At 39.8% G+C, this 258,559-nt stretch overlaps 21 protein-coding genes across 28 annotated transcripts in view; 7 read left to right on the plus strand and 14 right to left on the minus strand.

Annotated features, from left to right (window-relative positions):
* Positions 1-686: 686 nt before the first annotated feature.
* Positions 687-29,646, minus strand: pi4kab (phosphatidylinositol 4-kinase, catalytic, alpha b). Of its 2 annotated transcripts, XM_083911918.1 has the most exons (54): positions 29,541-29,646; positions 28,228-28,344; positions 27,643-27,736; positions 27,361-27,449; positions 26,843-26,915; positions 26,484-26,746; positions 26,320-26,386; positions 25,945-26,090; positions 25,779-25,844; positions 25,561-25,657; positions 25,257-25,448; positions 25,048-25,148; positions 24,831-24,960; positions 24,311-24,440; positions 24,109-24,204; positions 23,255-23,438; positions 21,185-21,288; positions 20,758-20,926; positions 20,616-20,666; positions 16,096-16,204; positions 15,259-15,395; positions 15,024-15,157; positions 14,841-14,923; positions 14,684-14,754; positions 14,419-14,543; positions 14,232-14,313; positions 14,002-14,085; positions 13,638-13,727; positions 13,313-13,432; positions 12,155-12,247; positions 11,903-12,059; positions 11,665-11,792; positions 11,394-11,552; positions 10,996-11,147; positions 10,787-10,894; positions 10,578-10,705; positions 10,305-10,463; positions 10,056-10,135; positions 9,749-9,948; positions 8,724-8,814; positions 7,396-7,563; positions 6,561-6,614; positions 6,327-6,447; positions 6,086-6,215; positions 4,077-4,220; positions 3,905-3,975; positions 3,709-3,815; positions 3,488-3,592; positions 3,223-3,348; positions 2,982-3,102; positions 2,180-2,339; positions 2,006-2,095; positions 1,822-1,905; positions 687-1,727 (listed from the first exon to the last, which is right to left on the minus strand). In XM_083911918.1, exons 1-54 carry the CDS (start codon positions 29,637-29,639, stop codon positions 1,676-1,678), a joined length of 6,291 nt encoding a protein of 2,096 aa, XP_083768044.1. In that variant the 5' UTR covers positions 29,640-29,646; the 3' UTR covers positions 687-1,675. The 2 variants fall into 2 exon arrangements, with proteins under 2 accessions (XP_083768044.1, XP_083768043.1); XM_083911917.1 differs by having other exon boundaries at positions 26,484-26,915.
* serpind1 (serpin peptidase inhibitor, clade D (heparin cofactor), member 1) lies at positions 16,764-19,015 on the plus strand (the record flags this gene model as incomplete). The annotated part of the gene is made up of 6 exons (XM_083912039.1): positions 16,764-17,026; positions 17,288-17,931; positions 18,083-18,231; positions 18,303-18,427; positions 18,587-18,731; positions 18,824-19,015. 6 exons carry the CDS (start codon positions 16,764-16,766, stop codon positions 19,013-19,015), a joined length of 1,518 nt encoding a protein of 505 aa, XP_083768165.1.
* A 1,085-nt stretch (positions 29,647-30,731) lies between the features above and the next one.
* snap29 (synaptosome associated protein 29) lies at positions 30,732-35,337 on the plus strand. The gene is made up of 6 exons (XM_083913116.1): positions 30,732-30,772; positions 31,784-32,020; positions 32,172-32,365; positions 33,497-33,582; positions 33,662-33,766; positions 34,117-35,337. The coding sequence occupies exons 2-6, from the start codon at positions 31,784-31,786 to the stop codon at positions 34,275-34,277; spliced, it is 783 nt and encodes a 260-aa protein (XP_083769242.1). The 5' UTR covers positions 30,732-30,772; the 3' UTR covers positions 34,278-35,337.
* Positions 35,338-39,328: 3,991 nt separating this feature from the next.
* Positions 39,329-51,746, minus strand: LOC310946037 (somatomedin-B and thrombospondin type-1 domain-containing protein; the record flags this gene model as incomplete). The annotated part of the gene is made up of 5 exons (XM_083912322.1): positions 39,329-39,434; positions 39,717-39,875; positions 42,166-42,256; positions 42,730-42,915; positions 51,497-51,746. 5 exons carry the CDS (start codon positions 51,744-51,746, stop codon positions 39,329-39,331), a joined length of 792 nt encoding a protein of 263 aa, XP_083768448.1.
* Positions 51,747-55,098: 3,352 nt separating this feature from the next.
* LOC310946571 (tricarboxylate transport protein B, mitochondrial) lies at positions 55,099-76,090 on the minus strand. Its single transcript, XM_083913074.1, has 9 exons — positions 75,833-76,090; positions 64,347-64,454; positions 63,150-63,249; positions 59,141-59,279; positions 58,621-58,705; positions 58,354-58,458; positions 57,660-57,775; positions 57,452-57,525; positions 55,099-57,029 (listed from the first exon to the last, which is right to left on the minus strand). Exons 1-9 carry the CDS (start codon positions 75,942-75,944, stop codon positions 56,915-56,917), a joined length of 954 nt encoding a protein of 317 aa, XP_083769200.1. The 5' UTR covers positions 75,945-76,090; the 3' UTR covers positions 55,099-56,914.
* A 702-nt stretch (positions 76,091-76,792) lies between these two features.
* cltcl1 (clathrin, heavy chain-like 1) lies at positions 76,793-108,833 on the minus strand. 2 transcript variants are annotated; one of them, XM_083912644.1, is made up of 32 exons: positions 108,645-108,833; positions 100,248-100,455; positions 97,739-98,007; positions 96,589-96,750; positions 94,391-94,504; positions 94,130-94,303; positions 93,784-93,981; positions 93,382-93,582; positions 93,115-93,267; positions 91,883-92,005; positions 91,266-91,403; positions 90,785-90,949; positions 90,474-90,654; positions 90,166-90,329; positions 89,938-90,063; positions 89,679-89,821; positions 88,163-88,397; positions 87,948-88,070; positions 87,721-87,866; positions 87,449-87,632; positions 86,715-86,907; positions 86,473-86,630; positions 86,183-86,347; positions 85,581-85,856; positions 84,755-84,904; positions 84,527-84,658; positions 84,300-84,410; positions 83,819-83,989; positions 83,353-83,574; positions 82,422-82,448; positions 79,211-79,286; positions 76,793-78,433 (listed from the first exon to the last, which is right to left on the minus strand). In XM_083912644.1, the coding sequence occupies exons 1-32, from the start codon at positions 108,684-108,686 to the stop codon at positions 78,309-78,311; spliced, it is 5,055 nt and encodes a 1,684-aa protein (XP_083768770.1). In that variant the 5' UTR covers positions 108,687-108,833; the 3' UTR covers positions 76,793-78,308. The 2 variants fall into 2 exon arrangements, with proteins under 2 accessions (XP_083768770.1, XP_083768771.1); XM_083912645.1 differs by lacking the exon at positions 82,422-82,448.
* Positions 108,834-114,426: 5,593 nt separating this feature from the next.
* Positions 114,427-123,716, minus strand: LOC310945937 (uncharacterized protein; the record flags this gene model as incomplete). Its single annotated transcript, XM_083912199.1, has 19 exons — positions 114,427-114,543; positions 114,669-114,827; positions 115,217-115,285; positions 116,081-116,124; positions 116,258-116,283; positions 116,433-116,538; positions 116,635-116,671; positions 116,877-116,907; positions 117,146-117,218; positions 117,356-117,392; positions 117,695-117,723; positions 118,659-118,757; positions 118,872-118,920; positions 119,021-119,088; positions 119,217-119,310; positions 119,701-119,738; positions 119,844-119,878; positions 119,971-119,996; positions 123,693-123,716. The coding sequence occupies 19 exons, from the start codon at positions 123,714-123,716 to the stop codon at positions 114,427-114,429; spliced, it is 1,161 nt and encodes a 386-aa protein (XP_083768325.1).
* A 1,139-nt stretch (positions 123,717-124,855) lies between these two features.
* Positions 124,856-138,076, minus strand: plat (plasminogen activator, tissue). 4 transcript variants are annotated; one of them, XM_083912987.1, is made up of 15 exons: positions 137,976-138,076; positions 132,887-132,974; positions 131,323-131,446; positions 130,967-131,101; positions 130,026-130,136; positions 128,778-128,952; positions 128,120-128,211; positions 127,848-128,022; positions 127,670-127,755; positions 127,490-127,549; positions 127,179-127,383; positions 126,944-127,080; positions 126,564-126,704; positions 126,256-126,404; positions 124,856-126,155 (listed from the first exon to the last, which is right to left on the minus strand). In XM_083912987.1, exons 2-15 carry the CDS (start codon positions 132,947-132,949, stop codon positions 125,985-125,987), a joined length of 1,824 nt encoding a protein of 607 aa, XP_083769113.1. In that variant the 5' UTR covers positions 132,950-132,974; positions 137,976-138,076; the 3' UTR covers positions 124,856-125,984. The 4 variants fall into 4 exon arrangements, with proteins under 4 accessions (XP_083769113.1, XP_083769114.1, XP_083769112.1 ...); XM_083912988.1 differs by lacking the exon at positions 137,976-138,076 and adding an exon at positions 134,543-134,700 and having other exon boundaries at positions 131,404-131,446; XM_083912986.1 differs by lacking the exon at positions 137,976-138,076 and adding an exon at positions 134,543-134,700.
* Positions 138,077-143,360: 5,284 nt separating this feature from the next.
* Positions 143,361-164,813, plus strand: ikbkb (inhibitor of nuclear factor kappa B kinase subunit beta). Its single transcript, XM_083913049.1, has 22 exons — positions 143,361-143,479; positions 144,998-145,119; positions 147,794-147,888; positions 150,731-150,851; positions 152,450-152,519; positions 154,605-154,693; positions 155,696-155,785; positions 155,870-155,994; positions 156,567-156,674; positions 156,769-156,898; positions 157,650-157,844; positions 157,951-158,065; positions 158,401-158,524; positions 158,622-158,773; positions 158,922-158,983; positions 159,072-159,172; positions 159,259-159,308; positions 159,402-159,501; positions 160,332-160,479; positions 161,302-161,399; positions 161,642-161,735; positions 162,168-164,813. The coding sequence occupies exons 2-22, from the start codon at positions 145,015-145,017 to the stop codon at positions 162,225-162,227; spliced, it is 2,232 nt and encodes a 743-aa protein (XP_083769175.1). The 5' UTR covers positions 143,361-143,479; positions 144,998-145,014; the 3' UTR covers positions 162,228-164,813.
* A 37-nt stretch (positions 164,814-164,850) lies between these two features.
* Positions 164,851-175,813, minus strand: vdac3 (voltage-dependent anion channel 3). Of its 2 annotated transcripts, XM_083913050.1 has the most exons (10): positions 175,733-175,793; positions 171,024-171,139; positions 169,514-169,585; positions 169,213-169,262; positions 168,111-168,263; positions 167,911-167,963; positions 167,565-167,792; positions 167,266-167,416; positions 165,960-166,017; positions 164,851-165,869 (listed from the first exon to the last, which is right to left on the minus strand). In XM_083913050.1, exons 2-10 carry the CDS (start codon positions 171,133-171,135, stop codon positions 165,778-165,780), a joined length of 969 nt encoding a protein of 322 aa, XP_083769176.1. In that variant the 5' UTR covers positions 171,136-171,139; positions 175,733-175,793; the 3' UTR covers positions 164,851-165,777. The 2 variants fall into 2 exon arrangements, with proteins under 2 accessions (XP_083769176.1, XP_083769177.1); XM_083913051.1 differs by lacking the exon at positions 171,024-171,139 and having other exon boundaries at positions 175,733-175,813.
* Positions 175,814-178,663: 2,850 nt separating this feature from the next.
* Positions 178,664-182,359, plus strand: enkd1 (enkurin domain containing 1; the record flags this gene model as incomplete). The annotated part of the gene is made up of 8 exons (XM_083912670.1): positions 178,664-178,727; positions 179,594-179,684; positions 180,035-180,259; positions 180,442-180,614; positions 180,701-180,838; positions 181,065-181,207; positions 181,951-182,087; positions 182,199-182,359. Exons 2-8 carry the CDS (start codon positions 179,600-179,602, stop codon positions 182,357-182,359), a joined length of 1,062 nt encoding a protein of 353 aa, XP_083768796.1. The 5' UTR covers positions 178,664-178,727; positions 179,594-179,599.
* Positions 182,360-184,333: 1,974 nt separating this feature from the next.
* Positions 184,334-189,927, plus strand: polb (polymerase (DNA directed), beta). Its single transcript, XM_083912927.1, has 14 exons — positions 184,334-184,512; positions 184,838-184,895; positions 185,563-185,629; positions 186,196-186,270; positions 186,384-186,442; positions 186,661-186,710; positions 186,865-186,916; positions 187,045-187,099; positions 187,191-187,263; positions 187,356-187,426; positions 187,707-187,793; positions 187,935-188,002; positions 188,465-188,604; positions 188,739-189,927. The coding sequence occupies exons 1-14, from the start codon at positions 184,452-184,454 to the stop codon at positions 188,831-188,833; spliced, it is 1,011 nt and encodes a 336-aa protein (XP_083769053.1). The 5' UTR covers positions 184,334-184,451; the 3' UTR covers positions 188,834-189,927.
* A 2,226-nt stretch (positions 189,928-192,153) lies between these two features.
* dynll1 (dynein, light chain, LC8-type 1) lies at positions 192,154-194,326 on the plus strand. The gene is made up of 3 exons (XM_083911711.1): positions 192,154-192,240; positions 192,927-193,065; positions 193,949-194,326. The coding sequence occupies exons 2-3, from the start codon at positions 192,934-192,936 to the stop codon at positions 194,084-194,086; spliced, it is 270 nt and encodes an 89-aa protein (XP_083767837.1). The 5' UTR covers positions 192,154-192,240; positions 192,927-192,933; the 3' UTR covers positions 194,087-194,326.
* Positions 194,327-195,161: 835 nt separating this feature from the next.
* Positions 195,162-198,033, minus strand: rpl6 (ribosomal protein L6). Its single transcript, XM_083911879.1, has 6 exons — positions 197,867-198,033; positions 197,668-197,766; positions 197,178-197,321; positions 195,772-195,820; positions 195,458-195,642; positions 195,162-195,345 (listed from the first exon to the last, which is right to left on the minus strand). Exons 1-6 carry the CDS (start codon positions 198,011-198,013, stop codon positions 195,193-195,195), a joined length of 777 nt encoding a protein of 258 aa, XP_083768005.1. The 5' UTR covers positions 198,014-198,033; the 3' UTR covers positions 195,162-195,192.
* A 1,975-nt stretch (positions 198,034-200,008) lies between these two features.
* acaa2 (acetyl-CoA acyltransferase 2) lies at positions 200,009-205,775 on the minus strand. Its single transcript, XM_083912261.1, has 10 exons — positions 205,638-205,775; positions 203,752-203,918; positions 203,477-203,605; positions 203,210-203,326; positions 202,948-203,095; positions 202,225-202,400; positions 201,799-201,928; positions 201,591-201,661; positions 200,717-200,871; positions 200,009-200,623 (listed from the first exon to the last, which is right to left on the minus strand). Exons 1-10 carry the CDS (start codon positions 205,651-205,653, stop codon positions 200,542-200,544), a joined length of 1,191 nt encoding a protein of 396 aa, XP_083768387.1. The 5' UTR covers positions 205,654-205,775; the 3' UTR covers positions 200,009-200,541.
* Positions 205,776-206,026: 251 nt separating this feature from the next.
* mrpl40 (mitochondrial ribosomal protein L40) lies at positions 206,027-208,406 on the plus strand. Its single transcript, XM_083913224.1, has 5 exons — positions 206,027-206,186; positions 206,783-206,866; positions 207,023-207,178; positions 207,754-207,835; positions 207,966-208,406. The coding sequence occupies exons 1-5, from the start codon at positions 206,125-206,127 to the stop codon at positions 208,191-208,193; spliced, it is 612 nt and encodes a 203-aa protein (XP_083769350.1). The 5' UTR covers positions 206,027-206,124; the 3' UTR covers positions 208,194-208,406.
* A 132-nt stretch (positions 208,407-208,538) lies between these two features.
* cUnh22orf39 (chromosome Un C22orf39 homolog) lies at positions 208,539-210,774 on the minus strand. The gene is made up of 3 exons (XM_083913225.1): positions 210,731-210,774; positions 209,597-209,764; positions 208,539-209,332 (listed from the first exon to the last, which is right to left on the minus strand). Exons 1-3 carry the CDS (start codon positions 210,758-210,760, stop codon positions 209,201-209,203), a joined length of 330 nt encoding a protein of 109 aa, XP_083769351.1. The 5' UTR covers positions 210,761-210,774; the 3' UTR covers positions 208,539-209,200.
* Positions 210,775-211,551: 777 nt separating this feature from the next.
* On the minus strand, positions 211,552-217,042 carry ufd1l (ubiquitin recognition factor in ER associated degradation 1). The gene is made up of 12 exons (XM_083912510.1): positions 216,911-217,042; positions 216,565-216,697; positions 214,526-214,558; positions 214,310-214,431; positions 214,082-214,212; positions 213,917-213,989; positions 213,755-213,823; positions 213,608-213,676; positions 213,484-213,534; positions 213,290-213,378; positions 212,366-212,450; positions 211,552-212,123 (listed from the first exon to the last, which is right to left on the minus strand). Exons 1-12 carry the CDS (start codon positions 216,911-216,913, stop codon positions 212,049-212,051), a joined length of 933 nt encoding a protein of 310 aa, XP_083768636.1. The 5' UTR covers positions 216,914-217,042; the 3' UTR covers positions 211,552-212,048.
* A 1,579-nt stretch (positions 217,043-218,621) lies between these two features.
* On the minus strand, positions 218,622-229,833 carry dhx37 (DEAH (Asp-Glu-Ala-His) box polypeptide 37). The gene is made up of 27 exons (XM_083912002.1): positions 229,730-229,833; positions 229,463-229,568; positions 228,946-229,115; positions 227,850-227,962; positions 227,117-227,459; positions 226,877-227,025; positions 226,437-226,529; positions 226,222-226,318; positions 224,904-225,017; positions 224,564-224,780; positions 224,345-224,443; positions 224,197-224,267; positions 223,939-224,074; positions 223,770-223,846; positions 223,451-223,683; positions 223,252-223,363; positions 223,059-223,165; positions 222,552-222,740; positions 222,275-222,399; positions 221,495-221,611; positions 221,239-221,411; positions 221,038-221,152; positions 220,263-220,400; positions 220,079-220,173; positions 219,222-219,295; positions 219,026-219,123; positions 218,622-218,931 (listed from the first exon to the last, which is right to left on the minus strand). Exons 2-27 carry the CDS (start codon positions 229,560-229,562, stop codon positions 218,855-218,857), a joined length of 3,432 nt encoding a protein of 1,143 aa, XP_083768128.1. The 5' UTR covers positions 229,563-229,568; positions 229,730-229,833; the 3' UTR covers positions 218,622-218,854.
* Positions 229,834-232,242: 2,409 nt separating this feature from the next.
* Positions 232,243-233,732, minus strand: gp1bb (glycoprotein Ib platelet subunit beta). The gene is made up of 2 exons (XM_083913020.1): positions 233,693-233,732; positions 232,243-233,035 (listed from the first exon to the last, which is right to left on the minus strand). The coding sequence occupies exon 2, from the start codon at positions 233,021-233,023 to the stop codon at positions 232,400-232,402; it is 624 nt and encodes a 207-aa protein (XP_083769146.1). The 5' UTR covers positions 233,024-233,035; positions 233,693-233,732; the 3' UTR covers positions 232,243-232,399.
* Positions 233,733-235,476: 1,744 nt separating this feature from the next.
* Positions 235,477-258,559, minus strand: part of septin5a (septin 5a) — a 24,043-nt gene continuing 960 nt past the window's right edge. The window contains exons 1-11 of one of the 2 annotated variants that reach the window (XM_083911654.1): positions 244,619-244,887; positions 242,674-242,764; positions 242,503-242,589; positions 241,145-241,268; positions 240,858-240,992; positions 240,489-240,606; positions 240,300-240,401; positions 238,855-238,951; positions 238,637-238,772; positions 238,295-238,397; positions 235,477-236,517 (exon numbers count right to left, since the gene is read on the minus strand). In XM_083911654.1, coding sequence (XP_083767780.1) covers positions 236,458-236,517; positions 238,295-238,397; positions 238,637-238,772; positions 238,855-238,951; positions 240,300-240,401; positions 240,489-240,606; positions 240,858-240,992; positions 241,145-241,268; positions 242,503-242,589; positions 242,674-242,764; positions 244,619-244,693 — 1,128 coding nt within the window. In that variant the 5' untranslated portion in view covers positions 244,694-244,887 and the 3' untranslated portion in view covers positions 235,477-236,457. Of the gene's footprint in view, positions 236,518-238,294; positions 238,398-238,636; positions 238,773-238,854; positions 238,952-240,299; positions 240,402-240,488; positions 240,607-240,857; positions 240,993-241,144; positions 241,269-242,502; positions 242,590-242,673; positions 242,765-244,618; positions 244,888-258,559 lie in introns of those variants that run through there. The other variant, XM_083911655.1, reaches the window with a different exon arrangement.

Raw genomic sequence — 258,559 nt, forward strand, 5'->3', positions numbered from 1 at the left:
TGTTCACCTCCATTTAAAGTCGTGCTGCTGTCAGAGGGCAAGATCCTCTTCAAAAGCATCTGTCAAAGCTTCATGGTCCCCTGAAGGCCACTCTCATTATCTGAGAGAAACAGTTTGACAGATGTAATGCCTGGGCTCTGGTTCAGGCCTTCTTTGGTATTACTTTAGTATTTCATGGCTTATCCACAAAGAGAGCATCCTTCAAATAATACCGAGCGTGACAGGTGATTTGGTTCACACACTCGTTATGACTGAGCGCTATTTTATTTGAATCAATCAGAATTGGCACCAACAAGAAACACATTAAATATGTCATTATGGGCTGCCCTCTGGTGGATGTAAATATAAAATACAGCATGTAAGTTCCGAGGAGAGACATGATTACACACGGTCTGAAGCTGTGGACACATATTATTGAAATAAATTAAGTATGTGCTACATAACAGGAGAGGGGAATCGTTTGGGTTGTAAATTAGGCGTCTCAGGACAGTGAAGGCCCCAGGAAAACCCTTCACAGACTGGACATTTTTTTGGCAAAGGGGTGTAACGAGACAGGCACTAAAATGCAGCACTTCAGACAGATGATGAATACAGGTATAGTCAGACAGACAAACAAATAATGTTTTTTTTTTCATAATTAATGAAACACCACAAGACTGTTTCTTTAAGTTAATATATCTTTATTTGATTTTATATCTTATGCATTCTCATTCAAAAAGCATGAAGATACAAAAGGAGAGAGAAAATGGGCCACAGATATAAATATACAAAGAGAGGCAAAATCTTTACAATCTGTAACATTACATAAAGCCATAAGCTATCCATATCGACATGGGGCACAGCACTTTGGATTACTAAAATAACTTTCACCAAAAGCCACACTGGACACAGGCTACATGGTAGTTTACGCTTGACTTCATGCAACTGCCCAACATTCAAGCTGTGTCTTAGCTTCATCCACAAACAATAGAAAAGTTGGATTTATATGCATTCTCTTCCCTCCTCCTTTGGCAATGCTAAATATACAAAACTCTTATGTGCATAATTTTTCCAGTGGTAACTGCAAATACGGAAACGGACACTCATGTATATACTGTACAGTCAGTCGTCACTGTTAAATACAAGACAAGTACCATGCTACAGATCAAAGAACTCTGACTGGTCCATTAAAAAGAGAAGCACAGGTACTACAGTCAAGTACGAGATGACAGAATAGGCCACACTGGTCAGAACTGAAACGGTCTACTTTAGCTACTTCAAGTATCCAATTACATTTCAAACCCCATCTAAAACCTACAGCTTTAAGAATCCACATTCACAAACATTGCAGGTGATTTAAAATTGGCACAAACTCCAGTCAGATTACCAGGAGTTGTTTTTTTCTCTAAGTGTACAGAGCTCAAGATGCTAGTGCAATAATAAAATAATAATAATGAATAGCAACATTGATTTTAACATAACATAATAAATAAGGGAATAGACAACTAATGTAAAGAACATGTGGTTTAAGAGGAAACAAGAAGCTAAGGCCAACACAAAGGACAACATCCAACAATCAGCAGAAACAATGAGCAACAATCATCAATGTTAAACAATAACAAAAGGCACATACGCAAACGCACGCACACTACTTTATGTACCAGTCAAAAATATGCACATGCTTAGGCACAGATTTTTAGTATGGGATCTGGTTTTGGTAATACTGGATCATGTCGTAGGTTCTACTCCTGTAAGACACAAAATCAAGCAGTTCAAAAAATGTGAATAATACTATTGAAGTTAAGAATAGAAGCAGAGTATGTAAACTGTTTTTGCACTGACCTGTTGCTGAGGAAGCAGTTCTGGATGACTTTGATGATGAAGGAAGCTGCATCTTTCTCACTCAACCCAGGGTTAAATCGCTGCCTAGATGTGGGGAGAGAGTATGAGCAACAACAGCAAATGACATTTGCTTATTCTCATTCACATTTACACACGCATGCAGACACATACACATCTGACTCACTTGAGCAATTTGATGGTCTGTCCTCTGAAGCAGGGAAGGCCAGTGTCCAGCATGAGTGTAACTAAGGAGACCACTCCATCCATGTAGGGCCTGATTCACAAGATAAATCTTGTGTTAATGTTATATGTTAGCTTTCTTATGGTGCGATGACTTGCTGCACTTGTGCATACTCACCTGACAGCTAAGTATCCCCTCACACACATCTCCATGAACCATTTGAAGGGCGTTGCCTCCATTTTCCCACCCATGATCATCACCATCTCATCGGTTAGCTTGATATCTGGCTCCCAGCCGAGGTTGCCACCAGGAGAGCTCTCAAAAATGAACCCGAAGTCTGGAAACACGGAAAGACAAACATGATAACTTGGGATTCTTATTTAGAAGCATGAAGATCATGTATGGAACTATGAATACAAATACAATCCTTCAAAACGGACACGGACAAAATTATGCAAAATAAAAGCTTGGGTCAAAAAGGGTTATAATTCCAATGTTCTGGTCCGTCCCCTATATGTTACCCTCTTAAATCCACACACACGTTCCTATTACACTACTGCCCTTACTACAAGCCTGACTCGGAAGTTGGAAGTTCTGGATTTTTTGAATACAAGTGAACACAGCATAATCTGCAGTGACAAACTCCACTGGCAGACCAACTGCTGTCAGCAACATCACCAACATGGCGAGACATTTGCATTTAGAGAGGGTATGTCGCCACCAACACAAAGATTGGTATACTTGGCAAAAAGGCAAGTACAAGTGCTTTTATTAGTGGGTCATATGATCAATCACCATTGTTTTAACTCACTCTTTGATAGACTGTGACTTAAAAGACATTTTACTGACCGATTATATCTCTCTATATATCAAGTCTGATACGGCCCTAAATTCACATCAGAATCCCACAACACATTAAAATCAACTTCAATAAACGCACTAGGAGGCACTCGCACTCACAAGCACATGCAATACAAACCGATGTGGATGAGGTGGCCCTGGCTGTCCAGCATGATGTTGCCATTGTGTCTGTCTTTTATCTGCAGCAGGAAGAGCAGCAAGCTATAGGCTGCCATACTGCGGATGAAGTTGTACCTTGCCTCAAAGAGAAGCGTTGGAAAGAATATCAACTGTGAGTAAATACAATATGTGAGCACTGAGAACTATAGTAGAATTTGGACTGGAAAAGCCTGCACAATGTTGTGAGAGTTGGTATATACCTTCTGGAAGGCTAGTGTGGATTCATCTCCATACTGGTTCCTGAAATAATCGTACATGCCAAAGTCTGTTTGCCGACCCAGCTGGTCACGAGACTTGCAGTCTGGGATGCACTCTATCACTCCACACTGTGGTGGAACATTAGAAACAGGAAGAGTGAGATAACAGAAGGAAAGTTAGATGAGTGGAAAATTAGTTTGGGACATTCAGTAGCTCATTTCAGGAAGTAATGCAGAGGAACATAGTGAAAGTTTTATATGAACGTACTCCAGGGGCTGTGGCCACCACCCTGTAAGGAAACACATAGAGATCCAGGCCCGTAAGCTGGAAGATGTTCTTAAACAGGCCGATGATCTGAAGAGCCAGCATATCCTGTAAAGGCAAAGGGTGAAACGGTAAAGAAAGGGAATCAGGGCCAAAAGAATCAAGTCATGTCAAAGGGAGATAGCAGTGCAGTAAGTCGAAGGAGAGAAGTGTGAAACTGAGACCTGTCGGCAGTCGTCCCCAACTTTAAAGATGGCGGCCTGCCAGCAGATTCTCTTGGCCTCCTCTTCACTCTTCGCTTCATCTACAGAATCTGAGCAACACTTCAGACCTGTGGGGAAGATGTCATGACACACTGTTTGTCTGTGCACAACTGTTAAAATAAAATATCTACTTAGGTTAATTTGACATTAGCAGTACCTTCTTTTTCCAGCTCACTGACTCCACACCTCCTAACTTTGAACTTGGCCAAGTAGGGAGCTTTGGCAGCACTAAATATAGACAGAAAGGGGACACAGAAGTGCTTTTGTGAGTTCATAGGAACTGTCATATTGTGTGAACTCTGGTAACAGGAAATGGTTTTGGGGCCAACCTCTGCATGGGGGTTCCAGACTTGTAGTCTATATCCAAAACTATGGCCTCTGGGTTACTGGGAAGATAACAGCCAGGCTGGACTTTGATCTGTGACATGGCTTCCAGGCAGCCCCTCTTCCTCTCCTCCCCTTTAGGAAAAGGTCTGATGAAGACAAACAAAAACAACTTGAACACACAGAGTTTCCACACCTCTCTAACTCACTTTACGGAGAATATCATGCATGGGTATCTCACTGAATGACTTCGAACCACAAGTGGCAGTTGTGCCCTGCTGTTATTCACAGAGGGGAGTCACTGGGGAAGAGGGATAGAGATTGGAAGCCAGGGGACGGTGGAAGTTTCTCCCCTGGATAGTTGCAATTAGTGCTGCAATTGGGGCTGAGGGGAATTTTGTCTGCCTCCAGTGGGCTGATAAAACACTCAGTAAGGGCCAGTGTTAATGGGGCCTGTCAGAAAACTTCCAGACCGGTGCATTATCAGAGAGACAGTACAGAAAGCAATACCTAAATAAATGCACAACAAAGGGATTTAGAGAGCAGACCACAGGTGGGAGAATACAGGCGAAGGAACAAAACATCCTGGCTCAGGGGAACCCTTGTTATCACTTCATTAACACCTTGAAGATCACCAAGAGGGAAGAGAGGTGTGAACAGCACAAGCCGCATTGAACCTGATATTTTTTAATCAGAATAAGAACACTTTTAAATGTGCTACTGAATCGGATACTTATCGGATTTCTTTGAATGCGACCGCAATCTGAACAGCCAGGTCGCATTTAATGTGACTTTGACGTCATTCTGACCCGTGCTGCTCTGTTTTGTAAAGTAATGACAAATGATGTTGATTAAAAAAAAAAAAGTGTGCCACAGTCGGGGAACAGAATCAAAACTAACGTGGAGGACAGTAGTGAAGCAGGCGGCCAGTGGAGATATAGTGACGTTTTTATTAAATTTGCAGGCTGCTGCCACACACTGTTTTTAGCATTAAGCCATAAAGTCCTACAATACCGGTTGGCTCTGTCATGTTCGCTTCCATAAACACGGTAGTGGCGTGATATCATCAATGACCAACTGCGCATGTGGGTCACTTCAGGAGCGTGAGTTGTTCACACAGCAATCCGTAGACAGGCCACATTTAAAGACGTAATGTGAACAGCAAAACAAAAAAAACAAAAAATCGGAATTGAGTAATAAATCATAATTGCTCATTAAGACCTGCAGTGTGAACTTAGCCTCTGAGGCCTTCGGCAGAGATTGGCATCGGGTTCATATACGGCAGAAGTAGCTCAGTTCGTTGTGTTGGCAACCAAAGGTGCGACGGTTCAAACCTGCCTTTGGCGCCAGTTCACCTCCTGGCCACCGAACCCCCAACTGCTCAGAGTGTCGCCTTCACCCCCGGGGTTTGTTGGAGGCATTGATGCATTTGTTGGAAGCATTTGATGCATTTGTATAGGTCCTGTTTGCATGTGTGTGTATTCCCGCCTGGTGTGTGTGTAATATATAAAATAAAAGAGTGAAACAATTGTATTTCGATCAATAAAATATGTATTTGTTTCTTTTTTTCTTGCGTGTGTTATAGTGCATTATTACTTGAGATAGCATTTAATTCAGGCAGACAGTAAAAAATGTCAGAGATAAGGATGAATGCTAAAACATGCAATTAAAAAGTGATGAAAATGAGATGATGACAACAATGAGATATTTAAGTGAAGCAGAGACGACAAGTCCAAAAAAAATCAAGGTAATGTCTTGTGATAAAGGGATTGCTGGGCTATAATGCAAGCCTTGTTCAAATGTTCACTGTGATGGATCCTCAACCAAGGTGTCTCAAAACCGATACTAAACTGAAACTAATGACTGAGAAATCAATCCAAAGTTTTGTGGTAACTTTGTGAAAAGTTCAGCAGTAACATAAATAATACGCTACTGTAATTAATGTTCTAAAAAATGGTTGACACACAGTAGGGTCCCAAGAGTCAAATTTTGAAAAAGTAAAGTGTGTTCATACTTGATAATGGCCGACACATTGGTTATCTTGTTGAAGAAGTCGAACTCTCTCTGGTAGAAGTCTTTGGCCGGGCCGGAGAGAGAGCCAGTGATCTCCTCCACCATCTGCTCCAGCAGCTCACCTATGTCAGCTGCAGAGAGGAGGGAAGATGGTGTTCTTATTTTAGACTTTTTTATGTTCATGTGCTGTGGATGTGCATGTGTTGAGTCAAAAAAAGAGAAAGACAAATTGAATATCTCACGGTCTTTCTGGTTTCCTTCCTCATCCAGGTATATGTTGGTCTTCATGTTCCAGATGAACTGGTGAGCCAGAAGCTGAGACTTCTGAGCGGCCCACAGGATGTACTCTCTTACATAACCCATCTATGTCGGGTTGTATCAGGAAATAAAAAAAGAGGAAAGATCGTGATAATTGAACAATCGGAAAATGTGTGGTCTTTAAATGCATGTGCTGAATCAGAAAAGCTGATATTTACCTTGTCGTAACGAAGCGCTTGGACAATTTGAGGGATGTAAAACAAAATGGCATCCTAGAAATGGTGGGGAAAAAATATTTTACCAGCAATAAAAGAGAGAGATGCCATAGATGTGTTGTCGTATACAAGTGAAAAACTGTCTGCTACAAATAATAGGGGAACCACTTGGGTCACAGTTCCCTCAAATTGTATCAGTACTGTCTGAGATGCATGTCTGAAGTAGGATAAGACTACATGATTAGGCAGTGGAGGAAAAAGTACTCAGATCTTTTACTTAAGCAGAAGAAGCAATACCAGTGTGTAATTTTACCTGAATAAAAGTACAAAAGTATTAGCATCAAAATATAGTAAAGTACCAAAAGTTAAAGTACTTATTAAGCAAAATGGCCCTTTTCAGTAGGTTGTACAGTATATTCTTGGATTATAATTATAAATGCATTAACTCAATTAACACTGCTGGGTAGTTTGACAAAGTTTTATGTTATCTTAACCCATATTAATACATCTTAAATGATTTATTGATTATTTTATATAATTACTCATCTGAGCATTAAGAAAAGTTATCAAGTAAATGTAGTGGAGTAGAAGTATAAAAGAGAAGAAAATGGAAATCCTCTCATAAAGTACCTCAAAATGGTACTTTGGTGAAGAGTTACTACTCACAACTGCCATTAGCCATGTTAGTGTGCATTAAAGGCCCCTGAACACAGTACTGAGACCAACTATTTATCAAACGTTTAACAATATCAGTTCTAATGTTTAATAGTCTGTGCTACCTGAGGAGATAATTGTAATTTTATTATATATGTGTGCTGTACTGTATATGTGAACGTACAGGAGGAAAGGAGCGGAGCACTTTGACCCCGTACTGTGCTGTGAGGGGGTGAGGAGGGTACATGGAGGAGAAGTAGGACAGTCCAGTTGGGGGATCTGCTGGGGCCCAGCACAGGATATGACTCAGCTCTGGAGAGTCAGCATCAATTGTGTGCCACGTCACCAGGAACTGAAGAAAAACACACAATAAAAAGAGAGGGAGTACATTGTAAATTTAAATCAATACTTGGATAGGTTTGACTATTATGCACAGCATGCATCACAGGATCCATATTTCTGCCTCAAATATGACAGCAATCTGATGCAAGGTTATGACCCCCCATCCTGATGGTGTGTTAATTAGTCTCAAGAGGGAATTGTGTTTATTAGTTACTAAAGTGACTGGAGTAAACAACTATGAGATGTCAAGGAGGATCATACGCTGAATTGTGGTGGCCTTTGGGGAAGAACATGCTCTGCCTCCCCTGCTTGTTTTTCAGACAGGTAGGGGGCTCATTAAGAACTCAGTCAGGTAGAACTAAATAAAGAGGACTAGAGGAAGCTGTAGGGAAACACATTACTTCTACAAAACACAACACAACATTTCTCAAGTGACAGAACATGGCCACTTGGAAGCAAAACCCAGAGAGACACAGAAAACTTTTTTCATACGTTTAGCTTTTGTTACAACGTAACAGAATTATAGTGAACCAGGGAACTTAAAAAGCAACATCCTTCATTTAAATCCTTAAAGTAGAAAAGTCAACAGTGCAGTTTTATTTCACAAAATGACTGAATCTACTATACATATGGCTATAGAAGGTTTAAATCGCTACAGATCTTTAGCTCACACATAAAGATAAGAGAAGGAAGAGTGAGCGGAAAAAAAGAAATTGTGAAAACATATAAAAGCAGACTGGAAAGACAGACTTATAGTACGGTCAGACAGCAAATAAACCTCCAACAAGTGGCTATGAAATGGAAGATAAATCTTGTCTATTGTTAAGCCACAAAATATGTTTGGTACATTATACCAGTTGTTGTGTTTTATAGAATTGTATGTTTTCAATCTTGTCATAAACTTCAAAACCCATTGACAGTTACATAACTTGAACCCATGTGGTCTAAGTTTGTCCTTGACCCTGTGATTGTATGAGCACCTGCTCTAAATACTTCAGAATAAAAGCACCATGAATGAAACCAGGATCAGAGGCAGAGATCGCTGCCATCCTGTTGGTTGTCTGAAGTGGTATCAGAATCAGAATCAGAATCAGAATACTTTATTGATCCCCGGGGGGAAATTCTTTCGTTCGAATGCTCCGTGCACAGTAGAAACAAAGAGGACATCACCTTGACTGCTTCAGGAACATTACACACAGCAGCCGGATCCATTCGCACTAGACGAGTCACCTCAGAGACAATTGCCTCTGTGTTTTTAAATCTGAAAAACAAAAATGAGGAACAATGAAGGACTTTATCTGTTGTGTACAATCGCGATGAAATGGTTACTAATTTTATGATAAACCGGGGTAAAATTCCTGATGGTTAGTATTACAGTTACGCAATTAACATTAAAGCTGTGTTTGACTACTCCTCTTTAAAAAACTCATGGTAAATACTATCCAGCATAAAGCAAACTTAGCAACAGTCTCACAGTGCTTTTCTGTTCATCAATGAAGACATGGTGGAAGGCATCCAGTGACAGTGCTCTGGAGTTTGTTTGCTTTTAGCCTTCTAAGAGTCTAAGTCTGAAGGGTGGTTTGTGGTTTTTAAAAGAATCCTGAGAGAATCTTAATCCAGAAGGTCCCCCATTCAGCAGAACATGCAGAAAGGTCATCTTATTATTTAAATGTTCATGCAAACAAAAAGTGTTCAGTCAATATAAAACTTGGTGTTTATCAGTATTTTTTGAACATTTTCAGCACATTTTAACAAAACCACAAGAATACTGATATTCTTGGTCTCTGTAACCGTGTTATAAAATTACTGTTTGATCTCCAGTGTATAAAGTACACTGTGTATGAATAAAGTTTGGTGAATATATCCTGCACATAAAGTCAAAGGGTATTATTTGCATTATCCGTTGGGGATATTATATTCAGCTGTTTACATGCATTAATGGTGTAAGATGATGTAACAAGTGCAATGCTGAACTGTCTGCCATCATTGTTGAACATCATTCAAAAACTTCTTGCTGAAATAGGAAGCAATGTGCAGAAAGTTAAGGATTTTTTATGAAAAATTCACTTAATTTTTTGTCTAGGATCTTATTATTGAAGTTTTCAAATGTTTTACTTTGTTAGACAAAATCTATGACGCTCCCAGTTTGACATTGATTGAAACTTGGAGATGAATTGTGTTTGGTTTCTGTGTACCTGGCAGGCAGCTGCAGAGCGAGGTACGGTGCTATGCTCCAGGCCAGATTAATATTGTCCTTCCACTGTTTCTCCGTTAGACTGATGTATTTGGACCTCCAGTTAGCAATGCTGGTCTCCACCGACTGTTCAGTAGCAATAGCAAGCTCCTGAGTGGATAACGGGTTGTACCACGTTGTCAGCCGCTCAATCTCGCTGGCCTAGAGAGAGAAATAGAGGGAATTGGAATCATCATAGATGTTTGATGTCATTTAATCAATTACCACATGTTTGTGAATATAGATAGTGCTTGTGAAAATGTAAATACCAGTAAAGCGAGTAAAAGAGTCCGCCGTTTCATGTAGTACTTGTGCAGCTGAGTGCCTCTGTTGCTTTTTTTAGACAGTCCTGAGACAGTGCAGGGACAATACATCAGTAAAACATAATGACAGAGGGAATATTAAAATATTGAAGACTATGAATCATCTATGTATAAGAAGCAGATGGAGGTTAAGTTTCAAAGTGACCATCTTTGTAGAACAGCACAGCTCATTTAAGTTCAAACATCGCGTTTTACCTGATTTCTTAGAAATGGTGGACATCCCGGAGGACAGAGGGTAGGTGTTGATCCATCCCTGAGTGACCTGCTGCCTCTGGCCCATAGCTGCATCAAGACTGCTTCTGCTATCAGCCCCAGCCACGACAGACAGGCTGTTCACAGACATATCCTGGGGATCTACACAAAAGGAAAGTCAAAGCCACACATAAAGAGTGAATTCTGCGACTGTGTGAAGTTTCTAATTCAATTATTTTAACTGTAAATGAGGCCATTCTTCTCTCAAGGTTGTACCTGGAGGAACCAGCTGGTTGGCTGCCAGATACTTCTTGTCAGACTGCAGGCTGGCATAGAACTTGATCATTATACTGATGTCTTCTCTGAGCCTCTTATCCGCCTGAGTGGGAAATTTGGGAGTGGCACTACACAAAGAGCGAAATGGAAAAGAAGTTAGTGGGCAGAGAGAGAGAAAGTTTTAAATCACACCAAAGATTTTTTTCTACCTGAAGTAATCAAAAGCCGTTGAATAGATCTTCTCTCGAAGAACATTTCTGATGGTGGCATTTGTCACAACATCAGCATGTAGCAGGGTCAAACCCAGAGTCAGCAATCTGAAATTAAGCAAAGTGATTCATATCAGGTTCAGGGTTCAGCTGATTATTACAGAATTTAAAATGAAATAATTTGCTATCGTAATAATGAGACATAGTACCTGAATCTTGGTCCAATGGCAGCAACATGACGATTCAGGCTGCTTTTGGGCCCGCCGACGCTCAGAGACAGAGATCTCTGCAAAATTGCGGTGAAAATCTCCACCTGGTCAGCGCTGCTGTACTTGGCAATCTCAAATCTCTGCACCAGAAACTGAAGGGAGAACAGAAAGAAAGTATTAATGTGATAGTTTAATGATAGTTCCCTTATGCTCCTTAAATAATTAGCTAAACTCCATCTTGTAAAAATCGCATCAAATTGACAGAACCTTTAGTGTAGCACCCCATCATTACAGTCCATGCTGTGTGTTTTACCTACTAAGCTGATCTCTGGATACTGAAGTTTAAAACAACTAAGACAGTGACATACAGCAGTAGTTTATGTCTGCCTGCCACTGACCTCTATCCAGAGGAAGTGAGGGGTGATGTCAGGTGCACAGGGTGCAGGTTGACTCTCCTCTGATACAGCCAGAGGGCCAGCCTCAACCTTAGCCTCCGAAAACAAGCCCATCTTCAGCTCGACTGTCATCTGCCAAGCTCCTGCCATCTCACGCATGAACTAGGCAGATGGAAAAGAGAAGATAAAGACTGTTCTGTTCTACAATATATTTCAAACCAAGATAATCACTAAATTTCCAAAAAATTATTGTTAAAGTTATAAATCTCCATACTGGCACTTCCACCCCATTGTGTGCAGCCAGTAGCCATTCCCAGCAGGCGATAGCAGTTTCCATGCCATGTTCTGTAAACATCTTCAGAGGGGACCAACACAGATGGTGCAGGAGCTGAGGATTGCAGTCTGAAAGACAAAATATAGTAACTTAACATAAATGAATTAGAACAGAAAAACAACTGTCACTTTTGCTGAAAGACATTAAATACTAAATTAAGTGAGGAAGAGCCACTCACTTTTGGTAGTTATAAGCAGAGCGGCCATCTTGAACATGGTCTGGGTGAAGGCCTCTGGGTCTTTTTTGTCCAGAGCACTGGTCATCTGATGGATCATCAGAGTGTTGAGGTCCGACTGGCTGTTAGTCGCCTCTGAAAACTGGATCATACCAGCCACCTAGACAGTATGTAAACAGACAGGTCTGAATCATACTGTATGCAGAAATCCCAGAAAGTGAGATCATCTTAATAGTCATAATATTAAAACCTCACCTCTCCTGTGTAGCGGTTGCGCAGGTTGAGGGATGCCATGAAGTTGGAGTAGTCCTTCTTCACACATGCAGGTCTCTCTGTCAGCTGAGTGGTCTAATGAAAAACACAGTTTAGGAGCCACTTAGGGCTACGCGGTCACAAGCTTGCAAAGTATATGTAGCTGTGTTGTAACACTTTTGACTATAATGAAGGTATCATGCCTGTGCCCTGTCTCTCTGTATTTAGAGTTCAGACCAACCTGAGGGAAAGCAGCCTATGGTTTGGCCGCATGGTGGAGGACAACACCAGCATAACCAGTTAGCCAAATGGGCAACCAGCCAACCAACCCACCAGTCCATTGCAGGTAAGCAATCAGGTAACCAGCAAATCCGCAAACCAGCAAAGCAACCAGGTAGGTAGTTCGATGCAGTTTAATAAAGACAAAATATAACAAATGAAGCAAATGAAAAGACAGATATAGCAGAATACAAGCCCAAGAACACAAAGGCAATGCTTAGCAAGCAAAATAATGCCACACAGACTAGTAAGCAAGCACACATGGACATACAATGCTGAAAATAACTAGACAACTAGACTCCCGTTGCTATAGAATATAATAAAGCACAAACGTTATATGTGCACAAATGATACAAGACATTTCTGCTCAGTGTTAACAAAACTGCAAAGGCTTTGACAAAGCAACTAAATGGCATATTTGTTAACTGAAAACAAAACATGTTGGACAAATGCTAATATGTATCAAATCAACGAGCCTGTAAGGCGCAAGGTAGAAAACCAATTTTGGTTTTAAAGTTTGCAGTATGGTCCACTGATGTTACAAAAGTGCTGCGTCCCTCTTGATGCCTCAGGAAGTGACATGGGCATTTCTAAAGAATTGTAAATGCCGTTACAAAAATCTTTGAGAGGATTAAACGGATAGTGTGATTGCTTTGTTGTGTTTTTTGACTGTGTGTCGAACCAATGTTTTCAGGGTTGTTAACGTGACATAGTAACATTTGTTCCGAAGTCTTTAAATATACAAAAATTTGACAGGAAGCTCTGATTAAGACCTCACCATTAATTTGGGATATGTAATTCTGTCTGGATTCAAACTGCAGTTAATCTAGGGAAAGGGTTTGTGTGCAAGCATGCAAGGACGCCCGCATGTGTGAGACTCACGCCTAGTGTAGTACTCTGTCTGTTGTAGCCTGCGAAGTGCAGGATGCTCTCTGTGGCCATGGCCAGGCCAGTGTGCTGGGACAGTCCTGACACCCAGTTCTGATGCTTGTTCAAGTACTCCTGCACAAAACACAACGTACAGGTAAGTTATGGGATTGGACAAAGAGAGACATGAGGGAAAAGACCGTAATGAAGCAACAAGGAAAAATATCCTCTATAAACAAAATAATAATAATAATAATCTCCCTTAAAAAAATTATTTGACCTTTTTGACGCCAAAGAAACAATCTCCACTCTAAGGGAACATAAAGGTAAAGGAACTCACCTGTAGGTGGGACTTTGTGACTGAAGGAGCCCATTTCATTGCTTCTTTCAGGATCTCACCACAGCGAGCAGCAAAGTCCTTCACTATGCTCTACAAGGAGATAAGGAAACCAGGATATGACCATTTATGAAATACAGCAGGGCTGTTGAATCATCAGTTTCAATAAAATGTCCCTTTATAAAGAGATGAGGCAGCTTCTTTCTAAAAGATTTATATCGGTTTATATTGAATGAAAGGGGCATATTTTAACAAATGTCATGTCATATAAAAACAAAATCCATCACAGAGAATAATTAAGCCGTCTTTAAAACCAATACTGTGCTGTCCTCTAGTGGTCATAAGTGTAACAACAGTCCAAACTCACCTCTCGGGCCTCGTATGTGTCAGGAACAGTGATCCTGTACGGTGTGTCTGGGATGTCATAGTATGGCTGGTCCTTGTGGATATCCTATATTAACCAAGAAGAAATGTGTTGGAATTGAAGCTTAAAAGGTGCTCCTATTTAACACAGAACACTTTTTTTTACTATTGATGTTGACTAAAAGCTGCACCAGAGGAGAATGCTCTGCATTGGCTCTGGATGTTCATACATACAGCACTTAGTGACAGAGAGAGAGTCTGCAAGATGTCCAACATGGTCTTCAACACACGACCGCTCCAAAGCAGGTGAGGGAATCTGGTAAAGTTAAAACATATGAGAAATGGGGTGCATAATGCCTACTCTAGGTGGCATAATGAAAAAAACACAAGCAAACAAGGCTCTCGGATCATTAGTACTCACGTCTCAGCCAAACCAGAAAGGTATTTGTCTGCCACTCTGCGGATCCTTTTGTGGGTGTGGTTAAAGTTGATCAATAAGAATTGGGCATGTCGCTCCAATTCCTCCTCATGCTCTTTGGTCTTGGGCTGAAATTTTTTCAAAATATAAAAGCTTTAAATTGTTATTCAGTGATACGGAATACATAAAAATACAGTCTACAAGACATCCAAGCCTTTTGAAATGGTTTGCTGTCACCCAAATTGTTATGAGAAACCATGCCAGCTACCTTCTCAGCCATCATCTGGAGGAAGACATCAAACACCTTATCGCCAACACAAATAATGCACTGCATCATTCCTGCGAGGATAACAAAAAAGGTGAATTTGAGAAAATGAATTATATTGCAGATGAAAAATAATGGTCAGAGGTGTAGCGCCCCTCACCGGATTTGTCTTTCTGGATGGCTTTGTCTTCAAAGTATCGAAACACGATCTGGAACCTGTCAGGATCATTTGACCGCATCATCCTGAAAAAGTGCAAGAGAAAAGAGAGATGTTAGTTTTATAATCTGACCTCCCATTAAACAAAGAATGAACAACCAGATACATATGTGTAAAGGAGCTGACCTCATGTATTCTAGTCTGTAGACTGAGAGCAGGTACGTGCACATGGCAAAGTCTAGCTTGTTAATGAGGGCAGATCCTTCAGGAGGAGGGTCGAGCAGATTGCTGATGGTTGCCCGCAGGTCACTCAACTCGGCCTGGTGGAGAGAAATGGATAATTTAAAGATTGGTTATGTTTTCAAAAGTATTTTTTAACTACCTTACTGAATGAAAAAAGCCTAGATTGTGAACACTGCACCTGTGTGACTGTATCATTTTTCAGGGCAGAGTTGTATTGCAGTTCGGAGCGAAGAGGTTCTCCACTGGGAAAGGTGAGAAGAGGAGATGTGGTTGCAATCTCACACACACCTTCATACCACTCCTCTGGCCAAAGCCCTGAAATGACAAAATATACAGTATATCCAGAAACACAGGAAGCCACTGGACTGCAATGACACTGATGTTGGTATGCTACTATCTCTGATTTGAGCTGTGAAAAAAACACAGTTTTTGGTTATATTTGGGTTGATACTGATGATAGAAAAAGCCAAACATCTATTGACCACTTAAACAAAACCCCACTCCTTTTATGTTACATAGTGTAGAAGTACAGAATTTAATATTTGTGAAGCACTGTGTAGGTTTTCTCCCATCTTGTGGTAAAATTGTATATTGCATTTAAACAAATAGTGCTCTCTCTTGCTTCTGTTGTAACCTGGTTGCAACTATGGCAGGCGCTATGTGCCAAGAAGCTATTTTTCGAGGATTCCTTCTGCTGTGGTGGGGCATAAGTATAGTCTTGCATTATAAACAAAAGTGCAGTGTAGACTTTCTAATTTGCCGGGGCAGTGACAAGCGCACCTCACTGAGCTCCTTCCCAGTCTTCCATAGTCACGCTGGTGTTTAGAAAAAACACGTTTAGCTTTACCGATACCAGGTCGTACTATATGTCTCTCTTGGAAGTTTATAATTTTTTATAGACTGGAAGGACATGGAAGCTTAGCCTTAGGAGGCTAAGAAATTATTCACTAAATGACTTAAAATGCTACACAGTGTCTCTTTAAACATGCAGCATACTAAAAAAAACATTGCTCACCTGACCCTTCTACAGCAAAACCCATGACCACAGAGTACAACCAGAAGTCCCTGAAGAGCTTCTGGAGACGGGGCTTGGCCTCTTTGATTGGTGGAAGCCGTCTGGTCAACTGTGTGCAAGAAAAATGAACACAGGAAAATGGTAAAAAGAAAAACATACAATTAGTTCAACTCTCAAATTTGCCTATGCTGAATGAATTTGTATAATGAATAAAATCAAAAATATCTAAATAAAATCAATAAATAAATGCTAAATATCTTTTACCAGACTACTAGCCCTTCAATAGTTAATTAGTATTAACTGTTCTTTACAGATAGGCTGAATTGTGAAGAGTTAAAGATTTTAGTCAGTCACAGCACTTTTTGGTCTGTTTGATCTGGTCTATTTGTTCAGGAGGAGCTCACATCAAAGTTCAGTTTTGTATTCAATTCTTTGCTCTTAGTCCTACTAACAGCAGCAACACATCACCTCCAGCCAGCACACAGTAACGGTAAGACATTTTACAGCGTGAGACTGCTATTGATGGAGTTTTTATATAAAATGTTTGTATTTTTAGCCAGTGAAGACATTGTTTTGTTCCTACAACATAATTCAGACATAATTTCATCAAATGTTGAGCAAATTTTTAATTATATTAAATATCCATTTCCTCTGCTTCAGCCTTCAGCATGTGGGTCATCCCTGTCATCTCTGTGGCCTGTCTGCTGGTCAGTCCATCCCTGGCTGGGATCAAAGACCTCAGCTCTCACTTCACTGAACCTGAACCGGAACCCAGAGGCTTTGAACCAGGGGGGGCAGTGGATTTAGAGGCCATCCCCTTGGAGTTCCACAAAGAAAACACTGTTACTAATGACCTAGTTTTTGATGGCTTTGAGGATGAAGACTACATTGATTTTGATAAGATCCTGGCAGCGGGCAGTGACGACTACATGTAAGTGTTAACTGGTGTTGCTTCTGGTGAATTCTATCAAATTTAAAATGTTGATAGAAGAATTTAAGGTATATATATATAAGGTAAAAAAAAACAGTTGCATGTGGAAGGCCTAACAGAAACAACTCTTATTATTGACAAACAAACCTCGGAATATTTAAAAGTCTATATTAACATTGTGTGTAATAAAATGTCCAAAACTCCAAGAAAAATAAGTTACTTATAAATTGAGAGTGATGATGGGTTTCTGTTATGTTTCAGTGAAGGGGATGAGATAGATGAGATCGCCACACCAGCCCCAGACATTGACATTTTTGCCGAACCATCTGACCCAAAGATCCGCCGTGCAAGACTCCTACGTCTGTTCCACGGTCGGTCTCGCCTCCAACGCCTCAACATTGTTAACGCCCATTTCGGTTTCAACCTATATCGAAGTCTTCGTAACGACGTCAACCAGAGTGACAACATCCTGCTGGCACCTGCTGGGATCTCTGTCGCTATGGGGATGATGTCTTTAGGGGCAGGACCTGGAACCCATGATCAAATCTACAAAGCTCTTGGATTCGCGGAGTTTGTCAATGCTAGCCATCACTATGACAACACAACAGTGCATAAGCTCTTCAGGAAGCTGACGCACAGGCTCTTCAGGAGAAATTTTGGTTACACACTACGCTCCGTAAACGATGTCTACGTGAAGAAGGATGTTGCGGTGAAAGATGCTTTCCGTGCAGAGACAAAGTCTTATTATTTTGCAGAGCCGCAGTCAGTGGACTTCACGGACCCTACCTTTCTAGACAAAGCCAACCGTCGCATCCTAAAGCTGACAAAAGGGCTGATTAAGGAACCGCTCAAGAGTGTGGACCCAAATATGGTGCTGATGTTGCTCAACTACCTGTACTTCAAAGGTGAGTGAAAATCAGGACACACTGTCCTCCACCTACTTTTAAATTATGTGTATGTTGCCGAATTGTGTGAAAAGAAAAAAAAACTGTCTGCTTTGTCTGTTCTTTTTAATCACAAAGTGAACACATGGCTGGTATATGTTTATATAAACAGGTACATGGGAACAAAAATTCCCAAAAGAATTGACTCACTATCGCAACTTCCGAGTTAACGAAAAGATAAATGTGCGTGTGCCAATGATGACCAAGAAGGGGAACTATCTGGCTGCTGCTGACCATGAACTGGATTGTGACATCCTACAGGTGAGTGGCATACTGGTCTATAGGCAAGTCAACTGGGCTGCATAAAAATGATGTGAACCTTGTATTTCCAGCTCCCTTACACTGGACAAATCAGCATGCTCATTGCCTTGCCGAGGAAGATCACTGGCATGAGGACCTTGGAGCAGGAGATCTCTCCGACTGTTATCAACAAGTGGCTCAAAAACATGACAAACAGGTCAGCAGCGTCTCCTAACAAACTAATTAATAGCTGAGAAAGCACACTGTAAATATTAATATGAGATAAAACTTTTCAATGGGGTGAAAATACTGAAAATGTTACTAGTGGAAATTAAAACCTTATACTACGAGGAAACCATTCTATGCCTCCCTTCAGGACTCGAGAGGTGGTGTTACCTCGGTTTAAACTGGAGCAGAACTACGACTTGATTGCAAATTTGAAGGAGATGGGACTCACTGACTTGTTCCAGGAGAGTGGAGATTTCTCTGGGATGACCTCTGAAAAGGTTTCCATAAACTATGTGAGTAAGATTAAATCAGTCATGCGGAAAACACCTGGACACCTTATTAGCAATCATAAACAATACGAACAATTTCTGATCTCCTTCCCCAGCTGAAGCACCAGGGAACCATTACTGTGAACGAAGAGGGGACTGAGGCTGCTGCTGTGACCCAGGTGGGCTTCATGCCCCTCTCCTCTCAGATCCGCTTCACTGTGGACCATCCCTTCCTCTTCCTCATCTACGAGCACCGCACAGACTGCCTTGTGTTCATGGGCCGGGTGGTCAACCCTTCACAGAGCTAAACTTGACCTAAAAGCCGTTCTAAACAGCTAAAATAAACCCAACAAATGACATTTTTGGTTGCAACATCCAACTAAAACATTACTGGTTTTAATAGCTGAAGTGTTGTTTTTTATTAGTCAATTACTTATATTGGTACAATATGTACATGTAACATCAACTAATGAGTGTTAATGTGTTTGTAGTCTCCTATTTTACACGTAAACTTCTCCTTCATGTTTCTCAAGTGTTGTGAGTCCGTCAGAGTGACTCAGTAATTGTTTGTTATCTGTTAATGTTTTATGTTGTGCAATGAGGCAAGTGGAGAAATGTGTTAAAAAATTACATAATAACTGCCATTACCCTAATGCTGTACTGTAATAACTGCAGAAAGACTTTGGAAACCTAACAAAAGAAAGGGTGTAATAAAAGAATATATACAATTACAAGCCAATCATTTCTGTGAAAATGATAAATGGGAAAGCTTTAATGAAAACAGTTATCAAAATTTGTTTATAATTGTAAAATAAGAACACAATCATACAATGTAGTAACGCACTATGTCACAGCTCTCAAATCATCTCAAACTGGTTCAGTGAAGGTAAAGATGAGTTCACTGTACTCAAATGGCCTCCACAGTCAACACATCTCAAACCAATAGAGCACCTTTAGGATGTGGTGGAGCGGGAGATTTGCATCTTTAATGTGTGGCAGACAAATCTGCAGAAACTGGGTGGCCGGTGGCTGAGTGGTTAGAGCAGTCACCCCATGTAAAGAAGCTGAAGGTCCTCGAGGCAGCGGCCGCAGGTTTGATTCTGACCTGCGGCCCTTAGCTGCATGTCTCTGCCTCTCTCTCACCCCACTTCCTGTCTGTCCTATATAATAAAGGCTTGAAATACTGCCAAAAAATTATCTTTGGAAGAAAAAAAATCAGCAGGAACTGTGTGATGCAAAGTGTCCGGTAAGTGTATATAATAATATATTTAAAGAAAAACTAGATTGTACCAAACGCTTTATAGATTCTTCACAGACTAGGTCTTAAGGAGTGCTGGAAGTGTCAGGCCCCATATTCCATATTCACATCTAAACTTGGATAACAGGGACTGACAAATGCTCGGGCTGGTAGGACTGGAAAAATGTTTGATATTATTTAAGACCTGTGGGCACGTTTGTTTTTTGTTTTTTTTGGTCTTAAGTCTTTGTTTTTTGTTTGTTTTAAGTATATCTTTAAAAAATATATTTCTTTCTCCATTTTTTATTAATTTGGTTTTTGTCTTCCGTTCAGAGTTACATGATGTTTGTCATTTATGTTTATTTGTTCTGTGTTAAAAATGTGGAAACCATAATGAAATATAAACCATGAAAAAAGAAAAAAACTAGGTTGTGTGATTGTAACAACATTCAGCAGTGAACTGGTGACACATGTTTGTACTGCAGCTAAAAGGGCAAATATTTGTCGACAGAGTTAAATGCTAACTAACAATTTGGATTCATCTAATGCACTCAAATACTGTAGATCATTTAACTTTGCTCTGTGTGAGTATTTCAACACAAATGCTTGTCTTAAATGAATAGGAATTGTCTCCAAAGGGGAGAGAGTTTGTACAGACGTCACATACTCACCACAGCAATCACTGGAATAAGAACTCCAAGATTTCCAGCGCTGCTTGATGCCTATGAGAGATAAAGAGCCATTACCGATTTACCAACATTGCTGTTATCAATTTCCTGTTGTGTTTAGATGTTCATGCATTTAAGCACGTACCTTCAGCGCTGGTCCCTTGTCTGAGGCCCTCTCACTGGCTCTCTTTCCTTCTAGGCCCAGCTGAACAAACAACTCTAAAAGGTTCACCATCAGCTCATCCACGAGTTGCTCCCCCTGCAGGTTGGCTGCAATGTTGGCCAGAGCATTGATCACTGCCAGAGAGCAGTGCCTAGTAGAGGAAAAACAGCACAGATGGAAGGAACAGTTCAACTCAGTTCAATACCAATAAGACATATATAACTGTAGATATTTATTTGATATCAAATATAACAGAACACATGATGCAAAACAAATCAAGGGAATGTGCAGCAGTACTATTGTAATCTACTACCTCTGACTACTTAGTAGTAGTGAGCAAAGAGCAACAATTCTTAATGTTCTGCCAACCATATATCTGGCTTCTATGCAACAACAGTCCCCTGCTGACCTGTAGCCGTGATCCCTGTAGTCTTTGGTAGCTGAGTAGACCACTGAGCTGGCCTTCACACTGATCTGCTGGAACAGGTTCCAACCCTCCTGGTAGATGTATTGCTACAAGACAGACAGATTGGAGTAATATACTGTGCTGTAAGTTCAGTAACTACGAAATAATTTAAGCTCAAAAAAATGACTTTAAAGTTTGTTTACTGTCCCAACAACTGAGTAGCTGGCACACTGATGATGAATTATGGTTTACTAGTTTCCCATTGAATAATGTTTATCCATATCTATCCTAACCTCCTTACTTTCAGGCTCCAAATAGGGCAGAATAAATGTTTTTAGTGATTTCGTAGTTACTGCGGCTTTGTAGGGCAGTATAGTTAGTCCACACATACCGAGGTTTTTTTGTTTTTTTTAAACATAGCCTTTTCTATGCGCTGTAGCCTGTCGTCCAAATGCCAACTGCGATAGAGGACATTTTTTAAAACTTCTTCCTGTGTGAAGTTTTCAGTGTTGACGTGTAGACAAGGAAAACTGAGTTTTGGACTTGGCCCCGCTTCTCATAGGCCAAGATCTTTTTCTTCTTCTTTCGGGGTTCCCTCTCTTTTCTAGAGTTAATTTTCCAGGACTTTTACTGGACATTTTCAGTGATGATCTGATAGACAGGGATCGCACCATTCACTTATATGTTCTGATTTAAAAGATGTGCAGTGGACATAACTTATCTACGAAATCATCTCTTAGATGCTTTTAAATTGTGATAAATTGATCAAGAATGCAGTAACTATTATTCACATTAAAGTATAATGTTACTTACATTTTCTGAGTTTTTTTCCACTTAAGTTGAAGTCATCCAACCTGCATGTGCTTTCATGTGACATGTGGAGGGTGTATTGAAAGCTTCTAGTACCACAGCATAACAGTCTATTCTCTCTTGTCCATGAACCAGAATTACCATTTGAACATTAATATGATCCTGAATGTAACCCTTTCAGATGGTAATGTTAATCATTTTGGGAGCTCTGATAGATAACCTAGTAGTTCTCATCTAAAGGAAAATAGGAAAAATTGAGATGAATTTCCAGGACGACACAAGATTTTCCAGGACATTCTACTATGTGTAGGAACCCTGTCTTTGGCCAATATGGCTTTAGGGCCATGGTTATGTTGCTGCCTGTTGGTCTAGCATGCTCCTCCACTTCAACTGTGTTTTCATTTGGACAGAGATTTGGACAGGATTTTCTTTTTCAGAACGAAGGAGGAAAACCCCTGTTTCAAAAAATACCTGCATTCGTGTGGACAAGCCCTTAGACTGTGCAGGGACCAACAGGATAAGCTTAAGATAAAATGAAAAATTCTTAGTTTGTTAGCTAATCTTCTCTTAATACTTATAACAATTACAATTTTATCAAAATAAAAAAAACCTTGTTGCAGAGGAGGGCATTTTGTAAGTGATCTGAATTTGCTGTTTAAGGTCAGATCCTTTTCCAGTTCTTTGTTAATTGTAGTTCATCACACTCTGGGTATGCTGGCTGTCAAAAGCACCCCATTTCCCTTCAAGGGGGTGTCGACTAGAATACTGAAACCTATTCTTAATGCACATTGTAAGGAACAAGTAAATAGCAGCCATCAGGTTTCAAGTAATTACAGCATGTCAGTCACTCTCGGTTAAGGGGTTACATTGCTTCTATTTATGCAACAATGTTATGAAACTTCAGTCTAATATTACAGTGTTACTATGAAATAAATCTGCATTCGCCAGGGCTCCAGACTGCGACTAAAGGGTCACATTTTGCGAACAAAATTTGAGAGTGTCACTCTCAAATTTTATAGCAAGACATCTGGTGTGTGTGATATAGTGAGACATCTGGTGTGTCTCACTATATCAATATGTAAGTGGCAAAACAGCAACAGAGTAACAGATAAGATAGGATCAATATGAAAGCACTGTAAGAAGATAGTGCCGTCAGCACAATAACACAAACAGGTAACACGTGAGCTCCGCAGATTCTTTAACATCAGGCAGTCAATGGAAGCACAATGCTCTAAAAATGAGTTATTGTATCTTTGAACTCACATTTCCTGTAATGACCATGCAGCCAAGCTGGTCGATGATGAGTACATCCAGCTGTGATGGAGGCTGGCAGAACTTTTGTTGAAGGATTTGTAGGATGTGCTCCATGACTTTAGGAGTGTCTCTGAGAGCCACTGCAATGTGACCAAGTGCTCGAATGGTGTGATCTGGGATCAAATGAGCATCCCTGGCAGAGACAGCAGTTGTTGAGTCAAGGACTTGAAAATATTCAGGCTGAATACTTATAATACTAATAGTAGTGCAACGGATCATCATTGATCTGTGATCTGTTCAGATCGATATCTTCAGTTCGGCACACACGTGATCCGCGGATAGATTTATGAAAAAAAAAGTTGCGCACATGTTCAGTCCACACACCTGTTAAGAGCAGCGTGGTCAGCCATTTTGGCTTCCCAGTCAAATATAATGATGAAGGAAAGAGGTTAGTGGATAAAACCATGACGGTGTGTAGGCACTGTGGCAAGAGAAAGCCATATGACAGTGGAAACACATCAAGCTTGGCCACGCCTTCAGGGGAATGCAGAGCTATGTGACCGCTCACTTCATTACAGCAGAGGGGAGAGATGACAAGTCCGGTGCTCCAGACATGCCCCCTCTACGAGAGCCACACAGGCACTCATCTTGCGTAGGTACTGACACAAGCGGTGGAAAAATGGAATAATAATAATAATAATAATAATAATAATAATAATAATATTAATAATAATAATAAGACAAAACTTTTTTTTTTTCTGATCCGAAAAATGATCCGAACAGTGAGTTTTTTTGATCCGTTGCACCCCTACTCAATACAGGACACAAATTTAGCTTTTTTTACAACCAGAAATGTTGCTCACTTGTCATTCTCCTGCGAGATGTACAGCCGGTTTGACAGACTGGCCAGAAAGGCCTCCACTATAACATTGTCCATGGTCAAGCCAGCTTTCAGACATCTGAGATAAAAGAAATACACACAAAGAAGAACAATGAAAGTAAAAAAAACAACAACATCCAAATCTTATCTTCTAAACATAGCTGTGCCTGGAGTCTGTGTCTGACCTGCATATGTTGTCAATGGAAATGTCTCTGAGCTGCTCATACATGGACGGCTGGTCTTTCCTGTTTGACAGGAGGTTGAAAGTAGACTGCGAGTGCTCATTGGTCACATTTATCCTGATCTCTCCTGTGCCTGAAATAAAAAGTGATAATGACACAAAGACAGAGACATCAAGAAAAAGAATATTAAAAACAAGCAGTGTTAAATCTGTTTTAGTGCCAAGTCGTCATTTAGAACAAGTAGCTAATCTAAGGCAATGAAGTAAACAGTGAAAAACCAGTATCCTGAATTGCATTTCCAATTGTCTGTGATTGCAGCAGCTCATCAATGAACACTGTGCTCAGATCAATAGTGAATGAGAACCGAATGTGAAAATGACACAGTTATTGACTTATAGTTGTCACTGTATAATCAGCTACAGCACTTCACTTTTGTCCACTTCACTTTCTCTAATTGTATGTGCTGTACTTGGGAAAAGAAGATTCCCCAAATAATAAATTTCACATACAAAAATATCTGTACCTGTGTTGTACTGGCTGTGATACTTATAGAGTTTTATGAGAACAGGGGAAGGAACCACCAGGAAATCCCTGAGAGAGATTGTTGCAGAGTGAGCTACTACTGGAAACCTCTCACACAGGCGACCCAGGCCCTGAAAGAAGGAGAGATAGTCAGAGAACATTAAAATGAATACCCAATAAATAGTCGTGTCATTTTCTGTAACATTTCACTATTATACCTGTAGGCAACAGATGAGCAGGGGCATGTGAGCAATAATGATTTTACTGGAGGTTTTTGACTGCAGCTTCTCTGACAGTTTGGTGCACAAATTCTCAGCTCCTGAAAAACAAGACACCAGAAAGGAGAAAGTGTTGCAACCAGAACAAATAAACACATCCAGTATCTGATTATGACATCTGAACACAATGCAGCACTGCGATTGATTACCTTGCTCGTCTTTTACTGCCCACACCATGAGGTCCACACAGGCAGCGTTGGCTTGGCAACGAAGCTTGAGGGGGCTCTGTTCCACCGGCAACCCCCCCGTGTCATGAAGTACCCGCTGCAGCTCTGATTGACTGCTGCTAAACTGTTCCAGTACAAAGTCATGCACTTGCCGTACAAATGCCGGCTGCAACGCTAAGAAACATGAAGGGTGTATGAAACTTTTGTCTATTTGAACAACATACAACAATAAGTGCAGGGCTGTGTGGCTTTCATGCATCATAATAAGCTGTTTATTATGCTTTACCTTTCATGTAGTATAGTGTGTCCCGCAGCATTTTGAACACACACACATAGAGTGTGTCACTGAAGGTTTTGTAATAGAGGTTGATTCCCGGATTAGACTTTAACAACAAACAGAAGAGACATTGACAGGGAATATTATTTCACTGATTATGGCTTAAATTTAACTTTGAATTTATGTAAATGTACAATGTTTTGTATCAACAGTGGTTAAATAGTTACCTCTTTAACCTCAGTGATAGTGGCGTCCAGAGTTTTTAAAAACGGGTCAGAAACAAACTTCTTCACCTGTAAATTGAAAATATGCACAACAACTGGTAAATATGCAATATACAGGGTGGGAGACGACAGATGCAGTGTTTGGTAAACAGTTAGTTGGTTACTATACCATGCCCAGGAGTTGTCGGAGCAGATCTATGGGCACCTCCACCTCATTTTCAGCTCCCACGAAGAGGGGAGACATTGAGAAACTGGAGCTGACTGTAGAGAAGTAGTAGTCAGGATCTACTGTGCTGCTGTCTGGGAGGTAGGCCCCTAAAACAAAAGAGCCCACATGATATAAAATACACTAATTGTATGTGTTACCAAGCAACAAAGGTTTCACACAAATGACTTTTACTACATGCTTGACTGAATAAATTGCATTAATTTAGCAAAATGCAAGTACCTAGTTGTTACATAATGGGGATGGCTCTCTATGATAAGCTAGGATGAGTTGATCAATCTAATCAAAGCAGCTTGTTGTTGTTTTTGTGCGTTTTACCTTCAAAGTAATGGGGGCCAGGGGCTGTAGGAGAGCAGGGTGAGTGACCTCCTGAATCTGTACAGACCTATGAGACAGAACATTTATTTAACCACTAAGCAATGTTTTATCTTGAATACACTACACATCTGAATCTGGTCAGCTCTTTTACAACAAACACACACCTGTGCAGAGGGATCCAGACTGGGCCCGGTGCACCTGCGCAAAGTGTCACTCTGGCACACTGTAAGCAGTGAGGATGGCATAATAGAACGAAAGTCGTTGAAGGATCTGCGCCGCACTCCCTCCGTTTCCTCTGTAACGCAGCGGGCCTGGGGCGAATCTTTGGGGAACAGCTTGGACAACAGGGCTTCGTCTGTGTAGCTGTAGCGGCCGAATGCTCGAGTAATGCCGAGCAGGCTGGGGACAATATACCTGCACAAGTAGACTGGAGGCAAGAGATTATCTATGTAGTTTTTTTGTTTTGAAGGACAGATGTTTTGCACCATTGTGTGTGTGTGAGTGTGTGAGTGTGCGTGTGTACCTTTGTCATGGTTATCGGGTGTTTGGCACATGTCCTGCAATGACTGCATGACCTCCATTATAGTGTTCACGATCTGGAGGGGAAACAATAACACTTGAGTGCAATAAGATAAGAAAGATAAGAAACGATAAGAAAGATAAGAAAGATATGATAGCCCTTATTGTAATTGCACAAGGTACAATGAAATTGAGGGTGCTTCCACAGAGCCACACGATAAAAGAAGACAATGTAAAAGTTAAAAAAGTGCAAACGACATTTTTAAATAGAGACATGAGAGACAAAAAGTTTATACAACACAAAATAATTATCAAAAGCTGTTAAGGTGCTCTCTGTTGTTCTTCAGGGATGTTTGGGTGGGGAGGGGGGGTTATGGGAGAATGTGTCCGTATGCCTGTGTGTGTGTGTGTGTGTGTGTGTGTGTGTGTGTGTGTGTGTGTGTGTGTGTGTGTGTGTGTGTGTGTGTGTGTGTGTGTGCCTAACCTAGGGATGATATATTATCTACACGTTTTTAAGCTGACCTCTTGTCGGGAGTCTTGGTCCCTTTGAGCCACGTCTGACAAAAGAGTCACAAGACAGAAGCTGAAGTTTTCTGCAATAGGGAGGATTTCTGAAGAAAAAAAATATGGCAAAAAAACAAGGCGTTAAATGTTGTATACGTGTGCAGAAAGAAGTGGCCTGTTATGGATGAATATCAATACTGTATTGAAAATGAGTCAGAATGACGAAAAGTGCATTGTGACAACAAACAACTAGAGGTCATTGTAAAACAAAAGGCCCCACTATAAGAGGATTGTTCTCACCCTTTCCTTTCTTTCCTGAGCTCTCTTCGATCCATTGGACCCGTGGTAGTCCTCTCAATAGGCTCAACAAGTAGGAAACAAGTATTTCTTTGTGCTGCCAGAGTGAAGCAAATCATTATACAACACAAACAACTGCACTTATTGGCACAGAGCAGCACATTTGTTTGCCCAACAAGATAATGATGCCTCACAAAATATGAGGTATTTTTCTAATTCTTAAATAACATAATCAGATGGTGGGGAAGCTGTCCTCACTGTGTCTCAGGGTGATGAGGTTAGAGGCTTACATTGCCAGCTGCATGTCTAATCACCATTTTAATCAGATTATGGGAATAAGCTTATCGTGGTGATATAAGTTGAGTCCTGCTGAGAGGCTGGTAGCAAAGCCGGACTAATAGTACTGATATAAGAAATAAAAATACCTGAATATCTATTAATCTACTGCATCCCTTTGTAATAAACTCTAATTGAGCATTTTTGTTAGATCTTAAACAATATTATCGAGCAATTACTAGGACAGCCTAGAGAGTGGGTAAAGTGATGAAATACACCCACTGTGTTAAAAAAGGCTCAACAACCACCCACCTGTAATCCAGATTCCACCAGAAACACAGCCAACGCAATAACAGCATCTCTGCGCCGCACGTCTAGAGTGAACACACCGCGGACTTCCACTGGACACATACATTGTAGTTTCTGTACCTGAGAGAGCACAAAGAGATCATGAATTATAACACAGAAGATCAGATAAGAGAATCCTTCCTTAGTCCAACAGTGGGGAAATTGTCAGTGTTACAGCAGCAAAAGATGATAGTGCAAATAACAAAAGCATCAATAAAAGATACAAAATACAATAATAGCCTATGTAAACAGTAAAGAAGTAAATTAACAGTTAAAAACACAGGCAAGAAACAGTAGACTGTGTGGGGGGTGTGGGGTGGGGTGGGGTATGGTGTGTGTGTGTGTGTGTGTGTGTGTGTGTGTGTGTGTGTGTGTGTGTGTGTGTGTGTGTGTGTGTGTGTGTGTGTGTGTGTGTGTGGGTGGGTGGGTGTGTGTGTGTTAAACGAGAGCAGTGCTGATTGTAAAGTCTGACTGCTTCTGGAATAAAATATGAAAGTTATGACAGAATTCAGACTGATTAGATTTAATTGTGTAGTGCTGCTGTATTGCCCCTACTTTATCTGTCTATTTCCCTCTGGAGAGCAATAAAAATTACTTTAATTGCTATCCAGGAGGGAACCATAAGCTATTACGTTGCTGGCTGCCCAGTAATCACTATGTTAATGGTATTTTGATGCTAAGATTTATGATATTTGATATAATACAAAAGTCACCTCACTGTGCCTCAAAACGTTTCATTCCCACACACAAATTGGACATTACATAACCCCATTTGCACCATAAAACAGCAACACTTATTGGACATGTATTGATGATTTGCTCGATATGTTCTGTAGATTTTGTTTTGATGGCACCAAATGTAAATATGCCTTTTTCATCAATCTGTCACTGATTCATTTAGACCTCACCATCCCTGCAACAGGCTGGTATCTGTGGTATGGACTCATGCTAAACAGAGCGCACTGAGCCTTTCTCTGACAACCTGTTTGACTGCAGTGCCGATATAACCTGGCCGCTCTGCACCACACCAGCAGCGACGCCACTTTCTTCTGCCTTTTCTCTCTTCTTCTTTTACAGGGAACAGACCCCGCTACAGTCATTCATAACTACAGACAAACACACACACACACTAGTCTAATGTTAGCTACTCGGTCAAATTGTGCAGTGATCAAATAAAGCCACCGCCTGTGCGGAAGCGGTGCTACATCCTGAACAACCCTGTTGTCGCCAATTACTACAAATGTGTCTTGAGCAAACTCGGGTTTCTCCTTCCTCACCTTTTCGACCGGTGCGGGACGGTGAGCTGCTAAAGAGCGAGCCAGCGATAGGACTGTGTTGAAGTAAAACCCTCTCGTACCGCCTCCCATTACAGACATGTTTACCCCTCACATCAAAACAGCAAGATTCAGCGAGGAGGAGATGAAACAGGAGAGCAGAAGCAGCTGGCGCTGACGGAGCCGCAGTACGGCAACTCAGCACGGACAATCCTAACGAGCGCCGACAGTTACTATAGTGGCATTATGGAGGACTAAACATGACTTACTGTAAGTCTCAATAAATAAATACAGGAATAAGTACATGAATGCATGGACAAATACATAAATAAATAAATAAATAAATAAATAATATTAAATAAATAAATAAATAAATGTTCACATTTATTCCTACATTTTTTGCTCACCTACATTTATTTATTGCAGTATTTCTGTTTCCATATGTTAATGGGGTAGGAGGTCACATTTATTCATGCATTTATTTATTTCAGCATTTATTTATTCATTTATAGATTTATTTATTTATTTATTTATTTATTTATTTATATATATATATATATGGATTTATTTCAGCTTTTATTTATTTATCCCTGTGTGTATTTATAGACTTATATGTAAGTCATGTTTAGTCCTCCATATATTTGACCATATAAATGTATAATTATAATGAGACTGACAGGTATACAAGATACTATTTCGTTTAGTGTCTAGTGTCTGTTTTCTTGAATGACTTCAGTATCTTTTTTATTTTCATTTTTATCATTTCAAAGATTCAATATCAACATTACTTTTCTTACATGATCCAGAGTTATACTCAAGACCAAAAATGTATTTTCATATGTAGAAATGATGATAATAATCAATTAAAATGTACAAACACAGTAAAACATAGTTTTGGAAATTGATTAGTTTTGAGTTTTAAGTTTTCCATAGTGGCGCGATTTAAAATCTAAATCTTTAAAAATATAAAAGGGGGTAGTTTGTTTTTTATGGATACGGTGTTTTGTTAAGATAATGATGGAATTGATTATGACTAATATTTGGGATTGTGAAGAATTAGTAATACATCCATCTGTGTTTTTCACTAAATGTTTTCATAATCACCGCGTGCGTGTTTGTTGCGCAGGAGCAGCCGTTGGGACAGCACGCAGCGACGTCACCAAACGTGACAGGAAGTGTTCTGTTGCTAATGGTCAGCTGATACCGACAACTACGTACAGCTCCGACGGTCAAAGGTTTGTCTGTTAAATTGATAATAACGTTTAGTATAATATAGCTCATTCATAGTATACATGTTCTGTTTTAGCTACCATCTATTCCACAGAAGAAAACGTCGATATTGGCACAGCGCCGTCTGCCTATGGGCTGGTTGTTTTGTTAGCTCGCTTGCTATCCTCGTTTATTAATGTTAACGTTAGCTACAGGTTTACTAGCCAGCCGACACCCCTTAATATTAGCTCTTTAACTTTTGAAACATAACAATAGTGTGAATTGCTTTTCGTTAACGTAAATATGGCCCATTAGGTCAGGCTCTCTCCAATTTTTAAAAACTCGTTTTGATGTTTGGAAGTTATTTCTGACTGAAGCTAACAATCTAAAAATGGCGTTAATTTAATTTTGTTAGTAAGTTATTTGTCAAATCAGCATGTCAGCTGATCCGCACATAACGTTAACTAACTTATTAACTCATTCAATAGTTTTTTTATACAACTGAGCTAAGCATTATTTCCAGAATTTAAATATGTATTCTTTATCAATTGAGTAACGTTGAGTTAGCTTACAAGATGTGACATGTGAGCTGTTTCAATGACGCATCTTTTTTTTTTTTAATGAAATACTACCAGAGACGTAAAGTAAATGTTATAACTTCTTGGATGAGTTCTCTGAAGCAGCGAGCCATATTTCATTATTTTAAAATTAAACCAAATGAAGACAGTCAGCTTTTGACTTTTGCAATGCTGTATTAGAACAGATAATTGATTATCACAAACCTATTATTTTATCCTTGTTTTAATTGGTTAATCTTAACAATTACAAAGTTTCTGTTGTTCCCATTTTAAACATAGTCCCCACTGCCCAGCTGTTCATAGAAATAGTTCAAACTGTCTGTTGTTGAGTGGGCAAAGTTCATTCATGAATTCAGAAATGGTTGCTTTTTGATCAAGATGATGAGATATGGTCAAAAGTTCTGGAAAAGGCAAGTAGACCTTGAGCTGTTTTGTCAAAACACTGTGTCTGCTCCACAGATGGCCTACCCTAAATCCCACAACCCATTTGCAGATGATGACGATGAGGAAGATTTTAGGCCTAAAAGTAGGGGGTTCGATGACGACCCCAGTGACAGTGGGATGAGTGAAGCAGAGAGGAAACAGAGGTACCTCCAGCAGGAAGTGATGCGTACAGCTCAGTCTGCTGTGGACAGCAGTCACCGTTCCCTCGGCCTCATCTATGAATCAGAGAAGATGGGTGTGGAAACTGCAGAGGTACGTCAAACTTATCAGTTTTACCCTGACACACAAAGAATTGTATTGTCAAGGAGAGGTTGGCAGTCAACGAAAAAAATCTTGTAATTTTTTTCATTCTCCTCTTTCTCTCTCTCTCTCTTCTCTATCTATAATGTATTTGTCTCTATAGGAGCTGGTTCGTCAGGGTGAGGTTTTGAAGAGGGCTGACAAGATGATGGACAACATGGATCAGGACCTGAAGACCAGCCAGAAGCATATTAGCAGTATCAAGAGTGTGTGGGGCGGCCTTGTCAATTACTTCAAAGCCAAGCCAGAGACAAAACCACCACCTGAGGAGCCAAAGGCCTACCAGGCCAATGAGGGGTAAGATTCAGTCCTATATTCTCAGAATTATTATTATTACTATTTACATAATATGATAACAATTCCAAGCTGGCCAATATTTAATATTGTACTTTTCTTATTTGTTAGGTATCTGTCTCAGTATATAATTTATCTCTTGGAGCATTCGAAATGTATTTATCGTTTCCATCTTTTGTAATATGTAATGTGGGGATATTTTAAACCAGATTCAAAAAGAGTCGGTAGAGTTATTATTCCAATGGTACTGTTTCATTTGTATCTCATAACTAAATCAAACTATTCTATTTACCAACTTTAAACTGAAAAAGTTGTAGGTACATGGTTTAGTTATTTAGTTAGTTAAAGATTGAATATGTAGAATCTATAAAAAAGCTATATTTTAAAAAACAACAATACACCCATGGGGCGTTTTGAGGGGTACAGAATGAAAGTATTGCTTTTGTTAAAAAAATATATTTACCGTATTTTCCACACTATAAGGCCGCACCAGATTATAAGGCACACCTTCAATGAATGGCTTATTTTGAAACTTTTTTCATATATAAGGTGCACCGCATTATAAGGCGCAAAGAATAGACGCTACAGTCGAGGCTGTATTTTTCTTATTTGTCCTAATTCTTGTTTTTATGGTGCAATTTGCTCGAGGGAATGGGTTCAAACAGACTCCGGTCTCCTGTAGGCTACTGGGCCGGGTCTGACCAACCTGGCAACCTGAGTGCTGGAATTATGTTGTTGCGACTACGATCTCGAGAGACCAGATGGTGGTGTTCTGCTCATTCTCCAATTTCAACCTTTAAGTTTAATCATGTCATTTAAGTCAATTCAGATTGATAGACTAAATTACAATGAGACAGACACTGTTAGATATGTCCAATGTGTCTTTGTAATCTATGAGCCATACCTCAACACCAACCATTTCACTCTACTAGAAAACTGAAGCAAATCCACGTCAGATTAAACAGGTTATGGGAAAATTTAGAATTGTATTTTTAGATCATCAGTTGCTAGTACTACGTTCTTGGTATATACTTTTTAATTGCTTCCATACAATTTGTCCTTTTCCCTTTTCCAGCTTCTTGTCATTGACTGTCCTTCACTAAATGACCGAACAATGCCTATCTGACTTCTCAGATTACAGAATGCAATTTCCAGCAGCAGATCACATGAAGATAAGTACCAAGCCAGCCACCCCAACTTAAGAAAGTTGGAAACAGGAGGTGAGAGTTGGCACAAGAACTTCAGTGTAGCGTAATCATACCACAGAGTGGCTGCCAACATTCCTGATCTCTGTTCCAGGATTTGGAGCTTCTGCATCAATAGATGACGGCTCATCTAGACAAAATGGATACCCTCAGAACAGGCATCTCAGGGAGGCTCACCAGACCCTCGACAACAATTTAGGTAAAATAATATTTCTCTTGTAATTCTTTTATATTTCTACTTGACTTTCAGAAATATTCAAATAATATAAATTTTGATTGTTATTAAGATTTTTGTAATTCTGTATAACTGTATGCATTTAATTGACTGCAGTTTACCTGACATCAGAACACCATTACATTGTCTTATTCTTTCAAAAGTATAACCATAAAATATTAGAGGGGAATCTAAAATAGCAGTGTACTGTATAATCGAAATGAGGTGCAGAATGTTGTGGTATAATGTAAAACTAATATGTAACCTTTCCCAAATCCTTTTTAAGTATTTTCTGCCAATCCACAGTTTAATAATGTCCGTTGTGAATTACCTAGATGAGATGTGCGATGGCTTGAGTAGACTGAAGAACCTTGGACTCGGTCTCCAGTCTGAGATTGACGACCAGGATGACTCCATTGATTCACTGATGAATAAAGTGGACAAGATGGATCTCAAGATTCATAACACGAACCAACAGATTAAAAACCTCAAATAAAACAAACATTTGAACCCACCTTACAGAGTCAACAGGTCATCCTCTCACTTCGCTCTCCATCCTGGCATCTGATATTTTACTGCTGGCTTAAGACATTTTTATCCTTATTTTCTTCTTGAATAAGTGAAATGCAAGTTCCCATTCATGTCCATGTCATTTTTGTCAATACATTTCTCCTTTTACTCAGTTTTATACAGACATGTTGATATAATGAATTATTCCACCTCAATAACTGTGATTTCTTAACTTTTGTGCTTTTCAGGGAAGATTCTTTTCCATGTGCATTAGATGTAAGGGACTGACCAGGTAATCTGTTTTTTTCTTTAGTCACGCTCCGCTGAGTGGTTGGGTGGGTCCGGTGCTTTGAGTTTGATCAGCTGTATCAGTTTTTCTCGGAAGATATTTTTAAATTCATTAACAATTCAGTGAATGGACAAGAACGTGGCAGGTGTTAAAGAACTGGAATGTGTTGTATGTATGGTTCGTATGTCAGTGCTAACCTCCTAAACCTTCCTCCACATACAGCCTGTGCTAGAACACTTTGGAAGTTCGGGTAACTTTTGCCATACACATAATTTGTACAGTAGACTAGCTTTTTGTTTTGTGCCACACCACTTTGATTTGTTCTTTGAAATTGTTGAAGTACTCTCATGCTCTTCATTGCTTTATCATATAAATATATATCGCAATTCTTCTGAATGTGATTGAGTGAATTATTGTACAGCGTGAATAATGTGCACAACTTAGCTGTGAATATAAAAACTTTTTTTTTTAAATAAATGAAGGAATAATTATTATCAGAATATATTACATTTATGAGAAGATGGACCACTTCTGAGTTGAGTTTTAGAAGTTTAAAGATAAGATTATAATAAAACGATAATAAATACAATAAATTTGAGTTCATGGTCACAAAGCGTCATTTATCCCATGTATATTATGTATTCTAATCAAAACCACATATACAATAAATTCATTTATGAAAGGAGTCTAAGGTGTTTTATAAATTGATTCTGTTACAGTGGAGCAGGAATTCAAAAGCACCACAAGGTGACGCCACATTTCCAAGGTGGAATTTGCATGAGCTTCTGCAGAAAGATACCACTGTAGAGTAGCATGTGACTGTTTTAATTGTTTATGGATTGTGATATAACAGGTACATATTTATAAATTCAGGTGGAATAGGTGCAATAGTATAAAGTTATTACAGTTGAAAATAGCTTGCATTTATTGTTTTGTACTCTGTACTTTAATCTCAAAGTAAATTTAAAAAAAGACCAAAATAATTAGGTACTTTAATATTTTTCTACACATAAAAATGCTTGAAATATTATGTCTTGTACTCATAAACAATCGTTAAAATCAACACATAGATTGTTGTTTTGTGTGTGATCATCATAGGATGTGTGTTTACTATACAGTCTGTTGTGTACCAGCTGTGTGCAGCTCAGGTCCTCATGCCGAGGTGTCTATTCATTATCATTCCTCTGAGTTGGACCAGCTGCTCTTAGAGTGGCAACAAGTCCTTATTAGGATGACTTCCTAATGACAGTACATAACTTCCCAAAAACATATATACACAACAATGGGGCTACACAGAGGGGAAATGGGGGTTACCAACTACCCAGGGCCCCAAGCTGAGGGAGGCCCCTGCATGTCTGAACTAGAAGGGTTTTCTGCGAGATCTAAAGCATGTATTTGTAGATCATTTTTCAAATTATTTTATTTTTATTGACTTGGTTGAATGCTGCAGAACCACCAACCAAACCCTCTCAAAAATAATCAAAGCAAGTGTTTTATTCACAACAAAATTATACAGGAATACTCCTTCTCAAATGGCATTTGATAAGATAAGCACTAAGAAGTATCTAAGTGTATGGGTCTTTGAATTGATCAATAAAGGAATGTATTGGGTTGTGTTTGAGTTGATAGTAATGGTGGTGAGGGATTGTATAGGACAGATAATTCCTACTCTGTACTGTAGCACACAATATGTCCCTCCTCCTATTGCACGTGTGTTACCAGGTAATTGCACACATCCACATCAGGATTGGAAGGAAGTAGTCAAAGATGTTCTAGTAGACAAAGGAATGCAGGTATGCATATAAATCAATTCCACCTTGCTGTCTTGTTTCTATTTTAGTTCGGGTCAAGGAAAAGAAATGCCCCTATTTGGAGGGAATATTTCTGTAGCTGCAGGATAGAAAAGTCTTAAGTATGCTAAGGGATGCTTGATTTTTTGGCTCTATAAAAACAATGGGACTATATGAGATGGGGCTGGGGCTACGGATAAATACTGTATACTGCTGAAGTGACCTCAGGTGGAGGTGATGCCACCCATCTAACGACACCACCAATAAACGGAAGTCACCCCTGGGTTCTTTCCCTTAACGCCATACGTGGGGGCCGGGAGAGCTTTAAACAGCTGTCTTGTCAAAAGCAAACAGTGACCGTGCTGTGACAAAGGCCGTCAGTGCTGGAATGCCCCCCTTTTCAGCGGGCGTAATCCCAGAACACACTGCTGTCGGAGCCCATCAGGCACTGGGCCAGAGATGGGCCTTCCTGCCCTTTGGAAAGCGGGTTAGCAGCAGAGGCAGGTCGGCCAGGGGGGTAAAGCCTGCTTCAGAGGGGATGGACTGTCAGGCTGACAGCACTTTATTGCCACTGTTGTAGTAAGAGAAAATAAAGAGTTGTGCTGACGGAGGAGTTTGGTAGGGATCTGGGGAGAGGGAGGGAGGAGGACAGAGAAAGAGGGGACGGTGGCAGGAGAGATTAATGGAGGAGGTAAAGTTCAAGTGCCTCTGAGATGGAACACATGAAAGTAGGAGTATGAATGTCCCTCAAAGGACTAATGTGGGAAGTGTTGATTTGTTAGATCTTGGGTCATGTAGTTTTCCACAAAGGTCAGGTCTTTCTATACTCATTTTTTACACAAAATGCTCTTTATCTATTAAGAGCCTTTAATATTTTCTCAGCTTTAACCCTAAATAGGTGGCATGTTTACATCCTCAAATGCATTCATTGTGCTGCGTCTTTACCTGCCATACCTGCTTGTGATGAAGGGTTACACTGTACACAGGATATTCTGACTAACAAGACCACAAGTCAAAGTAGAAGATTCTGATATTGTGTTAAATTGGTATTTGTTTGACATGTGGTTGGGAGACGTTTAGAAAGACAAGGATGGCTATGGCTTTATAAACAACTTTCAGGGTCAGAGTCAAGGTTTAGATGTCCCCTTCTGTTCACTTAACTAGTCCATATAAGGAGGAGGCAAACTGGCTTTCAAATTGGCCATCTTGGTATTCTCTGCCCAGTATTATCTGCCAATACATCTGTTACAAGTAACAGATGTATGTCCAGGTGATGTTAGTTGCCTCGTGTTTAGCCTGTCCACACAGTTACATCACCAAAAAAAACACCAAATTGCACAAGAATGTGGTGCAAAAACATGATTATACACATTAGCTGTCATTTTGCTGCCATCATCCCATTAACACAACAGGAAAAATGTTGAGAATGCAACAAAAATATGTTGATGGGTACATGTTTGCATTAAGTTACGTGTGTTCAACAGCACTTTTCTTTCAAGTGTTAAGTGCTGCATGTAAACGCTGTTCAAACTAAAGGATATACTTAGCAGGGCCGGGCTCATAGTTGTAATAGCGGAGGCTAGAGGTCAGAAAAGCTAATGGTGGTCTGTGTAACATCTGAATGCAATGATGCAATGACGCAATGAAATACCTACATTTGAAAATATGACAAGATGGGGAGGAATGACAGTATAGTTGTTTATTTTTCACTAATGGACAGTGTACAGAGTATGCTGTGCTGCACTAAAAACGTCATCACTTGTTTTATAATAAATAAACACACCAACACAGAGACAGGAGAGAGAAAGTCACAGCTTTCCAAAGAGAAAAGCCCTTTACTGGTACTACTTGTCCTCTTCTTAGAGCAGTACAAGAGATCCAGGAAGGCGTGATGAGCCAGTCAGTAGAGGACAGAGGAAAAAGAAGTGCAGGTCAAGGAGTTGTGGGGAGTGCTTAATGAATAAACTGGGAGTAACTGCGGTATGCAATGGTAATATTGGATGACACTTTGCTGATAAAAACTCCCTTAAGACGGTAATAGGATTTCTAAACAGAGGGTAGAAAACATAGTTAAGCAATTATTTTCAGTCTTGGACACAGGACAGAGAGAACCACAGGTGAAAATTCTGGCTAAATGGCTCTTTTTTCCTCTCCACCAACATAGGGTCTGAACGGATGGGACAAATTTCAGCTATGAGTCACTTTAAACTACTCACTCACTGACCATCAGAGGAGGCAGACATGAAAGATGAAGCTTGATGGGAGACAAAGACACAAATCTCAGCACCTGAGAATCAATACCTGATATTCAACTTGGCTTGCTGGTGTAAATGCTTTTTGTTGGAAAAGAAATAATAACAGGAATAAAACTGTAAAACACAGATATATTGACTCAAGGATTCTAGCAGTGGATACAATTTGGATGAACACGTTTTCAGCATATCCAACCTGCAGGTGATTTAGGGACCCTGGCTGGGGCTTAAACTGGGTGCAGCAACTGCTGTTTGGTGTTTAAACTGTTGGATACAAGTAAGTGTAGCTACATATACATAACACATAAACAATCAAAAGTAGAAAATGTATAAAGCAAAATAATACATTTATATATTTATGCATTAACAAATGCATTTGCATTGATGGAGGTAGATAGCAAAGATTCAGAGGTAAAAAGGCATATAGATGTTGCTGTGCTTTGGAGGAGAATAAGTACACAACGTGGCTGTAAAATCTGAAGTTAAATGCAAGAATTTCTGTTTGCTTAGTGATAGTGTATACAGTACAGAGTATTAGGTGAAAGGAAAAAGTGGCAGGATGCTGTTGATCTCCTTGAGTTACCCATCCCGTAATCTGGATCGGAGGGGTTTTGACTTGGCTGGCAGGGCTCTCTACAGTCAGCAGGAGGTGTTGACGGAAATCTTGTCCCTGCGTACGGATGTCTGGGGTTTGCATGTCAGTTTTTTACACGAAGAGCACAGAGTAGGGAGGACACCTGCAGCCCGCAGAGGATGAATCTCGCACCCAGGAACCATGACAGCCCGGGACGGAAGCTGCTGCCCAGAACGTTCTTGGAAGAAAAGGAGCATATCAGGAGTGGAATTTTTATGTGTGAATTTAAGACAAAATTGATGCAGATGTTACGAAAACCCCAAATTCTACACATAGTGGCTTTAATGTTGTCAGAGCACAGATATTATTAAAGATATTTGAAATTAATACTCAGGAATATGTTGTTGGCTTAAACGTTGAGGGGAACTATTTCTCCAAACTACACTATGTCTAAACGGAAAACCGTCAGTAGTAAAACAGGTGAACATATCTTTATTTTTCTTGTGATTGTTTGGTTTACCTGATGCTCTCTAGGCCGTCGCCTCCACAGCGGTCTGTCTTTGACATGGCATCACTCTGACACTCTGCACAGACCAGCCTCTCTCTCACCAGCTGAGCACTCCACAGTTTGAGTTTACAAGCTGCACTGGCCTGATTCACTCGCAGGTACACACAGTAACTGCAAGCACAGAGTGAAGAAGATGGAGAGAAAGGAAATGTGTCAAAAATATTTGATCCGATTTCATATCTGGTGGAACATACAGGGGTCAAATTTCAAACACACATTTCCACAGAAAGAGATAGACTTCATACTACTGTGAGAGCAGGGTGCTGCTAACACAGCTCTTTAGCCGAGAACTCAACACAATCTTTGCATTGAGCTACGGACGGTTACCATTTACTCACAAATGCCACTACAACAAAACAGGAAAATTGGAAAACTTAAAAAAAGGAATCTGTCCTGTTCCCTGCCCTTGAAGTAGTTCAAGAGTAAGAGGTAATACAACATGATTGTTTGAACACAAGCTGTGCTTGATCCCAACGAAAGCCAGACAAAAGACAAATCAACTTCCTGATAATAGATTTGTTCCATTTGAAGGTGATCTAGCAGTGTCTCGGTCACCTGCATCTTCATCTTAATATCAACACAGCTCAGTTTGTGCACTGGAAATAATAATAAAGATTTGTTTTTCTGCTCACTGTGTTCTCTCGATGGCACTCTGAACGTCTGCACTATTTATTTTGTCTCTGATTCAGTCAGCTGTGACAAAACACCATCTGCAGTGGGGCGGTTTGTCAAAGAAAACATAAAGCTGCAGGGTGCTTTTTATTTTTTAGACCATGCAATATTACTATTGAGCTCTGATTTGGAGTGTTCATGCTTGCAGTTTGAAGAATACTGTGCATGAATGTAAACACACAAATGTGACTTCAAAAAGGGTAAATAAGTAAGGTAAAGTAAGGGAAAGGTGAAGAAGAAAATTAACAATCAGTTATGGTGCATGGATTCCATCAGCAATTATCATTAGCATATAGCTTTGGGATTATTTTTGAAAAATATGCTGAAATGAATATAATGAGGCTCTAACACATTCAGTACATGTGCACATGCAAAGGGGGATTTCCTCACTTTTTTCCATCCCTTAATTAGACTTGTTCATGCTGAAGAACCTAACCACAAATAATGCACATCCCACATACCATTAAATATGCTGTCCTAAAAACACACATAATACCTTTATGTCTTCATTTCTGAAATATATTAGCACTGGTTGAGCCTCTACAAGTAATAGCCTCCAGAAATATGACTCATTCAGCTAATTTTACAGATATTACAAGAGGTCCAAAGTGAACTACTGATTATCATTTCATGTAATTTTACCCCCTTGTGTCCTGTTTCACCAGGGACCTATCAGGGCACCAGATGTCTGTGTGAAATCCCCTTAACTCTGTGTCATCCATGCTGAATGGCTCACATGTATGAGTAATGTGCTTGCAATCCCCCTGATATGCTTCGTATTTCAGTCAAAACAAATGTATCCAATGTCCATTTTAATCAGTGTGAAAGGCTGTGGGCTGTCAGGAAATCAGCAGTAATTTTATTCCCTGCTTTCTGATTTTTCCAGCTCTGAAAACATCTGCAATCGGCTTAGATCAAAGATGACATCTACGCAGGGAGGGTTTGCCTCTTACATGGATTATGGTTGCCTTATCAGTAAAGGTCAGCTCATGATGCAAATATTCAATGACGGCGTTTATGTTACAAAGACAAAGCAATTTCAAGGCTCTGCGTGCTAGGGCAACCTTGGACTGCTTCTGTACTCTCTAATCTTTAGAGCACAAAGTTGATCTTAAAGTCACCTTTGAAACTAAGTCAAAACTGGGGGGAAAACTGGCCTGAACCTGAATAAAAGTCCAGCTGTATCAGAGAGGTTGATAGACAGCCTTGCTGTTTGGAGCTGGAACAAAAGATATTTATGCCAAAAAGTTTTTTCATATAAAATGATTGCTGGCACAGAAACATAGTATATTGATTGTTAGAATTAAAGTCAAGAGTAAGAGTTGTGCCTTTAAAGGTTTATACTGTATTTTGTTGAAATATTGATCTGGTAAATTTCTCACAGAATGCACAGATGGCCTTTTTTGCAGTTGTTCTCAATCTCTGTACGGGACATATGACCATTAAACACTCCACACATCTCTGCTGTAATTAGCCCCTTTCTGCATCAATTGCACATGATAGCCAGAACTACAGACGAAAACAAAGTGGGCTGGTTGGGTCAGTCGTGAGCTGTGTGTGTGCGTGTGTGTGTGTGTGTGTGTGTGTGTGTGTGTGTGTGTGTGTGTGTGTGTGTGTGTGTGTGTGTGTGTGTGTGTGTGTGTGTGTGTGTGTGTGTGTGTGTGTGTGTGTGTGTGTGTGTGTGTGTGTGTGTGTGTGTGTGTGTGTGTGTATTTGCTAGAGGCTTTACCTGGCCTTCTCCTCCTTCATCAGCATGTGTGGTCGCCTCCAAGGGTCCTTGAAGTTCCTCTTGAAAGAATCAGGCAGGATCTTTGCCACCTCTACAGGTTAAGAGTGTGGAGGAAAAAGATAGAAAAAGGCAACACTCAGATAAGCTCCTGTTTCCACTGAAGAACATTACATTTCAATTCAATTAAATTACAGAAAGGTTACTGGAGGTATAAACACATCCCATTTCCCACTTCATTTGAACAGCTCATTGCATGAATCAAAATGACTCAGAAATGTCAAATGACTCAAAGTGGTGTTTTTTCCTGAATCTTCCACTTGAAAAAAGTGTTCATCTGTGTTTTATTGCGTGGTGTGCAGTGACTCAACAGTAAAGAGCAAAAATTAGGCATTTGAAATAGTGCAGCTGGAGATAAAACCTGTTACTTACAGTAAAAGTCTTAACAAGAGATCACCCCAGAGTATACTGAAACGGCAAATTAAGATGTAACAGAGTCCAGAGCAGGAGTTCCTGCATGCATAAACGCACGCATATGGAGGTGCGGAGAAAAGGTCACGTTCTCACCTTTCGCAGTGCTGCATATGGCGTTGTTTCCCAAGCATCCTCGGCGCTGTTTGAGGTCCGGACAAGGCGTGCCTCCGTTTCTAGGGGGAACAGACACTTGGCGACTTCTTTCTGTGCTGCCCACTCCACATGGAGATGTGCATGATGACCAGGGACCCCATGATCCCACCACACAGTCAATGGCTGCTAGGGAAGCAGGGAGACACAGAGATCAGCTGAGGGTTTTAGATAAAAGTCAGGGGGAAAAGTCGTAAAATATGAAGGAGAAAAAAACAAAGAAAGAGCATCTGGTGGTTTTGTGGTTTTAGGTTTTCTCAGAGTTACATACAGAGAAGATGAAGTGCATTTTGGAAGGTGGGGTGAGTTTCAGTTCAGGAGGATTATGGCAGAAGAGAAATCAAAATCTTTACAAGACTCAAAAGAGCTCTCTCCAGCTGCCAGCAAACTAGACTGTTACTCTGAAAATTAATAGATCTTTACCTCAGAGGTGTTTGTAAACATTCCCCTAATCTTTGCTGTTGTGCCTTACTGCACGGCAGAAAGTGTGAGCTGCAACACACATCCAGATATAGAGTTGCATGATATTGCTCTGGGCATTTACTCAGGTAGGTGGGCGGGAAACGAGTGACTGGGTCATTACCATCTACTAATGTGAGATCAGCCAAACCCCAGACTCAGGAAGTCTGCGACCCAGGTCACATGTGTGGGACCATTTAAATAAGGGGCTAATTTTGCATCCTGCTCTCTCTGGTTTTCCTCTACCACACACATAAACACAGCAGCAGCAATCACGCTTCCCGTTCGGTAGGCTGATTTAGCCCATTACATCAGGCTAAGAGGAAGCTGTATTAGTTAGATGGCTGCTCTGATCAAAGACAAGAGTCGCCAGTAGTAATCAAGCTTTGTCCAACACAGATATTTAACAGCGGCAGACATTTAACAGCTTTGTTTTGGGGAGGAAGTGCCCACTCCATAAACACAGACAAATAAGCAGACAGGACCTCAAACGCTCACACAAATTAATTAATGCAAACATACACTAGAATGGTTTGGTTTGTTTGTGCCTGATGTGGTTGTGGAGCTCCTGAATTTTTTTTTCCTTATAGTAGACAATAAATGTTTTATACAATGAGAGCAGGTGCACACAGCTTGACGCTCTCAGATGTTCTTGGTTAAATTATAGGGAGGGAGAGGATAAATATACCATAACTGAATCTAATCCTCCCTCGCCATCTAATCTACCTCACTCTGTCTTTATAATACACACTCAACCCACAGTACAATGCTGCAAGTGAATAAGTATGTATGTGTGTGAACAGGAGAAAGAGAGAGAGAGAGCTTTCAAGGTGCCGCCTGCTCTGTTCATTCCCATGGTCCTGTTGGGGTTTTGGAGGGGGGGCGGCTGTCTCAGTGACACAGCCGATCCACAAAGCCACTGTGGAATCTCTGCATTCCTGCACATTAGTGCTGCCCACCTGACACCCGCCTTTCCCAGATCATCACACACACACACACACATGAAACCCACACATCGAAAACAATTTCTGTCAGATAAACCCACCCACTTGGACTTGTTCCACCCTCAGTCATCACCCTAAAACACACAGACACACACATTACATTGTGTGGACTTGTAAAGTGAACTTTCTTGAAAGAATACTGAAGGGCGTGATCGAATCAGACACCACAACCATATCAACTTCCTACTCTTGCCCCCTCCACCTTTTCTTATCCTTACTCCTCGCCTTTCCTTCCCTCTTGTACATCCTCTGACGTTCACAGGGGCAGTTTTCGTCTTACTGTTTTTTATCTCTCATAGTGGGAAAAACACAATCAAGCAGGGCAGTTGAGGTCTTGAGGGTGCACAATGAAACCTATAGGTTCAGCGAGTTCCCGCACCCAAGGGGAAACAGGGCTATTACCCCTCTGATCGACACGCACATACACACACACACTAACACTATCAGGACTAAGGCCATGTCTGGAAGTCTCAGCCTGTTGGTCCCAAGCCACCAGAGGTCACAAGGCAATTATCAAACTGTGGTGGTCCCCCACTCTGTTTCTGGCACCACCAGTGCGACAGTCCCGCCACCCACATGATAACCCTGCTGACAGTCTGACACAGCCTGACCCACAGAGCTTAGAGCCACTGCTGTCCGCCTGTCCCCATTGTTGATGAGAAAGTCCCCATGCTTGGAAAGCATGCCATCACCTCTGACCTCTGACCCCATTACAGGAAGCAAATGGTCCTCGTTGTCAGCATGTCCCGCTTTTGTCTTTTTCGATCAGCTGGTATTTTTACAGAGTGTTTTAAAGTACTCTAACACTTAAGTTTCCCCTCCAAGAAGACTTCTATAATTTAACAGTTGCCATGAAACAGAATGTTAACATTAAAGTGACCTTTGAAACACTGACAACTGACACTAGCTACATAATCTGTTAAATGTTGCTTTGTTAATATACTAGATTTTAAGCGCTCTTTTCACTGATTTAAAAAAGGTCAAATACTCTCACACTGTCCTGATGAAGCAGATAAACTGGGTTTTTGAGTCTTAAACTCTTGATAAATGATAACTTAAAGGGGAAGTTGGGGAACTCCGACAATTTTACACAATAAAGTCTGTTTACAGTTGGGAGTACTACTACATATGTGAAAGAAGTTGTATAAAAGTTTTGTGGCCCTTGAGGGAGCTGAACGAAGTCTGATAAATGATAAAAGTTTTCAAGGCTCTTTAATTTTTTTAGACATGAGGATGGTTTGCAATGTGTTTGCTATGGTTTTTTTTTCTAAAGCTACATTTTAAAAACATGTTGAGAATGACATGAGTTTGTTTGAAAGGAGTTTATGGCAGTGTGGGGGGTTTGCCCTGGTAGTTAGCAGAGCTTCACAGAAATAGAAATCATTAAATGGCCCAAATGTGTATCCAACATCAGCCCTTTTATCTCCTCACTTGTCAGCCAATCTCCACTCACACTTGTTACAGTGAGATAATGGCGTAGTGGCATTCCTTTGCTTTCTCTTTCACTCTCCCTGAATTCTGCTTCCATTTTAGGGTTTCCTAACAAAAGACTTATCAGACCTGCCCGCCCAATTTGCTTTATCTTCTTCTCCCTTTATCACTTTGTCCCACACTCTCTCTTGTTCTTTCTCCCCATCTGTCTCCTTTTTTTGGTCCTCTTTTTCTATTCCACCCCCTCTGATCTCCCTCCATCTCCTCTCTGATGGGACCCAGATGTCCAGCTGCTCTGTAGGACCACTGCACCTCAAAAACCTCCACAGTGAACCTCCCTCCCATGTAGAGAGCTGGGCCTCGGTCCCATCAGACAAGCCTTATAATGTTCAGTAACACAAGGGAGAAGCCTGTCAAAAGGGGTGAAGGACATGGGACAGAGCCCTAATAACAGGTATGCACATAAATGTTTCCTGTAGACACCTTGAAAAGAGGAGCCAAGCAAACCAACTAATTAAAAGGATTCATTACAAACACAGCTGAGACAGATTTTCTGGTCAGACAGCCCGACCTAAAAAGTGTTTCACAAACTTTATTATAGCATAATGATAATAACATGATACTGAAAGCAATTTTGAATACGGACTTTACTTCATGACAACAAGGGAGCTCAATGAAGGTTCATCTGCTCACCTTCAAAAACATGATTCAAGTTAACTTTACTAAAGAGTAACGCAGAAGGAAAGTGTGCTCTAATGTGTAAGCTAGCATGTCTATACTTCCCCAGGTTCTACATCAGGGCTTTACAAACTTGCCCTGGCCCAAACTGAAATCTATTCAACAGTATGCAGGTCTTTCTACGAGTCCTTTCAACAGTTTTATTTTGGTTTTCCTATGATGCACTTGTTGAGGTTGATTCTCCATTAACAGCTTTCCTTTTGCCACGTAGCCAAAGTTCCTTTTTAACATTTTTCATGCGAATGACTGGTTCCATCAATTTCGATTCCCCGCCAATGATGAGATAAGTTACATTAAGAAGAATATATAATTTAAATCCCATGGCTTTTGTGTTTAAATTTGAACTTTTTATTACTTTTTTGTAAATTACCTCTTTTATCTAATCAACTCAGATATTTACCATGTTAACTTTTTTAGCTTAGCATGTTAGCATGCCAACATTTGCTAATTACAAAATACTGCTGGGGCTGACCTGCTATAGTAACAAATGAAAGGATCACCAAAATGATAGCACTTCATAATGAAAGGAACATGAATTTGTGTACCAAATTTCATACTAATCCATCTAATGGTTGTTTATAATTTTCACTCAAAAACAGAAATGTCAGTCTCATGGTGTCATGAAAAGTCAGGGGATCACCATTACCTTATCCCACAAATGTAATGGTAATCAATCTAATAGTTGATGAGATATTTCAGTCTGGATCAAAGTAATGGTGTTTACAGATAGCCATAGCAACTATAACTAAATGTGTATCTAAATAAAAAATTTGAAGGTTTAGTTCACCCAAATAAAATGAAAATCTCATTAACCATCTTGCTGGTCAGTTTAATTTGTCCAGTTTTTTTAAATATCCATCTCTGATTTTTCCACCACAGCATGAATTGACCACATTCAAATGACCCTGTAACATTGAATACAGCACGTTTATGTATCTGGTCATGACGAAGCCAGAAGAAGGGCATTACATTAGCAACCAGGAGCATCTATCATGGTGTGTACTGTATGTTAGTACCGGAAGAAACTGGACGGGACACAGTTGGTCCCAAGAAATACAACAGCTGGCCCGTTTCAGCCAGGCAGGGTAAAACATTCACTGCTCATAGAGGTTAAAGAAACAACGAGTGGGAAGCAAGGAAGAAGAAGAAGAGGGAGTGAGCGTAGGTGGAAAGAGGAAAACATCATGGCCTGACAGCCTGAAGGAAAGGAAGAGAAGCAGAAGTGGCTGCAGGAGAGACAGATTAATGATGAGCACACCTCTTGTGTATCTGAGGCAGAGGCTACAAAATGTCTTCTTCCTGAAGTGAGAACTACCAGACACCACAGGAGAGGAGAGGAGCTGCCCCTCCCATCCTCCTGTTGGCCAGTTTCATCTCTAGTGTCTATGAAGGGGAATGAGCCATTACAGATTTATTGTAGGGCACAAGTAACCAAAAGGTACTCATACAACAGGAGACAACTCCCCGATGACAGAAACAGGTGACCCCGATGAAGGTCACAAGCTGAAATGTTCCGGTCTTACGATAAAGTTGTTTTATATAATATAAGCGTTGCTGAAGGTTTGGCCTCAGACTTCTATCTCCTCTCTGCATGCACCTTGAAAATAGGTGACGTTGTGCCAGAAACGCCCACTTTGCTTTAACAACCATGAGTTCCCTGTAGTAATCACAATAGCAAGGTGAAGACGGCAAGGCACAGAGACGTGCTGAACACCTGTATCTGTTCAACCATAAATCACTTAATGAACTTTCAACACCTTATATAACATTTATGCTGGACTCTACCACAGGACTTTAGCTTTTGTGCACCAAGCACATGGCATTATCTACAACATATTATCTACACACATCTTAAGATGCACACTCTCACTAAACGTGGACAATTTAAGACAGTGATTTCAAACCACTTCGTATTAGTAATTTTCTCTGTATCTCAACATCGTAAAAACTCATCATCCTCATCATCCTCAGCCTCAATCATTGCCTCTTCAGTCAGACATATGATGCCTGACTGAAGAGGCAATGATTGAGGCTGCATCCATGTACTGATCCCTCCGTCAGTGCAGAAATATGATTCTTCTCTGCCTCTTCCATGATGCATTTCTGCCTGTTTGTTTCAAGATAAGGGCGGCACCAAACATGGATGCTTATGAGAAGTTTCAATTTCTACTTTTGCTAATTTATTTTCAAGAGAATATGTTCAAACAACTATAGCAGTTGTAGTACAGACAAATAAGACTTTTGAGCTTTTGAGATATAAGTAAAGGCCCTTTTGAAACTTAAACTAAGCATGACTCCACAACTTCATAATACATTTCCAAACTCAAATTTATAAATAAACTGATTTGGGCTCTGCTTAAATATTTTGGATTTCAGAAATGCCACCGTATATTTTCCTGTTATAGTCGTTTTAGTGTATGTGTTGTTTGGAAGATTTTGTTAGTCATTAAAACTTTCCAACAGTGACCTGTTTTGAATGAACACCTCACAACTCTTAAATACACAGGAACATTCTCCACACTGTTTACAACCGACACAAGCTCATGCCAAATACTTCATTCTAACAACATCTCCAGAGTGAACCATATCAACTCTAAAGAGCTTTAAGTGTTTGGGTCCAAGTGGTGCAAACAATCTGCCAGTTTTTTTTCTGCCTCTTCTCTGATGTCACCCACGCCAAGCGCTTTGCTCGGCCACAGCTGACACGACTAAATTACAGACTGTGACAGACAGTACACAATCAGACTCCTTGATGCGTTGCAGAGCTGCAGGATCAGGATCAGATAAAGTCTGAGTGTAATGTGGGTGAGGGCGCTTTGATGGATCTGAGCCAAGCCACATGATGCATGCTGTGTTTATACTTGTAAGATGCTCAGGTTGCAGGGGGAGGAAGTCAAGGTGCTTCTCACAGCATCACTCAGTGCTCACTGACCCATGCAGTGCTAAAGGTCATGGCCAAGCTGACATAATTTTTACGTTCAGATTTAAACACATCAAAGACTATAAAACCCCCAAGGTTTTTTTTTAATTTTTTTTATACAATTTACAGTTGTGAGAATAAATCTTTCCAATTTGTAGATGGCTTGTCACATGTCTTGACTTACAGAGATTCTGTTCAGTGACCACATCCTTCTTTGAAACATTATCCAACCTGGAACACCTGCATCACACCCCTGTGTGACTTTGTTTCTGTCACATCAGGATTGACCTGTCAGACCGACACACGAGGTCCACGGTGATAAAAGAATCCTCGTCTGACACGTGAGTGAACCGACGCACATGGCGGCCGTTCGCTGACCTCTGAGGGACAGCTGCTGTTAAACAGTACAGTGATGACTCAACACTGACCTGAGGTGCTTTCCTGTGCTTATTCTGTTAAGTTTAAGCTTGGCAGACACACGGGATGTATCAAGTGATGCCTGGACTCCACTCAGCTGGCTGCAGGATCATAAATATCGTCTCTACATACCTCTTTAACTGATTTGTGGATCAAAAACACAAATTGTTATTTTAGCCTGCAATAGTGTGGAGTAAGTTGTAGTTGCTAGGAGCCACGCCTCTGCTGATAGCAACATTGCAGAGTGTATTCAATTATACTGAAAAAGCCTTATTGCAAGAAATCCCTTTTCCCAACATATAAAGTGATGGTGGTGCTTTTGAATGTCTATTTATTAGTCTTTTATTGTACATTACAGCCAATCATGTCCAACATTTAACACAATGAAGCTGCAATTGGAGATTTATTAGAAAAGTGAAAAGTATGTGACCACATGACAAAAACACTCTTCTAACCAAAATAAAACAGACAGGATGCTTACTGAGGTGGATGCTTGCAACAAGCAAGTTTAAAGACTCTAAAATCATTTTAAAGACTTTAAAATCACAAATTTGCAACCAAGGGCTTTACAATTTGTTATACATGCAGATTTTTTTTTTTTTTTACTGAAGATATCTTTTGTAAAAATGCTTTCAAACATCAATTAACTAAAGCAGAAGGCTACTTTTCATGTAAATATTACAGGTATTGAAATAAATCGATTCAAATGTGCAAAACGCAAGTGTGGCTTTTTGGAAATAGTTGTCGTAGTAGGTACGCTGCATTAATCAGTGATTCGCAGGAGTTTCAGCTATCTTTGCAGTAAACAGTCAGGTCCCATCCAGTGCATTACAGCTTCAATCACAGTATTTTTGTACATGCTTGTTTTGTTTTTTTTACTGAAGTCTGGGCGAGGCAGCCTGTTCGCATCACAGCACAGATACAACACTCAAACAAAGGTTCATTGTGTGTACACTAAATGTGCCTAAACAGAAGGATTCCTGCAGGGTTTTAAGTGCACTTTGACTTGTAGGACCCTGCAGGTGCTTGTTAGTGTGCACTTAAGTTGAGGGACACACTCTGAGAGAACTTGAGCTGTACGACATACTGTATGAGCCGCCTCAGCTACATTTCAGAGTGTTTCCTCTCTGTCACATCTCAGACACACTTGTACAGTAATCCTGCCCATCTTTGGCAGTCTGTTCCTATGGCGTCCCTTCCCTCATTTGTCCATATATAGCAGCAGCCAGGTTGATGAGGGAAACACTCACATTTTAAAGATTAATAATGCACCCTGATCTCATGATTCAAAGTGCATTTTTCTTTCTGTTTTGAAGGGAAAACTCATTCCACTTTCCAACCACTTCATGGTCAGGCTTTGGGGCCAGGGGTCAACCCTACAAACTTGAAACACACACACACACACACACTCACAACCTGCTGTTGAAAAATACACCATAAAGAAAGAAAATTCCCCCCTAAAAATGGTCACCTCTGGCTGCTCACTTAAAACAAACAGCCATAATTGGCGCACAGCTACGTGTAGTATGTCTCACTGTCTCCATGTCACCTCAATGCCAGCCATCTCTGGTTAAAACTGGACAACAATGAACAACAGGCGTCACTGGACAGGACACAGCTGGACTCCACACACCATCTGCACAGTATAGGTGTTATTTTTCCCCAGACTTTAAGATTTAAAACATTTTAAAACGATGTTATTTGATATCAGCTGTGAGCAAGGATGGAGCAAGCAACTCACCAGATATTTGGCACACACGCTGATAGTCATCGCAGCAGTCCCCCGTTTTCTGACAGTAGGTATCACAGTAGCACACTGTTTTTCTCTTGCTGTACTCAGAACATTCGTTGTTTCGACCGGTGCAGCAGTTTGGACTTTCCCTCTCCCTGCAGCCCGCTTCAACCCGTGGGACAATTTCCCCGCAGAAAAACGCTAAATATCCACAAACGACAAACCCAAGACGCGCTGAGCTCCATCCATGCGCCCCCATGACGGACACTTTTCTGTCTACTTGCTCTGCACTTACAAACACACACCCCCACACACCCCCACACACACCCACACGCGCGCGCGCGCGAGCGCACAAAACACAAACACACAAACACACACACACATACACACACACGCACACGCGCACACAGACGCACTCCGCTGGTGTATGCTTCACTTTGTATGGTTCTTAAAACAGATCTATTTTCTAAAGTCACTTGTGGTATTTTCTATATAAAATCCAAATCCAGGGTAAGTTGGGCATTGGTACCTTGACACGAACAACTGATGCGTAAAAGTGGAGTCTGTGTGCGCACCAGCCCTCCCCTTTGTGTGTGTTGGACACCGCCCCTTACAGCTACCGTTGGTTATTAGAAAAGGCATACAGTACCAGTCTCTCTCTCTCTCTCTCTCTCTCTCTCTCTCTCTCTCTCTCTCTCTCTCTCTCCTTCTCTCTCTCTCTTTCTCTCTCTCTCTGTCTCTCTCTCTCTCTCTCTCTCTCACACACACATACACACACACACACACACACACACACACACACACACACACACACACACACACACACACACACACACACACACACACACACACACACACACAAACACACACTTGGTTGCGCAATTTCAACAGATGAGTCGTATCACAGAATGTCTTAGCCTTTTATTCTCTCTAGTGTGTTGGGACACCTCTGCTGCTGAGATACAACTGAGATGCAAATAAAAGAGGCTCAGTTTGGGAAAGCCACTCAGAATAAGCCCCTAATAGGTGGTATGTAGGAGGTATAGTGACCTACACTGTTGCACCAAAACTTGAACCAAACACATTTCACGGAATCCAAAACGTTAGCTACACATTTGAAGATATATTACTGAAAATTGCCTAAATCTCTATACATCAGTTTTACTTCCAACTGAAAATCGCATTCAGCACCACGGACAGCGGCGCAGCCACTTTATATCAAAATCAGTAAATAAAATAGACGTTTACACGTAAATTAGATTCAGTCAACAGCTGCTGCGGAAAGTGACGAGGTCTTTTTTTAGGTGTCGCAGCAAAATGATCCTCCACTCATCCCGTATAACTAAGAGCATGCACCGTTTGAAGAGAAAGACAGGAGAACAATAACATTACTTCCCCTTCACTAGTTGTGACTGAAGGCTCTCGGGAAGAAACTGCGCAATGGGGGGAACTGTAAAAGCGCACCAGGACAAAGAAGACACAAGATAATCGTCATTGTTCTCAGTTTAAGGGAAATCATTCAAATTTCCTACTTAAGATAAAGTAGCAATATCACAGATCAGTGGGAAAATAACGGATAAAAGAACGATTTGTACTAAATCACAGCACTAGTACACAGTATTAGTAGGCAGCTACATTTCCATCCAGCTGGTCTCACTGCTGTTCTGAGGCCTGCAGGTTATTTACATTTGTATATATGAGCTCACTGTAGGAGTTCGAACTTTAGTCTCAAAGATAAAGAAAAAAAAGTATTTATGTACGTGATGTGTTTCTGCTACTTTTTGCTATACTTTTTTGCTTTTTAGGGGTCACAAGCCAAAATGATTGTAATGTTGGGCAAAATAAAGGTAGTGGAACTATGAAGCCACTACTCTAAAAAAAGTTCAAAGATGATCTCAAGGCCTGAGCTGCGATCTGCTAATGTCTCTGAAGATGATGAGAGATGTTTAAGCAATTTTGGCTCAGGGGGAGGAGGAGGAGGAGGAGGAGGAGGGAGTGATGATGTAAGGATGAAGGGAGGCTGGTAGATTATCCGACCCTTCTAATAAAGCCTTATTGTACAGATATGAAGTGAGAGGAGGTGTCTCTCATCCCTGCTGAGAGACACTGTGTGGTGTGTGTGTGTGTGTGTGTGTGTGTGTGTGTGTGTGTGTGTGTGTGTGTGTGTGTGTGTGTGTGTGTGTGTGTGTGTGTGTGTGTTTATGAGTGTGTGTGTGTGTGTGTGTGTGTGTGTGTGTGTGTGTGTGTGTGTGTGTGTGTGTGTGTGTGTGTGTGTGTGCGTGTGCGTGTGAGTGTGAGTGTTTGTAGTAGTAGTATTAGTAGTAGTAGTAGTAGTAGTAGTAGTAGTAGTAGTAGTAGTAGTAGTGAGGAAGAGATAATGTTTGAGGCTCGGCTCTGGAAACAGCTCCACCTGCTGTTCAAGAACAACATTTTGGAATGTACTGTGTCTGTGTCACAATATTGTCACTGAGTTCACAGTTCATGTATGTGCATGCCTGTATGTTTGATTACAGTACATTCAAAAGTTTGGACACGTCTTGTCATGCACTTGAATGAGAAAGCGTATCCAAACTTTTGACTGGTATTGTGTGTACATGCATGAGAGAATGCATAAGTATTCAACTGTGGCCCAGGCAGCTTCTCATTTCCTCTGCATCCGATTGGTGCAAATTAACAAGGTACTGTACTTTTTAACAGCACTGATGCTATATTTATATACATATACATTATGATATAGTGTTATATAATGTAAATAGATAATGTAAATAGTTAATATAAATATATATATATATATATACTGTCTGTATATATTTATAGATTATATACATTGATCCTACCTGTACCAGCTGAAAATTTTAAGTGAGACATACCTTAATACATCAATAATTCTGAGATAATATACAGCCTACATGTTGACGCTAACGTTTTTGTTTTGTTACCCACGAACATTTAGAAAACTTGACTTTTACTAAAGAGGGTATTTCTGCACTTATTTTTGTTAATGTAAAATATCTGAGTACTTTTCAGTAAACTTTCCTCACTTCCTCATCCAGGTCAAAATGTCCACTACATGCTGTCCTCACTCCCATCCTCTGCAGAGAGCTGTGCATTCCTTCTCACAACAAACACTGGGTCACTGTGTGTGTGTGTGTGTGTGTGTGTGTGTGTGTGTGTGTGTGTGTGTGTGTGTGTGTGTGTGTGTGTGTTTGAGTGAGTGTATGTGTGTGTGTGTGTGTGTGTGTGTGTGTGTGTGTGTTTGAATGAGTGCGTGAGAAAGACAGAGAGAGAGAGAGAGAGAGAGAGAGAGAGAGAGAGAGATAATTGAAGCACTCTACATGAGCATCAGCCAAAACTAGAACAATGACTTCCCTGTTCAATTCCTCCCCTATGGTTCGTCCAAACACGATCTGTTGTAACCAAAAGGGCAGAACAACAAATGTACAAGAGAGGGAGGATAAAAAAACAACCAGTCTGCATGCTCTGAAGTTTTCAGATGCTTGTTTTAATGAGTTTTGAAATCCCCATACAACAAATGACTTGACAATGAGCTTAGACAAATGGATAGGGCAGTGTTGTTATTATTATTATTTTATTATCTTATTGCACAAGCTTTATCATAAAGAACCACATCGCCTACACACACAGCCTTGTTTGGTCAAACTTAAATATGAAAAAAAACAGATGAACATTATTTCAGAAATAGGGAAACATAATCTTTCATTTTAATACAATTATTACAGTCATAGATAATTACTGTCTTCATAATCTGCAGTTTTCATAATCATTTGTTATTATAAAAACAAGATAACTGGACTACAGAAATCTCAAATTGCCGGTAAGATGATTAAAGCGTTGAATACACATTCACCAACAAACACAACAGTAAAAGGCACATGAGTGAGAAGTAAAAACAAACCCTGAATGAAATACTGAAACAGAACAGCACTGGAAATAGAGTGACCCCTTGCCCGTAACAGGTTACATATCGTGTCTATGACTTGTAAGAAGTTTTCAACCAGGAGTGATTTCGTGAAAAAAAATGAACAGAAAAATGTACAGACAATGAATTATCTTGTGACCTGTCCGACCGCCGGGATGGGAGCATATGAAACCTACTTCTAATGTAAGCAGAAAACGAATAACCATGACCTGATGAACAGTGGTGCTTCCACTGAAGGGAAAAAGAAGTCTGAGGTTACTCGGTCTATTTGATTCGTTAGGTCATTTAGACTCACAGTGAAATACAGCAATACTATTTTCCTGACATCTTAAAAAAACCTTTACACGCATTTAACAGAAAAAACAAGTGGCACAATTTAAAATGATCTTGCCAACCATCTAGATTTTCAGCTTTAACATTCAATAAATACATTTATAAAGTATGTCACAATATAAGTCATTATAGTTAATTTAGACTCACAGTGGAATACAGCAATACAATATTTTCCTGACATCTTAAAAACAACTTTACACCCAGACATGATAACAGAAAAAACAAGTGGCACAGTTTAAAATTATCTCTCAACCATCTAGATTTTCAGCTTTAACATTCAATAAATACATTTAAAAAGTATGTCACAATATAAGTCACAATATTTGCTCTTCTCTTGTTAAGATAGTTTTTCTACTTTTGCATGTTCTCATTTTCATAATATAACATGTTTGGCATTTGGCACAGGACTAAAATATATCGCACTAAAACTATAATGCTGGTGATAAACTCAATGAGAATCTACACTGTATAAAAATAATGTTTGTATGGCATATTTTAAATGTAAAATCATTCTATTAAAGGCTTAGTTATGGAAGTTACTGCAGTTTATGTGACTGTAAACTGTAACCAGCTGCAATCTGGTTCATCTGGATTTAAAACCATACTATGCACAAGAAGAGACAGAGAGCAACACTAACTCAAGAAAATCCAGTATGACACGTGCCTACTCGCAGTAAACATCAGTAAAACAGCTGTGGGAGACTAGAAATCGTGTTCTTTGATGAAGGAGGGTATTTTACAAAGCAGGTTTACAAGAAAGTGAACCAGATAACTTTCAAAAAGTCTGAGTTTTTTTTTCTTAAATTTGAGAATTTGTTGAGCATATTTCAAAGTTATTTGACTAACTTTATGACCCCACTTGTGAAAGTGACCCTCAGTCTTGTCCTGATGCTGAGCAGCTAAGCTCATCAAACGCTCCAGCTGTCCAGATGTGTGCGACATGAGCATCTTCTCAAGCTTTCTTTCTACTCATCTGCCCACGCTAATGAGCTCTTTAACTTCCTGCTTAGCATTTGACACTGATCTAAGTTCATCTCTCTGTCTCATCCCCTCGGCAGCTGGTTTGATGGTGGGGAAGAGGTCTACGGAACTCGGATCTGTGTCTGATGCCTGGGGAAGCAGGAAGCTGCCATCCTCTCTGTACGTCCAGCAGCTCAGTCTGTCTTCCAGACCACATTCAGGACCTTCACCACTTCCTCATAGATGATGAAAACTATGGCCACATCCAGACACACACGGCCCAGCCGAGGAACTGTCCCTTTGTAGAAACTAGAGATGGACAAAAAGAGAGAAAGGTGAGTATAAAGCATCAGTGTTTAGTACAAGGAACATTAATAGATGTATTTATATTATTATATTATATGTTTTTATGTCTGTCTTTACCATCTTGGGACCATGTTGGAAATAAATGTACTCATTTTAACATGTTATTCCTCTAATTGTTATGTTTTGTAGATAAACAAATCTAAATATTAGCAGATATAGTTCATTTAGACTTTATGTATTATACTGTATATGATTAATAATAGGGTTGAAGTAAAGCCAATAGGTGTTCCCCATGTACTGTTAACTTAACATGAACATGGCTTAAAACAGAAGAGGCTTATTGTGATAAAAAAAAAATATATAAAGGCCTGCTGTCAAATACTAAAAACCATAACTAAACTAAAACAAAGTGGAGGCCTACTTACGCTGCCAAACCCTCATATCTCATGATCTTTAAGGCACAGTCCAATGTGCTTTTGTATTTATGTGCTTCCAGACCCTTTGGAAAGAAGATACATGCATTGTTATTTCTAATCATTGCCAGTAGGTGGCAACAACCTGAAGTTTAAATAAAAACACCAGCTAGGAACACAACAACCAGAGCTTAATAACAGCCACCGTATCACTTTATACCTGCATCCTTGTCTTGATAACATCTAGTGGGGTGTTTCCAAAGACGCTGGCTGCTCCAGCTACAGCTCCAAAGAGTCCAGTCATCAAGGGATTCATAGCTTTATTGGGGTCATCTCCTGGTCAAAGGACATAACAGAGAGGAGTTCATGCTTGAAGGCAAATTCAGTCGTGGTAACAACTGAACAGTGTTTTCAACTCTTTGGCCCGTGGATAATTGATCCCTATAAACATGTTACAATATTACTCTTTTTACTATTATTATTTTTATTAAATACAGGCACATAATATAATGTGACAGTATAACCTCACAAAAAAGGAAAAAAATATTGGAAAAAGTAATAATATTAAATCAAATGAAAACGATCCCTTCAGTATTTCAACTATTTGGGAAAAACAGTACATTTATCTAGAGTTGTATAGTCACACTCTTCACTAGAGCAGGTTTTTTCCCATGTCATGTGTTTTGCTACTTTCTTTTTCCAAAAGAAGTATTGATCTTCAAAGTATATTGTGTCCAGTTCCTAACTATATACAAATACCCATATCAGTCTGCATACTTCTGCTTCCAGAAGATAAGAAGGCCATGAAACAGGAGTCACTTTCTTACAAACATCTTATTTTGTGGGTTGTCTCTTGTTCATAAATGTCTTACACTAATACACAGACAAACACACACAGCCTTATACACACTGACCTTTGTACCAGTTCCTGAGAGAGGTCATCACATAGAATCGGATAGCTTGGTTAGAGCCTTGTTTAAGGACTGTGGCAGTGAGACCCTGGTATGTCCCTCTTATTCCTGGTAATGATATGTAGGTACATTTATCATGCTCTTCATTAATTTAGTAAACAACATTATGTCTGGATGCTAAATGTTGCAATGAACACTACATTTCAGCTGCGTTACCCTGTCTGACCAGCAGGTGTCAGGTGAACTACATCCACTGAAGCCGGTCTTTACCTTGATCCCTAATGATCTCTCTGACTCCGTGGAAGAAGCCCTTGAATTTGGGGTTGGCTGAAGTCTGATCATGAATGAATTTAACCTTGGAAGATAAAAAAATCAATAGGAAATGTTTAGTGCGGCCTTCTTTCAAAGAGAATTTCAAATGACACAATGAACATGCAGCGACACAATATCACACAATTCTATTCAAATAGGACGAATTGAGATGAGTGCTTCATGACAAAATGTTTCTGCTGCTAATTTCCTTTGTTGAGGTGGTTATGAATGTCCTGAGATTTGTTTCAGAATATAATGTACCAGATGTTATATGTAAATGAGTCTTAAAAAACAGTAATATGATTATTCTGTGGATCGTCTTATTATGCTTATGATACAAAAATTACAAATCCACAAAGAAGTACCTGGAACAGATGTTTTATTTATATTCGAGATGGCTGTGCACTAAATGTGCATGATGCTAAAAATCAAACATTTAAAAATTTGTAGTCTGATCACAGTTCAGTTGGTAACATACCTTGACAGTTTCCATGGGACAGACCACCAAAACAGCCTCCATGACCCCGGCTCCAAGCCCACACAGCAGGCCTTTGGTGCTGTCCAGGCGACCAGACTCATCTCTGGCACGGTTGCTGAGAAACTCAAACACCCCAAACCTAAAGAACAGAAAGGAGACTGCAGGGAATTATGGGAGTAGTTCAGGGGAGACACTACAGGGAAAAACATAATGCATTTTGTTTCCTTAACATGTTATCTTTCAGACTAGTGGGAAGAAAACAAACAAAATACACATTTAGGTTGTCTGAAGGGTTCCCTTAAATTCATCAAAAAATTGTCTTAATGTAAGTAATCAACTGGAGAAGTTTCCTGTTGATATCTATTACAGTAGTTTACCCTATTCACCTGTAGTGTCCCTCCTTAGTACATTATTGTATTAAGTGGATGACCTTTGTTATTACACAGTACATCTCTTACATATTTAACAGCCTTCTTGTGTTGCTATAAAAAAACACATCTTAACATTTTAAACGCGACTGGCGGGATGTTATAAGTTTCTTTTGTGGTTGTGCTTTTGCTCTTGTTTGGTGGAGCTCAAATCAAACGGTTCTGGAATCTGAATAATGCCGTTTTAATCACTCAAAATCATCTCTCAGTTAATGCAAAAACTGATCAAGTAAAAGGCTAAAATAAATGAATACAATTAAAAGAAATAGGTGATAACAGTGCAGTCAAGCATAATGAGATTTCTTGAATTAAAACACAACACATAACCTATTAAAAAGGTCCACAGACATAAAGATAATCAGGTGTTCCCACTCAATGACTCACTGAGTACAAATAAATGCAGAATGACCTGTGGGTCAAGAAACTTCCCTACACCTCAGATTTTAAGACAAACCGCTGAAAGTGCAGAATGTGCTTACTGCTTTAACTTTATTATCCTTCTTGCATCCTCTTTAAAGGTGCACCAATAAACTGTAGTCTCAGTAACCAACAAGTGATCAGCAACAGCTGCCATGGAAGCCAGGGAGAGAGAGGTGTGGTTTATGTATCTCTGCAATCAGAAGATGTTGTGCCAGTGAGTCCTTTACAAGAAAGGTTATTTATAGATGGAATTGAATTATGGGGACGGGAGGACGCTGCCCGGTACATTTAGCAAAAAGGCGGAGGAGGACAGACACTTGGTCTTGATGAATGTTTTGTTTTCCTCTCAGTCTGCTTTAACCGTCTACCTGCCATCGTCACAGGCCCAACAGCATTCATCCCTAATATTCGCCTCATGTAATTTTAGTTCTTCCCCATCTGCTTTTCTATCGCAACATTTTCCTCTGCTCATTAACCCTCCACATCTGCTCCTCTCATTCCTCGCACAGTTTTAAAAGACAGACTCCACACATTCAACTGAGTAGAAGCAAACAACACATAAAAAAAATATCCACTCGTCTCTCTCTTTATGCACACCACTTGCCGACTACAAACAGCGATTGAGCTTTGGAGAGGATAAAAACTGGAAAAAGTGCACTTCCCTGCAGCTGTCTGAGATTGCGGAGCATTTAATAACTAACCTTGTGAAACAAACACTATTCATTAAAAGCTGCTGGAGAGAAATATGCCGCTGTCAGGTCTGCTCCTGTGCCAATTTACTCTCCATGTTCTCCCCCTCTCTATTTAACGAGCGGCCTAAACTTCACCAAATGTGACACGTGTTTTGGACGACATCCATAGTTGGAGATGAGTCATGCTGGACAGCACAGTGCTGCCCAATCTTCATTAGTGGGACTTCCGACAAGGTCAGTTGTGCTGATGAGAAGGGGAGGTGAAGGAGAGAGGAAAGAGTCGAGGGGCGACTAAAAAAAAGAAAGAAGAAAAGCTGGGCAGACATGAGAGAGGCATGTAGATATGGATTAAGGGTTAATGGGAGGAAAGAGTCAAAGGCTCCCTTCTCTGTCCCTCTTGTACCTCCCTGACAAGCCTCTCCAGCAGGCTCTATGGCACATGATGATGCACAAGCAATCAGTTAATGGGATGGGGGAGACAGAAGGTTGTGGAGGCAAAAGAACGATAGGAAAGAGGGGAGGGGATGGAAGATGGAGCAAGTAAGAATAGAACGGATTAAACAAACGACTCAGAGGAAGCAGCGTTCAATTGAAAAGTGCCACGGTGTTCTCCGTAAATCCAATCTACTGCAACCGTTTCCATCTCTCTGTCATGGTTCCTGTGTTTTTGCTCTATTACCTAAGCGAAGAAAAAGAAGAAGCTGGGGATCCGCACTTCCCTGAACAATCGCAAGACAAATTTGAGGATTAGTGAGATGATTAACGTGAGAGGAAAACAAAAATGATGTGTATGTTTGCCAAACTTGCCTTCAAACTTAGTTTTTTCTTGTGAAATTGTTTCAACTCTTCATGCCTCTAAAAACATTTCAATAAGACAAGATGGGGGAAATACTCATAGACATCTGAAGACTGTACTGATGGGTCAGGAATAGATATTGCTTCCTTTCCAGGGGTCACAAGCTAAAATAAAACACTGGGCTAAAGGACTTTATTAAAATAAAGCCTATATAACTTGCACACAGCAGGTTTTAGAATATGTTTTATATACAATGTGGAGGACATGGCCCCTCTACTCCTCCATGTCATATTTCCTCAGAGAAAACCATTCTGAGAGCAGAAATAAAACCAGCCAGACTCTCTGGAAAGGATGCTGAAGGCTTACTGAAACACTCAGTTGTGCTCGCACACACACACAGTGCATACAACATACACACACCCATTGACAGAGCATCAACACAAGTCTCCCTCTCTGTACCCTTATTGAGAGTTTGAGTGGCATCTTTGCTCCGCCTGGCTGAGTCTGTCTCTCCGTCGAACAGACAGGCAACCCTCCAGCATAACACACACACACACACACACACACACACACACACACACACACACACACACACACACACACACACACACACACACACACACACACACACACACACACACACACACACACACAAAGAAATAAAGAAAGAGACAGAGGGAAGGAGTGGTAGAATGGAACAGGGAACAAAAACTGTGTCTTAGTTTTGTGCAACACGTGTGTGTGTGTGTGTGTGTGTGTGTGTGTGTGTGTGTGTGTGTGTGTGTGTGTGTGTGTGTGTGTGTGTGTGTGTGTGTGTGTGTGTGTGTGTGTGTGTGTGCTTGTGTCTGGAGATAAATGTCAGAGCTGTGAAAGAATAATGTAATTATACTGAAGGCTAGTGTGGCATTTATGCTGTGCATTGTGGGTAATGGACCATAATAATGTGAGTTAGTGGTTCAATGAAAATGGCTGTTTGCTTTATTTACTGCACACGTATACACACTCTACCTGTTATAGTTATGAATATATATATATATATATATATATATATTATATATATATAAAAGATATAAAAATATCATAAAATGTAAAGTGACAAAAGATTCATAGAAACCAAATATCACACCACATTTTATAGACCAAACAATGAATCGCTCAATCAAGAAAATAATCATAAGAATAATCGATTATGAAAATAGGTTGCAGTCCTAGTGCTTGAGTAAATGTACAGTTTTAGTCTTGTAAATAAACATTTCCCAATCATTTTGTCGTGCCCCACTCTGCTTTATGGTTATGATTTCCTAGTTTCTAAATCCAGTGTTATTTTGTATAGTCACGCACCTCTTGTTTCAGGGAACCTCCTGATGTGTTTCACCTGTCCCTCGTTATCACCCTCCTTTCCTTTAGTATTTGGTGTTTTCTTTACTTTGACTTTAGTTGTCAGGTTGCTTTTGTTGCTTGTTTCTGCCCTGTTTCCTAGTGTTAGTATCTTCTTGTGTTTACAGTATTTAGCATTCCTAGTTTGTGGGAGATTATCTCCTGTTTCTGAACTCCATCTGTAAATCATTCTCATCACTAAATCTTTGAAACTCTGCTGCCTCCTCATCTGTTTATCTGCGTTTCATCCTGACCTGCAGTTCCTCACACTGACACCTTTTAGATTTGTTATTTACCTGACTGCAGATTTGGGTATGGATCCATACAGCAGAGAGCTGAGTCCTCTGTACAGTCCTTTAACACCGTGACCCTGTACCGTCTGTTTCACACAATCACCTGAAGGGAGACACACAGACACACACATCTTTACAAAAATATTCTATGGTATACAATATCCCAGCAACTGGTGAGTCTTCCCAATAGCATCATCACTGTACCACAACTGGAGGGAATGACTCTTATAGAGAATATATAAAGAGCACACCAGAAACTTTTATCCTTCACTTTTGGTTTATCTATTTTCCCCCAAAACTGTTGTTCTTTGAAGTGGCGACGTGGAGACATCAGTCCAGTAATCCGTGTTCTGCTATCCAACCAAATGCACTACGGAGCAGAAACTGCAACAGCTGTCTTGGGCGCTCATTAGCATGGTCTCTGATCCTCAATGCTCCAGCCAACATTGACATATCCTGGGTGTGTGTGCTTGTGTATGTGCGAGTGTGCGTGTATACGACTGTATGCATGGATGGTGAGTGTGCATCGGTCTGTTCTAAGTCATATAAACAAGCACAGTGACAGCCTGCCAGAATCCCTAATGTACCTGGGGATGATGGGTAATTAGATAATGAGCCCCTGAGAGAGGCACAGAGGCAGGATGAATAACAGAATGTACCGTAGATAGATAGATAGATAGATAGATAGATAGATAGATAGATAGATAGATAGATAGATAGATAGATAGATAGATAGATAGATAGATAGATAGATAGATAGATAGTCTAGCATGCTACGCCCAACATTACAAATGTATTCATAAGGGATCTTGTACAGATTTTGCCTGGCAAGCTGTTTCACTCTTTTTCCAGTCTCTGTGCTAAGCTAAGCTAACTGGCTGCTGGTAGTAGCTTCACATTTACCATACAGACATGAGAGTGGTATCAATTTTCCGTATATATCCCACATTAATGAACTGCTCATTTTTCTTCAATTGTGTCGTGTCGTTTTATTGAGTGTCTCACTGCAACAACAAAAAATCTGAATCTTAGCATTTTAGTTTTCTCCTCAACTTATATTCATGTTTGTTAAAATAACTTTGGTGTTACATTTTCCTGAATTAAGTTGAATTAAATGCCACATTCAGCTCATAATATTACGAAATATAACGGTATCAAGCTAAAGTGCTGCTGTTTCTCATACACACACATCACGCTCACCTATTCCTCTGTATTTGGGTGGGTTGGCCCTCTCGTCCAGTTGTAACTGGGTCTTGACATACTCTGTTGGGAAGGTGATACAGATCTCTATGCCACCTGCAATGCCACCTGAAAAAAACAAAAAATGTTTATTAATATAAGGAACAAAAAGAACAGGCATTAATGATAAAAAGTAAAAGGAAGCTTTGTTGACATATTGCCTGATCTTAGCACACGTCTGCCTGGCTGCGGCCTAACCAAGTCTGATTCAGTACCCTGTCGCCTTCATGAATTGCACAGAGGTGCCATTACGTCATGGATCATTACAGTGACTCAATAAATGGCTTTCCCTCCATAGACATTAAAAGCGCTGAAGCCGAGGGAGGAAAATAACGAGCTGAGCGAAGATAAATCAACTGCGGCTCAACTACAACAGCCACTGTGCTTTTTCCAGAGAAGAAGAGAGGCTCTGTGTGAGACGATGTGACTTATTTTTATATATGCTGTACTGTGTAGAGTGTGGGATTTGCAAAGATGAAAATATACAGAAAGAAAGAAATAATGAAGTGAATGTACGTGTGAGGGACGGCTAGAGAGCTCGGCCTGAAGCCCGCCACGGTCGATGAGTTGAGTAAATGGGGACAAGTGTCCAAAAGCGAGATTAGTGCACAACACAGATGAGTCACTCACAAGGGAAGGAGGAAGGATAGAAAGAGGGCTGACATTAATTAAATTATCCGCTCAGCCTGCAGGGAGGGGCTCCATTACCCAGGCCAAGACCTTCCATTAACTCAATGACACAGCCACACACATGCACACGTAATTACACAGAAACATACAGACATGCACCCCAAACAAACAAAAGCAATTTCTGATCTGAAGTCATTCTTCGGGTTAATTATGAGAAACATTTTACTGTACATGATGTTAAACTTGTAAAGTTGGGAAACCACAAAAAATGTTTGTCTTTCGCATGGAAAGAAAAAAAGGAATCTGGCTCGGAAGTGGTTTCAACAGGAAGTGGTTGTGATTCGCTGTTTCTGGGAATTTCTCAGAAGAAAGTTTTTTTTTTTTTTCGATAAATAAGACTTCCCACTCACTACCAAAATGTTTTGCCCATGCTAAAGCCCAAGAATATTTAGGTGAATAAAGCATCCTTCACATTATTCTGATGGCATATGTTTTTGTTTGTAGAAAAATTAAACAATCCAGTTGAACAATGGTGCAGTCTATGTGCTGCTTTGCTCCCATTCTTTCAACGCTGGCAGAATTTTCCTTTTATGTTTTATGAAAAATAAGCCTTGAAGGTTGATTATGAGACTAACTTTCTGTTAGTACTGGTGTATGTTTGTGTATTTTATTTATTTTAATGTATTCTGGCTCGTTTCCACATACGGCCGTAGTATAAACCATTTGTGCATGTGTCATTGAGCTCTGCAGTTTTGCACACGTCACTGCTGCCAGCCCGACCTTTATCACTGTGGCACCTGCTGTAGAGGCACAGAGCCTCCACTTGAGATAAAAACATATATTTAACCCAACATACATTTTAGGACTATACGTAGAAGGCTGCAACGCAAACAAAACAGCAAAGGTTTCAATGCACACTACTGTAAATGTACATACTGTAACATTAATTAATAATAATAACAAAAGGATAACACACATCTCATTTGTCTAAAAGCCTAAAAAGCGTCTGACTCATCTGCTTCTCTTTATCTACATCTCCTGTTCTGTGAGACGGGCTGATTTTATAAAGGAAATCAATAAGAGAAAATGGCTTTCAGTTAAGGTGACACTCTTCATTTATCTGATTGTATTGTGGCAAAATTTGAATACATACATTTTGCAATTCAGATATTTAATGTGTAAATCTAAATAAATACCTAAAAATTATACATTAACTCATCTTCAAAGTGAACAACACGTTTGAGATTTTGTAACGTGATTTTGAGTATTTCAGGTAATGTCTCAGTATCAGTATTGAGATAACGCTGTGACGATGACACAATAATAATTAAGAGCTTATCTGTCATTGATTATACCTGGATTCACGTCATCAGCATTATTCATAACAACTGTGAGCACCACTAAGTTGAATCATGACATTCATGTGATCACACACACACACACACACACAAACACACATTTCTCCAGGCCAGTAAGCTGTAATTCTTCTAATCCTGGCGGAGTGGTCAGTAAATGTTGGGGGCTGAGACGTAACAGAAATCACATGAGCCTTACAACGCTCCATTCGGGGATCAGCGGGTCAGTGTATCTTGGAGAAGAAGAAACAATAAACCTCATTCATCTGTTTTCAGCCCAGACAGCGCTTCACGTGAAAGTCAACCAGCAGTCACTCAGAGGCGGCGACTCAGCAACATACACAAACACACACGATCAATCCTCATCAGACACACAGCGACTGCGGGGGAGAAGCAGCTTGTTTGTCTTCTAGTCCATTTTGCAGCTTACATCCAAAACACACACACACACACACACACACACACTTTACACACACACCTCACAGATGACACCCGAAATGACTCCCCTCTAGCTGCCAAATGTGGGTTACATGAGCAAAATGGCCATTAATCTTTATCTTCACAGGCTCGCTCTCCTCTCCCGTTCTAATTTTTCTCTTAGCAGCACCTTCCTTCCTCTCTCCTCATCCCCCCAGCAACATTTTTCCACACTGTGTCATAAAATCAATGCACCCACATGGATCTTTGGCACTTACTATTACACGAGAAAAAAACTGAAATGGCATTGGAGTTATTCAGAACCCAGAGGCAACGAAAAGCAGTGAGAGACTTGAAACAAGCTGAGCAGCAGTTTAATGAATCAAAGAGACTGTATATTGATGTACGGTTTAAAAGGTAACACTGTGTTCGGACAAGGTAAATTGATAAATTCAATAAACACTTCAGATGTGAAAATTACACCTATATATGATTGTTGAACATCCTAGACACAATATATATGTATATATATATATATATATATATATATATATATATATATATATATATATATATATATACTGCTATTACAGCCTCCCTCTTTTGGAAAAGGATTTTCACAAGAATGTTGAATCTGGCTGCAGAGATTTCTTCCCATGTTGGTTGAGAAGGTGTGGCTCACAGGCGTCAGCATTCAAATCTACCCAAAAGCTGTTTCACGGTGTTGAAGGTTGGCTCTAATCAAGTCTTCCATACAAAACTTGGAAGACCATTGCTTCATGAACGTAGCTTTGTGCAAGAGGGGCAGTCACATTCAAAGAGGACCTTCTGGTGGCGCTATGAAGAGTAAGGTTTATCCTCTTCTCACCATGGATATTTTCTACCAACGTCCGCTGCAATCAATCCCATAATTGTCAAGACAACAAACTAAAATGTGAGGAATCACTTTCCATCTTTCCTTCGATTTTCCGCTCATCCGATCGACTTCACACTCGGCAGGTTTATTGCTGAGGACCTGATGGAGTGCAATCTTGAGTGTGAGCTCTTGAGATCGACCGGATGTATTTATAAGTAGTGTGTTACGTGCACACTTCGTAGTATATTGAGAGGGAACCCCTACGAACTGTTACATCATCGAAAGGCATGCTGGGCTCAGCTCCCTCTCCATCGCTTGCTGCAGAACATTCAAGAACAGATGAAGAAAGAGAAATCCGAGATGTTACATTATAGAAAACTCAAACATTTCAAGCATCTATGATGTAACTTTTGAAATGAACCTTTTTGTTCTCTGAAATAGCTTGACCACAGCTGTTGATGCACATACTCTAGCATTGCTATACAACCATGTGTGTTTCAGGTGTGTTTCTCAGGAGCCCAGGAGGCGCAGCGCAGGATAAAGTTGTTTGGATGAGAGGTTCTTGAGAAAGCTGCAAGCAGCAAGACTGGAGGTCAAGCAATCAGCCTGCTCCGACAATAAGTTAAAATGTCAGCCTGCTGGTGGCACTAGAGAGGACCTTGGAGGACCATCCTTTGGGGACCATAATGCCTGTACAAATTTTTACTGCACAGTTGATATTTCAGTCTGGACCAAAGTGTGAACAATAGACAACAGATTTCCTAAAGAAAAAATAAAAATAAAATATTGCCATCTTCAAAGTGAAGCAGTCCAAACTCAAAGATATTCAGTTTACTGTCACATGATGATGACAACATCAGCAAATCCTCACGAATGAGAAGGGGGAACAAGGTTTTTTTGTTAACATATTACCAAAATCAACTAATCATTTTAGCTCCTTTCAAAAAACATTGTAGATATGTACATTCACACACATATCCATGTGTTCGAGTTACACACGACACAAATTCAGTTACAGAGACACACAGAGGAAGCCAGGTGAGCAGGCAGGCAGCCAGCCGGCAGGGAGGACCTGTCTCTTAAATCCCGTCCTGCCTGCTTCGATGACTCTAATGAGCATCCAACACATCTGGTCCACTGAAACACTTTTCCTTGGAGCTGACAATCTAGAACGGTCTCTGAATGTGGCAGCTTGCAAACATATTTGAAGCTTAATTTCCTTCAAAATAAACAAAAGCACTTTTGCAGTAAAATCCAAATTTAGGTTATTTTTCAGACAATAAAACTCACCCAAAACAGTCAACAATGTGTATCTGTGTGTTTGTGTGTATATACACACACAGTATGTGTATGTGCCAGCAAATAATAAGCAGTTTTCCAGCAGAATCTATCTATTATTCATCCAGATGTTCCTTATTTAGATTACTTCTCACTTTAAATTCTCTAGAGTCTGGGGAAAAGACGTTATTAAGTCCATATCTACAGTCCAAATGGGGAACACAGCCAGAGGACTGATGTACTTCAAACATGAGGTGTCCTATTAAAGGAGCCGTAATATTTCTGTTTGCCTTGCGCAAAACATGAAAAGAATTATTCATCTGACGTCTGGCCTTTTTGGCTTCCTCTGTCCTGAACAACACTCCCTTACGCTACACTGATGCTTAATTACAGGATGGAAGCTGATTATTTTTACACAGGAACAGTTATAGCTGCAGCGTGCAGATTGACTACTGATCTACATGAACAGAAAAACAGCTCACAGCTTGTTTTGACAGTGTGTACACTTTTGGACAAGTGGGTTTCCATGTTCATTCATATTAATTACACAGAGGTTTGAGCTTAATAACCCAACAAGGTGTATATTCAGTCTGTTTCAAGTCAATTTACATTATTATTATAACTATTACATAACTATTCTTATAATAAATATATTATTAGAACTCAACTCTATATACAAGTATGGGCACTTGAAAACTCTTCTTTGTTTGGTGCATTCAAGGAAGCTCTGACTTCTAAGATTCAAACACTAATTTCTATATATCATCGATTTGTATTCACAAACTATTAGAGATGCACGATCCAGTTTTTTCTGATCCAATCCGAGACCAATACTTGGGCTGAGCGTATCGGCCAATACCTGATACCTGATACCTGATACCCGATACCGATCCGATACTACTGTTGATTGAATGAACCGCATACCTTGCCATGTGAGTGAAAGCATCAGGCTTGACATTAACATTTAGCCTTGCTAAAAAAAGGTAACAAATTAACACAGATATAAATGTCACTCATCTCATCTCATCTTCAACCGCTTATCCGGGGTCGGATCGTGGGGGCAGCAGCTTTAGCAGGGGACCCCAAACTTTCCTTTCCCGGGCCACATTAACCAGCTCTAACTGGGGGATCCCGAAGCGTTTCCAGGCCAGTGTGGAGATATAATCTCTCCACCTAGTCCTGGGTCTTCCCCGAGGCCTCCTCCCAGCTGGACGTGCCTGGAACACCTCCCTAGGGAGGCACCCAGGGGGCATCCTTACTAGATGCCCGAACCACCTCAACTGGCTCCTTTTAACGCAAAGGAGCAGCGGCTCTACTCGTATAAATATACTTAATATTATTTATTAACAAATAACAAAGTGTACATTAGCAGCAAAAAGAAATAAATAACACTTCCATGTAAAGTGCACTGCAAACAGATATTTTAAAATGTAATATAAAACCCCAACCGATGTTGCAAATTGAAAGTGACTAGATTACTGTAACTGTATTGCCGTGTATGAAAATAATAATTAAGAAATGACTAAATGGCGGGATCTGCCTCATTCAGCCAATATCCCATCCAGCTAATTATTCCTAAAGGACAGGATTACATTTCACTAGATTTGTATTTTATATGATTTTATGTCCTATCCCCAAGTGAAGGAGTTCAAGTACCTCGGGATCTTGTTCACGAGTGAGGGGACGATGGAGCGTGAGTTTGGCCGGAGAATCGGAGCAGCGGGGGCGGTGTTGCAGTCGCTCTACCTCACCGTTGTGACGAAAAGAGAGCTGAGCCGGAAGGCAAAGCTCTGGATCTTCCGGTCAATCTTCGTTCCTACCCTCACCTATGGTCATGAAAGCTGGGTCATGACCGAAAGAACGAGGCCGCGGGTACAAGCAGCGGAAAGGGGTTTTCTCAGGAGGGTGGCTGGAGTCTCCCTTAGAGATAGGGTGAGAAGTTCAGCCATCCGTGAGGAACTCGGAGTCGGATCTAGTCATTTGTTTTTTATTAATATCATACACGGCAATACAGTTACAGTAATCTAGTCACTTTCAATTTGCAACATCAGTTGGGGTTTTATATTACATTTTAAAATATCTGTTTGCAGTGCACTTTACATGGAAGTGTTATTTATTTATTTTTGCTGCTAATGTACACTTTGTTATTTGTTAATAAATAATACTAAGTATATTTATACGAGTAGAGCCGTTGCTCCTTGCGTTGAAAGGAGCCAGTTGAGGTGGTTCAGGCATCTAGTAAGGATGCCCCCTGGGCGCCTCCCCAGGGAGGTGTTCCAGACACGTCCAGCTGGGCGGAGGCCTCGGGGAAGACCCAGGACTAGGTGGAGAGATTATATCTCCACACTGGCCTGGGAACGCCTCGGGATCCCCCAGGTAGAGCTGGTCAATGTGGCCCGGGAAAGGGAAGTTTGGGGTCCCCTGCTAAAGCTGCTGCCCCCACGACCCGACCCCGGATAAGCGGATGAAGATGAGATGAGATGATTTTATGTCAAATGGATTGATTGAGTGACTGATTGACTGATTGATTGATTGATTGATTGATTGATTGATTGATTGATTGATTGATTGATCACATTTTCCTCTATGGAGGCTTATAGCATCTTTCAACGTTACTGTTTCGGCTCAATCTCTCTCTTCAGCATGGTTTCTAAATGCAGAAGGCTTCTGCTCCAAACAGCATCACCCCAGGACCAGGAAAACAAATGTAAGCGATGAGATGGTAAAACATAGAGGAATAGTGAGTAGACAACCTTCGCTTAGTAAGAACAGATGGAGAAAACAGGTTTTCCAGTCATTGAATAGATTGTTATTAGGCAACCATATTTCAAGTCTAAGACATCGGAGTGTTTTTTAATCCAACAAAGTAATTACTTGAAAATGAATTACCCCGCTGTGATTATATAACTCATAATTCAAACCTGTGGCTGACTGAAAGAAAGAAAATCTAAAAACCTTCAGCACGTTTTATAATTAGTGAGGTAAAACATGCAAAACCAACAGGGTGGTGCCGTAATGAGGCTCCAAGACATTCACAAACGCAGTGAAGAAAGACTGACAATGTCACATTAAGCTGACATACTGTATTTCAAATTACCCCATTAATTTCTACACTGCTATTGTCTGTGTCGCTGCATTATACCAACACGAGGCTGACAGGCTGTTACAGTGGGGAGGTGAGCAGAGGGGTGCACTGTAATTTATCATCTCGCCTCCCAGTACTCTGGGTCTGCAAGCAGCAGCCCAGCGGAGGGGAGGTGACTGTGTGCGTCACCTCTGACGTTAGGAAACAGGGAGTCAGCGCACAGTTTGACGAGCCCTCTGAGCCTGAGAGGAGACAACCACTCAGAAAACCTAACTGGCTGCCCTGAGGCCAGAGAGAGAGACAGAGGAGAGGAAAAGAAGGAAAAAAGTGACAGAAAAGTGACAGAAAAACAAGCCAGTCTCAGTGGAAATTTAAATCTGTCATGAAATCAAGATAATAGAAAAATGATCTTTCTATCTATCCCTCTGCTTCCCAGGTTCTGCTCAGAGGGGTTATAAATGAACGCCACAACAGAGTATGAATGTACAACAGCCATCAAACCAGGACCAGAAACCCCTTTAGATTGCTCTCTCTCCCTCAGGCCTCGCAGAGATAAAACTCTTCCACGTCTCGACTTCAGTCATCACCAGTGGCTGTCGAGACAAGTCATGAACTAGCCAATGGGAGCAGAAAGAGCTCACAGATCCCTAAAAGCTTTGTAAATGTGCAATGTGCACCCCTCCTCCCTAACCACAGTCTATGCAGGCTCTCTCATCCATTAAGCTTTGACCTTCTACTTCTTGCTTTGTCTACATATAGAGCCTTCGGGCGTGTACATGTGGCTCGCTCTCTCCGCACAGACACACTGCTAACCATAACAGATAAATCTAAAGTAGCACTAGCATGTCAGAACACTGCGAGAGGTGTCAATTGGATTTATGAACTGCACGGCTGAGTGAGAAGAATTTGTATCCTGACGATGCAAACTATCAGCTGTGGTGTTCGATGGGCATCAGACTTGAAAAGACAGTTTATCTGTCACTGAAACTTCCCAGCGATGCTCTGCAAATGTGCTTTCATTAAACTACACATATTGACACACACATTCATTTCCAGAAGCTTTCAAAGACAGAGGGGAAATCAATGGTTTCTTGACACTGAGGCAAGGAAGAGTTAGAGGAGTTGAGACAGAGAGACAATGAAATCATGCTGCTGTTGCAAAACAGGACAGACAGGCTTGAGACGAGCTGAACGACACAGGGAGCAACACTGGGCCATATCCAGTCAATCAGGCTGCACAGGACTGAGGGGGGAAGGGAGCGGTCTCAGCAGGACCACATTTCCATTTCTCAGTGGCTGACAGGGTGACACGAGTCAGGAGAGGAGATGTTCTTCCCATCTTCTCATTCCACGTACCACAAAATCATACAGTCAAAAAAGTGTTTTTAATCCTAGTTGAATTATTGTTTGGCACAGTTTGTTCACAGCCACAGAAGTGAATAGTTCATTATGAAGTGGATAAAGAGCTCAAAAGTATATGTCAGAAAGGGATCCGGTATGATTTGTTGAATTTAAATTATCAAATTATTTGTGACTTCAGGGTTAGCAATACCAAAATCTAAGAAAAATATAGACATAAAGAATTTCTTGTGAGTTTAGAGGGTCTGTATTTCTGACAAACATCCAGCAGACGAGCATCACATTTTGTTTGAATTTCACAATGCAAGTATAATGAATAATTATTAGAAACGTTATTAGAAAGTAATTCTAAAAGTACTTGACAAAATACTGTTTAAAGTTGTGTTAAAATTAAATTAGATGCTGTAAGAAAAAGGTTGTGTAGATCTAGTCCATAAAGGCAGTATTTTTTTTACCTCTATTTATGTCATTTATGTTGCATTTTATTCCATTTAAAGATTTAGGGACAGTTTAAATGTATATAAACCTTTATTTGTCATTTATAGCAGTTTCAATACAGGTAAAAACTATAAACACATGACTTAATTTAGCAGGTACGGACATAGTTTAGAGCTGAAATGTTTCATTGATAATCAATAAATCATTATGTAATTTTTAAAGCAAGAATACTCAACATTTCCTGGTTTCAACTTCTCAAATGTGAGGATTTTATGCTTTTTTTGTCTTATATATGACAGTGAAACTAAGTATTTAGGGGTTTTCAAATGTCGGCCGGGTAAAACAAGCTATTTAAAAACGTCACATTGGGCTTTAGGAACTCATAATGCCAAAATGATTCGTCGACTGATAAAAGAAACATAATCAGCAGCACAATAGCTTATAATCATAAGTTAAAGTCAAAAACAATGAAATATTCAACTGGTGCCACACAACAAGGCTGAAATCAACAGAGTACCGCAAATAGCAGCGTGTAGCCTTAATACAGAAGCGTCTCTGAGAGGCTCTCCATCAACCGGAGCTGCTGCACCCTGATCATCAACACAGGAGGGTGTCGTCGAGGGGAGGGGAGCGGAGCAGCAGGAGTCGAGGACTAGTGTGAACCTCAGCGAGGATGAATTCATAAACTGATGAATCACAGGAACGGCTCAAACCAGCATGCCTTAAGTGCTGAACGGAGGAATCAATCAAGGAGTTTTGTTAAAAGGATTTTACCAAACCTTAATGGTTGCATGTTCAAATATAATTGTATTCCTCTGTTTCATGTGAATATAATGAATACTTGTGTGTGTCTTTGGCTGTTGATCAGACTAAGAAAATATGTTGTCTCCCTATTTTTGGTATTCCAAATCAAATCAATAGATAGATCAACAGTTAAAATTATTGTTTTGTCATTGTTTCACAGACGTGGAATAAAGCATTGAGATGACACAATGTGTAAATACTTTCTGGGGCTGTCACGGTATCAGAGACTGACAGAATAACAGTCTCACCACAAGGTCCATTTAGTTGCTGTTCAGGGGCTTTTTACATGATCTTCTTCAGGAGATGGATTTTCATTACGATTTTGTGTGCTCAGAGAAAAATAGAGAAATGTCTCAGGACAACTGTGCAAAATGCATCTGCTGAAGATCATGCTATATGATCAGAAAGCCTCAACATTAAATGTTTTTCCGTTGTTGCACTCAGTCCTCTCACATATAACCAGACCTGAGAAACTGTGTGAGAATCTGTGGTGCATTCAGGTCCCCTAAACTGCTACATGCAGCAATCACCTCTAACAGCATTAAAGTGCACTAAAGGTGGTCTTTTGATTAGATGGATACAATCACATCAGTGCAGCAGGTGAGGGTCTGACCATGAACAGGACAGGACTGTTTGTCAGTGCGATCTCAAGGCAATTTATCTTTTACCACAGCTCCAGGGGTCACGGGGTCAGCGTGGTTTGAGGGCAAGGGTTGGAAAAATGCAGCAACTATGTTAACATACCTCGTTTTACCAGTTCAGCGTTTATCTTTACAAACATGCACTGCAGACATACTTTCAGACGTACTCTGACATACTTGAACTGTGCAGATCCACTTTCAAGTGAACGAGAGAAACGCCTTGTTTGCGGTGCGTGCAACGAAACAAAAACGAGACCAAATGAAATTCAAGGAAAAGAAAAGTAGATGTGTACACTGTGTCTGCAAACAAAAACACAGTCCTGAGAAAACATGTTATCCCTATAATATCTTTTACAAAGTCTAACCAGTCTGTGTTGAATATGCAGTAAGTGGCAGTTCCCTCTTATGGGTATCAAAGTTTTGTTTCAATGGTTTGCTGTATTTGTTGCACCTTCGCTCCGCTGCGCACCAGAAACAAGTCTCTGAAACAATAATACTGATGCATTCAACTGTAACTTCACTGTGACATATTGTCCGACTCGTGCTACTCGACTTTTCCGCGTGACAAAATATGATGAACTTACCTGCCAGAATCGCCTTTCCAGGGTGAGTCAATTTCGCTTTCCCCGTCGGCGCCGCTGCCGCCAGACACCGCGGTCTGAGGAAAGGGCTGATAAATGTACCTCTATCCTGCATTGCTACCGGGGAAATACAGAGTAAAACCGACCAAAAGCTTCTCCTCTAGGGATCTGTTTTCAAATGGGTGGTTTGCACTTTTTTTCCCAAGTAGACTAGAGCGCGCAACACATGGACGTCTGGTGCGCTTTTCCTGGATGCAGGTGAAGCTCAGATGCGTCCGGAGACACCAGCGGATCTCTCTGTTGACAGTGGGCGGATCCCGGGACTGTCGAGGAAGTTGGGACGTTCTACAACCAATAGCTGTTATTTGTAACCATGGTAACGCTATCACTATCTACGTAAGAGAGCAAAAGCAACCCGGAACCAAGGAGGGGCTTCTTGTATCCTGTTGCCGCGCGGAACCTGGCGATTTTCACCGTGAAGCCTGTGGATTTCAACACACCACACGAACCGTGTTGTGTCACGAGGGTCAGTGGGTGACGCTGTGGGTGCTTATATGAGCTCAGGGTGAGAGGAGACCAAGCACTTTTGTTCCACATCAGAAGCATATTATCATCTAAATTCAGCTCAGCTCAGCAGAATAAAAGTCGGATTCCCCTGTTATTAAATCTTTGACTACCAAAAAGCTCAGCCCAGCCACACCCTCTCCAAACAAAGACGCTGCCGCTCTCAGAAACAGAAACCATCAATCAGGTCTTGGCAGCTTGGTTCCCCAAGATGAGAGTCTGTGTCCTGCAAGGGATGGAAAAAAGGCTGCAGCAACTAAAATCCTCACATAAACCATAGTCATAGCTGTGAAAACCTCACACCCACCTCCAGAAACGCACAAATAAATAGAGGCTGGAGTTAGAAAAATGCACCGACATCACTGGGTGTAAACTTTATTCCTCTTTCTGTTTGCATGACTTGTGCAGATAAAGGGAGTGCTTCGTGTGCAGCTCAGGCTTTTACTTCCCCCCTTTGACAAATCCAAAGTTGACACCCCGTTGGGACAGAGCTCAGTGTATCATTCAGGGACGGTCGGGACAGTAGACAATCAACTAAACTGTCACCGCTTTGAGCAGCCTTGCCTCAAGAACATTTATTAACCAGCTGTTTTTGCATTTTGTCATTTTCTTACAAAAATCATTATGCTTTTTAAGACTACAACACACTATAGACAATACATACGGTATTCCATAATATTTGACTTCTTTGATTAGTTAGGTATTTCAATATATCTTAAATTATACACTGTTTTCAGTACAATAATGTTTATTTTAATTTTTTAAACCAACTGGCACCAGGATGTGAGCTAATGTTCCTCCCCGTCTTTTGATCTCAAGTCTGTCAGAGCTCCATCACCGTTTTGCTAGTCGGGTGAGAAAGTTTCATCGAACATCACTTGGGTTTTGACACAACATTAGTAATACTTGTTATACTTGAGTGTAACATGAAAATTGTGCTCCTGGTTGCAGCATTATAGTTTGGCAGCACATGCACAGACTACAGCATATAGTATTTTTTATTATTTCACCTCCTTTCTTACTTTCTTTCTTTCTTTCTTTCATCTTTTTTGTCACAAACATCCAGAAACTCCAGAGTCTGAAAAGCTGATAGACGCGATCGACCACTCTAACCCAGTGAAAGATTTGCAGCTGCAAGGGAGTTGGAAATTTCATTGAGTAACTCTGGGTTTGGTGACGTATCCCTCGAAGGCTTTAGAGGCTACACACACACACTCTCTCTCACACACACACACACACATACACAGACAGTACCGTAACCTCATAAACAAGTGTTCTTAGTCTGTATACAGAAAACACTTTGTACCTGTTGTGAGAGGACAATCAAAACTATTGCACAGTAACCATCTTTCTAATCAGAGCATGAGACAGTGAACAAATTAGACACTTTTTTACCACCTCCTCAAAGTATATAAGGCTGTAGCAGTGCTTTGGAGGGAGGGGGACACACGCATGTCCCTTCCACTCCTCAGTAACAAAGTCTCTTCCTCATCAGTGCTGAATCTCTGGAAAAAGAAAAAAAAAGCTGCTCTCTGGTTAATAAAGTCTACATGGAACAGCAACAGGACAGAGTGGTTTGGTGTCACTAATGATATCTTCGGTATGTTAATTCCTCTAGGAGCTGAGAGGTGACTTCATGCTGTGTAGATCAGTGATGCAGTTATAACGTCCAAGTGGAAAAGAGAAAGGGAGGGGAGGGAGTGAGGGTCCCACAGTCAGTCCTAAGAGATGAAGGGTTTCTATTGCAGTTTCAGTGGAGTCTCATTGGGAATGAAGGCCTAGTTTAGTTCCAGGGGTCTCCGGTGCCGCCACTTGAGACTCAGAGCAGCATGGTTCAGTCTGGTTCAGGTCCAAGGTGTGTGAGTGTGTGCAGGGGAGAGAGGAGAGAGGGGGTGGAGGAGGCAGGGTCAGGCATCTAAATGTTGAAGCCGTAAGCGGGTTGAGCTGGGAAGCCAGTGGGGGCGGCAGGGTAGCCGTAGCCTGGGTACGCCTGCTGAGGAGCCACTGGAGCAGGAGAAGGGGGCAACATCAGCTGTTGGCCTGTGCACACAAACACACACACACACACACACACACACACAGGGTCACATGCCGATATACACAATTTCCACTTTTTTAAGAATATGTTCACATTTTTGTCCACTGCCCTTCACAGAGACATTTTTTTAAGCAAAACTGATTAATAGAAGTTTCTGTGGTGCTCAAAGAGCTGTTTATGCTGTCAGTGGTGATGTAACACAAGAGGTATGTCCTGATTTGTCCTGGTTTTGTACTAGACTGTATTCATCAAGAACATTATAACAGAGGATAAAACCCCTGAATGACAACAGTGGCTGCTGGTTTCATCATAAACAGGTGTCTTCAATTATTGTGGGTAAACTTGGCAGGAAGGTAACATTCATTCTTTGTAATATAAAAATGTATGTATGTATGTAATGTAAAAATGTGAAATCAGATAGTCACGCAAAATGAAAAACAAAAAAACATTTATGTTGTTTCCTTCCTGGGTGAAAAAAACATTTGATACAACACTGCACATGTAAATCTTATCTATCTGTCTGTCTGTTTTTCATCTGGAAATGACTAAATTTCCCCAGTTTGACTAAAACAAAGAGACGGATTCAGCCTTGTGCTTAAAGTTTCAGTGAACTGCTCCTTAATTTAATCCTAACATACCTTTGGTTAAATTACAGCCATTTTCCACTCAGGTTTAAACAGACAGCTAACAGTTATCACAGCAGGAGGCAGTTTTCTCCTCCAGTATTTAGGAACGACAGTCGTGTGTCTCCCAGGGTGACGTGCCGCCTGTAAACCTACCAAACACTATCGGCTGAGGCTCTGTCACCTCCTCTTCTGTTTTCCTTTGGCTGTCTGCCTCCTCCAGTTTGTCCACCTGAGGGCAACAAAGAACAGAGGACAGATCAGATGCGGATCACTCACACACTGTGCAGAATTAAAGAAACTCTGATTTCATACAGTGTAGGTATCCTGTGGGAACCTTTAACTCCATGTACTCCTTTTTTTAAACTTACGTCCAAGCAAAGATTTTAAATGCAAATTTCAGAATTTGTCCCATGTCCCATTAGTAACATGATATAAAACAGGCTGTTGAGAAAAAAGAAAATATTCTAAATAAATAATTTATTTTTAGTGGACACCTACAATGTAGTGATCACAGTGCGCCAGTTTTATATCAATTACAGATTATTTGTTGTACTATATTAGACCATAACCTCTAAATGCTGCAGTTTTTAAGTTTTTATTATATTTCATATCAAACACATTAATACTGATAATAAATAGGACTGGTTGGTTAACATGGTAAATCTATTATACCCACTTCTGAGAGACAAAACTACACACAGTACTTCACAGTGCAGCTAAGGTTGCCTGGGTGAAGATGCCATGCAGGTAGGGTGAGAATTTCTAAGACAGCTTCCAGCACAAATGTTACGACAACAATTAAAGGGTCTGTTCACCCAAATCACAAAAATAAATAACCACTTAACCCCCAGTGGAATCTAACCGTGCAGATAGTGATAAGACTATCTTACTATCACCCTAATTAAATAAAGTGGAATACAATTGTATGTATGCTCCAAGCACTGAAACATTTAATTTTAAAAACTCCAAAGCAATGTCTCTTTTCCAGATGTCCTTGTTCATCATCACATAATTCACAGACCTCATTGTCGACAGCAGTCATTATTTTTTACATTCAGCAGAAAACCAGGTCTGCGGATTATCATGAATAACAAAACAACAAGGGCATTGTATTTGGAAAGGCACTGCTTTTTGTGTCTTAAAAATGTCAATGTTTTGAGCAAATAAGATAGCGTAAAAAAAAAACAGAGAGGGAGAAAGACAAAAGACAGCAGCAGGTTCCTCAAAAAACTAAAAAAAAAGGCATTATCGCTAGAAACCACGGGGGTAATGTTTGGTTTGGTTTTTGGATTTGTGTGAGCTGACCCTTTAAAAGTTAAATTATAGTGGGATTCAAGGTTAAAGAAATATTACACTGTGTATTAAGTAAGGAGAAGCATCTACATGCCTATTATGCTGATGCTACATTTCCAGCCATTCTCACAGTCTCACATCAACACGACAATCACAGCTTCCACATGCATCCTGTGAGCAGCTTCTCCTGACACTGTTTCATTCTTCTGCACTTTAAAATAAAGCCACATTTTAGAAGCTCACAGGTTAAGTTCATCATCGCCAGGCTCACTGTCTTGTGTGAGTCACAGTGAGTGAGTTGGTTGCAAAGTGTCCAGCTGGTCACTAGTTGCAAAGAAATAATCAGGCATTGTGCTTCAGCTGCAGCTGATTACAAAATGTTTCTGATGTGACTGGAGATTCATTTAAACTGTGGCTCTGCTAAATTACTGTTGAGCAAAAAAAAGTTGAATTTCTGTTGAGTCCCTATTTTAAGAAATGAAGGAAAATGATTAAACAGCACATGTAAAGCACTGCAACCATTATGTAAATGAAAAATCATTTCTGAAAGGCAGATTTGAAATACAGTATTAATGTTTTAGGAATGAATGTGAGTTAAGTAACAAGGCGTCATTTGGCTAACCTGCCTGTCGACTGAAAACAGTAGGAAGTCAAACATGTGAGTATTGCTGCCTCTTTAAAGTAGGACTGTTTTATTATGGCTCTTGATCTTTAAATATAATTTAACTGGTAAAAAAGGAAAAAAATCTATATAAAAATAAATAATATATAAATATGTATATATTTAAATTAATAATATAACTAAATAAATTAAATGAAAATAAATAATATCAACTGTGTTGTAACATTAGTACACTATTCAACATATTCTAAATAACTCAGTAACTCTTAAGGGGCGAAAGCGCACCGCTGTAAAGGTAAAAAGTATGTGCTGTGTTTATAACACAAAACAAAACAAGAGCATCATTTTAAATGCGGCACAATAATCGTTTTTATCTCGATTATCTTTTAGTTACCATAATTGTTTGAAACCAAACTCATACCTGAAAATATAATCAACACCTAAGTGTCTTTGGTCTTTGGTGTGATTATCTGAAATAAACTGGGAGATTTTCCCCAGAGACAGAGGAACGCTTACTCAGTGTGTTTTTTCTGATCTAAATATCAGAAACTAAAACTTGTTAACCTGGAGTTAGAAACATGGAGATGCATCTAGAGTGGCTCGCTCTCCCGGCCGTTGGAGAGCATTAGCCAGGCGGGAAAATTCCTGTTTTTTATATTATACCAAAACATCAAACTCCTGATTTTGCATCAGCACAACTGAAATTGTCATGATTTTAAAAAATGCCACTTAACACTAGATGCAGCCCCGAGAGAGAAGTTAGAGGGTGAGCGGTGTCTGTTTGGCCAGGACAGGCTAATCCTGGTCCTGAAGAGCAAGACGGTGCACAGGCTCTGACTCCAGACATCAACACAGCGTTTAATGTTAGGGGCTCTCGACTGGTCCGAGACATCTTCATTAGACCAGACCACATCATCTAGAGCACATGTTGAGTGATTTTAATCTAACATTAGCAGCACCCATCTTCCTTAACTGTAGAAGCTATATTTCTATGAGCATATATTCCTTTATATAAAGTTTCTAAGCTTAAACTTCATGGCTCTAATCATCTCCATGGTGGGTTCTATAAAAGGTACTGCTACTTCAGATTGCAACAAGCTATTTCCACATTAAGCTTGTTGCTTTTTATATTTGCACAGCAGTGCTCATCGTCTTTTTTCATATTTTCATGAATTTGCTTCTGCGTCACTGCTGAAAGACTTCATTTGAAAATGAAAATGCATTAACGCATACCAACGAGACGATGAGGTTCCCCTGGAGGAAAATTAAGATCTAGTCATAATGTATTAAAAGCATGTTGTGTTGGTGCTGAAGTGGAACAAAAGCCTGCACAAACCGCCACAGCTCTCCAAGATCAGAGCTAGTTAGGCCATACTCTACAGTCCATGCTAGGTTCCTACATCAGAAACAGACAGAACACATAAGAGAAATAAAAAGAGGGCCAGAGACCGTCACCTTCGCTGCAAACTCATCAACCTGGAAAAGACCCAAAGAGATGACCTCAAGTGACCTCACATATCTACAGGTCAACATTTTAGGAAATGACAGGGACCAGGGGAGAGTTCACTGGCAAATACACTAAACTGCCATTACTTAAGGGTCCCATAGTATGCTTATTTTCAGGTCCATACTTGGACTCGAGTTGTTTGCATGCTTTAATGGTCAAAAACACGTTTTTTTTCTCAACCGGTCTTTCTGAATATACCTGTATCCACCCTCTGTGTGAAACGGTCCGTTTTAGCGCCTGTCTCTTTAAGGCCACCGTCTGAAAAATCCCAGTCTGCTCTGATTGGACAGTATTTCAGAATCTTCAGCACCTGCGTCTCTAATCTAATCTAATTGCAGCCAGGGAATGACCGTAACAGCACTGTAACGGCACTTTCTACCTATATATAGTGAAGTTGTGAAATCACAACCGTACTGTCCAGTCCTGAAGGCTCGTTTAATGGCATAGTTTCTGAATACGGGTGCATTGTGTGCATTTCTCTTTGGATTGAGCGTTTTCATTCTTTCATGATATTTATATAGCCCTTCGAAACTGCTTTATAATCAAAACAAGACGTGACAGCTCACTTTTTAGAATATGGGACCTTTAAGAAAGCCATTTCTGTGTAAACTAAAATTCCCTTTGTGACCTGTTTCCAATATCTCCAGGAGATTTTACAGACTATGTCCACCTCTCAGCTTTGGTTTCTACAGGAAATTAAACAATCAAAGAGAAATAAACCAATTTTAGTACACAGTGAAAATGCAGAGTTTAAAAAGTATTTACTTTAAAAAACAAAAAACAATAGTTAAGCCTACTTCAATGTTGATGCTGTAACTAAAAGAAAATCAACAATAATTAACTCTTCGTTTTGTTCTTTGGCAGAAAACTAACCTTTGCCAGGTACTCTCGCATGACCTGGATGAAGTATGGCATAGCAAAGTCCATGATGTTGTGCCTCCAGGCCAGCTCCAGCACTACGTCAGGGTGCAGCAGGTCATAGGAAGCGAACAGGCAGGCAGCGAAACACTCATTCCTGCTCTCCTCCAGGAACCACTGGAGCAGAGTCTCTGCCAGCTCTGCATCCTTAGACTCTGCGGCATACAGCATGGCATCCTGGGTAAAAAAAGAATACAGCGTGTTTAATTAATATCAAAGCCTTCTTATGCAAGTTTTAGAAGTTGTCTAAACAATCTGTGAGAGCCTGACATGATACTAGGTTTTAGTTGGTCCATATATCTACAGTATTTACAGCCACTGTATATCATTCTAAAGAACAAACACATAGTGCCATCTGTAGGAACACAGAGGCGCATGTCAGAGTTTTTCTCACATATTCTCATGTAGGTCGTTTTCTTACCTTGTAGAGTTTGTCCTTCTTGCAGAGCTCCACACTCTGTCTCCAGCGGTTGTTGCCCTTGTACAGGTAAGCAGCGATACGTCTGAATTCGATCAGTTCATGTTTCTCCAACCTCTGTGCCAGGCCAATGGTATCAAAGTTGTCATAGGCATCGATGGATGCTCTCAGACCCTGTGGATAACACACAGAAGGAAAAAGTGTTACATCACAGACCAAAAAGTGACACACGGGATAACTGAACCAGTTTGTTTCTTGTAACTGGATGTCAGCAGTGCCACATAGTGACTGCAGAAGCTGGGTATATTTACTGCAAATTACATCGACTATTTCATTGTGCCCCTCAGATTCAACAAGATGCAGGGGACAAGCAAAATTATGAACCATCTACTGGGAAAGTTTAAGTCCCTTTTTATTAAGTGTAAGTCTACATTATTTTGTCTACTTCCTATTGTTAACATAAGTGTCAAAATGGCTGAGAGACCTGGTAGTCTTCCTCCTCTGTCAGCAGGTTGTTCAGGGCTTCGTTGACGGACTTGTTGTTATTATTCTGGACAGACCGGAGGTAAGGCTTGACCAACTTCAGCTGGTTCACCTAGTGGAGCAAAAACAACCCACATCATGTCAGTAATGTTTGGCACTGCAGGCAGAATGTAAAGAAAACTTTCTTTGAGGTTTGGCTCTGAAAAGGTTGACTTTGCTGACTGTTACCTTGCTGAAAAAGGTGACGGCTCTGCTGTGGTCCAACCGTGGAGACAGAATGGTCAGCAGGTCGTTCAGTAAGAGAGGTTTGTAATCCAGGTAGAAGGAAAGAGATTTATAGTACAACTCTACATTGGCAACCTTAGGGAGAAATAATGAAAAATGGGAAGATCAAAAAACATAAAGATGTTTGAGAAGAAAAAAGAACAGTTTAGTCACAAAAACTTATGTATTTACCTTAGCAATAATGTCCTTAAAGGGCGCTTCTTTCCACGCATCTGTTGGATGAGACATCATTGTGATGGCAGCGTTGTCAAACTCCTCATATTTATCGTAAAGGAAAACCAGCTCCGCCCATAAATGCGACTGCTCTGCTGCACGGAGGACCTGGAAAAAACAGAAAAATGCAGAACAATGTCGAAGTCATTGAGGTTTCGATTTCATGACTTTAAAAGTTTTGTTTACGTGAAATTCATGCACTTAAATTTGGTATTATAGGGTTAAACATTATATATATTATTAAAGTGTGAGAGGCAAACCTAAGTAGATTTTACAAATGAAACAGCAGGCTGAAAGAATAAAACAACAACAAACCTCCTCTTTTTTATTCAGAATCATGCCAGATCAAGAAATTAGGTAAGTAAGACTTTCTAACATGCCTACACAATGGTGCCAACATGTATCTTTGGGTTTTTAATCCTGAGTGTTGATCAATCAAAAAGCTCCCAAGAGCTGAGAAATACAGTTACACATCTAGTACATCTAAATTATTTCAAAGTCTTTCCAAAGTCTTCAAGCTTCAAAGGATTATTTTTCCACCTTTATGATGACAGATTTGACCGTTTTAAATGATGTCTAATCATACCGTCGGTACAGGGCAAGCTACAAGAGACAACAACAAGGAATTTTCTGTGCTCAGTTTTACTTTCCATCCTTCTGAGGAAAAGCAGAAATCTTCGCAGAGTTATTAATCAAAGCAATTCACGGCACACAAGCAGCCTCCTTGTTAGTAATGAACAAGATTGTTATGAAACACATACGCACACACATGTGTGTGTTCTACCTTTGGGATGTTGACTCTGGACCAGAAGAGCTCCAGGTGTTCCCTCATCTTCTGAGGTTTGAACTTTGAGTAGAGGATTGCAAGCTCAGTAAACATGCCCATGTGGGCCCGCTCCAGACCCAGCGCAGCCTCTAGCAGAGCAATGAGTTCCTCAAAGTAACCGCGGTCCTGATAGTAGCTGATCAGGTCCTCCAGCTCGTCCGCGTGGATCACGATGTGAAGGCCGCAGATCTGTGCCAGCCGAAACTCCTCGCCGTCCACACACGCGAAACACACCTGATGATTGGAGAGAGGATATTCCTGAAATCTTCTTGCCATATTCTAATAAATGAGAAGAGTCTACAACAATACCATAGATATCTTCATGTTAAATTATAGTTTTCAAAAACTACTTCTCCTATGAGGTCCTAACAGTGCTTCTTTGGCTTGTTGACATGATGTGGGATGAAAAAGATTCTGATGTTGCATTCGTGCAGTCTTAAAACTTTATGATTGATTTGTCATTTCTGCTTTGATGATAAAACCTTCTATGATGGAATAAAAATAACCCTAATAACCTATCATCAGGCAAAAGAGGCTAAATGTGTTTGCGTTCTGGTTACCTCCTTCCATGTCCGTGTGCTGTTGGCTTTCCTGCCGCTGTCCACAGCTGCCTGGTACTCTCCGAGGTGGACTAGTGTGGATGCGAGGCGAGCAAAGTTGGACACGTTGTTGTACAAGAGCTTGGCTGCTTCATACATCCCCTCATCATAACATCTATCACCCACCTGGAGAAGGAGAGATGGATGAGCAGATGGATGTGGCCTTACTAGCACATGTAAGGAAAAAGGAGAGCATGCGTATTCTGAAACAGCAACAGAATCCTCTTAACACTACAGCTGTGATGTCCTACCTGCTGTATGTGAGCGTTGTTTGGCCCGCTGACAAACTCTTCCAGCTCAGCCAGACGGTTCGTTTTAGCTAAAGCAAAAATCAGCTCTGTCTCCACGTAAGACTCTCTGGCTTTCTTTCGAGCCATCTGGAGGAATTTAACCAAGTCTTCCCAGTTATCTGCAAAATACAGCACCTTAAAGATCAGCTCAGCTCAATCACACAAGACAGACAATCAACGTGAGCCCCAAAGCAAAGGCTTACTGTTCTTGCTGGCTGCGTTGACCACCTCCATGTACGCTGACGGGTCGACAGCTTTAATATACGAGTCAATGGCCTCCTTGACCAAGTCTCTCTGCAGCTGAGCTCTGGCTAACTGGCTCCACACCGCAGGCTCATTACAGCGCTCCGCAAACTCATAGGCACGATCCAAATTCCCTAGGTGCTCTATCAATACCTAGAGACAGGAGAAGAGGAAGATGCATTATACAGTATATGTTGACATACAAAAAAAAACATCAAGAATAAAGTATGTTGTTTTTTTGTTTTTTAAAGAGATGCTTTGCTGCAGCATAAACTGTCAAAAGAGAAATCTAAATACTCGCATTCAGCATTGGCAGATTAATCTAAATCTAAATACTTTTAATGGCCAGAACTTTGGGGAGAATTGTACAAAGCATCTGCTAAAATGTGGAAGTGAAGAGATTCATGACAATAAGAAAAAGATTCAAAAAGCAACTTGTGCTAGATTATAAAGATAAGTGACAAATATTACTGTAACTTTTTAGTGTGTCCACGATTTTCATGGCTTCTTCTTGGATGCATGTTTACAATGTGGCACCTGGTTGCAATGTTTATATAGAGGTTGATGTCCAGAAACACAGTACAGCAAAATACTGTGTGCTCTTTACATTGTTGTTTTTTTAAGGACCATCCTACTCAGTGTGGCTTTTAAATATTAGTGTCAGTGCATCTGGAGCAGTATACTTATATTTTACCTGTATGGCTGAGGTGTTGACATCAAACTTCTTGAAAATGGAAAAAGCTTCTTCAAAGAGCTCATTGCTGATGGCAATATTAGCTATGTCTGGAGCGTCGTAGTTGTCTAGCCTGTTAATGTACTCCATCACACGAGTGCGGTCAGCCTTGATGGCCGTCAAAATCAGCAGGTTCTGGAGGTTTCTGAGAAAATACCCGGGGCAGAAAGGTTTATTATAAAGATATATAGTATTTAGGTTAAATTAAACAACAAGCTGTAAGTCTGCTGTACCTGTGTTCACTGAAGACAGAGTTATCAAGTACAATCTTCTCCAGCAGTTCAATCAGCTCGTTGGGCAGGTCTGCAGTCATGAAGGCCTTGACGGTGACTGACACCTCCTCTGGGTCCTGGGTCTCTGACAGTGCTGTCTGCACCACCTGAGAAGAGATAGAATACAAAATTCAACGATTCATTCACAGCCTACGTCACTTTTGGAGTGGAGCTGGAGGACACCTAACCTGGTCGATGAGTTGTCTTCTGAAGGGGTTGTTTTCTTCTAACACATTCGCCCAAAGCTCCGGATCTTTCCGCCGTACTAGATATCGAGCCTCACTCTTAAACAACGAGTTTTCATTGCACACCTGAGAAGAAAAGATATTAAGTGTTTAAAGATGTATCTACGGTAGAATTATGTAAATGATCATCTAAATGCTACGTAACGCGCTCTACACACTTTGATGAGATCCAGGTCACACTGTCCTCTCTCATAAGCCACACAGGCCAGGTGAGGGTCTCTCTTCTCACAGTATTTTCCAACCACGGTGCTGTCATAAAACGGGTTCTCCTTCAGGAAGCGCTCAGGTGTGTTGTTGCTGTCGATGTAGATCTTGGCAAGGGCGTTGTGGGTAGCTGGCTCCTCACATCCATCGTGGATACGGGACTCCAGCCATGACAGCAGAAGTTTTAACCTGAGGAGACAATGAAAAAACACAACCTGCTCACAATACTGGTACTGAAAAAGTCACTGAAAACGCATACCAATGCACAGATTTTCTTCCTTGTTTTTACATCTGTGCAGCCTTGGGCCAAAAATCGAATTGTAGATCAAATATTATATCATTTTAAAACGTGCTTTATTGAAAAGTATTGAAGTATGGACGTTTGACAACCAAACATCAATATTTGATGAAGATAGTCTCCAACGCTTGATCCTGGTGGTATTAAGCCTGAATTATACAGTATCTCTGTGGGGATGGCTGTTATGATGGTGTAATGCACAGACTCAACACTAGATGGCAGTGTTGTGATTCAGCAGTGTCACGCTGCACAGGAAGTAATCCTGGTCATTTTCTCTCACATTCAGTTTCTAAAACAGAGTTGTAACAATGTGTTTGCTGTGAAATTAGCTTCAAAGGATAAGGAAGAGCTTATTTGTTGAGCATTACTGAGGTATCTGCGTGTAACACAGCCCTCCAAAAGCCAAGAGAGAATAAATATTAGAGGTACTCTGAGTGCTAAAATTCAAATATTTATTCCAGCTTCTGTAGTGGGGAAACTGCTGAGCGTACACAGAGACAAAAAGACAAACACAAGAGCCTGTATATTTCTTCATATTTACTTATCTGCATACTTAACCGCTGTCTTCCGCTATTCTGAGTGTGTGTTTGGTAAATTAATGGACATCAGATGCTATAATAAATATTTAAATTTCTGCAAGCCCGGTGCTCCTCACTTTATTTCTGTTGATTGTCTCACGCATAATTTAGATAGAGATGATTTTTTTTCGAGCCAATATTTATTTTTTCACTTCTGTGACTTAAGACAACTGGTCTTGGAAATGAGTTAGCATTTCTGCACTTCAATCTTCAATGGGTACTTTGAATGGGTCAAACATCAGTTCAAAGCTAGTGACGGTACACTTGAAGCCATGTGACCGTGGTGACGTTCTTATAAAGCCTAACTTTTTACTTCTGGTGATTGCATTTATGCTTCAAAAATCTAGCTTCATACACTAGCTAGCCACAGAGCTTATTTTCTGCAATAATCCCAAATGCAGTGAAAAAATCCCTTTGGCGAGAGAATCAGGGCGATGCTAACTCCTGAGCAGGCCTACAAAAACACGTCATGTCTCTATTCTGTCATTACTGGAAAAAAGAACAGTAAGAAGCGGTTCATGTCCTGCAGTGTCAGCGTAGACATACAGGAGCATTAATTCAAGATGACAAGAAATATTCATCACTTATTCTTACCTGTTCCTCGTCTCTACCTCCTCCACCAGCTCATCAGTGGAAAACTGCCCTCTGACCACCATGATCAGGTTCTTAATGACATCCTCAGCACAGTCCACGTCCAAAAGACCGCCTATCACCACTGGTAAACGACTGGGGTTCACCTGAAAACATGTGCAACAAATTACAAGTTAAGATGTCAACATGCAGCCCAAATACACCTTAAGGATTAAGTGGTAACCAGATAGGTATAAAGTCTCAGCAGTAGACTTTATCTTACTTTCTGTACGTAGATTTCAATGTATTTCTGTAGATTGTTGCGGTAGAGGTAGAGCACCAAGTCATGGACGAAGTCAAAGCGATCACACACAATTATAAGAGGAAGCTGGTCTGTTAGCTTGGCCTCCTATGACGAAAAGAAACATGACAACTGTCAAACATTATGGGTAACAGATCACAAAATTGCTGCTGAATGATAAAATCACTCTGACATAGGGGAATGTTTTACCTTGAGGAAGTTTTTAACCCTCTCCGGGTCGTAACAGTTGCTCTCTCTACAGATTCTCTCCACCTCTTTGATCTGGCCTGTTTTGCAGGCAGCCTGGATGTACTTAAAGTGAACGTCGGGCTCCTGGCTGAAATTCACAATCGACCCAAGGAAGTAAAACAAGCCTTGAATAGAGATGGCAGAGGAGAAACAGCACAAAGGTCAGCTCAATCTATGGTGATTTAAAGCCGACATTTAACACATTCTCTTGATTTAATTCAGCGTGACCCTGAACTGCATCCTAACCACCGGCCATGTGTGACACCTACCCTCATAACTCTTGAAGGATTCAAAGAGCTCGACTAATGCCTCCGTCCCCAGCTGCTCATGATACTTCGACGCTACCTGGACACACAGCTGCAGGTTTTGCCTGATGTTAGCCGACAACATGGCCCTTAAACACTCCAGCGAGTCTTCCACTGATAAAGAGCCAAAGAAGTTCACCAGCCACTAAACAGAGAATCAGAAGAAGGGAAAAAAAGAAAGACAGGGGGAAGTGAGACAGCAGAATGAGGAGTAGGAGGGGTTCAGAAGGCATTTTCACACATCATCTAAATAACCCAAACACCCTCGGGCATACCTCAGGGTTGAGCAGATGTGTGTGCACCACGGCTCTTTTGATGTCATACAGGTCTGTGTAGTGTTCAAGAGCTCTCTGCAGCAGACCTGCCTTCTCACACAGCTGAGCAACATGGGCACGGTCATAGTGGGTGAACATCTGGTTCCCCAGTATTGCATCTGCTACCTAAAAAAAGTACACACACACACACACACACACACACACACACACACACACACACACACACACACACACACACACACACACACACACACACACACACACACACACACACACACACACACACACACACACACACACACACACACACACACACACACACACACACACACACACACACACACACACACACACACACACACACACACACACACACACACACACACACACACACACACACACACACACACACACACACACACACACAATGTTGAATATGTCCAAAGGTGAAGTTGCTTTTTGGGACAGTCATTTTAGTCACCTGGGGGGCATGTATGAGGTTCATCTCAAGCAGACGTGTCTGTAAATGTCCTTCGGCTGGGCGGTTGTTCTTAAGAGCATCTAACAGGAAAGAGGTGCACTGCTGGATCAGATTGCCCTCCATGAACACATCCACAATCTACCAAAGGGAAAGAGGAAAAAAAGGGGAAATGAAAAGAAGAGAAAAAAATCAGTTTTGAATTCCTACGTACCATCTGTGAACCATGATTTGAGTTAGCATGCATGGTAAGAGTCACACACTATTTAGAACCACAGGCCGGTAGCCAGATGTTTAAACTTTTCTTATTTAACAACATCTTTGGAGGCCACAACTGAAAATGGGCGTGCGTGTTAACTTAGAGAAGCATCAAGTCATCAAGTTCTCTGGTTGAGATTGAGCAGAGCAATGATGTGGCTTTAAAATAGGGAGGAGGGGTCACTGACTCAGTGAATTCCTGGCATTGCTGGCACATCTGGAATAATACAGATGAAGGCTCCCACACTGGGCACTCTGTGTGTTTGCATGCATGTGTGAGGGTCAATAGATATATTATAGAAGGAGGGAGCAACACTGTATGTCTCTTCTGAATAAGGCAGTCATGTTGGTGTGTGCGTTACCTGGTTGATGTTGGCCAGTGGTTCCTCGTCTTGGACCAGCATCTGGGCAAACTGCAGTCCCTGGTCTGGATTGACACGCATCACGTTTCTCAGCAAAAACACCCAGTCTGGGGTGTAGCCCACCTACAAAAGTACAGTTGGTAAAGCGGATAAAAATGCCATTCTCAATTCAGTCATTCGTAAAAAGACACCTTGCATTTTATTCTGTTCTCAGGAAATCTCTCAAATTTATGATAAACTACTACCACAATATCTGTGGTAATGTCTCCAAATGGTATCTTGTGGTGTTTTCCCATGCTGGGTTATGCATGCAGTGAATAAATATGTTTTCAATGTATAGTTAAAGGTATAATTTAAAGTATTATCCTAAAAGGTAATCCCTCTTAATCATCATTAACAACCCATTAAAAGTGTGTGGTGGTGTCTGTATCTGCAGAAACCCCTCCCTCTGCCTGGACTTTCTCTTTTCTTATTATTTAGAGGTGGACTGAGATGTTTCTGTCTGCAGAGAGGCATTCAGAAGAGAAAATAGTGTTTTATTCCTCTTATTTACTGCTTAAAACAACGCTCGCTCTCTTCACTCAGTCTCTAGCTCACTCCCCAGCCGTATTGTTAAATGTGTTTAGTTTTGCTGTATGTGTGTGGCTGTGTTTGGCGTGAGAGCGGGTAGTCTGTCTGTGACAATCTCCAATTTAAGTGCTGCTCTGCTGACTGATCAATCTGTACCATCCTGACATTTAAAAAGGCTCAACTCTCAGCAGTCTGGTGACAAAAGCACCTCTGTCCTCGACCTCCACATTGTTTTTCTTTGTAAGACTGTTGGGCCTAGCGATATAGGTGGTTTTTTAAATCTGTAAATGTAACAGTTTGCATGACAATCTTTTGTTTGTTAAAGCTGTAGGTGTGAAATTTTCGAGAGCCAAATTAAGTGAATGTCTTTTTGAGCACCTATTTTATTATGGTTGAGTCAGCACTTTTGGAAAAACTAGATTCTTGTTGTTTTGGCCTCAGTTCACCGTGTGTTATATTGTTTCACTTTATTGCCGGTTTAATATTTGTTTATTGGTTTTGATAAATTACCTTTTTTTAAACTAGAATTTAGAGTGAGACGTCTGAATTTGGGGACCTCCTGTTTTTTATATTGCACCCCTACGCCCCTATATGAGGGCGTAACAGCATATACCTTTAAATAAGGGAATGAATAATTGAAGTGATTTGAGGTCCTTGATTACCTTTTTAGCATACAGCACTATCTTCTGGAACTGTCCGGTCTCAGCGAAGCACTGGATGACCTTGTTGGGGACGTTAGCTCTGAGGTACACACTAAGAGCAAGCGTGGGGTCAGAGGCCTTCACCAGGTCTCCCAGCTCCTCTGAGCACTCCAGCTACAACAAATACACATTGAAAGTTTCCAACAGAAATTTATCACTATGTAGATGATACAGCAAGGTAAGCAAGCAGCATTTATAGTTAGTGTTGTCCCAATCCTCCCTTCCTACCTTGTCCTCCTTCAACCATTTCTCCAGCAGTTGCTTGCGGCCCTGCTGCAGGACGGGCCTGCACAGCTCCAGAGACTCAAATTTGTTAAGTTGGCCCTGGTCCAGCAGAATACCAAAGTACTGCAACAGTGGAGAGGCCTGACCTGGCTGGGCAGGGACACTCTGAAACTTGCGGATGGTCTCTGCTGTCCGCAGGATACCCTGAGGGGGGGAAGGATGATGACGAATACTGACTACATCCTTTGGACTTTGTGTCTTTTGATTTTGTTTTTACAACAGTAAATCACAATGAAACTGGTATGGCTTCAAAAATGTTTGCAAGCTCCTTTTCTCAACTTTTTGCCACTGCCTCTGTTATGTATTAGTATGTGCACTAAAGCGCAGCGGTAAATACGGGCGTACCTTGGGTGCTGATGCAGCAACCTTTGCAGACTCTGAATAACTTCCCTGAGCAAACAGAGTGTTGAACTTCCTGGCAAAAACCTCCTCAGCCCCAGCCAAGTTTGACCTCACAGCCATCCTCAAGGCTAGATCAGGGTTCTGCAGGACGTTGGTGGCATAGTTGACTATGTTTTCCTCCTCGACACATACCGACAACACCTGGAAGTAAAATAAAAAGATCAGTTTACATTAAAAAAGAACGTATTCTATGTGTCCATAACACCATTTAAACGTTCACCAAACATTATAATTAGAAAACCTATTATTAATGTTGCATGTTCTTGCATGTTTACAGCGAGTTTCTCACCTGTCCTTTCTTGTTGACCCCAATAATTCCAGAGGTGGCTTCATGTGGGGCAGTTACAAAGATGGTCTCTGCACTGATTCGGTTCATGTAGATGCACACTCCAGACTCCAGGTCATACAGGTGAATGTAACCATACTTTGTGATCAAATATATTACACCGTGCTTACTGCCAATCTGAGGAGAACAATCAGAGACAGAGGATTTATCAGCAGTCACTCTTAGTTTACCCAAATCTAATGAGTAGCAGGGGTCTTTTCTTACCTGCATAGCTACAGGAAAGTCAGTCTGAGCCTCTGGAGGGAAGAACACATCCACTGCTTTCTTTGCAAATGGCTGGTTTCCTGCAGCTGGCTGACCAACTTCAATGATGTGCAACTAGAGGAAGAACGCCCACATAAAGAAATGACCACAGAAGCCAGACAGCCACAGTCAAGCAATAATATCAACACTAGAAAATTCCACAAGAAATTTTAACTGTGGGCTGGACTTTTTCCTGTTCTGATACTTGGTGCACATCCCAATGCTAAAGTGTGTTACAGCAGGGAGAAACCTAAAAGATGCAGGAGCAGGACTGGACACCCCCCGTAATAGACTAACAGTTAAGAAATCTGTCCAGACGCAGGATGTGGTAGCATTTGTGGCACATCATCAACAATACTCTCTTGGCTCAAAATCCAAAAGTTTTATCAAAAAACTATTTTTCTTTGAACAGGAGGCTTTACTGAAGATGCTGACTTTAATGTTTACATCAGTCTCGTACATTATAAAGTCCAAGCAAAAATCCAAAGGGCCAATGAGAGATCTATTGGAAATGTCAAATTTGATTCATGCTGTCTTCTGTTTTCCCAGCAACTGTTCAGTCATTGGGTCACTGTCTCCATCAATCAAAGTCACCTGTTGCCACCCTGGTTTCCATGGTGACTGATAGACAGCAACTTGTGTGGACAGGTCAGAAAGTTCATTTAATGGAAATTACACCTCTCAAACATCATGTTTTTTTTTTTTTAATTATAATTTTGTGAGAGCCAATCAGAAGCCAGCTCTGTGTGAGCCAATCAGAAGCCAGCTCTGTGAGAGCCAATCAGAGGCCAGCTCTGAAGGAGCCAATCAGAGGCCAGCTTTGTGAGAGCCAATCAGCTGAATATTTGATCACAATATTAAAAAGCAAAAGTATAAAATAGCTGAATGCTCAAAAGCAGCCCAGCACTGCCCAGAAGGTGAAATGGTACCATACAGGGTAGTATCAGTCGTAGCAGTAGAAGCAATAGTACAAGTAGTGGTTGTAGCAGTAGTAGTAGTAGGACCTGTATGTATGACTTAAGGGAGAGATGTCAGGGCGAGGGGGGCTGTCAAACCTGCCCAATCAGCAGTAAACATGGAGAATGGCCTGAACTTCATTTGTAGGTCAAACTAAAGAATACAGTCTCATTATAAACTCTGATCAGGTCTAAAAAACACAAAACATAAACTGTGATTATAGGAAAACAGTAAAAGATATGAAAGGGAAAAGATAGAGCAGTATAGGTCAAAGTCTTGCGAACCCTTTAAAGTTGGAATGAAGTCTGTAGTGGGACTATGTCGAACAGGATGAGGTCCAAGAGTTTTAAAGGATTTAAAGCTGATCTCCATTGGTTTGCATTATAAAAAAGATTATGGAAAAAGCTGAATATATGAAAAAGTACGAAAAGCAAAATAAAGTTGAAAATCAACACAAAAGAGCTGAAAAAGCTGAACATTTTGATAGCTGAATAGTTTTTGTAGCTGAAAGTATGCAGCAGCTAGAGGCAACTGAAAAATGTGTGGAAGAAGTATGCAGAATAATAATAACTAGAAAATGCATTTCCTGCCCAAAATGCGTGGAAATATTTGCAGAGAACATTAAAAAATGTGCAAAAGTATGAAAAAACTGAATATCTGAAGAGAATATTAAATTCAAAACAATAACAATAATTGATGGTTCAAAATCTTTTAGGTTGTTTAAAGTTTAAATGGAGTCTGTAGCTGAAAATTTAGAGAGATGTAGAAACATTTCCCAGTGGAGTATGTTTAAGAGGATTTGAACATTATTTCCGTCCGCTTACATCATTAAAGAAATATATAAAAAAAGCTAAATAATTTAATAAAGTATGAAAGGTAGAAAAAAAGGTTGAATATCAGCACAAAAGAGCTGAAAAAGCTGAACATTTTGATAGTTGAATGGCTTTTGTAGCTTAAGGTATGTTGAAGTTGTGAAGAGCCAAAAAACATACAGAAGAAGAATAATAATAAACAAATGGCCGGACAGGAAAACAATAGTGGGCCTTAAAGCATTCCCACCAATAAGCCCGAGCAATAGTGGACTGAATAAAGGGGCTATTCTGGTGACCAAAAAAGCCAAATCAGAGCTTTTTATTCAGAGACTAAATACACTGTGATAGCATCATGAGTGAATTCACTGTGCACAGTCTCGGGGCCCTCACCTTTCCCCCGGCCTGTGAGCGCACAGCAAAGCAGAAGAGAGTGGAGTGTTTGGCATTTCCCTCCGCTTTGAACTCCCCGAAGGCAGCAGCGTGTCCCTCAATGGGCTGGGACACTTTCCTGTCAACAGAATACAGCTGCATCGCCCCAACAACGCGGTTTTGCTGCAGGACAGAGAGACGAAACAAAGAGTGGGAAGGAATTATTGATGCATTCAAGTTGTTAACACTTAAAGAAAATGCTCTAAATTATTGAGAATACGCATATTTGCTTTCTTGCCAAGAGTTTGAAAGAAGATCGATATTTTAGCCTGAAGTTTCTGCTGGTGACTGGAAAACGCGCAGTGACGAGGAAAAATAGTCCAGCACATAATCCTGTATAAAACCACTACCTTTTCATGCTGTTTTTGCACCTCTGATTTTGTACAGAACATTTTGATTAGTTAACTTTAGAGGTGCCAGTAGGCTTATTTTGGGCCAGGCCAGCTGTTTCCCCACCCCCATTTCCATTCTTTATGCTAAGCTAAGCTGAGCACCTTCAGAATCCAGCTTCATGATCCTGAGAATAGTATCGATCTACTACATCACTCTCTCCGCAAGAAAGCATATATCTCAAAATGCCTGGATCATTTATTTAATATCATTCTGGGAGGCAGAATCTTCACCCCATAATTCTTCACACCGTCATGTCATTAATATGGCCAAAGTTACTCTGCTAAACATGCATTCTGTCCCTTTTTGCTCACAATCATCACTTATGTTACTGAATGTTTTGGCATAGGTTAATTCACACTACTTTGATTTACATATTTGTTCTGCTTCTGTTGTAAAATAACTCACAGTGAGTGATCACAAAGAAATAAAGATGTTGATTTCTGCCACCACATAAACCCTGGCAAAACAGGCTTAATTCATCATTTTCTACATGCACCCTGAAATGGGACACAGCCAGTTCTGCATCGATCACTCTGGAGAGTGTTTTTAGAGCTCTGTCTTTTAATGCACGCTTAGCTGTAGACGTTCTGTCCTAAGAGACTAAAGATAAGGGATCCCAGGGAGTGACAAATCATGCCAATTCCTCCAGATATTTTTCTGTCATGCGCAGTGCTACTGTATGAGGCATGTGTAAACACGCCCGCGTGTGTTTTCATACCTGTGCAGAAATCCCTATCAGCAGGAGCCACTTCTGTTGTTCGTCAGTTCTATAGTTGATGATCTGACATCCCGCCAGACTGGCATGCCGATCGAATACCTTGGTGGGTTGGGAATCCCCCTCCATGCTCCAGTGAAAAACGGCTGTATCCGTCACCAAGGCAACGGTGTTTACCGATATCCACTTCCAGAACATGACCTCCTCTGTCATTGTGTGAGCCTTCACCTTACTCTTCATCTCAATGTTGAAGATCTGCAGCGTCTTGGCAGCTGTAAAGAAACACGGAGAGGAGGTGAGACAAGAAGCTGAGCCCAGAGGGTATCAAAATGGTGATAATTTCACACATTTACCTCAATGGTAATAAATGAATGCTCTTATTTAATGCTGGTCATAAAATACCACTGTTTTCACTACCTCATGGCTCTCTATATCAACCACAACTACTTAAAGTCTGTATCACAGTTTCTGCTGAAATAAGTTTTTTTTTATTTCCGTAGCTATTTATATTGGGCTTTTTTCCTAATAAAGTAAAACCACATTCAACCTATTTCATCTTCATCTAAAAAACAATTTGGGCATTAATAATACGACTTTTTTGATCAACATTAATTTGTGGATGTTTTGGATAAGACACTGTTTTGTTTTGTCTACATACACATGATTTCATTGGCTGACTCTCTATTTACTCTCTATCTAGACACACAGGTTTTGTTTTATTTGAGAAGGTTTCATGATATCTCTATTTGCTGTTACTTCAATAAGATACAGTTAAACCTGATTAATCTATGACAGTTTACAACATTCAAAGAGGACATTGTACCAAACAATGTAACAAAGAAACCATGTAACTGCTACTCTGTTCTGTGGCTTATTTAGAGCGTCAGAGACGTGATAGTGTTGAATTTTTTAAATAAACAATGTTGCGAGCAACACAAAAGAAATGTCATTCCACTGTATTTGCGAAACCTCATAAACCTCACAACCTGGAGAAGAAAAACTATCTGCATAGCTAGATACAACAAGAGGGATTTTGTTGTAATTTAGGTTAAGTATGTTTTATAGCCCAAGGAAGCACCTGTCTGTACACAGTAACCTGGGTGCAACTGACCTCAGTAAACTTAGAGATATTACATGTATACAATAATGTTTCTGTGCTCCACAATAATGTTCCAAGTCCTTCATATGACCAGTAAATACCTCCACGTTACACAGAAACAAACAGGAGAGGTAATGCGTGATTCAGGTGAATACTGGCACTGTTGTACAAACACACACACACACACACAGCTATGATGAAACGTTAATGGCATTCCTTATATGCAGCGAGGAACGATCTGATATGGCTGCTGGCACACGCTCACAAAGGCGTGCAAAGACACACATGGCACCCCAGCTCTTTTCAGTGAGTAATATCTGATGATGCATACCACACATATACTTCACAGCATACAACAAGTCATGCTAACACATGTGTAGTAATCATAAGAGTAGGATATGCGCCAGCAGGGGTAAGCCTGGGCCATATGGTCAAAATGTTCTATCCCGATATAGGTCGTTTCATATTTCAATAACGATATATTTCACAATATAGTTGTCTGGTAATTCAACAGTCTTTATGAAATAACCACACGTTAAAGCCTATTTTTGTATACCCCTGTACTGAATTAAATACTTGAGGAATAAAAATAACTGAGTATTTTCTCATTTTATTAATTACTGTAGTGCCCTGTTTTTTTCTACATAACAATAGAAACAACATGGAAAAATATATACATTTTTATCTCACTTTGACAATATAGTACATATCCTCATACGCCCAGCCTCAAACAGGGCTGTGATGCTGAGAATATACTGGTAGTAAAACTTATACTTAAACAGTGGTCTGTCATTTGATTGGTTAGTGGTCAAAAGTGTACTTGAGTGGGGTATGTGGGAAGCTTTTATGATAGAGAGACACGGCTACTGTGAGTGCCAGACGTGAAGACAGACAGAAAGCAACTCACCATCTGAGAAAGGACAGAAAGCAAGGGAGAAAAAGCAAAAGTGTCAATCAGGTAAGAATGAGAAGACAAAGATAGACCAGAGGGAAAGGGCAAACGGGGGTATAGTCCTCAGAGGGATGGGGGGAGGAGAGAGAGAGAGGCATTATCGGCAAATCATCCTGATCAGCGCTTATGTTTGAGCTCCAAGGGCTAGATTCAGTGGCAGAAAATCAATTTGCACAACCATTTTAGAACAATCAGGCAATATAACGGAGTGCACTCTACATATTTACAGCACTGACAGAGCATTAGTCATTGCATGACTGTGGCATCCCCACAGCATTCCCAGTAGATGGCTAAATATGTTAGAACTGGAGACAAATAAACAGTGCAAACGCCATGCAGACGTTATCCTGGGAATTTAAACAACATTAATAACCTTGGCGCTTGGATTAAAGCCACTAATAACACCAGTGGTGTGGCTGCCCAAACGTGTCACTGTACATCTCCGCCATACATGCTCTTACCTTTCAGGGCGATGACCTTGCTGGCAGGGTTCATGATGGCACTGTCGGCAGAGATCGGTCTCCTGATTGGGTTGGTGGGGTCGGACATGTCCACGATCACCACCTGGTTCTGCTCGCCCACCTTCTCTCTGATGCAGATGAACTTGTCTGACTCCAGGGTCAGATAGCTGAACCCAATGTTGGCTGGGTTCACGCCCATGTTCTGCAACTGGAAATATTACAAAAACAGTCACAATGAGAATATTTACCCTTACTGTTTAACTTAAGTACAACACTAGTGCTGTGTATTACAACACCGTCTTTTTAATCACCAAAAAATTACAATGCCAGAACCAAAATCATTACCCTTAGCGTGATACCAATACCACTTAATTTGATACCCACCATGTGAATCGAAGCAACTGCCGACTCTTTCAAATACGCCAGGCTCGATATTTCATTTGAATCAACCGCTTTGGCTAATTTATGACCTTTTAACCTTTATACCACTGAGCTCATCCAGTCCTGTTTTCTTCAGCTAAAAAACATCGTAAAAACTAAGTATGTCTTGTCTTCTACAAACCTTTAACAATTAATCCACACTTTTGTTTTAAGAAGCTTCCAGAAACCAATTTTATAGCCAATACTTTTCAGATCTTCATCTCGGTCTTTTTGATATTCTCATAGTGCTGCATTTGCATTTAGAGAGGGAATGTCACCACAGACACACAGATTGTAATACTTGGCAAAAAGGCAAGCAGAAGTGCTTTCATTAGTGGGTCATATGATCAACCACCATTGTTTTAACTCACTCTGTGATAGACAGTAACTTAAAAGACAATTTACTCGATGAAAATCTTACGGGTTATAAAAGCTTTAAAAGCAGTATATACTTAAGAAACTGTTGAAAACCGAGTATTTTTAAGCAAATAAAAGTATGTTTTGCATGTTTATTAATGTTTTTGTCAACAAATATACCTTAAAAACTGACAAATACATTAATAAGCACTTAGAATATCCATATATCTGCTTACAACTACATTCCTTTCTAAATAGGGCGCATGTTGCCTAATCATCACTGGAACGGATGAGCTGGTATTCGACTCATAGTTTTAATGGTCAAACCAAAAAATATTAAATGAATGAAAACACAGAAGACTTGTCCATTATAGTGAGGCAACAGTTTCCTATTTTTGGACTAACAGGAACACACTAGCATATTCCAACTTAACAGAGTTTTTAGACCTCTGAAGGAGTCACGCCTCGTAATGACAACAACAAAATGCAGTGGGAAAACATATTTGGCAGCAGCTGACATTTGCCTTGAAGGGGGGAAAAAAGTAGCAAGTAGAGGACGAAAAACAGTGTTTCGATTAAAATAGCAGCAGGTCAGCTCCAATTTTCCAGGGATGTAGTGAAAGGTTGTTTTCCAGGCAGGAGGTCTGGTGGTACGAGGAGCCGAGGAACAACAACAGGATGTTAACTCAACAGAGCTTTATTTTACACTGTTATTATAGCAGCCAATAATCTCCTGAATTTACTGAAGTATTTTGAGAACCGTTCGATGACGGACGTTTTCTTTTTTACTTGCACAGCCATTATTGTAACAATCATCACATCTCAAGTATACTGAAAAAGAAGTACAGTGTTACAGTATTCCAGCAAAGCCTGTAATTAAACACTGCGCTGAATCGTCTATGTGAGCAGCCAGCTGTAAGGAGGTTTAATTACCACTAGATTATTCAGCCTGAACCAGTGTGCAGCAACACTGAAGAAAATTTCTGGATTGAGATCCACTGAAATTAAGAATACATTTTAATATTTTTAATAAAGCACCATCAGCGATTCCGATTCATTATTCAGCGTATTTACTTTTCTAATGAGAAGAAGTCCCGAGACGAAGACACGAAGCCCGAGCTGAAGTCACTTTCTGCTGCGTCAGACCTACTGTTCAAAGTAGGTTAGTGGCTGCTGAACACAGGAATTATTGTGCACATTGTCAAACCAACTGTGAACAGAGACGACAGACCCAAACATGCTCTCTGCCTCTGATAACTGAACTGTATTATGCAGTCTGAGGCAAGCAGAAAGGAATCCTTACGCTCATCACAAGGACTGTACTATCTTGAAGTCGGCTGGCTGTGATTGTGGAGACTTTAAACCTTGTCAACTACATAACAGGAAGGATGTAACATCATCGTAGACCGGAGGTGGACAGAGGAGTCAGTGAAAAATGCCCTTTTCTAGTAGTTCTGGGTGGTATGAAAAAAAAAGTGTTATTCTGAAGATTCTGGTGGTTTCGCAGTATATCACAGTATTTTATTATTAGACGTTTATAGGGGCTTATCCTACTGTCAGGAGTACAGAGAATAAAGACTAATTTTGTGAATGTACAATTATTAGCGTTACAAATTGTTTATGTGGCACAGATGGTGTTTTGCCTTGTTAAAGAGTGTTAGTTGTGGTTAATTCATTTTTAAAGTTATAACCGTAAAGAAGGGTACACATTGATATGGGTCCCGTCTCAATACACTCTTTGCGGCAAATTATGTTATGTATTTTGCTGCTTACTGAAGAGTTTCAACAATTGTTTGAGCTTTTCACCAGTATATAAAATAATAATATCAAACGCTTCATCTGATATACCACCAAGCACTATTTTCTAGCAAAAAAAGCTTTTTAAATCATTTATGTCCAAGAAATGGCATTTTTATATTTTCAATTACAATAGGTAGATAAAGTGAAGCGCCACTAATCAATATCTTTTATATAAACAGTGGCTCAAATCCCTCTGTGTGATGTGAAAGATAGATTTTTATTGTTCTATAAACTTCTGCTGTCCAAATGAATGAGTCTGGGCAAAATTAAGATAAAAAACAACACATCTCATTTATTGTAGGGCTGCAGCTAACGATTATTTTTGTTGCCGATTAAGTCGATCCAAGATGACGTCCTCAAATGTCTTGTTTCACCCACAACTCAAATATATTCAGTTTACTGTCAAAGGAGAGTAAAGAACCAGAAAGTATTCAAATTGATTAATCAATTACCAAAATAGTTGGTGATTCATTTAATAGTTGACAGCTAATCGATAAATCGCTGCAGCATTAATTTACAGCATAACAGTGGAACACAATTCATGTCTTTGAACATCAGTTTAAAACTGAAATAATTAGCTGATTAACAAAAAACCTAAGCAATAAAGTGATTATTTAGATAAGCGATGAATCACTTGATGGGAAACTTTTCCCAACAGCTATCGTGGTAATGTGGAAAGTGTGTGCAGATTAACGGTGTTTGGCTTCCCTCTGTGGTGGAAATCCTCACAGAGCGTTGCAGCATATTGAATATGTTTAGATTTTAGAGCAAAATAAACTTTTCCTTGTGATCTGGGAAGCTGTGATGGCCATTTCTCACTTAAATAATCGGCAGCTTGAGCAATAATTTTGCATATAATCGCCACATTGAGATAAAAAGGAATAGCAGAAAATCCCAGATGATGATTTCGACCTTACCACTCGGCTGCAACTCAACATACAATTGGTTTCTGTGGCGTTATGGGGTAAAGGCTTCTTGAAAAAGGCCACAGAGAAGACCTGAGGGAGGATTGGAGACATATGCTGCGTCTCCTCAAGACTGCCAAAACTATCTCTGGGAGGAGAGGGGAGGGGAGGAAAGCCACAATAAAGATAGTGGGAGAGAAGATAAGAATGGGAGTGAAAGGAGAAACTCAAGACACAGTCCAGCATCGTGCTAAAAACGAAGGGAGGGTTGGTGTTAGGAGAGAAGCCAGAGTGATAAATGTGGCCTTTATGAGATATGAAGAAGGAGGGATGAGAAGTGTGTCTGTACGATGCAGTTCCAGTAACACAGGCCTTTGGCAATCTTCAGCTCAGGGTGGGGCAACTGACTCACCGGAAGAAACCCCCGCGCTGCTTCTTAGTAGAACATTCCAGACTAAAATCCCACTTGAACTGCAACCGACTGTCTGCAGTGACCCCATCCACACACACACACACACACACTCACTCACTCACTCACTCACTCACACACTCACTCACTCACACACTCACACACTCACACACTCACACACTCACACACTCACACACTCACACACTCACACACACACACACACACACACACACACACACACACACACACACACACACACACACACACACACACACACACACACACACACACACACACACACACACACACACACACACACACACACACACAGCCTCTTACCACAACAGCTGAGATAGATCAACAATCACAAAAATATCCCAATAACAAAAGCAGCACAAACTTCACCGATGATACAGCGTTGATGGTATTTAGTGAGTCATAGACTGGGCGGACGCACTGCTGAGGCACTGACATGTCGCATCAGCAGCTGAGGGTTCTGGGTACACGAGCAGATTATACAAGCACAATTAAGACTGAGGCACGCAGCAAAAACACATGGACGTGTTGCTGCTTCACACTTTCTTAGGTTGAGTATGTGACCTGAAGGTTAGTAGGTATATAATATAGACCTCGAGGCTGCTCTCATCAATTGTCTCTGCTAACAATTTATCAAATGCATACAGACTTTTATAGCGTCTTTCATCACATTGTTTTAGTTTTCTGGCATGCAACTTTACTGTTTTGGTTCACTCATCGGCTCTGAGAAAGTTTTAGCCCAGCAGAATAAACAGCAGACAGGCTGGGTTAATGTTGAACAAAGTGGAGCATTTAGCAGCTAAAGAGCAAGCGATTTCCCTTTAGAAGTTGGTAGAGACTAAAACAAAGCTAAAAAGGACAAAGAACATCCTGAAACCTGACTCCAAATTAATGCTTAAGTTGCTCCATATTAGCAGGGTGAGTAAATTAATTACGATTTACTGACATGTTCGCTAAATAATTATAAAGGTGACATTATGTCGGTGTTTACGGCTTGTTTCCTCTGCTACCAAGTGTCCAGAAAATCAATAAACTGTGGATTGTGCACACACTTCACCTTGGGCTCTGGGAAATTATAGTAGGGTTGTAACGGTACATCGATCTTGATCGATTATTAGATGAGAAACAATCCAATATTATCGAGGAAAGTGAAATATTGATACATATTGCCATCTTTATGATGCAAAAGGTGAAGACACAACATGCTTAAAATCATCTAAAAATGAAAAATCATCTTATTAGTTATATGATGTTGTCTCATATTGGAGATCATAAGGCTCAAACAGCAAAGATCAGATTATCATAGCAAGAGGAGATGTGCTATCATCTCATTGGCTATAATGCATAAACATGACATTAAGGAAGTGACGGTGATTGTTTTCATCTGCAGCTGTATTTTGCAGCCTGCAGATTGAGATTGAAGGCGCCAAGGGAATCGTGGCCCTGGCAGGATCCAGGGAGTTTTCAGACCAGCCTAACTGACACAGAAGTAATTTAACAGAAGCCCACCTTAATAACGAGGATCGAACATTAACCCAAACTGTCTAGGAAAAATGTAATTCTCCCCATCAGTACGGTTGATATAGCAACATAGCAGACATTTTTCAGTATTGTCTGACATTTACAGACAAAACAATAAGAAACTAATCTGCAAATGAATTGTGCATTAAAATAACCATTAGTTACAGTACAGTCCAGTTACTGCAGGTTAAACAGCATGTGTGGGTCAACTATCATTACAGAAATAATTGTATGTGTGAATAACTGCTCTTTCAATGCATTCATGATTTAGTTCTGGGAACTGAGCACAGACACTCTTCCTCATCCCTACCAGCCATTGCTGCAGCCACAGATGTGTTCTGTTAGACTGTTCTGTCATCCTGCTTCCTATCCTGATGTGATTTTCCGGATTTAAATGGGGCCTGCTTACCTCATCCGTAAATCACATCCGTTGACGTGGTGGCATCACTTCATCAGCACAGATACAGCAGCACACCAGGATGCTGTAAACAGCCGCAAAGCAGCAGGTTGGACTCTCCTAACTCAACTAGACAGGACCATGTTGAAAGACTTGGGAGCTGCAGGACATTTTTGCACTTACACAAGCTGCTACAGTACGTAGGCCGCTGCACTGACAGTCTGCAGCAAAGCCACATAAGCTGCGAATGACTCTCACTTTAGGGCTTCTTTCATAATTCAACAAACCATTCTCTGTCCTCGACTCCCTTCATCTTGCCACCAAACATAATCAAAGTTTTTGGAGGTCACGGTGATGTAGCCTACATTTGGCTCCACACCGTCAACTAGGGCACTGGTCCATTTGGTCAAATAATGACACACTGACACGCTCCCACACAGCCTGGACCGTGGATCATAAATCACAGTAAAGTAAACAGGCGAGGCAGACAAAGAGTAATGATGGAGGGAGACTTTACCACACAGAGTTAATGACATAGCTATTGATGTGGAGTGAGAATGAATACTATTGAATCTCTCACAGCTATAAAAAAAAAAAAAAAAAAAAAGACCAAGGCTTCATCCCCCTCAACTGCAGTAAAAATACCAGAGTTAAAGGGCTGTTTTGAGCGGATTAACAAAGATATTTGGAGCATTTGGTTTGCTCTTTATCTCATGCTTCACCTCCAGCTCCACAGGACTGGTACCTCATCAAGAAGCCGGGCCCGTGTTACACCCCTGAACCCCAGCCCAGACTGCAGACACAGAGCTGTAAATACCAGGCCAAGAAAAAAAAAAAAAAAACTAAACAACTTGAGGCCCAAAGTCCTGGGTTTGCAAATTCCAAGCATTTTTCCCTCTGCTGGAGCCACCTAGATTCACAGAGGGATACGACCGGGGCAGAGCTGGGATTTCACGGTAGAGGTGGAACGCAAAGCAGTCTGCTGTTTATCACTGTCTCAAGACGAAAGGGTTTCTTAGGAGATGTGTAAGGGAAAGGTATGTGCTGTTGAGAGCAGACTGAACTAATAACCCAGACATTGCCAGGTTCTGCACTGCCCCCCATCAGCGGGCAACAGTGCACCAGGCCTGTCAGTGAGGAGAGGAGGCTGTTAGCCTGCATGCTCTCTTGGCCAGCACAGTTTTTTTTTTGAGGATATAAAGGATCTTTGGCTGACGAAAGTGGGGCTACCGGCCAGAGGAAGGGAGAAGAGAGAGGGGGTGGGGGCTTTTTTTTTCCTAGTGAAAGGCCATTTCACTGCCCGCTGTTACCATAACAACAGGCTGCAGACTGGGGGGGTGCATCGCAAACTTTCTCTTTTGGCTGCAAGACACCAAGCACTGGGGCTGCTATGGGACAACGACTATCAAAGACCAAACCATAGTGGAAATAGTTCCTCCACAGATGACCAAATAACTAGCTGTTTGTTTTCCTTTCTTGACACAGATTAAAATGGCCATTTTGTGTGTGTGTGTGTGTGTGTGTGTGTGTGTGTGTGTGTGTGTGTGTGTGTGTGTGTGTGTGTGTGTTTCCTCCAACAGATTGCCAACCACAGACTACAGGGCTTCTCTGTCAGGTTGATGCTGTTCAATTTTGAAGCTGCAAAGATGCTCCTCTGGCATGGAAATACCCACCACGTAGAGCATGGAGACACATCAAATCAATATTGTATTGATGCTGTAATATGAAACTAGATTTCATGCAGTGTTTGGGTAATTGCAATATCAAGATATTGCTCCAATAATGTGTTTTACTGGCTCCATTACAAGCTGAGTGATGCAGTTTTTCTGAACTTATTTAATTGTTGAGACTGATTGAGTGCAAAATACACACACACACACACACACACACACACACACACACACACACACACACACACACACACACACACACACACACACACACACACACACACACACACACACACACACACACACACTATTATCATGACCCTGTGTTATAATATGGTGTTTTTGTCAGCATTTTCAGAGACACTGACTGAGTTGTTGTTGAAGGTTACAAAGTAGCAATATGTTGCTGCAGGACATGACAACAGCATGGTAGCCATAAAGCTGGAGTGCAAGTGGCATTCAGGTCTCAGTTACAATGTCACCGACCAACAGCTGAGCTCAGTTGTCTGCAACATAAAGTGTCAAGACAACGCAGTTCGCGTCGACGCAGATTGAAAATGACAGCGGCGTTTTTTATACTTGAATGAGGGGACTGCGGCGTATACACACACACACACACGCACGCACGCACACCGGTCCGCATTGGAGCTGTATAGCCTACGATCTGACTGGTCAATTTTTTACAAGTCATCATCTACCCGGCAGTAGAAAACTAGGCCTGTAGCTATATTGAGCACCACCCTGCAGCCCTATTTCAGATCCCATTTAAATGCGACATGTGCCGTGTGCGCGCGAGCCTAACATGGGCGAGAAGCTGCGCAAAAAAAAAAAAAGAAATGAGCTTAAATTAAATTGTAGGGCTTTTTTTCTGCGTCTGCTTACCTGCAGATGTTCCTGAAATCGTATCGGCAGTATCTGAGCCATTTCTGCAGGATTTCTGTCTGAAGAATCCGTGAGGAAGGAAAGGGGAAAGGGGAGAGCAGGAGGAATAGAGGTGATCTTGTTTTGTTTGTGCCCTAAACGTCCCCAAAAAGTAAAATGTGATGGGCAGTAGTAGGTAGTCTGTGTGGCTTGCGTTGGTATCACACGAATCCAGTGACTGTTCCCATTGAGTAGCGCCCCTACACCAGTCCTGAATCCAAAAAACTCCGCACCTCCGCTAAGAAAACTAGTCCACTTCAAACTACTATTGGTGCGTAAACCGGTTCCTCCGCGAGCCTTGTAAGGATGCAGGGCTGTCCTAAAAGTACCAGCTGCGTTTTCGTAAGTGATGACTTCTCACAAGCTCCCAGTGTCGTGGATTGTCTTTAATTCTTCAGAGCTGTCAATGCAAGCGGTCGGGTGTGCAGCTTGTACCCCTCCGCCGCAGCCCCTTCCCCCTTCCTTCCTTCCTCAACAACTTCGAAATCAGGGCCCGTGACAACAAGCGCCCCACCTTTGCATGAGTTCTTAAAAAAATCACCGGCTTGTTCTTCCCAAAAGTGTGCTGCTGTGTGGATGACGCATAGAGAGGACTGCTGACGTTTTAATGTGCTTTCCTTTTTCTTCCAAAGAGCCGAAGCTGGCCTGGAGAGCATCAGTTTGTGCACAATTGAGAAAATATATACCCTTACCGTAAGTTTAGTTTTTATTTAACATTATTTATGTCATGCATTGCACTTCATTTTATTAAGACTTTCTGTACATTTACCCAAGTACGGTACTTAAAGTGAAATTCTGGAGTAAAATCATCCCAGGGTTTTTTTTCGGCAAATACACTCATCAAATAAACCATCTAGACAATTTTTGTTGTGTAACAACTATTAACGGAAATATCCCTAAAAGTTGCTAACAGTCGAATGCAGCTAACATTGATTGATCGGGGCAGCACGGTGAAGGCATTAAAACGGCTTTTTTAACCACTAATACTGCTCAAAATAACAGCAAACCTCTGCAGTAGCATGATAAGAGTCCTTACACATTAACCAAAGCACCAATAACGTAGTTAGTGAACCCGGAGTTTATTGAAAGAGTGTTTTAAAGACTTACCTACTGGCCCCTGTACCAGCTCCTCTCATAGTAAGGTCCATTCACATCGATTACCAAAGTCAATCCAAAAGGAAGGAGCCCATTGGTGCTTTGTTTTATGTGTAAGGACTCTTATCATGCTATTGATTGCTACTGACAATGCTACTTCCTCTCTGACCGTCCTCAACAGGTTCTGGTTAATACTACTCGGTCCGACATCACTGTACTTAATACTGGGGCCCCGCAAGGGACCATTTTATCTCCACTACTTTTTTCCATATATACAAACGAATTCCAATTAGATCTGGAAAACTTTCGTTTGTTTAAATATGCTGACAATATGGCCCTGGTTGCCTTATTAAAGAAGGGGGACACAGTCGGAGAGGGAGCATATAGAACATATGTGGCATCTCTTCATAAGTGGTGTGATGCAAGTTCTTTAGAGATGAATATCACAAAAACACAGGAACTTGTTTTTTATGAAAAGGACCATGTGCAGCCCCTTACAATTAGGGGACAAGTTGTAGAGGTAGTAGACAGTTTCAAATACTTAGGTACATTTATTGATTGCAATTTAAATTTTAGTGTAAACACAGACTATATTTTTAAAACCTGTAACCAACGTCTACATTTACTGCGCAAACTCAACTCATTCAGAGTGAGCAAGCGCATTATGGAAACAGTTTATAAGAACCTTATTGAGGGCATTTTAACTTTTAATATGGCTACGTGGTATGGTAACCTAAACGTAAAAGGAAGAAGCAAGCTGCAGAGAATAATAAACCTTGCCTCAAAAATCATAGGGACAAAACAGAAACAATTAAGTTGTATGTACGAGGAAGTGCTAAGGAAAAAAGCTGTCAAAATAGCAAACGATCCGTCCCATCCACTGCACAGGGAGTTTGAACTTCTTCCCTCGGGTAGACGTTACAAAATGCCAAGGGCAAATCGTAACATTTTTAATTGGGGTACTGAACACCATATCCCGCTGATGTGTATACTGTCACTGCTGCCCTGCTTCTTGCCCTGAAGATGTCTGTGTGTAAATGTTGTTGTTGTTGTTGTTGTTGTTGCTGTTGTTGTTGTTGTCCTGCTGTTTGAGACCAAAGACGAATCTCCACACCGTGGACAATAAAGAATTAACTAACTAACTAACTAACTAACTTGCAGAGGTTTGGTGTTATCATGAGCAGTATTAGTGGTTAAAAAGGCCATTTTAATGCGTTCACCGTGCTGCCCCGAGCTAATCTGTGTTAGCTGCATGCAGCTGTTAGCGACTGTCTCGATAGGTTATTTGATGAGTGTATTTGCTGAAAAAGAATGATTTTAGGAATCACTTTAAGTACAATTTTGAGGTACTTGTACTTTACTTGAGTAATTCCGTTTCAATCTACTTTATTTTTCAGCTCCACTACATTTCAGAGTAAATATTTTACTATTTATTTCACTACATTTATTTGGTAATTTTAGTTACTTTCACAGATTCAGATTATTAATACTAAATATTATCAGGAAATGAAATAACATATATTGGTATAGATTAAGCTAACCAGCAGAATATAAAGTGAATAAAAGTAGCCACACCTTTATCAGCTGCAACATTAAAGTGATATTTACATTACTCTATCAATTATAATGCAACAATATGATATTCTGGAATGAGCCATTCTGCATAATGAGTACTTTTACTTTTTGTACTTTAAGTACATTTCATTTTTAATGCTTATATTTTTGTACTTTTACTTTATAACATATTGAATGCAAGAGTTTTACTTGTAACTGAGAATTTCTACTCTGTGGTTTTACTGAGGGCTTCTTCCACCACTGATATGATGAGACTCCGTGGGCACAAAATGGAAAAAAAACGGTACAAATTCTGTGTTCAAAAGTCATAAATGAACTGTCAGCTGTTTGCGGTTGGTCTGAGAAATACTTCCGTTTAAAAAAATCAACGAAGGCCTTTATTCTTCCGCTGTGAGTCAGTATTACACACTGCAGGATGTGGAGAGCACAGACATCCTTTGAAGTCAAAAAGCTACTGTTGCAAAGGATCTGACTCACACGATACAGTTTTAACTTCCTCAATTGATTGAAGTGGTTGATAGAAGTTTTGCATGAAAGGGCAGGATTAGGTGCTATATGATCAGCCTGTAAAGTAGCTTGATCCTATCAATACACAGATAGTTATAACACGTTAAGAATAAAAACTCATACAGTGCTGCAGGGATGATGTATTTTGCGAGGCCGACACGGAAGTTAGCATCACCCAAAAAGCAAATAGGATTTTTCCATTGGATTTTGGACTAGTACAGAACATGTGACGAACAAAAGTTTATGTTTCTTACACGCTTTGTTCAGCAAGATAATTTTCACAAAAGAACACAACTTTTAAGATCTTTGAAGGGTAAATGTAAAGTAACAGCTATCGTTATGCTATGAACAATCTACACAACCCACTAGCTTCTAACTGATGTAGTTTGTGCAGCGTGATGGCGTTTGTAGTCTCATTTATTCACTGTTTTCACTTTTTGAGACGCGTACAAGATTCCAGATTCACAAGCGCCATATTGACTGATGAATTTTATCTCCTAGAACAAAAAGTTAAATCTCTTAAGTCTGTATTAACCACAGACCGTCTATCCGTCTGTCACAGCTCTGTCACAGCTCTGTCACAGCGACAGCATCCCAGCCATGTAAGATACAGTCATGAAATTTGTGTGTTGTTGAGATCAAAATTAAGGTTTAGTTAAAAAATGGATGTGGCCTGGGTCCCCCCGTTTTTTCACCCCTGGCCCGATAACTGTGCTAGAGAGTCATGAAATTTTACAGGTGTGTAGTTGACACGGATGGTCTCTAGTTATCCTTAGTGGCTTCAAGATGCTCGCCACGTAACTGAATTGTCCAGACAGGGATTTTTGCTGCATGCCATCCCTCGTCTCTCTCTCTCTCCCTTCATTTCCTGTCACTTCTCTACTCCCACTATACCCAATAAAGGCCCCAAAATCTATGAAATAAAAGCTTTAAGTGGAAATGAAATTGAGTCTCAGTGAATAAATCAAAAATACTCCATTGTCACTTTAAAATTATTCTCCAAGATATGGATGGTGAGCTCCTGCTCGCAAATCACCCAAATGTTGTTTCGGGTTCAGGATCCTGAGAATATGTGAGCTCAGCTTCAACCCAGCAGTAATCCTGTAACAGAACTACAAGATGCCTTACACCCTCCTGTCAAACTACATGGGCTCCAGGAAGTTATTTAGTACCCATTTACACCAGCGGCCTATGTAAATACAGCAGCTGCAGTCAAAGAAGCCTCTGCACTTTCAGCCTGTTCTGAAATCTACCGCTGAAACCGTTATTACTATAAAAACACAAGTCACTTCTAAACACTTGAAGACATAATATCAAGATTTTTGCTCTGTAAGTAATTTCATGACTTTAGGCACATTATAGTCATAATTTAGCCTAAGTTTGGAAAGAGTTATTTGCCCACTTAATGAGCGGATATTACTCTGAAACTAGTGATCAAAATTACTAAAATGTTAGATAGATGTAAAATGTTGATTATACTGCTGTGACAGGTCCAGGATTTATGGTTTGGTCGCAGAAAAGGCGGTTTCACTCTGACAGGAAGCAGGTGTAACCAGCAGCATCTGGTCAGTGACCACTGGAAGGCAGTTCACACACACACACACACCACACCACACACACACACGCACACGCACACAGGTCCTGTTGTCTCAGTTAAACCCACAAACCCTCCGCTCACCGACTCACTGTTGATGTTTTGAATTTTCTCAAAGGACTTCCTCAAGCATCATAATGCACTTTATCATCTTAATGGACCACAAACACACAAACACAAACACACGCACACACACGCACACACACACACACACACACACACACATACACACACACAACAAAAACCCCAAATAAAGACCTTGGTCCTGGTTAACTGATGGTTAAGCAACAGTAAATATGGGAAAACTGTGGTTAAAAAAAAGAAAAAAATGAGAACAGTGTCAAGCAGATGCATTTTGACCTTGTATTGCACAATATCTGTAGTATCACACTATAAAAGACACCTGTTACATACAGCATCGACCTTTGGCAATGCACTCCAGCCATCAAACTTAACTAAACTTGGGAAAAGATACACACCAAATCTGTACTTGTGAGTAAAATAAAAATGATTCACGGAGACATTTATCTTAACAGTTCATCACACATGACTAGACAGCAGTAATGGAAATGAGCAGGATGCACAAAGTGAAGGGAGGCTCTTTGGTATCTTATAACAGCAGAAATATTACGCCTTGTATGTTTAAAAGTGAGTGAAATACAGTGATCTCACAGCAACATTTCCCCTCTTCACTAGAGGAAAGTTAAACGTGTGCAATTGTTGCTAAAAGTGATGACAAAACAGGAAAATCACTTTGTCAAACCACAGGACTTTATGATCTGTGGGCGTTAAGTTTGTCTCGCCTATTGTAATCCAGAAACAACATAAAGAAAACAGTTATTTTGCCGTATCCCTGATTTCAGATGTAATTACGCTTTTTTGGGATACCAAGTAGATCTACAGTAAAGTGTATAATTATGCTCATATAACTCTTATGAATACCAAGTGAGAGAAACTTCTCGTAGTGGGGTTTTAAGGGTGTGCAGGGTGAGTTAAATATGCTGTGTGCTTGGCCTGGCTCTTGCTGTCTATCAGAAGCAGCTGGTTATTCTTGTGGTGAGAAATCATCTCGTTGAGGGTGGTGAAAATCTGAGAGAGAGAGAGAGATAAAAGGAGCATGGTAATTAAATGAAAAAAAGAATGAATTCTGCCAGAACCCTGCTGTCTTTATCTTCTCCTTCCTGTCTCTCTCTTAAATCTAAATTTTCCCTCACCTCCTCGTTCTTCTTGCCCTCTTTTCCAAGGGCGTAACCTTGTGTCCCCCCCAGGAAGCGAATGGGAATGTTGTACACCTTCTGCTGGTAGAGCACAGCGAGGGTGAACGGCTGCCGGGCGCTCTGGGCTGAGCTTTTTCGAATAAGAAAGGCACCATCCTACAACAGGGGAAAAAGAGAGGAAAATCTGAGCAAGAATGACAAAAGAGTAGAGACAATAAAAATGGAAGCTTTGATAAGAGAACAGGGAGGTAAAAACTGAGGGGAATGTAAAAAGACTGTACATATTATGCAGAGTAAGTGATGGAAATGAAAAATAAATCACCGTCATGGAGCCCTGAAGGTGTCTGACTCACTCACTGGCTTTTGTTTGAATGTCAGCAAAAAACATGCACAGAAACACTCCATTTGTCTCTGCAACACCCTTGCCTTAAGCCCTTGTGTTTGCTCAGTTGAAAATTTAAAAAAGCTGATTGCGGTTGAAATGACTCTCCCATCATTAGCTGATTATTACACCATGAAATGAAACATGAAACTGTTAGCTTTACCTTGTTGACCCTCAGTAAGAGATCCTCAGCTCTCTTTCTGTTGCAATCTCCTGCAAACCATTCTTTGTCCTGTAAAATGTCCAAGACACCGACCACAAAGAAACATAAAACCAAGAGACCCAAAGCAACTGCAAAAAGACACACAATGGCTACTAAGAGACATAAAACTACCGCAGAGACAGAACTTCAGAAGAGGGACCAAGAGTGCCTACAAAATACTGTTGAAGGATCTGTTTGTAAAATTTTACATGTATTATTTGCTTTTTATTGCAGATGGCCGAATGGTTTGTTAGGTAACTACAAACTTTCCCCAACTTTCTCAGTTAACTGTAACAGCCTGTAGGTTAGCTTCTTCAGAGGCTGAAACTATTGATCTATTTTTTGAATGTTCATGTGTCAAATTGCTCTTGTCTGAAGTGCATAGTTCCTCCCTCTATTTGCCAGCAATTATATTACTTACTATGTGTACAATTTGGATACAAACATTTCTAATACTGTCAATCTTTGGATTACAGGCATTCTGCTTAAATACCATATTCATACTTTCACAATGTTCATTTACAATTTTGACAACTATTTCTGGTCCCTAAAAATACTCTGAGGAAGATCTTGTAGCTCCAAACGTTGCCTTTTTAGTTCAATACATTATTCATATTGGAATATTACAGTGTGCAAACCTCATTTGTTGAGACACAAAACCAGAGAGATGTGTCACGGCTACAAAGCAACGCAAAACAACAAAAAAAGAGACAAATGGGCCTTTTGCATGACTGTTGTTTCATAATGCGCCCATGCATATCAACAAGAGTAAAACAGTCTTCACTAACTTATGTTAGAGTTTCTGTGTGCAGAGCGATAACATACCTCATTCCCAGATTGTTTGGTTGCCCTCGTACCACCAGAGGACACTTTAAACAGATAGAAAACATGACATCTATTTACTTGACAACAGTCAGGTGGTTACAAGGAAGTAAAGCAAGCAAATGATCAGTAATCCCTCGGGATTTGAATAAAACTCTCTTTTCAAAAAATGTGCCTTACTGTCTGCCGTAGGAGGATTTGGAAAGCTGAAATAAAGACAAGAAGGCTAATGTTATACACTGAATTTTATGCTGATGCACTTGCTCCTGGGACAACTGCAAAAACATGCTGAAAATGAATCATTTGCACAACCTTTAAGTGATGTTTCACCTGTCTTACAAACTTTCTTTCTTACCTGTGCTTGGCTTCTTTCAGGTTTGCTGGCAGAGGGGGCTTACCACTGGGGGTCGGTGGAGGGAGTTTGGTAGGAAATGTGGCTCTTCTAGCTTCAACTGTAGGAGCTATAGAATAAAGTTAGGTACTCTGCATTATCATGATAAAAAAATTCTCTTGGATCTGATTTGATGTTAATACGGGTAGAGAACTGTGCTCTTTACCTGATTTTAACTCATTCAAGGAAGGTAAGAATGAATTCTGAAAGAGGAAATAAAAAGTCACTGCTGCTGTGTCACACTGATGATGAATTTCATTTCCTACATAGGAAATGGAAACTAAGGGTAAGAATGAAAACTTCCATTTCTAATTCAGCCCCTATCTTGACAGTCTGACTTTAAATGAGGACAGTACTTAGCATGAGGATATAATCCGACTAGACACTGAGATGAATAGACACACTCACAGACTGAGCTCTGGGAATCGGAGGCTTCATCCTGCAGATAAAGAGAAAGTTAATCTTCATTACATATTTAGTACCAGATATTTACAGCGTAATACCACTAATATATCTGTTACATTTGCATTTTGCTGCAAAAACACTGCAGCATCATTGTCTGATGTGTCATGGAGTATGAAGCAGACAGATTATATCACTGGTGAATGCACTTCATCGTGCATCGTGGTTAGGAAGTAGGTTGAAAGCTGCTTTGACGCAGGTTGAAATGCACTTACATGCGAGAAGGTACAAGTACTGTCTTGGGAGGTGGAGGCATCTTAATCGGCCCACGAGGGGAAGGAGAGCAAGCTGAGGAGCAGGAGGGAAGGAAATTATCATTTTTTATTAGACTTTTCATTATCTGGGAAAGACATTTAATGTCTGATCATCACTCACAGACCAGAGTGTTCCCGCAAACTTAAAGTAGCTCTTGTGTCGCAACCTACCAGCTGTAGGTTCCAAATACAGCTCGTCATTATCTTCCTGAAACACAAAATGAAAAATATTGTCTTATCATGCTAATAGTATATTTATCTACAGACTAAATGAACAGCTGGGTGAGCTTTCCTGTGGAAGCTCAGTAATGAAGCAGTTCAGGCAGAGCACTGAAGTCGTGCTGGTTTTAGTTTCGTTCATGCTTCATAATGACTGACTCATTCACAGCTGTGTGGCTGGTAACATCCAATAATAATATTCATGTGTAGAGCACTATACTCTTTATACTCTTATAAGGACCTTTGCTCCTCCTTATGTGTTAAGCTGTTGATGTGTTTGTCTCATCCTACCTGTTCTTCATTTGGATCCAGATACACATCTGAAATGCAGAAAGAAAATATTGGTATTGATTTGTGTGTCTGTGGTATCTTACAGGCTTCAAGTGATGGTGAACGGCCCCGAAAACCTTGACTACAGTATTAAAATGTAATGGGATCACACCAGCTGCAATGCCAGGGGCAGTGCTGGCCTAAAGGTTAGAGAAGCGAGTTTTGACCAGAAGCGAGTTATGACCAGAAGGTCGTCAGGAAAAGTGAATAAGGAGTGCCATCCGTTATTACCACCACTGAGGTGACCAACTGCTCACTGGCCAGCAGATCAGACTGTGGTTGTACTGGGCAGCTTCCAGGTGTAAATTTGCAACTGTGGAGATGTGATCAGGGCGTTCCTGACAAAAACAGCTTTATCTCCCTGAATAAATAAAGGTTAAAAAAAATCATGCCAGAGGCGTAAAAGTGGTGGGACAATGGCCCCTTTCTCTACTTTCTGCAATGAAAAAGAAGAATCAGACTTTTTGGAAACTTTTTGGTACAAAATGATTGCTTTGTTGTTCGGATCACTTTGCTAATGCAGCAGCATCAGTCTCTGAGGCTCAACAGTAGGTGGCACTCTCTTCTTTGTTTCATCCACAGCTGCAGTCCCCGCTTCACTACACAATTCTGCTTGTGGTTTTATTTATCTTTATTCCAAACAAACTGCTGTTGCTGCTGGTAACATTAAACACAATTCTTGACATGCACCATGAGGATTTTAACTGGGAAAAATAATCAGAGATAACAGGTGCATAATCTTTCATGGGTTTATCATGTATTTCTGTAAAAAAATGTTTATTTATGTTTATTTAAGTATGCAGCATGTGGTTGCCATATCACCTAATTAATAAAATGTACCTTGTTCTCAGTCAACAGTGTATTACAGGCTGATGGATAACTTCTATGAAAGGCTTATTTGTGTTGGTAGAAGTGATCACTGCACCTTCCTCAGTGTTGGCTGCAGGGACAGGAGCAGAGCGAACCGGTGGTGGAGGCATCATCATCTTCCTCCCAGGCTTATCATTTCTGTCTATCTCAGGTGCTGAAGATATGGGTTACAGCGACGAAGAGAGGTGGGTAAAAAAAATGAATCACCAAAATCACCAAATGAATATGTTTGTTTAGAGCTGCAAATGACTACAGATTAATGACTCACGTTTCTTGGTTTTGGGCTCACCGAAGAGATCGTCAGCACGTTGTTGAGGCTTCGGGATAACAAATCATTTCGTTAAAACACTTTTTAAATGTCTTGGCAGATGCAGAGACACAGAAAGACAAATTTGCAGGACACTGATCTGTTGTTACCAAGGGTTTGCCTGGTCTGGGTGGAGGAGCAGCCTGCCTCTGTGGAGGAGTAGGATTTGATGTCCTTTCTACAAAAAAAGCATCACAGATCAGAATTTTAGGGAAAAGGTTAGTTTTATTTTATCAGGTGTCTTAATTCTGTACTTTAACTGTTTATACCCAAACTCTATCTGCAGTAATGAGTCAGTGCTGTTACCCAGATAAACGTCCTCCTCCACTTTTCTTTGTGGTACTTTCACAGCCGGACGCTCACAGGGAGGCACTTCATACATGTCACTGTCCTCGTCATCCTGAGGAAATTAGAAAATATAAAGCGTAACTATTTTAAAGGTGCATTTTCACAAAAAGTCATCACCACATTGATACTGAGACATTACTACAAGAGTTTCAGTTAAATTAATTGTACAGTCGCCCACATTTTGTGTAACAGCGTAAACCTGCTGCTGACCTGTAATAGAAACACAGCTCTGGTTATAACTTTATACGTAAAAACTTCTTTTGCAGGTGAGATCAAGCATGAAACTTCTTGTCATAAAGAGGGGGGATGAACAAGCAGTAATAAGGCATCCTCCATAAAAAGAAGCAACAGAGCTTAAGGGGAAATGTGGTAACTGCCACATAACACGTGACGTAGCACCTTTAATTAGAACACATATTGACAAACTCGTATTTTTACTTACAAACTCATCCTGTGGCCACCCGAACCCTGCATTGTCATCTGAGGGGGAAAGGTAGATAATACAGTCTGCAATCCAGTGAGGAAACAAAGACAGGTGGAATCAAAACAGTTTCCCTTTTATTCGTAGGTGACGTTAAATCTCACCTGTCCTTTTGGGTGGAGCTGGAGGGGCAGCGTGTCTGACGGAGAGAGGAGCGGTAAGATGCTGCAGTACTCTATTTATGACATGCATAATATATTAACAAGCAACACTAATGGCTGCAATACTTACAGGTTCTTCAGTTTTCCAAAGAAGCTCTGAAAAACACAACAACCTCAGATGAGTATCCAGAGATTTAACACAGATGACATAAATTTAGCTGCATGCCTGGCTAGTAATCATTTACTTTGTGTCATCTATTAGCTTTATTATCAAGTCTGAGTCAGTGGCTGCTTTTTTGGGAAGGCCAGCACAATGGACAATAGAGCTTTATTTAGTATGCAAGGTGATTTAGTACAGTAAATAAACAATAATAAAAACACCTGAAGTACTCCATTACACTGTACCATGTAGAATTATAAAGCAGTATATAAACACTTAATTAAACACATATACATACAACAAGTATCTGTTAATGTATTTAATAGATATATAATATATAAATGTGAATACAAACAACAATATTCAACATCTATACTGTTCAAGCAAGTAAGTTCTAAACAAGTTTATAAGGTTATTTTATATACAGTAGGTGGTCATATGGATGTCCATGTACAGAATATACAGATTTATTTGTTTTGACAAAAGTGCATAAATGTAATTATAATCTGATATTATAATATGATTTATTTTATTTAAGTGGGTTTAAAGATGTTTATAAATATGTTTGACATATGTATACTTTTAGTAATATTAGTTTTATAGAGGGGACTTACGTATAGTTGTTTAAAAAATGCATTACTTAACACTGAAAATGTAATATATCTACTTATAAGTACATCATAGTCTATTTTAGTCTGTTATAAATCCATTTTATTTTTATTTTTACAAGTTACACTCTACTTTATACTTTTACTCCACCTCAGTTCAGAGGGAAATAATGCACTTTTTACTCCACTACAGTTATTTGATAACTTTAGTTACTGGTTACTTTGCATATTTAGATTAATACATGTAATTCAACATATAATAAACAAATAAGTGATGATAAATCATTGTAGGTTAGAAGACACTTTATTGACTCCCAGTGGGACAGTCCCAAATAAGAGTGATTCAAATGAGCTCCACTTTGACCAGCTGCAACATACTGTAAGTGAAACACACATTAATACATCAATAATTATATTAATATATATATTAATATAGATATAATTCTGAATGGACAATTCTGATATGTAATTAAGTTATTTGAATGCATGATGATTGTAACAGAGTATTTCTACACTGTGGTATTACTACTTTTACTTAAGTAAAAGATCAAAATACTTCCTCCACCACTGATTATTTCTTTATATTGACTTGTTTATTTATATATTAGTAGGAGCAGAATCTTATCATCATGAGAGGAATCCACATTATTGGTTAAAACACAGAAAAGTTCATCTGCTGTGTTTTAACTGACATTGGCAGGAGGAGGAGTTGATGAACACTGATACATCAAGTGAAATCAGGAAGTGGAGCAGCAGCATGTTTTCCCACAGTGCCAGGCAGCTGTAGAGGAAGTACTGACGTAAAGTAGAGTATTATAGGTGGACAGAGAGAGGGATGGACTACAGAGTTTCTACTTCTCACACACAAAATATCAGTCAGAGTTGATACATGAGGCGCAGGTGAAAGGTGATGAAAGGGGTGAAAAGAACTACGTTACTGTTCTGCTGCAGTATTTCTGACCTTTTCCTCTCACAGTAAATCCAAAAATATCTGTATTTTAATGCCGGGTCAAGTTACAGTGACAGTGTTCGGCTTTGTGTCAGCCTGCTGTAACGTCTCTCTGGTGTTGTGCCGCCTGTAAAGTCTCAGTGAAAAGTGTTATCAGTGTCCCGGGAGGCCGACAGGAGGAAAAAGGAAAAAAGTCATGTAACCGTGGAGTGAAATCTGATCAACAAGGACAAGACACACTGAGCGTCATTCAAATGTATCCCTACTCAAACAATAGAAATAGTCTCATATCTCTGTTATCACAAGCTGTTATAGTAAATATTAATGCAAAAATAATCACATACCATACTATCATTTTAATATACTGCTGGTTATCAATTATTAAACTCCACAAGCAGGATTCACAAAAGTATTGGTTACAAATACAGTGTTTTCCATTTTTTGGTTAAGTCGACCAAACCCTCTGTATCTTAAAAACACAGTTCCACTGATAGATAGACCGTGGAGCTGTTTTACCCCTCCGACAATACTTATACACTTATACACAGTGATATCCGTGTTATATAAAATAGACTAGAGAGTGAAAACAATCACATGTATTCTCACTATAAAGTAAAATTTGAGTTTTTCCATGTGTCTCTGGACATTGTGGGACATTTTGCATGAGACAAAAGACTAAAAACTATTAAAAAAGATCAACACCAACATTAAAGTTAAAATAAACATTGTCCTCTCTGAATCAGAGACAATGTGTTTTTCCCTGAGCGAACAACAGCACCTTTCAAACTGTTGTGAACATGTTTACTGGAAAAGAGGACAAGATGCATTATGGGAAAGTGATGGCAACCCCTCTGGCAAGACAAGTGACATGCATTTCAAATATGAATATTTCAAATCGCACAACTGCAAACTAAATGTGAAGCTTGATGTAGAAGTGACACTATTTACTTCTTTACATCTACTTGAAATATGATGTATTTTTTTCTAAATTTCCAGTTATTTGAATTTGTTACATTTCTGCATAATAAAAACTAAAAGATAGAACTTAATCTATTTCATCTGCCCCTGAATCAACTGTGATTCAACCCTTGTAAGTTACACTGAAACATCTTTAATGGAACTTTAATAAATTCAACAAAGGAACTGATTTTATGGAGGACTGCACAAACATAAAATAATGTTTAACAAACTTGTTTGGCCTTTATTCTGTATTAAAGCACAACACTGTTACCTATGTATTTACTTTCAGGTTATCTGCCTTCACACCCCAACAAAATCACATCTTTTTCTAGTGTAGCTGCCATCATATCTTTTCTGCCATTCAGAATTCAGAACATCCTAAAAATAAAAGTGATTACATGGAAGGTTTACAGTTGACTTACTAACTAGAACTCTGCTATCGACTACACATGCTGACTTCCTCCTAGCTCCACCCAAAGTCACCAGAATGTGCACCAACATATAAGCAAAATAAAACAGTACTTTACCATTGTCGTAGTTTGGGGAAGAGTCTCGCAGCTCAAGTCATGAGGAAAGGTCTTTGTTTCGGTCCTTGGATGCAAATGGTTTTGAAGATTGAAAGTGAGTGATACAGCGAGAATGTGTAGAGCAGCTCTAACTGATCTTATTTGCATTTCCTTCCTGTGTCAGACAGACAGCCTCACCTGCTGCTGGACAGTCAGCCCTTAAAAGAGCCACAGCTCAAACACAGCTCCACATTTCCCTACTACAAACTGCTAACTGCCATGTAACTATGTACCGCAACTGGCAAATAACATCTCCTTTGTATTCCATCTGCAATCAGAAGGGGAAATTAATTATTAACTCTTGACACACACACACATGCAGTGCAGTGGTGGACTCAGGCTGTCTGGGGAGGGGATGAAAAGGCATGCAGTGGGGCACCAGCATGCAGGAAGTACATTATCATGTTTCTTATACGATACATAGGCAAATAGGGGCATGTTCGAATCCAACAGTGCACATGTTTATCAATGAAGCTAACTAAGTAAGCTAAGTTCTCACTACAGTGTAATGATGGTCATTTTCGGCATGAAAAAACATCAAATAAGCCATCAAGACAGTTTTTTTTCATTGATAAATCATGTGTGGAGAATGCCCGGAGAGAAGCTTACACCACCAAACCTCTGCAGTGGCATGATTAGGTTCCCTAGACATAAAATTAAGCAACAACAACAACCTAGTTAGTTGACCCTCAGTTTATTTAGTCTTTCCAGTAGATCCATGTTGACAGGTATTCCATACAAGTCGTTTACCCAATACACTGGAGTTCAGTTTAAGGAGGAAAGTTTTGGCATTTCTAATTCCATGGAAATGCATTATTACTTGGCTGTTTGTGACGATGTCTATCGAGTGTTGACATGGAAATGAAAGGAGTCGTATCAATATTAGTGGTTAAAAAAATGCCGTTTTGGATGCGTTCAGCGCACTGCTCTGAGCTAATCAGTGTTAGCCCTTTGGGGCTGTTAGCATCTCTCAAGGCATTCTCCAGGCATGGTTGATCAACGGGAAAAAAACTGTCTTGATGCTTATTTGATGTATATTCATGCCGAAAAAGACCATGACTTACACTTTAAGTAGGAAGAAAGACCGCATTGTTACAATATTCAAAGAAAGGTGAGGTGAGATGACAAATAAAAAACACATTTGCATCTTTTAAACTACAAGACGTGAGCAGTAATAACCCTGCAGAAAACGAAACACACACAGTTTATTATCCGGCTACAATTGAACAGCACAAACTGCGGCATTATAACTTATTATTCATCTGGCGAGAATCAGGTTAGGTGACCACCCCAACATGGTTTCTTTTTGAATCCTTATCTGTAAATGAATCTGAATCTGAATAGTGCAACATGGTCTCATGGGAGGGCGTGAGAAAGCTGAAATATGGGGAGTCATTAACATGCACACTATTTTCTCTAATGTATGTAATGCAGTAATGGTTCACTTGGAGCTGTATAGATATAACCAAACCTCTATAATGATTTAAAAATTAAATAAATAATGAAAAAATCATTAACTCAACTTATACCAAACAACTTTTGTCACTTATTTTCCAACATGCTGACAGTTTAATCCATCATGATGCAAGAATGTGCTTGAGGAAACTTAATTTTATTCAAAGGCTGATGAACTTTGAATGTTTTACCTTAATGACCCACGTTGAGCTGTGATGGTGTAACTCATTTATCAATGATTTATTAAAAAGAAATAATTCCACAACAATGTCAAAAAGCATGAAGCATAAAAAGAGTTATTCCAAATATTATTTATTGACAAAGGAGTATGCTGCCAGATGTGGATATAATGACAGAGACAATAAATTATCATAACTACAATATACACAGCACAAACATAGCTTCTACAATATATAATACACATAAATATTAATTTATTTAAAAAACAAACATCTAAAATGCAGTCACAGAACCCAAGGGAGTTTGTTAAGTTGAAAAGCTTTGCAGTCAGTAAGCAGTTTAATGTAGAACAAAAAAGAGTTTCAATATAAAATCAATATACATGTTATATACATGCTGGGCTCAACCCAGGTTTCTGGTGGAGAAGTGCTCTGGACATCTGATTTTAAAAACAAAAAGTGAGAACAAGGAAGGGGTCACAGGTTTGTGAGTGAGTATCGCAGAGCTTCCACCTGTCCAACTGTATTCCCTTGTACGAGGAAGAAGGGATCTAAAGGAGTTCAAACTTCAACAACAAACAGAGTCTGAACCAGCAGACACATTTTGTGTTTTGGTCTGGAACCCTTAAAGCATTAAAGTAAGCTAATGGAGAACATGTAGCACTGAAACTAATCAAACCAACATAACCTCACATCTAGAAGACACGTCTGTAACACAATCTTTGCACAAAACTTTTATAAAAATCAGATATTCCTATGTTACATACTGTTCTGTGCAAAGTAAATGCGTGTGTTGAGTGTTTATTTGGATTAAAAGTGCTACTGACCTGAAGTCTACCACTGGGACTTCTTTTAATAAACCAGCATAAAGCCAGTTAGTTAGAGCAGAGGAATATACAGATCATTTCCTATTTTTCCTATTAGGTTCACTGCTTGAAACTTCAAGTTTTGGTGGACGCAATATTCTGAAAACTTTGTTTGCATGAAAAGAAAAAAGTATTTTCCAGCTCTAGATGGCGCAGAAGGAGGAAAAAGAGATTTTCGTGTTACATTCAATACAGTAAGGAACAGAAAACTCGAGGACAGGGAGCATCGTCGAGCATGGAAACTCATGATTGAGGTCCTCCTTGTGTGCCTCTGTCGGAATGGCAGAGTCCTGTGGATCTCTCTGTCTATCTTTGTCAACGATAAACATATCTGTGTTTGCTGTTTAACCCACAGTAATGAGTTGCATGGTCATCCAACATTTTACTCTTTGCAGTCTCTCTTACAAGACCGGGTTTGCCTTAATTTTGCGGTTAATCCAGTCGATGTAATGGGTGACACGGGTATAGACCCCGGGCTTATCCCTCTGGCCACACCCATCTCCCCAACTGATCACACCCATCAGAGTCATCTTGTCATTGTTTCGACAGACAAGAGGGCCACCAGAGTCTCCCTGTGGGTGAACGTCGAGAGAGAGAGAAAGGAAACATTACATGTAGATCCAGTAAATCAGCATTGATTTAATGAGTAAGGTTACATGTAAAGATTCCCACCTTGCAGGCATCGTCCAGGCCTCGGGTGTCACCTGCACACAGCATATTGGAGGTAACTGGACGCCCAGACAGCACATCTGGGACACAGCGCTCTCTGGGCCACAGGCGAACGTAACCTCTTTTAACACGCTCAGAGTACTCTGCAGAAACTGTGGAGAAAGTGTTTGAATTAGTACTTTAGCACCGCCTATCTAAAAACAAATCTATTAAAGGTCAGTGGAAAAGCTTACACTGCCCTCTGCTGGTCAATCAAAAGAGAGATACATTTGCCACAATAGCAGCCGGGCACATCAGAGATGTTTGCTTACATTCAGAGTCTTTTCCATAGCCTGAGATCTCACACTCGGTCCAGTCGGGCAGCTCCAGCCCACGTTCAGGAAGACACGCAGGAAGGACCTCTGGAGAGTTTACAGCACAGATGCCAATGTCTGTCTGCAGCTTCAAGAGAGCTGAAAGTGGAAAGTGACCAGAGGGAAAGTCAGGGTAATGCACTTGGAAAATGTGTGATGATTGAAGACTGAGAATGATTTTAAGCATTTGCTGCCCACATAAGCTTCCATATCATCACTGCTGAGGGGAACATTGTGACTAAAGTGTCTTTATAGCACTCTGCTTATGACAAGTTTACATTCGGACAGAATATTAGTGAGATATGCAAAAAAAAACAATTAAAAATCATCTCACTCACCGATGTCATTGTCAAATGTTTCGTTGTCAAATTCCTCATGGATCCAGTACTTCTCAACCTTGAAAATCTGCTCGCTGCTGGAATTCTGTTTCCGAAACGTTCTTCCCAAAATCACTTCTAATTTTTCAGCTTTATCACTGAAAAAAAAAGATTGGAGAAGAAAGAGCATGTTTGTGCGCTGCATGGCGAACACGTTCAATAATGTATTTTGTGTGAGTTTGTGAGTCATTCCTACCTGTCCTCAAAGCAGTGTGCAGCGGACAAGACCAAGCAGGAGTCAATGAGGACTCCTCCACATCTGTGAAAGTGTTTTTTGTGACGGGCCTGGTAAACATTGATGACCGCCTGCCATGGCTGCTCTGTGATGTCGCTCTCTCTGCCCCCAAACATGCGGAACGCCGGGCGATTCAGGGTGTTGTCTAAACGCTGGCCACATGTTGCTACAGGGAGGACAGTTTACAGGAGGATGGTTAAATCTGAATCAGTAAAATGAAGACGCATCAAATGGATTGTGGCTGATTCTCCTTGGGCGTGATGATATCCTACCTCTGTTGTTAGTGGTGGGGGCACGTGGGCCAAGAGTGGTGATGATAGATGGACGTCTCGCTAAAAAAAAGAGGAAGTATGGGTAAGTAAGTCTGATTATTGCTGCATGAAATATTTTAGTTCCTCACTTTCCAATTTAACATTGCAGCAATATGAAAGAATGGAAATAAAGGAACTCACAGCATTTAGGTAAGTCACACAGCTCCCAGGTCAGCTGCATGTTCTTGTATGTGTGACACCATGGACCTTCGTCCCCATCTGGATTCCTAGATAAAGGACAAAGAAATGAAATTAGTTGTTCTGATCTTCCCACATGCAAACAGAACCATGCAATGAACAATGGTGCTGGCATGTCTACCTGCAGAAGCTGTGACTGCCCAGCCCCTGTTCCAGTGCATCAGATCTCCAGGCGTTGTTGAGCTTGCGCCTGACAGCAGGAGAGTCCCAGGGGAGACAACGAGTGCCGCCCTTAGTGACAGACTTTGTGCCTCTGTATGACTGACCGGAGCCCAGCACACATTCTTGGTACTTATCTGCTCCAAAACACACAGAGAAACTGAGTGTTATAGCAATTAAGAGTTTAATTATTAGTATTACCGCTTACTTGCTTTTGGTAAAGCTGTAGCCTACCTTCTGGGCATTTGGGGATGGAACAGGGCTCCCAGGCGATCTGAGTGCCTTTATAGATGTAACACCAAGGAGCGCTGTCTCTGTCGGGGTTCCTGAGGAGGTACAGAAAGGCACGGACAATGAATAAACATAATAAACCAATGCATCCTCCCAATACGGCTTTTGCAAAATTACTGTCACATCATCCAATTTTTGCATCTTTTTTCTGCTAAGTTACTAGTTTACCTGTCATTCAAGATCCTATAACCATTTTATCTCTTAGTATATACAGACTGTTTCCACCTGCTTCCTGTCTGTCCTCCTAACATCTTCCCACTTGTTTATTGGATGACATGTTTCAGTTTCCTACCTGTTGCTGTCCTCTGCCTCTCACCCCAAAAAACTCTGCTTTTATCCTATCTGCCTCATCTGGGAGTACTGTTTTTGGTAAACAGAGCTGTTACAAAGATGATATATTATTTTCAAAGTAAGCTAAAATGCCTAAATCAGATCAATAAAAATGTAATGGACGCAGTGGCAAACGTGTCATTCCTGCAGGGTTCATTTAAATCTGACTAGTATGTTTTTGATGATCAGACCCCAACCTTGATTTAATCACATGGACACAATAATTATTTGCACTTGTTCCGGCATGAAACAGGTTACAACCGTCACATACCTGCAGAAATTGTGATTGCCCAGTCCAAGGCTGCTGGCGTCTATTTTTCTAGCTGTGAACCTCCTTCCTCTCAGAGACGTAGAGTTCCAGTTGATGCACTCAGCTCCTGAATGACTGATGCTCCATGTGCCTCGGTAACCTTCTCCCTGCCCTGCAACACACCTCTCATTGGTGTCTGTTGGAGAAGGAGACAGAGTTAAACTAGGTGAGACTGATATCACTCTAATAACTGACCTAATTAATTTATTCTGACACAATAAAGCATTGTTTATTGTATCTGTAAAAAACCTAGGACAATCAAAATCTTGGACAAATTATGAAAACATTGTTATTTCTTATATTAGACATTAAACTCACAACTTGTATGGCATTTATATAGTATTTCTCCAGTTAGAGGTTTAAAACAATGACCAAACATAAACTATGATGATTTTAAAAGCAATCAGATTTATTGAGTCTGGCCATCTTAACTCATTACTCTTTAGCTGAAATCACTTGGCTGTGACCACTCGGGTCTGTGTAATTATCCCACTGAGAGGGTGGGGTGCCCCTAAAGCCTCAAACAGTCACCCGCAGAAACAAAAACATTCAAATCCCAGAAAGTCTTTCCATGGTTTATGATTCTTCTCGCCACACCGCAGGCGACCGTATGAGTCACACTGTCAGACTGTGACCTTATCTAGAGTCATTAACAAGTACGTAGAACGTGTTAATCAGTGTTGTGTCACTGGCCGCCCTGTTATTGTTGCTAAATATATGCAAGTTATAAACTAGACATAGTGAAAGATCTGGGGTGTAAAAGCCCAGCCTGCTCTGAATGCTCGGTTCTGATTCCACATCTGCACTCTCACTGTATCCAGGGAATGACTGTAGCAACACTTTCTACCTTTGTATAGTATAATTGTGACATTACAACCGTACAAAAGTCCTGGCGACTCATTTAAAGACACACTTTCTGAATATGGGCTGTGTGCATTTCTCTGTTAATTGAGCGTTTTGATACTTTCACATTTTTTATATACTTGCTCTGCTTTATGATAAAAAAAACACATGAAAATCAAACTTTTTACAGTGATGTTTTGGTGCTTTTCTCTGCTTTATGTAATTGTAAACTGAATATTTGGAGTTTTAGACTGAACAAAATAAGACTTCAATTTGGACAATGCCTCTGACATTTTACAGAAAAGAAATGTAATAGGTTAAAAGCAGAAATAAGCAGAATAACTGTGATGTTTGTGGAGTACTTACTGATCTCACACTGAGTCCCACTGAAGCCCGGGGGACACTGGCAAATGTAGTCTGAAGTGTACACGGCCTCCTTACAGGTTCCTCCATTGTAGCACTGAGACACGTAGCAGTCTGGAAGAGACAGACAGAGTCGGTTAGTCAGTCATACGTCATCCAGTTCTTTGAAACACCAACAATTTGAATAATCAGAATATAATTGATTGGCCGTGGCCACTTGCGTATATACAGAGAATATATTTTGTGGGTTTGGCCTTGTGTTTCACATTTGACACAGAAACACTGAGAGAGGTTTGTGTGCATGGTTCATCCTGACTCTCAAACATCTTCATAGCTTCACTTTTAAAATATCTTGTCACGCCAAGGGTTTCTTATAGAGCAGAACAGGTTTTTATGCCATCACCAATCTGGTTTTTCATTTATTATTTCAACATTTCCTAAAGGCTAGCGTTCAGAATAACAGCACCCCCATTCGCTCCCACTGGTATGAGCTCACAGATGGCAAAGTTTGGCGGGCTGAAAATGTGGTAGTAATTTGTCTGAGGGAGGGGCAATCCTGCTTCACAGAATTCGTCAATGGGGGTGAAATTGCGCACAAGGGCATCGTCTGGCAAGAGTATTTTAAACAATGTCAGACTAAACTACACCCACTCCAAAACACAGAAACCCAATGGCTCTTCATTTGGACGCACTGAAATAACAGGGATTTGGACACATGAGCCGGGCAAACCAACAAAAAAATAATCATCTGAGGTTGTAACAGCAGTTAGAGGTAAAGTGAAGCTATAATGGAAGGCAGAGAGGTCATCGGGGGCAGGCAAGCAAACTGACAGACAAATTAACAAACAAATGATTATATTCTGCTCATCGCAGACAAAAAAGTCTGATTAGAAAGAGACAAGAAAGTCAGCCAATCCACGTGTGTTTGTGTGTGTCACACTCACTGATGACGGGCACAACATGACAACGCTCTTGTCCTCTTAATGCACAACGGCAATACTCCACACGCGGTCCCCTCCATTGCAGCCAAGTGTCCGAAAAACTACGCACTGCTGAGGTCTTACTATCCACACAATGTGCTGAGAAAACACACACAAACACACACACACACACACATAAACAACAAGTATACAGCCAATTAACAGCCAAAAAACGCAATCATTGACACATGTAAAAGCGGTTACAAATATAAAGGTACACAAATAGAAAGGAACACATGCACGTGAATGACAACAGTGAATGAAGATGGTGATGGTGATGGTGTTAAAGGAAAGACAAAGGGGAGTGTGATGGGGCTCACAGGAGGTGTCAAATGAAGGTGAAGACTTCTTGACATGAATAATCAAAAGCGTCCCTCTGGCTGGCTGCCTGTCAGGCTCACCTCTGTAAAAACGAGTCCCTCTTTTAGTGCGGAGCAGCTCCACCTGCAACACGAGAGAGGCGTTAAACACAGAGCAGCAGGAAATTGGAAATGGTTGCATGGCATTAGTTTCTAACCCGGGGTCAACTGTGAAAATGAACCGGCTTCACATACAGTAGGTAATCTATCCCAAATAAACATGTAACTGTCTAGAAGTTTTAGTTAAGCATCATGTGTTGGTACGTACAGTACAGTAGTGCTCCCAATACAAGATACAAGATAAGAGTTGAGAGTTGGCTGCAGGACAACAGCAAGGTTATGATCTTTACTGTTTCAAAAGACTTGAAATACAAAATGAATGAATGTTTATTTGTTTTTGTGATGTAGCTTTTTGCATTTTATATATTGTCCAGTACAGTCGGTAGCCTTTAGGACATGTAAAAACATGGAAGGCCTTTCTAGAGCCGGTGGTTGGTTTGTCTGTTCTGGGTTACTGTAAAACATGGTGGTGCAACATGGAGGGCTCCGTGGAAGAGGGCCCGCTCCTTATGTAGATATGAACGGCTCATTCTGAACTAATGAGATTCTTAGTCTCAGGTGACACTAAAGAAAACTGAATTATGAATATTATGTGACATTTCTTCCAATAGATCCCCCTAAATCCTACACACTGGTCCTTCAAGTCCCTAAAGTTTACAATGGAGGTGTTTTCAACAAACAAACAAAATCAAACCAACTAAATGTTTGCTCGATTTGGTTCTAAGCCACAAGAATTGAAATACATTTCGATAAGCCTTTGTTAAGTCTGCATGATTTGTAGTTAAAGTGAAATTCCGGTGTAAAATCACCCCAGGGTCTTTTTCGGCAAATACACTCATCAAATAACCTATCGAGACAATTCTTTTCGTTTAACAACTATTAACGGAGAAGTCGCTTACAGCCAAATGAGGCTTAAACACTGATTAGCTCAGGGCAGTACGGTGAGGGCATTAAAAGGACTCTTTAACCAATAGTACTGCTCATGATAGCACCAAACCTCTGCAGTAGCATGATAGGAGTCCCTTCACATTAACCGAAGCATCTATGGGCTCCTATGAGAGGAGCTGGTACAGGGGCCAGTAGGTAAGTCTTCCAAAACACTCTTTTAATAAACTCTGGGTTCACTACCTATGTTGTTGGTGCTTCGGTTATTGTGTTGAGACTCTTATCATGCTACTGTAGAGGTTTGCTGTTTTTTTGAGTGGTTAAAAAAGCCGTTTTAATGCGTTCACCGTGCTGCCATGCGCTAATCAGTGTTAGCTGCATTCAGCTGTTAGTGACATTCAGGGATTTTTCCATTTATAGTTGTTACACGAAAAAAAAATGTGTCAATGGCTTATTTGATTAGTGTATTTGCCAAAAAAGACCCTGGGATGATTTTATGCTGGAATTTAATTTTAATGGGCTAAAACATAAGAAACCACTTGTATGGTTGTCTCTCAAAGAAAGAGGATGTAGGACTTACATTGTCCGCTAGGCTGCAGCAGAGAGCAGACAGGAGCATTAACAGTCCAAGTGCTCTGGTCATGGCTTCACAAGTGGTCTTTAATTTGCTGAAAGTTAAACATGAATACATATTAGAAACAATTTGACAGAAGATTTTACAAGGTAATACAGTTAAGATGGAAAAGAGCGCTGATAGCTGGAGAAGCTGTGTGAGGAGACTGAGCATTGATTTCATTGCCTATCCACCTAAAGCCCTTGTCATGACTCTGTCATTAATACTGAGTCAACAATTGCGGGGAAACGATCGACACTGGTCACCTTCTCCCGATTATACTGCAACTCTGCTTCCTTCCTCGTCTATCGGCCTGTTACTGAGGGAGATCACAGGGGAGGAAAGGTGGGGAGCATGTGGGAAACTGGAGGTCATTTCTATTTCCTTGAAGATGTGTTCTTCACTAAGACAGGAAGTTTTAACAGCCTGTCCGGTCTGATAGGACAATGAGTTCAACAAATTCCTGCTAAACTATACAGTATATCTATTTTTATCCCGCTTAAATTAATTTCCCTTTTATTATAATTCACAAATCATTAAATAGGAAGTGGATTATCTTCGCTTTATGCTAAAAAGAGACGCTGACCACCACATCAAACAACACAATGTGCACACAACACGCACAGCAGAAGGTTTCTGCACCATACTGACAGCATTCCTTCTCTAACAGAGCAGAGCAGCAGCTGTGGAGGATAAAGTGACTCAGGACTTTAAACGGGGAAAGGAGGAAACAGAAGGGAAAGCCCAGAGCGAGAAAACTCTTATTTCCCTTTTATGCTTCTTGAAAAAAAAAATACTTATTAGCATATTGTACACACACAGAAAATAATGGTTCTTAAATGGTTCTTCAAAAGACTTGAAGAACCATTTATTCTGAAGAATTCTTGACTGAACCAGTTGGGTCCACAAAGAACTTCTTTCAAAATGGTTCTTTAAAGAAGCCCTATTTCTTTGTTCTTTTGAGCACTATTTATGGTTACCTTTCTCTCAAAGGTCCTTTCTGGAGCTAAAAAATGCTTCTTCTACTGTATGGCGTCACTCCAAAGAAACGTTTTTTGTTCCAGTTAGCACCTTTATTTTTCTGTGTGCAGAAATGAGGTTCTGAGAAGAGCGCCTGTTGAAGTCAAGTGTGAATGAAAACATGAGCAACAAAAGAAGGGGGGGGGGGGGGGTGAGGGGAAAAAGGAGTAGAAAGGAAATGGGACAGAGAGGAAAAGAAAGTTGCACACATTGAGTTACTGAAAAGTAAAATTGACCTCAATATAAAAAGTTTTTTAAAAAATCACTGTCAGAATCTTCTACAGACACAAAGACCCAGACATACAGCAGTAACCGTGCACATACACGCCTGCACGTTTTTATAGTCTCCGCTCCGTCGGCTGATTCTCCCCTGACTCACCTTCTGTGGGGGACTGTTTTGATATATCAGTAAAACAGCTATGTTGGCAAGCACACACACACAAACACACACACACACAAAGTGTTCAGGAACGTGGAGCTAATCAACACCCCTACGCACAAAGATTTACTGTTCATTCTGCTCATTGTTCACTGGAACAAAGACTCCCTCTCAGGATTTGACTTTTAAAACATAGACACACACACATGCATTTACAAACTCACCATTAAGAGGACAGGTCCCTTGAAAGCTGTCCTTGTCTTAACACAAATAAAAACTCTGTTGTACTGCTCTTTTACCCCCCAACTGAGCCTCACTGGCAGGGCGACAACAACACACCAGTTCCCTTTTTGTTTCCTTTGTGCAGCTGTTCAGCTCTGTTCAGTCTCTCCAGTCCTGTCAGCTAAAAACATATGTTTCCTGCTAAAATACCGCCAGCCATGGCCCCATGCATTTCGGAAACGTGGGTACATATCAACACATACACACACAAAAACACACACAAACATGCATCATCAGATATGACTATATGTGTACCCCACCCTTTTTTGAAGTCTACTATCTGGCATGCAGAGAGGCCCTGCTTGGGCTCCATCAACACGGCTCCTTTTACAATTCCACAATGCAACTGACTTGACTTTAAGCTGTTTTGTGGTCTGTCTTGCTACAGTTAATGCATATGAACAGAAAATGAACATGTATGTGACAAAGCCTCATTACACAAAGTAAAACTGTGGCTGCTCTTTTAATTGTATGTACAGTGGAGCTAACTTCTTAGAGGTGATCATCTCTTAGAATTGCTGCCCAAAAACTGTGTTTTTGTGTTAGTTGTGGCTATATGACTCTTAAAAAGTGCAACATATACGCCAGAATACCTATAATTCTATCTAAACTACGTCACCATCCTTTCTGCATACTGATGACGTAATGATTGCTCATTTTGCTCACAAGGACCAGAGCTATTCATATGTTGACTGATAGCAAGATACAGCAATCAGTCCATGAGCTATAGCGTAAAAATGAGTGGAGCAACACGACCAGTCTCACTGGCACTGATAGAGTTAATGCCTTTGTCTGTTACACCCAATCAGTAATAGTTGAAACATGTACAACCAAGTATGCAGCCTGAGGAGAGACTGGTTCCCCTAGTTGGTCAAATATGAAAGGAAAAAATGAAAACATCTTTAGAGTAGCAGCAGCCAGACTTTGAGTCAGCAGCAGCTGTAAGATGCACCACATCAGAAGAGCAAAGGCCTGCAATAGGGGATAATATACACACACACACGCAGAGAACTGATGTCCAAAGATGAAGGTAAATGTTTAACGCCAACGGCATTCATTTCCTATTAGTTTGCAGCTTCAGTATATTTAAAGAAACTGGTTTGAAGTACTGACCACAATCTTTGACACGTTAGCGATGAGTGCACCGGACCATTATCAAGGATGTGTAATGATGATGGTGTGCTGAGGTTGTATAGGTCAGGAGTGACACATTCTTGTCTTCCAGTAACAAGGCTGAAGCGGTGAGAATGGTTAGACAGTGTGCAGGAAAACATAGTTGCATATGCCTGTGAAGTTCAAACTATGGTTTACTTTGCACTTTAAGGCGTCTCTGAGATTAGCCGCCCACCCCCCACCCCCCTCTCTCTCCTCAGTGTAAATTTCAGAATTTATACTTAACAGAGGACGTGAAAGTAGGTTGACTGCCGAAGTTGGCACCCACGGAGGAACTGGCAGAGGAAACACCTTTACATTGAGCATTGTTGCACTTTTACAGTCTTGTTTTCTTTGGCACCGAAGTTACTTTCTTTCCTCGCGGTATTTCTTCGAGAGCTCAACATCCGTGGGATTGGATTGTAAAAACTATTCCCATTCTCTTGTCACGACTTGACCTTACAGCAATATTTTGAACTGGTTTGGCCTGCTGGGATCCTAAACCTGCATTAAATCAGTACAATAGCTTCATCTTAGGTTTGATGCGTGTTGCATGCTCGCTGATGATGTGTTATGGCATGCAATGTCATGTTGGTAAGCTACTTAGCAGGAATTAGGCATTCTTTACTCAGGGGTTTTCAGTCAAGCTTCAACAGCTGTGATCCTTCTCTGTAAATTTCCCAAGAACAGAGGGCTGCATTGTTACAGCTTTCCTCTGTACACAATTGGAGGCCCTGACGTCCTTATCAGAAAGAAAACTCATAAGGCAAAAAGAGACAGGTAGAAAGAGCAAGTGTTGACATTAGAAATGAGTAAAGATGAGATAATGGAGCATGAGATAGCTACTTGGAGGGAGATGAAAGGATGGAGAGAGGGGAGAGAAAAAGGAGAGGGGTAAAGAGGGAGAGGAGGGAAATGAAATGAAATCCTAGAGGTCAGCAGAAAGCCGGTGAGTCGTCCTGAGTCATCCCAGCTTCCAGGACTGCACAGAGACACATTGAGGAAGAGACACAGATGGAGACATTGATGGGATTTATAACCAGTTTCTAGGCCGTTAGATGGAGATACAATTCGGAGACAAAGAAAAGAGATGTGAAAGAGGGTTTCTGTTTAGATTCAAGCAAAACTCTGACTTAATTGCAGCTCATTATTGGTTTCAGCGTCATCTTCTGGCTCACTGTTCCCACGTCTTATCCAACGTTCAACTTACAGCTTTAAGACGCAACAGGCAGATCCTGTGAGTCAGAAACATCAGCGTGAGACACAAACACAGCTGACCACACTGCCGGGAATGCAGATAATGGATACAAACTCTACTTTCTCTCAACATGCAACAGGGCAGAGTTCCAGTGCGATGAAGAGTATCAGTGCTGACGGATGCCGGGGAGGATACTTCGGACAGTGCCAGCTCCAGATACAAATCCAACTCATTAGCCTGATAAAAACCTGCATGTCCGTCATCCTGTGCAGACTCAGAGTGGTACACAGATACTCACACATATGGAGATGAATCATAGTATCATAGCTAGGATGTTCCTTGATAACAAACACACACACAGTCCAGCAGCGGAGCACAAAACCACCACGTTCTTTCAACATTTGTAACATTTTGTGTTGCAAAAAAGATCTGAAGTAACCTTGACGCCATAAATGAGGAGTGTGTGGGGTTGACGCTTGAGTGTGAGGTAATTCATACAGTATTCTCACCAGATTGATCAGGTGTATGTGGGTGGAGAGAGGTAAATAAAGAGCTGCTGAAGTCAAAGTGAGAAAAGTGTTGCGATGCCAAATGAATGAGTCAGCACGCAGGCGGACCAAATTAATATCACCATAATCACAAATAATCTCTGCATAAACTGTTTGTATATTCCCTTTCTGAATTTTCATGAGATTTGAATAGTTTTTTGCTGATTAGCATTAAATAAAATAGGAGAACTGTGTGTCAAGATAACTCTAGTATTAACTAGTCATAAAAGATTCAACTGTATGACTTTATACAATAACACTGAACATTGCACAACCATGTTAATTGGTCTAATCAACTTAATGAGTACCGGTTAAAATACCCATGCAAAAATGTTTTTAAGACACGTTTATCCTCTGAACTCTTACACCTCAGTATAATAATGAAGTTGTAATGTCACATTAGGAAGCAAAAAAAAACCCTGATTGCATACTCTGATCTGTAGCATCTGAGGAAAATAAATAAAAACAAGCTCTTACCAAATTAAAAGTCTTCAGAATCGCTATCTTCTTGGTGTCTCTGCAGCAGGAGTGTCGGTGTCCTTTGGATTTGTCGCTCGGACTGAACTGGTTGTCGCTCTGTTCTCACTTTTTATCGGAGCGCTCCGGTTCTGCCGGTGCATGAAGGGGGAGGGCTCAGCGGGGAAGCGTGGCTGGCCGGCCGGATGATGATGCAGCCTGCTGGGCGGTGCCGATGCAGACGGGACCGTCCCAAGTGTAGCAGGAGGGTCACAGGGTAAATCCCCATGGGTAAATCACACACTAAACTTAAAAATACCTATTTTTAAAGATATTTATCAGGAAATCTTTAAAAATAAAAGATGGATGAAACTTTCAGTAAATAGGCCCATTGAATGCACAATTTTCAGTGTTAATACAATGATAATCTGGTCTTTTCTGATATATGTTCTTCTACAAAACGACAACCAGTGTACCAGTGTAATCAACACCTGTTAGAAAATATAAATATATTTAGATACATTTATTTGAATACAAATACTGTAAAAGCCTATGGTTGCCCATTTGTGTGAAGCATAATGTTGATAAGAGAAGTTAAACTTTGTTGATCCCAATGAGTGCTAAGCAGCAAAAGGAAGTGCAAATCAGATGCATATTATGGATAAGGGAAGTAACTTCATGAATCTAGAATACTACATTATAATCCCACTATTACAACAGCACAACAAATAAAAACAAAGGTATATAATTCACCTACCTACACATGCTTTTAAACTGTCTCAGGTGAGTATGTATATACATAAAAACTGGCACACTATTGATTTTTCACACAGACCTCTGGTAGTTTGTGATGGGCTGTGGGTGACACTATATATCAGTGTGGTTAATCACCTGGAACCAGGAGTCATTTGTTACAACCATAATCCTCTTTGTTCAACCCACCCCTTCCTCAGGAAATCAGTCACTTAGCCTCCAGAATAGCTCCATCTTTTCTTAGCACCAACAGTGATTTTTATTTGCATTGGATAATTCATGTTCTTTGTTTTTACTGTCTATTAACTCAGCATTAAATAGCTGAGAACATGATGCTCAAGGATGTAATTGTGCGGTGGTAGTTAGTTTGGCGTCTGTCCTGTTTGTTTCCATCTGCGTTCGATTAGAGTTCACTCCCACTGCTCGATGAGGAAAATCTCACATAAACACACACAAACAAACACAAATGTAATCCATTACAGATGGTGGAAGTGATGCATTACATCAGGTTCCTTCAACAAAGCCAGTAGTCTTATCTCTGAGTTATTCTCCATGCCTTTACCACAGAATATCAAGCTTAACACATTTTATTGCACACCTCCTTCATTTTTATTATTGAGGCCATAGTGGGTGGTGGTGTTGGTGGTGGTGCCTGCCCCTCTCATGTATGTAAACGGGGTGGACAAAATATTGGAAAACACCTCTGTAAACTACTTTAGCCTAATCCTCTCTCACTGTGTTAATCAAAACTGAACATTATTACCTTAAAGGCAGAATTTATGGCAAAACTGTTGTTTTATTGGATCACATCAGATTGTACAAGTGTCCCTAATGAGGTATCCCAGTAACAGGCACTGTTAGACACTGTGGGGTAGTCTCTATGTTCCCTGGTGGCATACGCCTCTGCCTTCGCTGATTTCATTTAGCATTTCGTTAGGGTTAGGGGTTACGGTTAGGGTCAGGATTAGGGTCAGGGTCAGGGGGTAGTGTTAGGGTCTACATAGACCTACACTACTGTTCAAATGTTTAGGCGGGCGTGAAAAAATGATGTAAACTAATAATGCTTTCAAGAATGGAGGTGTTAATAGTTTAGTTTCATCAATTATCAACATGCAGTGACTGAAAGAGAAACCTAAATCAAATCCTTGGTTTAGTTTCCTTGGCCGATCACTGCGACTACGATCCTCAACGATGCCCGTTTCTTTGTTTCTTTGTTCTTCAAAAAAAAGTTTTGGCAGCACATCTTGAAACCCTGGTCTGCTTTGAAATCTGTGTCTGGAGAGACTTTACTGTTGTAGTATAACTACCTTGTGTCTGGTTGCTGCGCTCAGTCATGATGTATGAGCTGTGACATGAAACTGTCTTCCACAACCTCACCTCAGTAGCCAAAAACTTTTGAACAGTAATGTATTTGCCGGGGAATTTGGCACTGATTGTGGAAAAATTAACAGACACACACAGGTACACTGCCCTGTAGCCTGTTGACCACAGTAGCCTATTTTGTAAACATAGCTGCTGGTTGTACTGTGGCGACATTTAACAGACACATATATACAAATAATATGACATTGGTATCAATCTTCTGATAAAACTCTAGCTCCCAGCAGGAAAGCAAAGAAGCATATCTGGCAAAATGTCAAACTAATGCTTTAGCTGTTGATGTTTTGTATTAGCATTAGAAACACATTAGCCTCAGACAGCTAATGGCTAGCTTAGCTTTATTAACAAATCACACTTAAACATTCACCAAGAGGTATCAAAAAGATTTGGCTCCAACAAGGGAGTAAATAAATCCATATTTGGTGACGGATAAGCCAAAATAGGCGTGGTGCTTCTAGCGCTGCTATAGAAACTTAATGTTCAAGTGAAACTAACTGCTGGGGGCAGAATATAAAAAGGTTAAATGTAGTGGGAAATAAACTCTTGTGTCATACTACGTGATTGAGGATAACATTTATGCCATTTCTTCAGCCTAGGCTTACATGACTACACAAAAATAAATAAGACAAAGCTCTTTCATTGTGAGTTTCATTTAACTTCCATGAAACCCTCTCCGTTGTGTACTATCCTCACTGGATAAAGATCAGGAAGCAGCACCATATTTTGTTAGTATAAACAGGATGGAAAGCCCCTTTTTTCCCCTCACAAACATTTACAATCTGATAAAGTGGGTCTTACACAGCCACAGATCACGTCAGAGGAACGTCAGATAGACTATGTGTGCGCCAATAGATAAAGAGGAAGTTTGTTGGTTGTATCAGAGCGAGCTATCCATTTTTAACCTGAACTATTCAATCCAAAAATAACAGGTGATGAAATAAATAAAAACATCACTGATGTACTCTGGGAATTCTGAAGTGCATCCTTTCCAAACACAACATCCGCTGCATCGTCACTGACACAAATGCAAAAGTTAAATACTGAAATTAATATTTGACTTGAGTAAATACTATGGAAACATCAATCATTTCAGAATAAGATTGTATTTTGAGTGTTTCAACAGTTTTTTTTAAGACTGGCTTTAAAATAAAACTGGGTTATTGGTGGTCAGCTTTAACAGGTAGTGTAACCTCCGTGAAATCAAGATGTTGGATCATTTGAAAATCTCAAGGAAACGTTATTTGAGTAGTTTTGGTACTTCTGACCAAGAAAGTGAGGAGCTGTATTACAAAATAGTGCTGGCAAACCATTTGAGACACATCTGGACCTTGTGTGTAACATATTTTGACAGTTTTGTGATTAAGCACTACAAAAACAAGATCCGCCTAAAATATATTAAAAGGGAAGATAAGGGTAAAAAAATATATATAAATTTTCCAACTAAATAGGAGATGTGTAATCCAAGAGGGAGATGTGAAGAATAGTTGGCAGGTCATGAAAGCAGAGAGGGGGTGACTCTGCCTTACTGAAGGTTTTGGGAAACTGATCCATCCATTAGCGAGAAGTTGTAAAACTGATCCTCTAAATGAATTATGTCCATTCCTAAAATAGTAATAATAATAAGCTCCTTAATAACATCAGTAAACACATTAATTTTAGTTTTGTAATCACATTATGGACTATTCTCCAGGAATTACTTCATACAGTATGTCATAATTTACCCCAATGAGCTGATGTGTTTCTTTTCTGCCAGAAATCAAAATTTATCCCATTTTTTAAATAAAGAGATCAACAACACTGGTCTACGACACACAAATATAGCAGTTTAGGGATGTGCCTACAATTTAAAGATAATCCTTCTACTTTTTGCTTAAACAATGAATCTATTTTATTAACATGATGCATTCTAAACCTTTTTATAGCACTTTTTTTTAATTTATAACCTTTTTTTTGGTCATTTTTATAAACAATTTGGTACCTGACAAGTCATTCTTTTCTTCCTTAAAGGTTGAAAATGGAGAATGAGCAGAACAGCGCCATCTAGTGTCTCAAGATCGTAGTCGCAACAACAAAATATAATTACAGCACTCAGGTTGCCAGGTTGGTCAGATCCCAGTAGCCTACAGGAGACCGGAGTCTGTTTGAGCCTGTTTGAGCCCATCCCCTTAGGCAAATCGCACCATGAAAATAAGTATTGTAGAGGAGTTTGCCTGACAGTTACTGTTAGCCGTTACAGCTAAGTAAACATGAAAGTTAGCTTACGATCAAGGAGAAACATAGCCATTTGGGGGTGTCTTTTAATGCAGTTGAACTCCTTTTATCTCAGTCCATTGAGTGAATGCTTGGCCTATTGACTCTCCTTTTTGCCCGTCTGTGGTCACTCAGCTGCTGGGACAAATAACGCCCCCTTCACTGAGGCTCCAAAGCAGCTGCAGGATTGGCAAACTCCATTTCACCCAGTGCCAGCCTACAGTAGCTGCATCTAACAACAGACAACCCTGGCAACCCGCAATACCCAACGCTACTGACTGGTACAATGGAAACAGAACGTGACAGAGAGTCCTTGTAAAACCTGTAAAAGAAAAAATCTCAGACTATATTTTTTTATATTATTATTTATACATTTATTTACTTATGTCTCTGTTTATTTATGCATTTCATTATTATGTATTAATTTATTTACTTATTTCTGTATTTATTTATTTATACATTTATTTATTAACTTATTTCTGTATTTATTTATTTATGCATTTATATATTAATTTATTTACACATTTGTTTATTCATTTATGTACTTATTTCTGTATGTATTTATGCATTTATTTATTTATACATTTATATATTAATTTATTTAATTATTTCTGTCTTTATTTATTTATGCATTTATATATTCATTTATTTACACATTTGTTTATTCATTTATGTACTTATTTCTGTATGTATTTATGCATTTATTTATTTATACATTTATATATTAATTTATTTAATTATTTCTGTCTCTATTTATTTCTGTATGTATTTATGCATTTATTTATTTATTTATACATTTATATATTCATTTATTTAATTATTTCTGTATTTATCTATTTCTGTCTTTATTTATTTATTTATTGACATAAGTCATGTCTAGTCCCCCATACCTTTGCTGGTCAAAGTCACCATGGTTAACCCCCACAGACATGAAGCTGCAGATGCAGCTCTCAGGACTATTTGTGGGCGGGGCCCCTTCAGGTTTACAGGAAATATGAGTTTCAGGAAGTAGAAAGTTTTTTTGAGATTTGTTGTGTCGCCGTAATTACTCCTAAAGTGCTCAAAGATTAAGTCGGTTAAAGACCGGATACAAACAGTGTTCAGAGAAACACCAGGTGTGAAAGCTGCAGAAGAAGTCAAAGGTAGGATTTAGCTCAAATATGATACTTTAGCTAAAGCGCTTGTCTGCATGAAAACGTCGTTGTAATAACCTCAAACGTGAAACTCACAGAAGGAAAGTGATTTCCTTCTGTTTGAGTGCAAACTTGTGTTATGAGCAGATGGATAGGAGTATAAAGATGCATTGAATAGGCCTGTGGGATGCTTACTGTAACTATTAAACAATGAGCTCTTTATAAAACTACACATGACTGCCCACGCCTCCATATTCTCTGTATATTTGGTGTAAAAACTAAAATCAAACCAGTGTTCAAACACCATCAGTCTAATTTAATTTGAGTTTAATCTAATGCTCATTTTCCTAATGTAATAATTCGTTGATTATGTGTTTCGCAATCAATCAATCTTTTAAATTCTTGAAATATGAAAAAAATCACCTTTATCTTATTTTATTTGAAAGAGAGAGAGAGAGCATGCATATTAATAAACATTTCTGTAAATAGGCCAGATTTAGTTTTCATCTGCAGTCCCTGGCCAGATGTTACAATAGGCTCCCTATAAAGCAAATACATAAAGGAAAAACATGCATTAACTAAGATAAAAACAACACTTTGTGATAAAACAATACTAAAATCTACATATAGAAGTAGTCAGTGGTATAAAATACATGAAGCATGCAGGAAATGAGAGGCAGCATCTGACAAATAACAACAAATGAAAATTGTCAAAAACAGTCCAAACCCCTCAGATGTTCAATGTATACTGAGAAAAAAAGGATGAAATTCAAAACATTTAAATGTTTTAAACAAATAATTATTTTCATTTTCTTTATTCGATCCTGGATTACTTGATAATCAGAATAGTTGATTATCATTTTGGCACGTCCAGCTGGGAGGAGGCCTCGGGAAAGACCCAGGACTAGGTGGAGAGATTATATCTCCACACTGGCCTGGGAACGCCTCGGGATCCCCCAGTTAGAGCTGGTTAATGTGGCCCGGGAAAGGGAAGTTTGGGGTCCCCTGCTAAAGCTGCTGCCCCCGCGACCCGACCCCGTATAAGCGGATGAAGATGAGATGAGATGAGATGAGATGTTAAACATCTGCTGTACTTTGAGAGTACTGCTAACATAACATGCTGAAATTGACATTATAAATACATGATATACTTATACACAGTAGAACATTACACATACCAGTTCTTGTTTGTGTGTTTAGCTCAGTAATGTCAGCATGCCAACATGCTCAAAGACCAGTTGAGCCTGTACCAAGTACAAAGTGTAAGGCTGTAGTGGAGAGCTGAGCCTGGCCAACTAAAATAAATTAAACAATCACTCTACAAACGATTAAACCTTTGTTTAGTTAGCAACAATACATTTTTCTGTAATGCCATCCTCAGGCCAAACTTTGCATTTCTGTGTGGTAATGATTGTTTCCACGATTTCTACTAATCCGACATTTCTGTTTTCTGGTGTGAGCTTCGCAGGGCCACAGGTGAGACTGTAGACTTCATTTGGATCTTCTTTTTTTTTGTATTGGCTGTAGGACCAGCTGAGGAGGCCATGAATCGAGTCCCCCTGCAGCAGCAGCAGAGCTGTGGGTCATGGGAGCTGAAAGAGCGCCTGGGCACCGGAGGCTTCGGGAATGTCACACGATGGCAAAACAGGGTACACACACTTTTAACACACCTGTTATCGTCCATATAGTTTAACTTAACTTAACTTAGGACATGATAGTGGCTGAATGACTGGAAATTCCAAAAGAGGATGTTTAAATTACAGATCAGAGTTTCCCCTATGGCGGCATGGTGGTCTGGTGGTTAGCACTGTCGCCTCACAGCAAGATGGTTCTGGGTTCAAATCCCGGCTGGGACCCTTCTGTGTGGGGTTTCAATGACCCCCCGTGTCTGCGTGGGTTTTCAGGGTGCCCCCCGCGACCCCGATAGGGACAAGCGGTTGAAGATGGATGGATGGGTTTCCCAGTAGACATTAACATAACCACCATCAGTGCAGCACTCGCACTGAATTTAAAAACCAGTTAGTCACTTACATAGAAATCAAGGTAGAAAAAAAAAATTCCCCCTTTAAACTACTCTTGTCATACATAATCAGAATCACATAACAATTAATTTTGTAAATAGCATGACATCAGTCCAGGAAGCCGTCGTCTTTGTGCACCAATAGAAACGGTGTCTATTGTAATGATATCACCTCTAGTCACAGGATGAGGGCATTGTAGAGCTGCAACAGGACACTAGGGAAATACGAACACGCCCGCTTAGTGGAGCTTCCTCTTCCTCTCTGTATTTCAGTTATATTACTCACACTCACCTTCCAGGCAAACTTAGAGCTACATCATCATGCGAATGTTCGAAATACAAGTGATGGAGATTTAGAAATTACAGCACCGCACTTGAGAAAACACCTTGACATAATACATAACACAAAAACAAGCTGTTGACTGCTCCGTTGTTGGCTGCATTCCCAACCATTATAATGCTTTATCTGAATGAGACTGACGTTGTTTGTCACTGTCATTATAATTAGCTGTGTAAGTGTTGTTGCATAAAATACAAAGTCTTGTGTTGTAATAAACAGTTAATAACTTAATGTAATATATCTTTTAATTCATGTTATGGTGCGTTAAAATAGACATCAAACGGTTAATTAGAAGTATATTGGTCGTTAAAGTCTATATTTCAGGCTTCTGTGGCAGAACTAATGTTTGATATCATGTTCACCTGCGGTGCATTTTGGCATCAACGATGTAAAGAAAGCAGATGTTTCACGATTTCAAGGCTTTCAAGAGGTTTAATCTCTTTCATAACAAGCGGCCAACAAGGTATTTTGCTTTAATTTGTAACAAGCAGGAAGGTATCGTTTATTTTTTATCTTTCGTACACTTTCTAAAGTGTTTTATTTATATGTGTTTAATGTAGTTTTCAGGTGGTATGTGGAAGGCGTGTGGAAAGTGGGATTAAAGAAGTACGATTGAGACTGAGAATAAACGCCCGGTTTCAAGAACGACCTGTGTCTGCCTGTTATGAGGGAGCTATGATTCGACATTCATTATATAATTTGGCGCAAATCACACCTGTAGTGTGTGTGTGTGTGTGTGTGTGTGTGAAATCCAGTTTCTTCAAGAATACATGTCGAAATGAACAAGGTTAAATCCTATAACCGAAGTCTACCACTATTTACCGTAATCAAGGAAGTGAAATCACAACGAAGCACTGTTGATCATCAGTGCCACGGCGGGCGGAAACGACTGAATAGGGCACTGCTGCTGCTGCCGCTGTGTTGACTAAACTTCCTCTATAGGAAATGTCCCGCCTTCCTGTATTAATGACAACACTGTGGGCTATTATTAGCTCATAGATTAAATTATGGGAAGCAGGGCTGGTGCCTTTTCATCAATGATGCCATGAGAAACAGGTTGTGAGATGAAATGGTGCCACCGTGTATGTTGTAGAGCTGTGTCACGGTTTGTACTCCATCACCTTTCCTTTTGTAAATTATTATTAAGAAATTCGTCACCAAAGGGCCTCCTGAAATTACGCTTCTAAAAGTAGCCAATATATAAATAGGTAGTATTTGAGCTGTCAAAAAAAACATAATTGAATCATTTCCACTGCTATGTAGCAACTGTAACACATATTGTAAATGTTCGAATGAAGAAGAAATGTCTCACTTTGATGTTTGTTATGTTACTGAAACTACAGTAAACTTACACGTGTGGATTGTGCACAATGGGTATGAATGCAATGAATGTTGTTGTATGTGACGTTTTTACCTTGTGGTCGTGTTTTATGTTTATACTTTCCCGAGCAAGACAATTTTCTGCCTCAACTGGACAAAAAAGTTTATTCTATTTAATTCTGTTTTATTCTGCTGTTATATGTTGGAGCTACTTGATGAGTCAATCGACAGAACAGTTTTAATAATCAAACAATCCTTTAATTCAATGTAGAGCAAAACAGACAAACATCTAATGATTCCAGCTTATCAAATGGAAATATTTACTGATTTTCCTTGTTTTAGTAGTACAGTAAATTAAATACATCTTCATGTTTTCTTCTGACTGTTGGTCAGAGAAAAAAAAGTGTTCCTCTTGAGCTGGAGGATATTGCGGTGGACATTTCCCACTGTTTTTTGATGTTTTATATTTTTACCCAATCATGAAAGTAATCATTAGGTGCTCTGTAACATACATTCCTAAATGTGCACACTTCAAAACACTTCAGATGGAAGTTGAATATCTACATGAATTTCCCTTTCTCATGAAATGCTTATAGATATTATATCAAACTGTGTGTGTGTGTGTGTGTGTGTGTGTTTTCAGGACACAGAGGAACAGGTCGCTATTAAGCAGTGCCGTCAAGAGCTGAGTGAGAGAAACAAAGAGAGATGGTGTCTGGAGATCCAGATCATGAAGAGGTCAGTTTCACGCTCACTTGCATCAAACCACTAAATGGCCCCGGAGTAAAAACTCTTTTGGGTCTCGTCTCCCCTCCTCTGTCACCTTCAGGACACACGTCAGTATACTTCATTATATTCTCCCCAGTAGCCAACCAGTATTCTTTTCTTAGCAGTTTGCCTTTATTAGATAACTCACAGTGAAGACAAAGTCAGGAAACGTGGAAGAGAGACGGGGATGGTCCCTGTTGTGTTTTTTATGGTGTGTGTCTTAACCACAAGGACATCAGAACACACACACACTCCAACTAGTGTTCCTGTGCTATAAACAGAAACGTATGTGGGACTGTGTACCATCTAAGCACCACATTTACTACAATAATGAAGCTATAAACTAGACTTTTGAAGCAGGCAGGATTAAGTTATAAAGCAAGAGCTGCTTTAAGGTCACGTTAAGATCATGAGGTCACATATTTATTTTAAGTAAAAAGTACAAAATGTGCAATATGCTCAGCATGATGCATGAAGTGTTTGTTTTTTATTTGACTGCGGCACCTTGCCTAAGCTTGTCTCTCTGTTTATAAAGGAGCCAGGAGTGTCTTTTCCCACAGTGATGCGTCCTTTTTTCTCACACGTTTGACTCGGAGAACTTGGCGATTTCCCTCAGTTCTTTTTCCCATTGAAGCCCTTTTTTTTTAAATGGGGGCTAAGTTTTGGTTTGACGTGTCGTGACTCACCGTGGTACATTCCATGACAACCGGCGTGCTTAAAAGTTTGACATTTGACTGTTATGCAGCCATCTGTTTCACCAGTTAGTCAAAATACAGAAACTGAATTTGTATCTTGAAATAGTAGAAAGAAACTCATTAGAACTGTGTGGAGGTTTGGGTTATTTTGGTTTGTTGGTGGTTATTTCTGACAGGATAATGTGCCGCCTCTTCATTTTGCTCTGCTTTGGTGTGTGAGTTTCATTTCCATACACGTCTGCGTTGTCTATTAACAGTTTCAGTTTGGACTTGTGTGCGTGTGTGTGTGTGTGTGCGTGTGCGTGTGTGTGTGTGTGCCTGTGTGCGTGTGTGTGTGTGCGCGTGTGCGTGTGTGCGCGTGCGTGCGTGCGTGCGTGCGTGTGTGTGTGCGTGCGTGTGTGTGTGCGTGTGTGTGTGTGTGTGTGTGTGTGTGTGTGTGTGTGTGTGTGTGTGTGTGTGTCAGTCATCTGCTGGTGCAAACACGGGTATAAAACCATTTCTTTCCTAGCCCCAGTTTAACAAGTGTGTTGTTGTCAGACAGACATGGTCACGACCACAACCGTCCCCGTGCACCCACGCTCAACTCGTGGAAAGAACCACAGGGCAGGGGACACATACATGGCAACCTATTATTATATTATTACAGCTACTTAACGCAGATGTACGCAAGCTTATATGAAAACACATCACTTTCACAATGTTTTTGTGCTGGGATGTGTTTATTGAGCTTTAATTGCAATACTTTTCATTGGCAAAAACATATTTATTTCTCCAACAATGTTATGCAAGTTCACTATTTCATCCCACTCTCTTTTCTGTCCCCAAAATGTGCTTTATATAAGCAAAGGATCAGAGATATATTTTCTTCATCAGATTATATAAGTAGCACTTGTGTCCCCTGAAAGAGAAAGAGTCCTATAGTGACACAATATCACCATAATTGTGTTTGAATGTTCACTCATTTGACTGTGAGTGCTATAGGTTTGCAGGGAAAACAAACATGTTAATGACTGATAATAACAGCGTATTATTTTTGTGATGACAGTCATATATCTCCTGCTATTGTAGCTGTTACAACACACTGATTAGGTGTTGTACAATGTTACGTTTACAGTCATTCTCCAGGTGCATCTGGTATCACTTTGAGTTTGTTATCTTTATAAACCTCCTTTGTTTTTTCAAAAATGGTTCCAACCCGTGACAATCAGAAACACATTGTTTCAATCAGAGTTATGAAACAGTAAAGAATGAAAAACAAAGAAAGTAACAGAGCAGGGTTAAGATGAAAAGGTTTGCACGTAATTCAAAGTATTTTAGATTTAGAAGAAAGATTTACGTCTACATCTCTGATGCAGGTATATGCTGAGAAAACAATCTATTGTTTTGCTTCATAACTGTGTAGTCTAATCAGTGCTGCCCAACTTCCAGATCAGGATGCCACATAAATCTAAGAAGTAGATCAACAGAATAGGCAGAATAATGTGTTTTGGCTGCACAAAATCCTGCTTTATTTCACACTTTTTTCTGTCTTTTTGTGAATTTGATATCTTCAGACCTACTCAAATAAGACAAAGAAAATAAATCACTTATGATGTCAACTTCTCACAACTTATTGACACTTGCACCCAGGACGACCAAATTAATTCATTTTAATGGGTTACAGGCCAAAAACGTTGGAAACCACTTGTCTAGATCTAGATTTTTATCATTATATTTTGTCATCACATCAATTTCAACACCTGTTTCAAGCCTTGCAAAGGAGGACTCTATTACAGCCACAGCATACAAGTACATATGTAAACATTATGGCTTTTATTTGGGGGGGGGGGGGGAGCAATATGTTGGTGTGTTTGTTCTGATGTATATGGATCTCTGTGTTACTGAATATTGACTATAGTTTGATTGTACACAACATATTGTGTATTTATGGAGAGAGTCTGTGCTGCTCTGTCACCTGTTTCCTCTCAGATGCCAAAATCAATCTTATCTTATAACTCTTAACTATGATAAACTGTACTACCACATTTCTAAATCTTTAATGTCTAATACGGCAGACCATCAAAGTGGATAATTGTGATAATATTATGTGTTATATCTGCTCATTTTTACTCCGATAGGTTGGATCACGTTAACGTTGTCGCAGCCAGAGAGGTGCCTGAAGGAATGGAGAAAATGATGACCACCAATGACCTGCCGCTGCTAGCAATGGAGTACTGCCAGGGAGGAGATCTGAGAAAGGTGTGTTTGTGAGGGTGTGTGCATATATTTGATTTAGGACACTGGTTTAAAGTTTTGGGTCAATAGTTATATAATAGTGTGGTGAGGATCCTTTTTCAAAAAAAGTTTTTGTGAAGCAAAGAATACAGACGCCTCAGAACTGAAACCACATATGTCACTATTTGCTTTATTCTTTAGTATTTCACTGAGCTTAAAGCAATTCTTACCTTTCTTGCATGTCTCACAGCGCTTCCCTCCAAAGTCCCACCCTCCTCCCCCTGCCTGACCTCTAATGCTCCCTCCTCCCCCGACACGTGCGGTGAGAGAGAAATGCTACGTTCCAGTGCCATGGGCACTGTAATGCCTGTCACAGTGGAACCTCCAACCATCGAGTTCGGGGGAATCGACCTTGCCTGAATTCGCTAGTAGGAAGTTCCACTTTGACAAACATTCAAGTGCCCTTTTCTTGTTGGTGGTCCGAAACTTCAGACTTCTGATGGCACTTGAACACAGCACAGCATCAGCATGTGAAATGATGACAGGCAGGAAGCTCAGACCGAATAAAATGATTGGTCATACTTTTATCAGAAATATATGAGAATTTCATTTTTTTTTTTCAACACCTGGTGGATTTCTTTTTACTTTTTTTGTGCCATACTTGCTTTAAGATCCACACCTATGAATGTGACTGATTTGTTGGGACCAACTATCAGGCGATTGTTTGCACTTCTTCTGAGGCTGAAATCTGGAGGATTTTTGCTAAGGACCCAAATGAGTGTGCAGCCTGAGGCGATAGACAGTGTTGGCACCAAGCCAGTAGAGTAGAGGCCGTCACAAACCACAGTGTCATAAAAATTTCAAAGCATCCCAGATGGCCAGAAAATAAGAAGTAGAACTCTTTAATTTATTGTTTAAAATAAAACAAGTCAAACAAATTACAACAAAAGTGCTGATTTGTCTATATGCCAAACTTCTTTTACTTAAAAATCACTACTGGAAACTTTCAGGCAAAAATGGAAGCACAAAATCTGAGTATCTATTAAGATGTAATGGGTTCTTGTAACAAATTATATTATGAAACTAACAAAAAAAAGGTCATATGATTGTATTTAAATTAACCTGCTCCACTGCAAATGTCAACTTTTAAATGAATTATAACTTGTTTTGCTTGATTTAATTTATTAGTTGTTTGTCTATTTGTATTACTTTCTTTTACATGTGTAAGTATAAGTAGGTAAGTAAGTATGTATGTACATATATTTAGCCATTCTCACTGTATTTTACTCTTATTTTTTGTTAATTGTTTATTTTTTTTATTTATGTGTTTATTTTCGCAGGTCCAATGTCAGGGAATGTTCTGTTGTGTTTAAAATAAATGAAAATAAAAAGTTCCAAAATAAAATCGCTACCAGAAATGCTCTTAACAATCAGATCAACAGTGTAAAAAGTTCTGCAGACTTATTAGAGAAAGTTGAAAGTGATTCTTTTCTAAACACAATGCACTTAACGGACAGGAAAACATTTTTTTTACAGAAGAGCAAAAAGTTGTAAAACATAAATAAGGAAGACAGCTTAATGTTATCTATTGTATCATGTGTCTGTGTCTGTGCTGTCTGCAGTATCTGAACCTCCTGGAGAACTGCAGTGGAATGAGGGAGGGCTCCGTTTTGATTCTGTTACGTGATATTTGTAAGTATCTTGCTCAATCCCAGACTTCAGTGTGACTATTAGACCTCTTTAAAGTATTTGCACGTGAGAGTGATAGATTGATTGTGTGAATGAGTGAGCTGGAAGCGTGATAAGTTTCCTGTAGTATGGAGGAAACGTTCATGGTGGCCAGTATCATGTTGTTAGTAATGACCCTTTACCACTAACATCTTAGTCACCATGGCGACAGCTCACACTCAGACAAAGGTTTACGTCAACAATTGGACACGCACGCTGTGACGCAAACATAATAAACGTACTCTCACATCAACAAGACATTGTATATTACATGCTTTGTAGATAAGGTTGAGGGAACACATGGTATGGGTCACACAGAGCGAAGAGTAACACACACACTAACACACACACACACACACACACACTCATACAGAAACTCCTTTTCCTGTAACCCATTGGTGGACATTTCCTGATAATGAGTGATCCCCTTTAAATCCCCTTCATGAGTGAGGGTAAAGACATCCACACCCTAACACACACACACACACACACAGACACAGTCAGGTACCCAAAGGTTATGAGTTCCGCTTCGTTGAACACCCATTGACAGCACACACACTAGTCACCCTTTTGACGCATAAGTAAAGTGATGTTATGGTTTCAGCTGTACTTTAACTTCAGTTCCAACAAAATAAAGGCGACAGAATTTAAAGTCTTATCCTCTTTTGGGTCTTGTTATAGAGTTTCTCATCACCAGGCTGAAAATCTTTGTTTTACTTCCCTCTCTGGTTGAAATCAGTCAAGCCTGTTTCACCTTTGACCAAACCCAACTTTCGAACTCAACAGTGAAGTCACAGGGTCCTGTAGTACGCCTGTACATAACTGCAGCTGCAAGGTGAGGAGATAAACCACTGGAGGTGTAAAACCAAGCCCCCACCACAGCGACTTCCTGGTTGATCCAATACAGAAGTGCCAAAAACTGCAGTTCTCCGAATGTCCACTAGGAGTAGTTTGCACAAAAGAGCAATTTCCCATTGACCCCTATGTTAAACAGACCGTTTTCACAGCATAGTTAAACCTGTTTAAGGCCTGGTATAAAGGTTTAGGTCATATCTCCATGACAACACTAAGGGGGGGGGGGGGGGGGGTCTACCAGGCTAGTTTTTATTTTATTGGAGGTTAAAGTTTATGAATAATTGGGGGTGCAGCCTCTTGAGTGACAGCTAGCCGCTGGCCCTCACTTCTCCTCTGAGGTAAACTTCAGCCAGATGGACGTACATCACATCAATGCCCTTTTTTGGTAAGAGGAAATGGGGCGGAGGCAAAGTCTGACAAGATGGTGACTCGCATAGGTGAGTACGATTGGATCAAGTTGAGAGAACGGACCTTGACGGTTATGCTACGTTCATTTTTTATACAGTCTACGTACTGTGTGTATAAAACACACCCGAAACATTCAACCAGAGAACGCAGTGAAGCACGCTTTTCAGCCTGTTGTTCACAGTTGTTGGAGAGAACAACATGCATATGTAGAAAAAGAAAATAAAAAAATACATTAAAGTGACGTCACCTGACGGTTTTACAATCAGGTTTGTGAGGTTAGAAGGAAGTGAGCTTACCGGACCTCTGCAGTCTGCTCCTCATCTCTGCCTGAGGCTGCTGCAGCACCATAATCTCCCACCAACCTGCCGACGGTCAAGTTGCATTGTGGGATAGTAGGCGCCAGGTTTTGACAAGAAGCCATGCTACATGGGTGGTGTACTCTTTTAAGTTACGCCTTGAGGTTGACCTGTGTATATTCACTGTTGATGTGCTTTGATTTAGTCTCGACTGTGCTTTGAATAAATCTTTTAATTAAAATGCTCCTGTATAACTAAAGTGTGCCTACAGAGAAGCCTGCAGTTGGTATTTGATTGTATTTAATTTCTCTTTGCTTGTCACCCTACATATACGTCAGTGCCAATATATATCTGCCATAAGCGCTAATATTAGGCGTCAATACATCTCTAGTTTACGTGCAGCGTTAATCTCTGGACATTAAACAAAAGCCATGAATCTTCAGCAAATGCATTCTTCTTTTCTTCTGACTCCTTTCCCTTCTCCCTTCAGCGTCGGCTCTAACGTACCTCCATAAGAAGAGGATCATCCACAGAGATTTGAAACCAGAAAACATTGTGCTGCAGCAGGGAGAGAAGAGAGTGAGTCAAAGACCCTGTGAACCTTCTTATTATGACAAATACACCCAAACCACAACAAAGAGGCCATATAAAGATTTTTTGTCTCTATGTGGCTTATGTCTCTCTCACGTCCACTTGTTTACCATCACAATCACAGCTTTGCTGCGCTGAATATTTAATGTGGAAAACTCAATCCTTCAGCTGGTCCTCGCAGTTACAAGGAACTTTTAGGATTCACATGCTCTTTTCTGGGCTTCTCCCTTTATTTTGTCCGTTGTATCCTCAGGGCTGCAGTACAACGCAGGGAAATGAAGAATGTTATACAAATGAGGCCAGACATATTAAAGAGGTTATATATTCATGTTTATGCACACTGCAATGTTTATAGAAAGTGTACCAAAAACTAAGCACTAAGTTTATAGTTTTGCATGAAAACTTGGTTCTTGTCTGGCACACTAGAGAAACAGTAAATCCAACATACAGCAACAGACTTAGTGTTTTGTTTTTTGAGACAAAAAAAATGGTTGTACACAAAAGGATGGTTAAAAAGTGACAGAAGGACAGAAACTCAGAAGCTCATGTATTCTTTTAAAGGAAAACATGCTTACTGCTGTAGAGTTTGATCACTGTCATATTTGTCCGTTAAATACAGTTTAGCGCCAACAGCCGGTTAGTTCAGCAAAAAGAAACAGGGGAAAAAGTTAGCCTGGCTTTGTCGAACCAAATCTGCCTACCAGCACCTAATAAAGCTTGCTAATTAACAGCTTATAGCTTGTTTGTTTAATCTCAACAAAAACCAAAGTATAAAGATGACTATTGGCTTTTTTATGGGGGTTGTGTTGAACTATTACTTGGCTTTGAGCAGTTGCCAGGCAACCACATACAAGAGTAGTGTTGATCTTAAAGATATTATTTTTTATCTAGGGTTGATCTTCTCATCCAGCGAAGAAGCAGAGTAATTTCCAAAAATGTCCAGCTATTCCTTTAAGTTGTTGTTGTAATTGCTCTCTCCCATTGTCTTAGTTGATCCACAAGATTATTGATCTCGGCTATGCTAAAGAGCTGGACCAGAGCAGCCTGTGCACCTCATTTGTGGGAACACTTCAGTACTTGGTAAGTGATGAAAACACATTTTCCACACAATCTTCTCACTGTATCCCGGACATTAACACAACTCGTTTTCCCACTTTCCTCCAGGCTCCAGAGCTTATTGAGAGACAGAAGTACACGGTCACTGTGGACTACTGGAGCTTCGGGACTTTGGTGTTTGAATGTATCACTGGATTTCGCCCTTTCTTACCAACCTGGCAACCCGTTCCTTGGTATTACCACCTTTTTAAAGTTCTCATATGTGAATCAAGCTGGTGATTTGTTCAGATGTCATCATGAAGGAAGTGAAGTCATGTTTTCCGAAACTAGTTTGAGGATGATGCAAGTCAAAAATTCCGACATTTCTCCCTTTTCAAATCTAATTTTCTCTTGTTTTTTTTTGTGCCTTTTCTCCTCTGACGATAGCTTGGCTTTTGCAAAACAAGTTTAACAATGATGTTTTTTGAATGTTAAGCAATGAAAAGCAACATTATTGTTACGTGACTGGAGTGTACCACATTGGAAGGAATATATAAATAAACAGGAGTTGCCAAAGCAAAGAATTACAGGATATGTGGGTTGTGCCAACGTCAATGCCCCTGGTTCCTCACTAATATGATGAACACAAGATGTGAAACTCAGAGGTTCAGTTCTCGGCAAGTAACTTGATGAATCCACCGTAATCAAATCTAGGATAAAATGTAAAGAAAAAATTAAGCATTTGTGCTCATAAAAAGTATGAAAGATATGCAACTCCAAACTTAGATTTAGTTTCTCTCATATGATCCATGCATATTCTTTTTAGGCACAACAAACTTAGGCTGAAGCAGGACGATGATATTGTCGTCTATGAGGACCTCTCAGGGGAAGTCAAATTTTCTAAACATCTGCCTCAGCCCAACAACCTCAACAGGTGATTTTATCTGTGACAGACACACATATACATAAGCGTGATCATTTAAGGCCTGTTGTTATCTCAGTCTAACATGTCAGCTGGTGTTTGACAGTCTGTTATTAGAGAGACTGGAGCGGTGGCTGCAGCTGATGTTGAAGTGGTCTCCTCAGGAGAGGGGCAAAGACCGCGACGCTACGCCCATGGGCTGCTTCTCTCAGCTGGAGGTCATACTGCAGCTCAAGGTCAGATGATCAATTAATTCATGTATTATTTCATCTTGTGTCATATACTCCAAGGTGGACATATTTTTGTGTTTTTGTTAAACATTATAGAGAGATTACAGCTTTATTTTGGTGGTCAAGCTGTAATTTAACCCTTTAAACTTATTATTTATATTCAGATGCTTCATATCCCTAAAATCTATACAAGTTAAGCTAAAAGGTAATGTAAGTTATTAACCCATAATAATTTATACAATTATTCAAATTGTGTCAGAAATTAAAAAAATAAAATAGAAATCTGACGTTTTTCCATCAAATTTTACTAAATAAACACACAAAACATATTGATCCAAAATATTTATAAATATAGACACATTAACAAAATATTTGTTAACACTATAATTTTTATGAAATATGTAGATTTTTTTAGTTTGTGTAGTTTGTTTGAGTGTAAAGATGCTTTTGAGTTTCATATCCAATTGAAACGGAGGTTTTGCACCAGATGTCACATAACAGGATGACATCATCGCGAGCCTACAACGTGATGACGTGAAAGACCGAAGCCATAGCTTCCTGCTGCAATAAGAATGAACTCTGGCTGTTATAGTTTTTATTTTAGGTCATTTTATACAGCATCGTGTAAACAATGACCGTTTCTAAGGCCTGAAATGCTTTTGATGGAATTTAACGTGATTGTGCATCTTTTTTCATTCAGACCAGCAGATTAATTTGTTCTTTCTGCTATGTACTCGGTCCTTTTCTTCTCCCTCAGCTGGTTCATGTCCTGAACATGATTTCTGATAAGATCCTGACGTACTCCGTCTCTGATGAAGAGACTGTGGCAGACCTGCAGCTGAGGATAGAGAAAGACACCAACATCCCTGCAGCCAATCAGGAACTGCTGCTGGAGGCGGGGTTAGCCTTGGAGCCTCATGGACTGGCCACACAGTGCGCCATAGATTACACAGTAATATCTAACATAAACACTTTACACACAATACCTTCACAGAATAGTCAACAGCACAATGTTATAACGGACTGAGTCACAGTGTTATTTTTGTCTGTGTCTGCAGGAGATAGACGGGCGACGGACAGACTTGCCTCTGGTCTTCCTGTTTGATCGTTCCTCATGCAGTTATGAACCTCAGTTTGCTCCTCGCACCCTTCCAGAAAATATCCGCTTCGTCCGTGAGTACACAACAAGAACAGTATTTCAAAACTTCTTCACCTGTAGTTCTCTGCAAAAGCTTTCCTATATTCAAGCTGCCTTCTTCTTCTCTTTTGTTGATTTCAAGGAAAGATTCATGACGTTTTATTCAAAAAGATAAACTCAACAAAGCAAGCTTATATGAACCACAAACCTTATTTTCTGCTTGAATTAGAAACCCTTGTGGGGGCAAAAAGCTCTTCTATGACTACAAACTGTAATGAATAAAATAACAATAGGCATTCTCTGCTTTTGTGTGTTTGTGTGTTTGTCTGTCTCGTTCTTTTCTCTCCCTCGTTCTTTGTCTTTGTCATAGAAAAAGACCCTAAACACGTCCTGCCTTACAGCCCTCTGAGGCGGACATGCGGCCAGGCGTGGCACACCATCCGCTCCCTAAAGGAAGACTGGCAAAGACTGCAGCAGGGGCAGAAAGCCGCCATGTAGGGGACACACACACACACACACACACACACACACACACACACACACACACACACATGCATTAACTGTTTGATATAACAAACACGTCTCTTTCAGCATGAGCCTGCTGAGACACAACTCTTCGCTGTCCAAACAGAAGAACGAGATGGTGTCCATGCACCAGAGACTCATGGCCAAGCTGGACTTCTTCACCACCAGCCTTCACATAGACATGGACAAATACCAGGAGCAGACAGCCACCGGCATCGGTACTGTGTTACAAAAAGATGTTAAAGATATTCACTACAGCCGACAAAACTGAATTGTTATCTGTCCATTAATCGTGACTATTTTGGTGGAAAGGGCACTTGAATATCTAGATCAATTCAGTAATGATAGTCTTTTTACATCTTCTAGCGTCAGAGAAACTCCTGGGTGTGTGGAGGGAGATGGAGCAGACTGCTGTCAGCTGTGGTCAGGTACAGTTGAGTGTGTTTGTGTGTGTGTGTCTGTAGGGAGTAGTCATGTGTGCTTTAAAAAGACTAAAACCCACATGTGGGTGTTTAGGCCAAGGTGAGTGAACTGGAGGAGGAGATGATGCAGCTGCAGCCAGACATAGTGGATGTGCAGAGACAGCCGTGGAGGAATGGAGAGGCTCTGGACACGCTGTAAGTCTGAACCAGACTTCACTAAAAAACAACAAAAAAAACAATGTGATCTTGAACCCGGCTCTCTTCCCCTCTTTGTTCCTCAGTGAAGGAAAGGCCATGGAGCTGTTCCGCAAACTCAGAGAGAAACCCAGAGGTTTGGATAGCATGCATCGATTCACTTCTTGCATAACACCCATTAAAGTGTTTTCATGTGAAAATAAACGTGGCTTTCCTTTTCCTTTTTCAGACCAGAGGTGCTCAGGGGACAGTCAGGAGGTGGTGCGCCTGGTGCTTCAAGCTGTACAGTTCTATGAGAGGAAGCTCCGAGACTTTTACACACACCTCAGGTACTCAAACACAATCACTAAAACAATTCCCAGATCATATAACAGGGTCTTCCAAAGAAACAAGTACATATTTTAAAGAATAACCAGTACAGTATGTGTTTGGGGAAAAAGTCGGGGCTACTGAATTTATGTATCTGTATAAAAAGAAGCAGATATCAGAAATACTTGTGCACTGTTACTGTAATGTGATGGCTAGGTGTAAGGTGACACGTTTGCTAAACTTAATGAAGGCCATGCAGATATTTATAAAGAAGTGTAAAAAGTCACAACCTTTTATTAATGAAAGATTTCCTTTTAAATGAAGTCATCCAGTCTGCGGTTACTAATGTGTAAAGTCATAAATAAATGGTCTGGATGCTTTACTTAAGCAATAGGCCCAGAGAGGCCGCGGTTTACAGTGATTTAAGAACAGCTAAGAGGCGTTGTTAGGCACGACGTGTTTGTTTATTTAAAGAAACAATGCAACAGTAGTAGCATTAGCAATAGTAGCAATAGTAACTGTTTTATAAAAGCAATAAGCCACCTGAGGCTTTACAGTGATTTAAGAACAGCTGAGGCACTACGACCTCTCTTAGCTTATAGCTCTGACGTGTGTGTGTGTGTGTGTGTGTGTGTGTGTGTGTGTGTGTGTGTGTGTGTGTGTGTGTGTGTGTGTGTGTGTGTGTGTGTGTGTGTGTGTGTGTGTGTGTGTGTGTGTGTGTGTGTGTGTGTGTGTGTGTGTGTGTGTGTGTGTGTGTGTGTGTGTGTGTGTGTGTGTGTGTGTGTGTGTGTGTGTGTGTGTGTGTGTGTGTGTGTGTGTGTGTGTGTGTGTGTGTGTGTGTGTGATGCAGTAAGACAGCAGTGTGCCGTCAGCGTGTGACGGAGCTGCTGCCAAAGGTGGAGGGCGTGGTCCAGAGGATGGCTGAGAGCGAACAAGTCCTAATGAGTCTGCAGGAAAAGCGACAGAGGGAGCTGTGGAACCTGCTCAAAGTTGCCTGTGTGAGGATACATGTACTACACACACACACACACACTCCCAGCTCTACTCTAAAGTAGTTACACTGCGTCTGATTTTTAGGGGTGAGGGGGATTTGATTTTCCCTGACCAATCATAAGAGCCGGCAAACTTCCAGTTTAGCGCTAAGCTTACTTGAATAGGAGTAAAATAATTACATTTTGTGGCTCTTCTAGATTTTCCAAACTGTTATCAGACAGAACGGATCAGATTCGGATGATGAAACGAGTCATTTTGCGACGCTCAAAACAAATTATCTACCTCTTGGCAACCAACTGTATTGGTACGGCGAGACGGCGTAATCTACCACAGAGAGAGTATGTTGATGTCTGTATTTCTGTGTCCTCCTCACCTCAGCTGGTGAAACCAGACAGAAGAGGTGAATTCATCGCACTCAGACAAGAAATCTTGAAATAAAGAAAAAAATATAATTGCAAATGTAGAAATAAATAAATTAAGAATTTATTGTGTCTTCATTAACTAACTACACATTTTGTCCTCCCTGTTCATTGGCGTCTATTAAGTAACTTGGTTGTGATTGGTCAGTGATGTAAACACACACCTTGACAACGGTGTCAGTCCCACTACAGCGCTCATTAGCTCGTCTGTGGTTTTTAATCGAGAAACCTTAGTCACATGTCACAACACCGGTCTGGACCCAGGCATTAGCATGATATGAGTAGCCGGTATGCAAATGATGACAACTTTCACCTAATTCTCAACCACCACTTGCTTTCATATCTTCAACAGTAAGCAGACACTGTATTTACTTACACAGAGTACGTGCATCATCTTGTTTTGTGCAGAGTAAAGTTCGCAGCCCGGTGAGTGGCAGTCCTGATGGATTACGAACCCCCTCTTCAGTGCCGCCTCTGCTGACCCCCAGACACAGCTTACAGCAGTTGTGAGTGCACTTACACACACATATATACCACACACTGGGGTTTAAAGAAAGTTTATTCGTTGTTTACTGAGGATCTCTTACTAAACCACCACTTTCCCTCACACACTCCACACTGCTTTCCATTTTGACATCATCACCAGAACCTTTTTTCGGAAAGGCACAATTACATTTCCTGTACATACACAGATAAAGTCTCATCACAGTTATGAGTAAAATCTGCGTGAATCATTTTGTGTGTGCAGTGACGAGTCTCTTGTGGAGGAGAGCAGGACATTTGAGAGTCGACTCCAGAGTTTGCTGCATGACACCATCCAGGAATCAGAGAGCAGCATGGAGGTACACGCACGCTCACACTCCCAGTTTTCAGCTCTCACACTCATCTGGTCGTGATGCAGCTGCCTGGTGTAGTTTATGTTCATTTCGTTGTTTTTTTCATTAAAGCAATTCTTACCTGTCTGGCATTTTTACACTTTTCTTTTGTAATCTTAAAATGCTCCTTATGAGCGTATGGCACACTAAAATGTAACAGGTGTTGAACCTCATCAATATTCTATTCTCATATATTTCTGATAACAGCGAGACCGATCATTCTATTCAGTGCAGGGGGAGTTCAGAGGTCAGGCAGGGGGAAGAGGGGGGGACTTTGGAGGGAGGCGGAGTTGTTTATGTTCAAATTTTGTTCATAGTGCTGTGTAACATGTCAGAAAGGTAAGTTCTGCTGTAAATGCGATGACTATTAAGAGACACCACCCTTTGTTTTTGTCCCAGGTGTTGAGGGAGTGGACGTGGCTGCGTGGCGGCCAAAGTTTCTCCAGCGACCTCTCCTGAATTGGGTTTCATTCTTTGCTTACATGTGGTACTCTACTGCCTCTGTGTGGACGGGATGTCAAACTACACGAGGACGTGGTCGCAACTGGTCTTTTTAACAATGTGAATGGAGTTATAATAGTTGCCGGCACATATTTGCTTAATGAGATTAAGGAATAGATAAACTTACTCGCCACTCCTGTCTGACATAAAAGAGGATAATTAAAAATGTGCACTGATGCAAGTTTATCTCTGATTAGGATCAGATGAATTTATTAAGGCAGGTTCTTATTTATTTACCCATTTGTCATTTAAAGAAAACATTAATTATGTTTTGGGGTAAAATAGCACTTCATAATGCACAGATCAATAATTCCTTGGGTATTATTGATCAAATCAGATGATTATAATATACTGTATTTCCTCAAATAATGACCAGGGCCTTCATTTACCTCAACTAGAGAAGGTAACAGGCCTTTATTTGGAGCAGGCTTGTATTTGAGGCAGGCCTTTATTTCAAATTCCCTCTGTTTGATAAGTATATTCATTCATATTTTAGTACAACCTCCTTTTGATCTGCTCCGGTTTTCTGCGTTAAAGTTACTGAATTACGCTCTGAATACAAACTCAGCTCTTCTTGTGTCTGTTTAAAATTACATGAATTAAATGAAAACACTTTAGAATAAATTCCTGTATTAAATTATAACAATGGAAACATACATTATGCTCAGTTGCAATGTACATAAAATGACCGCCACCCTCGTTCTTCTTTCCCCAGTCTTTATTTATCCATTACCAGTGCCCTTAAAGTGATCATTTGAAATGATCCTACATTTTTGTACATTTATTTTCATTAGACCCCAGTAGTATTGCCATACTTTTGAACAATTTGGCAACATCTCCACGTGCCGAAGCGCCAACTCCGTCAAATCCAACATGCTCGACTTCACCACAGACGAAGATTGAACAACTGAAGAACACTTGCAGTGATCGGCTGAGAGTAAAACCAAAATAGTCGTTTTTTTCTAGATCTGGCTATAAAAAAAGGATCAAATACAGGTATCATTTGACTGGAGAGGTTTCAATACTAGTGCCGGTACTGGGTTATTCCGCGTGTCAATACCCAACCCTTATTTCTATTGTGTTAGAGTATGTGGAGGGGCTTGCACACTACAAAGCCTCAAACTGAATCTTTCTTAAAACAGCTGACACACATAAGAAGCACAATTTTACCCTCAAATAAATTACAAGGAAGAGAAATCATGAATGTAAATAATGTTTTACCAAAATTGACAAGACAGTATAGAAAATGTTTCTCTTTATATTTTGTAACTATTTTTTAGTTACATTTGTGTCCCCATGTTTGGTGGACTTTTATCAGGAAACTGCCGATTTTATATTTTAAAGCCCAAGCCCAAGTAAAAAATATCTCCTGAACTGTGTCTTAAGCACATATATGTTTGTTTCTCAGCAATATTTTCTCTGTAAATGTTATTTTAGTAAGACAATTATTGAACAACATGGGTGAAGTTTAAAACCGTAAAACCGCTGTTATTATAAGTGTATTCTGAATGACTGTATGAATGTGATCTTGTGTTTTTTTTTACATCCGCTGACAATTATATGGAGGGTGGACACAATAACAGTATGCAAGATATGTTGCAGTCCAGTATTCCTGCAATAAGTACAAGCGTTGTGAAGCTTGTAATGTTGAATTCATGCTGAGACAGGAGTTTCACAGAGGTTGTGTTTGTGTCCATATTCAAAAACAACACAAACATATCCTGTTTTTGTCTTGGCTTGGTCTAATATGGTGATAAAAACTGATGATTTATGGTCTAAACCACGATTTTGAAACATTTGCTTATTTTGTTGAAACCATTCAAATGCAAAAATATGAGTCAAATTTATGAATTGTGGCAAAACTGTGAAAATGTTTTAAACATAAACACCCCTATTATGTTTAAATCAGTGTGTTGTAGATATAATCCCAACTCTTGGATGTTGACTGTGTAAATATCCTACAAAGGGATGAGATGTGGTAATATAGAAATAGAATGAGAGTAGAACAGACTTTCCCATTCAAATCAACATAGCAGGATGGTCAGAGCGGCGGCCATTTTTTATGCTGCCATAAAGAACTGTGATCATTGTACCGAGCTAACTCGTATTCCTATGGTCGGTGCAGTGCTTTGAATGGGATGGAAAAGGTGAACTAATCATTTTCCACACGTTTTGTAGAACTATGTAATTTATCACAGCCCTAAGGTGCTGGAAAAGTTTGAAAATGGACCTTGAAAGTGCTTGAAAGTGCTAGAATTGGACCTTGGAAAAGGTGTACAAACCCTGCATTTTCTTCTGAACTCTCTAATGACCACAGCAAACTGTTCAATGTCTGTTCTACTCTCTACCGTTTCTATGAATGTTACATATTATCAAGTGTCTGTGATATATTGTCTGTACACTCTATGCTGTTAAGATTGTAATAATGTCAGGATGACCGAATGTTAGACTTTCTATCAACATTTTCAAAATAAAAGGGATTTGTGCATCTTGAATACAGTATTCCAATGCACTGTAAGTGATGTTTTTTGGGGAATAAACTCACAGGTTCTCCAAAAATGAAACAAAAACCCAAAGCTCATAGTGTTTAACATTTCTTTATTCCATTAATTCAATAAAATCAGTTTGAGGTCCTAAGTGTTGACTCACTCTCCTATACTAAGCACAACAAGGATAAATGAAATGTAGTGGTAAGGTTGAACAGGTACAGGACACACGACAAAGAGGTGACACAGCGTCTTAAATGAACCTCGGTCCTTTCACCAAACAGGACCTGAAAAATAGACATTTAGGCTACTGAAGGTTTACAGTTTAAAACTGCGTTACTGAGGTCAAATGGAAATCAAAGTCAGTCCCCTCACTCTGAGAAGAATCTTTGTCTTTTCTGCTTGATTCTCTCCAGCTATTATTGCATATGTTTATGTCTATCAAATAAATCCAAAAAACGTCCCTCTAGCTGTGAAAGCATGCAACCACAATATACCAAAACAAGCATCCTCTAATAATCGTATTAATGTCTAAAACCCAGAGTATATCTGAATAAACACAAGCTGACCACACATTCCAAATAAGAAGGTACTTTGAATCTTATTTCAGAGAGAACAGATACATTTAAGACACAAGTGCTCTATTAAAAGTGCACTTTGTACTTTTGTAAAACTGGTCATGAGCAGCACATTATTTGCATGAATTGCCTGTTTTCTGGTAATATGTGCTCAATGTTTGGTTGTGGGAGCTGTAAATAATGTCACAACAGTAACCAACACAAAATAATGCTTGTTTCTTCCATAACTACAGTATCAGAGGTCTTGGAGGCTGCACAGGGTTTCAGGGATAAGGCCAACAAATGTGTGTATCTGTGTCTGTGTGTGTGTGTGTGTGTGTGTGTGTGTGTGTGTAGGACTCAGAAGGAAGGTGTGTTTACGTGTCGCCGAGTGGACCTTTGTTTTCATATTTGGGCTCTTATTCTTCTCCTGTGTACCTTTCCTATCTTCTTGTCTGTAAAGCTTTACGCCTCCAGTTCGAAACCCAAGCCAACTTTGTGTCCGCCGCCGTTGACGTTCTTCCCGTCAATCAGACCTGAGAGGGTGAGCTTCACTCCTGCAAGGGAAGAGGGTCAGATTATGTAGCAATGCAAGGTTTGTGCTTTATGGATTGGTGTTACAGAAAACAAAAAGTAAATTGGCTTACCTGGCCTGAGGGTTTGTGTGTATCCAACTCCAACCAGGCAGGCGTTGTTAACTTTGGTCTGGGAGGAGAAACAAAACACGATGGACGGGTGAGATCATCATGAACACGGCATGAAGAGAGCATCAAACTCAGGTCAAAAACTGCATGGGCGTTAGATGATGGCTTGAAAAGTATCTGAGGTAGTTACGCAGAGTGAGTTTGGGAGTCTTTATAAACCACGCTAGCAGCTCTAGGGATGGCAATGGCCTGTTGGTCCATCAGTCCACTACTTTGGACCAGACTTAAACATCTCATCTGCTAGACAATAACCAGAGGATGAATCCTAATAGCTTTGTGGACTTTTCCTTTAGCACCACCAGCAGGTTGACAGGGTTTTAGTTAAATATCTTAAATAATTAATAATATTTAGTTAATAACTTAAGTTAACTTTCTACGAAAAATGTTTTTGTTCTTTTCATATTTGCTGAAACTGTCATTATATCCTGACAACACGATGAAACAAACGATCTGTTAAAAAGTCATGTTGCTCTACCTCCACCTTCTGCTCCCTGTGTGCTTCTAATGGCGTCTGTTAGATTCCACCCCACCAGAACCGACAACCAATCAGAGCAGAGGAGACTTGGAAATTGTAAAACTATGAGAAGGTTTGTGACCAAGTCGAGCCAAGACCAAGCCCCAAACACCAACTGACCAGCCAGACAAGCTTTCTCATTTGACAGCTAGACGATACACTGAAATATGTTTCTGAAAACAATTTATGCAATAACTATATCATACAGTAACTATATATATTTATCAACGCTGCCTAGTTGCACAGTTTGATCCTAGTTCATGAGCAGTCATTGACACTGGGGCATGGTGTAAACCAGATGGACAGATGCCATTAGGAGCAGACAGGAACAGTGGTGGAGGTAAAGATACGTGACTTTTTCCACCGATCGTCTCTCACACTGGGATATAGATTTTTTTTTCTTTTTAAAGAAAGTTACCGACTTCAGCTTTAACAACTGTTGGTCTGATGATCATGATATGTGGTTCACACATTCATGTCCCCCTCAGGTCTAATTGTAATGATTAAATGTTAACATGCTCTAAGACGGTACACAAAGTAAACAAAGTAACATTTTGTGCATTTACTCAAAGCACAACTAATTCGTCTCACAGAGATGATAGCATGGTTTTGTCTAGGATGTTTTTTTTAAATATATAATTCTTTTTGCACTACAGACATTGTCACTGCTGACACTGGTGATGAGACTTTTTATCATTCCAGATGTGTCCATGATGTTTTGAAGCCAGTTCTTACCGACAGAGTGGCGTCCTTATCCACCTGGTATTTGGCTGCAATTCCAAAGCGTGTGTTGTTGCTGCCAGCTGTCCAGGCCAGGTGGACCGCCGTCTCCAAGTTGCAGTTCACCTTTTGGTAAATGGAGCCACCGAACTCTGTGCCATCATTACTGAAATACAACAGGGTGGAGATTAGGAGGAGAGGACATCAGTCTGAACTTGATGTTTCATCCTGGGGAAGTGCTTCCTCTCTAACTGCTGCCCTCCAATGTATCATTTCCATTTCCTGCCTCTCTTTACTGTGATGCAGTGACTCACACGCTGGTGTGAAGCTGGAAGTCACCAGCCTTGTATCCGATGGCGAAGTTGTTCTGGATCAGATTGGATTTGGCCGTGTCAAAAGCCAACTGGTAGCCCGCCAGCCAGCCCTCGTAGCCCAGCACAGCAGCTCCATGGACGGTGGGGCCGGCCATGTCGAAGACCAGGTCGCAACCGACATTTACGAAGTCCCGTTTGTAGCCGGACTTCAGTTTGGCACTTTTCTTTCTAAAGAGGGCGACAAGCATTTAGAAGGCGGTAATGTATTTATAATATTCATCTGTATTAATTGAATTATTCAATTTATTGAAGATATATTGAAAACATGAACAATGACTGCTCTTACCCAGTGTTGGGCACAAATGATAAGTCCAGACCGAGCTTCAGACCTTTAGCCAGCTGCAGACAGACATACAGACGCAGACAATGAGCTAATATTCTATTTGAAAGTGAATATATTGATGTTTGAACATTTTTAAATAGACCAGGAAATTAAAATCACATAATATATTCTGCTAGTATTTAAAATGACAAATGTCCCATCACCTGGTCCTCCAGGGTGATTTCTGTGGTGAGAGTATTGTCTGTGTTCCACTTCTGGTTGAAGTTGAGGCCCAGCTCATTCACTTTGTACTTGGTCTCCAGGTGACCTCCTGACTTCCCTGTGTCCGTGTTGTTGGAGCCAGAGGTGGCAAATTCCTGCAGGACAAAGAGGGATGAAGTGAGGAAAAGGGGAGATGGAGATGGATAATGAGGTGGGGAGAGAAGCAGAAAGACACATTGCCACATTAGAAAAAAGAAACCAGACGCAGAAAGAGGAAGAAGGCATAAGGGAGGGGGGAAACATGGCTTCTCTGTTTTTCCTCTTTCCTCTCCCTCTCAGGTTTGTATGGCTGGTTATTTAAAGGAAGAACTACACCTTTTTAAGACTGAGAAATGAGTTGGGAAATATAGGCGGGACTGTGAAGGAGAGGTTGGTTGTGAGTGTTGCTGTTACTGCTGCAGCGGTTGGGTGCTTAGACGAGCTACCGCTGAGAAGAAACACTTGGTAGAAAGCCTGCACGCATCATCTGCACACAAACACACTGGCTTACCCTGTAGTGCACCTATGTTTAATCATTACATATGCACACACACACACACTCTCTCTCTCTCTCTCTTACCATCTGACAGGGACGTCCAAAGAAGAAGCAGAAAAAAGAGAAAAGAGAGAAAGTTAGGGAGAAGAACGCAGGGTTTACATGCTCACTGGGAAACTGAAAAGCAGCTAACAAAATGCAGAAAACTGTGAGTTTAGACACAGAGGGAATCCATGTGCAATACTTTTTGCAATGAGGTTCGAGGCATGTGGGAAACTCTATATACAAGTGCTCATTATGTTTTTTTCCATGGCAACACATTTATAGCAGCACAGACCCACAACATGTCTGGAGCTCACTAAATAGTCTGAAATGGACAGGGAAAAGAGGAAGGTGTAAACTTGACAGACAGATAGCGTTAAGTCTGCTGAATCTGAAGGTTAGACTGTGTACATGTCAGGCGGCAAACACACTCTGACATGAAGTGCTGCAAGGCTGTGAGTCAGCCTTTTGGTCTGATGCTGAGAACTTCAACACGTCAGGCTTACAGAGACAACAGTAGTACTTACAACACCACTCTGGGACTTGGTCTTAACGTCCAGCTTTAGGACTCCATATCCTAGGAAAGAAAGGAAACGAGGGATATTTTTAAAAAAACAGAAAGGGTGGGAAAATAACATTGCATCCTTGTTCTTCACAGTATGGCTCTTAAACAGCTGCAGAACAAATAAACAGACACAGGACAAAAATCTTCTCTTATATCAGTCCTGTTTCAGGAGCTTCATCCAGAACTGTTCAAAAACAGCAACAAATAAACAGCAACATCATATTAATATTATGTGTATACGTTAAGATCATTTGTTGCGTTACCAAAGCCCTTGTTGAAGATGTCTTTGGCAGATTTCCCCAAGTCTGAGTATGCAGGAGGGACGGCCATTGTGCCTGAGGAAACAGACATACACATTATTTTAAAAAAAGAAAATTCAAATATACACTTCACTACATCAGTCCGTCTTAATGCATAATTAAAGGGAAACTCCAGCAATTGAGTAATTCACTTCTATAAAGTTGAAGGACTCACAGGAGACATATTTTCAAAAAGCAATCGTCTAAATTTGCACAGAAGTTAAAATCTTTTTTTTCTTCTTCCAAGCCAGGCTACACTTCAAAAATCCCAGATCCTGCATTACCTATAATGCAACTCGATAATGTCTTTCATTTCCTGCTTAGTAAACGCCAACATCTTTCAGTACTCCCCACAGGGAATAAACTTAGCTTCATATGTAAAAGCGGCTGAATGTCCCTTGAAATCAAAATGCTGGAACTGCAGAAAGCACTTCTGATGCACATGGAAATTATTATATTCGCTCACACGCAAAGCATCGCAGATAGCACTTTCTACTAAATATTTACTTGCAAACAATTAGTAAACATATTAGTCTAAGATGGGAGACCCTTGCCATCTGGAGGGGGCGTGCCTGGGTGATATCCAGCTTCTCCCCCTCTATCTTCCATGTGAACCCTATTGATCGCCTGGCAGCAGTCCATTAGCAAGCAGCGGATGTTGTTAAACTAGGAATGGACTAGAAAATGTACAATATTTTAAAAGATCAGAAAGCCGTCCAACAGAGGCATTTTTTGCAAGACTTACTAATGTCTATCAACATTAATAACACTCCCATTATGATGTGCTTGTGAAAAAATATAGATATAATATGATGTGTAAATAAATACTATGCAAGGCGATGCAGCTAACCTAAGCAGCAGCAGGTTTGGTTAGTCAGCAACTACAAGTCCCGCACACCACTGCACTGCACCGGGCTTCAGACTGTCAGTAGGGTCCCCTGGCTCAGTGTGTGTGTGTGTGTGTGTGCGTGTGTGTGTGTGTGTGTGTGTGCGCGTGTGTGTGTGTGTGTGTGTGTGTGTGTGTGTGTGTGTGTGTGTGTGTGTGTGTGCACGCTCATTGTTTGTGTGAAGAAGATATGTTGACATGGTGACTTTACAGGAGCATTTCGATTGCTGCACTCACTTATTAACCAGAGCTGGTTTAATGTTTTACCAGTGCCTTCCTTTCTGTGCTTTTATCCTGCTGCTCACTCCTCCTTGACCTATCAGCTTTTCTGCAAAGGATGAGACTTTGCTTTGGGCAACCTCTATAAGATAATGAATTAATGATTGAGTCGGTGCAGAAAATCTAAATGCTGCCATTGCAATCAAACAGTGGAACTGACAGTATAAAAGATGAAAACTTCACAGATTTGCAAATTATGCCTCACATGATTAATGTCGCTGCAGCCAAAGCTCAATCCTGGGACCCTACTGATGCCTCATCTGTCTCTATTCACACACACACACACACACACACACACACCCCACTCACCATGTCCCTTGGGTGCATGGGGCTGACATGTCCCACAGTGGTCTTTGTTCTCTGCTTGCTTGCCTTTTCCTGACTTGTCCTGCACCTCACTCCTCACTCCTTTCTCTGCCATGTCTCTTTAGAGGAGGGAAGTGCAAGGAGGGACAATAGAAAACTAGTCTGACATTGTCTCACATGCAGCAGAAGTGCACAATGTGTGGGTTTGTACTGCAGCTGCTGTGGATATTAGCATGTTTCTTTAGCATGCAGTCAGAGCTCAGAGGTCTCATTTCAATGCAGAGAACTGGGCGACTATTGCATCACATTGTACCATATGTGCACAGGCCAGCAGATGATGAACACATGTACTACTGTAACATGATAAGGCCTGTGCACAGCCCCTGTGTGGCACTGGGGGATAGCTTTTTTATCAGACAAAAAATACTGATTAGCTGCACAAAAAGTACCAAACTATCTGATGAAATATGCTGCTTACAAGGGCAAAGAAAACACAGCACTTCATACAGGTAAACTTCTGTCCACACGCATTTCATCAACAGTACATTGACGTAGCTGTGATGCAGCTTGACGTCACCGTGTCATTCACCTCTGTCACCTATAGGCAAAGTGTACAGGAATCTCTTTTCCACATTCAGAGGTAGTGAAGCTTAAAGCAACAGAAAACTAAAACAATTTCTTTACAATACTAATAATAATAATGACTAAAATTGTAGTTCAGAAACTTCCTTAGCTCTTATTTATGAATGACTTCCTGGTTTATCCAGTGCAGAAGTGCCAAAAACTGTAGTGTCCACTAGAAGTAATTTGCACAATAGAGCACTTTTTCATTGACCCCCATGTTAAACAGGCCGTTTTCACAGCATAATTAAACCTAATAAAGGCCTGGTACAAAAAAAAACATTCTAGTCTGTATGTTTAGGTCATATCTTCATGACAACACTGAGGGGAGTTAATTTTTTGTACCAGACTAGTTTTTATTTTATGAAAAATTAGGGGCAGGGCCTCTTGAGTGACAGCTAGCCACTGGCCCTCACTTCTCCTAGGGAGGTATACGACAGCCAGAGGGATGTATGTCCCTCCCCCCAACGTCACATACATGCCCTTTTTGGGTAAGAGGAAATGAGGAGGAGTCAAAGTCTGACAAGATGGCGACTCCCATAGGAGAGTACGATTGGATCAAGTATGCTATGTCCATTTTTTATACAGTCTATGCTTGAGGCGCGTTGGGAACAAACAGCGTTGACATATTATCACTTTTTAAAAAGATATGGTGAACTTGTTTGCAAAGAGTTGCTTATTTTCACATTCAGCAGTTATGGAGCAACTTTAGCATTCATAAAGAGTTTTGTTTCTGGTCACTTGGAAAATGTAAGTCCAATATTCACTCTCTTTCAGTTCTGCTTTGGTGGCTAAGACGGCCGGCTTGATGAGCCCCAAAAGGTAAAGCCAAGGCATCTTCATGGCCCCCTGGTGGCTGGTTGCAGTATTGGTCTAGCCGAGTTTCTGTCAATGCAGGTCGTTCTTATCATGCTAATGTTTAAGTTTGTTTGTAATACGTAGGGTAGTTAGTAATTTAGTTGGTTACTTATTAGATATTTGGTGCTATAAAAACAGGGTGAAATGTCATGATTGGCAGCTGGAATCGACACACGATTGGCCAGGACCTTGATGATTTGACTCTGCCGCCTGATCCCTACTGCGCACACTAAGACTCCAAAATTACAGCATGGCGGCGCCTGTATGTGGGATGTGTTGGCTTCACTTTTGTACGGTGGAAGGAAGTGGAGATGTGTCGTCCAACTTTATATGCAGCCTATGGTTTCTACCAACTTATAAAGGGAAATAAATATCTGGCTTGTGCATACTCTGGCATTGCCAGATCTCCACAATGCTTTGCCATAACTGAAGAAAAGTCTGACTGCACCTGTTAACATTCTCGGACAGGGGAAAAAACATCTGGCTTGTTATATGTCTTTAAACCAATCACAATCATCTTGGGGCGGTGCTAAGCCCCAGATGCAGCGACGGCGCCCTTGCAAACCGATAGTAGAGATAGTGGAATGTGAGGAGAATGCCGGCTGAAATAGGCGGCCAATGGTAGGCTTTATCCCAACAGTCTACAGCCAGTCACACTAGTTGTTGCTAAACTCTTTTTTTTCAACATGCCCCACCCACTTCAAACCAGCAATAAAAACAAGGATCAGAAAGATCTATACAGATATATCTCAAGTGAAAAAACTAAATCTGATCAAACTTGTACGACCCTGACACTCATAGTAAGAAACTGAGGACATGTAGGACCTTTAAGATCTACGTTCTCGCTCACAAACACCTGACCATAAATCACAGTATGTGTCATGAAATCCTGTCCGTCTCTGATGTTTCAGTGTTGCTCTTCATTTCTCCAACGCTAAGCAAATGTGTGCCAGCTGACGTGCATTTCGCTGACCGCTTGCAAGTCCTGGGCTGTCTTTTATCATTTCACCCGACATACACCCTTCTCGGCTCTATACCCCCTCACCTCCTCCACCATGCAGTCCATTTTTGACCCTTTCCTTCCTGGCCTTCATCCCTCAGTCTCAACACGTAGCAGCTCTAAATTTAGCCCAGGTGAACCTAACACTACGACACATGTGACTAGGGTTTCAGCATGTGTCCTCCTCCAGGTTCAACCTAATAAAACCCGTATGAAAACAGATTTATCCGTCTGCATTGTACCTCCACACTATATTTATACACAAACAAACTCCTGCCATTAATCTTAACACCTTCATGAGCTGCAACCAGACGACAGCCCCGACTGAGCTCAGAGGTCAAAATGGCACCCATCAACAACCATGGCATGTGAAGGAAAACAGCGACCACACAAACAACAAGATGGTGGTTGTTAACAATCAAACACAGACAATTAACACCTTTTAAACACTGTATATTTAAAACAGTACAAAGTTTGTCTTTTTTATTTTTTTTTTATTATTAGCTATTTTTCATATTGGTCTAACATGAAAATTGCTTTGTAGTTTTTAGTCTCGACACATTATTACTTGTGTATGAATGAGCAGTTTGATGTCAACACGTAACACTTTATGACATTTTGACATCATATATTAGACACCTACTCCTAAAAATCGGGTACAGCTGTTAATATATTATAGTTTAATTACTTTTTGGGGTTTATAAGTATTTCCAGTTGACGGCTACTCTTGATTCAGACTATCTATAATTATCGTTAATTTGAAATCTGTTGAAAAGTCATCTTTAAATACTCAATTGATCTGATGTCAAACAGCAAAATGACGTATCAATTCAATTCAAACACAACTTGTGTTGATTGGTAGAAAAGCCACTAACCTCCAGTGTGCTGATTGTTTTTATTTAATGAAAATTGTTATTGGTAATGTCTAACTATTTAAAGTTTTCTCAATCAATTTTGACATTTATTCAATAGTTGAATGGCAGCAAGAATTTAGCAGTTTAATATGAAAATCATCATACCCATTGCTAATGAGCAGATACTGAACAAAAAAAACTATTCAATTGTGTAAACCGACAGTTACCCAACACAGGCCGACCCTTCAGATAAGGTGAAACCAAGACAAGTGTGTGTGGCATGTAAGGGGAGGAATTTATGGGTGTGAGATAAGGTCAAGTGCAGTCAAGTTACACTAAGACAGTTTATAGCTTGAATGTAAAGAACATGTTCAGCATCCAGGGTGTTTCAATGCTTATAATGACAACCTGAGCACCTGTTTACCAGTGTGATTGGGTCTTACAATGCTCGCTGCAGCATCCTGTATTAGAGTCCTGTGTTAGTTCGGGTCTTGTGTAGTCGTGTTTTTCTGGCACAGGCCTGATTTCAGAACTTTACAGAGCAGCGTTCATAAAAGAAAATAAATAACCACAAAGTCCCCCAATATCATATATAATAAAATAAGTGTTGAGCTTTCACGTACTCCAGTAAGCTGAACATGACATTTAATTTGCCTAAAACATACTCAGTGAGGATCACTTCCACTTTGTCTAATAGTAATTAATTAATTACATAGGAAGGATCGTGCGTAAAATGGGGCTAGTGCTAAAAGATAACAGCCCCTTTTATGTTCGTGGACCTTGTGCCCCTAAAGACAAAGAGGTAGATAAGACGTTTTAACAAGATTGATGGCATCACGTCGCCCTGTCCGGTGTTTATTTGTATTTGCCAGACGCGTCCACCTCTGGTTTCCATTGTTCGTGCGTCCATAAGACGTAAAGTTAAAGCTGTAGCGGTGCTGCAGCTTTAACTTTTTTATAAACACATTTTCAAGCTCACAATACATTTCTGGATAATGCACAGCAGTGGTAAAAAATAATTCTGCTTTAAAACATTTTCAGGGAATGGGGGCCCCGTAGTGCCCCCTGCTGCGTCACATTTACGCAAACACATTTAGTGAAGCTCCGTTTGTGAGGATTGGTTTCCAGGCAGTGTACAGTTTACACACACAGGCCTGAACTGGCATTAAAACCCTGGTGTAACCGCTGCTGCCGCTGCCGCTGCTGCTGCTGCTGCTGCACGTCCACCCCTTTATGTGACTCATATCCACAGACTGTAGAAAGACTCATGTCTCACTGACAGTCTACTGGCTGTTGTCAACAGATGAATTGTCATAACGATAAAAAAGAGATATTAAGTTTTTCAAAATGTCAGTTCGATAAAGTCAGTTATTTCTTACCTTTATTTATGGGGCGGAGCGCGCGGAGCTGGACGACGCTGTTGGGTGCAGCGGGGCACAGTGAAGGAGAAAGCAGAGACAAACACACTGGGCAGGCGCGACTCAGACCTCCGACCGAGGGCGGGGCCGCTGTGCTGTTGGAGCAGCATGGAGCAAAAAACTCATCAAAGAGTTTACTGTTCCTAAATGTTTACAGTAGTTTGGGATCGACCGATTTGTCCCACAATATGACTAAAATACTGCTATGATAGTAATGGAAAGACGGGTTCTACTTTCAACATGGCAGAGTGTCCATGTACATAAATATCTATAATATATTATGAGAATGGTGGAAGAAGTACTCGGAACACCACACTGTAGAAATACGCTGTTACAAGTTAAAGTCCTGCATTTAAAATGTTACTCAAGTAAAAGTAAACAAGTATAAGCATTAAAATGCACTTAAAGTACAAATAGTAGTCATTATGCAGGATTGCATGTTTCAGAATAATAAATTATTGGATTAAAATGATGAATGTAAATATGTAATGTGGCAGCTGATAAAGGTGCAGCTATTTTTAATTACGTTATAGCTTTGTACAGTATCTTAACCCTCATGCCTCCCTCACATTTACTAACACTGGACACCTTCGTGACTGAAAACGTCCACGCACAAAACGGTGCTATAAAATACAAAAAATGCAAAAATATTTTTTTCTCATTTTTTTCCATAAATCTCTTAAACAACTTCAAACCTGGTCCAAACGACCAAACATTCAATTATCAGGATTCATTCAGGATTTTTACACTTTGAATGACAGTTTTTTTATTTAAAGTTTTAGTGATTTATCACAAAAAAAGTGAAATATTTTCCATATACTGAACAGTAGGGAGATGAAACTCATCAAATCGTCATATATCATTTTTTTTCACAAATCTCTTAAAAAACGTCAAATTCGCTCAAAACTATTAAACATTAAATCATCTTCAGCATTGTAACCCTTTAATTGCCAGTTTTATTATTTTAAGTTTGAAATGATTTCTAAAAAAACCCACAAAAGATGAATTAATTTCCATAAAATGAACAGTAGGGAGATGAAACGTTGCTGGTGATTAAAGTCTTCGATTTGTCAAATATTAGCAAAAAACTGATTTGATTGCATTAGTATTTTTTATGTGATTCAGAGTAATGACTCTTGACAGCTTCGTGGCTCATTGACCTCCATTAAAGCCACATGTTTTTAATCTCACTGCCATTACAGTATAAACTCATTCTGTAATGTCAGCATTTCATTTTGAAGAAAAGTAGTGATATTCGATATTTTTGCTGTATTCCACCAGAGTCAACCATTTTTCTAGGCCAATGCATGGGGGCCCCTGTGTGTGTGTGTGTGTGTGTGTGTGTGTGTGTGTGTGTGTGTGTGTGTGTGTGTGTGTGTGTGTGTGTGTGTGTGTTCGTGTGTGTGTGTGTGTGTGTGTGTGTGTGTGTGTGTGTGTGTGTGTGTGTGTGTGTGTGTGTGTGTGTGTGTGTGTGATTGCCAAATAAATGTAGTGGAGTAAAAGTACAATATTTCCTCTTAAATATAGTGGAGTAGAAGAATAAAGCAGCATAAAATGCAATTACTCAAGTTAAGAACAAGTACCTTTAAATTGTACTCAAACACAGTGCTTGAGTAAATGTGCTTAGTTACTTTCTTACTGTATACCATTAGAGTTGTCACTGCGACTGTGAAACAACACTGGAAACATTTGCTTCTGTGTAACGACACTTTTACACCACTTGAGGGCAATGACCTCTATCCCTGATGAACAAAGGGTCTGTTTCCCCTGCTGACCACCTGTCAGGCAGACATTAATCTCAGAATGAGAAGCCTATAGGCGATTAGTGTATTTCTCCAGCATGCTCACGCAATAATATAGTTATATTTTAATTCAGATTCGGAATCGTTCAAAATTGGAGTAGTCAGGTGTTGGGTTTGGTAGTCGTAATGAATAAGGAGCATTAGGAGGTGGGTGGTTTTAGTAAACTTGACAGGCAACACTCAGGGATTTATGGACACTAGCAAGTTTACAATAGAAATACACCTGCTAGAACTCAAAACTGCAGGCGCGCACAGGTAAACAACGGTTTGTCAAGACTAATTACCCATTAAATCATGAGATGGATGTTGGGCTAAGCCCTAAGTATAATTATTATTATATTTATTTCTTAGGTTTATCGTAATCATAAGCAATCCCCATTTGTTTTTGGTGAATGCGCCACAATTATTATCGAGGAATAAACATGACTTAAGTCTCAATAAATCTATTAATACATGCATCAATAAATATGTGAATACATACAGGGATAAATAAATCAATTGAGAAATAAATAAATGCTGGAATAAATGAAAAAAATATATAAATGCATGAATAAATGGGACCTCTTACCTCATTAACATTTGGACACATGGATACATAAATAAATGATAAATGTAAAGAATTTATTAATGTATTCTTTTATTTATGTATTTAAACATGTATTATTTTATTTATGCATTTATTTTTAATTGTATTTATTTATAAATGTATTCATGCATTTATTTATTTATTCTTTTATGTCAGCATTTATTTATTAATTTATTGCTGTATTTATTTATTGATTAATTTATGCATTCATTTATTTATTACTGTTTTTATTTATTTATTGAGACTTAAATCATGTTTAGTCCTCCATAAATTATAACTGGCACTGGCAGTAACACCCTAATTGTGGGCTGTATTTATATGTATGCCTCTGCTGGTGTCCATGTCTTGTTTCTGATAAACTTCCAGCTGCTCATCAGTTATATTATGTTTTATACATTTAGATGCATTTCTGATAGGAGAATGTGAAGTTTCTCTTCTGTCAGGTCTAGTTCTATGTGCGCCTGCCCCGTTGTCATGGTGACGAGTACTGGAACAAGTGTTGATGCCTCAGCGTCATCGGTCTGCGTGAACACAATCCTCAACTGATCAATAAGACGACATATTAAAGGTACTTTTATTTCATACTATATGAAACCTAACCGATTACACTTGTTTGGTCGATGTTAACAGATGCAAACATTTTTGGAAGCGTCCGTTTGTTTGATCGGAGGAATACGTCGAATTAAGTTCACGTAGTTACAACAAGATACTCGGTCACACAGTGTCAGGTAACGTTAGCAAGCAATACCATGCTATGTAAACATGGGTTTTCAGAGCGATAACATCAAGAACGAGTGACTGACTCATTCATTCATTCATTCATTCATTCATTCATTCATTTTAAGTGTTACACACTGCAGGCCTGAGTAAATCCTTGGGTGTTTTTTTTGTATCTTGCTTGTAACATTAACAAATCCTCAGATTATTGTGGAGAATCTTTGTGTTTGACTTTGATTATGTCTCTCCGCTGATACTATGGATGCACAATACTGGATTTGTGTAAATAAATATATAAATATATACTTTTTTCTCCCACCTAATAGCAGGGATCATCAAGTCTCTTCTGTAGTGCAGTTAACATAATGACATTATACTATGCATACTACTTAGAAATATTCATTCCTTGTTCAAAAAAGGAAAATACTTCAACTTAAGTTGTATGTCATATTTATTAATGACAAGTGCTTAAGTAACATACATGCTACTGAAAACGTGTCACATGTGCTGTCAGGTATTTAATCTGATTTAATCAATGAAGCAGCAATGTATTTATTCATGGGTTTATTATATCATTGTGTTACTCGATATCTGATGATCCGATGTTAATTTTAAAGTCAACATCGGTCGATACCGATAGCTTGCCACTATTATCGTGAGCCCTAGCTGATACTGTCACATTTTACTGTTTTTCCCCCCCTTTTGTACTATTTTCAGCTTCAAATGTGTGAGGGACCTTCATCAATATCTGGACCAATCCCCCCGGATCCTTCTCTGTTTCCTCAGTACTACAAACGACCGGCTTCAGGTTAGATGCAGCCAACGGGCTCTGCTATAATGAAACCTCCCTTTAAAACAGTCTGTCTTATTTTCCAACAATTTTGTGCAGTGAATGTAATATAATGGTAATAATAATAATAGTAATAAAGCAGATTTCTTTTTGTCAGATATCACAGCAACACGATTTGATGCGTCGGAACCTTGTGAATTTTTTTGTGTTAGTCCTTTGTCATTGATGAGTGCCTTTAAGGCCCCAGATCCATCACATGTAGGAAACTGCTATTTTAGACATCTCCTCTCCATGTGTTTGAACTCATTGTTTTATTAATAAAACATTAGCCGCAAATAACCGTGTTTAGTTTTTCTTTGTTTCTTCAGCACGTGGCCGTTTGGAGGGAAACCGAGATGGGACTTTAGCCCTGCTCTCAGGGCCGCTTGCTCCAGATCCTGTGTTGCACCCTGGCTACTACAGTGCTCGTACCCCAGCACATCCTCCCCGCATCGGCCCTAATGCCACCCACATCCTGGAACGAGGACAGAGAGGGGTAGTGGGGGAACTACTCAAACTAGACGGTGTCTCTATCACACCTGTTCCCAAACAGAGTAAGTGCAATTGAATTTTCATGTCTGTACGTTTGTGCTATGTAAACAAAGTTTGTCTGTTTTGTGTTAAAGGATGGTATCAGTGTTTCTTTTTCAAGTTGTTAAACAAGTAAGAGAGTGTGTGCACATTAACCCCGTACACAAATGAAAAAGTAAATAAGCCAATTTTCTTTGGGCCTCAGAACAGAGGGTACATGATTTTGGTAAAGAGAATGTGCGTCGGCTCAGGGAGATCCAGAGACGCTGCAAAGAGCAGGAGGCTGAGAGAGCACAGTCTCGTCCGGTTCCAGTCAAAGCTCTTTGGACCTCCTCCAAATACCAGAAGGTCCCATCCAGGGTGATGGTCCAGCTACAGGTAAGGAGCATGTCTGTGAAAAATGCTAATCCTTGATTTAAGGATATATCCTCAGGATCACTTTTAATCCAGTCTTTTTCATGCAGGTTTCTAGTACAACTGCTAAACCACAGTGTCAAAACTTTCTGAAGGCCCACTCTACTGCCCCACCAACACCACGCTCCAAAACCTCCTCTGTAGCTTTGAAACGCCCGGCCTCCTGCAACTCCATACAGGACTTGCAGGTGAGAACTGCCAATATGTTTTTTATATTTTCAAGATTTCACCTGATCAGACAACAAGAAGTATGATATATTGATTTTGACAAGGGAAGAGTAGTCGTAGTCTTGTATTTTGCTCCAAAGGTATTTATCAAACATAACAGGAATGTGCATTTTGCTAAATTTGATGTGTATCTGCAGTATTTCCTTTTTGTTTTAACTTCATATATATTGTTGTATGTGGATACAGTTACAGGTGCACGGCCAGATGATAGACTTCGTAAAGCATAATGCCCGGTCTGCAGGAAGAACTGTGCTGCGTCGTTCCCAGTCATTGACAAACCTTAGAGATAAGCCTGTCCCAAGTGCAGTCAAGGGACAGGTGCCTCAGTAGTGAGTATATGCCATAAATGACATGCTTACATTTCCTTTTCTACTCAAAAGTTCTATTTTATATGAATATTTTTATGGAAAATTCCTGATTTCTTCTCAAAAGCTTCCATGTAATATGACCCACTGACTCATACTCAATACCAGATATTATTACTACACTGGACAGACAGCACACCTCTTCAAATGGGATTTTAGTCAGAAATCAGAAATTAATGTTATTTCCAAGTAGGTTTTCACACACTAGGAATTTGCCTTGGTGTTTGTTGCATAACAATAAACAAAATAGAGAATATAAAGGCTAAAAAAAGTACTGAGTGGTTAGAGCAGTCGCCCCATGTAAAGAGGCTGAAGGTCCTCGAGGCAGCGATCGCAGGTTTGACTCCGACCTACGGTCCTCTGCTGAATGTCTCCCCCTCTCTCTCACCCATTTCCTGGCTTGGGAAACTGCCAAAAAAATAATAATAATTTAAAAAAAATAGCCAAGAAGCATGCATTTAAAATACTGACTAAAATATTTTCAATAGCATCCATGTGATGTGAACCAGTGGCTCATAGTCAACACCAGATGTTATTACAACACAGGACACACTTATTGGATTGTAATCCTTCTACTGTGTTATATAAATATGTGGTCAATAATCACATGGCTCTTCTCAACAGGTGGTTGTTAACAATTTTAACACACTTTAACCGCTATTACTCATTTCTGTCCTCCCTCTCGTTGACATGTCTCACTCTCACAGTCTTGAAGAAAGGAAGGAGCAGTGGCTTAAAGAGGAGGAGGAGAGGAGGAGGAACGCTCCTGATCCTGCAGCACCAGCTGGTCACACCCTGATGCCTGAGAGTGAGAGAAAGGAGACACTGAAGTCTCTCAAAGAGAGTATGTCTGTGTTTCTCTATATATCTGCCCTCATGTTAATGATGCCAACATAATATTAGGGTACTACATGTATAGTGAATATCTCTAAATATGTTGATTTTGTTTCCTTAGCACATCGCTCGCTGGTAGCTGAGCTGCTGTCGCTTCCTCTCAAAGCTGACAATCTGAGTGTTCGCTCACGTCGGGCTCATCTTGATTCTAGGCTTTCTGAAATCGAAGAGGCCATTAAAATATTCTCCAGGGAAAAGGTTTATGTAAAAATAGATTCCTAACAATTGAGGAGGATGAGGACGTGAGAGTGGGAAGAGGAGAAGATGGTCCTGTAAATTCACTGCTTTATGGAGATTAACTTTCATTTTTAGTTGCATAATGTAACATAATGCTGAACCTTGTAAAGTAGATGATTATTGTAATGTTAGGGACATATTTTCTTTTTGTAAATTGAAACTTCTATTATTAGGTTACTGATTATCAGTTAAAAAATAACCATATACATGACACTGAATAATATGCAGTTTTCTCCTGTGAGAAAAAACAAGCAGATATGCTAATGCACTGTAAACGTACAGTAACAGCAAAAAAGCAGTCGCTGCTGAGATATGATTTAGTTTGTCTTTGTATAAAACTGGCTGGTGGTTTAGTATTTTTGTGAAGTCATTGTATATGTATATTTTTTTAATTATTGGGTATAAAACATACAACACAATTTATTTGAACTTTTTTTATTCTTTCATTGTCAATCAGCAAAAATTACAATGATACAAATACACAGCGACATTTCAATCGAAAAAGATACATAAGAAAATATACATAAAAACAAATGAATAGAACAAATAACTACTTTTGAAGTTGTAGTTTTATTTCCATTTCTTTATTGAAAAAATTAAGGTGAGGTTTTACTTTTATTACATTATGAATGTAAAACTTTGCAATGCATATTATGATGAATATTTATTTGACCTTAATAAATAAATAATCTATTTTTCACAACCTTATTTGCATAAATTCACAAACACCATGTGACACAAACAATTGCAGAGCAGTCCGGCATCATTCTTAAATATAATAAATCAATATATATTTATATTCAATTCAATTGTATTTACTTTGTTCAGGGCACTTTATATAAAGGAGTAGGTATAGAAAACACTCTATGACTTATTTATGATTTACATAGACTCAACAATCCCCCGTTGAGTACACAATGGCGTTGAAAACCTTCCCTTTAACAGACAGGAACATCGGACGGACCCAGCTCTATGGAGGACGGACATCTGTCTGCACCGGATGGGAGGAACAAAAGGAGAGAGAAAAGACAGACAGATAGACAGAGGAAGAAAAGGAGAGAGAAAAGACAGACAGATAGACAGAGGAAGAAAAGGAGAGAGAAAAGACGGACAGATGGACAGAGAGACAAAGACAGACACAAAGACAGAGACAGACACTTCCAGAGATGCAAGCAACCACAAAAGTAACAGTGACTATAAAAATATCTATAATAATGTGAATATGACTTATATGTTATGGCAGGTAATACAGCAGAATAGAAACAAGCACAGCTAAGGTGATAGAATATGACAATGATAATAATTATGGTGGTATATATGATCAATACAGTAATAAAAGCTAAGATAGAATGAGATATATTCGTGATGATGTTTTTATGGCTACAAATTTTATCATTTATAAAAACTAATGATAGTTATACCGTATGAGTAGTGGTAATAATAGTAGCAGGAAGCATCATGCAGGACCACGGCAGCAGGCACCACCACGATCAGCAGAGACCTGCGAGACGACAAATTAAAGAAGTTGAATTAATAACATGCATTGTTGAGACATGAATGATACAGACAGAGAGGAGAGAAGCGGGAGCGAGAGAAGAGGAGAGAGTATCAGGAAAAGTATTATCCCTGGCAGACTAGTCCTATAGCAGCATCATTAAGCAGAACAAAATCAGCTTAGTACGTAATATAGAAGGTATTAATTTTTACTTTCAATGAGAACATTATAATCTTACCGTACATTATGATGAAATAACATAAGTAAACTTATGAAGAAAGAATACTTAAATACACAATACAAAAAAGAGATACAAAATAAAATAATAAATAAATACAAAAAAATGTAATAGAAGTGTGGGCTTTAAAATCACATTTCAATAAACAATCTACTACTTAAACGTCACAACTAGTATGTGTGACGTATGACGCACGCCCCACCCCCTACGTCTTTGTTCAGTTTGAGCTAGCTAATGTGCTAGTCAGAAGCTAGCCAAGATTATAAAGGGATTTTAACTTTTCATGCATGAATATAAGACCGTTTAAGTTTGCAGTGGACATTTGAGAGATTGTCAAAGCAACAATGAGCAAGAGGAAAGCGCCGCAGGAATCCCTGAATGAGGGAATAACGGACTTTCTTGTCGGTAAGTGAGACGGTTGAGCTTAAAGCTAACAGCAGCTAGCGTGACGTCAGGGTTCTCTGTTCTTTTTCAAAGTAAAAATAACCAAGAAACTTTGTTGGATATATACACACCTATGAAACAAATATGTGAAATAACGCTGTGTCGGTCTCGCTTTTCCATCCGTTTCGCTTGGAACTAAAATGTGAGTTGATACAAAAAGTCACTGCGTTGTCATTTAAATGCCCCTTGCCTTCAGTTGAGCTGCCTGCTCTTTAAATGCAGGAAATAAACTGCACTGGGTATAAAGTAAACATAAAGCCATGCGATGTCTTGCTTTTGTTTTCAGAGCTGGCCAATTATGAGAAAAACGTCAACAGGGCAATACACAAGTACAATGCTTACAGGTAAGCTCTGAAGCCTCAGCAGTGAGGTATGTTTTGTTCAAGGATGAGGGTTTCATTATTGGCCATGCATCAATGTAACAAATTGAAATATTTCTATGTCTCAACAATACATCAGTGTTTGATGCATGCACTAAATTGCCAGTTTAAAACAATCATCATCATCATCATCACTATTCAAACTGTTTAATAGAGCTGTTTAATCTGCTTTTCTGTGATTTTGGAAGCTGTTTTCAGATTTAGTCGCCCCTTATTGTATAAATTGGGGAGGATGGAAACACCTCACTGTATTACGTTACACAGTTCAAAAGTACTACAAAGTACAGCCTCCAAAATTACCTTTTAGCTGAAATACTACCAATGCAAAATAGTTTTTTAAAAAACAGAAAAAATTATTAAAGGGTTGATTGGGTTGTTTTAGTCTGCATTTATTTAGCGAGTTGTACTAAATAAACTAGCAACTGAGTGTATAATACATTTGATGCAATGTGGAGAGTAAATTACGAATTGTGATAAAAACGTATTCATGTTATTGTAACAAAAAGGTTCTGTTGAGGAATTTAACGGGAGCTTCTTATCACTGCATCATTTTTGCTACTTTATATGGCTTTAACATCTCATTTATAGTTTATATACCTTTTACAAATAATTGAATGTATTCTCTGTCCAGGAAAGCAGCATCTACCATCTCCAAATACCCTAACAAAATCAAAAATGGCGAAGAGGCCAAGAAACTGGTATGTGCACTGGATCTGGTTTTAAGGTATTCGTTCAGGGTGAACATTTGACCTGGTGACAATCATGTATAATGACATTTTGTGTTGCAACTACAAACTGCGACACAGCAATGCAGTGCCCTGTCCTGCAATAAATCCTGAAGAGATGTTGGATTTACCAAGATAAGCGTAATAATCCATATTTCACTTTTTAATTAGTTATGAGTCATAACAGAGTTTTATGTCCACACTTTTTGATGTTTTTTTCTTGGTAATTTCTCATTGTAAATTGATCATATTAAATTAGAGTCATATTTAAAATCTATCTGTGTTGAATTTGACCACAACAGCTGACTTGACCTAAACTGCATTACTGATGGTTTATTTCAGTGTAATGGTGTCTAGAAACTGGAAAAGACTCCATCACTATTATTTGTCTTGCCTCCCACTAATGTGCTGATGTTGCTATGGTTGTGTTTGATGTGATGCCCTCTGCTGTAGCCTTTGTTTGTCAACAGTTACTCTGCACATCTTACATAACTGCTGCACTATTCAGCACCCTCATGTTTGTTTTCACATTTCAACAGGATGGTGTTGGAGCTAAAATAGCAGAAAAGATTGACGAGTTCCTACAAACTGGCAAACTACGGAAACTGGAAAAGGTGAGTGAGGGTGTGGTAGTGCATAATCTGTGCAGCACTGTAACAGTATGTTTTTAAATCTCATTTTCAATGTTTTACACAGACTGATGTGCTACTTTTATCTTTTCCTCTAGATTCGCAACGATGACACCAGCTCTTCCATCAATTTCCTCACCAGAGTCACTGGAATCGGGTATGTTGTTAGAGTTACCAATCTAAATTAAAAACCTGCTTTAAAACCTGTGTTTATATGAACATTCATAGTGTGATGCATAATAACTAATTAAAATGCACTGGATGACCAGTTTAGTGGCCACTCCAGAGACATGCAGGAAAAAGACGTATTTATTTATGTCGTTTTTTGGTTTGTGCGTCATGTAACAAACTACATTTCTTGGGTCTTGACTTCAGTCCTGCTGCTGCCAGGAAGTTTTTTGAAGAAGGGGTGAAGACGTTAGAAGGTTTGTTTAGTTTGTTTATTTGAATTCAAAAATATCTAATCTTATTTTTGACACACAGTGTGTTCCCTGATCAATACATGTGCACAGTGTAAATTTAGCTTTGGTATCATTTTGAAATGAGCAATGTTCTTTCCTGTTTTTGTTGTATTTTTAGATTTGAAAAAGATTGAGCACAAGCTGAACCATCATCAACAGATTGGACTCAAGTAAGTTCAGCTTCACGTTCTTTTTTTTATGTGTAAATCATTATTACAAAGAAAAGTCTGTTTGAATATCTTAAAGTCTTTCTCTGTTGTCATGAGCTGTGTTTCTTGGATTTTGTTGCTGCCTTCAGGTACTTTGAGGAATTTGAGAAAAGGATCCCACGTGCTGAAATGGAACAGATGGAGGTGATTAAGCATTTAAAGTTTCTGTTATCTTCAAATTTTAACAAGAGATTTCCGTTGCCGTTATTTTTCTTACACTGTGTGTTTTGTTTAGACTCTTATTCTTGGAGAGTTAAAGGAGATCGGTACAGAATATATCGGGACAATCTGTGGAAGCTACAGGAGAGGTAAAACTTTCCCTTCAAGTTGATGTTCAGGTGGTGACAGAAGTTTCATTTCTGTTGATCATGGTACTGATTCACATGTTCATAATTTGCAGGTGCAGCATCGAGTGGTGATATTGATATTTTGCTGACCCACCCAGACTACACCTCTCAGACTCAAAAGCAGGTAAGACTGTAGCCCACTTATCCTGTCGTAAATTAAAACAAGACTTTAGACTTAGACTTGAGAATTTATTGTCCCTTAGGGGAAATTCTTTTCCACTTCACCACAGTTTATGGACGGCACACAGACCGTTATTACACATATGGGCAAACACAACAGGATAAACATGTAGACAGATATATGGCAAAGTGGGGCTGTAGAAACCCAACATTAACGTTACGATTAATTCCAGTTTGACTTATCTTTTGACAATCTATTTTGTTCCATTAATCTTCTTTTCCAGGCCAAGCTCCTACATGACGTGGTCGACCATTTGGAGTCCATTGGGTTTGTGACCGACACGCTGTCCAAAGGAGACACCAAGTTCATGGTGAGGACTGTTCTTATTTTCTCTCTTGTGCTCAGCTGTGTGTGTGTGATGTTGTGATTGGTAACACAGTTAGTACAGTAACTATACCCAACCCATGAAGCACATGACTGTGATCACGATGTGTTGGATCTTGTTTTCCAGGGAGTCTGCCAGCTGCAGCAGAGTGATGAAGATGAGGAAGAATACCTTCACAGGCGTATTGATATTAGGTGTCCTTCTATATATTGCTTAAATCTATGATTTTCCAATAACAGTCCCAGTAAAATTGGATATACCACAAATCAGGATCATGATTTCTTAATTAATCCACAAGGGAAATTTGGTTACATTACAGTTGTTCACATTCCAGAATAGAAAAACATACATGAACAAAGAGAAATTATAATTAAAAAGTATGTAAAGATGTGTAAATTGTTACAATATATAGGGGGGGAAAAAGAAATTAGCAATGTGTAAATGGAATCCATGATTAAGTGTACTAAATCAAACAATGGTGTACATGAATGAGAATATAAGTTGAAATGTACAAATGTCAGAGTAAATCAGAATATTTCACACTAGATAGGATAGCCAAATGTGTGCAGAGGCAACCTCCACTGTTTTAATTTGTTTATTATTCTAATCAACCCTCTGCTCTTGCTCTCTAACTGTCCTTTTTCCATTTCCCCAAGGTTAATTCCCAAGGACCAGTACTACTGTGGAGTTCTGTATTTCACCGGAAGTGATATCTTCAACAAAAACATGAGAACGCATGCTCTGGAGAAGGGCTTCACTCTTAATGAGTACACCATACGGCCACTTGGGGTCACTGGTGAGTCTCAAATGTGACGTATGAACTTGCTCAACTTTGTTCCAGCCCTGTGTGCCTTCTGGCATCAGTCAGTAACCAATTCTTCACACTTTAAGCTTTTAATATAGGCTATTTTCTTTGTGCATCTGTTGTAGGTATGGCAGGGGAGCCTCTGTTGGTGGATAGCGAGAGAGACATCTTTGAATACATCCACTACAAATACAGAGAACCAAAGGACCGCAGCGAGTGAAGCAAGGGACAGCTCACAGTTACATCTGCATTTGAAGCTACAGCTTTCCTCCGAAAGAGATCAGAAGCATGTGTTCAAATGTGTGTGCTAGTATACCATTTAACTATGTTACTCAAAAGAAAACAACTGTCAATGTCAGCTGTTGAAATCATCCCCTTTTAATGACATTTCATTGTAAGCTACACGCACACATGCTCTGCACAAAAAAAATTACTTTTGTTTATACCTTCGGTTTAATTCTCAATGGTTTATCTTTGTGAAGCTTTTGAGCTCAATTTTAAGCAAGCTTCTAAATCATGCTCTCGGCAGTAAATTATATTTCACCTCACCAGCAGGGCTTAAAGTTCAGGCATTTTTTTAAATTATTTATAATACTTTATTCAGTAATTAAGTATTACTTTTCAGTCTCTCAGAAAGTTTCCTGCTTTAACCCCGCCAAAAAGGGATTCTACCATAATATGAGAGGAGTTTTAAAGTGGACCAGCTTCTGTTACAGCTGTTAACCATCATCAGGCTGTTTTGCCTCGACTGTAGAGCCCTTTAACACTGCGGCTGAATGTTGCATTGTGCAAAGGTGTGTGTATATTGTTATACACTTAGAAGCAGTGGCATTGCTACTTTAAGTTAGTAGTTTAAAAAAAATCAAATTTACCATGCAGGCATTCAAGAGTGTGTTTTTAAATCTGAAGTATGTCTCTTCCAATTTGGGTAATGCAAGTTTGAATAAACATTTGCCTCAGTTGATGTGTGAATATGACTGTTACACTGGTAGACTTGACTTTATCTTGTATGTGGTGTATGTGTGTATTAGATCAGGACATTATTGTATCTTCAGTGCTTTTTAGGGGTGTGTTTTAAAAGCGGTGGATCAAAATTAAGTTAACCAGGTCACTGAAAACTACAGTGTACCTGGGTGAGATTTTAATCTGTAACACAAGACTTGAATGTTTGGATTAGGATTTTGATTCATTTTTGTTATGTAGTTGACTGCAAACATTTCTGAAAATATTTAAGGAAAATTGGAAAATGGGTTGGTGAAATTCTGACTTTGAGTGTGTACAAGTGAAATAAAATGCTTTCATATTGTTTCACAATCTTCTGGACATTTTAAGTTGTGTTTATTGTATTAATGTACACTGTCCCTTCTCAAAAACACAGTACAGTGTTTACGCAGTATTGTGACTATATAGGAAAAATGTTCTTATAACAGTTTATTTCTTAGTATTACAAGAAACTTCCCATTATAACATAAACGATGAGATACATAATGCTCAGGGTTGTTGGTATGGAATTTAGTTTGAGTAATTTCCAGGCCTGGATCAGTTTGAAAAAAGGGGAAAGAGTATGGAAGTATGTGTGTATTGTTTCCAGACATTTATCTTACTTTCTAAAATAAAATATATTAATATTTACAACTCAAAACAAATTTACTAACGCCATGCAGCCGACCTGTAGATGATATGAAACTAATCAAGCTGCCGTAGAATGGTGTTTGGTTACCACGGTTACCGCGTGACTGATTCTCATTTATTAAATTTCTTTCATAAGTCGTCTACATTTTATTCATGATTTCTTTTTATTTATCATTTTATTTATTTACAACTATGTTAACTCCATCTAAAGCCAATGAAGCACAGACTTCTGTTTCCTTTTGTAGTTCCTGGTTAATTGTCCATCTCTACTGTTCCTGTCTGTAGTGTCACAGGTTCACACTTATTATTTGCACTCTTTTAGCATTTAGCTTGAATAAGACGCTGTGCGTTGAACATGTCTGGGTTTGGAGTTCATTCACTTATATGAGCTACAATATGTATAAAAAATGTTGTGTAAGTACTTGGCAACATAATGGCATTCAGTCAGAATTTAACATACGAATTTAAAAAGTTGCATTTTAAAACCATTAATTGACATAATAAGCATCTAATAACTGATATTCAGATGTTTAATGATTTTGAAGATGTTTCAAAGCCATATCTTCAACCAGATAAGTTTGTTTTTATGTCTGTTGTTAGGAATGATTTAGCACTAACATCTGTTACATCACACCTGGCCGACAAACTTACAACTTTATGTAATGTATATATACTATGACTTTTTATGACATTTTTAATGACATGCTATATTATAACTTTTTAATTTAGTTTTAATTTCATGGCTTCTTAATAACATATTATACCATAGCGTTTTATGACACTGATATTTTTCAATGGCTGCATGAGATACTGTACTATGAATAATGTGTTTTAGGCAAACTATCAAGCCCCCACCACAGCGACTTCCTGGTTGATCCAACACGGAAGTGCCAAAAACTACACTTCTCTGTGTCCAGTAGGAGTAGTTTGCACAATAGAGCAGTTTCTCATTGACCCCCATGTTAAACAAGCCGGTTATCACAGCATAATTAAACCTATTTAGGGCTTGTTTACAAAAAACATTCTAGTCTGTATGTTTAAGTCATATCTCCATGACAACACTTAGGAGGGTGAATATTTTTGTAACAGACTAGTTTTTATTTTATTGGAGGTTAAAGTTTATGAATAATTGGGGGTGCAGTGTTATACAATCTATGCAAACTATACTATGTTTGGTGTCTAATGTGGCATTGTTATTGGCTCGAAATTGTTATTTAGAGCAAACTGTTTAAGTTGATATGACTCATGGTCTTTCTACAAACATTTAAAATGTTTGTTTTACCGCTTCATGTAAAATGAAATGTGATTGCATCATTATATTTATTTCCACCATGCATGTAAAAAATTATACATATATATACATATACATATATATCTTAACTTAAACCTTTACTATGTTGGTCTAAAGGGTACTTAATAACGCAAGTATCAATAATTAAATAAATAAATATATACAAGAATGAATAAATGGTTTACATTTATTTCTGTATTCTTGTTCACCTTATATATTTCTGTATGTTTGTGTCTATTTGTGTATGAGGTAGGAGGTGGCATTTATTCATATATGTATTTATTTATTCATTGATTTATTTTAACATTTGTTTATGCGGGTATTTATTTATTATTAAATAAATGTATTTATTATATTATTATTTAGTCCTCCATCCTTAACCATCTTTGAACAAATGAACAACAAGAAACACTTTCGGGCTAATAAAAAAATACGATTCGTAATTTCGCGCACCGGCAACGATCGTTTCGCAAGGCATGATGGTCTGAAATAAAATGCGAGCAGAAACACCCGGGATATGCGCCTGAACCAGCCAATAACAGTGTCCTGTGCATTAATACCAGCCAATGGGGACACGTCAGGGCACCAGTCTCTTACCGCTACACACCCACATTACTTTTGTGTCAACCACTTCGCGGGAGTTGTCACAACAGGAGCGATCGTCTCTTTAAAACTACACAAAAACCATACGGGCGACTTGTAAGGTAAATTAAATGAATTTTGCATGTTGAATATTATTGGATGGTGGATTTATTCTGTTGTAAGTATTGTCGAAACGGTCAAATATGTTGTTTTTTATTTTGCGGGATGAATGAACAGCTAACCGTTAGTTCTCGGGCTTCAACGTTAGCGAATCGACAGCTCATCGTAGCATAGAGTGTGTATGTGGAGATGTGTTCCTATGACAACGTACTTCAGATTAAAAGTCCTATTCATGCAGATCGTTGTATTATTATGAGAATGTGGTGTTTATTTTTAAAGCTGGTTTCCCCCTGCTGCTTTCTACCGTTAGCTAGTTTGCAGAAAGTGTTTTGTTCAGCCTCGTATTTCATAGGATTCTTCTAGAAAAAAAAAACCTTGGGTAAAAATGATGTCGATAATCTCAAATGTCTTGCGTATCCATAGAAACTACGCAGCGCGCGCATCTAGCGAGCTCGCCGCTGATAGAAGTTGTTATGCAACACTTGTGTAGAGAAATGGCGAGTTCATATATTGTGTCAGTTATTATGTAATGGTAACTCCGTCACTAACCATATATCATTTCTCTATACGGTGTTGTTTGAGTCAGTCGATGATGAGGACCGTTGGGATGCTTGGTCTATTGTATTGCTTGTGTGCCAGTGCGCCTGTGACGAGATGATAAATCATCTGCTGTGTTTTGGTTTCCCAGGGCAACCATGACTGATAGAAAGGCAGTGATCAAAAATGCCGACATGTCGGAGGACATGCAGCAGGACGCAGTGGAGTGTGCCACACAGGCCCTGGAGAAATACAACATCGAGAAAGATATCGCTGCATTCATCAAAAAGGTAAATCTACTGCTGACGCATCTTCCGTTCAACTAACGAAGTAGATTCACACGAGTGTAACTTTAACCTACTGCCGTGTGAGCATAATGTGGTATTCCTAGTAAAATTGACAGCAACCACCGATGTTCAGCTCCGTATTTTGCACTCACTAATCAACCAACCCTCGTGCATCATTCATGTTACACCCTAGCCTGGTATTTGTAATTGTTCCCCCTCTTCCTGTTCCTGAGGAAACCAGTTCCTCTTGGATGAACTGTCGTGCAGAAGCCACATGTCCACATTTTTACACCTCCATGCTCGCATTCATGATCGGTGTTGGGAGGGACACACTTGTCACAGAAGCAGTTTCAAAACATATATCTGTAGTATCTTAAATGTAATCCTCCCAAGTCTAGGCGAGTGCACGCCTTCGAGTTTTACTGCAAGGGCATGTTCACTAAACTGTCCAAGTTACTATACTGTATTTTACCCAACACATTTGTTTGACAATCCCCTCCCCCTTTGATTATAAGGTCATTGAAGGGGGAGGGGATTGTCAAACAAATGTGTTTCATTAGTCTGACATGGCTAATAAGCTAGAAAAGTGTGCAACTTAATTGTGAGCTGTTAAGACCTAAAAAGACAAAATTTTAGAATTATCACGGTGGCCAATGCCCCAGACCGGTCACGATAAGTAACCCAGCTCCAGCTGCAGGTACATACTTGCTGAAAATTGCATCACTTGTTGGTTGTGATGCAGCATTTAAAACTATAAAGGATAAATTACGGTCGGTCACTTGTTTGCTTGAGAATATCTATACTTCTAAACCATCTTCTCTTCACATCTCCCAACATGATGCTCCACAAGGGCTTGATAAACAGGATGTGTCTTTGTCCCACACAGGAGTTTGACAAGAAATACAACCCAACCTGGCACTGCATCGTGGGGAGGAACTTTGGCAGCTACGTGACTCATGAGACCAAGCATTTCATTTACTTCTACTTGGGTCAGGTGGCCATTCTGCTGTTCAAGTCTGGATGATGAAACACATTTTCTCAACACCTGCTGACCATACAGTACTGACTGATTTGATAAAGGCACTTATCATTCCTTGGCAAGAGGCCGCTGCCTTTTTCTGTGCTGCTTTCTACTCTGTTCTGTTTTTGAGGATGAAAAAAAATGTGGCCATGTTAAAGAGATGAAACACTCGTATTTATTTTTGTCTTGTTACTTTAGACATGTCATTTTTTTAATTAAAGCATAGCTGTTAAGCTTTCTGGGTCCAATGCCTGGTGTGGTAATTTCATTGCACTGCTTCATTAAACACTAGCTGAACCAGGGTATTTATAATTCCATATGACCAGATAATTGTCTAATTACTTTGTGGTATAAACATGTATATACATTTGCATCTGTATTAATGTTAATTTGTTGTAGACAGGGTAGTGCATCTGAATATGCATGACATTTCTCAAACATATTTGGAAAGGCAGATAATGGGATATAATTGCTGGCACAGAGTAAAAAGAAGCCACAGCAGTGTCATAAAATTTGTTCTGCAGCTGCCAAAAGAAACATCAAATCATGGCAATGATTGATTAGTTTGACTGGAGGAATTCAGAGTTGGTTTTGGATAGAAACATGTTTTATGGTAAAAATATTCATATCAGCCACCCAACCAGTAAAGTGTACCCAAGCACTTCCACCAGGCCGAGCTCTACCACAGAGCAGAAAACATCGTATAAATTCTAGCCGTTCTACTGCCCAAGTCATACACCGTAGATCGGAGAAGTGCCTCGGCCTCTAGAAAAACAAATTAAGTGTCTTGAACACTGTGTTGCGGGTAACAAGTTTAATATTATTCTAGTCTTAGCATCACGCAGGCAGCCCTGTGAGTAGCAATCCTTTCTAATGAGCATTTATAGCTGGTTATTAGGGATTCAGCTGCACAAAACACCATAAAACATTGTTGATAAATTAACCGATTAAAACCTTAAAAAAAAGCTCAATTTTTTAGCTGTTGAAATACAAAATGTTGCTTATGTTCCATGGATGGCTGCACGTAAATGGTCATACATATGAAGTTTAGGTAAAAAAAACGAGGCAAGAGAGGACATTAGACGGTGGTACTCTTTATTACAACACATTTAGAAAACCAGCTTGTGAGGGTAGACTCCATTAGACAGGCAGAAGGAAGAGCGCAGGTACCCTTTGAGCTGAGGTTCTTTCTTTATGAGGGGCAGGAGCTGAGCGTCAACTGCCTTCTGGTCCTCCTTCCTCTGCTCTGTCAGCTGGTACTTCTGCAAATGGAGATGAAAAAAAAACAGTGAGTCAGGCATAAATCAGGGAGTCCAAGTCCCGCTGAAATGGTCAAATATGCGTTGCATCATGACAATATCCAAGCTGGTTCACCTCTTTCTCTGTATCAAAGATCTCTCCCTCCTGGTGACGGGGTCTCCTCAGCTTCTTCTTTTTGAAGTAGGCATCGTTCAGAGTTTTGGGGATCTTCATGCCAGAGATGTCAATTTTGGTGTTGGTGGCAATGGAAAACTTCTGGTGAGCCCTGCGCAGAGGTACTCTGTTCAAGGCAAGAGGACCTGTATGCAAAGAAAGAAATACGAATGTTAGCGAAGGAGTATATAGAGATGCCCCAACATCTTGCTGTACTACTGTTCTGACGCATAAATGTTGAGTGATCTATACCACCAAAAAACAGTCATCCTTACCGGTGACAAGCAGGAGACCACTTGAGAGCTGCTTCAGGAAAACCACACGCTAAAAACAAACAAATTTTGGATAAGAATTTATTAGACAATCCACTTTCATGCCAAGCTTTTTAGAAGGTAGAATGCATTTACTTGGCACACTTTCTTTTCTTTTTTTTAAATCAAGAGGGCTCAGATTCACTGCTGAAACATTATTTAGGTCAGCTACTGCTTAAAGTGTGTGTGGGCACACTAGCATGCCTCCACAACCTGCCCATGCAGCGTTGAGTGTGGGAGGGAGCGACAATGTCTGTTACTGAGGGTGTATGATTAGTGATGTGTCAAACATGCGTTAGAAAATACATTTTTCATGTACAATAAGGATGCACCACAGAGGCCAAAATCTTTAGATACGATGCAGCGCGTTATGAGTCTTTATGGTAGCTGGACTGCACACTGCCACCATGTTTTTAATTTAAATAATTTCCCCCTCAGGGATTATTAAAGTATTTGTGATTCTGATGTTGATTTAAGACAGTTCAAGAAAAATCCCTGTTGGAATGAATATGAATTCTGCTAAAGTCCGTCTCAGTGTTAGAAATTGTGTACAGTGAAGTGTCAGAGCTAATGCAGGTGGGATATCCTTTAGTTCCTCATTTTCTGTTAGACTCCTCTTGGAGGATATAAACTGTCCATCTTACAGTGCAAAGTAAACTCACTGACCCAATGTACGTGCCATATTGTTTCTATACCAAGTTTAGTATCCGTTCAACCATAAATCTGTAAATCAGTATTGATACTATATTTTAACTTGCCATAACCACTCTATTGTTGCCGCAACCTACGTTTGAGAAGTTCTAACATTCTATTTTGTTTACATCTGTCAGAAGTGAAATCTTTCGGCACCATAATCTAATGATTTTGAAGTCCCACACAGTAACCACTTTGACAGCAAGTTTTAATGTATAGTCAGAACGTTAAAAACTTAGAGGCAGTATAATTTTTCTTTACATTTTGATCAAACATTGTGTATTAACAGATTATGACCTCAGAGTCTACATCAGTCCAACAAGCTTTGTAAAAGTTTTTTTTTTTTTAAAAGGTTAGAGTGATCTTGTTTTAGTCCCAGAAGAAAACTGATTAAGAAAAGATCAATCAACCCCAACATTGGACTGTTTACATTACTCCTGCAACCAGTACAACATTTCATGGCTGTCAGATAAGGGGTGTGTGTGTGTGTGTGTGTGTATGTATGTATATATATATATTTTTTTTTTAAGCATTTCCAACGCACTACAAGCATTGCTATACCTCCTTCAGTCACGTCACACTGTTTCCCCCCCAGCCTATGTTGGTGTGTGCCAATCATTTATGCTAATCCATAAGAACGTGGAAGATCATTGTTAAATGCAAGAAATGGTTCTCACCTTTCCACGGTGGCGACCAGTGAGCAGAATGAGGACTGTCCCTGGGGTGATGGAGCTGCGCAGCTTCCTCTTGTGTTGACTGAAGGGTTTCTTTCCATGGTTCTTCAGTTTGCGGGGAACATCCTCTGTGGGGTAGTAGCGGGGCTACAGCAGGACCACATGAAAATATATTTAAATCTTTGAAATGTAGGTTTACTACATAAAACCAGAGGAAGACATGCATGCACAAAACAAAAGTGCATTATTTTCACTTACAGCACTGTCACACTCTTTAACATAGGTTTGTGATATGAAGTATCTGATCTACCATCCCTAAAATTAAAACTCTGCACACCAGTTGTACTCACAATTTGGAGAAAGTATACAAGGCAGATTTTCTATACTTAACATGTGCTTGCTACTTTTTTTTTAACCAGCATAACAACATTTACAGATTCAGCTCTAAACAAAATACAATCTGATGGGAAAAAACTATTCACACATTACTCACCATCTTGCGCAGCTTGACAACACGAGTGCCTCCATTCTTATCTCCTCCAACTGTCTTGACAACAGTTGCCTTGGGCTTCACCTTGATCTTTTTCTCCATCTGAAACAAGAGCAAATCATCAATAAAAGATGCAGTCAAGCGTGATATGCTCTTTTTTAATCCATCATTTTGTTTTTGGGTGTCACAGATCTGCCCCGACCTTGGTCTCAGTGGTCTTGGTTTTCCTCTTGTACATGGCCCTGCGGGCGTACATAGCGGACCGGGAGTAACGGCCGATGCCCCGGACCAGAACCGGGTTCCGGCTCCCGTGCTTCTTCTTGGCAGCCTTTTTGTCTCCCTCTGCCATCTGACACAAAGTAACACAGACGTTAGTACAGCAAATACAGTAATGTGTGAAATGTAAAGGATTTTATTTCACATGGATGGATTCAAAATCTCTAGACCACAAAAAATATTCTGACAGTGGATTGAATACTGTTCAATAGTACGAGTCTGGTGTAAACTACATAACTAGGACTGTTATGGAATGGCAGCAGCTCAGTCCATGGGGGACTTGGATTGGGAATCGACGGTTGGTTAGTTCAAGTCCAAGAATAGAGGACTGGGGGCTGAATGCACATGTATAGATTGATAGGCTATTGATACCAAGCTGCGAAATTGCAGAACCTGTTTAAGCATGTGTGCATTTCAGGCCTGCGGGTGCAACATTAATACAGTGTGTTTCTGACGTGAACTACAGGACTAGCACTGTACTATCGCTAACGTTACAGCCATACTACAGATCACCAAAACAACCATACATTACAATACACTGGTAAACAGGAGACAACAAATATACAACAAACTCTTGATAAATGTGTTTAGCTCGGTGCTACACACCAGACATCAGGCATGAAGTGAAACGTTAGCTAGCAGTTAGCAACACAGCACAGACTCGCTTTATTCGCTCGCCAGTCAGCATGTTTGTCTTCTCAAAATGACAATTAAATGTTTTAAAAGGGAAACTTTAAATGTAGCAGCGGAATGATACGGTCTAACAGCACGAATGACTGGGGAATGACAGCACGTTGCTATTAGCAAGCTAGCTAGTGTCAAGACAGCACGAAGGCTAGCCGGCGGCCTACGGCAGCAGAGGCACAAAACTGTTCATTATTACAGAAACGCGGCAGGTTAATCACGGAAATAACGAAGTCTAACGCATCAGCTAAATACAAGGACTCGTCTCCTGAAGTCTGGATACTGTATTTGTTATGCTGTAACACAGATGAAAGCAGATTTTATTCCAACAGAAACACGAAGGCAAGGCTCCCTTACCTTTGCTATGAAAAAAAGACCGACATCCGGGGACGTTACGTATATAAGGACGCTGCACGGTGACGTTTACGTAATTGCGTCAAGTTGCATGCACATGGTGGTCCTTGTAGTCCTAAATCATTCCCCTTTACTGTCACTGTGAGTTTAAATTAAAGCAACATTAGAATTCATTTGGATTTATATATTATAGCAATGGAAAAGGGATATGATTAAATATGCTTTTGCTTCTTCCTTTTCAAGTTTGAACATGTAGAGTTAATATTGGGTTTTGTTCCCTTAGCTTTTATTGTATTATTAATAAACCTTTGACTGCTGTGTTCAAAATAGAGCATTCATTAATTAATTCATTGAACTTTGAGGGTTTTTTTTAAGCTTTAGTTGATCTAATAAACACATTTATTATTTTATATGCTAATACAAATAATTGACCAATTGATGATTGTAGTTTTTTTGTCTTTAAGGAAAGTACCATATTCATAAATAAAGAACATCAAACAATTCTTCTAACCTTCAACTTAACAACTCTTAATTGTTTGTTTTTTTTAAAAAACAACCTTATCATCCAGTAAAAGCAGTTGATAAGAAGCAGATTTGATAGATTTCATTTTCATACTGTCTTCGCTATAAGACATCAAACTAGACTTAAGTCTTTTTTAAATATTTTTTATAGTGGTTGTTAGAAAATATGCCCAAAAATATTAACTAACATTTAGTACATTTGATATAATCTGATATAAAATATAATTCATTAATTCTTTACAGGGTGGTTATTTAAAAAAACATTTCCAACATCAATCAAATGTAACAACTTTTGTAAAGAGGTAGAAGACCGATTATGGAGATCAATCAAAAAATGTATATTTGTTAGAACAAAACCTAAAATTCAAACAGAAATAAGAAGACGTAGTGGCTGTTAAATCGTAATTCCCTACTAATGCAGAAATAAAAACATTGGCTGTTTTAATAGTCTTATCAAGAGAAAAACATAACTTCACTTGTTTTTTTGAAAATTTTATTCATTGAGATTCTTCGACACGGAAATACAAAATCAGTTTTCGCTGGAGCCCTCACAGGTCAGACACATTTTCTGGAAATACAGATCCCTGATAATGGAGTGATAGAGAACATTTTAAGGCAAACATCAGAGTTCAGAGTCCCTTTAAACATTACTGTAGTACGAACTGTACTTTATGAGTTAATAATATGCTACAACTGTTAACGTGACCAAGGACCCAGTTCTGTGTCTCAGGCACAGAAACAGAGACGCGTTTCGCTCGTTATCGTCACAGGGCCCGGGAAACACTGGACTGAAACATTTATTGTACATTCTTTTAAATAAACTGACTCAAAGGTGTAACAAGAGTAAGCAGCAAAATTAATGTTGTGTTTTCTTTGTGTGCCAGGGTGAAAAAGAAATCCCAGCAGTACCTCATGTTAAGAGAACATTTGCCATTTTATGTGTAAGGGATATTTTTAGCATGTCACCTTATTTAATGCGAGTGGACGGTGGTGCGAGACGTTCTTCTGCAGAAATTCCTCTGGTAGTGGCAGCTTCTTAGATCAGTACTTTTCGAGAATGATGGCGATGCCCTGACCACCACCGATGCAGGCAGAGCCAACGGCGTACTTGCCTCCTCGTCGTCTGCCGATAAAACAACGTTCATTATTCAGAGCTGCTTAATGTGCAGACAGCTCCCGATATACTGTACACATAATCACTAAACAACAAGATTACCTGAGCTCATGAACCAGGTGGGCAGTGATACGTGCTCCAGAAGCACCAAGAGGATGTCCGATGGCAATAGCCCCGCCGTTAACGTTACTTTTCGCTGGATCCAGTCCAAGAGCCTTGGCCACAGCCAGGTACTGAGAGGCAAAAGCCTCATTCACCTGTGCAAAGCAAATGACACCAGTGACACAACTGACTAATAACTACCTGAATAAATAAAAACACATTTGAAATGCAGTTACGGAAAGTGACTAAGTACATTTACATCAAAATTGGAGTTGAGTGCTTTCATTTTAATCTACTTCGATACATTTTAGAGGGAAATATTGTACTTTTTACACCACTACATTTATCTGATGGTGAGTATAAAGTTTCAGATTAAGACTAAATTATCAAACTGTAAGCTAAAATATTTAAGCTGTACCTCAACCAGCTACAACAGTAAAATGCGGCTTATACATTAAAGCATCCGTAGCCCCATTCACACAGCAGTTTGTTGCAGGGCTGATGCGCCTTTATTTCTACGCTATCTGTGTGAAAGGCATTCGACGTCTGTGCGAACGGGGAAGACAGCAACACTTTATGCTGCCTTTGCTTGGTCTGCGTGAATGCCTTTACTGACTCGCTGCGTGAAAATCCCTGGTGTTGACAATCTAATAATGTCATATACAGGTATAACCATACGTCAGTCACAGGGGATATATTTTGATACTTTAAGTACATTTTTGTCACTACTTTTGTATAAAGAAACTTTTAGAAGCAGGACTTTTACTTGGAATGGAGTATCTTTTAGATTGCTGTATTGGTGCTTTTACGTAAAAAAAAATGATCTGAGTACTTCTTCCACCATTTCTGATTTCTGTTTTTACTAATAACAAACCTCCACAAGATCCATGTCGTTGAGAGTCAACCCGGCTTTTTTAAGAGCTTCTGTGATTGCTGGAACTGGACCTACGATGATTTAAGGAAACCAGAAACTCTTACTGTAAAGAAACCAACGTCTAATACCACAACAGTGCATCTACAGTAGTCATTCCCTGATTTTAATTAAGAGGGACTAAATTCCCATAAACAGTGGTGTCACTTACCAATTCCCATAATGCTCGGGTCACAGCCTGACACATGATAGGCCACAATTCTGGCGAGTGGAGTGAGCTTGTGCTCGTTCAGCGCATCTTCACTTGCAATCACCACAGCAGCAGCACCATCAGATACACCCTGCAGATCAAGAGTGTAGATTTAGTAATAGTTGGCTACTTCTCATGGTAGAAGTAATAGTAGTTACATATTTATATTTAAATATATTTAACTGTAAAATTCTAAATGGCACAAGTCCTAACTCCTTTAACAGCTAAATGTAGTAGCTTTTCCCATTACATCAATTAAACATTTTGATAAAATGTTTTAATGTTTGAAGTGAAACGGACCACTTGTTTCATGTCACAACAATGATAATAACTAAACCGACCTCCTCAGATCCTGAAAAGGAGTCGACCCTGTGGGCGTGAACTCACCGAAGCATTGGCAGCAGTAACAGTCCCTCCCTTCTTGAAGACAGGAGGCAGTTTGGCCATCTGTTCCAGTGTGGTTTGTGGACGAGGGTGTTCGTCCTGAGCCATGGACACCTTGCCTTTTCTAGCTTTCACATCAATGGGAGCAATTTCTGCCGTGTAGCAACCAGCCTCGTGAGCTGTGAAGGTAAAAAAGTTATGGTTTAACTATTTAGAATGAGCAGCAACGTTAACTTCTTAACTCCAGCCTTTCTGGCAACTTTTTTCAGCTCTAGGAACCATAGAGATGGAAATGTCTTTTTTATTTTATTTCATTTATTAATTCAGTTTTTTACTATATTATTATTATGGATTTATTTAAAAAAAATATATACTATTATTATTTAATTTGACATATTCATCCATTCATAATATGTATTCATTGTATTATTATTATGATTATACGTGTTTATATGTTGTTATGATTTATTTTTTATTGATACACTGTCTGACTTTTGTGCAAGTTGAGTGTTTATGGAGTGTGTGTTTGTGTGTAGGGGTGTATGTGTAGGTAATGTCTGGCTCAAAATGGGGTTGTTGTTATTGTATGTTGTTCCACGTTTTGTAAAAAATTGAGAAAATAACAATAAACATATTGGGGGAAAAAAACTCCAGCCTTTCTTTTTAAAAGCAACATATTTCAATGTCACAATGTGTGAGGTGTGGACTGAAAATACCCTGTCTTACCTGCCTTCCACCTTTGTTGCGTCTGGTATGCATAGCTGTCGACGTCTTCTCGTGTGATCTCATATTTCTCTGCCAGGTTTTCTGCTGTGATGCCCATTGGGATTTTGACGTGCAGGTCAGTCAGACCCGCCCACAAGGTGTCCTCCAGCTGTCAGGAGTACAAGAAGAGTTTTTAAAAATCTTTGCATCAAGAGCTTCTGGAGGTAAAATACAAGCCGTCACATGCACATTTGTCTCAAGTTTGAGATTTAAAGAAGCCAACCTTGAGATCGGCTCCCAGCCTTGTGCCAAACCGTATGTTGCGAACAGCGTACGGGGCCTGGCTCATGCTCTCTGAGCCTCCGCACAGGACCACCTCTGACTCTCTGAGGCAAATCTCCTACAAACACACAGAGTTTTGTTAGACACATTATGTCTAATTGATTTATGTGAAATATTTTACTTTTACTTTTACACACGGTTTATTTATTTTTTCGACATTTGTATATTTCTGCTAGAGCAATTGCTTTGCTCTTGGTGGAGCGCTTACTTGAGCTCCATTGATGATGGACTGGAAACCAGAGCCACACAGTCTGTTCACAGTGAGAGCAGGCACTGGGATGGGAACACCACACCTCAGACCCACATGACGAGCAATGTAGGGTGCATCAGCTGAGCTCTGAAATAAGGAGGGTAAGAGAAATTAAAAGGTGAGGACCAAACCAAGGGCACTAATCAATAAACAAATAAACATATCAACATAGGCGTGTGAGCGTAGTTGTTGGTCTGTTAAATGTGGCTGGTGATCTGTTGGTTTTTAGGTACCTGCATGACATTTCCCATGATGACACTGTTTACAAGTTCGGGTGCAACACCCCCTGCAGCGAGGGCAGCTTTGGCCGCATGCTCAGCCAAGTCTGTTGCGCTGTGATCCTTCAGCACGCCACCATAGGTACCAAACGGAGTGCGCTTGGCAGCTACAACAAATACACCTGCAGAGAAACAGAACATTTTTAGTACAGCAACAACAACTTCAAACCACCCACCACTGAGCCACTGATCACAGCGTCAGGAAGAACCGGAAAACATCTACGTATACACCTCTTTCCCAGGATTATTTCTCTAACACACAGGTATATATAAATGATTCACGTTCAGGGATTATGGAGTTTTATTATATTGTTTTAATAAAAATGAGAAACTATGCCTATTGATTAAAGAGCGGTATGGAATTACAATTATTGTGGTGCCTCCTTTGAAAGAACATTTACGGTTTACTAGAAAAATGAAGTGTTTAGATCTTTTGCTTTATGTGCGAACCCTAAAAAAACCTAATATACATTAAAATGTAATTTTATGAATTTAAGCATCATTTTCATTAGCCTGGTCAGTTTAGTTTGTCTCAACAAGAATTGCCCAGAATGGATTTAAAAAACACAGACATCCCTCTTAACATTTTGAGCCAGATCAGTTGCTTTAACGTGTCAGTGTTTCATAATAAACAAGTCACTAGTGGTACGTAGCTAATAGGTAGGATGGTTTTCTGAATGTTCTGTAAAGATATACCTTTGTTTTTTTTTGTTTTAGACATTGAACTTTTGACTAACCTCTGATATGTGTCAGGATGTGCAGGATGCATTGACCTGCTATTTTATTTGAAACTAACCATTTAGTAACACCTGACTAGTGCTGCAGGAGTGTTGGGCAATTTGTCCAGATTAAATATTTACACAAGTAACTTTACCTAAGTTTTGAAGTACTTCCACTGCACGAAATGTCAGAGGGTTATATTGTCCTTTTATTTCACTACACTTTGTACAAACAACTAATGACTTATATAATAATACATTTGTACATTTAATAATACATTTGTAAAGATCAGTAGTAAGTCTGCAGCACACTGCTGCTTACACGTTAATGATTCAGTATCTATAATCCAATAAAAGTACTTGATAATATAACACTCTTAATGACTTATATTATTTATATATTAATGTCATATCATAAAATGCCAACAGTCCTTAGTGGACAAACCTTAACTCAGTCATTTCCACTGAAATAGGTCACTTTATAATACATATTTTTAGTTTTTACTTGAATAAAATGTTAAATTCTGAACTTTTACACGTCAGTATTTTAACAATGTGGTATAACTACTTTAACTAGGAGTCCTTCCTCCACCACTGGAGGTAATTAATTAATATTATTATTATAATTGGCATTTAAATTGATCTAAGGCACGGCAAGTTTATTTATATAGCACCTTTCAACAACAAGGTAATTCAAAGTGCTTTACATAAAACATTAGGGAAACACACATAAAACGACATTTAGACATAAAATGGCATTCAGATAAAATGATCGCAAAAAAACACAAACAAGCAGATAAAATAATAATAAAAGAAATAAATAAAACCAATAAAATAAAAGAATCTAAAGGTAATAGGTGATAATTTCGACGAAGAGCTGTTGTGAAGTTCTTGGCACCATCTTGTCACCTTTGGCTTATTTTGCAGTCACGTTGTGATTAGAAAACCTCTGACACTTGTATGTAACGTTACATCACTAACTCAACTTTAAAGTGATCACATTCATTTAGTGTCACTGATAATTCCACGCTGCGGAAAAAATGATAATAAAAAACAATGTATCCCTGACATTAGTAACTACAGCTTTGTTGCTTCCTGCTGAACAGAACCGTGTTTGTTTACCTCTGAGAAGAGCCATGATGCAGAACCAACAAAGCACCAGTGTCAGGATCAAACTCTTGGATCAAACTCTTCTTCTGACTCTGAATCGGTCCGTGCTGAACATAAAAACCCGAGATCACCGCGACCTTTCACCCAAATATTCACCCACTAACTTTCCACTCATCAAATCAGATTCGACAAAAGTGTTACATATAAATAAAAACTCTGACATTAAATCGTTAGAAAAAAATATTATATCCATTATAAATGATTATTGATCTTATTTATGAAGTATTCTATATTTTATTGGTTTTAATTTTATTTTCTACGTAGACAAAATACACGAATCTGCGCCTGTGTAAAATTGTGAGTGTGACTGTTGATACCGTCATCTTCCTGCGCCGCGTCGTTTCTGTCACTCAAGCAAGGGAACGGGCGAAGGAAGCTACATGTGAAACATTCCTGACCCCGAGTGTGAGTTTAAAGTGAAACAACACTCAGTGGAAACATGTCGGTGGCTTTATCGCGCTGTGTCCGCAGGGTTTTATCCCGACACACCGCTCCGTCAAGGTGAGTGTTTGGAGAAGGACGGGGAGAGCTAACAGGCTAACGCGACCTGGAGCTAACAGAGCTAAGGTTATTCAGAAACACAGGGGTCTTCAAGCTGAAAGAGCAGGGAAGCAGGGACCCCTTACTACAAATACTGTATTAATATATGGGGCCTAACAGCTAGGGCGGCCTAAAGCTTACACGCAGCTTTTTATGGTTCATACAACACTAAGATATTAGAATGATCATCATTAACATATTCACATGTTTAAACATCATATGTTACTGTTAAACATACATTTGGAAGGCACATTGAATCCTTCAGCTCAGTTGTATCTGTGCATGGCTACATTAGTGCCTATAAGCCTGTCATCAAGCTTGTGTGTATTTATTTATTCTTTGAGAAATGTATCTTTGCTGATAATACGTTGCGTTCAGGTTAAGTTATATTTTTAGACATTTTTGAAAAAAAACACTTTTTTATCCAAGATAATCAAACAATTTGGCAGACCCCCTGCATAAACTCAATAGAGAAATGCTGCTGAATCAGTTCTTTGGTTAATAAACACTCAGGAACCAGTATGGTTTTGACCTGTATGCTGTTTGTTGTTTTACAGCTTCCTTTTGGGAGAACATCATCACAATGTACAGAGTCCTTGGTTTGCACCAGTGATGACACTGAAGACATCTGCTCCACTGAGGTATTAATGATCAAGTAGGGCTGGACGATATGGCCAAAATCTTCTATCCCGATAGGGTCATCTCGTATCTTGATAACAATATATATCACAATATAGCAAATCTGCTTCAAAATGTACCTTGTGTATGCTCACATAGAGCTGTACTTTGTGTTTAAGAGCGGAGCCCAAAAAGAAGAAGAAGGTGGACCCAAGAAGGGAGCAGATGGTGAGAGAAAGGATGAGAAAAAAGCTGAAGAAGTTGGAGAAGGTTCCACCTGAGTTCATCCCCATAGAGGACTTCATCACTCCGGCTAAATGCTTGGATGAAACAAGGTACAGCTCATTTCACTGTTGTCCATGCAGTCACTTGCAAGTAATCCGGTTAGATTTGGGCTGAGGCATTGTTAACCTACCTGCAGTTGTGGTAACGAACATATATTAAAGAATGAGGATGGCATTGTTTAATATTTTTCTTGTCAGCGAATGCTCTGAAAACACCAAACCAACACCAGCCTGATAAAACCTATCAGAACTATTAAATGTATTAAAAAAGCATCGATTAACATTTTTTTAACTCCGCTATTAGACTGAATCCCAACCGTTTCTCCAGAATTTCAGTTGCAGAGTTCAAAATGCTCACGCGAGTTTGGTTTTAACTTGATGTGTAACAAATTTCCCCTACTTGTGGTCTCTGACTTAAGATAGCAAAAAAGACTTCTGAATTTCCCTTTAGTCAAGTTTTAAATTGTTACTAATGGTTAATGTATTTGACAAATTACCACAACTATTGTTAAATAAGACTGCAGAAAGGCCCGTTGCCTGTTCCTAACAGTAAATAAAATATAACTTACTGTACCTTTTGTGACTTTGAACTGCTCTAAATTGGTGTGTCTCATTCTCTTACTAAGGGAACGCTCTGCACCAAGGCTGTCATTCGAAGAAAGTGAAGGTCGAGCCCAGCTGTTGAAGGAGTGGTGTCGATATAAACAGGTCACCACTTACCCATAACACCTCCACCACTTAAAGCTTTTATAGAAAGTCTTGCCTCTAACCTCGGCTCTCCATCATCCACACTTGGAGGGTGGTATTTTAATTGGCTCTCCTGTCTTTGCTCTTGCAGAATCAGCACATGGCTGAAATGCAGGCTGTTGAACTTGCTCTAGAAGCACAGAGGGAGGCGCTGGAGGAGCTAAAGTTAGAGTCTAAGGAGCTGTACCAGGCAGCGCTGCAGCCGGACCCCCGTCTGTTTCCCTTTACTCATGAAGGTCCTGCCTACACACCACCAAAGACCAAGTATGAAGCTCCTGATGGGAGATACACTGACATTACTAAAGTTTACACACAGTGAGGGACGGGGAACAACTGCAGCCTGTGTGTATTCTCATTTATTTAGTGTCCTTGTTTGTACATGATCCAATAAGCCCAGATGCAACCCTTTTAAAGGCCTCATATGTAGGCGTGAAGGACACTTTGCAAACATGTTGTTCTTTCTTGAATTGTACTGTATCTGTTGTTTCCCATCTGTATCAAATGCAACAACATTTCTGGAAACTAAGCATTGAATTCTTTCTTCTTTTTCAAATTCACGTCTCTTTACAAAACAAAAAGAAAGTGGAAAATAAGAATTTACTTTTTTTTATTCATTGTTCAATTCAATTTATTCTAATTGTTCAGAAAAATTTTAAAAATGTTATATGAGGGTAAAGCTATTATCAATGACATGAGGCAGGTAACGTCTATTGCACAACTGTGCACAGGTTGAAACTCAAGCTGAATTTTGTCATTAATGCATCCATAATCTATATTTATAGTATCTACAGCACAGGGTGAAGAGAATACAGTGCTTTTGAGAAATGTTAACAGGCTTACTGGAACAAACAGGTCCCAGTAAGTAAAGGTATACATGCTAGTGCAAACATGGATGCATGACCAATCCTTCACTAGAAAGATGAAATACATTACATCTTGGAAAATGTATCCACTGCATAATTTGACCCAGTGTTTCCTTCTTACACTAAACACAGCAAAACAACGCAATTCATCTTAAAACTCCTTTACAGTGAGTCTAAGTGCTTCAGTTTTCACACGCCTTGGATAATTAATCATTCGTAATGAAATAACAATACCTTTGAAGAGATCGTAATTCACCGGCTGAATAGATGCTGTCGTACTCATCATTGACCACAAGAGGCTTCCACCACTGCGACACACGAAGATCAAACAGCAACCCACTGAATACAACTTGAGATGACACTCATGACCACTCTTCCCAGCACGTGGCTCTTAACAATTTCATTTAGTGACAACAATCTTGAATGTCCATTTCCCTTTGCTTTGGCTGCCACGGAACAGAGTTCAGGAGTCCTGAGGCTTTTCCTGGTTCAACGGCATGTGCCAGTCTCTGGGAGGGGATTGCCTCAGCTCCCACACTGGAGTGAAGTTACACTGCTCGGCCACTCTTTTTCTCTCACTCTTCTGCAATGCTTCCTGCAATACACATATATTACGTATAAAATGGATGATTTTAACTTGAAGACATTTTTTCTCATGTGTAGTCTGTCTCTCTGCTCCAACACACCTGATTCTAACCATGTGCACATTATGAAGCAGATGAAGCTTGCCACAGGTTTGAACATCGTTAGAATTAGGTGTGTTAGAGCAGGGAGAAACCTAAAACATGCAGGACAGTGGCCCTCCAGGACTGGAATTAGGACCCCTGCTTTAAACAAATGTGACTCCTTGCAGGGGTACCTTGGCTTCGGTACTTCCGTGTTTCTCCCACTCTTTGCAGTTATGGTAGTCCTTTTTCCACTGCTGACAGGATGGGGAGGTACCGTGAGTGTAATAGTAGTGAAAACGATTCTTCAAGCTTTTGCAATGCTTGAATTCACTCCAGTAGACATCACAGACCCGGGGCAGCTGTATGAATAGACAAAGGCAGGAATCACCACCAAGCCAGTTACTACAGATTATATTTGACGCTTTACTGGTGAGTGTCCGTTGAGGGACTACATCATTTCCACTTTTCTGGTTACACCTAACAAGCTCATGTCAAATGGATCTATCCGGGGAATGCTTAACTGCTGGTTTTTGTTTCAGTGGTCAGTGAAGTTGAAGTTCCAACCTCATTGAAGGCTGTCTTAATTGACTAAGAATTAGTAATAAAAAGGAGACACTTAAATCAAACTCGTTGTAAAAATAACACTGAATACAAGGGGATAAAAGCAACCCTTTAACTAAAAACTACCGTAGTTAGATAAAAATGAATTGCAATAAAATGTGAAAATAAACAGGGTTCAATAATTTTATATAATAGAGCTGTGCTTTAAAACGGAATTATTTCACAATTTAAAGCATTTATTTAGTCTATTATTCACATGGTTATTTATTTCATAATTAATACAACTTTGTTTCCAGATGTTTTATAATGAGTGGATAATCTACTGATTGTAAGTAATAGTATTAAACCTTTTTTAAATGCTTTGTGTTTACTTTGAAGAAGAAAAGGATATAGTTATGCGTCTGACTGCACCTCCCTCAGCCAAGCTAATGTGTGCTGCTCAGTGACTGACCTACAGTTATCTACCAATATAGCCTATATTTACATTTGGTTTTTAAATTTCAGCAAATTAAAGCAAAGCTAGCAAATCATTCATCAGATAATAATTAAATAACAGTGTTAAAAACCTCGTAGTCTAACGTTAATTGCCATTGCTTTTTACTAGCTAAGGTTACTTAGCAACAATAGCTATCACCGTGGTAACTATTTGGGTCAGATTTGTCACTTTTATCTCATTATCTGGACCATCAATAACAAGGTGCATGACATTAAATTAGGACATTTAGCCAAGGACGTAATTTACAGTAAATGCTTTGATAAATTACCCTCCACTCTGCTTTTCCAGGCGGGTCCATGCTAGCTGCGCGAGCGAATACACCGATAATACTTCCGGGGCGATTTCTTTTCACAATAAAAGCGCTACAAATATGGACATTTCTTCTTTGAGGTTTTTTCATCATCTATTGGCAGTGGAGAAAGAAGTACTCCGTTATTTTTGCCTGAGGGAAAGCAGAAATAACACACCGTAGAAATACTCTGCTACAAGTAAAAGCCCTGCATTCAAAAGGTTACTTAAAATTACAACAAGTAAAATAACTCATTATGCAAAATGCACTAGCTCAGAATATTATATTATTAGATTATATTTATTGATAATGTAAATATCACTTAAATGCAGCTGGTAAAGGTGTGGCTAATTGTATTTGCTTTATATACTGCTGAGTAGCTTAATCTCTAACAATAAATGTTATTTTATTGTATATTTTGTATTAATATTCGTAATCTTTAAAGTAGCTAGTAATTTAAGTAACCAAATAGTAAAAAGTATATTATTTATAGTGGAGTAGAAGTATAAAGTAGCATAAAATGAACTAACTCAAGTACAAGTACCTCAAAATAGTACTTAAGTACAGTACTACTGTCTATTGGTGTTATAAAGTACTTATTACTTGTGATCTTAACCTGCCAGAACACTGTCTAATTAGAACTGGTCAACCAAACATAAAGCATCTGCGTATCCCCAAATAAATTCATCCAATTTAAGTCAAGAAAAATGCCATGAAATATCTTATTACATAGAAGTGTCCTTGTTTTTGGTAGTTCGTGTATACGCTTAGGCGTTGCAAAATAACGTAACAACAAGTAATTAACTTCAAACACAGTCCTTTAATTGTCTATAAATAAACCAAGAAAAAAAAGGAAGAAACTTCTGAAATTACTCCTTTAACTCAGAAAAAAAAATTCTCAAACATAAAATGATATTCATTATCATTAAAAGAAAAGTATTGAGCTATTACTGCTCCCCTTTTATCATAAGAATGGGACTCTGGATAACAATATATTTAAAGTAAATCGTAAAAATACAACAATTATGGAGAAAGGGAGAAAATGCTCTAATATCACAACAATACTCCAAAAGTTATTTTTGTGTTGGTGGTGTGGTGATATAATTGATTCTCGTTTATTCAATCAACTCCATACAGAATTTTATGGAGCTCAGCTTCTCAACAGCAACATTTCCATGTCAAATCAACAGAGGGACAATATCCCAATGCATCTGAAGGCCAGTTTATTTTTTACTTTGCTGTTGACAGGAACAATAGATATAGTGAGTCCGCGTATGCAAGCCAGTCTCTCCCCACTTCAAGGCTTTCTGCCCTTCTTGCGTAGCGACTGTCCTTCTCCAGAGAAGGCGATGAATCTGTTCAGGGCATCATCCTGGGAGGAATAAGTTTAATAAGATTTAAAAGTAGTTATCATTGGAAAATTACAACAGGAGTGCTGCATTAGATGTATCAAGAGAATTCAACATATAATAATATGTAATCACACAATTCTTTAGTTATGTGCTGTGAACATAAAGGTTGTACTGGAAAAAGAGTGTGACAAACTGTACAGAAATACTGCAAATACAGCCTAGTTACATATGTACACATATGTGATGAACGTATGACTCTTACATCATCTAAGAGTTTCCTGGGCAGAGGCTTTGAGTTCCTGATGAAGGTGATCCTGCCAACTTTGAAGTCGTAGTTGGGAATGCCTCTGTGAAATGAGAGGTTAGAGTTTAAGGTGAGAATTTACACTCATATGGATATGATGTATGTGATTAAACACTGGTAGAACGGTTCAGTGTTCAGGGAAATAAAATAAAGCAACAAGCTTCACTGAGGGTCTTCACACAGTGTAGAACTCTGACCAGCTTATAAATTAATACAGTTAAAATATAACATTTTGACACATTCTAGGTGTCAGATGCTGCGAGCCAACACGAGTCAATTGTTACATTTTTCAAATTGTTGAATGGCAGACCTATGAATTACACCTAACGAAGGCAAGTTGACCTGCTTTATGCGACACCAAGATGACATGGGGACACAAATGAGCAACAAGCATCAGAGAGTGAAATAATGGCCGGAGAAACCCAAAGATGGAAAATTAGAAGGGTTTTTAGAAATTCTTCAACAGGCGATACACATTAGTATTTCCAGTTTATCAAAAACCTACAACACAATTATCCGCGCCTCACCAGGTCACATTGCATGTCCAAAACCAACCAATGGAAGATTTAGTCCTGTCTGATGCCGCTTTTCCACCAACGTCCAGCAACATAAGCTGCTCTGAGACGCTCTCATTGGTTATTGTGAAAGTTTGTAAAGACGTTATGATAATTGTAACCATTCAGATTTTAACGGCTGAATATCAAACATGTTTGAAACATGTTGACAGGCCAGATGAGGCTGCGAACAGTTCGGGAGACTGAAGATTGGATCTATAAAAAGCTCACATTAACAGATAATCTGGGCCGAACATCAGCACCGATCAAGGTCCCTGACCAGATACCCGCCACTTCATGTGTACATGTATTAAATACCGAACATCACCTTTTGATGTCACTTGGGCCAAGAGGAGCGGGGCTGGGCTCAATCCCTTTCAATTTACCATCCAAACGATTGCCAGAGCCAGTGAAAGCCTGAGGATAAGAAACAAATTAGAAGTTACATTAGCTCCAATTATTACGTTTTTTCAGTAGTGATAAGGACACTTGTGATTTAGTAACCCACAGCAACACACTCACTCTGAATCCCAGGTCCATGTCGGCGTAACTGGTGGGATCCGTTTCTTCCTCCTGTGAAGAAACAGGTTTTGTCAAATTGTTCAGAGAATACATTTTACAGGTTCCTTTAGTGTTTGGTCCTTACTGTTGGTTCTTCCTGGTGCTGAGGTCGTCGTTCAGGCTCTTTGTAACCCAAAGGAGCATCAAAATCCACCTGAGAAACACAGTCACAACACAGGTGACGCGGAGAACACAACAGAATAACTCACTGTGATAATATAAAGGATCTTACGTTCATATCGCATTCGATGATGGAGACTGCTTTATCTGGCTTGGTCTCCATTACCCGCAGCTCATATATCTGAAACAATTACACAGATTGCATTAGCAGGTGTATTCTGAAGAAGAAAAACAAGAAAATATTCACATATTAGTCTAACAAGAGTTAATTTACCTTTTCATTGTAGTTGATAGCTACAACATCACCAGTTGTCAAGCAGGCAAAGTTTCTCAATGCATTCTCCAGCCTGTATTAAAGTGACAACTTAGTTAATCACTATAATTAACACAAAATGTGGGAAAAGATATAAATTCAATGTTCCTAACTGATATTTCTTACACAGCCTTGGGGTTTGTGATGTCCAGGAAGTCTGGGCTCTGTGGCTGAAACTTTGAGTAAGTGGCCACCATAAGGTTAACGCTTTCCACTTGGACCAGACCACCTTCCTCCAGCAGGAGATTCTGCATCATCTGCAGCAAACACAATTAAAGCAAATCATCAGTGCTGCCTGATGGATACTTGCAGAGTGGCTAATCAGCAGAGAACATTTCTGACACGGTTTCCTACCCAGTGAGGCAGGTAACAGATGCCCTCGTCTGCCACAAACTCCAGAACGCCACAGTGTGTCATTCTGTCTGAGTTCTTGTTGGTCAGCTTGAACAGCATTGGATATGTGATGTTAAGCCTGCCTGTACGAGGAAAAGGAGCAGAACGTTAAGAGTCGTGGAGGGTTCATACAGGACTTTTAATGATGAAGAGATGTTTGATTTAACTTCCACTTACTGAGCTGGTCGAGAGCTGACGGTGGCATTATTACTGAAATGGAAACAGTTTATTAGCTCAGACAAAACAACAAATAAGATCATGTAAACACCTTTGCTTCTAGATGAAAACTTTTAAACAGATAAGATGCAGTTATGATACCATCATGTTATCAATCTGGTCCTTTAAAAAACTGTTTGATTCAACGTTTAAAAATGTTTTTATTTTTAATTAAATTCAATTCAATTTTATTTACAGTGCCAAATCATATTAAAAGTTATCTCAGGACACTTTACAGAGTAGGTATAGACCACACTCTATGATTTATTTATGATTTACATAGACCCAATTCCCCCGTAGAGTACGGTGGTAACGAAAACCTTCCCTTTAACAGGCAGGAACGTCGGACAGACTCAGCTCTGTGGAGGACGGACATCTGTCTTGACCGGTTGGGGAGGAAGAAAAGGAGAGAGAAAGAGAGAAAAGACGGACAGATGGACATAGAGAGACAAAGACAGACACTCTTCCGGAGATGCAAGCAACCACAAACGTAACAGTTACTATAGTGATAGTTAAAGTAATGTGAATATGACTTACATGTTATGGCAGTGAATACAGCAGAACAGCAAGAAACAGGCACAGCCTGCGTATTTATTAATTTGCACTGACCCTTCTAAAATAAATTAAACTAAAACTGAAATCATGTAAGTGAAATATTAACTAACAAACAAAAAGGCAAACCACTACTATTCTGGGGAATTACAGAGAAACTGCTGTTCATTTATCTTTCAACAACACTGCAGCTTATTTTATCAAAAGGCATCTCAAAATGGGAAAATGTATGAACTGACAAACCTAGATCCACACACACCTGTTCATAAGGGTCTATAATAGCCTACACAACAAAAGGTTGGCTGCACCAGACATTAAAACAAAGCTGAACATGACTCAACACAATACACGGACCAATTCAACAGTAGAAAACACTAGAAAGCAGGTAGGATTCACTGGTACGGAAGCTCATGTTTCTAGCATCAATCTGCACTTTTGACTGCATTTAATTTGAAACCTTTGACAGAAAGAAACAGATACTTCAAGTATAAAGACTGACTTCTGGGTGGGGAGAAGTCTTTTATGGGTGGAAACACTGCACCCAAACAGCTGTAACACTGTACGTTTGACTGGGACAAGAAAAAAAAGAACTGAACTATTGCAGACTGGAAAATGGCATTGTGGACCGAGGCGGCAAAAAACTTGCTTTCTGATTTCTGTGCTGTTTAACTAATTTTTATTGATCTTAAATCCCTGTTAAACTCATGATGTTCTCTACTACTCTTAATGGGACACCAACTGAAAAAGCATCCACTTATAAATACCTTAGTTCGTGGCTCTATGACAAGCTGTGCTTCAAAAAAACATATTAATTAACTAAGTCCCTTAAAGCTTCTTCTTCTAAAGAAATAGAGCATGCACTACCCAGAACTTCAGAATTGTAATTGTAGAGACAATCTTATAATATGTTATGGACTACAGTGATGTTATTTCTATGCACTCTCCCACCTCTGCGCTTAAACCTCTTGATGCAGTCTGTATTTTTTTATTCTTCACCGCTGTAAGCGCTGTTCTTCTTCTAGGCCACCTATTGATCTGCGCTTGTTTTATGTTTAATGCTTTTAATGGTTGTCTTCATTTTTATGCTTTTAAATAAAGTGCTTTTGGCTCAATTCTTTGTATGAAAGGTGCTCTATAAATAAAGTTAATTATTATTAAAGATATTGCAACTTGCTGCTGCTCATGGAGGAATTGTTGGATCTCTGCAAATCATAAATAAGTCAAAGCGTGTGGTCTAGACCTACTCTGTATATAAAGTGTCTTGAGATAACTTTTGTTATGATTTGGCACTGTATATCAAATTGAACTGAATTATTTACAACATAATTATACAGTAATACTCTTCCTTTAATGCTATTTGATTTGGATACGCACTAAGAAGTGTCCAAGTGTATGAGTCCTTTAAATGATCAGTACATGAATGTTTGGTATTTTAAGACAACACTCACTTTTTCCTCCCTTCTCCACGTCGGAGCGGTCGTTGGGACCCGCCAGCATGGACACCGAGTAGCAGCGGTACTGAGTGGAGAAGCGGTTCTGAAACCCCCGGGACATCGGGTGGTCGAATACATGGAAGGAAAACTGTGGAACAAACCAAACCCCTATGAATACTTCACACATATTTACCATATATCTGACGTGAGTTTGTAACATCCACCTAACGGACGCTGGGACTTTAATTCCGTCATGACAGAGCAGCTTTGTGCTGCTGTCGTGTTGTTGTCAACGTCAGCCGCTCGGTATTTAAACTGCTTCAGTTTGTTTTCATATAAATGTGTCGTGTTTGTTACTCACCATGTCGACAGTTTAGGTCTTCGCTTGTCAAACGGCTTGAATTAAAATGTCAGTTTCTGTTTTGTTATTTGAGAATTTTCGCATCGGAGCTGTGACTCTCCACTGTTGTCTTCCGCTTCTTCCGGAAGTGACTGCTGACTGCCGGAAATGACGACCCGACAGACGTTAGCCAATCACAGCAGCCACAATAAAATGTTTTTTCTTTTTTTCTCATTGTTTGTTTCCTGCAAAAGCCATTGATGATTATGAATTATATTAATAATTATAATAATACATTTTATTAGTTGGTGCCTATCACACCCCTATTAACCATAAACTATAAAAAATAAACTATAAATAAGCTATAAACAAATTAATAAAAAACAGCGACACAACAAATTTATCAATCGTAAAATCAAGTAGTAAGTAAAATCAAGGTGTTCAACTTGTTAAAAACATTTAAATTAATAAAATCCAAATAATAGTTTACTCTTTTTTGCTCTCGTTGTTTGTTTCCTACATTTTTTTTCAAGTTTCTTTGTATTTGTATAAAGGGGGTTTCAAATGTACATTCACTGGTCAAATACATTCAAATTAATAAAATGTTGGCACAAGAAACAACAGGATTGTCACACACACACACACACACACGGTACATTTGTAGAATAATACAAAATGATAAAATAAGATTAAAAAAACACAAGTTAGAACACAACCATGAGCACATACAAGGTTTTACCTAATTTGTGAAAGTGTTGCATAAATTAATAAAAAAAATGATTAAGTAGTTTTAAATTTGATATTGCAAAATATATATTGATTCTGATTTTTTTTAAAGAGTTACAGGGGGGCAGTTTCTTAAGATACTTCCTTTTTGTGAAATAAAATATAAAAGGTTCACTTTTGTTGGATTAATAAAATTAGGTGAAAATGCAGTAAGCGACAGAGGCCTGAACCTCTTAGTCCCTTGCATGACGCAAACTTCTTATGCCATTTGAAAACTCACACAGCTACCAGCCACTAAGTGGACTTTGTGAGTCTGTTTTGTCAACTGACTGTTTCCAAAGTGGGAAATTAACTCAGTCCCAACATTTTAATTCTGACAACTGTGTAAACTCCATCTGCTGAGGAGGATCATGTGAAACAATAGAAATCTCAAACAGCTACCTAAAGGACACGTCATGCTCATTTTCAGATACATAATTGTATTTTTGGTTTCTATTAGAACGTGTTTAAATGATTTAATTTCAAAAACTGTTCTTTTCTCATACTGTTGGTCTGAATATACCCGTATTCACCCTCAGTGTGAAAATAAAAAAGCAGTCTGCTTGCGAGAAAAAAATGGTGCACCTTCTAAAAGGTAGTTCTCAAGCTTTGAAGATACTGGGTGTACTTCTTTTCCTACAGTCGGGGGAACAATTCGACGAGAAGCAATGATAAATCAATTAATCATTGACAAGATGCCACAGAGAAAAAAAAGTATATTTTATGATGTTTGTTCATTCAGTTGTAATGGCCCTGTTGTGTTTATATCAGCAATGTGATCGAGGTGGCGTATGTGCCGGCTGAGATGTCTTAGTGGCACATACTAAACTCAACTGGCCTACCTTATTTATCAACCACAGTTTATATACATCATTAATAAATCACACAGCAGCTTTCATCAGAGCCGCGCAGTTTTAATGAGTCTTATGAAGACCAAATCAGACTAACACGACAGACAGATGCACACTGATAACAAGTTAAAAGTAATTTAGAGCTTGAGTTGAAAACTGTACACAGATACAGTATATAAAATACAAAACTGAGAAAAGGCAGTGTTGTGGATTCGTAGTTGCACTTTGAGAGAACGTTTAAAACATCTGAAGGTCTGAAGATGCCCTCCGGTAGGGAAGAAGGGAGTTCTATGAATCTGTAGATGAAGACTCCCTCTCATTTTCTGTCTTCTTCGTTAGATGTAAGCCTTCATATGGGAGGCCAACTTTTGGCTACTTCTTGATGCACGGCTTGAGGTAACCACTGGCAGTATGCAGACAACAGAACTGCAGGAGGAGACAAATACACGATCAAACAACAAGACTCAGATCAGAACAGATCAGACTCAGGGAAGTCATGCCAAGCACATTAATTCCTTACATTTATCTTGAGTTTTCCAGACAGAGAGGAGGGCATCTCTGCAGTCAACCCTCTTTGACACCAGCACCCCCAGCAAAGCCTCTGTCCTGGGCTGCAGCCTGAAGCAGCAAAGACACAACAGTAAGAGAAAAGTCAATTTGTCTATCAGAGAAATGCCTCTAGGAAGGCAGCACCAGTGTGAGATGTACCAGCTTACTTTGCCCATGTTTTCAGCATGATGGAGGGGTTTGAGAGAAGAAGGCTGCAGTGTTTCTTTAGTTGAGGACAAACCTGCAAACCAGACGAAGCAAACATTACTACTCAAGACCTAAAGCCCAGTTCATACCAAAGATTCGCAACAAAACTGTTTTAGAAAGTTGTAGGTAAAAGTTGAGGCGATGTAAACTGATCGTCTCGTCTGGACTCAAACCGGCTGAAGTTGTCGCCTGCGGTTCAGCTCGTTAAAACGCCAGCGTCTGGTTTAAGAACGTAACACACGTCACCTGTTTCAACAGTCAATCAAGTCTGAGCAAAGTCCGCTGGTCAAGTCACTGACAAACTGTCAGCTGTCCTCAATTATATTTTATAATTCTACAAATTATATCCAGCTACGAAAAAACCCTGAAAAGTCAGAGGTCAGAACAGAAGTAGAGGAATGCGTTGCTATGGAGATGATACAACGTCTGGTCCCGTCTCACTGGTCTGAACTTGGCCTGCCACAGAAGTTTATTCAGGACAAACACTTGTCATATGGGATGGTTAATGTGTTTAAAACTTTATACGCTAAACTTTTGTATTTGTATCAATTACTGTATGGCGTGTGTACATTTTTGTTGATCATATTGTATATTTTAATATAAAGAGACTGAAGGAAGAGTAGTTTGTGCAAATGCAACAACTGCTGGAGATCCAAATAAGCCATAAGGAGAGGAGGAGGCTCATAGTTATTAAGATTACCCTTATTTTGCCCTGTAGCAGTGATCAGGACAGCTCAGGATTGGACACAATGTCAGGTTAATGCCTGAGTGAAACTTGAGTGAAGACTGAATAGAGGTGTGAGACTTTCTGCAGTACCTGTCCCTCAAGCAGAAACCTGGCAAAAATTTTGTAACGGTCGAGGCCGTCTGGATATTCCTTCTCCACTGCTGGCAGCTGCCAACCGACACGGACTGCAGGAGGAACACAACATTAACACAAGTGTAGCCAGAGACACGTTTTCAGCACAAACAGCCACATCGCTCAGCTGTAGAGGACTCACAGAAGGTGCTCGGGCGGTGACATCTGATGGTGCCTGTGGACGAACAGAACCACGGTGACGGTGTCTCCAGAGGAGAGCCCAAATGGCAATACTGGGGCAGAAGCTCTGGGAGCCACTCTGCTTCTACTGCTGACACACCTGACGGAGACAGAAATAAAATATAATAATAAAAGGAAGACCGTTCAGTCTGCAAAGCTGACAGGATTTTGAGGAGATGCACACACACAAACATAAACAAATAAAAAAATAGAATTACCAAAGTGTTACTGTTATTCTGACTTACAGAAAATATGAAGTGAAGACTTAAGGAAATATATTAAATGTATTTTTTTGGGTGAAATGTATAAATATGTATAATATGTATAAATATATGTTTTATGATGCATAAAATCAACTTTTTGAGTTTGTTTCTTAATTGCTTCTTGTTTACGGTTCTTATGATTTGAAAAATATTCATGAATAAAAATTGTATCAAACAACAACAAACGGTCTAAAAAAGGTCATTTTTCAGCCATGTGAGGCAAAGAAAACACTAAACTAAAGATCCTTTGATTTTGTCTAAAACAGGGGAATTCAAAGCCTGATACTGAATCTTAGTTATTCAAATCAACCTTTATTTGACACTACAAATCAGAAAAACAATAAAAAAGGAGCCTGATGGAAACATTGGGACTAAAGGAGCCTGTTTCTCTCTTAATCAGTGCTAAAAGGTCGCTGTGACTGTGACATACAAAACATACCAGATACATCTGGAGTTTTCCCAAAGCTCATTTACCTCTCATGTACATCTTGCTGGTCTCCATGATCTCCTGGTAGACGATGAACTCGGGCAGCGTTTTGAACAGTGCGGAGGTGGGATGAATGAACACTGGGTCGTCCAGAAGAGGCGTCTATGACCAAAACCAGATAAAGGCGTGAAGGAGAGCGATAGAATAGAATCACCTTAATCACAGTTACAGCCCTCAGAGTGACTTGCCTTGTATCCATTCTTCCACTTTGGGTCCAGTATATCTTCTGCCTGTACGCGCCTTGCCAGATGGTCTCCAAGTCCGGCCAGAACAATCTGACGCAAACAAACCACCTGGTGCTCTGTCGGCGGAGCCATCTTGGGATTCACAAATGCTCCCACCTCTGGACATACTGCGTTCACTGGGAGGAGAGAACAAAAGTTATTTTCTGTTTTGTTTCTGCAGCACATCATGTGTTGGCTTTTCTTTGTGCGTTTCTTCTACCTGCGTTGGTAAGTTGTCCCCTGAGCCTCCTGATCTCCACCATGGCTTTATACCTCAGGCCGTTCTCCTCGCAAAACTTAGGAGTACAGCCAGCAAATTCACAAGCACCAACGGCACCTGTTGTCACACAGAAATACAGTAGAACCCACAGTAATTTTGTCTGCGCAGTAGTGATCGTGCATCACGTCATCGAAGTGACGTTCATACATGCGCCCGACCAATCGCAAGTTGTTAACAGCTGTCAATCTTGCCATTTTATAGCATCAAATAACTAATTAAAACCAAACATACAGACCATGATAAAAACTACCTACATAGACAAAAAACGTCTTTGGGAAAAAATGATTTGAGTTGTACTTTGATTTTTTAGTTTGGCCCATGGACCATCCACGAACAAGGAGGGGGAGGGACTTATACTGCAGGCAGACAGCAGAGGGCGATCAAATTTATTTTTGTTTCACTTCTGGGGAGCCGTCAAACCGTCCATCTTTAAATACAGTCTGTGACAAAAACAGTTTTAAGTGTATTTATTTTTTGTATCTCAATAAAATTCCTCTCTTTACTCTGCCTTTAAAGTGTTACCCCAGACTGCATGTCTGCATGACTGAATGTTTTGCAGTCAGGGGTGAATGTAAAAGTTACTGCCAACAAAAAGGAGAATTTTTAGACTTTTTGGGCACAACCCCTGCTCAACCAAGTCAAGGGACTTCTATGGGTCAACATGCAACTGACTTCTATAGTCTATATCTGTGTTGCGACCTTGACAAAATGTAAGCTCACCCAGCATGACCATGAGGTCCCCCAGCAGGAGCGACGCTCCTTGCCCAGCCCACAACCTCCTCATTTGGATGATCCGAGCTCGACGCTGGGTGAATTTGGAGCTCTCATCTTCACTGGGTGCAGGCCTGAGGATGAACAAAAATGTGTTATGAAAATAAAAAACAAAACAAAGTCTTCTTAAGCATCAATTTCTACAAGCAAGACTTTGGAAGCGCCTATTCCCTTTTTAATACATTAATCTATAAACAGATGATGATCAGGGGAAACGTGTCCTCACCTGTCAAGGTCTTCAAAGATCTCCCGGACTGTCATGGACGCTACAACAGCAATGACGTAAGGCAGGCAATCCTGCTGCCTCCCAAGAGCTAACATTTTAGCGTAACGTGGTGCCACAGGGAAGGAAGCCATTGCTCTGCCCAGAGGGGTGATGGGACAGCTCAGCCTCTCTCGCTCCATCTCCTTCACCCTTAGAAAATAAAGAAAAACAGTTTGTAAGTTTGAACACGTTTTTTTTTCCATACGGAAAATTGATCAGAATTTTTAAAGAATATCAGAATAAGAATTGATCAAGAATTGGAACCATAAGCGGAATCAATACCAGCATTGGTATAAACACAATCGTATCAATTCTCATCTCAAGTCAGAAAACGCAAACGCTGTTTTGACATTATATTTTGCTTTTGACGAATATCGCGCACCCCTGTGACTTGGCTAATTCAATAGTCCATATGGCAATAAATAGCAATTAATAGTGCAGCCCTAATGAACAAGACAGTTAACCTACCTTCCGGTGCGAGGTGGCTCTTTGAGAGCTCCCAACGAGACCAATAACTGCTCCGCTGCAACAAGAGCCTCAGCCGATGGAGACGTGGGAAAGGGGAAATTGACCACCTGCAAAAACAGAAAATATAAAGTTGTTTTTATGAGAAGACGTAGATTTTTTCTTACAAGCCTGCTGGTAAGTCTGAGTTGTTGACCTTATCGATGTTGAGGTCCTTCATCTGTAAAACCAGGTCTTCAACAGGTCGGCGAGTGATCTCTGCCTCCGAGAACAAACTGAAGTCTCCAAATACTGCAGATGAGTACAACCTGCAGGACCAGAGAGACGAATGCGTGACCCCACAAGTAAAGAAAACAACTGTGAAACTATATTATACAAAAAGTCAAAGTCCTGACCTGTAGCAGTGTCCCGGCTCTGTTCGCCCCGCTCTACCTGCCCTCTGATTGGCCGAGGCCTGTGAAGTCCACGTGACCTTGAAGGAAGAGACTCCGGTCACTCGGTCGTAGAAGCGCTTCTTAACTCGACCGCAGTCGACCACGTACTTGATTCCTGGGATGGTCAGAGATGTCTCGGCCACGTTGGTGGCAACCACACACAGACGAGTTCCAGGTGGAGGAGGTCGAAACACCTGCAGTCAAGAAAGAGAGAGACAGACACAATATATCCTGTTTCAACATCAGCAAGATTTGTGCTGACATAAGATGTTAATCTCACCTTGGCCTGCTTCTCTGGAGCCAACAGAGAGTAGAGAGGGAGAACGTAGAGAGGAATGGAGGGGTCAGCCTTCTCCTCTGCAGAAACAAAACAGAGCAGAATTAGTAAAAGCATTCACCTATAACACATCCAACTCGATATGAAGAATTATTCATTTGGAGTAGCTCGCCTGCACTGGCGGGATCGTCTCCGATCTCCAGGTCAGAACCTTCATCGTCCTCGTCTCCGATCCCAGCCTCTCTGTCCTCGTCTCCTTCATCCACAGGGAGGGCAGAGTAGTTATCCAGATCGATTCGGGGCAAAGCCTGAAGACACAGATAACACTCTTAAAAAATGACGGAGGTGACTTCTAATCTAAGAAAAAAACACAAGAAAAGGATCAATTAGGCAGCAGCTATTAGGGACATTTTACTAAAAGAAAACTTACGACAGCCTTCTTCTGTTTGGCCTTCTTAAACTTCCTCATGGCCTCTGAGGTCTCTTCTTCCTTGTCTTCACCTGAACACAAAAACAGGTAAAACATACTCAAAGATGTGTCAGAGTGTGCAGGTGGCAAACAGGTGTGCTGGACTCACCAGTGGTGGTGTTGCCCTTCCTGAAGGGGAAAGCTCTTCTCAGTTTTCTGCACAGAGTGTGAACCTCTGCCTGTCCCGTCAGAAACACCAGGATACCACCTGAAGGACAAAAACATGGTGAGTCTGTTTGCCGATTAATCTGAATAAATTTGATTTGATTTCACCCCTATAGTTCAATTTAGTTTTGTAGTAGACAAATCTTAAAACTAAAAAGTAGACCTGGAGGAAGCATCCGGTGGATCTTGCAGATTTTGTGGAAAACTTCTCCAGTGTAATCCTCCATCGGGGTGCGTTTGTTGAAATGTATAGTGACCGGGAACTGGCGAGCGTCCACTTTGATGACGGGCGGTGGCACTCGAAACAGCTTTGTGTTGTCTGTGAAGTCCTCCACTCGCAGAGTAGCCGACATGACCAGCAGCTTCATGGGCAAACCTCTCTGCAGAGACGTGAAGAGTAGGAGCAGAGTAAGAAAACAGAGAAGGGAAGATAATGTCATGCTGTCTGTAAAACACGCAGCTGTGACTTTTTACACCAAAAACATGAAACACGTGTGTGTTACCTTGTTTCTGAGAGGGACGATACGAGACAGCAGTCCGATGAGGATGTCTGTGTACACGCTCCTTTCATGCGCCTCGTCTATGATTATCACACTGTATCTCTGGAGCAGGAAATCCTATGAGACAAGACAGAGACACTGAAGAAACTGAAGCAACATTGAGGTAATGAAAGGAAATTAAAGAAAACTGCTTTCCCATTACTCCTGTATTTATAAAAAATATCTACAAAAACAACCTCATGACCCATCATTAAAACTTATACTGCTCCATACCATCCTTATATGAGGTTCTTTAATCTCTCACATCATCCTTCACAAGATTAAAACGGGCTCAGTGTGAAATATAAATATGGTATATTATTATTAGGACTACGACATGAGCAGCGACTTTTAAAAACCCGTTAGCCATGTAAACAACAGACAAAACAAAACACAAAGAACAGCTTGTAAAAAAAATAAAAAATGGAAGAAAACAGGGATAATAGGACAGACAGTAAAATACAGGTTTAACTGTAAATATATGGGGTAAATATATATTGCGATCTTGACTCGTCAATGCAGAATATATGAATCATCCCGCTTACGTCACTCAAAGTTCCTACTAGTGGTGTGAATGCAAACAGAAAAAGGGCTTTGAAGGTAAGTAGTTCTCAGGAGAGCTCCTCTCTGGGAGTCATTATCTCCACGTCTGAACACTGTAGATGAACTGAGAGAATATGTCTGCAGCTTTCTCTTAGGTTTTCAGAGAACAAATCTGCCTACGTGACGCTAATGTTGTCATAACGCTTCGCTCTGGACTGTTTCTTTCTCTGCTCCATGACTCCTTCTTGTTGTAAGTTTCCAGCAGCGCAGACGCATTAGTTTGACGTCCATGTTTTGCAATGAACTGTGAGAAAAACATACCACTGATAAAATGAATTGATAAGCTCAGAGATATACGATTCCAATTTTTTACCAGTTCTCGATTCCGATTTCTGCCGAAAAACGCCTAATCAGAGCATACAGACCTTTAAAAGAGACATTTATTTTATCAAAACAGAAAAGAAGAACAGAAAATGTCTTGGGTTAAACCCACCGAGCTGAAACTGAAAATGTGGATGCAAATCACGTACGAATAAACATAAACATGATCACAGATTCAACACTCTCCCTGTCCGTCCCTCTGACTCTGTTGCTTCCTGTTTGTCTCTAAGTTATCAAGAAGAAAAGCAGCAGTTATCTGGATATTTCTCCACCACCTCAAGGACAAAACAGAATCAGAAATCAGCAGGCCAAACTCATGTTTATGCATTAAACGACTCGACAGAGAGTAAAACGATACCTTCTGAATCTCCTTCAGTAGAACACCGTCTGTCATGAACTTGATCTTGGTATCGCTGGTCACGTTTCCCTCATATCGAATCTGGTATGACACCACCCTGAACACAGACACACAAACAAGAACCATAGAATTTACAAAATGTTTCCGTTACCAGCAATATTTCCATTCCCAAGCTTGTCACAAAGAGGTTTCATTTGGAGTATTTTGAATGTTACCGTGTGGTAAGGTTCATCTCTTTGGCCACTCTGTGGGACATGCTGACCGCTGCCACTCTCCTTGGCTCTGTAATGCCGATTATTCCACTTCCACTGCAGGAAAACCACAACGAGAAGACGATGAAAACCACATGACATCACTTATTAGAGATGAAGCAGCATGAAAATTCACGATTATGGTGACCAGAATTATCACGGTTATAGGCAGCATCGTGGATAAAATGTGCTGAAAATGTTCAAAAAGTTCTGATACACACCAAGTTTTATTACTTACTGTGAGTTTTTCAAAGTGTAACAGTTTGAATGATCTTCACATTTTAAAACAGTAATACTCGAATCACCGAGAATTTTACATTACATACATAATTACATATGAATGTGTATCTGCATGTAAGATTTTCTTCTAGGTGAATATCAGCATCATTAAGACGATGACCTACCTGGCGTAGCCGGCTTCATACAGGAACTGAGGCACCTGAGTGGTCTTTCCACTTCCTGTCTCTCCACAGATGACGACAGAGGGATTTTCTCTCACCGCCTCCATGATGACCTGCTCCTCCGCCAGAACGGGCAGCTTCAGACGAGCCTCCTGCAGCGACAGATTTAAGAGCTCTTAAAAGCCCATAAACAAATTGAAAATAAACAAACCTGTCTGAATGTAAACACCTGTAGTTTCACACCTGTATTTCTGGTAATCTGTCAACAGGAATGAAGACAGCCGGCTGCGACGGAGGCTTGTCTTCGACTTTCTGCTGATCGGAAATCTTCTTGTCATTCTGCTCATCTTGTTGTGATTTGTGTTGTTCTTCTTTCACTTCCTGTTTGTCCTCATTCTCTATGGTCTCTTTCACTTCTTCATCCTCCTCCTCCTCGTCAGACGAGGTGTCCAGATTGCTGCTTTCTTCTGACTTTTCTTCCTCCTCTTCGTCCTCTTCTTCTTCTTTCCATTTTCTTTTTCTGTTCGCTCCACTGACACTGCTGATCTTTGGTCCAGAGTCTCCATCTTCTATTTCATCGGGTAACCTAAAAAATAGTATATATATAGTATATCTCAAGACCACGACTCCACCTTCTCTTTTCTTGGTGTTCTTTTTTTCACTTTACATAGCATATAGCAGCTATATTTAGAAAACTATTACATTTCCATAAATTAGCTCAAATCATCTATATAACTCTTGGTTGTCTCATATTATACGATCACAAATTAAAGGGGGCTAGGTATGTTTAGGCTCGTATTTCCTCGTAAAAACCCAGAGCGAATCAGTTGAGAAAAGGTGAATAAAAAGGCACATGTAGCTCTAACAAAACTCAGGAGGTGTAGTCTGACATATATGGACAAGCTGTAAGAACTAAACAAATAACTTACAAAATACTCAACTTTTCTGAGCTAATGTGTTGCATTTGTGCACTTACTGCTTGGTCTCGTAAAGTTTGTCTCCTGTTCCCAGTTTGGACGTGGTGTACAGCAGCTTCAGTTCAGACTCAGGAACCTGCACCTCGGCCAGTTTGGTCAGGATGTCTGCTCTCTGGACGGGACGGACAACGGGACAGGTGAGTGGGTTGTGACCTCTGCAGTTTCGACATGTTTAACGTTTATGTCTCTACTGAGTAGAAAATAAACTCGTTCAGCCTCAGGTCGAAGGCTGGGTATCATACGATCATTTTCAGGAGCAGCATCGCACCAATAACAATCTGTCTGTCCGTATGTTATTCCCCCAAAAAACATAATAAAAAAAACAAACACAAGCAGCCGCTCGTACTCCTAAATAAATAATCTGTCACTGACAGAATTTTCATCTAAATCAGGAACCATCTGATCAAAGAATAATTAAAACAAGACTAGAAAAGAGTCCATTAAAGTCAACTTTCGACACATTTTGGACAGTCTTGGATACGGCTACTTTACATAGGCATTAAAAATGTTTACCCAATAATAATAATATCAAGATCTTGGGCAAATTTTAGCACGTAAGATGTGGGAATTTTAGGCATTACTACTTTACCATTAAGTCCAAGTTTTTGTTTAATTAATATGCTCAAGACCACAGCTTAAATTAGCAATTGTTAATCTAATCTGCTTTTGACAAGATAAACCTTTATTGATCTCGGTCAAAGGTGAATACTTTTATTTATTTATTTACTTACTTTAACAATGGGACTCAACATATTAATGTACATTTATATGTAAATATGTGTGGGATTTTAGCCAGGCGGATAAAAAAAAAAAGTCTTAAACTTGCTTGCTTTGCCCGACTGCCTGCCCAAACCCCATAGATATTTACATAAAACAGAGAACATCATCAAATCCTCACACCTTTGCTTAATAAATCACTCACTGTTGTCAACAACTAATCAACTCGACCTAGATGTTTCAGCACCACTACAGACATTGTGGATTTAACCGTACGTTATGGACATGTTCAAAGTTGTGTTACCCTGACTAAACAGAGACATAGAAATACCCTTATTCTTAAAGCTTCTAAGGCTGCAGCACCAAACTGTGTCTCACCTGAGCCTTCTTTTCTTTGCGCTCCAGGACCTTCTGCAGCTCTTTCCTCTGTTTCTTGGTTAGCGGCTTTTTGTAGGAGACAGGTGTCACTGAGGCTTTCTTCTTCTTGGCTTTGTTGGCTGGGAGGACCAAAGCGTTGCTCTGGTCGACACCTTTCAGCCTGTCCCCATCTGATGAGCACGGGTGGTACAAACCAAACAGAAAACTTGTTTAAAGTGTGCAATAAAGAGCAAATCATTTCACCAGTCTGCAGGATTCTTCTGCCTTAAAGATTTCTTTATTAACGTTTTTTCAAATGTACATTTACTCGTCAAATACATTTGAATTCTCAAAAATTTGGACACAATCATGAACACACACACACACACACACACACACACACACACATATATATAACTTTCATGTGTTATACAATTATAAGATTTGCATAAATAAATCGTTTTTCTAGTTTTTTATTAAGTAGTTTTAAGGACATAGGAGGTACATTTCTTTAAATATTTAATTTAAAATAAAATACCTTCAAGCTCCACAACAACATTTGACTTCTCCTCTTCTGGTTGTTTGTTGTCACTTTGCTGTCTCCCCTTCCAGTTGTGTTTTCTTCTTAGTCTTCCCATTTTAATCTGAGGAAATTAATAAATTAAACACGATGTTCACGAAGCCACCACCTCATTATTGTAACATGTTAAGACACCACGAACGAGCTAACTTTGTCTTAAGCGCTTCAGTAAAAACACAATTTACACAACCGAATAAATCTTTATGAATATTATGCAATACAAACCTGTTTTACTTCATCAGGTCAAACAACGGTATTTGAGATTTTAACATTTAAAGGCTTAATTTACAGCCCTTCAAAAAACTCACGTGTAAACATACGAGAGTCCGTCAGCTAAACCTGTCCGCCGCTGAAACGTTGTCTCCGCAGAAAGGTTCCGCTACAAAGAAAAATAATCCTCGATACCAAACTTTTTTATGCATGATACTAACTAGTATTTTGTCTTTCATACAATTTAATTTATGGACAGATATGTTTTGTAAGCTGTTGAAAAGAACAATAAAGTTGAAAAGAACAATAAAGTTTAAGACTTCTCAAAGCAACTTCAGTCAAAAGCAACTGGACTTGGTTATTTGTCTAGGGTTAGGGATGTATTACCTCTAAGATATATATATTTATATATATATATATATATATATATATATATATATATATATATATATATATATATATATATATATAAATAACCAAGTCCAGTTGCTTTCGACTGAAATTGCTTTGAGGATAACGATGACCTGGACAAATGAGAATATTCACAGGCTAATAATAATAATTAATAATAATAATAGTATATTTTATTTATATAGAACAATTCGTGAAAAAGAAAAGAAACACAAAGTGCTTAACATAAAGGCAGATAATCATAAAGTTTATGATAAAACAATAAAAAACATAAAATAACCATCAGGTAAAAACATTTTAGCAGGAGAATTACACCTGTTTCATTTGGTTTGTGTTTAAAACATCTGAATATTGTTCCAAAAAATATCGAACATCTTCATTTTTTCTGATTAACCAATTTCACTCTAAATTATTATAAGATGGCAAATTACTATATCTGAAATAAAATCTGAAATAATTTTTTCTCATTTAGTTTTTTCGGTTAATGTTTTTGTTTGCTCACATCTCAAATAAAGGTGGTATAAAAACATTTTTATACATCATGAAAATAGACAGAACGAGCATGTGTTGTCAAACCTTAATTAAATATAGTGTCATTTCTTCATGTGATCACTATAAGCATGTTAATAACAAGAGTTTATTGTGGGTAACTGTAGTAAATGCAGCCATATGCAATATTATCAACTGATATTAGGTAAACACAGATGTATAATGGTATGAATGTATTACTGTTAACAAAGTGATATGTCTGTAGTAGTTTGCATATTTTCTAGCACTTTCTAGCACTTTACTGGCACAAAATGTCCTGATCAGTACATATCCTGGTCACAAATGTTTAACCATATTTAGCTTTCTTAACAAAATTTCCTCAAATAACAACATTCAGCCTCAAAATCCTTTATCGGTCAGGCCCTAGCACATTATATTTAATCTGTCTTTTCACTTATTCTACAGGATGGTGTAGATGGGTGACAAATTAGAGGAAAATACAACATAATGTGTCTCAGTGCTGGCATCACAAATCTATAGGTGCTCAGTTGAAATTGTGTTGCGGTATGATTCACATAATTTAAATAATTTACACTCTTATCAAACCATTTCACTTGTTTCCTGTTTGTGTGTATGTGCATTAGTTTTCGTTCTCTACTCATTTATTATTTATTCAGGGGCTTCCTGTAATTTGTCATTCACATTTGTAATTAGTCTGAAACACAAATGCATGTGAGAAACACTGTCTTCATATTAGTATCATATCACACACCTTTTCTTTTTTACTTTTAGTATGTATTGCAACTGCACTTACAAAGTACTGTTGCATGACTTGAACTTTGACCCTCTTGCTCATATATGCTGCACAAAGGATTGTGGGTCGGAACAGACAGAGAAGCATGCTGCGAAATGTGACCGATCAGACATCCTTTTATTTTTGTCATACTGCATTTGAGGCCACATATTAGGACCATGTTTCAGTACCTGTTTCTGTCATACCTGAACTTTCTTATTCGCCAATACTGAGTACCGATCCAAAAAGTTTTTTCTTTAATTATCTAGTTTGACACACAACATGGACTGTTTACATTGCTGAATCTGGGGGGAGGTACTGCAGCATGAAGAGCGGGACAACAAGGTCCTGCAACAGCTTTATCCTACAGGCCGTAAGAGTACTGAACTCAGTCAAACTGATGCTGGAACTCTCTTATACTATCTATCTATCTATCTATCTATCTATCTATCTATCTATCTATCTATCTATCTATCTATCTATCTATCTATCTGTCTGTCTGTCTGTCTGTCTGTCGGCCATCTATCTATCTGTCTGTCTATCTATCTATCTATCTATCTATCTATCTATCTATCTATCTATCTATCTATCTGTCTATCTATCTATCTATCTGTCTGTCTGTCTGTCTGTCTGTCTGTCTGTCTGTCTGTCTGTCTGTCTGTCTGTCTGTCTGTCTGTCTGTCTGTCTGTCTGTCTGTCTGTCTGTCTGTCTGTCTGTCTGTCTGTCTGTCTGTCTGTCTGTCTGTCTGTCTGTCTATCTATCTATCTATCTATCTATCTATCTATCTATCGATCTATCTATCTATCTATCTATCTATCTATCTGATACTGGTACCTTCCATGAAACAGCCCTAATTAGGACTTACTGAATCTGTTTCTGGCAAACTAAATAGTTTGGTAGTATCAGAGGGATTTTCTCTCTAATGTGCAAATAAATAAACAGCTCCTCTTCTTCACTTTGGTAACTATCAATCGCACACCACAGCTCCATCTCAGATGCTGCTGTCCTTTAAAGGAGCGTACTCATTCTCCCTGTGACCTTCCCCGGCGGTGAAGCTCTCCTCCGTGGTTCTCCTCGCCTCTTTGGACAGCATCTCGAACCTCCTCAGCAACACGATGAGAGCCACCAGCAGGGCCGCCTGCACCACCACAAACACGAGCAGACACACCTGCGAGGCCAGAGCCAGGTCACAGTACCAGTAGTGGCAGGACTCCAGGACCTCCTTCTCCGTTAAGTACGCCACCAGCCGCCCTCTCAGGCTGGGAGGGGAGCTGCAGTTGACGCCCAGGTGTGAAGTGAGAGGGGCAGGCTTATGCAGCAGCCAGGCTCGCAGGTAGAGCACGCCACAGTCACACTCCCAGGGGTTACCATGAAGGGAGACTGAGCGCAGCGAGGTCAACTCATCCAGGAGCCCGTTAGGGAGGCTGGTCAGACGGTTGTTGTGCAGCTGGAGGGAGGTGGTCCCCGCTGGGAAACTAGTGGGCAGCGAGGAGGAGGTGAGAGACCTGCCGCTGCAGTCCACCTGACCGCCATGACAGGAGCAAAGGTGGGGGCATGCTGATGACCTCTGACCTCCAAACAAGGGGAGAAGACACAGGAGCAGGAGCCCCTTCATGGTTACCAATCACTGGAGAGGAGAGAAGAGGAGAGGAGAGGAGGAGAGACAGGAGAGGAGAGGAGGAGAGGAAGAGAGGAGAGGAGAGACAAGAGAGGAGAGGAGGAGAGACAAAAGAGGAATGGAGGAGAGACAAGAGAGGAGAGGAGAAGAGGAGAGACAAGAGAAGAGACGAGAAGAGAGGAGGAGAGAGGAGAGGAGAGACAAGAGAAGAGAGGAGAGGTGAGGAGAGGAGAGGAGAGACAAGAGAGAAGACGATGAGAGGAGGAGACGAGGAGAGGAGGAGACGAGGAGAGGAGAAGAGAGGAGAGGAAAGGAGAGGAGAGGAGGAAGGGAGGGGGACAAGGAGAGGAGAGGAGGAGGAGAAGAAGAAGAAAAAGAAGATGAGATGGAGAAGACGAGGAGTAGAAGGAAGAGAAGAGGAAGATTAGGAGAGGAAGTGGAGGAGGAGGAGAAGGAGAACAGTAAATAGTTTTGTACTTACAACACGTTTCTCTTCTGACCACTCAAGTTGCTTTTAAACTTGTTACATTCAAACCACATTCACACATCATTCAGTGTTTTGTCCAAGGACACTTTGACACCGCTGTTTGAAAACTGTGTTTTAGTGTCAATAATGTTGAAGAGAGCAACTGAAAAAGTGTTAAAGAAGTCTGAGGAGTAATTTACCTTCAGTGCTGCGTGGCTTCAGGACTGTGTTTCGCTCCGAGAGGCAGAGTGTGTGTGTGTCACAGCTGCCACTAACTGATAAAGACCCCTGACACACACACACACATACACACACACACACACACACAGAGCAGCAAAGGAAGTATCTCAGTAACTCTTTATCTCTGGGGGACGTCATTTCTAATTAATTTATACTGTAGGAAGTTCTCTGGAAATAATAATTCATTCATTCATTTTCAACCCCTTGTCCCTGTCGGGGTCGCGGGGGGGCTGGAGCCGATCCCAGCTGACATCAGGCGTGAGGTGGGATACACCCTGGAGAGGACGCCAGTTTATATTAATTACAGTTGAAAAAGAGACATGTTAAGTTAGTACACTTATAATTAACATTTATTGTAATTAATTGCTGGTGTCAGATCACAACAGGTCCGCTACACATGCAAAAAGGTGACATTGCTTGTTAAGCAAGCAAAAAGCAATATAAGGGGAGAATAAAGTTTCTAATAATTAATTAATCTTTACTTGAAATGAATGAAGATTTTCTTTTAAGGAAACGTCTGCTTTCTCTTGTATTGGCACCATTTTTCTTTTAAATTAATAGGAAATTATAAACCTGCATAAAGTGTATTTAAAACACTGGTCTGTATCATGATAAATATCAGATAATTACCAGTGGTGGTTCACTCAAGTTTGAGGTATTGCTGCTAATTTATACTTTTAAGATTCAAAACTACAATTCAGAGGCAAATATTGAATTTCGTACCTCATTCATTTGATAATTTTACTTTGCAGATTCAGATTGTATAATAATACAAAATAAAATCAACTAATAAATAAAATAGAATAAGATATTGAAGTGAAATTGTCAAGCTAGTTGGCCGTAAATAAAGTACTTAAAATTAGCTGCACCTGTGTGACGTAGTGATGCATCAGTGATTATAATATGATAATATAATAATAATAATAATAATAATAATAATAATAATAATATAAAGTGTTTTGGTTTAATGATCTTTGTCGTGTGAAACTGAGAATAACGTTCTTCTTTTGTTTTACTGTCCTTTTTTACTACAATAACCTTCATTCACGTTGATTTCTTTCTTGAGTTGTGCCGTTTGTAGCAGATTTTATTTGTCAAGACTGGAAGAGAAGGGAGAATAAGACCAAGCTGTAAAATAACTTTGTTGTGAAATTAAATATTTGAAGACTGCAATGGAAATCAATCAATACGATTCTGAAATAATGACTAATTTTACTTTTCTGAAATTGACTGACTTCCACTTGTAACAGAGCATTTCTAATTATAGTATTTTCTTAATTAACTAAAAGATCTGAGTGCTTCTCCTGACACTGAATATTACAAATAAAACATTTGTGAGCCAAAGTTCTCGTAAAAAGACATTTCTCTCGCTCATGTTAATGTTATGTCCGCCCTGACTGACAGGGAGAAGACACTGTGTGCCGTTCAGAGGATGAATGGCTGCAGGAGATAAACATGAATCAGCAGATAATGGGTTTTTTCCCTTCAGCTTTGACAGCCGGAAGTGACGGAGGGATGTTGGTGATGTTGGGGGTGCAGCTGCTGCGCTCACTCTGCCTTAATGTACAACTCTGTAAGATTCAGAGAAACGATGCAGATGGACGAGAAACAAGAGTTTATTTGTCACACTTTTATAAATGGGGCACAGACTGAGCTCACAGCCTTCAGGCAAAATATGTACTGTTCCTCAGCATCGGCACACACACACACACACACACTCACACACACACACACACACACACACACACACACACACACACACACACACACACACACACACATCTTCACTAGCAGAATGCAGCAACTCACTTCCAAGGAGAGAAATTTCAAACAGAAGCATAGACACAGTATCCGCTCCTCATTATTGATGTATTTTTTACCGCAGTGACAACAAAGCGTACCGTAGGTGATGATGCATTGTAATACAAGCACAGGGCATCGGCTATAAAAATAGGCCCACAGCATTTAGCGGATATGAGTAATGGCAGCATGCTTGCACATGCACCCTGCACTGCACCGACCCTCTCATTATGTCAAAGGCTCTCCGTTCACAGTCAGCCACTGGCAATAAGTGCATTCTGAGCTCAGCCAGCACATATAAAAAATGCTGGGAGAGGATATTTTGACTTGCCATACATGAAAAAAATGTCACATGAAAGGTATTTACGAGGATCAGAGAGCAACTTAACAAGAGCAAAAGTTGGAGAAAAAAGTAAAGTACTGTGGATAAAGGGGAGTTTCATGGACGGATACCTCGAGGCAATTTCATGAAATACAAACGCTCACGCACCCAAACACACACTCACAAACACATAATTAAAAAACAATATCCATCAAATCTTAACATCACCAACAACTTAGATTTCTTTACAAAACATGTTGTAGCACACATCATACCCTGACAAAATATCCAAAAAGTTTAGCATTGCATTTATAAATTAGATACACTTAGTAGTAACTTAAATTACGCATTTATATTATATATGTTAAGACTGTTAAACCACAGCGAGGGGCTCAAACGGGAAGTTTCAGAGACCAAAAAAACCTCTGACCAACAACCGTCCAGGCAGACAAACTATACAAAGCACCAAACTGAGGATAAATGCACAGCCAGAGTTTCCACTAACACGTGATATCCATGTTCATTGTCTGAAGGTCTCACTGTCGTTCACAGGAGAAACAGCAGGTGGCGCTGCAGCCCAGCTCTTCTTGCGGGGCGACATCACTAGTCTTTGTCGTGCATCTGCTGCTGCATCTTATTCAGCATCTCCTGCATCCTCTTCAGCTGCAGACACAGAGGAGCGTTTGGTTAGAGTCACATAAATCTTGAATCTATCGCATGTGTTTAAATCCCCAAAGAAAATGCTTAAAATCACAAAAAATCTGAATTAAAGATAATAATCACCGCTGTGGGTTTAAACATTAGCAGGAACACACCAATAATTCACTGAATATGATTTCATCCAGGATTTTACTGACAAAATGCGGGATTATTTTTATTTTTTTACTTTTTACTTTAGCTATGTGACTCATGTTGCACACTGCTGAAGAGCCGCCAAACAATTTTCATTGTTCTACGCACAATGACAATAAAGATCTATTCTATTTTAATCCAGTTCTGGGTCATGGTATGTGGGCATTGTGTCCAGATGAATGGGGATTGGCTTGTCTCAGCCAAACACCGTTTGTCCAAACACAATGCCCCCACTGCCGTGACACAGAACTGGATTAAAATCAGCAACATCTCTCTTAAAGGAACGCCAAAGACGCATTCGAATCTGTGGCTTCAGACTGAATTCACAATGGTTTTATTCTGGGTTAAGAACAGAGCAATATACCTCTAAACAGGGAAACTATTTGTTAAATATCAGTGGAAAATAAACACCTGCATTTGATTTTTGGTACTATATGAAAGTGTACTGTGTAAACACATGTTAATATCACGATTATTGTCAGAGGAAATATCATGGTGTCACAGTTTTCATGATTATTAATTAGGGAATTTATTATTCAACACTACAGGAGGAAAAATATATTTTGGTCCTGCACATAAAATGTGTCAGCCTACTTGAGCAGGTTGGAGTAACATCATCTGTCCACTGCACTTGTTCCGCTTATTTATACATTTTATTTTTTAGGTATCTTTTATATTATATTTCTACATTACTGTTTGGATGTGTTTGTGTGTAATGCTGCTGTTACACTGCAATTTCCCAGCTTGGGATCAATAAAGTATTTCTATTCTATTCTATATAATATTATTTCTAATATGAGTTTACATGTATTGTTCTTACTGGTATTACAACATTGTTTCTTGTTTATGTAATTTCAGCCACATTACTGAGTTCTGCATATGTTTCAGAGCCAAACACATATTAATTATGTTAAAGTTTTTTATTTATGTATATATATATATATATATATATATATATATATTTCTCTTATTTGAATGTTTTGAACCTGAAAACGTTGTTTTAATGTTATATTCTGCATTTGTTTCATCTTTCTTGTTTATATTGATCAAACTATTAATATCTTCTATTGTATTATACCTTATAATCAGGTAAAATGAATAAAATATTATTAGTGTATGTATATAAGATGGAAAGGTAACTGAGATATTTTTTGCCGCATGTCAATATGTAAAACTATAAAAGAAGCCTTCCACACACTATTGAATATGAGTTAACCCACGTTCTCTTGAATATGAATTAGTATAAATGAATAGTTTATTAGCTGTTCTAATTTTAAATTCATGAGGTGAAATGGACTTGAGAAAAATGTTTAATAAAGTTAAGACATTAAGTTCAAGTAGCAGCCTCTTAGTCACACAGCAGGTTATTAGTTGGAGCATTAAATTACTTTCAAGTTACATGAAATATTCTCTCACGGGTGAATGACTTTCATGCAGTAATTTCACAGTTCAGTTAGCGTGATATCATATTACACCTTTACCTCCGAAGACCTGTGACTCATCTGGGATGTTTCATGACAAATTGAACTTCTTCTTACAGAAATCTCAACATTTGCTGTTTGGTGAAACAGAAAAAGTTGCTTCATACCTCCTCATCTTTCATTTTGATTAGTTTCTCAGTCTCCACATCTGGAGTGGACAGCGGCAGGATGGGGATGGGACTCTCCATACGGTTGTCCTGAGCCAGTTTACTGAGAAGGAGAAGAAGAAGAAGAAGAAGAAGAAGAAGAAGAAGAAGAAGAAGAAGAAGAAGAAGAAGAAGAAGAAGAAGACGAAGAAGAAGAAGAAGAACAAGAACAAGAACAAGAAGAAGAAGAAAAAGAAAAAGAGGAGCACGAGGAGAAGAGGTGAAGCGGGCAAATCTGTTATGGAATCTGCAAACATCAGCAGTTATCTGAGGTGTGTTTGTCTCTCTCAGGTTTTCACACACCTGGTCATCTCCTGTATGCACTGCGCTCTGTAGTTTTCGTAGTGGACGTCGCAGGTCACGTCTTTGAGGTCGTGCATGTGTGAACGGATCAGCATGTTCCTTAATTTCACAAAGTCACAGTGTGACTGGTTCTCCACTGATGAGAGAAATACGTACAATTAATTAGTAATCGTTAAGACCTTCAAACAGCTGCACAAGTAGATAAAAGACAAACTTACCTTCAACTATCCCCCATGGGTACAGTCTCCCTCTCACTCTCTGCCCTCGAGCCTCCACCACTGTGTTACTGCCGATCACGGCGAACGGGGTGCACTCCTGCACACGGAGACATGAGGGTGAGTTTTTTTTACTCTGATCTCTCCAGAGAAAGCTGACTGAGAATGCCGGACACTGGTGCAAATTCACACGGTTAAACACATTCACAAAAACTCACCGAGCGGCAACTGTTATTGTTGAGACACGTAAAAACATTTGTTTGCTTTTCTTGCACAGATTTTCCCGGCCGATCAGTGGATTCATGTCACAACTTTAACAATGGCTCCATTGTTGCAAATATTACAATAGAGAGGAGCAGGTTATTAGTTATACCTGCGTTCAAGAAGTCAAGATGCAGTGAAAATCTGATATTCAGCCATTCAGATAGTTTTACTTTTATGTGCCCAGGTTTTGAGATTTCTACCTCCACTGCAAAATTTCCTGTTTTTTTGGTTTGTTTTGTTTTTTTGTGGTAAAAAAGACTTTTGAAAAGCAACGTTTCTTTCCAGAAAACAGTCCACATACCTTTCCTGTTGTTACAAGGTAATTCCTGAGAAAACTGTTTCTAGGAAGACATGTCGCTGTTAAATGTGACTTTTCACAGATTCACCTCTTGTGTAAGTGAAGATACACTGAGGTCATGTCCTTTGGAGTTTTAGCCAGCAGAAGTGTGTTTGATCAGCTGATTATAATATTTTAAGACTGAATATATTTCTATCTGAATACTCTTGAGCCAACAAAATAAAGAAGTTCACTATATCAACAACCAAAATGTTGAAAAGATTACTTTAAAACGGCATTTAGACCTGTATGTTGGCAAATAAAACAAATTCCTTTTGGTGTTTCTCTGAGAGACGCTGTGTTCTCTTAGCCATCTTTAGTCTGGAACCAATGCAACTGGATACACTTACAACCAATCAGAGCAATAAAACAATGTAGCGCTGAATGACGTGCAAGTTGATGCGGTGCTTGGTCCGTGTTGAAGCAGGAAAACAATGGCGTTAGGGTCACAGACTTTCTCAAATTACAGCTAATCTGTACACTAACATGTTTCTGAAGACATTTTAGTGAAGAAATAGGTAAAACAGTAACAGAATATTGTAACTATGACTCTCCTCTGTCAGTCATCGTCTTAAACCCATGAGATAAACGGCTGTGATTTGCTCCCCCAAGATCCAGCCAGCTGGAAATGTGTCTGAATGGGAGAGGGGCCAGACGTACCTGCCAGAGCAAATGAAACATCAGCTCGACAGGCCAGTGTTCTCTAGTACCTCTAAAATATTGCCCTGGACCCTGAGTGAGGAAATCTGTTTTCCTGTAAACCTCAGAGAAGTGAAACGACCTCAATCTGAGGCCAAACGTACACTTACTTCCACTTACAGTGAACCATTTCATTATCTGCACTCACCTTCAGCTCTTTGTCAAGTTGTTTAAACTCTTCATCCTCATCAGAGTCACATTCGGGGAACTGGTAGACTTTGATCCCAAACTTGTCTATTTCCTCTCGTATCTACAGATAAAACAGATCGACAGTTACCTGCATACAGTAAAAACATGCGTACTCCACTGTGAACGGAGCTGCAGTTCTGAGACTCACTCTGTCTTTGAGCTTCTTTATCTCGTTGGGCGTGAGGCAGTCGGCCTTTGCGATGAGCGGAATGATGTTCACTTTTTCATGCAGAGCTTTCATAAACTCAACATCCACCGGACGCAGCCTGCAGAGAGTAATCCAGAGTGAGGACGAGTATGAAGGCTAGTTTTCAAACGACTCCATGCAGATAATATGCAATTGCTGTTATTTCACCTTGTCACTGGCTTCAAACTTATTTTGTGAGTGTGTGTGTGTGTGTGTGTGTGTGTGTGTGTGTGTGTGTGTGTGTGTGTGTGTGTGTGTGTGTGTGTGTGTGTGTGTGTGTGTGTGTGTGTGTGTGTGTGTGTGTGTGTGTGTGTGTGTGTGTGTCATTACCCGTGCCCAAATGGAGGGATGAAGTAGAGGCAGCAGTGGACTCTGTTGTCCTGGATGTTCTTTCTGTTCAGCCCACTCTCATCCCTGAAGTATTGCTCAAACTGCTGATCTATGTAGTCTGTGATTGGCTTCCAGCTAGGACACACACACACACACACACACACACACACACACACACACACACACACACACACACACACAGGCTACATTAGCTCCTCCGTGCTCTGTGAATTCAAGCGAGCAGGCTGAACCAGGCACACGTCAGAGCAGCAGGTCCTCCAGCTCACCACTCGTTGTTGTTGACGGCGTCTCCGAACCCCGGCGTGTCGACGATGGTCAGTTTGAGCTTCACCCCTTTCTCCTCAATGTCTACAGTGTGTTTGATGATCTCCACAGTTTGGTTGATACGCTCTGCAAAGCACCAACACAGAGGAAATGAGGTGAAGCAGCTGAAACAGCAGGTCGGGGATAAAGTGGAACAAGGAGGCAAATGGTCAAAAAATAAACTCTGACGGAGAAATTCAGGGGTTTGGTTGCTTTTCTGTTCCGTTAGCAACAGTGGAATGATTGCTATACGTTATTCAACTTGACCATGACTAGACAGATGTTTCTCAATACTACACCACGACAAAGCTTTTTTAATATGGTTAAATCATCTCCTAAACTGGCACTGTGAATACTTAAACAAGTCTTAATGGTGCATTAGTTGGGGACTATTTTCAGCGAGGGACTGATACACATTTGGTGCTCTAGAGCGCGCTGCACCAGCTGGTCGTGAGTTCAAAGTAGTTATAACATGTTTACACAACAACTAGATTAGTTAATACTAAATATTTACTCACAGTAACTGCAGCAAACTTATAAAAACCAACGTTAGTTTGCTAACATAGGAGGTATAAAGTAAAAGTGGTAAAGATCACACATACACACACACACACACGCACGCACGCACGCACACACACACACTCAACATCGTCGTGCTAGAAGGTGCTGCATTGTCGGATTATGAGTGAATGAAGAATTTGCGGTGTGTGTGTAAAATAGACACCTTGTGCCCTGTGTGTCACTTTGAGATGCTGAAGGGGAGGGGCGTGACAAAGCGGTGGATGGGAATCAGAGGGATGCTCACTGTGATCTGTTATTGGCTGGGGATTTAACCTCCACGTGGGCCGAGCCTACACCCCGTAACGTCCCTGTCCATCTAAAAATTACAAGTAAACAGAAAATCCAGGCAGAGGCTGGGCTCTCTGCAGATACAGACTCCACTTCTACTGGGTCATAAGGGATGACTGAGAGGGGTTACTTTTGTATTAGTTAATACATGTTTGTTTTTGGGTAATACTACATATTATACCTTTAAACAGTTTGAAAACACAACTAGACTTCAGAGTGGATTTGCTTAAATGCCTTTTAGTGTTTCTTTCAGTGACAGTAATCGCTACACTTCGTTTAACTATTAAATCACAGTATTTTATTCTTCGTCGACATTGACAAAACACTCAAAATTGAATGTTAATTAGTTAGAAAATGTAGACTAATGAGCTAAACTGGACTTCTTTAGCGCAGCTGAGTTAAATGTAACGGTGGTCTGGTTTACATAAATATCAGTGCATCATTATGATACAGAGAGATAATAAAGACTCACCTTCAGCATTCAGTAACTTCCTGTCTTTGTACAGGTCTGTGAGGAACAAGCTGTTGACCAGGGTGGATTTACCCATACCTGACTCTCCTGCACAAACAGAAGGACACACAATTTATACAAGGTACAAATAAACTAAGATGCCTTCAGCTGCATCTCCGACTGCAAACTGACCTGCCACCATCAGCGTGAAATCGAAGCCTTTCTTCACAGACTTCCTGTGCACCTGGTTGGGCAGAGTTGCAAAACCCACATACTGTTTCTCCTGGGAGAGAAAAAGAAAAGACACACAGAGGCAGAGGAAGAATTAGCTGTTAAGTAATAATTCATGCTTTCTGAAAGAAAGTATCAAATGTTTTTGGTTTCAGTGTATCTGACGGTCATGGTAGAGCTGACACAATTAGCATTAAGTGAACAATAATTGGCAGCTGTTTTAATGATTGATTCGTTGTTTCAAGAATTTTTCAATCAAAAATACGAAACGTTTTCTATTTACGGTTTCTCATTTGTGAAGATTTGTTGCTTTTCTTCATGTCATGTGATAGTTCATTGAATATCTTTGGCTTTTGGAGTGTTGGTCAAATGAAACAAGCCATTTGAGAAAATTGTGACGATATCTTTCACTATTTTCTGACGTTTTAGGTCAAACTGTTAGTTTGCATTAATAGCAAAATAATCTGCAGATGAACCAGTAATGAACATTGTTAATTGCAGCCATATTCTCCTCATTAATCAATTGATTGTTTGGTCGATTGAAAGTAAGAAAAGTGTGAAAAAATATCCGTCTCAAAGTACTGTACTTGAGTACAATTTTAAGGAACTGATACTTTACTTGAGTATTTCTATTCTCTGCTATTTTATATTTCAGTTCAGAGGGAAATATTGTACTCCACTAATTTGGAAAAATACAAAATATTATCAACAAATAAATGATGATTAATATTCCTTTATTATTATGGATTGAGATAAGATCATACTAAAGTTGAGTAATGCAATAACATCATATATACTATTCTGAAATGGACCATTCTCCATTGTGACTTACTTTTACTTTTGGTACCTTAACAATATTTTGCATCTTGAATGCAGGACTTTTATTTGTAACAGAGTATTTCTACTTTGTGGCATTAATACTTTTACTTAAGTAAAAGATCTTCTGACACTACTGCAAAACACCAACAAAAGTAGCTTAACATCATCACATTTAGGAAACTAGAACCAGAGATTATTTAACATTTTTTGCTCGAACAATTAACTGATTATCAAAAAGGTTACTAATTAAATGATCCACTAATAGTTCCAGCTCCACAATAAAACATCAAAGGCCAACAGTTTAAAAATAGAAGCATTGCAGAATGTTTCTAAGTGCAATAAAAAAGACCACAACAGACAGACTGCGTCTATAATACAGAAAATCTTCAACAGCATGGAAAAACACGTGCACAAGCAGCATTCCTCTGTGAGCAGCTGAGAATAAACCAGCATCTCAGATTTTCCACTAAAGCTCACAGAAACACACAAAGGGAGCCACAGGATACCAGTCGCTCACTGTGTCACACAGTAGCTCTCAGTCCTGCAGGTTTTCCCTGCTGCATCTGGCAGAACGTCATCTTTACCCGACAGTACGTGATGACATGTGTACATATAAATACACACTCGAGGCCCGTTGAGAGCATTCACACACACACAAAAGCTACATTCAAAAGATGTGAAAAGCTCTTTTTTCACTCTGTAAACACAAGAGCCAAACTAACAGTCAGAGTCCTTATAAGCTGTCATAACTTGTCACAGGCATTTCCGACAGCCCCCTCGGGTGAGGATCTCCTTTACGAACACACACACACACACAAAAAACAACAGGCTGTGAAATCAGCGCATGTCAGAAACACTTACAAAACAGAGGAGTGCATGAGGAAATCTGTCGATAAATCATGAAAACACAGCAGTAAATCTGTCCCTGGAGGTATCACACACCTCCACAGAAAAGCACAGCTAACACCCACAGATGATGGAAGTGAGTCTTTTGTTTGTGCACTTTTTTAAAGTAAATGAAATTTTCCTGATATTTTTCTGCTCTTTTTTGTCTATTTTTTCACCCAGAAATCCATTTTTTCTGTACCTTCTGCCTGGCTGTTCTCACTCGTGGGCACAGCAGCCGTTCCACCAGTTTTTCTTGCAGCATGATGGCATCCATCCCAAACCGCCCCGACACTGAAGGACCAAAATAGCCACGGGTCTCAGAAAGTTGAAAAAACAGCCCAGCAGGGAGTGGGGAAAGAAGTGAATGTGAAGCCTCGAGACTCAAACTCCTGCTCTCCGTCCGTTGTCTCTAACACACCTCTTTCCCTGTGTGTGCTTTTATATATGCGCCTTTTGTTCCTCCTACTTTCCTCCTCTAGTTTCCCTTTCTTTTCTTTTTATTTCTTCCTTTCCTCTGCCCTACGGCGGTCCGACTCTCCCTGTTCAGACAGGTACGGAGGAATTCTCACTGAGAGGGAGGGAAACAGAGAGAGGGAGTAAGAGAGAGGTGGCAATTTGAGGGAGGAAACAAGGGAGGGATGGAAGAAGCGAACGTCTAAAAGAAACTCATTCATTCAGCCTGTATTCCTCCTCCCCCAGCTCGAAAAACTCTCCACGGAGAGAAATGACCACCAGAGAAAGGCAGAAAGAGAAGCTGACAGAAAGTTTAGATGAAAAAACAACTAGTTTGAACTTGACAGTGACAAAAGCTGGAGAACAAACAACAGATAAAGACACAACGCTTCATGTGCAGGCCTGTGGAGTGAGTTTATCAGATTAACAAATACATCAACTTTAATCCGTGTGTGCGTGTGTGTGTGTGTGTGCGTGTGTGTGTTGAACAGAACAGCATCGCCTCGACCAGTGTTTTTTATTTATGTTTTTTTACTCATGTTTCACCACTCAAAAAAATGAGGTGATGAAAGAAGTAAAAGTGCCAATAAAACGATTTAAAATACTTTATTACATTACAAGTAAAAATCATTCAGAAGTGTCGACAGCTAAAGAAAGTAGAAAGTAAAAGTACTCTCTGACTGATCATACTGTATTTTGATATAAAGTTAGGAGGTTTAATGTGTTCCTAACATCCAGAGGGTCACAAGATAAATCTGAGGGTTCATGAAATGATAAAAAAAAAAAAAAGAAAAAAGGCTCTGATACACAAATCTATTTTGATTTTCTCTATTCTTTCCTGGAACTGAACTCATAGACATCTGAAACATGACAAAGGGCCGCAGGTGGACTATTTTAAGTCTAATATTTACAACACAACACAACATAAACTGCTTTGTCTTTCTTAGGCATGTACTACTTCACTTAAAAGTTTATGTTTATATGTTTATGTTTATTTATTAAGATCTCCATTAGCTTATGTCTTAGACAGTAGCTACTCTTCCTGGGGTCTCTCCTCACTTACCTTAGCTGGTTTACAAACACACCTGACATTTAACCCAAACATACCTCAAAAACATTCAGACAAGACTAAAAACAATATCCATCACACAACAGTCAACATAAACTCAAAACATGGTTAATACATACAGTCGCTCTATAATGCATCGTTTCTAAAGCTGATAGGGAAAAAAATCTACTAAATAAAGAATGGTAATTGAGGATCATTACGGCAGAAATGTTCTGAACAGTCTCTAGTGTTAAAAAAAAAAGTAATAGTTTTAGTTTTTTGCTTTGAATTTGATGAGAAATTGATATTACTTTGATGTCTATACACAAAACAGCTACAGCTGTCAGCAAATCCATCCATCCACACATCTAACATCTCACTATAATATCGTAATACACATAGGTTTTTATACATATTAAGCAAAGAAGCTACAAGGTGATAATTAGATAGAGAGTGCTGCAGGAATTAGTCCTAAAACCTGGAAATTAGTCAAAGTCAATGTTTTTTTTTTTCTTGGATGCCTTAAATAAGGTCTTGTGTTATCAAAAGCTTCAGAGATGGTATGGTTTTGTTCTATGACATAAAATACATCAGTAAATACCCCACTTGTGAATTTTGAAATGGGTGCGATTGATAACAAGAGACTACAAACGTCATCACGCCACACAAACTAAATCAGTCCGAAGCCAGTGGGCGGTGTAGTTCGTTCCTAGCCTTATGTTGTTTTTTTTACTTCCGTCATTATCTTGCTGAACAAAACGTGGAAGTGACATAAACCTTTGTCACCACAGAGCTTATTTTCCGCAATAATCAAAAATTCTAGTGGAAAAATTTCATTGACTTTTTGTCGAGGGAACCATCTTCTAGGACAGCCTACAAAAATACGCCACCGCTGCAGAACTCTATATTTACTGTACAATGATAGTGGTGTCTTCTCATCTCACGCTCAGCAAAAACACAAATGAGTATTTCCCTAAATGTCAAACTATTCCTTCAATAATGATGTTCACATATGTCATGTTTTACATCAATTGATTCTTAAAGAAAATTCCAATGGAGCAATTTCTAGATTAAAAAAAAAAAAGGTTAGGAAGCTCTGGTCTAGACTGTAATGAAAACGATGCAAACATCTGGTTACTTCAGGAGTGTGAGAGTGTGTGAGTGTGTGTGTATAGAGGTGAACGAGGTACATTTCATGACAGAGGTTGCAGCCGATTGCTTCCAGATGTGACGGCGGTGTGTGTGTGTGTGTGTGTGTGTGTGTGTGGGTGTGTCCGGCTCATACATGATGTGGGCAGCAGAGCTCTTTGACATAAAAGACCTTTTTTTTCTCTTTTCTTTCCCCAAAGTAGGCACACCCCGCAGTGATGCCACGTACAGGATGTGACAGTCCCACTCCACTCCACAGGAGGGTGACAGAGAAGTTTATTCAGATAAAAAGTTGAATAGTTTGAGCCCAGCACCTCTCGAAGGGAAGAAACAATCTCAGCCACAGTGGTGCTGATGTTAGTAGAGATGCTGGATGAACCGTTTAGCTCAGTGTAGACATGAGAGAGTGTGTGCGTGTGTGAAGGGAGGTGGGAGGGTCAGTGTGAAGAGAAGAAAAGAGCAGATGTCTTAAAATGGTACAATAGCCCCCTGAATAAACCCCCCACCTTTCTCAGTGGCCAGCTGTCCCTTTCCCCCCATGTACGACCAGACAAACTAAATATATTCCTTGTCTCCTTTGTTACTTGCAAATCTGACATCATGTTCAATTAAACATGTCTCGTTTCAAAGTGAAGCCAAAATGTTTCGTCTTGTATGATCTTTTTTTTTATTCACAACCTCACTCCAGACACTTAAAGGGATAGTTTGGCTTGATTGAAGTTGGGTTGTATGAGGTACGTATCGATACTCAGTGTTTTACCTATGACGGTTGGGTCGCAGACAGTTTGAAGAAGCAGAGAGGGGTACCGACACAGAAGCTGCAGCAAAACGAGCTTTAGTCCCCTAAAGCCCAGTTCAGACCGAAGATTTGTGACGAGACGAAACTGTTTTAGAGCGTTGCAGGTGAAAGTTGCAGCGGTGTTAACTGATCCGTCTCATCTGGACTCAAACCGGCTGATGTTGTCACCTGCGACTCAGTTTGTCAAATCTCCAGCAGCTGGTTTTAGAACGAACACACGTCACCTGTTTCAACCGCCAATAAAGACTTAGTTTGTGAGTGACAACATTAGAGAGAAAGAGAGTGAGTGAGCGAGACAGAGAGAGAGAGAGGGTCGAGCGAGTAATACAATGAATAAGGAGAGTGAGCGCCATCTCTATAGAAATGCAGCTGTAGCAAGTATCTCAATGTCTCTGTCCTCATTTATATTTTAAAATGCTACAAATTATATCCAGCTACGAAAAAAGCCTGAATAGTCGGGTCACAACGGAAGTACAGAGAGGCGTTGCTATGGAGATGACACACCGTCTCATCTCCTTGGTCCGAACGGGCAGGTTTAAGAACGTTGCAAAGTAGTAGTATTTTACTGTTTAGCTGCAGTTTGAGAAAGCTTGTGACCAGGCCGCCATTGTTTTCCGCTGAGAAAGCTCCGCTGTTTCGTTGCTGTCATTAATTGTATGAGCTGTTGTCATTAATTCATTTAGCTGCTTCCCCCGTCCAAAGCGGTACATTGCTTAGCGTCTGTGTCTGCTTCTGGCTACATGCTTACCATCATCTACTGTAGGTAAAACCCTGACAAATGATAAGTACCTCATACAACCCCACTTCAAAATAGTCAAACTATCCCTTTAATGTCATGTTTTTGTTGCTGCTCTCATGTTCACTCTTGCACAGGGCTCCTGGGTTAAATTTTACTAGATGATATTTGGAATAAGGAGCGATGAGACCACAGAGGTGGATTATAATCTGATCTGTACACATGAATCCTTCTCAGAAATGTCTTTGTTTTGGTTTGTTTTATTGGCTTCTTGGATTAATTCTTTGCATTTGTTTTGTTGTTCTGAGATGATTTGAAGTTTTTCATATAGTCACCAAAAAGGCAGTGACATCTTTAGAAACGTCCAAAAAATACATCTATAGATTGGAAATCATCAAATTCACCACATTATAAATGGTCCAATAAATCTCAATTTAATCCTGTAAAGATATTTGATTCTCTTTCCTTCTGGAAGTCTGAACCCATTTTGAATCATCTGTTAAATTCTTCTTTAATTTACTGGAACAGACAGAAACTCTCACACATCTAACACATGTTAAACACAGTCAAACTCTCTGTAACGCAGAAGTGATCCATCTTGTCTGTCACTGCCTGAACATCTGGATAAATTGTCACAGTTGCTGTGATACAATCATACGGTGTATTGTAATAAAGACAGACTCCTCGTTGCTGTTGTGGAGTAAATTGTCAAAGTTGCGACTCTGCACTGCCTCTTTGGCCTCCTCAATGCGGTTCAAACACAGAGGGGAGATGCGGCAGGTGCAAAGCTACGTTAAGAACAAACCACGAGTCAGGACTAATGACGGGAAGCAGCCGTGCAGCAGGCTGTGAGGGGGCAACTAAAAAAACATCTTCCAACTCTCTGGTTGGCCGTCACGTGTCCGTAGAGCTCTGTATGTTGTGCTTTGTTCACTTTGTGTGCACATTTTTAGACACCGTCTTGACTGTCGCACCTGTTTTCTCTCCTTCCTTCCTCCCTTCTGTAAAGCACCTTAAAACTACTCTTGCAAGTAACAATTAGTGTGTGTCAAATGCTGATTGTTAGGTCTATAATTTTGAAGCAGATAAAAGGGTAAAAATCTTCAGTTTAAAAGAACAAACCAGAAAGTATTTGGCATCTTTGCTATGACCTTAATCTTTAATAGATTTACATAATTGCTGTAGATCAACTTTCTGTTGATCAGTTTAACAAATAATCGACTGAATGCACTTATGATGCTTTGAAAATAAAGATTACTTACTTATTTGTACTTTTCATTTGGACAACATTATGTTTGAAGAAATGTGAAAAAATGTACATGATCGGAAGAAACGCGGTCTTGTTTTTTTTGCTCTTTACAAGAAGAGACTTCCTCGCTGTTAGAATATTAACAATAAATGAATCACAACTCTGTTTATTTGTCAGTCAGTTGAGATGGTGGACAGTCCTGCAGCGGCAGAGATCCAGAGATCAGCCACTCAATCAGCAGGCAGTGCTCAGCTTCTTCCTCTTGGTCATACAAAGTCACAGCCTTTGAGGAAACAACTCTTAAAAAGGCCCCAGCAGTCAGTCACTCACACACACACACACACACACACACACACACACACACACACACACACACACACACACACACACACACACACACACACACACACACACACACACACACAGACACACACACACACACACACACACACACACACACACACACACACACACACACACACACACACACACACACACACACACACACACACACACACACAAATATCAAACTTAATCAAATGAGTCTGGTCCAACAGCATAACCATAATTTCCTGCTGCCAAACCCTTTCATGAGGCTGCAGTGACGAGACATCACGACACAAACACACAGTTGGGCCGAAAGACTTTATCTCAGCTCTTCACACATTTAACAGCTGACTTTTTCCAGTCGAAGACAAACAACAATGATTTCTGTCTTTAAACTGTTCAAACGGCTGTATCTCTTCAGACTGATCCACCGGTTAACGTGTTTGTACGAGATTATGTATAAGTGGAGTATCCATGGCAACGTGTCCTATTTTGTGCAGGAGAGAGTACAAAGGTGAATATCTTCCTCAAGTTGAAGTATCAACACTTGACTTAAAAAAAACTACTTCCAATCAAAAGTACAAAAGCAGCTCATTGAACATCAGTGGGGTTGAAGACGACTAAAGGGCTGAAGGTGAAAAATGGGTGTGAAATTATAAAGAAGTGAGATTACCAAACCTCTGTCGTCCACTTTTCATCTCCGCTAACAGCTTGCGGTTCAAGGAAAAGACGTCTCTAATGATACAGGAGTGCATTGCCTGTGCCATTTAATTACTATGGAAAATGCTAAAATTAATAAAAGCATAACAGTGGATCACAAGAGGAGAACAGTTTCATAGTCAGCAAACTAACAGCTGGATAACATTAGCAAGTCAGGCGATAGCAGTAAAAAGCCCTCAGTGCATTAAATTAGGCAAAAAAAACGCTATATACTTATCAATTCAACATTTAGACTTTAAGAGGAAAAATGTTTTTTTCTTTCATACAGCAAAAATGACTATTTAAATGGAATAACATTTGTAAAACACCATAACAGTAAACTGCTTTGCAATCATTTCTAGCAAACTGAAGTGAAAGAAGAATATCTAACTGCTCTTTTCTGTCAAATCATGAGATCTTAAAGAGGTGTAATGTGTTCTCTGCTTCTATCAGCCCGGCGGCCTGTGATGCAGCAGTGAAGAGCGGTGACCTTTACTGATGACTTCCATCTGCCGTCCAGCTGACACTTTCACACCATTAACCCTGACTTTTTCACCTAAATGTGTTGCCTGCCCAGCGACTGAGGCAAGAGAGGGTAAGAGGGAGAGATACAGGGGTGAGGGTGCGTGAGACGGAGAGCGAGCGAGTACAAAAACTACATAACTCCTCCCTCCTCCTCTGTTTTCTCTCTGTGGAGATGTGAAGTCCTGCGTGCACTCAGCTCTTTGACATGCTGATCTGACAGCATGCAATTGCTCAGGCAACAATAAAATTGCTTCACTGAAGGACACTTGGCCATCGTAGCCCAGTTTTAGCATCCGCCCGTGCAGTGACAATGGACACTTGTGGGAGCACGGCTGAAGCCTTGAGTGGTACTTTAAACGAGTGTCTCTGAACATTAGCAGAAGGATTCAATCAGCTAAGAAAGTTTTTTTAGAAAGGTTGGAAGGACACAACTTCTGGTACTCACAGGGTACGTCAAACTACAATAAAACTTATTCAAATGAATCATGTTGTTGCACGGTGAAACTTTTATTACCGTAAACACTTCTAGTCCAGGCGTTCACAAACTTTTTCAGCTCAAGACCCAAACATACAAAAATGCATCAGGAATTGACACGACCAAGAGTGAGTCACACTCAGAAGAACACATTTTTAGGTCCAGCTTTGCAAGAAGCGATAGAAAGCGAGGGAAAACAGCAGCATCTGAGCTGAACAGACCCGTGTAGCAAAATATAATCCTCTTCTTCTATTTCAATAAGGAAAAGTAATTCACTTGTCATAGCAACCCATTTCACTCTGCTGATTGGCGACCAAATGAAAATGGGTTCGCCAGCCATTTTTGGTCCTGGCCCTACGACGGCGTATTAGGGCCAAGTATGAAAAAAGAAATTACGGACAGAGGAAAGGCGGTAATACTTAGAGAAGAAATTTGCAGATTTCTGAGATTAAAAAGGAGCAATTTGAAATTCAAAAATGAAATTCAAAGTCTGAAAATTAGCATCTTGTTCTACACCTCCAGTGTTTTGTTTTACACTCCCGACTTTTTTCTCAGAGATTTGGTAGTTTGCTAGATTTGTCAGTTTTCAAGCCTTTTTTTATTTATCAGATAGTACAGACAGGAAATGGGGTGAGAGAGAGAAGGGGAGACATGCAGCAAAGTCGAACCCACAGCTGCTGCCTTGAGGACCTTTAGCCTGTTTATATGGGGCGACTGCTCTAAACCACTGGGCCATCGGTCGCCCCAGATTTGCTACTGGGCTCGAAAACAATGACCCCCCCCCCCCCCCCCCACCCCGTAATTATTATTTTTTTCATACTTGGCCCTAATACGCCATTGTATGTCCCTAACTTTGGGAAAGACTGCTGTACTATGTTTTCACACACACCATCCTGCTGCCAGACATGCTCCTTACTGTAAATGTGTTTCAAAAAAATACTGCTTCTGCACGTAGGAAACTCAAGTATGAATTTGTAACCTGTTCTGTCTTCAGTAGGACTGAGGACGTATCAGGAGATTAACCAACATATTGTGGGTTTTGGTCTTTTCATGGGATTTGTTGACAATAAATACATTTTTCAAAGAAATCTTAAACTTGAGTTCCATTTATTCATTTTTATGAAGCTCAAAGACTTTTCATCCATGTTGAGCTCAACTTTCCAAAATCAAGAACAAAAAGTGTCAAGTTCAACATGGATGAGACGTCTTCTAGCTGCTTGGATTAAGAAGAGGGTGAACATCTATAATTCCATGAAAACTGAGCAAACTCAGTATGCTGGTGAAGACCATGTGATGAGGTCAAAAGCTCCAGAACCAGTGAACGGGTGGACCTTGCTACTTTATGAAGTAACACCAACCTTTAGCTTTCACAGGAGTTTGATGCAACATTTCAGTATTTTCTAGACAAAAGGGATCTTTCTGGGATTAATTAAAAGTTAAATTCAGATTTTTAGGTTATGAAATCATTTTAATTCGTTTTAGTTGGATTGCTGCTCAGACTCCTGATCCCTACAGTGATTCCAAAGGGCTTGTAATCCCAAACATATCAAGGCCAACAAAATACTTGAAAGGTTTTTTGTCAAGGAATCTCTCTATCTGGGTCAGCCTCCAGTTACTTTCTAAAAGCTCCTTGAAACACAGTGGCGAGACATGACGAGCACTGTGGTGTTACGTATAAAAGCAAGAAAAGAAGTTCAGGTACAAGACAGAAAACACAGCATCACACACGCTCTGCTGAAGCACGACATGCGTGTTTGCAGCGTGACAAAATGAAGGAATTTGGGGCAGAAAAACACCGGGACAAGAACAAGAGCAGCGGCCGTCAAACTCCCCAAAGAAAACTTGTACAGGCAGAAACTCACGCAAACAACAACGATAGAAGCTGCTTTATCCTACGTGGCTGTAGACTCCTTTTCTCTGTCCCGAATGCAGTTGCTGTAAAATGTATACCAGGCATGCAGAAGCCATTAATTATCTTTCAAAATAATCATATTGTGTTTAAATCATATATCAAGATATCCTAATGCACAATTACATCATTTAAAATCTGGTGTGAAATGTTTTACATTTATAATTTCGCACTAAAGTACTTAATAATAAATAATATTCTGTTTTTTGATTCAAATACACACAGGAGTTTACCAAAATAAGCTTTACTGTGGTTATATCATATAGCCTACTCATTTATTGAATTTGTTGAATACTGAATTGTTATATTGTGATGTATATCGTTCTAAAGATATAAAATGACCTATATCGGGATAGAAGATTTAATTAAAACCTACAGAACTTTATTTTAAATTGTAGAGAAAATCTCAAAAAAAACCCACAAATGTCAGGTTAAATTTTGGGGAAAAGTGTATAAAATGATGCACAAGACATGTAGAAGGGAGACCTGCTGCAGCGCTTATCGATGTATATGTGCAAATATGGGTACTGATGGTACTATTTTTTATCTTTATTTTTATTCAGTGGGTTTTGAAGGATATTGTAAATTCTTTGCATTTCACCTTACTTTCATTGTTATGACATTATCTGCCAGTTTTCTGTTCATCCTGGGTTTCCCTTATTGTAAAGCACTCTGTGCTGCGTCTCTTGTATGAAAGATGCTATACAAATGAGTTTTTTTTATTGATTTGAACATGATGAAGCCATAAAGAGACAGCATTCACCCGTTCACAGACACATTCATACTCTGATGACCGAGGCGCCTGCTCAGGAGCCTTCAGGAGCAACACCATCATTTTGATACATTTTGGGGTAAATGTTGAGGCAATTTAAAAAAAATTCAACTATGTTCCTTGCTAATTATCACCTACTTACTATGAAATTTATGGACTGGTGAAATGAAGTGTAGAAACGAAAGACAAAAATTGGAAATTGGGTAATGAAACAGTTATCAAAGAAGAAGTTTGAGACTTCTTGGATCAGCCGCTCTCTTCTCTCCTTACAACTTTTCTTTTACGCTCATAAGCCGGAGCCACAGCAGGGGATCAAATCCCAGTTTCAATACCTCACCCAACCCCCCGAGATACTCCTGCTCTGCAGCTGGTCCTCACTGGGAGCTGGTGAGGGTCCCATCTGTGGCAGCGAGGGAGAGCGAGGGGAGGGCGGAGTAATGGAGGAAGAGTGAAGCGAGATGTGGAGATGATAGTATCTGAAGTGAAGTGACAAGTGCACGGATCCAAATGCATCTGATACAACATCTGTTGGATATTTCCTCATAATTGTCTTTAAATTCTAGTTATGCTTGTTTTAAAAGGAGTTGTTGGCAATGAGGAGAATAAATACTGAACAAATGTGCAGATGGGAATCATTTATGCAGCAAAAAAATGCTAAATACGACAAAGCGAAGACATAAAGGTGCAAGAATTAAAGACCATACTGTTAAAAGTGTTTTTCACTTACTAAGCAGTTAAAATCTTTATCGCTGTCTGCTGAGTCACAAATAGTCAAACTATTGATAAAGTCATTAATAAATAGTGTCTCACTTTCTAATTAGCATCGAATATTGTCAAAAATTTCACTTTTTACTCCACTTCATTTATTTGATAACTTTATTGACAGCTTTCTTTTTATTTAATACAAATAGATCAACTAATAAATAGATTAAACTGCTCAACAGAAAATGAATTAATGTTTATATCTCTACCTTCTCCAGCTGTAAAAGTGATGAACACATCAATGCATCGATAATTATAACCCGATCATATGATATTCGATCCAGTCTGCATAAGGAATACTTCAAGTATATTTTGATTCTAATACTTTTGTGCTTTTACTTAAATAAAGTTTTGAATGCACGACTGTGTAAACATACTGTTGCTGCGTTACTGTCCTTTGTGGCTACAGTGAAAATTCTTCAAGGTAAATTGACGTCTAAGTAAAGTAAATAAAGTATTAAACCTAGAATATTATGTGGCTGTGTTTCATTATGGGCTGCTGAGAGGAGATACTCGTGTCCCTTATGATCAGTTTCTTCTGTCTGTACGATTGTAACATTCGTGCAAAAACTAAATGAAGCTGCATTTATTTTAATTGTCTTAATTCTGAGGCTAAAATCTGACGCTGACCTTGTTTTGCCAACTGATGTCTACTTTTTTAGATGATTGTTGCAGCACTGGAGACATCTGAAAGTGACACGGAAACATTATCATTCGGTCAGGATGTTTTTACAGCGGTGATCATGTTACTCTGGATGTGGTTCAGCCTTCACTACAACAAGGTGAGAGATCTCAGAGAAGTGTTGATGATAAAACTGTGATGAACAACCGTTCAGTGAATATGCCCAACACCCACACCAAGAATAATCACAGCACAGGATTGTGGGTAGGTCAGATGGCGTCGTCCATGCACTCCACACGAGAGAAGTGATAAAAACGGTTTAAAAAAAGGCTGTTGCCTGGCAACGTACTATCACAGCAAAGGAAGTGGTGATGTGAGGGAGTGAGAAAGAGGAAGAGGAGAACGAAGGGGAATGTTCTGAAAATACTGATTTAGGATTAATTATCAGTTGTGATTCTTTCAGCGGCCATTATCTCAGCATTCACTGAGCACTATTTGTTTTTTTAGTCCTCCTCCGCAGCTGGGATGATCCAGAATATGAAGTATTTCTCTCAAAGTATCCAACAGGGTCAGATGCAGCAGAGTATGTGGGAGTGAAGAGCAAAACGCACAAGGTGTAAAAACTGTAGTAATCTAAATACAGAGTGAGTGAATCACTCCACGTTCAGGATTGAATGAACATTTGTCTGATTGTGATTTTTTACGTTAAGTTTCTGCACAAGCTGCAAATGTTTACGTTGCAACAATCATACTAATCCAGGTTTTCCAGCAATCCACTCATAAGCTTTCAACTACTGGATTTGGTCCAACTGTGATTTTTTATCGGAGAGGGCAAATCTGTCCGCAACCTGACCAGCTGATATGTACCAGCAGCGGTGAGGGAGGTAGAGGAGGACAAAGGGCAACAAGGAGAGTGAACCCTGGACAAATATCAAGATGGGAAACAGTTCTGCTGCCGAAGAAAATGCTAGACACCACAGAGTGAAGACGTAAACGTGCAAAGACTTAGAGACCAAAGTGTTCTTCAGTTACAAGCAGATCTGAGTTTTTATGCTTCTCGTCTATAAACAACAACTTATCAAAGCATCTCTCCAAAACATTTCAGTCATTTTTCTGCAAAAAAATAGTACGAGTTGTAGTAATAAGTATTGTTTTCAAGTACGATTAACAGATACTTGCTTGAATTAATTGTATTTCTGCTACTTTATACTAAAGCTGGAGGATATGGCCAAAATCTTCTATCCTGATAATAATTCCATGTCCAGATAATGATATAAATCATAATATATCTCTCTGTCCCCTTGGTCCGGACAGAATTTGGGAAAAAGGCTTTTCCTACTCTTCCCCGTCAACCTGAAACAAACTGCAGCACCAATTGAGGCTTTCCAGCGTGGTTCCTCTAGAGGATTTCAAACTTATTTTACAAATGAGTTTAAGTTGTCTTTATCGTCCGCGGGGGTCTGCTCTTGTTTTTCTAGGTCGTTTTAAACTACTGCCATGTCACTTTTATGGACTGTGTTCTGTTTTCTCTTTGTGTGAATGTCCTGTTCGATGTAGCTGTGTGTTGTTTGTTAGTCAGGTCTCTCTTGAGAATGAGACTCTATGTATAAATAAACCCGTGAATATTCTCATCCAAGCGGCTTCCTCTCGACCAGTCCCAGCCTGGTCAGATGCGTACATGGACTGATGAACCTCTTGGATGAGAGGTGAAATGTCTTCTTTGACTTCTTTGATGCTGTATAAATAAAGGTTAAAAGAAAATAGCATGTTCTCTGGTACTTCAATAAATAAATAAATAAATATGAAATCACCAGATGGTAAAGTTTTGTTTCACTCCTGTGTGAAGTTAATGCCTTTGAAATGAAAAATATTGAGTATTTCTCATTTCACTGACTTTATTGCAATGTGCTTTTTAAAAATGTCTTTAGATGACATATTTGTGTATCACGATATCTCAATATAGGATTTAATTCAAATACGACACCACCGAATGAGGATAAATGATCATATCTAATGATCGCCCAGCCCTACTTCATACTACTACTCCACTACGTTTATTTTATAGTTATTGTCACTACTTACATTGCTGATATAATTAACAATGCTATGTTAATAACATGCAACTATGTGAAGGCCTTAAAGGGATTCTGACCATGTAATCTCAGTGTCCCCAGTCCAATCCATGTTTTCACTCAATAAAATAACTGAAAAATCCACTTTTAAAATGTAAAAACAAGATAGCATTCTGAACTATTACATATGTATCATTATGAATGCAGAGGTGTCTCTAATGTTTAGTTTATGCATTTATATCAATAAGAGTGAAACAGTTTCAAGTAAGGTAAAAAACCTGGACATTACAGCCTTAATGAAGACTATGTATTTCAGGACTGTTGTACTGAACTGTTTTAGTTCGGTGTAGCTACACTGGCAGCTGTAGATCAAATGATTATGCACTATAGACATATATAATAAATAGTTAAGTATTTACTATTACAACACTTATTGATCCATGTTTTGCTTTAAGAATGAATTATTCTCATCTTTTTCATTTTTATCTCACATATCCAGACTTTTTGTGCTTCATGGTCACCATTTTAAATCTATTAACGTCC

The sequence above is a fragment of the Echiichthys vipera genome (assembly GCF_963691815.1).
Source record: "Echiichthys vipera genome assembly, chromosome: 4".
NCBI lineage: Eukaryota > Metazoa > Chordata > Actinopteri > Perciformes > Trachinidae > Echiichthys > Echiichthys vipera.

Bases quoted from the DNA above. Each gene is read 5' to 3' on its own strand.
- pi4kab (XM_083911917.1), bottom strand. From the start codon at position 29,639: ATGTCTGTAATGGGAGGCGGTACGAGAGGGTTTTACTTCAACACAGTC. The intron at 26,916-27,360 runs GTCAGCTTAAAA...TTTCCCCTCCAG, and splicing joins ACCAAGACTCCCGACAAGAG to ATCGTGAACACTATAATGGA. The intron at 14,544-14,683 runs GTAGCTGGCATG...AAAAAATTTCAG, and splicing joins TCCAGATGATGGCTGAGAAG to CCCAAGACCAAAGAGCATGA.
- snap29 (XM_083913116.1), top strand. From the start codon at position 31,784: ATGGCCTACCCTAAATCCCACAACCCATTTGCAGATGATGACGATGAG. The intron at 33,583-33,661 runs GTGAGAGTTGGC...TCTCTGTTCCAG, and splicing joins AAGAAAGTTGGAAACAGGAG to GATTTGGAGCTTCTGCATCA. The intron at 33,767-34,116 runs GTAAAATAATAT...TGAATTACCTAG, and splicing joins GACCCTCGACAACAATTTAG to ATGAGATGTGCGATGGCTTG.
- LOC310946571 (XM_083913074.1), bottom strand. From the start codon at position 75,944: ATGCAGGATAGAGGTACATTTATCAGCCCTTTCCTCAGACCGCGGTGT. The intron at 64,455-75,832 runs GTAAGTTCATCA...TGTTTTTTTCAG, and splicing joins TGGAAAGGCGATTCTGGCAG to GTGGCATTGCAGGTGGCATA. The intron at 57,776-58,353 runs GTCAGTGTGTAT...TCCTTTGACCAG, and splicing joins TCTCAGGAACTGGTACAAAG to GAGATGACCCCAATAAAGCT.
- cltcl1 (XM_083912644.1), bottom strand. From the start codon at position 108,686: ATGGCTCAGATACTGCCGATACGATTTCAGGAACATCTGCAG. The intron at 82,449-83,352 runs GTTAGTTTTCTG...GGTCTTTTCCAG, and splicing joins TGCGAGAGTACCTGGCAAAG to GTTGATGAGTTTGCAGCGAA. The intron at 78,434-79,210 runs GTAGGTTTACAG...TTGTGTGCACAG, and splicing joins GCCTCAGCCGATAGTGTTTG to GCCAACAGCTGATGTTGCCC.
- plat (XM_083912987.1), bottom strand. From the start codon at position 132,949: ATGACCAGAGCACTTGGACTGTTAATGCTCCTGTCTGCTCTCTGCTGC. The intron at 127,756-127,847 runs GTAGACATGCCA...TCCTTTATCTAG, and splicing joins GGCAGTCACAGCTTCTGCAG to GAATCCAGATGGGGACGAAG. The intron at 127,081-127,178 runs GTAGGAATGACT...TTTTTTTTTCAG, and splicing joins GCACACTGCTTTGAGGACAG to TGATAAAGCTGAAAAATTAG.
- ikbkb (XM_083913049.1), top strand. From the start codon at position 145,015: ATGAATCGAGTCCCCCTGCAGCAGCAGCAGAGCTGTGGGTCATGGGAG. The intron at 147,889-150,730 runs GTCAGTTTCACG...TTACTCCGATAG, and splicing joins GAGATCCAGATCATGAAGAG to GTTGGATCACGTTAACGTTG. The intron at 158,984-159,071 runs GTACAGTTGAGT...GTGGGTGTTTAG, and splicing joins CTGCTGTCAGCTGTGGTCAG to GCCAAGGTGAGTGAACTGGA.
- vdac3 (XM_083913050.1), bottom strand. From the start codon at position 171,135: ATGGCAGAGAAAGGAGTGAGGAGTGAGGTGCAGGACAAGTCAGGAAAA. The intron at 168,264-169,212 runs GTAAGTACTACT...TTTGTCCTGCAG, and splicing joins CCAAGTCCCAGAGTGGTGTT to GAATTTGCCACCTCTGGCTC. The intron at 165,870-165,959 runs GTAAGCCAATTT...CTTCCCTTGCAG, and splicing joins CACACAAACCCTCAGGCCAG to GAGTGAAGCTCACCCTCTCA.
- polb (XM_083912927.1), top strand. From the start codon at position 184,452: ATGAGCAAGAGGAAAGCGCCGCAGGAATCCCTGAATGAGGGAATAACG. The intron at 184,513-184,837 runs GTAAGTGAGACG...TTTTGTTTTCAG, and splicing joins AATAACGGACTTTCTTGTCG to AGCTGGCCAATTATGAGAAA. The intron at 186,917-187,044 runs GTAAGTTCAGCT...TGCTGCCTTCAG, and splicing joins CATCAACAGATTGGACTCAA to GTACTTTGAGGAATTTGAGA.
- dynll1 (XM_083911711.1), top strand. From the start codon at position 192,934: ATGACTGATAGAAAGGCAGTGATCAAAAATGCCGACATGTCGGAGGAC. The intron at 193,066-193,948 runs GTAAATCTACTG...TGTCCCACACAG, and splicing joins TCGCTGCATTCATCAAAAAG to GAGTTTGACAAGAAATACAA.
- rpl6 (XM_083911879.1), bottom strand. From the start codon at position 198,013: ATGGCAGAGGGAGACAAAAAGGCTGCCAAGAAGAAGCACGGGAGCCGG. The intron at 195,821-197,177 runs GTGAGAACCATT...GTTTGTTTTTAG, and splicing joins CTGGTCGCCACCGTGGAAAG to CGTGTGGTTTTCCTGAAGCA. The intron at 195,346-195,457 runs GTGAACCAGCTT...CTCCATTTGCAG, and splicing joins TCTTTGATACAGAGAAAGAG to AAGTACCAGCTGACAGAGCA.
- acaa2 (XM_083912261.1), bottom strand. The intron at 203,327-203,476 runs GTAAGCGCTCCA...GTGTGTTTGTAG, and splicing joins CCATCATCAATGGAGCTCAA to GAGATTTGCCTCAGAGAGTC. The intron at 202,401-202,947 runs GTAAGACAGGGT...TTACCTTCACAG, and splicing joins GCAACAAAGGTGGAAGGCAG to CTCACGAGGCTGGTTGCTAC.
- mrpl40 (XM_083913224.1), top strand. From the start codon at position 206,125: ATGTCGGTGGCTTTATCGCGCTGTGTCCGCAGGGTTTTATCCCGACAC. The intron at 206,187-206,782 runs GTGAGTGTTTGG...GTTGTTTTACAG, and splicing joins CGACACACCGCTCCGTCAAG to CTTCCTTTTGGGAGAACATC. The intron at 207,179-207,753 runs GTACAGCTCATT...TCTCTTACTAAG, and splicing joins AAATGCTTGGATGAAACAAG to GGAACGCTCTGCACCAAGGC.
- cUnh22orf39 (XM_083913225.1), bottom strand. From the start codon at position 210,760: ATGGACCCGCCTGGAAAAGCAGAGTGGAGG. The intron at 209,765-210,730 runs GTAATTTATCAA...CTATTCATACAG, and splicing joins CTGGAAAAGCAGAGTGGAGG to CTGCCCCGGGTCTGTGATGT. The intron at 209,333-209,596 runs GTACCCCTGCAA...TGTGTATTGCAG, and splicing joins ACGGAAGTACCGAAGCCAAG to GAAGCATTGCAGAAGAGTGA.
- ufd1l (XM_083912510.1), bottom strand. The intron at 213,677-213,754 runs GTAAGATCCTTT...TGTGTTTCTCAG, and splicing joins TCATCGAATGCGATATGAAC to GTGGATTTTGATGCTCCTTT. The intron at 213,379-213,483 runs GTGAGTGTGTTG...TCTTATCCTCAG, and splicing joins ACATGGACCTGGGATTCAGA to GCTTTCACTGGCTCTGGCAA.
- dhx37 (XM_083912002.1), bottom strand. From the start codon at position 229,562: ATGGGAAGACTAAGAAGAAAACACAACTGGAAGGGGAGACAGCAAAGT. The intron at 224,075-224,196 runs GTAAGTTTTCTT...CTGTGTCTTCAG, and splicing joins CCAAACAGAAGAAGGCTGTC to GCTTTGCCCCGAATCGATCT. The intron at 219,124-219,221 runs GTAAGCTGGTAC...TTGCTGCTTCAG, and splicing joins ATGCTGAAAACATGGGCAAA to GCTGCAGCCCAGGACAGAGG.
- gp1bb (XM_083913020.1), bottom strand. From the start codon at position 233,023: ATGAAGGGGCTCCTGCTCCTGTGTCTTCTCCCCTTGTTTGGAGGTCAG.